The sequence below is a fragment of the Pleuronectes platessa genome, chromosome 18, assembly GCF_947347685.1.
Source record: "Pleuronectes platessa chromosome 18, fPlePla1.1, whole genome shotgun sequence".
Taxonomy (NCBI): domain Eukaryota; kingdom Metazoa; phylum Chordata; class Actinopteri; order Pleuronectiformes; family Pleuronectidae; genus Pleuronectes; species Pleuronectes platessa.
This window is the reverse complement of record NC_070643.1, coordinates 13,850,879-14,131,432: the sequence shown is the minus strand read 5'-3', so window position 1 is coordinate 14,131,432 and position 280,554 is coordinate 13,850,879. Positions and strand designations below refer to the sequence as shown.

Below are 280,554 nucleotides of genomic sequence, written 5' to 3'. Positions count from 1 at the left end.
AAATAATTATAAAAGGAAGACGACTTGTTGACATCTAATCTACATTGAAAAAAGTTGACACAATTGCCAGCAATCTTTGCAATAATAATTATTATATATATTGTTTTTATGGTATAATCACTAATGAATTTCGGTGTATTGATACCAAATCAATCAGAGCATCTCTGATAGTGTTGCATCAGTACCTTTGAGATAGACCTAGGGTTGCCCTAGGTAGTTGAGTTGATTGTCTTGTGGGCTGCGGGAATAAAACAAGAACATAATTAGCATCACAAACTAGTTATATTTAGTATGTATGAACAATGTTGTTAACAGAAACGCAGCATTATGTGACTGACCGTTTCTCTTGGGGTCCTGTCCACATTTCGTCCTACTCCTCCAGGAGTTAAAGTTGGCCTGAAGGACACAGACCGGTTTCCTGACACTGAGGCTGCAGCAGGAACCATCAACTTCTGAACCGGTGGGAGGTTAGAATCCATCTGAATTCAAGAGGGGGAGATTAAAATCATAACGACAAAAGGTGATTCCTTTTCTTAATAGTCAACACTAGGGCTGCTCGATTATGAAAAAAATCATAATCACGATTATTTTGGACGATTATTATTATGTGCCCTTATTCTGAAGTCTATGCTTTATTTTTTTAATCACTTCCGGTTCCGGTAAACACCGATGACGGCTGCATGTCTTATTCCTCCGTGAAACCAGGATATCGGTGCCCTGTTATTCAAACCCTTAATGATGGCAACCCTACCACTCTATGACCGACTGACTGACCGGCGCGGAGAATGCGGGTCCGGTCTGACCGGTCTGAACAGCCAGGAGGGAGCACGCTTGAGAATAGCAGTGTGCGGTGCGGCCGCTACATGGTGTAATGCTGCCCTCCCTGCTTTTTCCACTCGCGCTGTTTTTTTCACCGCTGATCACCACACACACAACTTGCCTCCTTCACTTTACTGCTGCTTGAGAGTATTGTTGCACGGTGTACCGGTACTAGAAAGGTACCGCTGTACCCTTACATTAAAAACGATACGGTTTTGCATATTTTTAGTATCGGTACTTCATTCAAATAGCAGCAATCAGAGCGCACACACTGTTCCGCTCTCTACAACGGCGGAACACTAAAACAAGTCGTTCTTCCGCCGTAGCCAGGGCTCGGCAACCCGCGACTATTCAGCCCCTTTGCAGTGGCTCCCTGTGCAGTGTTCATATGTTGAACGGAACCGTGAGGGAACGTCACGTACATTTTTCAAATCAGCATCGTATCAGACCAGCGTGAAAAAAAACAGGAGCGTGTGTGTGTTTTTAACAGTGCACACACACAGGCCCCAGGGCCCCGCCCCCACTCACTCGCTCAGGTGGCATGTTTTTCATTGTTGTTTTTCAATAAAGGGGAGAAATTGCCTTTTAATTATGTGTCCATATTTAATGTACCCAACCAACATAGCTTAAGGTTTTTTTCACCTCAAATACACATCTGTAAAATTATATAACTCACTTATGGAAATAACTATGTAGTCATATAGTTAGATATGGACAATAGGCCTGCATAGCCGTGTATAATCAATGCTATGATGTCGCCATGTAGTTTTCATTAATATCTTGCTCTAGGCTATTACTAATATGAATGCCATTTGTTAAGTGTTCAAAAAGCTGGGCAGGAACAAGCTGGTAAAAAAGGAAACCTTACAGATGTTTTATTTATGTATCGTGATATTTTAGCAGGTATAGTATCGAAGTCATAATTTTGATATCATGACAACCCTACTTGAGAGTGAGAGCCAGTCAGCTGGGCTGCTGAATGCTTTGGAGGAAGAATTGCGTCTTTTTCGAAAAAAATGCCAAATAATCGTTCAACTCGATTACAGTAGTTTGGAGATCGTTTGACCCCATAATCATAATCACGATTAAATTTCGATTAATCGAGCAGCCCTAGTCAACACCATAGCATTAGTATTGGTAATTAGCTTCAACATAACAAACAGCCAGAGTGGTATATTCCTCAACTCAAAAATTAAACCGCTTCCCAGGGCATTAACAGAAATCTCTACACAGACAATAAATCATATCTGTCTGCAGAGATAAATTATTCTTCCAGCAGTTTATTGATGGTATAAGAATAAAAAAATACTAGCATTATCCTTCAATATTGCTTTAAAGCTCTATAGATGTATTGGCATTATTGCAGGGACAGTCGGGTCTAAAATGTAAATCCTTGGTCATGCTGTAAAACCCAAGCATCCGTTTTAAAATCATTTACAGTTTAGATTAATTTGGACATGAAAGGGTCAATACACCATTGTTGAACTTTACAAAGCAGCTGTCGCAGAGGGGAATGTCTGACAGTTATTACAGAGGATAAGTCCAGTCAAGAGCTGGTACAATAGATCACTGGACCAGACTTAACACATAGCATATACACCAACATTAACGAGCCTAACACAAAGTGCAGTCCAGAATACTTTTGCTCACAAGGAAGCACAAACACTCACACACAGTGGAGAACAGCTGTGTCCCAGCTGAGGAGAATCCTGTTAACTACTGTAACTAAGGCCAACAGGCAGTGGGACAGGAAATGACAGAAAGACGAACCACAACAAGTGCTGCTGAGTTTGTACAATGACACCCCTGTTTAATTCACATCACTGAGCCTTGTGACCCTTGTCTAAGGACTCCATTAAATGATGCCGGCTATTTGCTGATGTGCATACACAAGCTTAAAGTCATAACAGGCACAAAGTTACAATGAAATCAGAAGCTTCTCACACTACATTGGGATTTGGAATAAAAAGTATTTGTATCTACCCGTTTCCTTTTGGACTGGAAATGTGAAGCATCTAGGTTTGTGCCATCCATAGACTAAAAAGAAAAAAAGACAACAGGACATTTTTGTCGGACATAACTGATCAAATGAATTCAGGTCGATGGCCATCGCCATCACATTTCATGTAAGAATATTAGTTACCTGCTTCATGGGGTGTTAATGTTCACAATACATGGATGTATATTCAAAGTACTTACTGGTGACAGGGGGGATGAGGCTGCTGCTGGGATTCTCTTGGCATCCTACAGATGAGAAAAAAAAAATGAAACCTTTTTAGTAAAACAATTATCAAGGAAAAATACTAAAATGTTATGAAGCTAAGTTGACATTAACAATATAGAAAACCACTGAGGCAGCTTAATTCAAGTTTGATCTGCAGAGATTGGGAATGTTCATCCATGCGTGTGTAAACTCACAGCCAGAGGGCTTGACATGCGCTCCAATGACTGCAGGATGCGTCTGGCTGTGGCACTCGTCACACCACAGGGCTGAGCTCCAGCAGGCTTGGCCTTGATCTGTCTCCTCACTGGGGCCTATGGATCAGATGAGCCAAATTAGTCTCCAGTTTAATTAATAACATCCAGTCGCTGTCATGTTGAAATTCATTGCTAACCTACTCAGGGATGACAAACGTATGACATTGAATGTACACAAAGAACAACTATAATAAACTAATGTTTACTATAAAGTAACTCGACTCAGGTTTTAATGTGTATGGTTCTCACTAGCGTACCTGGTATGGTGTTCCAGAACGTGTGTGAAGGCTCCTGACTGCCGCTGCCCCTCCATACATGGTCTTCCCAGGGTAGAAGGGTGAATATCCAAGTTGGCTGGAGTTCAGTGCTGTGCTGTTTAATGTCGACTGCAAGAGAAAGGCTTACATTAGTTAGGGTTTGAGCAAAACTCGTTCACTGGGTTATTAATTAATGGCATCCTCAAACATAAACCCATTATTATATTACACATGAAATAACAAAGTACATTTAAACTCCAAAAATCGTTTCAATATTTCCCATAGATTCGGTCGCAGATTGTCTTTGGCCTCACTTCGTCTCGCTACCATGTGCACCTCCAATGATAATCAGTGCACAGAGGGGGCTGGCGTTGACTTTTCTGCCTGCTTGCTGAGGTGAGTATAAACCTTACAGTCCAGTGGGCCACTGATATGATGGGATGGGATTTCTCGCCAAGCTCCTAATTTTTGTTTCATTATAAAACTGTGCTGGGCTTATTGCTTCTACTAATAAGTATAACCATTAGGGCTGTGCTCAAAAAATCGATATGGCGATATATCGTGACATCGTCATGCTAATGCACGCATCGATGCAGATGCTACTGTATCGATACGGCATCAAATGCTTTGGCCGTCTTGAAAACGAAACTTCACCTATGGTGCAGTGCACAATAATGCCAAAGGGGGCAGCATAGGCAAAAACAGAACACGTCTCAACTCAAAACAAGCAAGGAAGAAACACCGGAAAAACTGGCGGAGTTATTACACGTGAAATGCTTTGCTCGCAGTCTGAATTTGGCCGCTCAACTTACGCTCGAGACGCCCACTGTTTCTTACTTATTCTCCACTGAGGTGTGGAAGAATGCCAAGGAGCTGTGGACCTTAACTGAAGCGGACCTGGCCTGTGCTGAAGATGAGGCTAAAGCCCTGAAGCCACTAAAAGCTGCAACACTCGTAATGTCCGAAGAACATTATAGCCACGCTGCATGCCCAGATGTGCAACTGCGCTCATGTTCAAGCAACAGACTCGGCACTTACGAGGGAAATTAAAAACACCGTATCCGGGGATCTTGGGAGGAGATGCGTGAGCGACAGATCCATGGCATTGCCTTTTTTTTTTTTATTGGGATTAGAATGATAATTATTTTATTTTACTTTTAAGATCTTTTAATGGCCAGAATTTTACGTATTTTGAGTGGTGCAATCCCTAAGACTTCGCCTTTGCTGTTATATGGAATAATAAAGAACAACTGTTGTAGTCAATTCTGTGCAGGACATGGTCATTATTCAAAAGCAACGTGTATCGCGATAGTATCGTATCGTGGCCTCTGTATCGTGATACGTATCGTATCGTGAGGTTGTAGGCAATATCCAGCCCTAATAACCATCCCGTAATATTTCATGGAAATTAATTAATTTTTATAATACAGTGGCAGACTCACAGTAAGGATGAATAGACACCCAGATACTCACATTGGAAGACGTTCCAAAAACGGACAGGTTGAATGCAGGCTTTTTCAGACTGGACTGGGAAGGTTGAGGCCCAGAGTTTGTTCTGTCTATCTCTGGGGACCAAAGCTGGGGTAGTGATGCCGTTTTTGAAGTGGGGACATCTGAAAAGCAAAAGGAGATTCATCTCAGACCAGTTCAAATTCTAGCTTAATCTCCATTCATAGGAGAAATTAAGTCGCAAACACCAACTAAACACGAGCCTCTACCTACTGCAACACAAATAATTGGTGACATTATCAATTATTACTTAAAGCAAATATCAGTAATTTCTTCTGGTTCTGAGGTTGAATTTGCTTTCTTAATGCTGCTTTTCAATCTCAGCCAGTGCAAAGAAATCCTGTTCAAACCAGTTCATCACACAAGACCAGTGATGAATGCCATTTTCACAGAAAGGTATCCAACAGTGTCCCTAAGAGACTCAACAGACTGTAGGTTTTCATTCCAATCAATAACCTTAGAAGCTGATTTAACATCTATTTAAAAAGGTGCATTAAACGGAAGATGGAGTGCTATCTTTCATGGAACTTTGCTATTACCTTTGTCAGAGGCGCGGGAGGAGAACCCACTTGTGGTGGAGATGTTATCATCTTCGTGCTGTGAGAGGTTGTCCTTGATTTCTTTCACCAAGGAGAAGCCTGTTGAAAAGGGTCCAGGTGCTGAGGAGGTGGAGGGCTGGGAGAAGAGGTTGCTGGAAGCCCCCAGAGTTGGAGAGGAGGCCTCCAGTGGGGCAAAATGAAGGTGGGAGCGACTCAGAGGGGGCCGAGAAAGGACATATTCCTGAAAATTCAAGGATGCCCGACTGGTTGAGGGCTCTGTGCATGAGAGGAAAATTACAGTTGAGTATGCTGGTACTGAAGACAATGGAAAAATGAAATTGTCATACAAGAGCTTTACTATTCCAGATAATCTGGGATGACCCAAGAGACTGAATGATCCCTCACCTATGTAACTAGTGCTAGGTTCTGGGGAGTCACGTCCATCAAGACGAGGAGGTCCCTCTTCGCTGCCATTGGGAGCAGGAGGAGGCGGCGACTGGCAGTTCTGGTCTGTCCCTGGTACAGCACCCTCTTCTTCAGTCACATCTTCATTCTTGAAATATTTCTGCAGCCAGGAAGGAACGATGCTCTTGACTGTGTCTGTCACCCGACTGATGATGCCCGACTGCTGCTGATGAAACACACGGAAAAAGGGAGAGGATGCAATTAAAGGGAATGAAATGCATAAGATACAGAGATGAAGACCGACAGACAAAACCAAGATCTATAAACTTTACACATATATTTTATCAAACCCCCCCACCCACCCAAACAAAGTATTGATGATCAAAACATCAAATGTGTGTAATACAAAACCATCTCAGTAAAAATGTAAATGCTTGAAAAGCTGATTATCATGTGAAAATTATTTCTAAATACCAACTATAGAGAGAGTAGATCAGTATGGTCACGAATAGGTATTACAGGAACTACAAATGAAAAACAACATTGGCCATTGTGTACAACAATTTGTCCAAATTCAGAAATGTGTGGTCCGATCTAAACACATACCAAGCAATTTGAACACACACTAAACATATTTGTGACATTCAATGTGTATGTGCACAGATTGGTGGGTGCATGTGACCAACACAAGGAAAACAAATGCTGAAGCTTGTATACATGGTGTTGAAAAACAATAATGAATCTGCAGCAAAGCAACTCCACATCATTTGTTTTTGAGACGTCTGAATCATATAAAACAGTTGATGGGATCTTGTCATTTGCTAATGACAGCAATCAACATGTGTTTACCACAGAATCAGATTCAATGTGTGAAGGAAGCTGGATGTGTGAGAGAGTGTGAGTGAGAAAATGAGAGTGGCACTCAACAATTTAGACAAAACACTGATATAGATCTTTTATGCTATTATGAAAAGGAAGGAATAAAATTTGGTTAATTATGAAACTGTGGCAGAACAAATGGCAGGCGCCTCAGTCTAGAAAATGAATGGAAAACAATGAATTAACACTCCATTTGATTATTTGAATCAGCTGCACAGGACCACTTGCAGAGAGAAGCCTTTCATTCTCTCCAGTGCAAATCATAACACAAGCTCAATAAGACAGAAACTGGGTCAGGCACTGTGTGTGTTTCTACGGCGCAGTGGCCGAGTGACGCTGCTCTGTACTTAGGTCTAATACTGGACAAATCCTATGCGATGACAAATTCTTGAATCCTACAACCCACAAACAAAAAATGTAACTGCTCCAGCTCTCTATGGTAGAATCGATGAGGCTTAGCCGCTTGGTCTTAACCGGTTAACTGGAATTAATTCAGCACTCCTGAACGGGTCTGCAGACCTTCAAGTCAGCTGGGCATATATTCTGTTTTAAAGTTATGAAAAAGCTATAGTAGTTTGTGCTGTGTGTAAAACTAGCTCTTGTAGTTGAAATATGAAGATTTAATGCTGGTTTATTCTCCACAAATACACAGATGATGTCCCTACAGGATGGAGGAGTTTTGGAGATGCAGTAGAGGAGCAAAAACCCAGAAACTAAACTTATGACATGAATAAAAAGACTAGATAAAGTTAAGGGTGTACCAAAGAGCAAGGCTGTCGAAATGTCACATTTGTTGCTCTCTTTGGTTATTGGAATGGTGCTCTAACAGAATCTGAATGTATTCTGTTGAGGCGTGAGAAGATAACATCTGGAGAAAGGAAGTAGAGCAACGAAGCTACCTAGCTGGTTCATCTCTCCATGTACATGCTGTGTAACCTCTAGTTGGTTGCAACTCCAGTAAAGAGCCATATGTGCCTCTCGCTTTTTTTTATTATCTTTTAAAGACACCTGTGGGCCACCCTGCACTTCAACCCCTGCAAAAACACAAAACATCGACTCGTCAAGAATGTAATAACACGACAGTGCTAGTTTACTTAGCACCACATACACTATTGTTATATGGATTTAAGGGTGCCTCATGTCTGCTGTCAGCACGGTCACGGGACTAAAGTGATCGTGGTCGACGGATTCTGCTTTATTGTGTCTCACTTTGAATATCCCTACCTGAGCAGATTTGTGAATCTAGCTTTTTAAGCGAAGAGATCACATGAATGAATGTGATGAACACATACTTTTGTACCTAATAAGATGATTTAGAAAGTTTGGTCGTTTCTTTAATGCCATGTCAAGACGATAAAGAGTTCCACTGTTAAGACTAAGTCATCACGAAAGTTGAGTGATGAATAAAGACTGTGATGGTGAAAACACTGCATGTCTTATCATGCTCCTGCTTTATAACCAGCAGAGTTGAATTAACCTCTCTACAGCAGAAAAGCTCAATCTTTCAAGGACAATTGAGCATAAGAATGGGATAATCGATGTGTATGGCTCGGACAGGCCACAGACATTTGTATGTACTTCAGAAATATTCGCATTGTTAGCAACTAGACAAATACAGGAGCATTATTAAATGTACTCATGAGGTCATCAACCAGTCAATATTATGCTAAAAGCACATAACAAATAAAACTATTTTGTGTCTTTATGGTAGACTTACAAAAAGTAAGTGAACCCTTGGATTTACTAACTGATTGAACCTCCTCTGACAGCAGTATCCTCAAACATACTCTTTCGGTAACTGTAGATCAGACATGCACAATGATCAAGAGGACTTAAAGAGCATTGGCCACACAGAACTGCTTCAGCTCAGCTATATACTTCATGAACCATATCTTATCTTGAGGTTATTCCAGGACATCTTGTATCACCCCAATACATGGGGCTGCATGTTCTTTCCAAATAAATATTTAGTTTCATCAGTCCACTAAACCTTTACCCAGAAAGATGCATAGTGCTGAGACGCTCTTTGGCTAACTTCAGGCATGTTTGAAATGTTATTGAGAGATGTTGAATCCCCCATTATTTCCTGCTGGCTGATCAATGACGAATTTAGTCTGCTGGATTCTAGGTGTCCCTAATAATCTGTCTATTAAATGCAACTCACTGATAATGTCTAGTTGTTTGTGTGACTTTCGATATCAAGGCATCATTTTTAAGAGTAGATGGTTTCCCTCCACAACCCGAGGACACCGGCAGGCTGACTTCCATTCCAACAATCTGATTTGCAGTCCACTAATTAATCGTGATGGCTGACAAAGAGGTTAATGGACCTCTCAAGTGTTGCGATAGAAGATTATGCAGAGGGTCTAAAAATCAATATTAGTTGTTCAAGCATCATGGATCTGCTGCAACCATGTGGGTTTCCAGCCGATGCTTCCTGCGCAATCCTCCTGGCTGGGATCTAGCTAATGGGAGCTAGCCTTTCATGCAAAACGTTTTCCCCCAGACGCCAACGCCTCACTCTTAGAATCCGTTGACACAAGAGCTGATAACAGTCAGTTGAGGACAAGTAAAAACTGGAGCCCAACCGCCATGTCACTTCAACAAGCGACGGCGCGAAGCCTCTAAACTCGGGAACAGAAGACAACAATGCGTTGGCTCGCCAGGGCTAGCACGCTAGCTTACATTACCTACAGCAGCTAATACGCAGAACCCCACTTCCTTGCTTTAAGCTAACTTCGCTAGCAGCAATGAACTCGCTAAATGGCGCCTCGGCCGGTTTCCCCCGTGTGTCATGTGGGCGCCTGCACGTTAACACACGCCGGTTCACTAGTCTAAATGACTCATTGTGCCGTGATTTGACCTGTCAAGTCCGCCTGGTTAATGCTAACCTGGGAGCCGGACTACTAGCTAACTAGCATTTCCCGGCCATGCTAGCAACGCGTGGAGGCCAAGAGCGCTAACGGCAGGCCTTAAAATGTCTCCAAGCAAACAATAACAAGAAGCCGGGGCAAAGTGGAGCTGCAGCCACCGCGAAGTCCTCGACACGGACCGTCAACGCGAAAGCATCCACTCGGTTTACCTGTTTGCTCTTGGCGTAAGGTTTGGAGGCGATGTGGTATCTCCTGCTTCTAATTTTCCCTCCACCCGTGGCCGCCATGGCTCTGTCGTTTGAGCGTCTCTCGGTGTTTCGGCGCCGGATAGCTGTCATCCCGCACAGCGCCGGGGCATTCTGGGAAATGTAGTAGCAAACGGAAACAAAGAGGTTGGACGGGGTTCTGAACCACATGGCCCCACCGTTGGGTTATTTCGGGTCACCCGATTCAAAACGAGCACAGAGCCAGGATTTAAAACATCTTATTGTTTATGTGATCAATAGAAAATCTAATTCAAACCTTCAGTATAGAAGACACAATGATATATTTTAATTGTTTACATCTTTTGACTCTTAATCACATTTGAAATACATATTTTTCATTCCCCTATATTTATTTGACTGTGATTATTTGATACTTTACCTTTAAATCATATTTTCTATACAAAATATAATAAATCAATAAGCAATTATAGATTACAGATGATTAAGCTACACGCATTTAAGTAGTTTCTATACCAGAAAACATCACAAATTATCATCCCAATTAAAATATATTCATTCTGAAACCTTTATATGGTAGTATATTTTATGCTAATACTGCATAACTTATTATTTCTCCAATGTGGTATTATTTGTACTCTCTCTTTGGTAGTACTTCTTCCACCATTCACAATTTTTTTATTAGAAAATCAGGATGTGAATTCATATGCAGTCATTTCGATAACTGGTTGTTGATATCTGGTAAATGTTAATGCAGAAATGCCATAAATGCAGCATCTCAAATGTCAGGTTTTTCGTTTTGTGATATCATTATAAATTCAATTTCGTATTTTCAAGTAGGACCTGGTGCACACACACAAGCATCTGATTATAGTTGAGGTAATATTACAAAATTGTCCCAGAGTGAGGAGCAGAGGAGCCAGAACCTGTATTTTAACTGTAATAGCCTGCACTCATCACAACTGTTATTATGGCCAACAAGTCCTTGAGCTCTGCATGGCTCCAGCCCTTACAATAGAGCCTGGTGGAGCACATTAGCACTCTACTGCACCCCTCAGGTCTTTTCTACAGACTCCCCATTGGGTCATTTATGTAGATTCATGTGTAGGTTTAATGCTACAGTGTCACTTGCATATGATATAGTTCAAAGCTTTACTGAGCCTCGTAGTGTCAGCTGTGTAAAAAAAAAGTCATGCGCAAATCTTCAATCAGTTTAGAAATTAATTTATAAAACCATTATGATCCAGTTTACAAATCATTCATAAACAGTATCATATCAGTCATCCAATAATCCATGTATAGGATTTACAAATGTGTTGGTTTTTATTGCAAAAGTTAGAGGAAAGATTTTCGAATGACCTTTTGTTGCAGCTCCAATGCAAAACACAATGCAGCATTAAATTGAGTCTAATGGGACTTGCTGTATTTCTTGTACAGTCAGAAGTTGACAGAATGCAACATTTTATAAGAGATATTTTATAAGATCTGTTTGGGATTAAATGTTTTTAAAGAATGTACATATATATTGTCACCGTACTCCCCACAAATATTACCAAAATGGATTATTATTGCAAACATTAAAGTTGTAAAACCAGACTGGCCTCTTTTTGGTAGTAGGTGGTGCTAAAAATGACCTGTAATCATTTCCTGTGTTATTTCATGCATGAGTGTTTCTTTGCTAAATGTTTGAAATACATTTTATCATTTAATATTCTAAGGTTTCATTAAATGTCTTTTTTTTCCTGTTTTTTGATTACTACAAATCATTATTTTTTTCTCATCTACTTTATAAGCAAATGTAAATGAAGCTGTTTTACATCACTTTTACACACATGGGTAAAAAATTACCCACACAGTATGTACTCACTAGGGAACAGCTACCATTAATTTCACACTGCTTCTTTTTCCACATCTGATGAATGTAAGTTTTATTTTACAATCCATTGCTAGTGCGAAGAAAGAAATATGTACAATACTAACTAGCTGTTAGCTAGCTAGCTTCTTTTCTGGCTAGGTAACCATAGCTAGATCAACTAGGGATATAAAAGTATGATATATGATATGACATGATATGATATGATATGAAATGATAAGATATGATATAATGTGATGATAAGATATGATATGATACGATATGACATGATATATGATCTGATATAATAGAATAGAATATGATTTTATGTCAGTGTGGCAAACAGCTGATGAAGTGTGTCAGTGCATGTGACAGTATGTGAGTGTGTAACACAGCCAATGAAGTGTGTCAGAGCAGCTTCCCCATCCAGTGTTGACTGTGTTTTTGTGTTTCCTTGTTCCTGGGTGTCGCCTCTTTAACCGGGTCACATTTATTGTAGCAACGGCCCCTTAGCGACGGGCTCATGGAGACCGTGTGTCCGTGTGTGTGAAGGAATGCCAGGCTACACGGTCAACACGTATCGAGGAAAAAACATTAAACGAAATACTAAGGATCTTAAAAGTAAAAAAAAAAAATAGAGTTAAAGACCTGGAAACTTTTTTTTATATATGGTTCAGATTCAGAATTTCGCCACAAATATCAAAACCAATTTATTTGCCTCATTTATAGTCATTTAATGTTAGGAAGATTAATTATATTCATTTATTCATATGTAGGAAGTAAGTATAATCAATGGTTCATGCTGTCTTTTCATTACGACCCAACTCATTAAATATATAGTTTGATAATGAAAAAAAAATTACAAGATGATCATATTTGTATGAAAACTTGACTATATTGATTGTATGATTATATAATCTTAATCTACAATGCAATACAGTTCAACTCCCAGCAGTAGTACGTTTCATTTTCTCTACATAATGAAGACAAACATGTTATGAGATATTTTTTAAACAGAACATTTTAATAGTTGTCTCCAAATCCAATGAACCCTGAGGCAACAGGGGCTTTGGGGGTGGATACAGTCTTAACAGCTGAGAAGGCAGAGGGAAGAGTAAGTGAGGGTTTAAGTCCTGTCCCAGGTTTGGCCGTTTCACAGGCCACACACTTCCATCACAGTCCCAGGTTCCAACAGGTTTGGAAAATATTGAGCCTAAACCTTAGGTGGTCATAGTGGTGGAGGTGGCCTTCGTGCTGCTATCCATCCCAACTGAGGTTGTGGCTGATGGCTTACTGTCCATAGATTTGGATGAGGATTTGGGCTGTGGGGTACTACAGCAAACACATTTTGCATCTGATGGCTTGTTCGGCACCAAGCAGACTTCACAGGTCCAGTTAAGCGGGTTGATATCCCCAAACCCTGTTGATGGAGAGAGGGGGGTGGTGGTTGTGGAGCAGAAAGAGGGGAGAAGCTGAAGGTGGGGAAGGTGGAAAAGGGGGAAAAGGGGGGAGAAGAAAGGAGGGAGAAGCTGAAGGTGGGGAAGGTGGAGGCGCTGATGGGATTGAAATGCGTTAATATGACAGCAGGATGCGTCTGGCCGTGGCACTCGTCACCCCAAAGGGCTGAGCTCCAGCAGGCTTGGCCTTGATCTGTCTCCTCACTGGGGCCTATGGATCAGATGAGCCAAATTAGTCTCCAGTTTAATTAATAACATCCAGTCGCTGTCATGTCAGAAATTATTGCTAACCTACTCAGGGATGACGAACGTATGACATTGAATGTACACAAAGAACAACTATAATAAACTAATGTTTACTATAAAGTAACTCGACTCAGGTTTTAATGTGTATGGTTCTCACTAGCGTACCTGGTATGGTGTTCCAGAACGTGTGTGAAGGCTCCTGACTGCCGCTGCCCCTCCATACATGGTGTTCCCAGGGTAGAAGGGTGAATATCCAAGATGGCTGGAGTTCAGTGCTGTGCTGTTTAATGTCGACTGCAAGAGAAAAGCTTACATTAGTTAGGGTTTGAGCAAAACTCGTTCACTGGGTTATTAATTAATGGCATCGTCAAACAAAAAAAATAGTTTTTCAATATTTCCCATAGATTCTGACGCAGATCGTGTTTGGCTAATAAATAAACTCCTGAGCTGTGGGGGTGGATAGTCTTAACATGTGAGAAGGCAGAGTAACCCAAGCAGCTCGCTACCATGTGCACCTCCAATGATAATCAGTGCACAGAAGGGGCTGGCGTTGACTTTTCTGCCTGCTTGCTGAGGTGAGTATAAACCTTACAGTCCAGTGGGCCACTGATATGACGGGATTTCTCCCGAGCTCCTAATTCTTGTTTTATTATAAAACTGTGGTGGGCTGATTGCTTCTACTAATAAGTATAACATCCCATAATATTTCATGGGATGGTAATATTTTTATTATACACTGACAGACTCACAGTGAGGATGAATAGACACCCAGATACTCACATTGGAAACGGGCAGTCTGTATGGAGGCCTTTTCAGACTGAGCTTGAAAGGCTGAGGTCCAGAGTTTGTTTTGTCCATCTCTGTGGAACCTAGCTTGGGAATTGATGCCGTTTTTGAAGTGCGGACATCTGAAAAGCAAAAGGAGATTCATCTCAGACCAGTTCGAATTCAGTCTGAATTCTATCTCCATTCATAGGAGAAATAGACTCGCAAACACCAACTAAACAGGAGCCTCTACCTACTGCAACATAAATAATTTAAGACATTTTCAATCTCAGCCAGTGCAAAGAAATCCTGTTCAAACCTGTTCATCACACAAGACCAGTGATGAATGCCATTTTCACAGAAAGGATTCCAACAGTGTCCCTAAGAGACTCAACAGACTGTAGGTTTTCATTCCAATCAATCACCTGGGCAGGTGATTTAACATCTATTTAAAAGGTGCATTAAACGGAAGTTGGATTGATATTACCTTTGTCAGAGGCTCGGGAAGAGAACCCACTTGTGGTGGGCTCTGTGCATGAAAGGGAAAATTACAGTTTAGTATGCAGGCACTGAGGACAATGTGAAAATGAAATTCTCATGCAAGAGCTTTACTATTCCAGATAATCTGGGATGACCCAAGAGACTGAATGATCCCTCACCTATGTATCTAGTGCTAGGTTTTGATGAGTCACGTCCATCAAGAGGAGGAGGTCCCTCTTCATTGCCTTTGGGAGGAGGAGGAGGCGGCGACTGGCAGTTCTGGTCTGTCCCTGGTACAGCACCCTCTTCTTCAGTTGCATCTTCATTCTTGAAGTGTTTCTGCAGCCAGGAAGGAACGATGCTCTTGACTTTGTCTGTCAACCAACGGATGATACCTGAATGCTGCTGATGAAACACAAAGAACTATAAACTTTACACATATATTTGATTCAACACCCCCACCCTGCCAAACAAGGTATTGATGATCAGCACATCAAATGTGTGTAAATCAAAACCATCTCAGTAAAAATGTAAATGCTTAAAAAAGCTGATTATCATATGGAAATTATTTCTGAACACCAACTATAGTGAGAATAGATCAGTATGGTCACAAATAGGTATTACAGGAACTAAAAAGGAAAAACAACTTGGCCATTGTGTACAACAAATTGTCCATAATCAGAAATGTGTGGACGCCAAATGCAATGTCAAGACGATAAAGACTTCCACTGTTAAGACTAAGTCATCAGGAAAGTGGAGTGATGAATAAAGACTGTGATGGTGCAAACACTGCATGTCTTATCATGCTCCTGCTTTATAACCAGCAGAGTTGAGTCAACCTCTCTACAGCAGAAAAGCTTAATATTTCAAAGCCAATTGAGCATAAGAATGGGATAATCAATGTGTATGGCTCAGACGCATTGTTAGCAACTTAGACAACTACAGGAGCATTAGTAAATAAGCACTTACTGGTGACAGGGGGGATGAGGCTGCAGCTGGGACTCTCTTGGCATCCTACAGATGAGGAAAAAACAAAATGAAATATTTTAAGAGAACATAATTATCAAGGAAAATACTAAAATATTATAAAGCTAAGTTGACATTAACAATATAGAAAACCACTGATGCAGCTTAAATCAAGTTTGATCTGTAGAGATTTGGAATATTCATCCATGCGTGTGTGAACTCACAGCCACACCAGGAGTGACAGCAGTGATGTCGGAGGCAGTTGGTAAGGTGGAGGCGCCGAGGGGAAGGTAAACGGCCGGAGGGTCTGACACGTCAATCTAAAGCCAGAAACAAGCATGAGAATCGCTGGGCAGAGACAACATATTCTACATTGAGAAATTGCACACCCAGAAAATGACTCTGCCATTTCTGAGGAGTGTATTTATCAGGCTGATTATGGAAAGAGATAAAATCGTGTATGATTATCTCATCTGTATTTAAGACTTTTGACTTGATCTGAAAATAAGCCCTGGTATAAAAGTACATTGTATAACTGTGTATAAAAATGATAAACACTGGAAAACTAATTGAGAGTTAAGATAAAGATAATAAATAATGTATTAGAAATTAATAACTTATCTTGGAAACACAGTCATGGTTTCTTTACCTCAACATCCTCGGCGCGTTTTATGAAGGCCTGTGTTGTTGATGATTTAATCATCCTCTTCCCTGGTCCAGAGCCACTGCATTTGGCTGCAGGCCTGCTGGTCAGAGGATTGTTGGGGCTACACGGGCCAATTGTCCTGATAGATGGGTAACAAGGGTACAGTAAGTACCGAACTTCATAAACTTACCAAAAAGAAGTCGGACATATGCAAAACGTTTGAAAATCGTTGTTATTGTCTTGCCTTTCATTTTCATTTCATTATCATTGTTGGAGCTTATAACTACAAAAATGTTGGGGTAATTCTCTTGTTTCCATTGGAAACGATCGCAAAAGACAAGATTTTGAAAAACAAAATAATTATAAAAGGAAGACGACTTGTTGACATTTAATCTATAGTGAAAAAAGTTGACAGAATTTCCAGCAATCTTTGAAATAATAATAATTATTATATATATTGTTTTTATGGTATAATTACTAATGAATTTTGGTGTATTGATACCAAAACAATCAGAGCATCTCTGATAGTGTTCTATCAGTACCTTTGATATAGACCTAGGCCTGCCCTACGTCGTGGAGGCGATTGCCTTGTGGGCTGTGGGAATAAAACAAGAACATAATTAGTATCAGAGAATGTGTTAGACACAAACTAGTTATATTTAGTGTGTAGGAACAATGTTGTGGACAGAAACACAGCATTATGTGTCTGACTGTTTCTCTTGGGGTCCTGTCCTCATTTTGTCTTACTCCAGGACATTTTTGTTGGACATTACTGATCAAATTAATTCAGGTGTTTGGCCATCATCACAATTCATTTGAGAATATTAGTCACCTGCTTTCATAAGGTGTTAAAGACATTATCAAAATAGAAAACCACTGATGCAGCTTAAATCAAGTTTGATCTGCAGTGTTCATCCATGCGTGTGTAAACTCACAGCCACACCAGGAGTGACGTTTGAGGCAGTGGAGGTGGTGGGAGCAGAAAGAGGGGAGAAGCTGAAGGTGGGTAGGTTGAATGGGCTGATTGGTAGAGGAATTGCCGGAAGGTCTGGCATCTCAACCACCTACAGTCAGAAACAAGGATGAGTATCGCTGAGCTGAGACAACATATTCCATATTGAGAAATTGCAAACCCAGAAATGACTGCCATTTCTGAGGAGGGCATTTATCAGGCTGATTACGGAAAGAGATAAAATCATATATTATTATGTCATCTGTATTTATGACTTTTGACTTGATCTGAAAATAAGCCCTGGTATAAAAGTACATTGTGTAACTGTTTATAAAACTGATAAACACTGGAAAACTAATTGAAAGTTAAGATATAGATAATAAATAATGTTATAGAAATTAATAACTAATCTTGGAAACAGAGACATGGTTTCTTTACCTCATTCTTCTTGGGGCGTTTCTTCATCTTGCCTCGTCCAGAGCCACGGCTGCTTGCTGCAGGCCTGCTGTCCTGAGGATAGCAGGTGGAGCTACACGGGCCAATTGTCCTGATAGATGGGTAACAAGGGTACAGTAAGTACGACCGAACTTCATAAACTTCACAAAAAGAAGTCAGACATATGTAAAACGTTTGAAAATTGTTGTAATTGTCTTGTCTTTTATTTTCATTTCCTTATTATTGTTGGAACTTATTACTACAAAAATGTTGGGGAAATTATCTTGTTTCCATTTGAAACAATCGCAAAAGACAAGATTTTGAACAACAAAATAATTATAAAAGGAAGCACAGACGACTTGTTGACATTTAATCTACATTGAAAAAAGTTGACAGAATTTCCAGCAATCTTTGAAATAATAATTATTATATATATATTGTCTTTATGGTATAATCACAAATGAATTTCATGTATTGATACCAAATCAATCAGAGCATCTCTGATAGTGTTGCATCAGTACCTCTGAAATAGACCTTGGCTTGCCCTAGGTCGTTGAGACGATTTTCTTGTGAGCTGTGGGAATAAAACAAGAACATAATTAGCATCAGAGAATGTGTTAGACACAAATTATATATATTTATTATGTAGGAACAATGTTGTTGACAGAAACGCATTATAATGTTTCTGACCTCTTCTATTGGGGTCATCTCGACATCCTGGATTTGTAATCCAGAATCCATCTGAATTCAAGAGGGGCAGATTAGAATCATAACGACCAAAGGTGATTCCTTTTCTTAATAGTCAACTATAAACTTAACACATATATTTTATTCAACCCCCCCACCCACCCAAACAAGGTTTTGATGACCAGCACATCAAAAGTGTGTAAAACAAAACCATCTGAGTAAAAATGTAAATGCTTGAAAAGCTGATTATCATGTGGAAATTATTTCTAAATACCAACTATAGAGAGAATTGAAAGTTAAGATATAGATAAACATTTTTTTTATAGATATTAAAAACTAATCAGTGCATCAGTACATGTTGTTGACAGAAACGCATTATAATGTGCCTTACCTCTTCTATTGGGGTCATCTCGACATCCTGGATTTGTAATCCAGAATCCATCTGAATTCAAGAGGGGCAGATTAGAATCATAACGACCAAAGGTGATTCCTTTTCTTAATAGTCAACTATAAACTTAACACATATATTTTATTCAACCCCCCCACCCACCCAAACAAGGTTTTGATGACCAGCACATCAAAAGTGTGTAAAACAAAACCATCTGAGTAAAAATGTAAATGCTTGAAAAGCTGATTATCATGTGGAAATTATTTCTAAATACCAACTATAGAGAGAATTGAAAGTTAAGATATAGATAAACATTTTTTTTATAGATATTAATAACTAATCAGTGCATCAGTACATGTTGTTGACAGAAACGCATTATAATGTGCCTTACCTCTTCTATTGGGGTCATCTCGACATCCTGGATTTGTAATCCAGAATCCATCTGAATTCAAGAGGGGCAGATTAGAATCATAACGACCAAAGGTGATTCCTTTTCTTAATAGTCAACTATAAACTTAACACATATATTTTATTCAACCCCCCCACTCACCCAAACAAGGTATTGATGACCAGCACATCAAAAGTGTGTAAAACAAAACCATCTCAGTACAAATGTAAATGCTTAAAAAAGCTGATTATCATGTGGAAATTATTTCTAAATACCAACTATAGAGAGAATTGAGAGTTAAGATGTAGATAATAAAAAATGTTATAGATATCAATGACTAATCAGTGCATCAGTACATGTTGGTGACAGAAACACATTATAATGTGCCTGACCTCTTCTATTGGGGTCATCTCCACATCTTGGACTTCTACTCTAGGACTAATTGAAGGCCTGATGGACACAGAGCTGTCTCTCCAGGTTGAGAATGCATTAGGAGCCCTCATTATCTACAGCGCTGGGATGTTAGAATCCTCCTTCTTGGGACGTGTCTTCTTCTTGGTTCCTCCACAGCCACCGCTGTTGGCTGCCGGCGTGCTAGACAGAGGATAGGCTGGAGCTAATTGTTCTGGTACATAGAATACAAGGGCACAGTAAGTACGTGGCGCTTAGACCCTAATTTACATGTGGATATCTTCAGGTCAGGATCCTGATCATAGGTAAGAATCTGGTGGCCGAACACTTCATAGGATTCAGTAAGCAATTCATTATTTGGTGTCAGTTTGCTTTGATGTCACTGTGTCAGTTGTGCTAGATTGCTTTTGATGTCTTAGGTGAAAAATGTATACAATCTGAAAAGAGAAACAAGTGTTTTTGACCTGAACAGATCTATTAGTCTGTATAATGTGGTTTCACTAGTGTGTTTCACCTAAATTGTACAAATTGTTGTTTTCTTCACCGTAAAATGAGACCTTTATATTTAAATACTTTTTCTTTACATCAGGAGCGGGTCCTCTCTACGGAGGCCCCCATTTTTTACAGTAGTCCAACTTGACAAACTAAAGTCCTTTTGAGTAACTGAAGGTTTTCAAAGGTTCTCTACCATGTTGGGAAGGGCAGGGTGAAGTGAGGGGTATTCAGCTGCAGCATAATACTTCACCACTAGATGTCACTAAATTCTACACTATAAACCTTGATGGCCCTTCCATTAGAGTCCAGTCAGCTCTTTGACCTTTGACCTAGCTTTGTTAAGGAGCATTCAGTAATTCAGGTTTTTCCCAATTAAATAGTTTTTGATCATCACAGATCCTTATTTAATTTTTCCTTCGTTACCTTATGAATAAAAATCATTTTTGTATCACTACCCTTCTAATGCACAACATGGGTCAAAAATGACATGTATATATTCATTGTGTTATTTCATGCATGAGTGCTTCTTTGCTATATGTTTGAAATAAATACATTTTATCATTTAATATTGTAAGTTTTCATACATTTTTGATTACTACAATTCATTATTTTTCTTTCCTACTTCATAAGCAAATGTAAATGTAGTTTTTTACATCACTTTTACACACATGGGTAAAAAATGACACACACAGTATGTATTCACTAGGGGAACACCTTCCATTCATTGCCACCTGCTTCTTTTTCCACATCTGATGCATGTAAGTTTTATTTTACAATCCATTACCAGTGCGAATAAAGAAATATGTACAAGACTAACCACCTGTTAGCTAGCTAGCTTTTTTTCTGGCTAGCTAACCATAGCTAGATTAACTAAATAAAACTCTGAATTTAACAGTATATACTTAATAGACTCATTTATATGCATTTGAAAATATGTTTTTGATTTTCTACATCCATAGTGTTAGTGTGGCTGGTTGCAATCATTACAGACTTACCGTTTAATGGTCTAGAGATGCTGTATGAAGACCAGGGTGAGGATGATGAGGAGGCCAATTGTTAGTCTACATTCTGAATCTGAAACCTTTGATGCAAAGGACCTAGACAATGTTCTGAAGGATCAAGCTGAAGTTGTGGACACTTTTTCCATGTCATCAATGGCTCCTTTCAAAAAGCGATTAAGTGTGCAGTGAAATAATAAACAATTTGGGAGAGAAAGGAAGTGATGCAATGTATGACATGATATATGATATTAAAGATATTATTGACACTGTTCTACTCTTTGCATTTCACTTTTTACTTTACTTTTTATATCTTTTATCTTTTATATATATTTTTTTATATTTATTCTATTTTATTGTTTTGTCTTATGTGTGCTGAATTTATTGTGTTTTATGTTTTTATGTTCATTTTATGCACCAATAACCAGAGCAAATTCCAGGTAGGTGTAAACCTCCTTGGCAATAAATACATTCTGATTCTTATTCTGATTCTGATTCTGATTCTGATATGATATGATGTCAGTGTGGCAAACACCTGATGAAGTGTGTCAGTGTGTGTGACAGTGTGTGAGTGTGTAACACAGCCAATGAAGTGTGTCAGAGCAGCTTCCCCATCCAGTGTTGACTGTGTTTTTGTGTTTCCTTGTTCCTGTGTGTCGCCTCTTTAATCGGGTCACATTTATTGTAGCAACGAATGGAATTAAAGCTTCACATGTATGAGTGTTACTGACTCGCTTTACATGGTTGATTCGTGGTGAATATGGGATGTGGCACCTCCTCGGACACCGCGGTCATACCGCTCACACGAGAGGAGCCGAAGAGAGACGAGGTAAGTGCCGAGTCACAAATTCAGTCTGTGCCGTTTAACACCAGGTCCCTTTCACCGACGAAATCCAAATAGAGTTTTTCAGTTATTATAATAATGGTTACTCAATAAAAATGTTAAACAACTATTAAAACTATTCAGCTATTGAAATACTATAACATTTAGTCTCCATATTTGAGGTGAACTTCTCAATCTGCACCAGGTATGTTATTTAATTACAGGACGTTAACTTATTTAAAAAAAAATTAAATTAAAAAACAGTAGTTGTTGAAATATTTTATGTGACAATATTAAATTAAAAAAAACACATTAAACGAAATATTCAGGTTCGTAAAAGTAAAAAAAAAGAAGAGAGTTAAAGACCTGTAAACTTTTTTTTATATATGGTTCGGATTCAGAATTTCGCCTCATATATCAAAACCAATTTATTTGCCTAATTTATAGTCATTTAAGATGGTTCATGTGCCTGTGGACTAATAGAGCATATTTGTATCTTTTAAAGTGATACAGTTTAAAGCAAACGTCGTGCAGCAGACATTAGAGCTCCCAGCGATCTCAACAGACCACCGTCATGTTAAAGACTAAGAAATAAATTGCTTACATGACAATGAGAATTTCTAATTCAGTTTCAAACATCCATTTCTTTTGGGATTTTATAAAATACATTATTTCCATGGTGACTTTTACCAACTGGTGAAATATACAGAAAATGATATTTACATAAAAATACAGTGTCCTTATAGTATATAGGAAATACAAAAAAAATAGTAAATGTAATTTGTATATTGAGGTACCCCCCGGATATGAGGGTTAAGATGGCGTCCATAAACCACATGGTCCCTGCTTCACGTTGCATCTTTTTCTCCCCATTTCCTGTCATATTTCTCCTGTTTATATTAAAAGTTTAAAATACCCACACTATACTTAAAAAGTGCATTTCACAGTCTAAGAAAAGTAACAAAATAAGAACATACAATGTCCCTCTTTTTTATTGTGCACTCTTTGCCATATATCAAATGTTACCAGCAGCTCAATATACAGACTCTAAATATAAAGCATCCTTTCTTGTAATTTGCCCTTATACAAATCTTCAAAGTGACACGTTTAAAATATAATAACATCAATAACTCATTTGGGAGATATTAATCAATATTCATAACAAGGAGAAATGTGGAATGTTTCTTAAGTTAAGAAAGGAGACGCAAGCACAGGCGAGCCAGTGAAATACTATTGAGCAGCAGCAGCAGCAGCAGCATATAAACACAACACGTGCAGCGAAGACAATAAGTGAAAATAAAGATACAAGTTCATTTTTTTAAGGCATTCGAGTGAAAACATGCACTAGAACCGAGCTGAATACACAAAGATACACACACAAAAAATGAACCACATGTAGAAATATGATCATTTAAACAGTAAATTAACCTCTGAGGATACACAGTGTCACCGTACGCTTATTTGATTGTCATGACTAACAGGTATGCACAGCTAGCACACTGTAACAAATAATGGATGCTCAGTTTAAACGGGCCGTTACTGTCACAGTAAAGGTAAAAAATATACATATATATATTTCACTTAATACATAAAGAAAACTTGGAGCTATAACAACACTGACAGATGTCCATTATCATGCGCAAGCAAACACAAACGAAACAGTGAGACAAAACAAGAGAAGAAAAAAAATCTATATATTTTTGGTTTCAAATAGGTTTAAATTTCTAAGAAAACTGGTGAAATACCTGGTTACCTGTGAACATAAACCCCAGTGATGTGCTACCACAGTATCATACAGTAAATGTGAACAGAATTAAAGCTGGGAAGTAAAAACCTTGTGTTTATAACTCTTCGTCTAAACAGGGAAACAGCACGTCTAACAACAGAAAGAACAAAACAGCAAAGACACAATCATAATCGCAGCTGAAGGGTCAAACCAAATGCAAATCTAATTATTCTGACGACTTGTCTCCGTCTCGCAACGCTGCACTAAAAATAAGAATAAGAGCAACAGAGTCCTTCACACATCCTTCATGCCCCTGAGTTTCCTTCTCATCCTACAAGTTTTTTTGCACTGAGTTTTCCCATGGCATGGAGGTGATGTTGGCGTCAAAGAACCCGTCCTCGTCCTCGGAGCTGAGAGCGGAGGGGCCCTGAGACGCACGACGCGTGTGCTGCGACTTCCGCCTGAGAGGAAGCAAACCAGAGAAGATTCCATCAGCATGACTCAATGAATACAGGCAGGTCACGCTAGTTACTATTTACTGCCACCTAGTGTTAAGAACACACGTGGTATCGATAGGATCAGTTAAGTCAAGTACATATATGTTGTTTGTGGAAAAGTAAAACTGTCAAATAAAAAACAACTTAAAGGTTCAGTGTGTAAGATTTGGTGATAGGGTCTATTTGCAGAAACTTAATATACAATAATCCTTGTGATGTAATATAATCATCTAAATTGTACAAATTGTTTTCATTAACCTAGAACGAGCCTTTTATATCTAAATACTTTATATTTACATCTTTATATTTAGAGCGGGTCCTCTCTATGGAGGCCGCCATGTTTTTACAGTAGCCCAGACTGGACAAACTAAACACCTCTTGAGTTTTTGTGACAACTTTCCACTGGTTCTCTCTCATGTTTGGAAGGGGAGGTGAGGTGAGGGTTGGTCAGCTGCAACATGCAACTCCACAACTAGATGTCACTAAAGTCGACACACTGAACCTTTAAAGACCTGTTGACTGAACGGTTGAGTAAGGTCCTACTTGAGATCAGTCTCCAGCGCCGTGACTTTGGCCTGCAGCGCCTCCTGGAGCTCCTGCTGCTCCTCCAGGTCTCGGAGAACCTTGCGGCGCACCACCTCCAGGCGCTCCACCTCTCCTTCACTCTCGTCGAACTGCCGTTTCAGGGCCTTCACGCGCAGAGACAGCTGGGAATGGAGAGGGAGAGCCATGAGGGTTAGAGGGGAGCAGAGGAGGTCATGGGTGAAGATGAGGGAGCGGAGGGGTGAAGAAGCCAGAGAGGCAGGTGTTCAAACCAGACCAAAAAAAAGCTGAGGCAGCAGAAAGCTGATAGTGGGAGGGAGGTCAGCGAGCCTTCTGGTGACCGAGTGAGATTGTCTGTGTGGGTCAGGAGGAGTTCACATGAGATTATTAGTCATACATAAAAAGAAGCAATTAAACATTGTTTGAACTGTGCGATGATTAAACAGCAGACGCAGATCAAACAGGACCTATTGATGATTCTTGCTGCTGTGTCGAGGACGTAAACCAGCACAAACACAGAGTCAGCAAACTTCACACAACCACATTTGATATTAAGGAGGAGTAGTTCTCACCGACATTGAAAGATAAGTTTGACTTTTTTTATTGGAAAAGAGATGCAGAGAAAAAGATGAGAAGACTGAGACCACTCTTGTTATAAAGACGGAGGATATGACGGCTTCCCTCAGTGGCTGGCTGCAGAATAGGTCATAAACCCTGACTCCTCCATGTTAGTGGATGGGGAACCCTGCATGCTGGGAGGAAGTGGAAATGTGTCGTCCATCTTTACACACAGTCTACACCCTGTTATCTTACAGGTGATTATTGGTTTGAACCCTTTGAGCATCAGCATTTACTATTTTAAACAACAGAGATTAAAACTAAGAGAAACTTTATTTTCATAAAATAGTGATATTTACCTGATCTCTCTGCTCGACATGTTGGATCCTCTCCTGGTCTAACGTGGCGTTCAGCTCCTTCAGTTTCCTCTCCATCCGTCTCTGAGAGGCCTGGATACTGGCCTTCTCTCTGCGGGGACAAATTCAACACTCAGTCAATACCACTGCAAAACTTAGATATAATACAAAGTTACTTAAGTTATGTTCTGGATTATGTTCTGGATCTTAACATCTGTGTGATATTCAAAGAGGTTTCGTTGTTCCTCAAGAAACGATTTTGGATCCAGAGGGAGAAGAACTCCAGAGAGCCTTGAAGATTATTGACATGTTTTTTTTCTCAAAATATTATGTAATTTTTTTTAATTAAAAAACAACTTTATTCTTGTATTATAACAACTTTCTTCAAATTATTCTCAAAATGTCAGATACTTATATTCTATTTTACAGTCCTTTAATACATTGCAAGCAGCAGTTTATCATCTTATATCTTATTTGTTTATACACTTTAAACACTATATTCTAACACAACTAAGAGTATATAACCATATGTTTACAGCTCTGTGTCCAACATTATGACGATTCTATCATTACATTTGGAAGCTGTCATATTTCATATCATATATGTTAATTAGCATCTTATTAGCATGCTAACATTTGTTAAATAGCTGCAAACACAAAGTTATGATGGGAGGAACTGTAGTTTTGTGGGCACTAGACAGATTTAATGTTTGTCCAGATGATGGCGCTAAATCAGGAATAATTTCAGGCAATCTTTACAGTTCATTTACAATTTTTAGGATAGGAAAGTATGTAATATATATCATGTTAATAAATACTGAATAGAAAAATAAATAGTTTTTTTAGATACGTCAGTCTTGACAAAATCCTTGACCCACAGACCAACATGGAGATTCCTAAAAACCATAAAGCTTGCACAAATAAAAAAGCTGAAGAATCGAAGTTCACGGTTACATTTTAATTGTAAAACCTTTTCTACAATTTCAGAGGCTCCTTCGTGTTTCTGTCTTCTTCATGTCCTTACCTCTTCCTGCTGGGCCTTCAGGTTGTTCTGGCTTCTCTGCAGCTCGGCCAGTCGCTCCTTGCAGTTGCGCTGCGCCTCCAGCAGGTCCTTCCTCGAGCGCTCCCTGTAGTCCTCGAGCTGCGTCTGCAAGGCGATCACGGACTGACGGGAATCTCCCATCATCATCTCCATCTGGTGCAGCCGTGGAGGAGGAGGCACATAGAGGAGAAAAAGGGTGATGATCAGCTCTTTATGCTGTGTGTCCAAACCCTGCTGTTTATCTGACACACACCTCTTTGTTGATCTTCTCCAGGGCCCGGTCCAGCAGCCTCTTCTGCTCCTCCAGGTCGCTCTTGCCCCTCCGCAGCGCCTCCCTCTCCAGGTCCCTCTCGATAACATTGTTGAATAATGGATCAAACCACTGAGAAATGTACTTTTTGGTAGAAAACTTTATAGAAACCTTTATAACCTTGTTTCATAGTTCCAAGTGTTAGGAGACTAAATTAGTACAAAATTCGGTTAAAGCTCATTTGACTGTTTAATTTAAGTGTATTTGCTCGTGGTGACTTGCCTTCAGGGACAAGTGGCATAAAAATAAATGAAAAGCCATTTCCGCACAGAGACCAGCATCTAATCCCCAAGTCAACTTCCAGCGTTCAAGCCTCTCTCTTCATCATCTTCATCACAGTGTTTTTCCACTCAGGTTGACATCGTGTAATTATGTTTTACACCTCGGCGTTATAGGTTATTTGCTCTGCGCCACCGGCAGTGACTCTGTGCACACCAGTGAATTCCAATAAGCTGCTGTGAATGCGGCACATCTGCTTCTGTGTCAGGCGCCTATTAAAGATAAATAGATGAACGACTCCGGTTCAGAAGGAAGCTCGTGGTTGAGAAGCCCGGCCCAAGGTAAACACGCACCGACGATTAATGACTTTGGTTTTGTCAGATCAGAAGACAGCTTTGTATTCTATACAATGCAATGTGTGATATTATAAACCTCAAGTTTTCCACTGAACAGGCTCAATGCACATTGAGTTATGGTACATTTGCACAACATTTGTTTAAGTTTAGATAGAGGTGAATTAACAGGCATGGCTTTTCCATTATGTTCTGAGCTCACATTCAAACTGAGCTCAAATTTAAACCTATGTGTGTAAATGTTAAAAGTGTCATTTGTTCTCCCTTTTTTCTTGAAGGGTTCTAACTTCAAAGATCAGTGTTGGTGTAGAAGAGCATTTCTGCTTTGTCATTCAAATTCACAGCCAGCGACAAGACTGCTCAGTGAAGTTGTAAACCTCTGCTCATTTTCTCACACATCAAGCTGCACTCGAACATACCACTAATTCTTTGAGTACTGTAAATCATGTTGAGCTACAGTTGAGTACAAAAAAAGCCATAACTCACTTCATGGGCTGAACTTTAAAAACCAGATATACTAGACACACAGTCAGGTTCTATCAGGACTTTGGAGGCCCCCGGCAAAAGAGACCAGAGGGGCCCTACATCAAACCAAACTGAGAACCCACCGCCAGGAAAACCACGTGGTATCGTGCAGGAGGCAGCACTAAGACAAGACAGTTGAGAGAGCTTCTCTGTTTTCGTGACATCAAACATGACTCACATGGAAAAATTTAAATACAGAAATGCAAATTCCTCCTGCTGGCAAAGGGAGAGGAGTCCCTTAGGAAATCTTTTAGCAGGTTCACCCACATTATAAAACACATTCACCTCCTACTTTCTGTGTAAAAGGCAAGCAGGGGTCTCAGGGGTTTCTGACCATGGCGTCGTTCACCAAAATGGTTTCTCACAATATTGTAGTTGCTGTGGATTGGCTGTTCCCAGTGGCCCCGTCTCAGCTCAGGGCCCAGGCTGTTACGTGCTTCACCTTCCCTGTTGTAATGCCCCTGCACAAATTCATTTATTTTGACTGACTGAAATGAATGGACATCATATTGAAATTCATCATATTAATAATATTTTTTAATTTGCTTATGTAACACTTTTCACCAAATTATACGTTTTAAGAGGGAGATGCAGGGGACAATGGAAAAAATGAAAGCCTTTATTTTTTAAAGTACAAAGTGGAAGACGAGAGCAGGTTCTCATTAACCCTGTGAGGACAGAGGAGGAGCAGATGAGCTGAGGTCAGAGACACAGAGGTGAGATGAGGTGGAGTCGTGATTACAGCTCCGTGTCTTCTGTAATTACAGTAAAGGATTACAGCCTCTGTGTGTCCGAGGTTGAAACTCAGCTCGAGCGTAGGAAGAGACAGTCGGCTGCCTCAAGATCCAGATTCAACAATGTCTCACTGACTCCACACTGATCTGATGAGGCTGGGGAAGGCCTGTAGCAGTCAGCCCAAGGGACTCGGTTCTTACAATATATTTTTGGATTCTGCTGAACATCAACATTAATTGTCACCTCAGCGTTTGTGACCCCATGACCCCGCGATGCTTCCTGACAATGTGCGGAATTATATCTGACAGTAAACCCCTGAGGCCTGCTGGGTTGGTTGGTAATGATAAGCCGTGGAGGAGCGGTGAGCTGCACACAGACGGAACAGCGGGACAGCAGCCGGCACTGATCTTAGATTCTGTGTATCTCTGTAAAGGTGTGAAGTCGCCTCAGGTTTAAGAATATTTTGAACTGGTTTCTGATGTGGAGCAAAGTCCCTGCACGTGTCATTCCCTGTGTCTTGGAGATCCAACATTTACGGACATGCTGTCGTTATATCTGTACAACAGGAAAATGGAGCAGTCTCATTTGTGGATTTTGCATTTTTCCTTTTTTGTGTAGATTTTCCTTGTTCTCTTTGAGGTTTAAGTAAAGAGGAAGTCGCACCATGTTAAGCCCTTTAAAGGAAAGTGTGATTTGTGAACATGGGCTATACAAATAAAACTTGATTGATTAACTTTGTTCTTTGAAGGCAAACCAATGTTGATGTGAGAGTTTATGTACAAAATCCTATTGCTGTGTGTTTGAGGTGAAATGTGGGAAGAGAGTGAATTAATAGGTTCTGGGTTCAGGCCTGTCGATGCCTGGCGCTGCTCCCACAGAGTACACAGAGGCGGCAGGTATGAGGTAACGACCACACCCCTCCGATAATGTTAGGAAGATTAATTATATTAATATATTCATATGTACGAAGTAATATGCTGTCTTGTCATTACGACCCACCTCGTTAAATATATAGTTTGATAATAAATACAAAATTACAAGATGATCATATTTGTATGAAAACTTGACTATATTGATTGTATTATTATATAATCTTAATCTACAATGCAATACAGTTCAACTCCCAGCAGTGGTACGTTTCATTTTCTCTACGTAATGAAGACAAACATGTCATGAGATATTTTTCAAACAGAACATTTTAATAGTCAATGACACAGCTCATTTGTATTTACATATTTAAAACCAAAGACTGAGAACTTCAAAATACCAAATAACAAAGCCATGGTCATGCTCTGATGACCTGGTTTGGTAGTTGTGCAAGCCACACACTTTGTGTCCTCGGCCTTGTTCTCTACCAATAACTTATCACATTCCCATGCACCCTCTGTTTCTTAAACTTGTCTCCAAATCCAATGAACCCTGAGGCAACAGGGGCTGTGGGGGTGGATACAGTCTTAACAGCTGAGAAGGCAGAGGGAAGAGTCAGGGAGGGTTTAAGTCCTGTCCCAGGTTTGGCCGTTTCACAGGCCACACACTTCCATCACAGTCCCAGGTTCCAACAGGTTTGGAAAACATTGAGCCAAAACCTGTGGTGGTCGTAGTGGTGGAGGTGGCCTTCCTGCTGCTCTCCATCCAAACTGAGGTCGTGGCTGATGGCTTACTGTCTATAGATTTGGAAGAGGATTCCGGCGGTGGGGTACTACAGCAAACACATTTTGCATCTGATGGCTTGTTCGGCACCAAGCAGACTTCACAGGTCCAGTTAAGTGGGTTGATATCCCCAAACCCTGTTGATGGAGAGAGGGGGGTGGTGGTTGTGGAGCAGAAAGAGGGGAGAAGCTGAAGGTGGGGAAGGTGGAGGCGCTGATGGGTGTGACATGCGCTAAAATGACAGCAGGATGCGTCTGGCCGTGGCACTCGTCACTCCACAGGGCTGAGCTCCATAAGGCTTGGCCATGATCTGTTTCCTCACTGGGGCCTATGGATCAGATGAGCCAAATTAGTCTCCAGTTTAATTACTAACATCCAGTCGCTGTCATGTCAGAAATTCATTGCTAACCTACTCAGGGATGACGAACGTATGACATTGAATGTACACAAAGAATGACCATAATAAACTAATGTTTACTATAAAGTAACTCGACTCAGGTTTTAATGTGTATGGTTCTCACTAGCGTACCTGGTATGGTGTTCCAGAACGTGTGTGAAGGCTCCTGACTGCCGCTGCCCCTCCATACATGGTCTTCCCAGGGTAGAAGGGTGAATATCCAAGTTGGCTGCAGTTCAGTGCTGTGCTGTTTAATGTCGACTGCAAGACAAAGGCTTACATTAGTTAAGGTTTGAGCAAAACTCGTTCACTGGGTTATTAATTAATGGCATCGTCAAACAAAAAAAATAGTTTTTCAATATTTCCCATAGATTCTGACGCAGATCGTGTTTGGCCAATAAATAAACTCCTGAGCTGTGGGGGTGGATAGTCTTAACATGTGAGAAGGCAGAGTAACCCAAGCAGCTCGCTACCATGTGCACCTCCAATGATAATCAGTTCACAGAAGGGGCTGGCGTTGACTTTTCTGCCTGCTTGCTGAGGTGAGTATAAACCTTTACAGTCCAGTGGGCCACTGATATGACGGGATTTCTCCCGAGCTCCTAATTCCTGTTTTATTATAAAACTGTGGTGGGCTGATTGCTTCTACTAATAAGTATAACATCCCATAATATTTCATGGGATGGTAATATTTTTATTATACACTGACAGACTCACAGTGAGGATGAATAGACACCCAGATACTCACATTGGAAACGGGCAGTCTGTATGGAGGCCTTTTCAGACTGAGCTTGAAAGGCTGAGGTCCAGAGTTTGTTTTGTTCATCTCTGTGGAACAAAGCTTGGGAAGTGATGCCGTTTTTGAAGTGCGGACATCTGAAAAGCAAAAGGAGATTCATCTCAGACCAGTTCGAATTCAGTCTGAATTCTATCTCCATTCATAGGAGAAATAGAGTCGCAAACACCAACTAAACAGGAGCCTCTACCTACTGCAACACAAATAATTTATGACATTTTCAATCTCAGCCAGTGCAAAGAAATCCTGTTCAAACCTGTTCATCACACAAGACCAGTGATGAATGCCATTTTCACAGAAAGGATTCCAACAGTGTCCCTAAGAGACTCAACAGACTGTAGGTTTTCATTCCAATCAATCACCTGGGCAGGTGATTTAACATCTATTTAAAAGGTGCATTAAACGGAAGTTGGATTGATATTACCTTTGTCAGAGGCTCGGGAAGAGAACCCACTTGTGGTGGGCTCTGTGCATGAAAGGGAAAATTACAGTTTAGTATGCAGGCACTGAGGACAATGTGAAAATGAAATTCTCATGCAAGAGCTTTACTATTCCAGATAATCTGGGATAACCCAAGAGACTGAATGATCCCTCACCTATGTAACTAGTGCTAGGTTTTGATGAGTCACGTCCATCAAGACGAGGAGGTCCCTCTTCATTGCCTTTGGGAGGAGGAGGAGGCGGCGACTGGCAGTTCTGGTCTGTCCCTGGTACAGCACCCTCTTCTTCAGTAGCATCTTCCTTCTTGAAGTGTTTCTGCAGCCAGGAAGGAACGATGCTCTTGACTTTGTCTGTCAACCAACGGATGATGCCTGAATGCTGCTGATGAAACACAAAGAACTATAAACTAAAGACTGTGATGTGTCTTATCATGCTCCTGCTTTATAACCAGCAGAGTTGAGTCAACCGCTCTACAGCAGAAAAGCTTAATATTTCAAAGCCAATTGAGCATAAGAATGGGATAATCAATGTGTATGGCTCAGACAGGCCACAGACATTTGTATGTACTTCAGATACTTCCACTTTGTTAGCAACTTAGACAACTACAGGAGCATTATTAAATAAACACTTACTGGTGACAGGGGGGATGAGGCTGCAGCTGGGACTCTCTTGGCATCCTACAGATGAGAAAAAACAAAATGAAATATTTGAAGAGAACATAATTATCAAGGAAAATACTAAAATATTATGAAGCTAAGTTGACATTAACAATATAGAAAACCACTGATGCAGCTTAAATCAAGTTTGATCTGCAGAGATTTGGAATATTCATCCATGCGTGTGTGAACTCACAGCCACACCAGGAGTGACAGCAGTGATGTCGGAGGCAGTTGGTAAGGTGGAGGCGCCGTGGGGAAGGTAAATGGCCGGAGGGTCTGACACATCAACCATCTAAAGCCAGAAACAAGCATGAGAATCGCTGGGCAGAGATAACATATTCTACATTGAGAAATTGCACACCCAGAAAATGACTCTGCCATTTCTGAGGAGTGTATTTATCAGGCTGATTATGGAAAGAGATAAAATCGTGTATGATTATCTCATCTGTATTTAAGACTTTTGACTTGATCTGAAAATAAGCCCTGGTATAAAAGTACATTGTATAACTGTGTATAAAAATGATAAACACTGGAAAACTAATTGAGAGTTAAGATAAAGATAATAAATAATGTATTAGAAATTAATAACTTATCTTGGAAACACAGTCATGGTTTCTTTACCTCAACATCCTCGGCGCGTTTTATGAAGGCCTGTGTTGTTGATGATTTAATCATCCTCTTCCCTGGTCCAGAGCCACCGCATTTGGCTGCAGGCCTGCTTGTCAGAGGATTGTTGGGGCTACACGGGCCAATTGTCCTGATAGATGGGTAACAAGGGTACAGTAAGTACCGAACTTCATAAACTTCACAAAAAGAAGTCGGACATATGCAAAACGTTTGAAAATCGTTGTTATTGTCTTGCCTTTCATTTTCATTTCATTATCATTGGAACTTATTACTACAAAAATGTTGGGGTAATTCTCTTGTTTCCATTGGAAACGATCGCAAAAGACAAGATTTTGAAAAACAAAATAATTATAAAAGGAAGACGACTTGTTGACATTTAATCTATAGTGAAAAAAGTTGACAGAATTTCCAGCAATCTTTGAAATAATAATAATTATTATAGATATTGTTTTTATGGTATAATTACTAATGAATTTTGGTGTATTGATACCAAAACAATCAGAGCATCTCTGATAGTGTTGCATCAGTACCTTTGATATAGACCTAGGCCTGCCCTACGTCGTGGAGGCGATTGCCTTGTGGGCTGTGGGAATAAAACAAGAACATAATTAGCATCAGAGAATGTGTTAGACACAAACTAGTTATATTTAGTGTGTAGGAACAATGTTGTGGACAGAAACACAGCATTATGTGTCTGACTGTTTCTCTTGGGGTCCTGTCCTCATTTTGTCTTACTCCAGGACATTTTTGTTGGACATTACTGATCAAATTAATTCAGGTGTTTGGCCATCATCACAATTCATTTGAGAATATTAGTCACCTGCTTTCATAAGGTGTTAAAGACATTATCAAAATAGAAAACCACTGATGCAGCTTAAATCAAGTTTGATCTGCAGTGTTCATCTATGCATGTGTAAACTCACAGCCACACCAGGAGTGACGTTTGAGGCAGTGGAGGTGGTGGGAGCAGAAAGAGGGGAGAAGCTGAAGGTGGGTAGGTTGAATGCCCTGATTGGTAGAGGAATTGCCGGAAGGTCTGGCATCTCAACCACCTACAGTCAGAAACAAGGATGAGTATCGCTGAGCTGAGACAACATATTCTATATTGAGAAATTCCAAACCCAGAAATGACTCTGCCATTTCTGAGGAGGGCATTTATCAGGCTGATTACGGAAAGAGATAAAATCATATATTATTATGTCATCTGTATTTATGACTTTTGACTTGATCTGAAAATAAGCCCTGGTATAAAAGTACATTGTGTAACTGTTTATAAAACTGATAAACACTGGAAAACTAATTGAAAGTTAAGATATAGATAATAAATAATGTTATAGAAATTAATAACTAATCTTGGAAACAGAGACATGGTTTCTTTACCTCATTCTTCTTGGGGCGTTTCTTCATCTTGCCTCGTCCAGAGCCACGGCTGCTTGCTGCAGGCCTGCTGTCCTGAGGATAGCAGGTGGAGCTACACGGGCCAATTGTCCTGATAGATGGGTAACAAGGGTACAGTAAGTACGACCGAACTTCATAAACTTCACAAAAAGAAGTCAGACATCTGCAAAACGTTTGAAAATTGTTGTAATTGTCTTGTCTTTTATTTTCATTTCCTTATTATTGTTGGAAATTATTACTACAAAAATGTTGGGGAAATTATTTTGTTTCCATTTGAAACGATCGCAAAAGACAAGATTTTGACAAAATAATTATAAAAGGAAGCACAGACGACTTGTTGACATTTAATCTACATTGAAAAAAGTTGACAGAATTTCCAGCAATCTTTGAAATAATAATTATTATATATATATTGTCTTTATGGTATAATCACAAATGAATTTCATGTATTGATACCAAATCAATCAGAGCATCTCTGATAGTGTTGCATCAGTACCTCTGAAATAGACCTTGGCTTGCCCTAGGTCGTTGAGACGATTTTCTTGTGAGCTGTGGGAATAAAACAAGAACATAATTAGCATCAGAGAATGTGTTAGACACAAATTAGATATATTTATTATGTAGGAACAATGTTGTTGACAGAAACGCATTATAATGTTTCTGACCTCTTCTATTGGGGTCATCTCGACATCCTGGATTTGTAATCCAGAATCCATCTGAATTCAAGAGGGGCAGATTAGAATCATAACGACCAAAGGTGATTCCTTTTCTTAATAGTCAACTATAAACTTAACACATATATTTTATTCAACCCCCCCACCCACCCAAACAAGGTATTGATGACCAGCACATAAAAAGTGTGTAAAACAAAACCATCTCAGTACAAATGTAAATGCTTAAAAAAGCTGATTATCATGTGGAAATTATTTCTAAATACCAACTATAGAGAGAATTGAAAGTTAAGATATAGATAAACATTTTTTTTATAGATATTAATAACTAATCAGTGCATCAGTACATGTTGTTGACAGAAACGCATTATAATGTGCCTTACCTCTTCTATTGGGGTCATCTCGACATCCTGGATTTGTAATCCAGAATCCATCTGAATTCAAGAGGGGCAGATTAGAATCATAACGACCAAAGGTGATTCCTTTTCTTAATAGTCAACTATAAACTTAACACATATATTTTATTCAACCCCCCCACCCACCCAAACAAGGTATTGATGACCAGCACATCAAAAGTGTGTAAAACAAAACCATCTCAGTACAAATGTAAACGCTTAAAAAAGCTGATTATCATGTGGAAATTATTTCTAAATACCAACTATAGAGAGAATTGAAAGTTAAGATATAGATAAACATTTTTTTTAGAGATATTAATAACTAATCAGTGCATCAGTACATGTTGTTGACAGAAACGCATTATAATGTTTCTGACCTCTTCTATTGGGGTCATCTCGACATCCTGGATTTGTAATCCAGAATCCATCTGAATTCAAGAGGGGCAGATTAGAATCATAACGACCAAAGGTGATTCCTTTTCTTAATAGTCAACTATAAACTTAACAAATATATTTTATTCAACCCCCCCACCCACCCAAACAAGGTATTGATGACCAGCACATCAAAAGTGTGTAAAACAAAACCATCTCAGTACAAATGCAAATGCTTGAAAAGCTTATTATCATGTGGAAATTATTTCTAAATACCAACTATAGAGAGAATTGAATGTTAAGATATAGATAAACATTTTTTTTATAGATATTAATAACTAATCAGTGCATCAGTACTTGTTGTTGACAGAAACGCATTATAATGTGCCTTACCTCTTCTATTGGGGTCATCTCGACATCCTGGATTTGTAATCCAGAATCCATCTGAATTCAAGAGGGGAAGATTATAATCATAACGACCAAAGGTGATTCCTTTTCTTAATAGTCAACTATAAACTTAACACATATATTTTATTCAACCCCCCCACCCACCCAAACAAGGTATTGATGACCAGCACATCAAAAGTGTGTAAAACAAAACCATCTCAGTACAAATGTAAATGCTTGAAAAGCTGATTATCATGTGGAAATTATTTCTAAATACCAACTATAGAGAGAATTGAGAGTTAAGATGTAGATAATAAAAAATGTTATAGATATCAATGACTAATCAGTGCATCAGTACATGTTGGTGACAGAAACACATTATAATGTGCCTGACCTCTTCTATTGGGGTCATCTCCACATCTTGGACTTCTACTTTAGGATTAATTGAAGGCCTGATGGACACAGAGCTGTCTCTCCAGGTTGAGAATGCATTAGGAGCCGTCATTATCTACAGCGCTGGGATGTTAGAATCCTCCTTCTTGGGACGTGTCTTCTTCTTGGTTCCTCCACAGCCACCGCTGTTGGCTGCCGGCGTGCTAGACAGAGGATAGGCTGGAGCTAATTGTTCTGGTACATAGGATACAAGGGCACAGTAAGTACGTGGCGCTTAGACCCTAATTTACATGTGGATATCTTCAGGTCAGGATCCTGATCATAGGTAAGAATCTGGTGGCCGAACACTTCATAGGATTCAGTAAGCAATTCATTATTTGGTGTCAGTTTGCTTTGATGTCACTGTGTCAGTTGTGCTAGATTGCTTTTGATGTCTTAGATGGAAAGGTGAAAAATTTATACAATCTGAAAAGAGAAACAAGTGTTTTTGACCTGAACAGATCTATTAGTCTGTATAATGTGGTTTCACTAGTGTGTTTCACCTAAATTGTACAAATTGTTGTTTTCTTCACCGTAAAATGAGACCTTTATATTTAAATACTTTTTCTTTACATCAGGAGCGGGTCCTCTCTACGGAGGCCCCCATTTTTTACAGTAGTCCAACTTGACAAACTAAAGTCCTTTTGAGTAACTGAAGGTTTTCAAAGGTTCTCTACCATGTTGGGAAGGGCAGGGTGAAGTGAGGGGTATTCAGCTGCAGCATAATACTTCACCACTAGATGTCACTAAATTCTACACACTAAACCTTGATGGCCCTTCCATTAGAGTCCAGTCAGCTCTTTGACCTTTGACCTAGCTTTGTTAAGGAGCATTCAGTAATTCAGGTTTTTCCCAATTAAACAGTTTTTGATCATCACACATCCTTATTTAATTTTTTCCTTCGTTACCTTATGAATAAAAGTCATTTTTGTATCACTACCCTTCTAATGCACAACATGGGTCAAAAATGACATGTATATATTCATTGTGTTATTTCATGCATGAGTGCTTCTTTGCTATATGTTTGAAATAAATACATTTTATCATTTAATATTGTAAGTTTTCATACATTTTTGATTACTACAATTCATTATTTTTCTTTCCTACTTCATAAGCAAATGTAAATGTAGTTTTTTACATCACTTTTACACACATGGGTAAAAAATGACACACACAGTATGTATTCACTAGGGGAACACCTTCCATTCATTGCCACTTGCTTCTTTTTCCACATCTGATGCATGTAAGTTTTATTTTACAATCCATTACTAGTGCAAATAAAGAAATATGTACAAGACTAACTAACTGTTAGCTAGCTAGCTTTTTTTCTGGCTAGCTAACCATAGCTAGATTAACTAAATAAAACTCTGAATTTAACAGTATATACTTAATAGACTCATTTATATGCATTTGAAAATATGTTTTTGATTTTCTACATCCATAGTGTTAGTGTGGCTGGTTGCAATCATTACAGACTTACCGTTTAATGGTCTAGAGATGCTGTATGAAGACCAGGGTGAGGATGATGAGGAGGCCAATTGTTAGTTTACATTCTGAATCTGAAACCTTTGATGCAAAGGACCTAGACAATGTTCTGAAGGATCAAGCTGGAGTTGTGGACTCATTTTCCATGTCATCAATGGCTCCTTTCAAAAAGCGATTAAGTGTGCAGTGAAATAATAAACAATTTGGGAGAGAAAGGAAGTGATGCAATGTATGACATGATATATGATATTAAAGATATTATTGACACTGTTCTACTCTTTGCATTTCACTTTTTACTTTACTTTTTATATCTTTTACCTTTTATATATATTTTTTTATATTTATTCTATTTTATTGTTTTGTCTTATGTGTGCTGAATTTATTGTGTTTTATGTTTTTATGTTCATTTTATGCACCAATAACCAGAGCAAATTCCAGGTAGGTGTAAACCTCCTTGGCAATAAATACATTCTGATTCTTATTCTGATTCTGATTCTGATTCTGATATGATATGATGTCAGTGTGGCAAACACCTGATGAAGTGTGTCAGTGCGTGTGACAGTGTGTGAGTGTGTAACACAGCCAATGAAGGCTGTCAGAGCAGCTTCCCCATCCAGTGTTGACCGTGGTTTGTGTTTCCTTGTTCGTGTGTGTCGCCTCTTTAACCGGGTCACATTTATTGTAGCAACGGCCCCTTAGCGACGGGCTCATGGAGACCGTGTGTCCGTGTGTGTGAAGGAATGCCAGGCTACACGGTCAACACGTATCGAGGAAAAAACACACACACCGAGCTGGAATTAAAGCTTCACATGTATGAGTGTTACTGACTCGCTTTACATCGTTGATTCGTGGTGAATATGGGATGTGGCAGCTCCTCGGACACCGCGGTCATACCGCTCACACGAGAGGAGCCGAAGAGAGACGAGGTAAGAGCCGAGTCACAAATTCAGTCTGTGCCGTTTAACACCAGGTCCCTTTCACCGACGAAATCCAAATAGAGTTTTACAGTTATTATAATAATGGTTACTCAATAAAAATGTTAAACAACTATTAAAACTATTCAGCTATTGAAATACTATAACATTTAACCTAGTCTCCATATTTGAGGTGAACTTCTCAATCTGCACCAGGTATGTTATTTATTTACAGGATGTTAACTTATTAAAAAAAAAAACTTAAAAAACAGTAGTTGTTGAAATATTTCATGTGACAGTATTAAATAAAAAAACACATTAAACGAAATATTCAGGTTCGTAAAACTAAAAAAAAAAGAAGAGAGAGTTAAAGACCTGTAAACCTTTTTTTATAAATATCGAAACCAATTTATTTGCCTCATTTATAGTCATTTAATATTAGGATGATTAATTCTATTTATTTATTCATATGTATGAAGTTAGTATAATCAACGAGTCAAGCTGCACCATCGTTACAACCCAGCTCGAGATGCATAAGGAAAGAAACATAAGACCAGATGGTGTTTTCAAATGAAGAGGTTATATATATATAGCGTGATAATAAATTAGAAATTACAAGATGTTCTTTTTTAAATGAAAACATGATTATATTGATCGTATGATTTTAGAATAATCTTAATCTACAACGCAATACAGTTCAATTCCCAGCAGGGGTACCTGTCATTTCCTCTACGTAATAAAGACAAACATGTAAAAAAAAAAAGTTTAAATACTCAAGAAGAATGTTTAAGTTAACGTACATTGTTTCCTTTTTTCACCTAAATATAAATTGAAGAACACTTTGTTATCCCAGCACCATTTTGAGGTCAGCAGTTTTCTGTATTTTGACTTATTTCCTCTTCGTTCGTATTGTGCCCTGTCAGGATGAGACAGGAAGTAAACTCGGTACCCGTGGAGACTCCGCCGTGTCAAAGGGCACCACAGACAGTGGGGTGGTGATGGAGAACAAAGCGATCCCTGAGTTACCTGGAGCGATGCCCAGAAAACTCCCTCCTCTGTCATTTGAGCGTGTCGGAGAAAGTGTGGCAGACAGAATGACACAAGAGGGTGGGTGTGTTCAACAAGTGTGTTTCAATGAAGAGATAATCCCCTGCACGCATCTGAAGTGTTTCTATTTCACTGTGGCCAGGATTAGTGCAGCATGATGGCACAGTGCAGGAGCGTCAAAAGTCCAGTGACATCCTGGAGGAGCTGCTGAGTCAGGGCATCATCCTGGTGGGACAGAGCAGAGAGAGGGGCAGCGTGGCTGGAGAGGCCTACAGCATCATGGTGGGTACTGTGAGGGAAATCTTACAGGGTGGAGGAATGACAACATGTGATGTCTTAAGCAGAAGTGTTTATTCTCATCACTCTACAGAGAGATAACAAGTTAACAGCTGTGTCGGCAAATCTCAGCTGTCCTTTAATACAGGAAGTACTAAAATCTCAGAGGCCACGTACTATAATGCTTCATGCGGACCTAATGTAATGGACAAAGACCTTGACTCAACTTTCCAAAAACCATTGTTGTGTCTTCCCTAAAATCAGTGTCCTCTTGCAGAGATATTATATACTTTCATCCAGTTGTTATCTGGCTCCCAATCTCAACCTTGTGTCCTACAAATACTGCAATAAAGAAAAGTACTCTGATACTGAATTGTACTGTACTTGCACTTAATCTTCTTCAGACTTTACTCTATGAAGTACAATCCTGGCTTAAAGAGGCCCCAAATAAGACAATGCAAAATATGCAAAAGAGATAAAAAAACATGAATTAATTAACCAAAGAGACCTAAACCTTAACATTTCCATAACACGTATTTCATGCTCTTCTATGGTCAGAGTAACACATTTAAAAATGGTTTAGCCTGACCACACTAACTGAAACCCCATAAGATCAACATTTTATAAGTAAATTACACAATTTAGAAAGTTATTGTGATTATAATGGTGGTAATAATTCTTACAGAATTGAATGCAATAAAGTGTGTAGCAGGACATTGATTTGTGTTGCTAAGTTATCTCTCACAGGTAATAAGGTCAGTTAGTCCATTCGCCTGTAATGTTAAGGTTGGTCGTTCTCTGTCTCCCTCTGCTGTTTATGTGTGTGTGTGTGTTTGTGTGTGTGTGTGTGAGACAGCTGGATGACCGAGATGTGGTCAGGCAGAGGCCTGGGAGACTGGAGTCCCTGAAGACCATAAAGGAGCAAAGTCCCCCCTGCAGAGAAGAGCTAGAGGAGAAGATGAGACTTGTTGAAGAGAGACGCAAGGTACAGTGTGTTCGAGTGTGCGAGTGTGTGTGTGTGTGTGTGTGTGGGTGTGTGAACTTTTCGTCTTTCTTTTAATTTCGCTTCTCTTCACTTGTCTGCTCCCCCCTCTCTTTCAGTCAAAGGAAGACGAGCTCAAGATGCGTTTAAGGACCAAGTCGGCGCGTGTCCGTGTCCTTGCCCCTGTCTCCAGTGCAGCCGAATATGAAGACACGTCCCTCACACCTGTGACACCCCTGACCTTTGACCTTACACCGAATCCAATGTTGCACAGCCAGATCACAAGCAGGATGGCCGAGGGAGGGGAGTGTGTGAGAGAGGCTGGAGGTGATGGCAGAGAGAATGAAAAAGAAACGGACAGAGCAGAGAATAGCACAGAGAGAGAGAGGAGTGGAGATGACAGAGGGGAAGGTGCAGAGCAGGCGTGTGAGGACAGTGATGATGATGATGATGATGATGATGATGATGATGATGAAGAGGAGGAGTTGAACCAGATGAAGGAGCTCCTGGTGGGCCAGCTCCTCACAGCCTCAAGGGAGCTGGAGAGTGATTCCACTTTTCAACATGTGGGAGACAAAGAGGAGAAATTTTAAATTATCACATGAATGAGCCAATAATCAGCACTAAGACAAAGGAAGCCAAAATGATTCCTGTTGCACATGAGGATAATGATAAAAATATAAAGTACAGTGAATGTTTTTTGATTGAAAGATGTAATTAAGCCATGATTAGATGGATGAATTAGGCTAATGTCAATGAGAATATCTAACATCCTTTCCACTGCAGGGAAGCACATCAGCTTGTAAATTCTTAATATAATGACTTTGCTCAGTAATAAGCACAAGGGAATATGAGGGTTTCTTTTCTAATGCAATGTTATTGAGGTAGTTATTTAATAAACAAGACCAAGGCTTAATGCTCTGGCCAACACACCAAAATATTTTCTGTGTGATTTAGCATGTAAATGGGGAACTTTGGGCAGCTGGACACAAGATGGCGCTGTCTCAGCAGGATGAAGTTGTGTTACCCTGGAACTGAAGTCTTTGAAAAGAGAAGGTTTGAAGAGGTTTTGGTGGAAGGCGAGGATGTGCCTTCTGAAATTATGTATAAGATGATGTTGTTAAAAATTAATAAAGGTCACTTCTTTTCTCCCATAGTGTTACTGTTGTGATGTAAGGGTGTGCGTTCCCAGTGATTTGTCTGCATCCAAAAGTGTATCATTAGCTCGACTCATCCTCCATAGCAAAGTGTCCCTTTTAGATTTGTTGATACCTTTATGAGAGAGTTTGGGGGAATGCAACCTCGGTGCAACCGGGCTGTGGCTTTTCAGCTGTTCCAGTGACCTTTGACCTTTTATTTCCCCCGCCTGACAGGTGTGTGCTACGGCCACATGGGCAACAAGAGCCACTGACCTCATCCTTTGTCTTGATAAAACTGGGGGAAAAAACGGTTTTGTATTTAAAAAAATTAAAAATTTGAATATTTGATTTGTAATTAAGACACTGTTCAAAACACATTTATCCTCCAAGACAATCCCTGTGTGTGTGTAATTTTTGTGTTACAATTTAGCTTGTTTCTAAAGACTATCAAGACATGTGCCACAGACGGTTATTGTTAAAAAACACAAGAGGATTCAGACGAGTCAACATGTTGCTCATGAGCAGGGACAACAGGGTGATGCAACCTGAGCAGATCCCCTTTGTGAAGCCTGTGGAACTGGATATCGGTCCCCCCTCTCATGACTCCAGTCAGACTTTAACGGGCGTGTGGCCACATTAATAAAATAGCGAGCAAACAGAGACGCTGCAGAAAGACGCTCTATCAGGTTGCATTTCATTGTGATCTTCAGTGACAGTTCACATTCAGTTGAATAAGAGAGGATTTATATAAAGACCCTTTTGTGATACTGATTTTTGGTTGTAGTTTTTATTATAAATCTACACAGAGCACATTGGAATGGATCTCACTTCATTAGCATGCTGTGCCAATGACATTTAATTATGTTCCCCAGTGTCGTACTCAGCGACAGGAAATAGGCCAAGGTGCTCACAGGAGAGAAGCATCCATACATGTTTAACAGCAGGGTTCCCTCTCACATTACTGGAGGTGAATGACTTCATCCTGGCTGCTCAAAGGGAGATCCAGGGACCCACCCGTCAGGAGGCCAAACATCACAGCGGTTATTTTAATCACTCATGCTCAGAGACGTTTTTGAAATGATCCGTGGCTGTTTTATTTGGTCCTTGATACCCATTTGTCATTATGGAAGTAGTGTATAGATAGAACAAATCATCCCCTCAATGACCTTTTAAGAAATGTCTAATCAAACCTAATATATTAGAAGTCCAAGTGGTCAGATATAATGAAGCCATGCATGAAGTAAAAACAGGGGAGCCTATAAAATCCACACTTGATGCTTCATGCTGTCTGCTTGGACACAGAAACTTTTTTCATCCCCCCACATGTGAAGGCCGATCCTTCCAGCAGAGTCCCAGTGCTGCACCTGTCTGTCTGCTCCTGCTGCTGTAATGTGTCCGTCCCTGGGGCTGTGTTCAGTCCCTGACCGGCTGTTTGTATAGGAGACCTAATCCATGCAGGCCTACAGACATGAGGGACAAGCCTTTTTCACCAGTCCACCTCGGATCGACATTTTATCTCACTAAAGAGAGAAAAGACTATAAGTAATGATAATAGATAACAATCTTTAGTTCTGCAGCATTTATCGAAAACAATTAGGTTATACAAATTGTTTAACAAAATACGTGGGTAGAAATTTTTACAAAACAAATCTGCTAAAAGCTGTTAAAATTACACATTAAAAGGCTTTACTGTAACAAAAATATTTTCAAACAGGTAAGGTTTAAGTCAATTGTGGAGGCTTAACACCCTGATGGCAAAATAATGCATGGTCAGCCTTAGTTACCAGCATTGACTTGGGAACTATAGTAGGAGAATATAGAGTAAGTAGCTCCGTATTACCGAGGGCCAGACCATGCTGAGATTTTAAAGTTATTAAATGAATCTTTAGATTAATCCTAAATTTAATTGGCATCCTATGAATAATCATCATATTTTTATTTATGGGCTAATCTGTGAAATTCTCAACAAGTGATCATTTTCCACATGAACCTCACATCCCTGCTCCTCTCAGGCTCCACCAAATCACATTCAGGTTGTCTTGCTCCCTGAAGCTTGAATTAAACTTATTCTAGTAAAAACTGGTCTTTCTTCCCAATCTCCAGTGTGTGTGTGTGTGTGTGTATGTGTGTGTGTGTGTGTGTGTGTGTGTGTGTGCGTGTGTGTGTGTGTGTGTGTGTGTGTGTGTGTGTGTGTGTGTGTGTGTGTGTGCGTGTGTCACACTGTTGCAGGATCCCCAGCTGTTTGTGCGCGCCGGTGGGCGGGCAGAGATGGACTGAAAGTTGGGTGGAGTTTGGAGCAAAGCGCTTTTAGGAATGGGTCCCACAGCTATTCAGTTAGACAGCAGAGTTACCAAGAAGAGCTGAAAACACCTGATGGTCTCTTTGGGGGACGGTCCGCTCCACATAACTCTCCTCTCCACTCTCGGAAGATAAATCTACCTCCAGGCCTCATCTGTGTCTCGTTCTTCGTTTCGTTTTCTCTTCTGATATATACAAAAAAAGTTACAGAGCCAGGCTGATCTCTCGCTTCTCTTCCCTTCATCCAAAGATTTGCTGATAAGGAGACATTGCACTATACATTTTCATTTTTTACCTGTTTCTTATTTATTGTACTTCTTTGCACTAACGATGCACACCACGCAAAAGGACACGACCTACACGAAGATTTTTGTCGGGGGTCTTCCCTACCACACCACGGATTCGAGTCTCAGGAAATATTTCGAGGTGTTCGGTGAGATCGAAGAGGCTGTGGTCATCACCGACAGGCAGACCGGCAAGTCGAGGGGTTATGGATTCGTGAGTATAACTTCAGAACAAGTTTGTTGTGCTTAAACCAAATTGTTACACATTTTACGCACAGGGTGACTTTTAGCACCGCGCGTCTTTGGCAAAACCGCGCGTCGGTGTCTGTCCCCCTCACTTCATCACAACTATCATTCGCATATCTGCAGGCATGGGATGTTTATGGTTTTGATTAGCACGGCACAGTCTGAAATTTGTCATCGGCTTCTGTCGCAATCTCGCACCCACCGACTTGCGGTGCGCTGGTATGCGCCCCTGACACTTCCGTGGAGGGGAAGTGAGCTGGCCCTCGTTCCACTGACAGCTCCAGAAAAACCTCAGGCTGATGTGCTGTTGATATTACAGAGGCAGTTTTCTCCGGAGTTTCATCATCTCATTTCAGACGCTGTCTACAACGCTGGGGAAATATTTTTCTGCTCCAACTTGTCATGAAACTATTTCAGACGCATGCAGAGGTGTAAAAAATACCAGCAGCTCTGCCAGCCTCTTTCTGTTAGCGACACTTTTATACCTTTACTTGTGCACCGATATAAATGTAGCGAGATTATTCAAAGATATGTCCTTTTCAAAGATCATTTGATCATATTTGAGAACTGAATTAGGCATACGTGTTTAATTACGACCAGATATGAACCAAACGGTAGGTTGGAACCAAGCCTCAGGTAAACGCCTAATTTTGTGAATTTAAATAATCTCTTGGCAATGGTCGTTACATAATCATTTCGTCATTATTCCTCCCAGACATGCTTTTGTCAAGTTGTTTCAGTGACTTCAGTTGCAGAAGTTTCTCAAAAGAAGTAGAGAGAGTGGGGTAGAAAGTGAACAATGAGGCTCTCTTTGAGTGGAGCAATAAAGTTTGTAATTGGAACGAGACTGGAGCCATGTTCAGTCTCAGTCAGGCTTCCACTGCTGATAGTTTCAACACATCCACACGAGGGTGATGGATGTGTGAGCACTGCCAGACACTCACTGGTGTTCATGATGGCCATACACACACACACACACACACACACACACACACACACACACACACACACACATACACACACAATCAGACACACAGACACTATAGATCCCACCCTCATAGACATAATGTTATCTGCCTCTGTTTTAAACACACAAACCCATGTCTCGTTACTTCCGGAGGCCTCAGTCTTTATTCATTGCCATATTCCCTGCTGCCATGGCCAACCTGTTGCTTCAGAAGAATCTGCAGGAAGTGAAAATATCAACCTTTCTTTAAATACTTACCTGAATAATATTGATCTTTTCCATCCTGTGCGTGGTTGTGTGTCCTCTCTCTGCCAGGTGACGATGGCGGATCGCTCGGCTGCAGACCGGGCCTGCAAAGACCCCAACCCGATCATTGACGGCAGGAAGGCCAACGTCAACCTGGCCTATCTGGGAGCCAAGCCCCGAGTGATGCAGCCAGGTAAAGACCCCCTTAAGAGGATCGCTAAAGAAATAGGAAGTTGTGTTTTCAGCCAGAATTCAACACGACATGGGCAGATTTTTTTTTTTTATTTTGACCTGAAAAACTGTTGGAACATCAAGCACCATGTGTTTGGGATCAGTGAGTGTGTTGTTGGTTTTATTAGCAAAGCAGCGAGCAAGAAAATCAAGTCAATTCTTTTCGATTTTCCCCTGAGGGCTTGTTTGTTTTTCAGGTAGAGCTTTCTGCAGATGTAGAAACACGTTTGGTGGTTGAGACGATTGGGGAACATTTTAGTGACACGTTGTTTCTATTCCCTCCGTTTTGCAGGTTTCACCTTTGGTGTTCCCCAAATCCACCCTGCGTTCATCCAAAGGCCCTATGGGTAAGTATTCATAGGACTGAAGATTGTAGAGCTGCTCTTTGCTCATGTACACAATTGGAAAGTAATTCAAACATGTTCTGGTTTAATCTTTTCTATGTTTGATAATTTATACTATTGGTCTGATGCTTGTTTTTTCCTCCAGTTTTAATAATCGCTGATAATTAAAGGTGGACGTTAAGTCGTATATGTAGCGTGTCTCTGCATCACTGTTTACCAGGATAGCAAGTCAAACTGCCTTTTCTAGATTTGCCTGTTAGTGGAAATGTGTGTGTTAGTGTGTGTGTGAGTGAGTGTGAGTGTGCACTTGTACTTATACCTTTGTGAGGACCCTTTTAAGGATAGACCTTACAGAATGAGGACATTTCCGGAAAGTGAGGACATTTTGCCTGGTCCTTTTTCAATGGACTATGTTTGAGGGTTTAGATTCGATTTTAAGGTTAGGGTTAGAATTAGGTTTAGGTTAGGTAATTAGTTGTTGATTAGATGGTTCAGATTAGGTTTAGAATAAGAGTTGGGGGTAGGCAAAGTCATTTTTGTGCACAGGCCTACTGACTCGGAGAGTCCATGTAGGGATGTTGTTGAAATTGTGTATGAAAGGTTCAAGTCTCCCTTCTCCCACCTCTGTGCAACCCAACCGAGGGGGGGGGGGGCGCAGAGCAAGGCAATGAAGCACCACCTTCCTCTTTCCATTGACTATGGAAATAAATGATTATCATTTAATTGGTGTAAAGATATGTGCATATATAAGTTAGTTCAACCCCAGACCTAATCCCCAAATGAATACAGTGGAACCCCATCAAAACACAAATTGGTGGCTCCACTGGTTTAGGCATTTAGTTGGGGAGGTTAGGGTTAGGGGCTCCGGAATGTACTATGCCAATGAGTGTCCTCACACAGATAGAAGTACAAGAATGTGTGTGTGTGTGCGTGTGTGTGTGTGTGTGTGTGTGTGTGTGTGTGTGTGTGTCTGTGTGTGTGTGTGTGTGTGTGTGTGTGTGTGTGTGTGCGTGTGTGTGTGTGTGTGTGTGTGTGTGTGTGTGCTGAGTGGACACTGATGGAAACTTCCAGCCTGACTCAATGTTATCTATCTTTCTCTGGTCCGACAGGCTCGCTCTCGGTTAAGCTAACTGTGCTGCTGGTTTGTGGAATAGTTCTGCGAACATAGTCACAGATCAGAGAAAAGGAATTACCTGTAGACTCAAACACACACAAACAAGCTCTGACAATGGTGATTATAGATGCATGTACGTGGGTTTCATTTGACTTTTTATTTTTATTTGAATAGAGCCTAGAGCTTTGTGTGCAGTTATGAAGTGGTGTTGTCAGCCCGACAGTGTGCTTTCTTACAAAAAAAAAAAAAGGATTGGATTTTTGGGGTGTTCTTTTTCTTTTTTGTGGAAGCGTGCTAACTTTGCCAAGAAAGAAACAAAGTTTTTATTTTTAATTTATTACTTTACTACTTTACTACTTTTACTTGTGGTTGACTTGTCTTGTTTAATGGGATGTGTTGTTTCCCGTGTGTGTTATTCTGGCTGTCTTGTTGGAGTGAGTGGTGAATTTTCTTATGTGGAATTTCTTTCCTTTTCACTTTTCTTTACCCCTTCACTGTCACCACTTATACCTCCTTTACCCTCAGAATTACAGAACCCATCACTGCCTGTGTGTGTGTTTGTGTGTGTGTGTGTGCGTGTGTGTGTGCCTACAGCATCTTCCTGATGTTTCTGTCAGTTTGTTACATTAAAACAATACACAATGTACGAGAGACAAATTCACCCCGTCTCGTTCTGTCAACTCAGTACAGCTCTCTCTGTCTCTCTCTTCTGTTCCTCACACAAATATCGGAGACTTGTGGTCATGTAGTACCACCAGAAATGTGGATGTCTTGCAAATGAATGAGAAGGCTATCATTTAGAATGTGCGCTTCATGTGTTTGTGTGTGTGTGTCTTTGTCTGTTCACATGCACGCTCATTTTCAGCTCAGCTCAGCGCACCAAAGTCTCCAATGTGACACAAACAAATGTCTCTCTCTCTCTCTCTCTCTCTCTCTCTCTCTCTCTCTCTCTCTTTTTCTCTCTCAGCGAGCTTTCGTCACATGGGCTTGTGGTGTTAAGGAAAACAAGCGCACCCATTGTGCCACACAAAGCCCCGAATGCTGATGCTGCAGTCGCATGAAGCTCAACGTTGTGTGTGTGTGTATGTGTGTGTCTGTGCATTGGTGGTGGGGGGGTCCGGTTAGGGTGCAGACTTATCTGCCCCTGTCATGTAAAAGCAGACTAGGAGCCATTTAAACTGGGTCAGAGTGGATGTTTCAGGGCCCAAATAAATGTTCTTACACATAAACAATCCATCTCATCTGAACCAGGACCTGTCGCTTTGTATTTCACACATGTCTTTCAAATATATGAGTTAATTTTAGGTATATATAAAGGTTAATTACTGATACATCATTTAATAACCCAGTAAAAAACTATAGGCTGATCTGAGGACAGTGTTGAATACGTGCAGGACAGCTTTTGAGAGCAAGGACAAAAATTGTTAAAAATCAGTCAAATTTGATTTGTATCGCCCATATTCACAAATCACAATTTGCCTCATCGGGCCTAACAACATCCTCTGCCCTTAACTCCTATTGACCTAAACTTATAACTTGGAAAAAAGATGTAGAAACCTGAGAGAGAGCCACGAGGGATCCTGATTAGTCAATTTGTTGATGGAAACCAACTCTTTTTCAAGTTACCTTCTATGTGAGGATGACAAATCAGGCCATGCTGTATTTAAAAGTAAAACTAGACACCGGATCCATCTGTGACTCCGTCATCATAATAAAAGTCTCATGAGCGACTCTATCAGAGCAGGTGAGGTTTTTTACTTAGACCCGCTCAGCCCGTAGCACGTTTGTACTCGTGTCCCTTCCCTCAGTGGACGGCATGCACTGTGGAAGAGAAACTTTATTTAGCCATGAACTTTAACGACCTCTGGGTTGCGTGAACAAGAACATGGCATTCCTGTAAAGACACACACACAGTAGAACACACTGTGTGGCTTCAGAAAGAACTTAATGTGATATTTTGCATTTTAATGACCATCTCCAAGGAAAAGATGGTTTGTAATAGCGAGCCACATTAGGTGCGTCATCCAGAGCTTTGCTTCTCATTGGCAAAACCCTCATCTCCTATTTTGTGCATGCATGTGTGTGTGTGTGTGCGCATGCTGTTGGTGTAGGACATTGGAAGTAAGAAATCAGAGACAAGCAAAGGTTCAACCTAGATATGCACAGTGTCAGGAGTATGATTTCATGTTCACATGCCACTGGACGTCCTTTTAAAGTGTTACACATTTAAAACATGGTAACACAGCCTCCATATTCCATCATGTACAGTTGCTGCCGAGGAAAATTATGCAACTGAAAGTTTGAGGGAATGTAAAATGTTTCTTTAATTCCATGAGACTGAAAAGTATGAATGAAAACCATAAAACATGTTGTACAATCCACAGGCAGCTAGTTTCTGGGCTATGAAATAAATTTATTAAGATTTTATGGATTTTTGCTGGACAACACAGTCAGTGGTAAATCAGCACACAAGCCTAAGGCTAATATGTAAAGCCTGCTCAAACGTGATTGGTCAAATCAGAAAGACTTCCAATCCCCAAATCTACAGATTCTGCACACTCACGTGTAGAATCTGTGTCTCTGCAGAGATTCATTTTGGGTATGTGTGAGAAAAGGTGTGAGTCTGTGACACAACATTGTCCTGTGTGTCGCTGTTTGACCTTTCAGGTTAACACTGGTCCATCAAACATTAGTTTGTCATCAGCCTTTCAGTTTGAGGAGTCTCCTCCTTGTTTGCTGGAAGCGAATAATTCAGTGATCTCGTTCCAGATAACAGCCTTTGAAAGTCTCTGCTAGACAGTCTCTGTGTGTGTGTGTGTGTGTGTGTGTGTGTGTGTGTGTTGTAGTCTTTCCTCAGACAGTTTAGCGACGTCATCCAGTGAAATCGTCTTGGAAACCTGCCTCACCCTGCTGAGTCTCATTAGTGTGGATTTCAAAGAAGACATGCGCCGTCACATGATGATTAAAAATTATGCTTCTGAGGATTTTCAAATCGGAGAAAACCCTAAAAATAATATTCAATGCAGTGTGTGTGTGTGTGTGTGTGTGTGTGTGCGCTGAGGCAGTGCCACCATCAGAACCTTAAGTAAAAGCCAGACCAAATCACCACAAACCCTCTGCCTCATTTGAACCCTTTCCCTTTTCCTTCTTCTGTCTTTCCAGAGTGTTTGCGCTGTTCCGTTTTTGTCGTCCTTTTTGTACTTGGTTTAGTAAAAGTGGACTTTTTTTTTTAGATATTTCCTCCTCTGTTACTCCTCGCTGTTATTCTGTTTTTCCTGTTTTTCTCTCTGGCCCCACCTGTTTTGGGTTGAGATGTGGATTGGATTGGATAATGGCGTGCTGACAATAGGGTTGCCACGATAGATCCCGCCTGTCACTCTTCAACATTTTGCCGAACCTTCCTCTTCTCTCCTGATCCAGACCTCCAAAAGTGACCACCTGATGTTCACTCTCGCAGACTCACATGGTCTCCTTGATTCTTCATCGCTCAGACATGTTTTGGAGTCTTGTGCGACAGATAACAAATAGTTTCCATTGGTTTGTCAAGGCTGGTGCTTCTCGAATTGACTTTATTTTCTCTCTTACGTGGAGGGAGGACTTTTTGTTCATTAAATCAAACACTCAAATTCTCACGAGATTAAAGCTTTTTTTCCCCTCTACAGTCAAAACCTCCCGTCCAATCGAGCTTCCAGACCTTAAACAATCTGTTTGGAGAGGGCGCAAGGATAAGGCTATGTCATGGAGGGTAGAATGTGCTCATTGTTCATAATTGTTTATTTAATTGTAACATCCCTCTGGGTGCGGAGCCTCGACCCCCCCCCCCCCCCCCCACTCACACACACACACTGCCTCCCCCTCGGCTCTTTGTCCCGATACAGAGGGGGAAATGGCCAGCAGCGTCCCTTTTTGAAAACTGTCCAGCTGTCAAAGTGGCAGTGACATTTTCACAATGCTTCCCCTGGGCTCATCTCCTCTGTCTGCGCCCCACCGCCCGCCCAGCCCCCAGCACTGTAAGCTCCAGCCCCTCCCTCCAGCAGGCGGAGAGGACGGCACCACGGCCAAATCCACATGTGACCCGGTGACGGGCTGCAGGTTATACATCCCAAACTTCATCTGGCCTCCCTCCTCTTCTCTGTGGATCTGTCTCCACTACACAAACTGACCCAAACAGTCAATCTGTTTCCCATGTTGTAGCTCATAAAGAAGATGATATCACTACTTTCTCAATGTGATCATACAGATGTGGACCTCTCAGGACATTTGAAAGGTTCAATTAGCAGCCTCTGGGTGATCAAAGTTTACCTCACCTTCCAGTTTTGTTTTCACAGAGATTTCTATTTTGGCAACCCTATATTGTTCTAATCCCTACTAGCAGGCCTTTCCCTGGTGTTCTTGACTGTTGGATTGGACTGGGGCTGGGTGGTGGGAGGGCGCTTGGCCGCAGTGTGATGGATTTGGGTTTAAGGGTGTTTGTTGGGGGGTCTTATTCTCAGGTTTGGTGTGTGATGATGAATCAAATTAAATCCTAACATATGTGTTTGTCCCACAGCATCCCGGCTCACTACATGTACCCTCAGGCCTTCGTGCAGCCTAGTGTGGTCATCCCTCATGTGCAGCCCACTGCCACTGCGCCTGCCACAGCCTCCTCTCCCTACATTGACTACACCGGAGCCGCCTACGCGCAGTATTCAGCTGCGGCTGCCAGCGCCGCAGCTGCTGCTGCAGCATACGAGCAGTATCCCTATGCCGCATCCCCTGCAGCAGCAGGCTACGTTGCCACCGCCGGCTACGGCTACGCAGTCCAGCAGCCATTAGCCACCGCCGCGCCGGGCTCGGCCGCTGCTGCAGCCGCTGCCTTTGGTCAGTACCAGCCTCAGCAGCTGCAAGCCGACCGCATGCAATAGCAGCCATTGCAACCACTGGACATGCAGCGAGAGGAGGCCCACCCCCGGCCACAGCTGATGGGTCAGGAGACGGAGCGAAGGAGAAAGGAAGAGGGAGTTGCTCTAAGGGCAGACGTGTCAGCGACTCAGAGGCAGAGTTGCTTTATAAAGGTGGTGATGGAGATGATGGTGGTTATGATGAGGGTGGTGGTAGTGATGATGATGATGGTGATGATGATGGTGAGGTGGGAACTTTATACGCTAATGTTCCAACTTGCTGTGCTTCAACCAAAAAAATATTAGAAAATGAAAAAAATATGCAGAACAAATAATGGAAGGTGATTTACTTTTATGTTGTTGTTATTACTATGACTATTATTACTATTATCATTACAATTATCATTGTAGTAGAGTACTTATTTCTATAGAAGAAATGCAGGAACTAATCCCTGTGGTTGGTATAGGTGTTCAACTAAGCCTAAAGTCCTATTGCTGTCTTTAACGTGAGTGTAGGAAACTGTTCTCTTGGATATTTGATGCCCTCATAACATTTATATTTATTACTGTTATTATTACACATTGAGGGCTTCTTGTTCTTTTTGTCTTTTCAACTGTATTTTTTGGAGTTAATATTTTCTGATAATCAGGGAAATGGAACCGTTTCCAGCGTGTTAGCTATTATTATGTGATGACCTCTGTCAGGAAGTCTAGGAGTCGTAACATGTTGTGTCACACATTTGAAGAACTATCTTTTTATCTTCCTGATGCTGAATGTCCCTTTTTTTTTACTCTGTGTCTCGACCTCCTGATCTATGCAAAGCAAACAAATCACCAGGAGACAAAAAAAACAAAGAAAAGACACAAAAAAACTGAAAAAGTCATCAACTCTGACTTGACTCTTGGACTAACAGGGGACCTGGCAAACCAAACAAAGGCACTGACAACAGGAGAGAGAGGTCGACAGCGGCCTCGGACAATGGGAAACACAAAATCAGTCGCTTTTTCCACATGTTTCACTCACACGTACTCCGAGAGTTGCACACATAGCAGTCGAAAAAGACAAAGGCGGCACAGTGGTGTTTCTCTCTGGCTCCGGGATGGATGGAGAGAAAGAAAAAGAGAAAGAAAGGAAAGAAAGGAAGAGGGAGAGCGAGCAGCTGCTGGTGGGGGTGGACAGAGCCGCCGCTCCAGCGCCACACAGACGGATCACTCTGGAAAGAACGCATCACTTGTGCTCGTTTGTTGAGCTGTCACATTTTAATCCCCCGGCCGGAGCCCATTTGGGAACCAACTTTACACCCCTCCACCCCTCCACCCGACACAGAACCCCACAGCAGAGCCCCCCCTCGCCCCCCCCTGCCATTCAGCCCTGCAGCCGTCAGCACTTCCACCTCTGTGCTGCCACCGCCCGGTGTCAGGTACACACTCACAAAACCCACACACTTTTCACCAAAACCCCAACAACAACTGGCCTGCCTTATTGTAAAGATCAACCAGGTGAAGGAGGAGAGGACGAGGGGGGGATTACACTTGGACGTTATGTTAGTCTGTGTGCCTTACGGTTTTTTTTCTTCTTCTGCTATTTAAGAGAAAAGAAAAACTGAAAAAGAAGCGATAAATCTACTATTTAAGATATTTATTTTTGAGGGTTGACGATGTTGACACTCTGAGAGTAGACACTTAGTGGCAGTACTGTATTAATAATATGATCATGTACTCATCTCAAGGCATATATAAGTTATTGATTAGTTTTAGTATTATTATTATTATTATTATTATTATTATTATTATTATTATTAACATACTCAACCAGAAATGTTGATGTAGGACTTATTTAAGATACTGTTATGTGCACTGTACTTTTATTTTCTATCTTTTTCTGATTCTTTAGAACATGACATTAAATATTAGCCTAATGCCTTTTGTATGGAGGAACTTTATTTAAAATGCAGGCCTGTTTGCATGCACATTGTACTCTTCTGTGTTTAGACGAAAGGAAAAACAAATTATAATTTTGACAAAAACAAGCGAAAATGCTGCTTTCTCCACTAGAATGTATAGACGTCGTCAAGGTTCCAGTAGCCGTGCTTCTTTTTGCCTTAATATTCATCGAGATGGGCTATTTTACACTGTTGGGAATTTTTATACTTGAACTATTTCTTACAAGGGAAATATGAAAAAATAAATGACAAAAAAACTTTTTAAGAAAGCTTCTCATTGTCACTGGATGAAGGCATGTCAAGTTTTACTATTTAAATGCAACGGTCCTGTTGATATTAAGAATTCAGAATTTCAACACCATTTAGTCAAACATCTGAATAAAATGTTCTATATTTAACAAAGCGTGGTGACAGTTCTTTTCCTTGAAGTCAATGATGAAAGTTACTTGAATTTAATTACACCCCATACACACGTCCTCATGCTGATGTTTCCTGGACACATTCATGAGAAGAATTTCATCTTTTGATGTATTTCTATGCATTTCCTTTGTGTCTATGTGCATCAGTATTTGTCTTTGGCCGTGGATGCAAGGTGTCAAACACATCACACACCGGGTGCTCCTCCTCTTTCATCTTTCAGGGGTCGTTACTTGAAAACTAGTTCTCACATGACAGTCACACCCTCCGACAGTTTGCATGGGTCCGAATGACGCATGATTAAATCTCTCAGGACTCAATGTCTATCAATGATTCAACCTCTCTAATCAATAAGTCATGTCAAAATGAGTTTGCCCCAGTGGGTCTGTCTTCTTCTGCTCAGCTCCAGGGACTATTTTCGGTCCCAGGTGAAACGTGACACTGTAGTTGGGGGACCATGACACAGCACGGAGGCAGCGAGGCCTTATGGGTGAAATCAGCACCCATCCAAACTCATGACATAAGAAAAGTAGGGTATTGTTTTTTTTTTTATTGCGACATTGACACAGGCCTGTGAAACTGTTGTGATAAGACTTGAACAAGGGACTCAAGTTCTCAGCTCAGTCGTCAGCTGGAGATGTATCTCCTCTTTGAAAGTCAATATTTTGAGTTGATTTTAAGGAGTTGATTTATGTGCTCATTGGATCATAAGATAATAAGATCAACTTTTGGGTTGCCAGGTTGTACAAAATACCTTTAAGTGGATAAAGAGTTAAAAAATCCTTTATTTATAGTGATTAAAACACTGCAAAAACGTATAGAAGGAGAACTCCACCACTTTTACACATCAAGATCAGTTAATGTGTCATGAGGAGCATCAATCCGCCTGTGAAAGCATGTGTATGATGTCTTCTCGAGCTCTGGAAGAGGATTCAGGATGCAGCTTATTTATGAACACTACAAATTTATAATAAAAAGCCGAAGCCTAACCCACTGGAAGTGTGTGGTCTAATGGTATTTCAAAGTTATATGTGTCTGATTGCAAATAAAAACGAATCAAGGGGAAAAACCTTCATGGACGTGTGAGCTGAAATCCCAGTTGGAGATATGAGGGGTTTTCAAGCAGCAATGACATGTCCCCACTTTCCCAAAAAATGACAGGAGGTGTATATGAACTTTTAGGCACATGTGAATGTTACTGATATATATGAAATTATTATTAACTTGACCATCATAGGGATGCAGGCCAGAAAAACTAGAACACATTAATACTGCCACTGTAAAATAAGATTTTAAGACCCTACAAGCAGTTTAAATTTGTATTCATATAAGTGTATAATTTCTTACGCCATTCTACTAATTAATTATAAGTTAATGATTAATCTAACTTGCTCATTTTGGGGGACATTTGTCCTGTGTAAATTAAGATAATCTGGCTAATCATCGCAAGTGGAGTTAAACTTTGTTGACCTTTGGCTCACCATTCTGCATTAGTGTGTGTGCGTGTGTGACCGAGGCCCTTAAACAGGACACAATCAAGTTGCATCATGGGAAGGATCTCATGTTTTTGGAGCTTGGCCTACATAGGGATTTGAAGTCAGAATATGTTGGTCTCTGCAGCAATTTGGACCAAACTTTTAAAATCTATTGATTGATATTGATTAATGTTGACTCATTAAAGCTTCAGGGTGTTACACCTACAATACATCAGCAGTTGCTATTGAGTCAGGTGTAAATTCACTTCAGGGAAAGTGGTGTCAGATTTAAATGGACCACACTTGGCCTAATGATGGTGATGACGATGATGAAGACGATGATGAAGCTGCATGTCAAGGTCTATTTTCCCTCAGAAGGAACACGTGCACATGTCTTTTGCCCCGGCGTCCATCACTCGTCTATTTTTAGTGGGGCTCTGTGAAGCAGCCATGTTGCCTGCGGAGTAAACCGTCCGTGCGCCCCGGAGGAGCCACTGCGGCACTGAGTCACTCTCCTGATCCGTGCGCGCTGCGGCTCTCAGGTTCACCGTGTTGCTTTTTTAGGACACATCCCGGAACTGTGCCGGTGCTGTGCGCAGCTGAGTGACGGGGCAGGGCGGCAGGAGAGGACCGCACCGCGACGGAACACCGACTCGAATCCAATCCCGGGATATTGACGCGCACACACACAGAGAAATTAACTGCGGACCAGGAGGAGAGGGAGGTAAGATGTCCCTGTACCGGGCTGTTCTTTTTGACTGAATCTTGTGTTTCGGGAGGGGGGCGGAGGGGTACGCTCCTGCGGTAGTGCTGTGTCACAGAGATGTGCCAGGTTTGTGCGCAGAAAATGTCCAAACAAAGTCATCTTCACCTGCTTCCTGCTTGTGCGTCACTTGCGCTGTTCTGACAAGTCTGGCACTGGGCTTTACGCACCGTGAGAACGCACTGTATTGATTTGATGCTGTTTTTCTTTTGCCTCTACCTTCTTTCTGGAGTAACGGTGCTTGTGGCTTCTCACCATGAAGCATCAGATTTGAGGAGGGCAGGTGAAATAACTATGCGCGTGCCAGTGCAATGTCATGGAGCGTGAACGTGTTTGGCCTGAGACCCCCTGTGGGATGAGACACCTGTAGTAACCCTTCATGAGATTCAAACAGCCCATTGGTGTTATATATTATAGATGATTGATTGTGGGCTCTTTTTGGGGTTTCAAAGTAAAATTTTTAACCAAACACCAGTTTACAAAAGGATCTTACACCTTAAGGTCCATTTGGTAGCTTATGGAGCTTTTTACTGTCCCACATTGGCTTAGCGGATCAAATCGGCTTTTACTTTCTAATAAACGTTAAAACAAAATGGACAGGAAGTCCTCAAGTGCTCCGAGATATGTTTAAATGAACCAATTTGCTGAGGAAGATCATGTGATATGATCAAAAGTCCCCAAAAAGCTACTCATACCTGAAAAGTAAATGCTGTCTTAATAACTGTTCTTTATTGAACATTAACCACAATCAGTAACAACACACCTACAAACAAAAACATATTTATTTCTTCATTTTAATGGCAACATTTTAAAATCAAAACCAACGATCCCACACCATGTTTATGAGATCATTACCAACACTATAAGGTTTTAGTGGCCATAGAGTAGACACATCTGGGGCTCAGGAGTTAGTGCAGGTCGTCCAAGAAGGTTGGCGGTTCAATGCCAGTGTCCTTGGGCAAGATACTGACAGCTGTGCCACAAGTATGTTATTGTGATAGAGAAAGTGCTGCACATAGATGCACTGTATGAATGGATGAATGGCAAAAAACTGTAATGTAGAGCACTTAAATAGCTCATCAAGACTTGAACATCTCTATATAAATACAGTTCATTTACCATTAAATCGTCCTTTATCCAAGCTCCTAGATTACAGTGCAGCACATGGAGACCTGTGTTTGGATATCGTACAGTACAGTCGGCCCATAGCAGCCGCCTCTGGGCTGTGGCCCAATATAGCCTCTATAAGATCAGATACCAGGCCACAGGGTTCAGGAGACATGTGCAGGTCAGGATGAAGCCAGTAATATCTTTCCACTCTGCCGCGTCATGTGGGTCCTCTCAGCTGTCGGTCGGGGGTCTTTATGTGGCAGATGCTGTGACCCACCTGTCTGGAGGAACAGACTGAGGAATGTTCTCGTGTTGTGGAGGCGACAGTCACCACCAACAGAATGAAGACATTTTTAAATAGATGAAAAATTTCGGAGACTTTAATGCGACAGTTATGTATTTCTGAAGCAAGAAGTGGGCTTTAACTCACACCAGCTGCTGCCCCTTCAGTTCCTATGGTGGATGAAGTCTATATGAATATGGAAATCTCCATGGCAATACAAAGACATCGCCATCGATTTTGGCTGCCTTATAATAAAACTAGTGCAGCTGCCGCGGCTGCTTCTGTGTCATGGATTTTAAACAAAGATTAACTTTGTTATTGAGCGAGACAGTGATTAAGTGAAGTGTTTTAGACTTTGGATAAAAACAGTAGTTGATCCAAAGGCCTCGGTTTAATGTTTGTAAGAGTAACCATGGTGCTTTTCTCTATAGATTTATTTTCTCCATTAATTGATTAATGATTCTGTTCATCAAACATTGTCAGATGAAAACTGTCCATTGTGATATCTCAGAGTCCGAGGTGACATCTTATGTTGTAAAGGGAACTTAAATCATTATCTATCGCTCGCAGATTACTTTTCTGTGGTTCAACTTATCGATTGATCAACTAACTTTTCCAGCTCTGACAAAATGACATTTTCAAAGTACCACAAAGCACCATAGAGTATCACTCTCTATTAAGAAACCCTCAATTGTCAAAAGTATATATATTGTAATTAATAGCGTTAATTAATTACAATTATGAATAATGGATTCTTTATTGATCAGAAATAAAGAAGATTACGAGCCATTTAAGGCAGCCTGTTGTGATAAATGTTATAGTCAAACTCACAGGCTTTTCACTCTGTAGTTTATAAGCCATCTCATATATACGGTCCTCAGTTGTTTGTCAAAGCTTCTACATTAATTGTTTTAATTTGGTTCTTCTGTCTCTGAGTTATAAGAAGAGATCCTGTTGTGTTTTTATGTCTTGTATTTCAACACGAAGCAGCTGAAACATTTGACACAGAGGTATAAAACAAATGAGCTATAAATCCTGTATGAAAGATGTTATTACAAACAACTCATCATAATAAACTCTGACTCCCCTCAGTCCACGTACATTTCTTGTGGCAGAGTTGACATCTGAATTTCCCACGGGATTAATTAAGTATCCATCATCATCATCATCATTGTTGGTCCATCTCTAGTCTCTTGTTATCAGCGCACTCGCAGCCCTGCAGGTTCCAGGTCTCGCCTTTAAGAGCTGCTGCGAGCACGAGATCAGAAATAGCAGCTGAGTGGTGGGATAGGCATCTGGCACTGCTGAGAGATTTCTCCAGAGGGATGAGCCGCTGACGCCCATCAGGACTTGTTGGCTGCTCGGAGCACATAATTACTGGGCATAATTTAAAAAAGATTACAGACAGGAGACACCATCCAGGCTACGGAGTTTACTCACAGCCACAGAGATGCAGAGCTTCCTGGTGTTTTTTTAAACATCATCCTGTCAAAATCTTTAATCCAGAGCGGTTGGGGTGTGTGTTGGATACACAGGTAGCAGGTGTCCGAATAGGATGAGTGTGTTACCTAGCAGTAGTTTGTGTTATGATGCAGCAGCTCGCTGGCTTGAATTCCACTCGGCTGACTAATTAATATTGGAAACAGGCCTGTGTTGCCTCCTGTTGAGGCATATGGCTGGTCAGCGTTAAATCAGTGTGCTCTGTGCTGTTTCCTTCAATGTATTCCACTGGCATTAGGTTACACTTCTAGACTTGTTCCACATATCAACTAAACTAGGACTGTGTGTGTGTTCGTGGATGTTATACAGTTAGTTTTGTACGGTGGCCGACGTAGTTCAATGCTATGTGAAGTTCCATCACTGAGGACGAGTAGCAGAGTTCAATAACTCACTGATGAGGCCCCATGTCACTAACCTTCTGTTAAAAAGGTTTGGTTGAGGACTAGAACGTCCTTCATGTATCATGTACTTCTTAGGGGGTTTGGTTCGATGTAGCCCCCCAGGTCCCTCTTACCTGGGGTTAACAAAGTCCTTTAAAACGCTCCTAAATGTAAGGAAACTGTTTTAAGTATCAGTTGATCTCCTGGTTGATGTACAATCCGGGACACAGAAACCAACTTCCTAATGTCTGTATCTCATCTACACAGTTGATAAAGTTACTTTGTTCTACATAAAGTATTTTCCCAGGATACTTTCACACTTTTTTATTATTGTTTTAAATAACTCTCTGACATTCCTCTCAACCGGCCCCAGTCTCTACCTCTTCTAATCCAATAGTGTGATTGGTGCAGATGTTGTGACTGTGGCAGACGGCTCACAGGGAGACAGTGTTCATAAAAACCTCCCCACTCTGGATACTTAGGTGTATATTCAGTTTCACTCTGCTGCTGATGTGGTCCAGCTTTATGAAAACAAGAAGCAGCAGAGTGAGAACGTGTCAAAGTGAATCCCACGTTCCCCCTCCTCCGGATTCAGTGGTGATCTCTTAGGACCAAATGATTTAATCAAAATCACAAAACTAAAAACCCTTTTTGTTTTTCAAGTGTTTGCCACTATGGAAGGTTTGATGCTGCGGCTGGAGCGAGCTGTGACTCGTCTGGAGAAGATGTCCATCAACATGCACCCGACCGCTGGCATGGCGAATGGGGACTGCGTCAATGGCATTGACGAAGGCAAGTCTGAAACTAACCATTGACTCAGAGGGTTGAAGGGGGGGGGGGGGGGGGGCACACACACACAGGCATAAAACAATCAAATAAGCAGTGATATCTCTGTGTTCTTAGGCCCGTCTCAGAGTGTGGACGCCTTCAACCTGCTGCTCAGCGGCCCAGTGTCAGACTACCTGAGCAAGAGCCGAGCCATAGGGAGCGAGGTGGAGAAACATGTGAGTGATTTTGTGTGTATACTAAAAGCTTTCCTTGCCGCACAACTGTCATCTGGTGATGGATGAATCCCTTGTAGAAACACACCTGTCCATGCACACTTCATGAAGAAACACACACTTACACACAGATGCTGCAGCGGCTGTTTGAGACAGATGTCGCCACAGCTGCTGTTGGAGTGATCTGCAGTTACAGTGCAGCGGGGGGTGGCGGCAGTGGGCCCTTAGCAATACACATGCCAAGTGTGGAACCAATAGGACGAATGATTCTCCAGACATGCGTTCCAGATACATACAGACAAACAGAGCGCCAGATGAAAGTGTCTGGTTGCTCTTATTTCTGCTTCATGGAGCCCTTGTGATAGTCCAGATTTTGCAAGACTCTGAGAATCCATTAAGTATTGTACATATTCTAATTTCTAAACAAACTCAGATTTCTAAGAATCTGCTCTCATTTGATCTCCTCTGTAAAGGGAGAGTGCGCTTGTGCATTTTCTCTCACTGCCAACTATTTCATTAGATTTTTAAACAAACAGGATCTTACTTAGATATGTTCAGCTTTGGAAAGATATCAAGGACGGTGATGTAAACGTAGAAACAAGGCAGTGAGTGTGTGTGCGTGCGTGTGTGTTTGTGTGTGTGAGTGAGTGTGTGTCTGTGTGTGATAGCAAAGGTTTCCTGTCCTCTACAAAGCCAAGGATGGGAGTATGACTGAACTTTGACTTTACATTCATCTATCAAGTTGCTAGTCGAGCACCTTTTCCTATTTGGTAATGACCCGCACTCCCAGAGGGATTGTGTGTTTTGTGTTTTGTGTTAAGCCAGCTGGCAAATATAGCTGTTTTATATCATTGGGATAAATCCAACACAACAGGGAGGGCTTGAAAACCGAGGGGTAAAGACAGGAGGAAAGAAAAGACAGAAAGCTTGTAGTTCTCTTTCTATGCCTGTGTCCCATCACTGCACGAGTATGTGAGTTAGAGCCAGAGGTGGTTTCTTTAAGTTTGTAGAGCTCCTTTTATGGACAAAGCCTCCCTGGTGGTTCCCTTGGCCCACAACTGGAGGTCTCACAGACACACACACACACACACACACGCACACACAGACACAGAAGCATGCACAGGACACGGCTGGCTGGGTCTTACCCAAACACTCTGTGTGTGTTTGTTTTGTATACTCGCTTTTGTATGTGCAGCACAGACAGATTTACCGGCTGTAGTTTTATAGGAAAATAATAAACTGGCAAAAGAGGGAAATCTTTTCTTTGCAGGGAACTGCAGCCGAATTCAGCAGGCACCATATAACACCCATGAAATGTGTGATGCTACGATTATTATCATCCTAATCTATCTGTGTCTGACTCTTGATGATTGACAGGCGGAGATGGTGCACGATGCCCTGCAGACTCAGAAAACTTTCCTCAAAATGGCTGCCACACACCAGCAACCTGCAAAGGTAATTGCCCTGGAAACCCATCGATGGTTCGGTACGCTGTGACCTTGAGATAATCATTGCAAAACATTTACAGTATTTAAATGTATTGGTTCATAAAAGTAAAATGCTGAAGAGCAACCAGCTACTTTTCAAGGAATTTGGGATTTACAAAAGGATCTTGGAGCCATTTCCCTAATCTCATTCCAATGGGCCTGTTATTCCTTTAACTCTGAAGTCTGGACTGTAAAACAATAGAGTTAACACCCCGGTGACATTATGTTTGAAGGAGCTGACCATGAACGGCAGCATCCATGGTCTGGGGCTGGGTGGAGACCTCTGATACATGTCATTCGCAAACTGTCTCTGTTGTCATTTCCTGTTATCTCTCTTGATTGTAGTCTCTCTTTACTAAAAGCACAGAACAACCCCATAAGACGATGCGGTAGGTGAACTCGGTTGCCAGTTGCAGGCAACAGTTAAGGGTTATTAAGAGTTTAACTTTTACAGCATCTCTGGCTGCCGCTGTTTGGGCTGACTGAGAAACCTTGCAACAAACAAACCATTACAGTCGGTCGCAGTGGATGAACCACATGTGTGATTCTTGTGGAATTCAAACACAAAGTGCATCAGATGTTGTACAAGTAACAGCAGCTTAGCAGCGAGAAGAACAGTATCAGAGTCCGGTGGGTCAGTGTGTGTCCTCCCCTCCTGTGTTCCCCAGCAGGCCGGCCTGTTCACAGAGGGATTACTCTGCTCTTTGACTAAGAAAACGCTAATACAACACATTCCCAACATGTTCACGTACAGAGAGAAAGGAGGGTGGGAGAGAGAGAGCTGTGTGCGTGCATGTGTGTGTGTGTGAGAGAGATAAAGAGAGAGAGAGGAGCGCTGATATGATATCATCCCATTGGCCTTCTGTTTGTCTGTGTGTGCGTGTGTGATTGTGATTGTGTGTGTGTGTGTGTGTGTGTGTTACAGGGCCCAGAGAGCCTACCAGGAAGTGATCATTCGCTGTCTGTCAGGTCATTGGTGGAGAAACGGTGAAAAGAGCGTTCAGTGATTGTCAGAAATGCAAACAAGGGAAGAGCGAGGGCTTTACAGAGAGAGAGAGAGAGATAGAGAGCGAGAGGGGGGGGGGGACTGGCCCAGGAGGGGGGCTCGTGAGAATTGTGATAGTTGTGGAGCTGTAATATGCCTTAACTGGGTAATTCCAAAAGATAAACTTGGAAAATGTCTTGATTTGTCTACGTCATGTTTGTCTCCAGTTTAGATTTTGTTAAGTTCTGCAACGACACAGATCAGATCAGACAGTGTAATGAAAGCTTTGCATCACGTAGCCACAGACCTTATAGTCATAATAATATTTAATCAGTAGGTCTTTGCACCAAAGGGTCAGAGCTGTGGGAAAAAAACATGAACGTGTCAATGTCAGGCGGCACAGCGGTTAGCCTCACAGCACGAGGGTTCTGGTTCGAATCCTCTGGGCACTCCGGCTTTCTTCAACAGTGCAAAGACATGTAGATGTAAATATGAGACTGGATTCATGTTTTTTCTTTCTGATTACTAATAAAGTTGTTGGGTAGTGAATGGCTGTCGCCTGGCTGCTGTTGGGGGGAGCCCAGTAGCATCATGGGACTTTGCCTGATGCCTCCATTGCCGCCTGAAAAGTTGAACTCTGCAAGCAATGCAGCGGACCCACAATGCAGTTCGGCAATATATGGCGTCAGCCCATCCAAAGTGAATGGGCAGCGTTTCATTTGAAGCCTCCAACACAAAGACCACTTACGGACATGAACTGAGGGTAAAGTCTGGAGAATTGGGTCCAGACTTTTCACCCAATTCACGGACACACATGCACAACACAATGGGAGTTTCTCTGCACGTTCAGAGCAGAAAAAAATCCTCTGCATTGTTCAGGCAAGAGGTGGAGCAGTCAGATGCAGCAGACAACCCCCATCAGCATGCGATGGATCCAGCGGGGTTCCCCTGCTGTGTTTCACACATTGAATTCTCCTGACTTTATACGGACTTTACACGAGGAGGCCAGGCGGAGAAAGTCCCACGATAATCCTGAGCCTCTCCCTCGGAGTTCAGTGCATGTGTGAAAGCAGCTACACAACATGTGTGAGTCCTGAACTAAAGGGTGAACTGAGGCTGTCGTGGGATGTCCATATTTAGAAGCAGTTTTGTTGCACAACAACATTTTATTGATCAGCACTTTCAGAAAATGTGTTTTTTTCAGTCGTGGTTACATCCTGGTGTTAACGTGAACACTTACTAAGTACAGAGAGAGTTCACTTCTGATTACAGTAGCTTTGATATGACATTGAATTCTGAATCATTCCCATCAGCGCTGTCAAAGTCTAACAGAATGATCGCTAACGGCTGCTAACAAAACAATGAACATACTTTCCAGTCCAGTCATGTGAAGCAATCTCAACGAGTTCATGGATGAAAAAGCCCAGAGTCACTTTTCAGATTCTCATAGAAGCTCGGATTATAGAAAAAAACACCTCGGAGAAAATATGATGTCTGAGGCAAGCTGAGGACATCACCCCTCCACACACAGTCAACATGACACACAAACCTATGAATACACTCATACACTCACAAACACACAGAAACCATTGGTACAAACGTCACACACACACACGTCTGCTGACCTTCCTCATTCATGTCTATATCTGTCGTCCTCAATCAGGGGTTTGGAGGGAAAAAAGTATGCCCCCCCCCCCCCCCTTCTACAGACACACACACACACACACACACACACACACACACACACAGACACACAGACACACAGCTCTCAAACTTCTGGCCTTTCTCTCCAGCGCAGCACTGTTGTGCTCTCTGACTTTTTATGGGCATGTTCTATATTTGAGCCTGTTGTCAGTGTGTGTGTGTGTGTGTGTGTGTGTGTGTGTGTGTGTGTGCTAGATAGAGTGTGAGACAAAGAGAAATCAAGAGACCCTTACTTTTTTTGCTCTCTCACTCTCATGTGACCTCAGATTGGACCGTTACCTCAGTGTTAGTCTGTGTGTGTGTGTGTGTGTGTGTCCACATTGTGTTAAAACCCCTCCTGCAGCTCCATTGTCGCCCTCTCCTCTCTCAAACTTTGATCCACTGCTCGTATATGAAGTCAAGGCCTCAGACACTGATGTGCTGTTGTCACACGCTGAGCTCATTCACTGCCCATCCCAAAAAAAACCTATCCGCCACTTTTGATCTCTTTGTGGGCTCGTTCTCTTTCTGTCTGCGTTCATGAACTTTTAGGAACGGCGCCATCTTGTGCATTTAGGGCCAGAGTCTGCGCAGTAACAGTCGGGGAATGGAGCTGCTGGATTTGGTTTCCTGATGATACAATTGACGGGGTAGACAGAGAGTCTCACCAGCACATGAACCATCTCACAGCTGCTCAGTGTAACACCATCGTTCCTCGTATCTGTTCTCAGGAACGTCGCCGCTTCTCTACCCTCAAACAAAATCATCAATGTCAGTAGTTCCTCGGAACTCGCAAATTACTGAAGGGTCTTCTGGGGGAAATTGATGCTCGGCTGCAGCTCTGACTTGATGCCAACTCTGCAAATTGCCAGAACGTTTCGGTTATCGAGCCTGTGGGAATATGGGCTAGGTTTTCATTTTTTAAATACGTCCCCTGTGCACCCTCCAGTCATTATCTGTCTTATTTCTATCTGCGTAGCTCGACTGAATGAGGGGGAAGTCCACACTTTACCACGGCCCTGACTCACAGAATACACAAAAGTCACCCGGACTCAAAGATGAACTGATTTTACAGGTCAAAGGTCACAGTGACCTAATATAACTACGTACAGTGCCTTGCATAAGTATTCACCCCCCTTGGACTTTTTCCCATTATGTACTGTTACTAACTGGAATTCAAATAGACTTAAATAAACTTTTTCCCATTTGATCAACAAAACATGCATAGTACTTTGGAGGTGCAAAATAAATTTTATTGTGACACAAACAATAATGAGAACAAAAAAGTTGACATCTGTTGGGTGCATAAGTATTCACCCCCCTGTGTCAATACTTGGTAGCACCCCCTTTCGCTGCAATTACAGCTGCAAGTCTTTTGGGGTATGTCTCTACCAGCTTTGCACATCTAGAGATGGAAAGGTTTGTCCATTCTTCTTGGCAAAAAAGATGAAGCTCAGTCAGATTGGATGGAGACCGTCTGTGAACCGCAATCTTCAAGTCTTGCCATAGATTCTCTATTGGATTGAGGTCTGGGCTTTGACTGGGCCATTTTAAGACATTAACATTCTTTAATCCAAACCATTCCTTTGTAGCTCTGGCTGTATGTTTAGGGTCATTGTCCTGCTGGAAGATGAACCTCCGCCCCAGTCTCAAGTCTTTTGCAGACTGCATCAGATTTTCTTCAAGGATTTCCCTGTATTTGGCTCCATCCATCTTTCCCTCTATTCTGACCAGTTTCCCTGTACCTGCTGAAGAGAAGCATCCCCACAGCATGATGCTACCACCACCATGTTTCATTGTTGGGATGGTGTGCTCAGGGTGATGGGCAGTGTTGGGTTTTCGCCACACATAGCGTTTTGCATTGAGGCCAAAAAGTTCCATTTTGGTCTCATCTGACCAGAGCACCTTCTTCCACATGTTTGCTGTGTCTCCCACATGGCTTCTGGCAAACTCCAAACGGGATTTTTTATGGATCCCTTTCAACAATGGCTTTCTTCTTGCCACTCTTCCATAAAGGCCAGATTTGTGGAGTAGACGACTAATAGTTGTCCTGTGGACAGATTCTCCCACCTCAGCTGTGGATCTCTGCAACTCCTCCAGAGTAACCATGGGCCTCCTGGTTGCTTCTCTGATTAATTTTCTCCTTGTCCGACTCTTCAGTTTGGGTGGACGGCCTCCTCTTGGTAGGTTTGCGGTTGTGCCATATTCTTTCCATTTTCTTATGATGGATTTTATGGTGCTCAGAGAGATGTTCAAAGCTCTGGATATTTTTTTATAACCTAACCCTGCTTCATATTTCTCAACAACTTTATCCCTGACCTGTTTGGTGAGCTCCTTGGTCTTCATGATGCTGTTTGTTCAGTAATGATCTCCAACAAACTCTGAGTCCGTCACAGAACAGGTGTATTTATACTGAGATTAAATTGCAGACAGGTGGACCCTATTTACTAATTATGTGACTTGCAAATGTGACTTGTGAATGCAATTGGTCGCACCAGATCTTTCTTAGGGGTTTCACAGTAAAGGGGGTGAATACATATGCACTCAACACTTTTCGGATTTTTATTTGTAAATAATTGTGAAATCCATGTAATATTTCCCCCCACTTCCAAATGATGCACTATTTTGTGTTGGTCCATTACATAAACTCACGATGAAATAAATTTTAATCTGTGGTTATACCATGACAAAATGTAGAAAAGTCCAAAGGGGGTGAATACTTATGCAAGGCACTGTAGATAAAATGTGCACCAGTTGTTGGGGGCAAACAACCGCAGGGTGCTGAGGTTTGTGTTTGAAGTCATGAAAGCTTTTTATTTAACTACATATAATAATATACGATGTGAATGGGCAGTTAGAATAATAATAAGATTATATTCATTTAATAATTGCATGATAAATTGAGTAAGCGCACAAAAACAGAAATACTAGATGAAAATGTCATCAAGATGGAGAAAGCTGAGAGAAAGACGATGCCCAGCCCACAGTACATCCCTATTGACCGTAGGGAGGTAAATCTGTACTGGACAGGGGGGATAGACACACACTGCCTCATAGACATTAGCTGGATTTAGTAATAATAAAAGCAACTGGACAAGCAGAGAAAGGCCCGTCTGTCCCAGCTTATGGAGATCATGTGCATCTGATTGAGGGAAGAATTTGTTGAAATTGAAAGTTTCCTCTGCGTCTTTGCAAACAAGCATATGTTTACAGAAGCAGACGTATTATGCATTTTTCACACTACGTATATTATACAAAGAAAGACACAAAACATTCCCATTTGGATAAAGAAACTATTTTGTCACAGGCTCATTGTCTGTAAATGTTTCACATAGCATCCAGTTCACTGGAGATCAGAACACAGAAAGCTGCTGCAACAATTCTCCAATGAAACATCGTGTTCCTGCATTAATTGTGTGTGTGTGTGTGTGTGTGTGTGTGTGTGTGTGTGTGTGTGTGTGTGTGTGTGTGTGTGTGTGTGTGTGTGTGTGTGTGTGTGTGTGTGTGTGTGTGTGTGTGTGTGTGTGTGTGTGTGTGTGTGTGATAGGTAAACTGTAAACACTGGCGGAGCGGTATGCCTTACAAGGCCAGAGGGATCTCCCCATGAACCGAGGAATGTTTGCAGGGACAGCGCGATGGCGGGGGGGGGGGGGGGCTTGGGGCTGAGCTGTACTGATCTGGAAGATCCAGTGGAAAAAGGCTCCAGCTAATAAAATTAGTGACTGTCCCGTAGCCTAGTTTAGGATTTACTGGTTGCATGGAGCTGGGAGCGGGGTAAACGATGCAGGGTATCTCAAACATCTGGGTATTATGTATTCAAAAGAGGCAAAAGAAGGATTCCTGTGCTTCTCTTGCCAGCTGGTTTATTTATGATTTGGTTTAAATGTAAAATGATGTTTATAGGACTCACTCTCCCAGTCTCGATCCTCCCTCCCTCACCTTTTCCATCCTCTATCACCGGCATCTCTTCCTCGTCTCCTGCCTCCTCCTCTTCCTGACTCCTTGCTTCTTTCCCAGACGGAGCTGCACGACCTGATGAAGCCAATTTCAGAGCACATCCAGGAGATCCAGAACTTCCGGGAACGGAACCGCGGCAGCAGCTTCTTCAACCACCTGTCAGCCGTCAGCGAGAGCATCCCGGCGCTGGGCTGGGTCGCTGTGGTGAGGAATAATACAAGTACACCCTGGTGAACAAAAAGACAGAACATTCAGGATAATACACGCTGTTAGAACATGAATGTCCCTGTCAGTCATCCAGATTTAAGTTGGACTCAAATGTTAACCACCCAACTAACCACTCGTGAAAAATATTGATTTTCAGACAAATATATCAGAACTACAAGTGGAAACATTGCGTTTAATTATGCAAAATCTAAAATCAAATATTATACATATAACACAAGAGCCAGAGCTATAGATAAACTCGACATATGGAGTTTTTTCCTCCTTTACACACTAAGTGTCTCTTCCTCTCTCTCCCTCCTCCAATGCTCTCCCCCTGACTTCTGGGATGAATTATCATTTAGATAAAGAACATAATCCCTCCTCTTCACTTCTTAATTGAAAAACTCCAGCTCCGGCTCTGGTCAGTGTATGTCGCTGTCAGGAGCTCTTCCACACAGGGCTTATTAAACATGTCCGACTCAGACCTTTAAGTACGAGATGCTCCTCTGTTTGTTTTACCCCAAATGCAAAGTGGAATGATAAACAGATACTTTTCACCAAATGTCTACAAAGGACAGTTTGGGCCTCACAGGGTCCGTGTCACACTGACGGTGAGATAAGATCTTTCTCTCTCTTCTCTCTCAGTGTCAGAAGCCGGGTCCCTACGTGAAGGAGATGAACGACGCCGCCACCTTCTACACCAACAGAGTTCTGAAGGACTACAAAGAAACGTTAGTACATCTTCACCGGCACCATGATGATGATGCACATGTCAAGAGGGTGATATCTGTTTTGTTCGTTTTTGTTAGATGAGCCAGAGCAGTCTCTAATCTGACTATGTAAACCTTGACAAATTAAAAACACCATTTTTATTTTAACCAAAAGAAAAAAAAATTCCACAGTGTGAGATTGTGGAAAAAATTTAAAAACTAGACTAGTAGAGTTCCCACTTCCACTAAGGCCCATTAGTTCCCTTACAGTTCCCAAATTTTCCCAAATTTCCCAAATTCAAAGATATCAGTCCCCTGATTACGTCGGACCAGCCCTCAGAATGCCTCCTTCCTGCTTTACTGCCTCCCTCGCCTTCCTCCTTCCTGTTTTCATCTGAATATCACATATTTGTCTCCCCCAACCCCTCCCACCAACATCCCCCTCCCCGGGCTCCCCCCCCCCCAGCGACAGACGCCATGTGGACTGGGTGCGCTCCTACCTGTCGATCTGGACCGAGATGCAGTCGTTCATCAAGCAGCACCACACCACAGGCCTGGAGTGGAGCAAGATCGTGAGTACAGAGGCGTATATATATTTTTTGGTGTTCAATTTATTGTTCAAATCAAACACCTAAATTTATCATTAATACTAAATTAGTTTTACAATTTAACACCACATTCTCCTTAAGGAATAAGGCTGAAAACGTGATGCATGTTTCCACTTGGTCCTTCAGTTTCCATCTTCTCTAAATGTTAACATATCAGCCTGAAAACAAGACATCACTCCTAAAGCCACTTGTGTATTATCTTAGCTGTGTTTCCATTGAGTTTCCATTCACAGGCCGTGATATTTTTATATCAGAGCTCAGATGGACTTCTTTTTTGTTGTTTTTAGCGTGCACTTCCATTTTTAGTTATGGAGCGAGCGGTTACATAAACCGCTGCAGAGAGCATGAATGAATGAACGAGCTCACGAAGCCCCTGTCACTCCCACACTCACTTCTGTTTATGGATGTCTCCGCTCTCACACTCGCTGGATCCCAGAGATTACGAGGACGACTCGAAAACCGAATCCCATCGGCGCACACTTGACCTCCTCCTCCTCCTGTCAGTTAGGAGAATCTTTCTCTTGTCTTTATTCGTTCGGGGGAACCTGGCTGTGTCGCATGTTGGCGTCTAAAATTCATAGAAGCTCCCTCTGAGAAACTTGTGCTGCAGTTTCTTTCTTAAAGGAGTAGGTGATCACTTTAGGAACGTTTATTTGCTCTCATGCAGAGAGTTAGCCGAGAAGATTGATACCACAATGACCGTGCACTAAATATGAAACTACAGGCCGCAGCAGGTAAGTTCAACTCAGCTCGCTAGGCTTTGTCCAAATGTTAAAAAGAAATACACCTACTTGTGCTTATTCAGGAAGAAATAGCTCCACACACATCACCAAATTTGAAAAATGAGTGTGAAAGGATTAAACAATTGAAACGTGACCCTTTAAAGTTGCAGGTGTGCACATTTGGTTAGAGCGTGACTGCTGTTTTCCAGGCTTTATGCTGATGTAAGCTTATTATCCTCTAGCTGTGTCTTAACAATCAGCACACACATCAGTGCAATCAATCTTTGCACATCTCCCCCCAAAGAACGCTCGACCTGCTGAACTCGACATCAAATGATTGAAGCCGGAACTGTGAATAATGGTGAACAACTGTGCTCCCATGTGTGTTTTCTGCAGAAACTTGAGAACCTGCAGTGGCTGCGTGTGTGTCAGCTGTCGCCCCTGCAGTGTGTGTCTGAGCGACACAGTGCACATGTGCTTACAAGGATGGGAGTGTGTGGCGCTAACAGGTGGTCCTCAGGGTTTGCCTCAATGGAGGTTTTCTTCACAGAGGAGCCCCCCGACAAAGAGCCTGTGTGCACACGCAGTTTGCGCCGTAACCCAAACTGCAGGGCTGATCCCCAGCAAGCGCAGCCGTCATCTGCTGCTCGGGGGTGGGGGGGGGGGGGGGGGGTAGTGACACGCTCATACTATGACATGCTCAGGCTAACATATGGATGTGGATTCACACACAAAAGCTATTTGAAACAGTAGCTTCTGCGTTTTTTGTCCGTTATTGATTATTCGATCAATCGTTTCAGATAATGACTAAAGCCATGGGAAAAGTTTTTGGAGAGTTACTCTTACAGTTTGAATGAATAAGTATTTTAAATGAAACAGATCCCAGCGATATAAGATGTTGTTATTTATGATCGACATGAGAATCGACAAATATGGTTCAATTCGTTTTTTAACACCTCAACAAAAAGGTTATTTTGGTGCTTTTTCTACCTGCACACAAATGCACACATGAAAACAAAGAAGCAGTCAGAAATGTTTTACAGGCATACATGTCCACACACACACACACACACACACACACACACACACACACACACACACACACACACAGTTAATCCAGTGGTATGTGCTGAGCTGTTTAGTGTAACAGGTCTGCATTGTTCATCCATGATGTGTACCACACATGTGCCTCGTGTCCGAGGTCAAGTAGCCTCAGATGGAATCATAAGTGTTTGAAGTGACATTTCAATTCTCCCCTGTCATAGGTGTGTGTGTGTGTGTGTGTGTGTGTGTGTGTGTGTGTGTGTGTGTGTGTGTGTGTGTGTGTGTGTGTGTGTGTGTGTGTGTGTGTGTGTGTGTGTGTGTGTGTGTGTGTGTGTGTGTGTGTGTGTGTGTGTGAGAAACTGAATCCAGAGGATATTTAGTTTTTTGAGAAAAAAAAGCAATCAATTCATAATCAATTCATGGTTTCAGCTCATTGTTGAGATCCACTATTGCTCCTGGTGTATCCAAACCCATTAAATGTGTGCATGGAACAATGCATTGAGTTTCCAGTTTCCATTATACATAAATATTTTGTTCAGTGTTATCATCACATAACTGAATAACTACAGTTTGTGTGCTGCTGGCAGGATAAGATGAGTTTTAACAACATCAAGTAAAGTGAAGGTTCCCCCCCATCATCTCTTATTCTCCTTGTTCTCAGTCACACACACTAACACCACGAGGTCCTGAGTGAGAAACCATCATTACTGACCACCACAGCTTTCCCACATTCCCTAAGCAATACTCCCCCTGCTGGACGTGTGTACAACTGCAGCTGTTATAACCAGAACACCTGTTGCCTCTGTGTTTTCTGTGTGTGTGGCTTGAAAGGCTCACACACCACATTATTGTTGGACCTTTCTTTTTCTTCATGCCCCAGGGCCCCATTGCTCCTCCCTCTCTCCTCGACTCCCCCAAGACCCCCGGTGCTCCCTGCCACCTGCCACCTCCCCCTCCTCCCCCCGGCCCACCTCCGGTCTTCACGGACGAGGACCCGCAGCCTCAGGTGGGCAATGGGGCGGCACCGCACTCGGCTCTGTTTGCTCAGCTCAACCAGGGCATGGACATCACCAAAGGTCAGTTCACTTCAGTAACTGGAAATTAAGAGCATAAGAACAGAGGATGTACTTAAATAGTGTGTGATATAAAACTACTTTCAGCCCGTATGTATCTGTGCAGGTAAACTAACCGTATGTGGTAGTGATGGTATAAATGTGACCATGAAATGAGATATAGATATGATTATAAATTTGTCAACAAGAAATACAGTAAATATGGTTTAACAATATGCTGTAGCCACACAATGGTCACATCCTCGATAATATGTATGGGAACTTTTGAAGTTTCACTTACACAGCTTTAAATTCATGTTTTTTATGGTTGATTCGGAAATGTGTCGGACTAAATATCTTTAAATTTCAGGCACCAAAACAAATCAAGAAATTTTCAAATATTCAGAAAATCTTATGGTTTGGTTTGGTTGACAATTCCTCGGATAAGTGAGGTAGAGTTGGGGGAAGTAAGACTTTCGTAAAATCCCATATATGTTCCTGCATGCGAATACATATCTCCTCCATGTCTGTAGGTCTGAAGCGTGTGTCAGAAGACCAGAAGACCCACAAGAACCCAAATCTGCGCTCTCAAGCTGCACCGACCAAAACCAAATCCTCGGGGGCTGCTGCCTCATCGAAAGCAGCCGTCCAGAAAAGACTCCCGCTCCTGGAGCTGGAGGGAAAGAAATGGAGGGTGGTGCGTGACCTGTTGACATCATCTTTCAGGGTTTTTATACCCTTTTCTCACATTTGAAATATTACACATAGATTTTTGATTGAATCTGTTGTTGCAGGAGAACTTTGAGCAGAAACACGACCTGGTGATTGAGGAGACGGAGCTGAAACAAGTGGCCTACGTCTTCGGTTGCAATAACTCCACCCTGCAGGTTAAGGGCAAAATTAACTCCATCATCATAGGTGAGATTCCTCCAAACAAACCAAGAAAATGTTGGTGAGATTATATTCGTAATCTCTCACTGTAATTCTCATCATTCCACGTGTTTTGTTTGCTCAGACAACTGCAAGAAGCTGGGTCTGGTTTTTGAGAATGTGGTGGGGATTGTGGAAATCATCAACTCCAATTCAATCCAGATACAGGTGAGTGGAGCATTCATAACTAGAAGGGTGCCTGGAGAGCGTGTACCGCCGAAAGGCTGATGGACCACTTTACATATACATGTATTGAGGTCGGAAACAAATACAACATACACATAATTTTCAAGCAAACTGCTTGAATGATTTCACCTGTTGTAGATATTAGAACTATACATGTGCGAGATCTGTTGAGGAATTCCCAGAAAATGTAAAAAACACAAAATACTCTATCTTGCAATTTTTTATTCTTAGATTCTGAATTGAATCTGCTCCAAACCCTTCCACCTCATTTTTTGCATAATCCTGCTAAGAGACAAACCCACAAAGGCCAATGAAAACATAACCTCCTTGGCAGAGGCAACAAGTAAAAGCCTTGACTTCAAAAGACAGTCAATATTAAAGATGGAGCCTGAACTCTTCTATTACAGTTTCAATATTGATTTGACAGTTTATACCAGATACAGTACATGTTAGCAGCTGAGACTCGTCTCTCTGTTGCAGGTGTTGGGAACAGTCCCGACTATTTCCATCAACAAGACGGAGGGCTGCCAGGTGTACCTCAGCAAGGACTCCCTGAACTGTGAAATCATCAGCGCCAAGAGCTCTGAGATGAACATCCTGATTCCTACAGGAGATGACGATTATGTAAGTGTCGAAGATAAAGAACGAGCGGCAGGACTATTGACCTCTGGGTGTGTGTTTTAATTTGAAGTTCTTCTCCTTCTCGGTTGTTCCACAGAGAGAGTTTCCGGTGCCGGAGCAGTTCAAGACCGTTTGGAGCGGCTCCAAGCTGGTGACAGAGCCCACTGAGATCGCAGGCTGATCTGAGGCGGCATCATCTTCACCACCATCAAATTAAATAAATGTACACGTATATGTCTGTCCCTGTGAACCTAGTGAGCTTCGCTGGCACTGGAACATACTCTATCGGTATAATCACTTTCGCTGTAATCGTTACTTCATGAAATACTTCTATCGCACTTTGAAGCTGTTGATTGTGATAAATAAGTAACTAGTGAAATCATCACAATATCACTTTACCTTAAATATCTTCTTTCTGGATTTACCATCATTCTGACTGCATTGTATCCACACACATGGCTGTTTTATTGTATAAGAGCTAAACTACAGATTAGACCGCAGCAGCAATAACGTTAGTCAACAGGAATACGCTGGAGTGTGTAACATGCACAACTTTCAGAGGCCAAGTCAAACATAGGACTATGTCTAAGTGCGTTTAAGTCTATTTTAATGACCTCTTTAAATGTGTAACACACACAGTCGTCAAGTCAGTGTTTCATTTAGTGAAGTTATATGGAACAGTGTTCAGTGTAGTTTGCATTAAAGCCACACATAGAGGTTTCACTGGTGCAGAGTAACATCCAGTTATGAAAAAATAACCTGAAATAAATGTTCAACTGGTCAAAATAAATTAAAACAATAGGCTTCTAATTTCTCGTGTGCCTTTAAAATATAGACAGTAGCATTTACACTTTATTATTATCTCTGTGTGCATCACTCTATTTTGTACTAAGACGTAGTATATGGCGTCAGCATAGGGAAGATGGTAACCACTAGTGATTCTCACAATGTTTAATTTACATGGAGACGATTTGATGTAATTGTGGATCATTTTTCAAATAAATCAAAACTCCCACTTCTGGCTTGTTTATGTTATTGATTGGATGTTCTTCTACCCACTTTGATTTTCTTTATCATTGTAGTTTCTAATTATTCTGCTATTGATGATTCTTGGATTTTTCTACACGCTACAACATAGAAAATGTTTACCTTACAGCGCACATTCCATAACTCAAGAATGAATATGCTTATCAGGACCAAATATAATAAATATACATTTTATTTAATTTCTTCAAAGTCTTCAAATCAGCAGTGCCACCGTAACTTCTCGAGAGATTGTATTTTCTAATTGCTAAAAGAAGTTGCACCTTGTGGGACATCTCAGTGTCATAGAGACCAAAAAATAAAATACATATAGTACCAAAGAAACCAATTCCAACATGATAAACAGGGAAAAACTTACAGGAAATACAAAAGATCTAAAGATGAAATGAGACGAGAGGAGAATCAGAGAGAACCGTCTCGAAACTTTCAGATGTTCTTGTTTTACCCATTGGCGAAGGAACAATTATGGAAAGTCTTTTTGAAAAGTATTATATCCACATACAGTAAGACTCCTGGTGTTTCAAATGCTCTCATCAGTGTTTAATCACCCTAAGTCCCTGAGAGTCTTGAGTAAAGAGCATCTCATCTTCCTCGTCCTCCTCCACCACAGACTTGTAAGAACTAGTTCTCACAACCCCAGTGCTGAAGTTACTCGGATCTTTGAGCGGACTCCTGACTTGCAGACCTCTGTGTGCTATCACCCTGAAGCCTTCAGAGTCCTGGGTAAACAACATGGCCAGACTGTCCTCATCAGCTTCTCTGCTTTGCTGCTTTCGTGCTGGTTTTTTAAAGGGTGCACTACTTGGTTTTGTCCACTTGAACTGTGATATACCACTCTCATCATCCTCAGCTTTATTCCACAGTCGATCTTTGATGTGTTTTCGTGGTGATGGAGTTTTTGGCTCCGTCCGTTCATTATTTGAAACAGGGTCAATCTGAGAGAAAGGTGAGCGCTTACATGGGGACAAATACCTGCTGTTTTCTTTCTCATCCTCCAACTGAGAAGAGTATAAATATTTCAAGGATTTTTGAGTGGAGGTTTTTCCCTTCAGATCCATCCGAAAACCAAAGTCGTCATCACTTTGAAGACTGTTTAGGAAACAGTCATTAACCTTCTCTGCTGTTGTATTTGCCCGATTAGTCAGGTTAGATTCACTGTCAGAATATTGGCTGTAGGTGAGCAGTGGGTCCTGACTCCACGCCTGTGGAAGAGGCTGACTGTCCTCTGGTAATGAGGAGGTGTCAGGGAACCTCCTCTTACTCTGAGGTGGGTTTAACTCCTCAGGGTGCTCTTCCTCAGACTGACAGTTCGAGTTCTTAGGAGGTGTTTCATCTTGCTCCAGCCACAGTGTTGCCTGTGGCTCAGTCACATTTTCACTTTCCCACCCCTGATCCACACCAGGCTCAGCGTTTTCAAGATGTGTTCCTCGTTTTCGTTTTGTCCCTGATACAACAGGAGCAGTGGATGCTGAGGAGAAGAACTGCACCGGATCCATGTTTGGTTCATCAGAGTTCGACTTCTCATCGGGAACTTTTGGGAGATGGAATAAGCAAACATTCAGTTGTCACAAAGCAAATGTAAATTATAAGCAAGTCAACAGTCTACTGCAGCTTTACCACCTTCTGACAATTTTCTTCACAGACTGATTCCAGCAGTTTGGACGACTTACCTCTGGGTTGACGTGTGAAGAAGGCTGATATGGAGCTCTGTTTGGTTTTGGGCATTTCCATTTTAGTCTGTGTGAAGTTGAGAGCCACAGCCAAACTATATCCACTACCTTCAGCAAAGGGGTTCAGCAGTTTAGAAATGGGACGACGGGTGAGACGTTTCTGAAATGAAAGATGAGCAGAATGGAATATGGGCTCACTAAAACACTGAAGAGTAATAAAAGCATGAGAGAATTTTGATAATGTTACTTGTAAATAGTTATATACTGCAGCCTATATGAGGGCTATTGCGTGCTCTATAAACACATACTGTGTACAAATAGTTAAACAAAGTAATTCACTGCTTTACTGAATGGGAATGAAATACTCCTTCCGGATGTTAATACCAGGTCTGACCAGAATCTCTACAGCAGCTTACACACAGTTTTACCTGTTTGGCTTTTCCTTTGAGTTGCACAGTGTCCAGCCAGACCCCACACTCCTCTTGGGCAGTGGTCTGCAGAGCTGGTCTGGAGGTCTTCATGGTGGAGAGCGAATGAAAGCTCTATAGTGAATAACATAATAGAGAAAGACAATCGTATGAAAACGGTTACTGCAGGATTCATCAGGAGCAGTAACACGTTTCTGGTAGAGCTGTTGAGACTATTTGTATATTTGGACATTATTAAAGTTCCTAACTTTATAAAATATTTCAGCGACTTCTCTAACTTACTAATTCACACTTTCAAAATATTATAGTTCTGGTGCTAGGTCTCAGTTAGCAAACTTCACAAGTAGCTAGGTGGTGTTCGACGATAAAACATCACGCCATTACTTCGGGTTTCCACATAAACGAAATCATGGGACAATGGAACTGACCTGAACGTGGCAGGTGGAGGTTTTCAGTTTCCCTGTGAACCTTTATAACTCTTTATAACTCTGATCTTTTCTGGTCGCTCTGAAACTCGTCCGCGTTTCTCTCTGTTTGAGTCTGGCGCCTTCGCGACGGGCTGCCGCTGACGTTTGACTGTGTAAAAACCATAAATTATGTTGAAACCTTTAAAAAAAAAACATATTTACTGAAAAATCTTATTCAAAACATTACGTGCAAAATTTCTTGAAATAAACTAATTCCCTTCAACGCCCTAACGTAATTTATTTTCAAAGTGTTGCTTTCTAGTCAGGCAGAGGGAACACCTAATATTTTGACGTGTGCCGGGGTCCTGGCACGAGGGTGTGTTTACATCGCGTCACAGCAGTTTGTCGAAGGGGTGAGCTAAGTGTCTTTTTATTTATCTTATTAATCACTGATACTGGAGTAACATTCATATCTAGCGGGTTTACTAACTCCTCCAGCCCTTACAGTCGCCATTACAGAGTCTGGTGTCCATAAGCAGCTAACTGTGGGGCCGAGCTACTCTAAATCACAAAGGAAATCCTTACGAGCTAGCATATAAAGCTAACTTCGGGCTAGTTCGACAAAACAGGACACTAGAAACCGGTAATCTTCCTTTAGCTTGTGGGTTTTACTCAAATCCCCAGTGGATCTGTTTATTTGGGTGAATGACAACGTTTAAAGTTGATGTGATTTACATCTTTACAACTGCGGGTTGAGAATGAGGCCATAACTGATACTTATTTTAATTATTGATTAATCTGATGATTACTTTCTTAACTAATCAATTAATGTGTGGTCTAAATGACTAAACTGTCAAACATGCACATTATGACTTTCTGAAGTCCGACATGATCTCTTTATATTGCTTGTAATATACAGAACACAGTGGCACATCCTCTCAAACGACAAACAAACTGGGTGATATCTGGATTGTTTGCTTATGATTGACTAAATCTATCAGCATTTTATTGGACCTGTTTAATTTTTATACATCTTTATAATGTTTTTTATGTGCATATTATTGTTGGTGGAGGGTTTCACCAGAGAAAAACTGGATCATTCCATGTAATACCATCACACGTCTGTGCCACACCGACACAGAGCTTAATGGAATTTTTGTTACGCTGATTTGGTTATGTGAGATACCCATGGAACCTAAATTCTCCCTCAGATCACAAATAAGTTGGATATGGACTAATGAAAGTTGAAGTTTTGGGGGTGACATTGAGTGGCCGTACCTTTTCTATGATATCGGTCTTGGGTGTTAGAAATAATCTATGATACCAAGTACATACTTTAAACCATCAAACTCTGCTCTCCTTGTATCTTGTTGACATTACATAATAGTGATGGTCCCCCCAGCTCAAGCTAACTAAAACAAAGCACTTTGGAAAACGACTTTGGAAACTCATTCCTACATGGTTGAGTTGTTGACTGTCCTACACGAAGACTTGATTTGCAGTTGATGCAGATTTGACTGGTTGTTTTTGGTCAAAATAATTTATCCGTTATATGACAAATAGTTCCATTATTCTTTTTGCAGATAAATCTGACTCATCAGCATCATGTTCCACGGGATACCAGTGTCAGGAGTTGTAGGAGGAGGTAAGACATTCACATAAGTTTGATAGCTTCAATTTAGTTCATTAGATTGTAGAAGCATCAAAGTTTCAACAGTAAATGTTTCTCAAAACATGTAATTATTTTTTTTCATCAGCTCCGGCCAACAAACCTGAGTTATATGAGGTAAAACTATCATTTCTTTATTCTTATCAAACCTACCATTTATAAGGTTGTTATTTCTACAATAAATGTTTGATTGGGTTCAATGAATACTTTTGATATTCTACTTGTTAGCCAGAGAAAGTCTTTAACCTCAAATCATATCTTTTCAGGAAGTTAAATTATACAAAAATGCAAGGGAACGAGAGAAGTAAGTGTGAAATACATTTCCAGTTATTTAGATTGAACACAGTGTTACCCGGGGGGGTTCATGTTGACAGTTTTGTAACGCTTCTTTATTAACCTTGTTCCTAAAGGTTTGATAACATGGCAGAGTTGTTTGCTGTCGTCAAGACCCTGCAGGCCTTAGAGAAGGCTTACATCAAAGACTGTGTCACACCTAATGAGTAAGTTATATTAATTATTTTTTATATGGTGTTTTTACAAGTCCAACAGAGTACCACTCATGCCTTTGATAATATGTTTTATTATTGTGTGTATTTTTCTGTTTCAGGTACACAGCTTCCTGTTCCAGGCTCTTGGTTCAGTATAAAGCTGCGTTCAAACAAGTGCAGGGATCTGACGTGGGCTCCATCGATGACTTCTGCAGGAAGTACAGAGTGAGTTCTGAGTGCAGATCACTTTTCACCCATTTGTCCAATATTGTTAGATAGATTTTATTTCTCTGATGCTACCTGAATACGGATCTTGTCATATTGTTCCTTAGCTCGACTGCCCACTCGCCATGGAAAGGATTAAAGAGGATCGGCCAATCACCATCAAAGATGACAAGGGCAATCTGAACCGCTGCATTGCAGACATTGTCTCTGTACGTCGTCTCTTTCTTCCATCATATTAAACAGTCTGTTAGAGTCTTATTTAAGATGAATTGCTCCAGTCGTGTCTTTGGTTGAATGATTTCTTGGTTTCAAATTGAGCAGAGAGTAGCTTAATGGCTTTCATTTAATTTGGCTCATCCTCTGCTCGGTTGCCTGATGTGACCCCTGCCAACTTTTAACTCAGCTCATACAATCAGACAAACGAATAAAAACAGAGACCAGATAGTGTGGTACCCGCAAAGGTTGTGCGCCCTGTTTTTGTGGCTGACAGTAAAAAACATTTCTTCTTTTTGCTGACTTGTCTTAGTTTGAAAATGTGTCGAGTTTGTTGTTCACTTTCTCTCATGTTCTCCAACCTTTAGCTCTTCATCACTGTGATGGACAAGCTGAGACTGGAGATCAGGGCCATGGATGAGGTAAATGGAAACCTTCAGACTGTTGTCAGACTTATCATACAGGCTACTTAAGTGGATACCTGACACTTCTTATTCCTTTGGACCAGATCCAGCCAGACCTGAGGGAGCTGATGGAAACCATGAACAGAATGAGCAACATGCCTCCAGACTCAGAGGCTAAGGACAAAGTCAGCCTCTGGTCAGTTAGAATGGACACCCAAGTATTTCTGTTGTAAAGCTTAATGTAAATTCAGTGCAGGGTGCTATGCTACTGTATGTAAATTTAGTCACTGTGACATACACATACTTACTAGTCCAACAGCTCTGACACGTCTTCTTCATTTGCAAAGTTTATAATGTCCTGTTGTTGTCAAAACTTTACAATAGGGGTTTATTTGACTTTATTTGAATTGCTGAGGTCATAGTTATCGGTGCTCTTGTACTCCATTGTTGGGAAATGTTTACTTCATAATAGGAAGGGGAGTGGCCAAAACATTCCATTAGATTTTACAGGTGAGTGTGAGTCGTAGTCTGAGTTCACCTTTGATTGGTCAGCTGAGCAGTGTCTGACCTCTGTGAATATCTAGTTGGAGTTAAAACGTTAACCATCACACCAAAAGAAAACTTTATTCATATTTATTTATGTTGAAGCACAGCGTATTATTATAACTTTTACTTAAAGTATCATGAAAGTAGTGTAATCTGACGGCTGTTTGCAGTAGCTAAGATCTCTATACTGCAGTAGCATTGGACTTACACCGCTTCACGACAAATCTGCATTTTAAAACCACAATTCATCTCCACTAGGTTCAATGCTGTTTACCTTTTGTCTTAATTGTCATCTTTCTTGATCTAATCTCGTCAGGTTGACCACCCTCAGCAGCATGTCGGCCTCAGACGAATTGGATGATAATCAAGTGCGCCAGATGCTGTTTGACCTGGAGTCGGCCTACAATGCCTTCAACCGCTTCCTCCACTCCAACTAAAAAACATCTCCCCAGCCTGGAACCATGTGTCTGAAATTCTGACTTTAAAACCCACTAAGTTAAAAGAATCTCTACCTTATCTCCTTATGGTTATTGGTAAGGAGAGGATTTGTCTGGGAACAGGTTTTCTCTCGTCCTATTCTCCATTTATTTCCTTTCTGTCTTCACATTTGTTCCCTTTGTCGTTATTTATGTTGTGTATATCCACCACAACCACTGTTTAGTGGTACATTGCGCTGCCTGCAGCCTGCAGCCTCCACCACTGGACTCTGCCTGTGCTTTGAGATCCTACATTGGCCTATTTTCTATCCATCATGTCTGATAAATCCTTTAAAACTGGCTGTTTGATTCTGATTTTGACAAAACAGTTTACTTCTAACTTTGTACTGTAGATTAAAAAGAAATCGTGTAATTTTATACTTGGGTTTTGCAGAGCACCAACACAGAGGCATGAATCAATTATATCGGGGCAAATTACGCACATGAAGAAAAGGTTGCAACAGCCAAAGCCTTTATTATTGGAAAGATAAATACATATATTTTTCTTTTTGGTACCCTAAATGTTTCCACTATCCATCACTGGGGGACATTTTTGTGTAAATGTAAAATTCTTCAAAAGTTTGTAAAAAAAAAAAGAAAAATTGCTGACAAGTAAAAGTTCAACTGATCAAATGGAGCTGAAGTAGTTGTTAGTAAACATTAGACTGCACTCCAAATTAATCATTATATTGAAACTGGTGGAAGGAAATGTTTTCTCTTTATTTGTCTGCAGTTTGTCTTCTTTTAAAATGCCTAATCCATATTTCCTTTAGAAGTGAGGGTTTGGCCACATGAAGTGGGCAAAAGAGAGCTGGACACACCCCCTCCTTATTTTGCTTACTAAATATGTTTCAACCCTCAAACACCAGTAGGGAGAACATATTTATTAAGATTTATCATTGTAAATAATAGTTTTGATTTTTAAATAAAAGCATGTAAGATCTTTTTAGAAATAAAGTTGAAAAGTCTACTTCTGTCTTTGTGTCTGTTTTGTGTGAATAAGATGAAAAATGTTCCAAATGGAGAAAACCTACATCCTCCACTCTATCAATCACAACATGCTTGTTTTGTAGATAATCTTTTACAGTGTTGAGGTTTTTATTAATATCTGGGGAGTCCTGGGTTTTACAGAGGACGTAGCACACATTTGAAGAGGCCTGTGTGGATCTGTTCACCTCGGAAAGCATGACCCATTGAGGGGTAATCTTAATGATTTCCCTCAAATCCAGCTCATAATACCCACACTTCACATGGTGAGAGTGTCAAATCCCAGCGTCCTCTTGGTGGGGCCCTCAGTGGCCATGGAGGATTTGGTTTCCAGACAGACCTCCTGTCTCTATTGGGTTGGAAGGTTTGATAACTGCCTCAGACCTGCATGGCGCCTACTCCTTTAGTTCTGGATATAGAGAAGCCATATTGGTTTCTGCTCTGGAGATTCTTTCCATATCTTTATTCAAGAGCGTAGGGTTTTAGTTTGAGAGCAAAACTTGTTGATTTCACATTCAGATTTAGCAATCACCATACATGGCAATCTATTAGATTTGGGGACTTTTGACAGACACAAAAAAAGAGGAGAAATTAGAGAGCAGACATTTCACATGACCCCAGAGTGTGAGGAGAAATCCATAAGTCTGCTCTCGAATAAAGATAGGGAGAAGAAACCCCTCCATCCACGTACACTGACTGTCATCCAGGAACTCACAGAACCGTGGTAACCTCCATAACTTCCTCCTGCGTTTGTGCTGCGGCTCCTTTAAGAGGCAGGCAGCAATTCGTTACCAAGACGACAAAAAAGGACAAAACTCCTCGGGAGGCTGGTTTGTTTGTCAGCAGCAGAGAGGAAGAGTCCAAACTCACGTCTCAGTGAGGAAGACTCCAAACTCACATCTCAGCGAGGAAGACTCCAAACTCACATCTCAGCGAGGAAGACTCCAAACTCACATCTCAGAGAGGAAGTATCCAAACTCACATCTCAGTGAGGAAGACTCCAAACTCACATCTCAGCTGGACAGAGAGGAAGACTCCAAACTCACATCTCAGTGAGGAAGACTCCAAACTCACATCTCAGCTGGACAGAGAGGAAGACTCCAAACTCACATCTCAGCTGGACAGAGAGGAAGACTCCAAACTCACATCTCAGTGAGGAAGACTCCAAACTTACATATCAGCTGGACTCATAACAGAGAGGAAGACTCCAAACTTACATCTTAGAGAGGAAGACTCCAAACTTACATCTCAGTCTGGACACATTCCAGCAGGTGGAGGGAGGTGGGAAACTAACCTGCTGCTTCCTGACTCCACTCTGATTGACCAAACACGACGTGTGACTGATCAATGAGCTGGATTGCTGCAGCTCTGACCAAGCCTGTTTTCTGGACAGTCAAAGTCTGTCGATCTCTATATATAGCCTGTTGGTAGAATCAGAGAGAATGGTGGACACTTCTGCATGAGGACAAGTAGGACCTGCTGGAACAATGAGTAAAAAATATGAATCAGCAAACGTGTCTGAGGTGGAGGAGCACATTTCTCAAAAGTATGAAATCAAGAGGAGACTTGGGAAGGGGGTGAGTGAAATGTATAACTACTTAAATCGTTGGATATTGAATGTCACTGATCTAAATGATTCATAACTTAACAAAATGAATATCACTCTCATACATGTACAAAAGACACTTTTTATTTCTACCTGCGCATTCATGCTCTGCTGTGCTACAGCCTCCAAAATAAATTCCTGACATACTCCAGACTTAAGGTCCTCAGTTAAAACCAGTGTTGCAAGCTAAGGGGTTTATTGACTCTGGCAGGACAAACTTTTCTCTCTGCAGATCAGCTGACGTGTGTGTGTGTGTGTGTGTGTGTGTGTGTGTATGTGTGTGAGGACACTTGCTCCCTACAGAGTCGCCAGCCTCTTTTGTTTTCCCTCTCTCCCGGCACAATCGCTGCGTGTATGGCTAAAAACAGCCTGGTTTTCTTTCCACAGCCTCTCCCCCTCCACAGAGACCATACAAATTGGTGCTGGGGTTTCTAAACATGCAGGTGGGAACTGCTGCCACGTAGACAGGTCATATTGGCTCACCAGTTGTACCTGAGGGCGACCGTGACTCAGGTTACACAGCTGTTCGACCTGTTCACAGTTGACTGATGGGGCGGTTGCATCCTCTGCAGCGATTCTTGAGGAAACCGAGTGGTGGTAAACACAGGGGCTCGGTGCCAAACGGCTGCAGAACGTCATAAAGTGGTTTCACAGGAGACGATTGCTTTAAATTGTTCTGTTGTTTTGTTTCCAGCCCGTTTCTCCTCTCTGTTGTGTTGACAGAGAGGAACCAGCGTTGTCTAAATCTGATCCACTGCCCCTGATGACAGACTTCTCCTTGTGTCGTTACAATAACAGTATTCTCCGGTGCTCTGATGCTTGACTTCACACTGTCTCTATTGTGGACACAGAGGTCACATCCTAAGATTCTTCCCCAAAAATATTGGTATATATATATATATCCATTTCAAAAAGCCCTTACAGATGATTTGAAATTACAAACATACACGGCTCTTTATGACCTTAGTTAGTTTTGCCTGGTTTACATCCTGCTGTTTGTCAAACTTGGTACAGAACCTAACCTTTAAATAAAGATGGATGACGTGTTTACACTTCCTCCCACCATCCAGAAATAAAGCCAAAATATTCCTGATACTAAACTTGAAAAAACAATGCGTTAGGAGGTACCTAGAGTGACAGAAACCATCTTCGAGATCTTCGGAATATAAGCGCATGCCCTCCTGCAGGGTGAACAAGTGACCTCATGTTGTTCATCAGTATTTTGTGTCTGTCTCAGGCCTATGGCATCGTATGGAAGGCAGTGGACAGACAGAGCGGAGAGATCGTGGCGGTGAAAAAGATCTTTGATGCCTTCAGAAACAGGACTGACGCCCAGGTGTGTACTCTCTGATCTACAAGATACATTTATTTTTGTCCCACACACATGCACAGACATGCAGGTAGGGAAATTTAACCTCTGCTTTTAACCCATCTGGTGAAGGACACACAGAGCAGTGAGCACAGTGTACGGCGCACAGGGAGCAGTTTTTGGGGGAGTAAGGTGCCTTGCTCAGGGGCACTAGACAGGGTAGGGGAAATCCTCTTGGATTTTTGGACAGATCAATACAGGTTTGTCTTTTTGTTGTTTCTCCGTGGAGTCGAACCAGAGACGAACCAGAGACCTTTTCTGCCCATAGTCCAACGCCTCTCCTAATATTGACCGGCTAATATTATTGTTATCTATAAACTTTGATCGAATTTACTGTACAGCCACCTTGTATGAATTAGCTTACCCACCTGCCCCAATAAAAAGAGGTGGCTGCTTAATGATTAAATGGAACAGGAGCGTTTGGTCTGCCGAGTTTATCGCTGCAGGTCGTTTGTGAGATTCATAATATGACTGATGTGTTCTTTTTGTTTTGCAGCGGACATTCAGAGAAATCATGTTCCTTCAGGTAATGATACAAATCTGATAATTTCATTATTTTAAGACTGACAGATGAATAATAACAGTCCCACTCTCTACCTTCTCCATAATTTATTTTGCATTTTATAACTGCACAAAGTATGAGAGACAAACTTCTCATGACAAACAGGAATTGTCAGTGAATGAGCTCCATCAGCAATTTGCCATAAAACCTTCGAATGAATTACAAAGAAAAAGCCCACATAACTACTAGGAAATGCTCTTTATACTCCTATTATTCATTAACATTATTTATATGTTAATTGCTGTACTTATTACTCATATACTGCAGCAGCCTTACCCTGGCCTTCCTCCTAGGACAGAGCACAGTTATACATCTTTGAGGGTTTCATCATGTTGTTAATAAGTAAATAGGAAAAAGGAAAAAAAGAATGAATAGAAAAATAGGCAAAAATACCAAAGTCCATTCGTTGAAATCTTGGGAGATATCTCTGAAATGTTAAAACCTGTAATGTTTTGGCTGCTTTTGCTCGCTGCTGCGTCTGTAATCGAAAAAATTCAAAAAGATAAAAAAAACTGTTTTTTCATTCGGCTTTAGCTTTGTTATTATTCTGAATGAGCCTTGATTTTCAGACAGCTATAACCCACAGGTCACAGAAGCTGGCTGTGCTTTTATTTTCTTGGGTTACATATTCCTGTCTCACTCTTTATCTGCTGACCTACATACGTGTGCCACTGCCCCGTAATCTGCCGCCGTCATCTTCCAGTGAAACTCCAGCTTTGGGTTTTGGAGCGACTGTTATGTAACCTCTGTTGAAACTGTCCCCGGTTGTTTGCCCAACCCTGAGCCAATACCTGCCAGTTGTTATAGGTCAAACAGTAGCCACGGTGCACAGTACCTTCTCTGTTGTTTCCCTCACTTAAACTCTCTTTTCTTTATGCAGGAGTTTGGTGATCATCCCAACATTGTCAAACTTTTAAATGTCATCCGAGCGCAAAACGACAAAGACATTTACCTCATATTTGAATATATGGGTGAGTATTATTGCTCGGCATGCGGAGCTGCTCAGTTGTGACACACAAATAATTGGCGCTGATGGTGAGGGCTGCAGTGGTCAGTTTTACTTGGCACTGAAAAAAGGCAGAGGTGTGTGTGTGTGTTTGTGCCTCTTGCTTCCCTCGGCCGCCTGCGCCCTCTTACTGCTGAGTCCACACATTGGCCTCCCCCCTCCCTGCAGTCTAATCCATGAGCATGCACCAGCCTCACAGCACAGACCTCCACTGTGTCACTCTAACATCTTGTTTCCTGGGTGCCTCTGATTGTGTGATTACTGAGGAGGACTTGCAATCCAATCATGGGGTGATATTGCTGTGGCCACCATATTAACAATCACATGTGCTCTGTGCTCTGATCCAGATTCTGACCTGCATGCAGTGATTAAGAAAGGCAGCCTCCTGAAGGACATCCATAAACGTTATGTGATGTACCAGCTCTTCAAGGGAGTTAAATACCTGCATTCAGGAAACGTTATCCACCGAGACCAAAAGGTTTGCTACTGCCTCTCTCAAATGGATACTATTTAGGAATACTACATATTAACCATCAGTCCCCTTAAACTCAATCAAACTGCACGGAATTGCTCACACTCATGAATATCAGTTCCTTACATGTGCCTGTTTTTTTTCATAAAGATCCATAAATTATTCCCTGGGACAAGGGTTTTAATCCCTGGATCCACCCAATGATGCAGATCCACACCAAAATTGAATGGGTTCTTCTCTGACCCATAACATATCCTTCCACCAGGTTTCATGGTGATTCATCCAGTAAACAAACAGACAGACAGACACACAACGAAAGTCTCTGTTGGAGGAAACTTTTTAAAATAAAACCTTTATTTTGTACGTACAGATACATATTCAAGCTAATGTATTAAAGGTACAGTGTCTATGTAAATACATTTATAATGCATATACATGTTATGCAACGATTGTTACATGGCAGCCCAAACATTTTTAATTTCTGTTTTTTCTACTCTTGCCTGTGTTTCCCACACAGCCGTCCAACGTGCTGCTGGACACTGACTGTGTGGTCAAGCTGTGTGATTTCGGCCTGGCCAGATCACTCAACCAGATCCAGGAGGACAGTGGGAATCCTGCGCTGACGGAGTACGTGGCGACGCGGTGGTACAGAGCCCCTGAGATCCTGCTGGGGTCCACAAGGTATCGAATGTTCGGAGCATGTGCTGACACTAACCACATCTTCAGCGTGGCATCATGATTCGAGGAACAAAGTGCTTGATTTGAGGCTGTAACAGGAGTACGTCTCGTCCAAAGGTACACTAAAGGTGTGGACATGTGGAGCCTCGGCTGTATCCTGGGAGAGATGCTGCTGGGGAAAGCCCTGTTCCCTGGGACATCCACCATCAACCAGATAGAGAAGATCATGATTGCCATACCTCACCCGAGCCCAGAAGGTGAACCTCAAAGTTAAATTAATCTAAATGATTAACAGTTTCCTTTTACTTTAGATTAATTATAAACTTTTTTTTTCAGATGTTCTCGCAATCAAGTCTGAATATGGATCCTCTGTCATTCAGAGAATGTTACTGAAGTAAGAAAATATACATTTATATTGTGTAGCTCATGTTTTACTGTACATAGCATATGTTTTTGTTTATAACTTTGTGTAAATCTGCTCATTTATTGTTAGTAACCAACAAAGATATTGCATTTCACTTAGTCAGCTCACATTAATTTTTTTATTCATACATGAATGTAGACTGTGTGCAATGCATGCTTGGCCTCTTTCCCCTTGTCACTCCTGGTGCAAGTGGAATTAAAGGAGGAGTGACGATAACAGATGACTTCCCATCCACTGGGGAGGTGCTGGGGCTCAACATGCGCACGCTGCAGGAACAGATTAGTGCAGAGATGCAGTGACGTAACAATGACAAAGCAAAATCATAAACAAAGCAAGGGCAGCTTAAAAAGGCCATCTTGTTTGTTATTTGTTGTATAAGAGATATTTGAGATGGCGTGAGGAGTCGAATCATGTGCTTGCATGCTTTGCCGTATTTCAGATCTTTGCATAATATGGTGGGTTTGTATATTGTAAGTTGCTTTTTTATTCAGATCTTTTCTATGTAAATCACACCTCTCCTTTCTTTGCCAGACCACAGGTTTCTCTAGAGGATCTTCTGAAGCCGTCTGTGCCTCCTGATGCTCTGGACCTGCTGAGGGGTTTGTTAGTTTTCAACCCAGACAAGCGACTGACTGCAGAGCAAGCACTCCAACACCCATATGTGGCCAGGTACAAAGGAGCACGCATTCAGACTGATTTATGGACCAGTTACTATGGTCAGGTTTTCCAGAGTATTGTAGAGATGTCTTTTATTCTAATCTCTGATTTGTTATTTAAGAATTTAGCCTTTTCTGGAACAGGACTTTGTCCCTTTTAATACTATTACGTGCTTTTTTTAATCATTAACTGTTTCCTGTCCCTGAGGTTCCATAATCCAACGAAGGAGCCAGCTTTTTACTACGATGTAGTGCTGCCAGTGGACGATGGCATACAATTATCTGTGGTTCAGTACCGCAACAAACTTTATGAGGTAGGACATGAGTCAATAATGATCAGGAAGTATTAAGATTTAACTGATTTTAGCACAGTAGATCAAATTTCATTAGGTTTACTGCGATAAAACTCATTGGTCAGTAGTAATTGTTTCCCGCTGAGTCTGTGTTTTCTTCATCTCTATCTGCAGATGATGGTGGAGAGGAGAACCAATCAGGGGATGTTGAGACTGATCCAGCCGAAGGACAGAGAGTGTGTCAGTAGCAGGGAGAGGCCCGGTGTGAATGATAAAGTGGAGAAGGGGCCGGTGGCAGTTAATGGAGATGGCCATGGCGACAATGAGGGGAAACCACCGCATGAAAAGTCTGATGAAGAAAAACAAGTGCCTTCGGAGGCGGCCGTTGCCAAACCCGAACCTGTGAATGTATCCACCCAGCCGGCTGCGGAGAAGAGTCCATTATCAAGCCCAGCCTTAGGGAAACCCACATATAATCCCATCACACATGCCCCAAGTACGTCTTGTTCTCTATAGGTTTGGTGTCAAACTCTAGAGCTTTTTTTGTTTTAGTTTTAACTGTAAAATATATAAATATAGCATTTTGGATGTTCTGCAGCTTTGTATTTAACAAGATTGCTCATATATGCAATCTTGTTTATTTGCTCTTTTATTAGATAGTTTCTAATTTAAATAGCAATATTTAGACTTTTTTAAATTAACATTTGAGAATCTTTTTTTCTTTTTAAAATGAATAAAATTGTATGAAAGGTTGTATTACTCAAATTAAGGGACTGAAAAAGTATTGTTTAGGTGTCAATGCAGAAAGAAATACCATAAAACGATACCAAGCCCTAGATCCACTCCTTCACAATAACATAAAACCAATGCAGCTGCATGTATTTGACATAAATCTGATATTTTCTCATGTAGAAAGCACAAACCTCTTCTTCTCCTCATTCAGATGGTTATGTCAGGAGTCCGGTTGCTCCTCCGCAGTACCAGCACTCCACTGCAGCCAGTAGGAAACCTTTGGGACAGACCAGTAATGAGAGTGCAACAGCATCACCAACAGAGGGCGCTAACGCAGTAAGCACCATACAGCTGTTCCCTTACTGTTCACATTTGTTTTCGATTGCTGTGATGTAATCTTGGCTGACGTTATTTTTACACCCTTTTTATTTTTGATCATTGGCTCCCCCTGTGACTCACTTTGAACCTGACGCTGTCTCTTCTCCCTTCTTTCTTTAGTCCATGGACCAGATTCTCCAGCGTGGCCGCTCAGCCCCTGTGGCTCATAACCGATCCTTTTCCTTGACGCTCAACCAAACGCAGAACAACCTGCTGGTGCGTAAGGATGAGTCACCTTTGACCTCCGGGCTATCTGTCACATCGGCACGTCTGGTCAGTTCTCTGCACCTCAGGACAAGTAAAATATGACTCAATGTCAGGATGCAGTTTCAGGCTATTTGCATGCATGAAATATACATTTTAAAGATATTTATTTTAACATTGAACATTTACATGGAATGGCTGTTGTAAAAATTCTAACGTTCTTTTTATTCCCATGCAGAACCAACGCTCCAACCCTCAGGTTCATGAGGCTCGTCCCCCCGCGCGGTTCAGCAAGAAAGTATTCCAGAGTCACTGTAACGTGGCAGCTGCCGGTGACCCTCGAGCCAAGCTTGGTAGTTATTCCCAGGCCTATGGTACGATCAACAAGACTGAACTGGACAATCTGCTTCGAAGTCGTCCTTCCAACAAGTGACTGCTGTCGTGCCAGTGGTCACATAGAGCCTGGGGGACATGTGTCTAAACACACAACACAGTCTGTCTTGTAATAGGATGATAGAGGCGTGAGGTAAACTGGAAGAAATGTTGTAAGGAGAAACTGTTATTAGGTCAAACACATCTTGTGTACTGTGAGTGTAACCATGGATTTTCATTCTCTGTCTGTGACAGTGAATACATATTTGTACAATCCACTATGACTTCAGGCTACATTAATCAAACTGTACCAGGAGTAAATTTAATTATGCAAATTTCGTTCGTTTTATAAGTAGTTTGACCCAGCAGCTTTTCTGATAAGACCCTGAGGGAATGATTTCCATTGAGTGTCTTATGATGATATCATTGAACAAAATGAACAAGCACAACTTTAACACAGTATCAGCTGAAATGTTGCCTGGTCTACCTGACTGTAAAAGAGACCATGTGTCAAAAGTCACATTTACATTAAGTCAGTGAGTTTAAGATGCACACAGAATAGCTGTAAAATACACAAATTGTTGTTTGAATTGATTTTATACTGCAAGCAATTACATTCGTGTGTATGTGTGTATATATATATATTATTTTTTTTTGTATATATAAACACATCTATAACCTTCTGTTAAAAGTCAAAGTCCTTGCACTCTAAATTAAAAAAAAAGTATGGATGTTCTATACTACTACTATAACACTGGTACTCCTGCTGCGGCCCTGCCCTGAGTGTTAATACTGATGCAACAATGTGCAAGCAGCTTTTTACTAATGTAGTTTGTCAACATGGAGCCAGTTCAGCTTCTTCAGAAGCAGTTTAGTTAATCTGAAGTGTTGGGAGATGATTCCTTTGAGAGGAAGGAAAAAAATAAAAAGTTTTGCTGTAATCATTTTTCAAAAAGTGTCTATAATTATTGTTCTTTACAGGAGAATCTGGATAGATACATTTATACAGCACATTGAAAACAACAGCCAAAATGCTTTAGATAAGATAAGATTACCCTTTATTGTCAGAATGTACTTTCTGAAATGTGCACTGTTTCACATACAAAAAACATATAACCGAACAACAAAGCAAATACATTTTATGAATAAGACGCTGCAGTGCAATTGATATAATAAATCCCTTTCACATTTATTCCTCAGTCCACACAGGGACACTGAGGCCTACTCATAGATAAAAGGCTCAACTGAAAGCCATAGACGATAAGTCAAAAGAGACAAAAAGAGTAAAAGACAGAAGAATACCACAACTGTAAAAGGAGCTAAAGTTAAGTTAGATATAGCAACATATTTATGGGCAATAACAAGATTATAAGACAGACTCAAAGAAGAGTTTAGAGGATACATAACTATTTAATAATAATGATGATACGTTTTATTTGTCATGCTTAAAGGAATTCAAAGACTAACAGCAGTTCTGAAGAGGTTGTTACTGGAACTACTGACAGGATGATGTAATGGTTTTCAAGTTATACCGATATGTCCACAGAAAACTGCCACTTTGGTGATTACGACACCAAGGTAATGTACTTTACACCCATGATAACAAACCGCAAGACTGGAACTGGTATGTACCATGTGAAACTGGTCTGAGTGGTACTTCCTATCGTTGTGTTACACTCGAAAAATGACTGCGCGTGTTACTCTCACATGTCACCGTTATTCAAGAAAATCCAGTCATTACCTAAATAAATTGGGTCATGTGACCTCTGGAGGTTCCCACACGTCACGTGGCCACGTCGTGCGGTGACGTCAGAGGCCCCATCGTCTCCGTCGTCCCCGTTACGTTCGCTTTCAGATCGGCCGGAGGAGGAGGAGGAGACGGTGTGTGACAGCTACTCTCCATTAAACACATTAAAGGTGAGAGTCTACAAGTTTACACAGAATATATCAGGGATGTTTTCATTAGGGGAAAACTGTTGGTATTATTGTGTTGGATGTGCTAGCAGCGCGGCTAACTAGCGCTAACTAGGTTAGCCGTTGACGTCCAGCATCTGCCTGTCTCCAGCCGTCACCTCACGTGAGCGGGACAGAAAGCGATGATATAACAGTGAAACTACTCAATGTGTAAACATGTGAGTGAACGAGTGAGGCTACGAGGGGAGATGACAGCTGGGTGAACGTGGGGGCGCGGCGAGGGGTGCTCAGGGTCCCAAATAAAACCCACTGAGCGCAGTGGAAGCATCATGGCGAGCCAGCGCGCTGCTTCTGGACCACCAGTGCCCGATCGATGTCGGGTTGATCCATGTTCTGCAGCAATGGCGGTGATGTTTGTGAGTGTGAGGGAGCAGATGATCGCGGTGTCGCATGGGCCCCCTGCCCCGCCGAGGCCTGGAGATGGAGCTGCCCATGCCCGCTGCAGGTCCAACATGACAGCGGGGCTCGGTGTTTATAACGGGATCGAGTTTCTGTTTTGGTTTCATGTTCTGCGCAAGCAACGAATATAGCTCCTGTCATGTCGGCCCGGATTGCTTTCTCATCCACAGTGGGATCCATCTGTGCTGATAATTAATGTTTAATAAACGGTACATGCAGCAGTTGTAGTCATTGATTTGCAATATTGTTTAACGAGGGCCCTAGCCTGTGGCCCTCAGATATTAAAGGGATAATCACCATGCTGTGGATGATATGTCTCTGTTCTTTGCTTGATGGTTGAAATGTTGTTATCCCCTGCACAAGCCTTATTGTTCTTTATTATCATGGGATTGTTTTCTGTGGAGAAATTAACGAAAAAAGTGCGATAGACTCCCTATGTGGCCACTAAAGAACGAGGACTAATGTAAGTTAAAAAAAAATACAAAAAACAGATCAATCCCTTGATTTGAATACGCGCTAAAAATTGATTTGGTTTTCCGTGACCCAGACCACGTTCTACCACCAAGTGTCATGGAAAATAGTTCAGTCGTTTTTTGTGAAATTCTTCTCACCTACAAACAAACACTGATTGGCAGAGGTAACAATAAATATCGCAATATCATTTTTTATCAATAGCAATATAACAAAAGTTCAATTGATATGTATATCAATATGTTGCTAATGCATTTATCATGATAAATATTGAACACTGTTTGGTATTTAAATTCTTATCTCGATAACATTCTTGGCCATATCTTCCAGCCTGCTCAAATTAAAAATCAGCAAATTCCTAAATGGATCCCCAGGAATAATCAACACATCCCCTCACTAGTCCAGAACTGTCCGTTGCTGTTTATTGTCCAGATCCACTATTGTCTTTACTAACTCTTCCATAAATGGTTCCTCTTTACAGGTCGAAAGTCAAGTTTTCTTTTTTATAACATGTGTAGAGTGAAGCTAAGGCCAGATACCCAAGCATGTCTTGTATTATCTCAGACAAACAGCCTCTGTGTTCCTCCCAACAGCTCCCAGCCAGAGAAGATTAGTTTGATCTCCCTATAATATAGTTACACAAGTCCAGGATTTTCCTGAAAATGGAATCAAATGTGTGTGAGTGTGTGAAGTGAGAATACTGACAAGAACCATACAGTGAAGATGAGCTATTTTGCCAACATCTTGCCAAACTGCTTTGACGTAGGGATAATGCGATTTCAGCTTTAAGCTCATGATCAAATAGATTTGCTAGAGCTATGGCTTCGCTACGGCAGTATATTGTTGTCACATGGGACGAGAGAAGTACACACAAAATAACAATGAGGACTCACTGTACCTAAATGTGTTTTTTTCTTCATATCATTCACTGTGGCAGCCGTGTTTTTGTCGTACTTTGCACAAAGTGCAGCCATCTGTCACAAGGTGAAGCGGTTGCAGGGTTGACACAGCCGGAGATGCTGCTGACATGGTGTGGCCTGATGACAATATCCAGCCACATTGCTGCATTGGAGTGTAGATAGGCTGACAGCCACACAGCGAAGGATTTAACTGCCTGGTGGTCGAATTTAAATCAAGACATCAGAGTTTATTATTACCCGCTGCATGGTTTATGGAGTTTGGACTTATATTATTGGTTCTGTGTTTACTGCAGTGTTTGTGTGTGTGTGTGTGTGTGTGAGAGAAGCAACCTTGGGAAACTGTTCTCCCTACAGGTTGCAAATCTGTGTTGATTTTCCCAACTGGGTCTCTTATCATGGGACTTTGAAACAGCATTTTTGATGATGCCACTCTGATGCTGCTGCTTTTAGAAAAAGTTGAAAACTCAATCTTTGAAACAAGTAGGATTCTTCATACATCCTCCATCAAAGAATACAACTTATCACTGCTGATTGTTTTGGCGCCACATATTGTGACATGTTGACCTCTATGTAGGCCCCCTGTATTGTGTGGTAGTTCTGTTTTGTCACCGTTTCCTGGTGTTGTTCAGGCATGCATATAGCATGTTGGTATTGTGCTAGCCTAATTGTGTTAACGTGGCTCTCTGGCCCGTCTACTGAATCCCTCCCTTTAACCTAATTCTCCCAGTGATAGCTATCAGCAGAAGCCAGAGATAGTGTCACTTTATTTATCCACAGTGTCGGGGCGTCTCTCCCAAAAGGGATTTGAAATCTCTCACGTCACTATGTAAAGCTGTACAAACAGTTTCACAGCTTCTCAAACATGGAAGTGAAACTATTGTGGTGGGGGAATTGACCCTCTGCACTGAAATGAATGGTTGATAGAGAGGACAGTAACTTGTAATGCCTTTCACCCATGAGCCTGAGCCTTTTTTACTTTTACTTTTATTTCAGCCCCTGGTTTCATTAAACCAGCTTCTTTCTTTAATGCTTACGTCTACATTGATCAGTGACATCATCATATAAACCGTGTTCAAAATATCAGTATCAAAATAATATACTATTTTCTATCATTGATTACATTTAAAACATGTTGCTTTTGTTTGTATTTTCTTATCACTAATTGACCGTGATTCACAGTCAATTGTTGTGTTAAACAAACACTTTGATGCGATCACCAGGGGCTTAAGGCTAGACAATTAATTAAATCGTGAAAAACCAAAAAAACAGTAGTTTCAGATATGGAGAAGTTCATTTATTTTGTGTGTGATAGCAATTCATGGGGTTTCAGCCCAGTTGACCAGGCCTAACATGAATGGCAGATTCTTTCAACTCCTGATTTACTATTTTAAATGCTTTACATGGACATTGGACAGGGAGTGGATCACATGCTTCACGTTGCATATCACATTATCTTTTAAGGCCGCTTGGGTTCAATTTTGTACACTTTACAGACATCTTGTGGGACACAAGCAAATGAAAAGCCTGTAGAACCACCCCCCTCGCTTACACAACCACTGTTGCTGTCCGGAAAGCCGGGAAGGATTTGACTCATCCAGACAATTGTTGTAATTGGTTATGATCTTAATGGAGACTGTCATAATCAAGTAGAGCCAGCGCGCGCCATGTTTGTCTGCAGTCTCTTCCTGCACTGTCCCCGTGATTAACAGTCAGGGATCATGAGGACACATGCTGGTGTGTTACGTGTGTTGCATAATGCTCACCGTGTGTAATTCAGTGTGGGAGGAGAGGGATAGAGTTTAATATGACAAACAGTGGCAGTGTCTGGAAAGAAGCATTTTGAGGACGGAGTGTGTTTGCATGTCTGAAGAATCAGTCCGGTGCCCACTCCAGCTCTTCTCTTGAAGTCAGTAATTAGGGGAATAGTGTCTGGCTGCCTTCCTGCTCCACCTGTTTTCCTCTGGGGACTGGACTAACCCTTTATATGAAACCTGCCCAAAAAGTATAGAAAACGCTTAACAACCTTCTGATTCTGACATCTGTTGCGTAGAGGTTTCTGTTTACTTTTGCATTCTGTGATTAGCTGCATCGTTAGCATTATATAGATTGTAAAGAAAATAGCACAGAAACCTGTTAACCTGGGTTATACTAGGGTCTATTGTGGGGAGGGACACTGCGGTAATGGCCAGTATGTCAGGTCTCTTCCTGAAACAAAGCAGATTAATAATACATTTGGTTACCAAGACACCACCTGAGTTCATGGTATCTGTACTGGTCCGTTTGTCTCCTCGTTTCTCTCGCACCATCCGTCCCGGCTCCGTGTTGCTTTCCAGCTAAGTGCATATAACTGACAGTTTTATACTTGTGTGAATGTCTCCTGTGATTTCTTGTTTTGGTTTCTACTGACATCAGGTTAATTCATAATAATGTTATTGTCATATAAATTTGAGAATGACACAGTAATTTTAAAAGGATTATTAGAGGAGTCACCTAAAACCTTCAGGGGCGGATTCATTTAAGCTACCAAATACATCCTCGCCTTGCTAATTAAAATAGACATTGGAGCTGAAATGATTAATCAATGAATTAATAATAATACATTATTAATAAATTAATCAGCGCTTGTGAAATGGTTGTTTATTGTGGATGTTGCTTTTTAATAATAATTATATCTCTCTTGTTTTCACAGATTTTTCTTACTGTAGAGTGATTCTTACCCCACACCATGTCCAAGGACAAGAGTGGATACCCTGGTATGGGTGAGACCAACCCTCTTCATAACAATGTCTACGGACCCCCTCAGCCAGGTTTCGGCATGCCCCCTCCCAACTACAGCCAGGCCCCAGGGGGACCTTACCCACCAGCAGCTGGCTACGGGCAGCCAGGCTTTGCTCAGGCGGGCCCAGGTTTTGCCCCAGGTCCTTACCCTCAGATGCCTTATCCTCAGATGCCCTACCCACAGGGACCCTACCCCGAGGGGCCTTACCAGCAAGGAGCCCCACAGCCAGGCTTTCCCGGAGACCCCACTGGTGAGTAGTTCAACTAAAGGTTTGAGGCATTGATGAGTAGAACTTTACCATATAAGGTCAACCTATTTTTGTTATTTGATACATGAATACGCCACAAATCATAACGTTTGTCATGGCCAAATTGTGGGGCTATGCCTGATATACCAACTTTCAGTTTATTGGACATAAACCTCAATGGAATCAACCATAACTGCATCGCTTTTCTCTATAAAGCTGTCTCAGTTTCCATCTGGAAGTTGTTTTGTTGATTTTCTGTTCTGCACATTAAATGCACATTTATATCAAAACAGCGTTGCTCGCACAGGCAACAATAACAATAGCTGGCTTCACTTTAGATCACACTAACACAAGTTATTAATGAGATGATCAATACCACACGTGGAGTGTGCTGAAAAGAAAAAATCCACTTGTTTAGCCAAGATTTTAACAGTTGAAAAATACCCTAACCCTTATTTTGTTAACCTCTAATTGTTGTCATGTTACTGTTCATCAGTACCTGCTGGCAGCCCTGGTTACCATGGTGACGTGCCTCCATCTTACTACGACAACGAGGAGTTCACCAACTCTGGCTTTGAAGATAAGACCATCCGACAGGCCTTCATCAGAAAGGTAGGTCCTTTCCCTTCCTTTTTCTTGGAGATTAAATGGATCTAATATAAGACTAAATATCATATGAAATGTAATGTTACTACAAATTACCAACAAAATATACCTTCCATCTCTAAAATGTGCCTAATTTCTTTTTCTCATCAGGTCTTCATGGTTCTCACAGTGCAGCTGAGTGTCACTTTTTCTTTTGTTGCCGTGTTCACCTTTGTCGATGAAGCCAAGACCTTTGTGCGACACAATCCGTGGACATACTATGTGTCCTACGCAATCTTCTTTGTGTCACTGATCGTCCTCAGTTGCTGTGGAGAGTTCCGCCGCAAGCACCCCTGGAACTTGATTGCACTGGTAAGAACTTCACTCCATTCCAGCAGGGGGCAGTAAAGGAGAAGACTATACTAACAATAACACTCTTTCCAATTCCTGCTGATTTCCTCTTCAGCATAAATACTCATTAAGGCCCGGACTTAGGGGTTGGCTCATCTGTACTCCCCTATCTTCTGCAAATTTAACTCTATATGCAGCTGCAGGTTTTTAAGAGTGGTGAATGAAAAAAAGTACTGGAGAACTTGAATTATCAGAAATGTTCAGAGCTGCAAGCCCCACCCCTAAACTTCTTGTGGTTTCCAGTTACTGGGTATTGCTCCTTCAGTTGAAACAAGTGAGAAGTAAAATATTGTAATATACTAATTGTAATCATATGAACTATTTTCTGGTCCAGTATTCTCTGGCACATAATCTCACACATTGAAAGTGTATCATGAGTCGTGTTCATTTGCATCCTTCCTGTGTCTTGCAGTCCATCCTGACCCTGAGCCTTTCCTACATGGTGGGTATGATCGCCAGCTTCTACGACACAGAGACCGTCATCATGGCTGTGGGCATCACTGCAGTGGTCTGCTTTACTGTGGTCCTGTTCTCGCTACAGGTCAGTACAAACAGACTGCCGCTGGAATAAATATATTTTAAATGTTTACACTGACCCAAACAAACATCACGGCCTGGTTCTTAGTCACTTGAGTTGAACGGGAAGCAGGAGTGAGAAATCCTTCTGTTTAGTTATTCACGGTGATATGCTCAGACCAGTCAATCACACTCTTAAGTATACAAACCACTAGCTTAGATTCTTATGAATTTTTAAGGCCGCATTTGAAGAACATTTATTTTGGTAATCCAGATTTCTCTTATTGATTTTATCATAGCTCATATTTTACAATACCTTACTTTCCTTGGTCTTTTCTGAGCACATTTTCCTCTATTGTTCTTTCCCACAGAGCAAGTATGACTTCACTTCCTGTCGGGGTGTGCTGTTTGTGTGCCTGATCGTGCTGCTGCTCTTCTCCATCCTCTGCATCTTCATTCGCCACAGGATCCTGCACATCGTCTATTCCTCACTGGGGGCTTTGCTCTTCACCTGCGTACGTATCACACTTACAATGTGTCATCAGTTTGAAGAAGTTAAATCTGCTCAATAAGGGATGATAACATCGACAGAATGTTAGAAGAGTAAAGCAGAGAGCAACAATCAGCTACTTTTTAGCTACTTTCAATTGAAAATATCTGTTAAAGGCTTTTCAACCATAGTTTTAAAAAACATCTTCTATTTCACACAGTGACTATACACAGTCCAGTCATATGCTTGGTTTTAGCCTAGTTCTCCTATACTAATGCAGTACCCGTTCAAAATGTGCCTGTCTTTGTTAATGCTGTTCTGTGCCCCTCTAATAGTGTCTGGATGACGGTGCAGAAACTGTTGTTGTAGTTGTGTTACGCCTTTCTTAAAACCTTGGCACTTCCACTTTGTAGATTCTCTGGGTGCTGGACTGTGTGACAATATTATCTTGAATAACAGTGTATAATGAGGATATTTTCGTCGTGTTTCGCTTTTGATTGTGTATAATGGTCATAGGTATTTGGTATATTGTACTACAGCATCTAAAATAATTGCAGATATATAGAACTTTTATGTCCCTCATTTTAGATCCAAGGTTTCTAAACCTATTGAAATGACTTATTCCATCCTCCTTCCTCTCTGCAGTTTTTGGCTGTTGACACTCAGCTTCTCCTGGGCAACAAGAAGATGGCCCTGAGTCCAGAGGAGTACATCTTTGCTGCCCTTAACCTCTACACTGACATCATCAACATCTTCCTCTACATCCTGGCTATCGTGGGACGCTCCCGTGAATGAGGCTGCATCTTTAAAGAAGAAAAGAGAGCAGAGAAACAGAGATCACCTCCCCATCATTGAGAAATGTCTTTAACATGCCCTTTTATCTCTGTCTCCTTTTACTTTTCCCCGCATTTGACTCCTAATCTCCCTCATACACTCACTTCTTGGAAAGAGGTAGTAGGGCTGCGGAGGAGATGCAGCTGGTCACAAAAGGCAGATGAGCGGGACGCTATTTATCAAATTGCCGTTGATGACAGAATGCGATGATCTGTCTTTCCTCAAGTTAGAGATCACTGCTTGCTCCAACTAACTGCTTTCACTAACACAACATAGTGTCTATGTTAGTCCCACACAACCCCTTCACCACAGTAGAATACTTGTTATCCTGTGAGTGCTCGGCATTAAACAAAGGTAAAACCGGGTGGGGAGAGAGTGGGGAAGGCGTCTGTAACCTTCAATACGGATGCGAAACGTTTTTGCCTGAAGAGTGGAAATTAGTGCTAGAAATACCTCTTCATTCAATCTGTCTGTTTCCCAAAAGTATCTCTCCCTTTTCGAAAACTGCTGGTGTAAAGTAACTGCATGGCAACCCTGGAAACACAACTAAAGCTCTGATTCGATTCTCTAACCAGACCAGAAGAATATCTCTAGCTTGCTTTTCACGGCTGTAAATAGTTGCGTGTATTACTGTATGTGATGCCACTCTGCTGTATGTGATGCCACTCTGCCCCTGCCACTGAAAGGCATTCTGGGGCGATTCATATGGATGTGCTGCTTTTTGGGAAACGTGTGAGCCGGTCTAAGAACTTTGCTGACCCATTATAGTCACTTAAAACTTTACAATGGCATAAGAACGAAGATCGGTGTTGGATGTATTCGACAAACATGAACATAGATTAACATTCAGGAAGTAAATTACCCTTTTATCTTTTCAAAAGGAAGGAAAATTCCACTTTCAGAGCTGAGATGTTCACTTATCTTTTGGTTTTTTTCTTTACTGTTCTCACAAACTCCCTCTTGTCTGTTCATCAGTGTGAAGTGACATTTTGGTGTTGTATTTATTTTTTTTCTCCTTGCAAATGTGAAATATTGAAGTGCTGGAATATCTGGCCACTTTTATACCAAGCTAATCCAGGTTTCAGCGCTTCTGATATTCTAAAACAGCTAATATGAAGTCGATGGACACCGAGCTTGTAGGAAATGGTACTTATATCTTTTCTATTTATTAAGCTTGAAATAGATGGCCGGGTTGCTTTGAAGTAGCTATAAGTTAAGGAAAAACAAAACACAAAAATGTGACTGTGCTTTAGTTTATTGTGAGACCATAGCATTCTGGTTGCAGAACATACAAAGTGCAGCAGGCTCAAGGAATTAATATGCACTGGAAGCCAAACGACTCCTACACACAAACACACACAACTTGAATGCTATATTTAACATGAAGATTTTTAATTCCGTAACTTCTGTTTTGAATTTTCAACCAATTGCATGACTCTTTCCTCCCGTATGCATGTGCTGATGATGCACACTGTACAGGTATTACAGAGACACTGTTGTTTGACAGCCCTGTTAGACTTTTCTGTTTTTTTAAATCTTGTGTTTGTATTAAATAAACTAACGTGTATGTGTGTATATACAACCCCTTAGTGAATTGATGTGTATAGATAAAAGTTTTGGGCTTTGTAGGTCTGTTGCATTGTATATTTGCATTAAATCAAAATTGAACCACATTCCTCAACACAGCTATTGGACTTTCATCACAGCAGATGCAATGTAAAGGTGTTAACTTTGCGTTGGTGAAAAGGAAAGTGCACATCAGAGAAAGGACATAAAACATCCAGAGCTCTTTTGAGGGCTTTTGAGAGCTGCTTTTGATGGTTATTGTTAGAAGACTTAATCGTAGCATCTATAAATTGGAAATAATATATATTTTAGTTGATTCAGGAGTATCTGCGCTTTTGCATAAGATGTCAGGTACAAATAACCCATGTCTAAATTAAAGTATTTATTTCTTATGCTCAGTTGTCAGTTTATTAGGAACACCCAGGTCAAACTAATGCAGTCAAACACTACAGTCGTGAATTATGTCAACCACTCCACAAACTACAGCCTCCATAACAATCATACAGATGATTAATCGCTTCTTTCACAAAGGAGAACTGTTGCGTTAGACTGCATTAATTACACCTAATTGTTCTCTGTTCTTTTTCTTTCTTTTCTCTCTTTAATGAAGATTAAATCTGCAAAATCCTGTACTAGTCAGGTTTAAATTGTGGTAGATAAGTCCACACATGTCATAAGCAAACTTTAACATAGAAGCTTTAATGGCTCAAAAATATATTAAACGCGGAAGTACAAGCTGAAAGAACAAGACGATGATCCTTTCCACTCAGAAGAAACATCCTTTTATATTTTCTACATTAAGTTTCCAGCAGTAACAATGAATCACAGTCAGATTTAAATCCATATCTGTTTATAACACATTTGGAAGCAATAATTAATTCTCTATAAGCTGCAGTCACAGTTTTTATCTGTAACCAGTAACTTTTACAACTTTAAAGAAATATATATTGGTTTCCTTTGCACGTTAGAAACTACTGGCGCCAACCGTTACTTCCTCTTGCCCGCCTCCCTTCTGCCACAGCTCAGGGTGAAGTAGGAAGTGAAGTCGCTGAGTCAGGTCAGGAAAACAGGTGGATCAACATGAGCACGCTTTCAGGTTAGTTGTCTTCAATTTATCTTGAGCTACAAACCAAAGACTGTGCCTGATTCACATCCATTTAAAATGGCATAAAGAAATCTTAGGTGATGCAGTTTTCAATAACTCAGCTCAGTAGCATCACCTGCTAAGATGAACTTGACAAAACGATGGTAACAGTGAGACAGAAGAGGCAGAAATGTTCATATTTACTGCTAAAGTATAGCTGTTTAGTAAGTGGCAGTATCTTATAATCTTATTTATATTAAACAATTTATGTTACCTTAGTGGAAAAAGTCAGAAGTTTTAGCTAAAAGCTAAGCTAGCATTAGCTGGGTTTCCATCTTTGTTAGCCTGAAGCTAACGCTGGTACATGAACTGTAGTTTCCATGTGGTCGCTCAGTCGGTGCCGAGAAAAACCTGGAGCTGTGCTGAAAAGCTTGTGAGTTAACTTAAGCCCAGGAAACTGTTTAGCATGTTAGCTGCAAATTAAAAAAACACTTACAAATTAAGAAAACTAAACCAACAATTTAACGACGCGTGTGTCAAAACACCACAACGCAAGCAAATACAGAACGAAACGAGTACGGAAATGATTCCAGGGGACCCAAAAGAGTGATGAACCTGGTTGTAGTTCAATGCTTTGTAAAGTTATTGAAGTCAGGTACTTGTCACGGGTGATGGAACTTCACAAAGCGTTGAACTACAGACCGTTTCGTCACTTTTGTTGTTGTTTTGCTTTTTGCAGTGCGTTTCTGTAATTTGTGTGTGTTGTCACTTTTTGCAGCGCATGTGTCGTCAAATCGATGTTGTTTTGTTAATTTGCATGTGTTTTTTTCTATTAGCATGTGTTTTCTTTTTTTGCAGTGCGTTGATCTCTGTCGGCCACAGAAGAAATGGCTAATTAGCTAGTTACATTTCAACTACAAGTACTAATAGGTTTTCACTCCTCTGACCATTCTTTGTGTTTCACCATTAGGATTCAACCTTGAGGACATGGTTAATGTTACACCACCGAAAACAGGTAAACCAGTCCCAGCTGAATGAAGTAGGCTACTCATGACACGATTTAAACAAGGCTTATCGGTTTTTATGTCCGCCTCTGTCAGGTGAAGAACCACAGGAGCCCAAAATGGAACAACTGATGAGTAAACTCAGGCGGCTCCAACAAGGTAGAGTTTCACTGACTTTGGATTCATTCAATTGTCATTAAATCAGATATTTTAAATGGCAGGCTATATAACTTTAGAGAACTGTGCACATGGAGGGTGGATGTTCCTGGAGCCTGATAATAAGGACTTACAATAATCAAGTCTAGATGTAACAAAGGCGTGGTCTAGTTTTTCTGCATCTTTTTGGGAAAGGACATTATTCAAGTGAAAGAAGGCGGTCCTCGAAATTTGTTTTAAGTGTCAATTAAAGGTCAAATTGAAGATCACTCCCAAGTTCCTGACTGTTTCATTGGAAGCAAGGGCAATGTCGTCTAGCGCAACTATATCATTAGATGATGTTTCTCTAAGGTGTTTAGGGCCAAGTATTATAACCTCTGTTTTATCTCAGTTTAATAAGAGTGAATTGAAGGTCATCTAGGTTCTTATGTCCTTGAGACATGCTTTAAGCTAAGTTAATTGATCAAACTGTTCTCGTTGGATTGACAAGTATAACTGGATGTCATCTGCATAGCAGTGGAAATTTACAGAGTTTGCCCTGATAATGTTTCCTAGTGGATGCATATATTATGAATGCAATTAGGGCGAGCAAAGAGCCCTGTGGAACACCGTGGTTACCTTCGGTGTGCACAGATGACTCATCATTAATTTGCACAAATTGGAATCGATTTGAAATATATGATTTAAACTGGTTTAGTTGTTCCTTTAATGCTAATTAACTGTTCTAGTCGAATGCTGCACTAAGATCTAACAGAACAGCTATTAGTAGGTCATTAGTGACTTTGGCCAAAGCTGTCTCCGTGCTGTGATGGGCTCTAAACCCCTAATGAAAGTCTTCGTATACATTACTTTCCTGGAGAGTGTCCGACATCGTTTTTGTAAAATCACACACCGACCCAAGATTGAGTTTGGAGACCGCTGACATACGAAGCCGGAAGTCGTTGCTGCCGACGTGAATTACAATCCTACTGTGTTTACGTTTAGCTTTAGCCAGCAGCTTCCGTTTAGATTCGGTGTCGCCTGCTCTGGCCCCTGGCATACCATTGACTATGGTCGCTGGTGTCGCTAACCTCACGTTTCTCAGGACCGAGTTGCCAATGACCAGAGTTTGCTTCTCAACTAGCGGCGGCTCGGAAATACGAGATTTTGACTCAGCAACATCGGGATGTGGGATTTCTATCTTGTCACTGGTTAGTCTTTGCGAAGCTGCATTTCCGCTTCCGCTACCCAGTCCCGTTGACTTATCTTTTCTTGAATTACGTGAAAATCTGTGCAAACCGACCACACTTACCACGTGTCGTATCTTCTAATGACTTAACTCGATCGTACACTGTGAAAACGCGTCAAACACGGAGGTCTGAGCTCGAATGAAGTCTTCGATAAAATGCACCAATAGCAAGGCACGTCGAGCTTCCGTTATGTTAATGAACACGCACTTTCGTTCACGGTTTAAGTGAAACCACAGCATATTGAAGAAAAACACAACAAACTTACTATCAGGATCTAAGTGTCAATACAAACACGTTGAAGCCCATGTAACCAGTGCAAATTCAGCTCACCCACTGAGAGTTGAACCGTGAGTGAGGTCGCTGCACGTGCAGATCATATAGGAACAAGTGCCGACGATTGAGTATCTTCAGTGAGGTACATCCTTACCTGTTACTCTCTAAGGAGAGTATCAGATCATGATGAATGGAGACACATGAGATATGATTAATATCTCCGTCTTGTAGGGAACTGCAACACCCTACAGGAACCATTCTGATCCTTTTTTACAATGTCTAAAAGAAAAGATAACATTTAAACTCTGATTAGAGGTAAAATACTAATCTTATGTATTTCACTTCACTTGAATTATTTACACTATTTCTAACTGAAAAGAACTTGTTCTACTGCACATTGCAATATCTTTTTACATTTATGTACAAACCACAACAGTTTACATACTCAGCTTAAATGTATCTTCAATGCCTTTTTTATAGTTGTATTCACTCACCTACCTCATTCTGACCTGCCTGCTGCTGTAAACTGCTGAATTTCCCTGGTGTGGGAATCAATAAAGTTTTATTTTATCTTCACTCAACAATATCAAATTATGTGACAATGAAATCGAAATAAGTTCTCATTACAAAAATATCAATCTAACTCTAATAAGAGTTGCCATGTTTTATTTTGAAGAAAAACACAATAAACTTACTATCAGGATCTGAGTGTAAAGAAAAACACGTTGAAGCCCATGTAACCAGTGCAAATTCAGCTCACCCACTGAGAGTTGAACCGTGAGTGAGGTCGCTGCACGTACAGATCATCTAGGAACAAGCGACATTCATCCAGTATCTTCAGTGAGGTACATCCTTACCTGCTACTCTCTAAGGAGAGTATCAGATCATGATGAATGGAGAAACATGAGATATGATTAGTATCTCCATCTTGTAGGGAACTGCAACACCCTACAAGATCCGTTCTGATTCGTTTTTACAATGTCTAAAAGAAAAAAAAGACAGTTCTACTCTGATTAGAAGTGAAATACTACTCTGATGTATTTCACTTCACTATTTACACTATTTTTAACTGAAAACAGATTGTTTGAATATTAATATTCAATATGAAATGATGTGACACCGAACACTCAATAAGTTATCATTACAACAATATCAATCTAACTCTAAGAAGAGTTGCCATGTTTCATTTGCAATGTGTTTTGGTTCAAGGTAAACGGATTCTGGAAGAAGAACTCAAGGAGCTGAAATCAGTCTGTGACTCATTGCAGACAGAACTGGCTACTTGTAAGATACACAATCACATCTAATCCTTTGGTCTGAGCCACATGAATTGTGCCCACTGGTTTTGTTGCTGAGATGTTTTTTTAAAGTAGACAGAAGCTTTAAGTCGACCCTTTACACAATTTGTTATGTGCCATGTATGATGGCATTTGGTTGTCTTTGCAGTGCAAACTGAAGCTTACCAACTGGAGGGAATCCATAAAGAAAAAGAAGGTACGGGTTACAAACTGCTTGTGTGTATTTGAGTCTTTACAGTCCAGTAAGTATTCAGAAGTCATACCTTTAAGTAAGGTTTAAGTTGAGTAGGTAAACAAGCCGTTCATCTCTTGGTAGATGCACCAACAATAGATGTATGAGCACATTTATTACTAATGTTTTCTTCAGAGTTGTGCAGGAAGCTGCAGTTCCAGTGTGAGGAGTCGGAGCAGGACTCCGTCAGGTGAGCTCCGCAGCAGCCTGATTAACATGATTATCTCATGTCTTCAACTCTGAAGAGTGAGGTTCAGTGTTCTGCTGAAGTCTGAACATGATCCTTCTCCATGTTTGCAGGCCTTAAATGTGTATTTATGGTGTATAACACTAGATGGCAGTAGCGAGTGAGGGCAGCATCCTGAATTATTTTTTTGCTTCGTTATGTCAGACGTTTCCTGAAGAAATATTAATATATTCTGACTTATTGAAAACAGTCCTGTTATTGGGTGTCAGCTTTTAGAATTGTATTTCCTTTAATAATTGTACTGTTTATCACAACCTTTTGAATATCTCGCTAAAGTATATACTCATAATGTTGAAGCTTGATATTGAGCAACTGAAATAATAAACGCTTTTATTCAGTGGCATATCGTCAATCCAATCTGGATATTAAAAATAATATATGTATTTGTGTGTCTGTAATCCCTAAACAACACATTCAAGTTGTTGAGATGATCATAGTTAACTTTGCTAAGTGTAGTGTACACATTGTATTTATATTTTGCATTGGGTGATTAATCGTGTGTGTTTTGCAGACAGTTAAATCAGAACAAGAAAAGTGAGGAACTGCTGGAACAGTACAGATGTGAAATCCAGGAATTCAAACTTAAACTCCGGAAGCAGCGGTAATTTAATGTCTGGTGCAGCTAATTGTTTTATTTTGAGAAAGTTCCATCGAATAATTTGGAATATGTGAAGTTTACACCTTTTCTTTTCACGGCAGGATGAAGTTTGAGAAGCAACTTCATCAGCTGATAGAGCAGCATAAGAATCTGCACTCTATCTTTGTAAGTTTTTGTAAAATGAGTAGTGCCTTCTGCTTTATTATACCTTAAATAAAACAACGAAAATGTGAATTGTTAATTTCCGCTGTCCTTCAAATTGATATGTAGTCTCCAGAAAGGCTCCCAGATGAAATACAGAGTATCGAGAGCACAAAAAGTCAACTGATATCAGCTGGTAAGTACCAGCTCAATATCCATGCCGTCTTCTGTAAGTGAACATGCAATCAATATGCATTTAGTATTAACTGTTTCCAGTCTGTTTGACGTGGTCTGGTTCTGTGATTCTCGTAGAGCAGCTGAAGTTGGCTCAGCTGTTCCACCTCGAGGAGGAGCTTGAGGATGTGAGGAAACAGAAGCAGTTAGGAGCAACAGCTGCAGTGGCTGTGGAGCAGTAAGACTACATGTGCACTGGTGCATTTAGTGAATCAGAGGGAATGGTGACTTGTTGTATCCCCACTGAAAACTGTAGGATTTATACCACTGACCTCCAATTAACATGTTTACCTACTTAACTCTATTTATTCCTGTGACGTTAGAATAGTAGTTACTGCTTTTATATCAACAGTTCTGTAAAGCATGTGCTTGTTTTTAGATCCAGTTTGTTGTTTGAATATATTAGAATTTCATGTGTTAATGGATTTTATAACGGGAAATATTACATTCTGTGACCAGTCAGTAGTTCTTCCAGGTAGATATATGCCAGTAGTTGTATCCTGGTATTGATAGAATACACAGGTGTTCATATATATAAAAAAACAATTTTTAAGTGTTGAGGCATTTTTGTTAAAATCGCCTTATTTAATGTATCTTATAAACAACAGTGAAGCCATTCAATACAACACACTTGCCTACTGTGCACAAGTGTACTAAGCCACATTCAATTTCAGTTTAGACAGATTTAAAAAGATTTAATAAAACACTTTTTGCAGTATTTCAAATACAATGTAATACTCTCTGAGGTTTTAAAAACACATTTACCCTGTACAATTGATTTCCCTTAATGAATTACTTTTTACAGCCAAGACCACATGCTTACAGTTCAAAACTGACATAAGGCACATTGATAGTTACAGCAATGGTGATCTTAATCAAGTTTGTTATTCATAATATCCACAAGCTCTTTTTATATAAATACTGCATGTACAATATAATCCTGCATGGAAAATAATGTACCCCCTGAAGTGTTAATATAGAAATAGATCCTCCTAGCTTCTGATTTACAGTAGAGAAACACGCCGCAACATGGTTCGATGAGCTGTTGGGCCGCCTGGGAACTGCACCATAGTAAAAGTAAATCTTTGGTTTAACAGTGTGACCAACAAAGGAGTTAAAAGTCCTGTGCAGGGCGTAGTTCTGAGAAGCTGAACGTCTTATGTAAGGAGGCATGGCCCTGTTCCAGTATGCAAATGTACCTGGACTTTTATTCTTCCTTTCCTAAGAGATGATGACCAACTCTAAAGTCCAGGAAAGAAAGATAAGCAGGGGCACAGCATTGAAAAATGTAAAAATTTTCTTCTTTTTTTGTACACAGATTCATGTCACAGATAAGTACTCAATATTTTTATTTACATTGCATGAGACAAAGACTGGTACACAAACATTATTTTAACCCCCCTCCCTCGATGCAAGCTCTGAGGCTCCCTCTCTAAATGGTTACTTGACACTTTGGACCCTGAGAAGTGGGTCCACGCCTTAATAGAAAGGTACACAACGCACTCTTGAGAGGAGAAGGTTCATCAGAGGCTTTCAATCAAAAACGACTACTGCTGCTGCCTCAGCATTGGATTTACACATTAGAAACACATTTTCTCCATTTCTGCTTTGGTCTCACACTTTATAATTCCACATACTTGCCCTTAAATGTTCACCCTTCATCAACTCTTACTGAATTTGTCTTCATACCCTGTTCTTTACTTTCTTGGCTGGGTTAAAAATGGTAATAGCCCCCGTTGGGTTATTGGCACATGGTGAATCCAGTCTCTTACATTCAGGTTCAAACAAGTCCCAGTTACGCTTACACATACAGAAACACACAACACTGGGGCCGCACTTTTGCAGTGATTTGCTGATGTTTTTTGACTGACGAGTATCTATTTTCTTTTCCAGGGTACAATATGTACTATCTTTCCCTCACCCTCTGACTCCCTCTGTCACGTTCATACAAGCTCAGTTACATGTAAAATGCCCAACCTTTTTCCTGGTAGATGCAACATCAGCCCGTGCAGCCAGTATGAAAGTGGAGTGGCTCGTCTCTCTCTCTCTCTCACCATATAAGGTTGAAGTCGTACCCAGTCTTGGCAAATGGGCACATTCCAAACTCAATGACTTTAGTTTGTTTTCAGCATTTTTGTACATGCGTGTAGTCTTTTCAAGTTTTACTACTCAATGTGAAAATCCAGGAGAGGCTGCAGTGTTGAGCCACAGAGGTACTTTGATAGTGTCGCTGGCACAAATGGACAATGGGTCTTTTTGATCATCGTGCATAAATAGTTTCCATTTAAAAGGGCCGCTCCTCCATCTTTCGTTAACCCAGGTTGTTCCCCATCTGTTAACAGAACAACAGGTATAACAGTAAATGACACAGAGAATGAACCCACGTTTGTCTCTCTTTAACCTCCACCTCCTCGTTATTGACATTATTGTCGGGTGTCAGAGGAAATTCTGCTCAGGTTAGTGACACTTTAACCAAATCACAATGCTCAATTTAAAGTGATGTAATAATCTATAACAATGATATCTGCATATATTAAACAATGAACATTAGCTCGTCCACCAAAATCTCTTTTCACAGCTTATAACCCGACACTGTGTCAAACATTCGTAGGCCATTACTTACAAAAAACGTATATTGAAAAACATGAGAAGTTTTCTCATAAACATTTATTTTTGCAAACTTGCTTAAATTCTGAGTTCAATGGCAAAATTAATATAGACATTGTTCTCACATTTGACTCAAATAGCACCAAATACTATACTGCTGTAATAGATTAATTCTAGTAAAACTGAATTTTGTCTATATTTCGATTATGTGTTTTTTTTTGTAACATGATTCAGTCTGTTACAAAAACTTTGTCATATTTCTTTCTACCCTATCCCTCCACACAACAAACATCATCCTTGATGTGATAGACTACCTCAAAGCGGCTGTAGACCTTCTTCTCCTTCCTCAGACTCTCTATCCTCTTCAGCAATCCCTCCCGCTCCTGGACGTTACCCGCCGGCCGCAGAAATCGATTCCTCTTTGTGGAGTTCTCCAGCGCCTTCTCCGCGGCATTTTTATCTCTGTCTGCTTGTGTTTCTTCCCGCTCTTGACGGTGTTTCTGGCTGTTGGCCGAGATCTGCTCCAGAATGACTTTGGTGTCGTCTCGCAGGTTGCTATTGAACAAAACAGAGCTGCCCGGGGCCTGGTACCGGGATGAGCCTGACGTCCCCGTCGATGTCTTGTGATTTGCCGTAGTTTGGTCGGTAGTGGTAGATGCTGTGCCATGAGCTGATGAACTCTGCTTTGTGCTTGCATCTCCAGTGACCTCTTTGACTATGCTCATGCCCTTATCATCTCCTGAGGATTTCTTATCTTTTTCCTTCGGCCCAAGGAAACCCTTTAGCCTCTGTGTCTGCTTCTTGAGAAAGTCCAGTGTTTTACCCTCACCCTTTCCCTCGCCGAGTGTATTGATGGATGTATTCGATCCCATAACTTTATGGAGACCGTCCTTGGAATCACCGTGCGTTAGAGTTGAAGAACTTTGAGAGCGGATCTTTTTAAGTTCACTCTTCTCTGCATCTGTGGCGTCTGTGGTCAGAACCTCCTCACCACTGGAGACGCGACGTTGGCCCAGTCCTTTGAATTTCAGCTGATCCCTTTTGAAGAGCTTCGGTGAAGGAAGAGGCTTTAGTGACTTGAATAAATCCTTCTTCTGACCCTCTGAGCCATTCTCCTCTTTCTGGGTTTGAGATGTCTCTGGAGTAGTCAGGCGGACAAAAGGCCTGGGAGAGATTATAGAAGGTTTTAAGGAACTAAATGAGGGTCTGCGAGCCAGCTCTGCTAGTTTTGCGGAGATGTCTGGCTTCTTTGGTTCAGGTTCTGCTGAGTTGACAGAGACAGTTGAGATTTTTGTCGTTTTTATCGGAAGTTTTTCAGAGAGGTCTGGCTTCTTTTCAGCCGGCTCTGGGGCTTTTAGTGCTGCTTCTGTGTCCATCTTCGGAGCTTTTCTTTTGGCAGCCAATTCTTTGAAATACTGTAGTCGACTGGCCGGGTCGTTAACATTCAGCGATGATGATGTTGTGACTTCAGATCTTTCATTGGTCGTCGTTGTCCTTACATCCCTGTTTGGTTTCTGAAGTTCCTCTTTTGCTTTAATCTCAGCTTTCAATCGCATCTCCTTCTCCTCTTCCTCTTTCTTCTTCTTTTCTTCTTTCTCTTTCTCCCTCTCCTGATCTTTTTCCTCAACCTTCTTCCTCCATTCATAAGGCTCACGAGACAATGACCTTCTCTTTTCAAGGATCTGGGCCACAATCGAGGAGGTGCGCACTTTGTCTAACTCCTCATCTTCCTCTGTGGCTGGTTTGAATCCCAGGCTACCACTGTGCATCTCAGCTTTGGAAGATGAGAAAATTAGCGAAGAACGGAGACGAGAGCTACGTTGAAGAAGTGGATTGACACGTGAACGAAACGATTCGTGTTTGGACAGGAAGAGATCTGGATTCTCTTTCACCTCAACATCCACACCCACCTCCTTTGCCCTCTGTGGATCTCTCCCCACCTCCGGTGCATATGGCTTCAAGTCACTGACTGAGGGTTGCGGATCCTTGTTTGTTGTTGAGTCGTTATTGCTGCTCTCAGGTAATTTGGGCTTTCCAAAGCGTGGTCTCAAGATCTCTGGTCTTGGCTTTGAAGGAACTGTAGGTGGCACCTTTATTCCAAAGCGAGGACCTGAATTTTCCGCAGCAGCGGTGGGCTGCTGATCTTCAAATGCATCAGGCCCCAGTGGTTGAGGCAGGCCTTCTTCTCCTCCGTCCTCATACGCACTAAGATAGGAGTGGATTCTCCAACTCCTTAGGCCCTGCCTAACACTTGGATCTTGATCCTGCTCTTGATCAGATTGTTTGAAAAACTGTTTCTTTTCTGGTATGTGGGGCTGTGTAGGTGAGCTCTGGCAGGCATAAGCCTGACCTATTGTTGGCCTCTTATGGGCAGAGCCTCCTCCATATCTTCCAGCTACTGGAGGCCTCTGGTGACCCTCTGATCCTATCAAGTCCTCAGATGAAAAGTAGTCTTGGCCATAGTTTCCCGGTGGAGGCTCCTGATCTGAGCGATAGCTTGAGTTTGAATACTGGTCAACGGAGAGGTGTGAAGGACCCTTTTGGAGTCTGTCGTAGTGTCCGTAGCCAGAACCTGGCCCAGGCCCTTCACTGTAGAAATGGCTACTTTGGGTATGCTCCCTGTAAAGAAATTACAGTTATTGTTATTTGTATGATTATTAATTGTGCTCACATAAGAGAACGACTGTGAATTGATCAAATACAGGTATTAAAGTGCGACTACCTGTGAAAGTCTGTCTCATCCAGATTATTCATGACCCTGCTCTTCATGTATTGCCTTGAAGATGTGTAGCTTTCCTGGGTTCCCTCTGCATAGCTGTGCCTCTTGAAGCCAGTGGCACTCGTCTCCATCTGCTTGGAAACTATGGATCTTCCCTGCTCCAGGAAGGACTGCTGCATACGAAACTGTTGCTGAGAATACTTCCCAATTGTAATTCCTGCACCAGGCTCAACGGTATGACGAAATGGGTCGTTCCTCCGGAAGGGAAGTGCAAGGTTCCGATCAGAATCTCCATAGGGGAATGCAGAAGGAAGCTCAGGCTGCCTACGGAAACCTATTGGGTTACGCAAAGACTGGGTCCTCTTCAAACCGAACTGGCTACCAAGGTAACTGCCGGGGTCAGGTTTCGTAAGTGCTCCATCTGAAGGGTCAATGACTATAGGCTCTGACTGAGCAAAGAGGATGCGGAACTCTTCATCAAAGGTGGAAACCAGCTCCCCAAGGAAGAGGTGGGCAATGCAGCGGTGGATCTTCTCATAGGACCACATGAAACTAACAGAGGACAAGTTGTGTTACAGAATGAAGCGCATGGTAGTCTTGGCAATTGAGTAGACTCATTGTTAGCACAATTAACTGACTCACCTGTAGTTCCCAGTGATTACAGCCCCACAGTCTACCAACAGGAAACGGTCTTTCACTTGTCCCTTAAATGATTTGCCTGTCCGAGAGTAATAGGTCGTTCCCGCCACAACCCTGACACGCATCATCTATAAAACCAATCATGTATACAAGCCTTAGTAAAAATGAAGTGTTCCAAGTTAGTAAAAATAACAATAAAAGCCACAGGATTGCCAGGTATTTGTAAAATCTTTTGACAAATTGTTACGTGAAGCCAAACTCACATGTATTAAGTCCAGGTTGACTTTGCAGTTGATGACCATAGATGAAAAGTGATGGGCTTCCTGCTCATCCAGCAGAATGTAAACAGGAACGTGGCGAGCTGCTGCATCCAAGAGGTCAGCAAAAATGTCAATGTCAGTAAAAATGTCCATCACCACGGCAATAACCTGAAACAGAAGAGCAAACAAACCAGTCAAGGTTTGTTCAGTATAATATGGTCCTTTGTCTTCTGGCTATTCATTTACAAAATAAAGCATATACAGGTCTACGACATTCTTCACAAAGATTAAACAATTATGTTTAGCCCTTTATAAGCCATGAATAACACCTTGTAGCAAAACACAGTATCAGTCATATGTTTTTACAACACCCCAGTTCTTCCAGTTTTTATTGGCATTTCAGCAGTTTAAGTCCAGTGAATAAAGGTACAAAGGTAAGTTGTTAACTGCGATAAACAGTAAAGGTTAAGATGAACAACTGAAACATTATGTAGATTTCATAGAGATTGGGCCTTTTTTCAAGGAATAACAAATTGATTGCCTTGAAAGTTAATGCAAACAATTCCTACAGGTGCCCCAACATTTGTTAGTGAATAACAACCCCTCTGTACTGAGGCAGTGCCGGACAAAACCATTTTACTACACCCTCTGGTGCATTATCCGAACAATCCTGTGGGATGTAGTGTTGTGAGGACAAAGACGAGACACAAAGGAGACAGACTGGTTGTTCAGACTGGTCGGTCAGGGCTTCAGCCTGCAGCGACACAATGACCCCAAACATTAGAAGAGAAGAACGACATGGTGACTTCAAAAGGTCCCAGCAGCAAAGTCTTAACCTCATTAAGCTGTTTTGGGATCAGCTGGACAGTAAGTGAATGCTGAGCAACCTACAAGTGCAAGATATTAGTGGGAACTTGTACAAAAGTATTAATTTCCACTGTAGAAAGAATGATACAAGTGTGTCCGGCTGCCGAATGAGTCAGAAACACAGATTAAATGTAGGATTTAAGATGCCCTTAGTCCTCGTCTTTAAATGTATTATTTATTTTTTCTTTGTTTTAATTTCAGAGAGAAGTTAGACTCTGTACGTTTTGCCAATAAAAGAAAATGATTTACCAACTTAAATAAAAGTTTTGTAAACTTTTACAAAAAATAACTTACATTTGAAAGCACAACTCATTCACCAACTTAGTTATTTTTTCCAGTGAACTGGAAATATTGACGCAGTCGAAAAAAAAATTTTAGAACATCAGCAAGGCAATCACTTTGAAATTTATGTACCAAACCTGGGCTTGTAGGATTAATGACTCCTGTCTCTAAGAAGCTGTTTGTCTTCTGTGTATATTTTGAAACACTTCACTTTGTGCATGTAATTGATACCCTCGTAAATTTTGTCCAAAGTAAAAGCGTCAGACCTGAAATCCAGACACAGACAGACATGGAGGAAGGACAGCAACATGACCCACCACACCGACAGGTTTGACTGCTCGTGATGTTTGGCATACATTGTGGCTTCATTTCATTTTTAATTTAGCCAAAGGCCAACCACTTAGGAAAATCCTCTGAAAGGGAGTGGTGGCAGTGGCAGATAAAAAGCAAGATTAAACAAACAAAAGCTGCTTTCAGACTATGCACTGCACTGCGCAGTTCCTCTGTATTTTCTCCGGAGTTGGTGCATGTGTCAACGCAAAATTACCGAGTGAGACGCTCCACAGTCTCTGCCGAAATCCAGGGGAGGACGTTGTGAGAACACAGCAGGGGATCCCCCCCTGGATTCACCGTGAATGAGTTGGGGGATTGTTGACGCTTCTAACACGCGATAAATAAAAAGAAAACAAATATCTCTAGGTGAAAAGGCGCTGTCAGACACGGAGAAGACACCAACGAAGGTGTAAAGAGGTTTGTGGTGATGAGCGATGACGCCGGTGACTGTGTGGAAATCACGTGATTTCCGCAGCAGAGTTAATACGTCGCTTCCCGTCTCTGTCTGCTGCACCTGGCTGATCCCGCCTGAATAGTGTGGAGAATTGGTTGCTGCAGTGAACGCGTCTGTAAAGAAAACCTCCCCCTGCGTTGTTTATGTCTGAAAACGGCTAAAGAGTCACTGGCAGCCATTTATCTAATCTCTTTTTTTTTTGAAGAGTTAACACCTGATGTGTACTACTGATAAGAAAGAGAAAGAGAATACTGGTGTGTTGATTTACTATGTTGTGTGTTTACCACCCATCCGCGTAGATCAGACATTAGAAGAAGTGTACACATCCCTACACATTAAAACAATCAGTATGAAACATGAATGAAAAATATTTATTTAAGTTCACTACTTTGATCTCGACTTCAGATGCCATCTTTGATCAGGAATACCTGTTGAAAGCAAACTGGTTATGCAAGTCTGTCGTCTCAACTGACCCCTCCCTTTTACTCACTTGACGTGCATTCTTGATGAGTCTCCTGGCGTGCTCCTTGATGCTTGGCATGTCTGGGTCCGAGGGGTTGACTAGAGTCGTGACCTCTGTGGGCCCAACGAAGCTGGGCTGAGGCCAGCCCAGGTCCAGCCCCGGGGCAGCCAGGTCGGACTGCATGGGCCAGTAGGTGTCGGAGGAGCCATCGGGCACAAGAGATCCCTCATGGTATGTCAACTCTGGTAAGTTGGAGCAGCTAAGACTGGGCACCTGGATTGTGGACTTGATGAATTCAATTTCTGGCTGCGCCAAGAAACTGACAACATCTGCGCTCTGGAGGAACTCAAAGTACCCCTGGTGTGACCGGAGACACAATCAAAATGATCACATCATAAATTCTAACATGGCATTTCATTTAAGACTATCATACACCAATAAAAGGCACAATATGGAAACTGCAGTCTTACCTGTATATCGTTTTCTATTAAGGCATCGATAGCTAGGCGGTACTCCTCACGGTAGTGGGGGGGCAGGAAGTTCGGATCCAGGGGGTTGTCGCCTATGGACGAACACTGAGATCGGTGTGTCATGGTTGAAATTTACCCAAGGGGGGGATTCAGATAAAGTGAGGTAAGGGAAGAGGAATTTGAACCTGTGCAAAAAAATACAGACAACAGGAAAAGGTTAATGAACAAGGAATTGACCCCAATGCTGCACAGACAGTTTTTGTGGTTCAGAGAAATACCATATAGTATTCTTGAATGTCAAAGCTACAACAATACAATATTTCCATGTTCAAGTCATACTGCTTTAGTCGCTGCAAATACTCTGAACTCCTCTGTCTATGACATTAAACAAAATACATTCATATTTCAACAAAATTTCTTTCAGGCAACGAGAGGAAGGAAACTATTTGTGTTTAAGGATACACAAACAGACAGGTTACCCCTGACCTCATACACAAAGTGTCCATTGTCTCTGTCACAAAGCCTGTGTAGTCAGTTTAACGAATACTCATTAGGTGAATAATTATCACACACAACTTCACCAGTAAACAACACCTCATGATCACACTCCAGCAGTGTCATGTCTGTTTTCTGTATTCTACTGGGAGGCTGGTGGTTTGTTTCTATAAATGTCATTAATACTACGTGAATGCATCATAGAAATTGTTTGTATCAAAAATAACTTCACAACATGTGTTTGACTTGATGACACCAGACAATAATAAAGAACAAAAAAAACCTCTGAGATTATTGCGCAATGCATCGTGATTGGTATCTTATATATTTTTATTTTATAGTAAGACTGTGATTCACGTTAAATTGACTAAGTTCTCATTCACGGCCTCATACATGCAGTTTAATTTGATGACATTAAAACTTTAATCAGCAATAAAATATCCGGTCCTATTGAATTAACTGAAATTCAATCTGGCTTTTTGAGAAAACCACATTAAAGATGGGCCATACATGTGGGAGGAAGAGAAAGAAGAAAGTCAAGTGAGAGAAAAGAGCCACGTGAAGGTAGAGGAGGGAACGGCACGAAGAACTGTAAAGACAGGTTCTCTCGTATCTTCGATCAGAGAACTGGTCACGCTGGTGCGTCTAGCTTCAAGCTGCTGCTCAGGCCCATGTGCCAAAAATATGTCAGTTATGGCCAAAAGTTTGATTGAGGAGAGAACGATGTGTTTGTCACTAGTTATGTCATCATCACTTGAATGTAATTAAGGGATTGAAAGGAACACTGCTGCGTAATAATTTATGAATGTGTGATTGTTTGTGTGGATTAGAGAGCAGGGTGAGTGTAGGATTCACTAATCCTAGCAGAGATGAGGGACGACTGCTCCAGTAAGGCACGTGACATATCATGTCAAGAGGATTAAACTCATGAGATACATCACCGACAGTAAAACAAAGTCCCGGTGAGAAAAACAAGTCGAGCTCCAGAGAAAACTATGTCTCGCCCCTTTTCGTAAAACAGCCAATCGCTTGTTGAACAAAGAAACATGGCAAGATGGCCGTGTTGTTCTCCTGATGCAAGCGAGCAGTCGAAGTTGGTAACTGTTTTAACGATTGAGGCTTAGTGGGAGGAAGAGGAGGAGAACAAAGAAAAGTGAGATGTATAAACTGTATATAAAAAAAACATCAGACATTAAATTTAATTACAGATTAATCGTAAAAGAGGCCGGTTTTGTGACACCTTGCACCTGCGTAGTGGAAGTGTAACCAGTGGAGAAGAGAGTGTTTTAAACCTCATGCTGGTGCAAACAGCATCAGCATGAACATAGGTTTGTTTGGTGTTGCTGGCCTGGATATAGGGGCCTGACCTTGTTATCCTGAACATGACAATAAAGATGGCTGCCAAGTGGTGAAACCGACCTATCAGCACCAAGGTGTTATGCACCATCAACTGAGCCAACCAGGACAACCCCTCACTGATATTACATGTGGTCCTGGCAGCTGCACAGTGGACGGTTCATCTGAGGGGTTAACAAACCAAACTGGACGTGTGCAATTCTGCTGGTTAAGATACTTAGCAAAGAATCTACCTTGGTATCTTTTGACAATTGCAGCAGGTTGTCAAAACAGGGATTTTTTTGACTGCGTAGATAATCACCAGGCAAATGCACAGGAATGTCTCAGGAACTGTGGCTGACTGACGACATAATTGTGTGTGTGTGTGTGTGTGTGTGTGACCCGGGGTCTGAGTTGGAGTTTGACAAGCAGTTTTTTAAGATATTACATACTTTTAAAAGTGTCTGTGTATGACATGTTTTTCTAAACTTCCACACACTCTTTGGCAATCTGCAAAGGGCCCAAGTCCCGACCTGCAATCCCTGGGACAACCGGGTTTAGTCATAGGTCTTGTGAGTCACCCAGCAGCCCGGCCTCGCCTGGGGATACTGCTCTGCGCTGATTCATCTGCTGGCTAAAATGGCTGACATCCTGTTTCCTTATTCATTTCTAGCCTTCGTAATTAGCTCTTTGCGGTGGGCCTTTCAGCTTTCCACTGTTTCTTGGTGGATGTGAAGCCACGCTGGCCACACATGCAGGGAATCATTTGACTCACACCAAGTTTCTACGAGTCACGAGCACTTGGGTTCATTATTTTAAAGTAATCAAACCGCCTGGGGACTTATCTGTACAGAATCACATACCTGCGAAACTGAGAGATGTGCACCTGCCTGTCAAAAGCAGCTGGAAAACCCCTGCGTGTGCGTTCATGAAGCAGTTAGTGATGCCGCTATTGTCTCTCAGTTAGAAAATAGGAAAGCTCACAGGAAGTCAGGGACCAGTGCAGATCACCCCTATGGTGAATATGAGACCTCAAGAGCACGGCAGCAATAAGCAGAGCCCAGGGGTGTCTTATTCAGCCGGCTGACCTGTAGGTCAGAGCAGAATGAAGGAGAAGAGGCCAATGCAAGAGGCCCGGCAGACTTCCTGTATTTCACCTGGCCGACAGGTTGGATATTCAAACAAATAGGTCTGCTTTGTTTGTTATTATAGCAACTGAATCTAACTGAGAGGGGCACACGACGGTGGAGATCTTCCTCTCGCTCTCTCTACGTTCCACCTTTAGCTATGAAACTTTCTGTTGCCCGCACAAGGACGAGCCCATAAACACTAAACCGCATTGAAACACTAAACTGCCTCAGGACAGGTGGGCGGCAACCAACTGCAGATACTGGTGCCTGATAAATCCAATATTCCGATGCAGCCAAGGTTTGCTCACCGAGCGTGATAACGGCTCATTCCCAGCATTCCTGCAAAAACTCAGACTTGAGGAGAGGTGAGGGAGGAACAGTGTAATGTCTTGACATGTGAATCGGGAGAATTAAGCCTGAGGAGGCGCAAACTTTTCCAAAAACAGTTTTCACCGATCTCTCTCCGTCACACACATATCTGAACACACCTTGCTAAACAAACACTTAGATTGATCCGGCATTCCCCTTCAGTCGATTTGTTTTTTGTGATAATTCGGTGTTAAAATACCTGAGAACAGGTTTGGAAGGAGGGGACAGTTGTGTCCTGATGCTACAGGTTAGATTAACACGCACACAAACATGAGATAAGAGCAAACAGAGCAGCAGCAACATCAGTGCGTCCACTGAATGCCGCACAAATGACAGCTCAATGTCAGGCGAATGCATGGCGCATGTGTGAAAACACACGCTGGAGTGTATCCTCCCTTTTTTCTAACCAGCAGCAGTGCAAGAAAAACAGGTCCACTGACGTCCTCTCGTAACTTTTTCCAAATGCCTAAATGACTGCGGTCAGCTCGAGCATAAAGGAAAGCAAAATAGCTTTCACATTGCTTTCCATTCAATATTGTTTGCAGGATTCTAAAGAGATGCTGACCCCTTAATGAACGGGGCTGCAGCCTTGGCCATATGGATGGTGTGACAGGGTGAAATCTCTAATAAGCAGCTCACATGCACCACAAGAACAGCTGGCACGAAAAACTTTTCCCTCCAAATTATAAACACATGTTGGTCTATTCCATCTCAGTGACTCACTGAATGAATTTCCGCACAGCTTTTAAAATGTTGCGTTTAAGTCAGTTTTTTTATCTTTTTTCCTTGTAAAGTTATAATCAGAGCCTATTGAGCGACAGCAGCTTTCTTTTTCTCCTCCTTGTTCAGCTTAGTATGAGTAGAAAGCCAGGGATGGATATTATACCACCATTTATCCTCAGGTTGGCGCACATAGCATTGTGCAACCGAGCCATTGCACACGCTTGTAAAAGTGTCCGTGCCTTTTCAAGCACAATTCACCACCCACGGCTCCCCTGCAGCACAACACAGACAAAGCCCTCCTCAGTCTCAAACCATGTTATTTCTCAAAGTGGCAGTTTCCCAGCCCCCCCCCCCCTTCAGTGTCTTCAGAGCACTGTGGAAAGTGGGCAGCACAGCTTGTCGGAGCCAGCCAACATGGAGCCTTCTGTGTGTTTAAGTCTGTTTCAACAATGCTCATCAGGTTTTTTTTTCTTCGCAGCAGATACCTGGGGGACTTAGTCCTCCGAAAACAACAGGCTGCTTATGAGGAGAGTCACCTGCTCACCACTCACATTACCGGAGTGACAGATAGAGAAAGAATGGAACAGACATGATAATGACAGTTGGAAGAGGATCAAATACAGTGGAGTAGAAGAGAGCAGGACACAGTTTTAGCAGAGACTCAAGGAAGACAGGAAACAATAGATCAGTACAGGTGGATAGTCTACATGTATTGAATAGAATAGAATAGAAAAGAACTGAATAGAACAGGTCAGAATAAAATAGAACAGAACAGAACAGATCAATGTTTGTTTGATTGCATAGGACAGGAGGCTAGTCTGCATGTATGGAATAGAATAGAACTGAATAGAACAGATCAGAATAAAATAGATCAGAACAGTAAAGTGTTTGTTTGAATAGGACAGGAGGATAGTCTGTATGTATGGAGTAAAATATAATATAATAGAACAGAACAAAACAGAACTGAATAGAATAGAATCGTGTTTGTTTGATTAGATCAGGACAGAAGGATAGTCTACTGTGTATAGAATAGAATAGTGGTTGTAACACAACTATAATATAATATATAACAGTATAGAGAGGAATAGATAGTGATAGAACGTCTTTATCCCAGGTTGCACACTTCCTCTTTACTTCCACCTCGTACCTCCCGGAACTTTGCTGCAGAACTCGTCCACTCTTTGTGTTTGTGTCTTGAGAAGCTCGGTGTCGCCTTCTCTGGTGAAACTGCCGGTGCGCGTCTCGTTCCCTCCGTCGCCTGCGTCCTTGCGTCACATTCCTCGGATCGGGGTCGGATCTCCCGCCCTGACCCCCCGAAGTGTGTGTGCAGCCTTCCACCGGCACCAGTGTCTCCTGAGCTGCAGGCCCGGAGCGCTTCACTCGGCGGTGTGGGAACCTCGGGGAGCCGCCGCCACTAGAAGCACGAAGCTGAAAGAGGAAGAAGAGGGCGCAGGCTCCTGTCTGTGAAGGCAGGGCTTTCCCACCGGTGAGACTCCTCCCTAGCATCACTGGAAACAACGAACCCATTGGAAGTTCACTCCCAGTGGCATATTTCAAATGTGCTGGCCTTTATGTCAGGGCTGCTGCTCGGTGTTTCCTCCAGCAGGAGTTGGAGGAGACCTCTTTCTTTTGGATGTGACAGCTTGGGCTACGAGCCAATCATGTTCTAGTAAATTAGAGGTTTACCCCTCGACCCACTGACTCTTTACACTGTTTTGTCCCAGCACTTTTGGCCTGGTCGTGCAAAAAGGTTGAATGTTCAATGCTGCCAGTCTGTTGGGCCATTTGTCGGCAGGGTTACGTAAAAACTGGCTCAACCAATATCCACCAACAAGATTGCCAACTTGGTCAATTTACTGTTTTTATATAATCAAAGATATTTGCTTTATTTTTATTTATTTTCATTGTTTACTGACATCGGATTCTCCCGACTTTCTGCCGACTTTATACTAGGGGACCCGGTGGAGGAAGTCTGCAGATAAACCGGATTCTCTCAATTGGACATTTGCTTTTCACATTTCCCCAGAAAAAGTGCGGAGAATCTCCGGAGGTCAGTGCATGTCTGAAAGCAGCTTCGGTGCTACTATGTGCTTTTACTATCACGCACATTCGTTCATTGTCAGCATAATGATCAGGAGCCATTTGAGGTTTGGTATCTTGCCTAAGGACACTTTGGATGCGGGCTGCAGGAGCCGGAGATTGAACCACCGAACCTTCATGGTCGGTGAATGATCTGCTCTCTCTCCTGAGGCACAGCCGCCCCCAAATGGGGCCTGGGCCAAGGAAGAGCCCTTTACAATTTGTTGTGGTTGTGGATTACAGATTAAAATGAATTGATAAATACATTATTTAGGTGATCAGACCACTTATTTTGCTCTTCCATATTTCTACTATAAGAGGTAGACAATCATGTGTAGGGCTGTTTGTTCCTGGCCATTTGCACATTTTTCTGGTTTAAATTACGTAACCAAGAGATATTTGTTCTCTATGTTGACCGCCGTGTTTGCACTGATTATGGGTTCACTGTAGTTCCCCTGACAAACATGTCATCCCTGCTGTGAACTTATGTATGGTTTGTTTGACATTGAACTCCTGTTGAGTCTTGAGTCCCTAGAGGATTATCAGCATCAGGCACCAGGTTCAAGCTGCACGGCACGATTTGTGAATGAGGAAATAACACAAATCTGTCACTTAGAAATGCAAAATTGGATTCACAATAACAAATATGCACAATTTCCCAAATCATTGCTGGAAATTTTTAATTGTAGTTTGTAGTGTTTGTCTATACCTGTTCAGGTAAGGCAAGTAGCCTATCGTAGGTAATATTGTCTCATTTTAGCGACTTTAGATGGATATTCTTATATAAGGAACATACTGAGTCAGTTTTCTTCAGACTTAATGACTGTACAAAAAACTATTTGGCCAGTTTCCATTATACTTTAAACAGCAATTGTACCCAAAGTGGATCCTGCTCCTCATTAGTTGTACATCTGTCTCTGAAAACATATTTTTCAGGTCACATTTCTGTCTCAGACGTTGTGTAAATCCGTCACCAATTGTTTTTTCTCCACAGCAAAACATTTGTGCTGAATCAGCAGGACTCCGACAGTTCCTTTTGTGCTGTACATGAATCCTCTGCAAAGCCTGCCTCCTCGCTGCAGGCTGCACGGCTCACTTTCTCCTTCCTTTAATTATAAGGGCTGGATTTGGGAAGCCCATGGCTAATGTCCATGAACACACTTTGCAAGTCAAGTAGATCCAGGGTTCAACTGCTGGTCTTCGATGTCCCAGTGCAAGTATAGAAACCAGTATTTGTACTAGATTTAGCAGACTGTTCTCACAATTTGGGCCAAAAATAATCATGATTATTTGACGTGATTGTGTAATATAAAGAAAAACAACTTCTCAAACTCAATAACTCTCCCCTCATTTTCTTTTGACAACTTCTCTTGTGTCATTCTAAATCACCTTTACTGTGTGTGATTCATAACACGCCACCAATCCTTACACGAACACAAGCTGTAATACGGGTAAAAATGTACACCAGTGTGTTTGCACTTTATTTGGATTGTCCTTTGTCCTGAAACGTGTCTATCAGACAGAACACACCTTGTTCATGGCCTCTGATAACAACCCCCTCATACTCTTGGGAGTGTGACTGTGTTCAGTCCTGCTCCTACGGGCGTGCCCGCTGCTTGAATGTCTGCCTGAGCACCTATTTCATACTGAGTTGTTGGACACACACACAACCACAAACACACACACATATTAGGGCCCATGTTTCCAAGGTCTCTCTGTGCCTGTTTTTCTATTCATGCAAATGTGCAACATTCTGTGTGACAGAGATATGAAGCGAGAGTTTGCATGCAGGCGACTATGACAGTGCAATAAAACACAAAGTATTTTGAGTGTGTGAAAGGATTTGACAGAAGTGTCAACAGAGAAGGTCTGCTAACGTGAACGAGCTCTGATAATAAATAGTAGCAGGTATACAGGCACTGAGACGCAGGGCGCGGCCACTCCACGGAATGTGCTCAAGGCATCTTACCACACCCAACCTCCTTCTCCTTTCTCTCCCTTTCTCGTTTTCTCTCTCTCTTTCTTTATCTCTCTCTCTGTCTCTCCCTCTCTCTCTCTATTCCTCTGTCCTACTGACTCAGCCTCTCTCTCCCCATCCTCCCTCCCTCCCCCCACCTGGCAGCCATTGAACAGGTTTGCAGGTCCAGGCAGAGTCCGGGGCAGCAGAGAAATCCTGGCCTGCACCTCAGCATGCCTCCAGCTGAGAACTCTGTCTTATTTGGATCTATTTGAATTCAAACTGGCTTTATTGACTTTGCTGTTACAGGTTAATGTTAACAATGCAGATTTATGCAAGCAGAGTACAAAATACAGCGATAGGTATAATAGATCAAGTGCACAAATGCATATGTCCTCCATAAAAGTCTACATGTCTGACTCTCCAAGTGTCTGAAACTTTACTGGATGATTGGTTGTTACCTTTCTAAAACATGTTCCCTCATTAGTTGTTTTGGTGTTGGTGATTCAGAGCATTATCTAACACTGTGGTTCAGAATCTGCCATGAGTGATCCGCTGGGTTCTGGAGACTGCAAAGTCATTTTAATGCTCATCAGATCAATTCAGTGGCACATCTATAACATCTTAAAGCACATCTTTCATAGTTTGGCTTTTGGATTTTGTCACTTTAAAAAAGAAATAGCCTGTGTTTCTCCCTGTCTCCCAAGTCTTTATGCTAAGCTAAGCTAAGTGGATGCTGGCCACACCTTCATATTTATAGAGCAGAGAGCAAGAGGGAGGTATCAATTTTCTGGTGTGTATCTCTCTTGCTTTTCTTTATTGGTCCAGGGGGAGAGGAAGCCATCTTCTATTAGTCCTCCAGTTTAATATCTATCAGCCGAGGAAAGTCACACATACACTTGAAAGCAAGTTATGGAACATGTGGTGAGATAGTTATGTCAGCATTGAGAATGAAGTCTGTATGGTGTTTGCACATTCAAAGCTTCAGTCTAATGATGATATTGTAAACATCCAATTGTCTAATCACTATATAGACTGTGTATAAAAGTGGGAATGAATGTGACATACCAAAGTCATACTTGTTTTCATGTTTCTTTTATTTTATTTATTCCATTTAACTGAGTGAGCCCGAGAGAGACAACACATGGTACTTTTGTTCCCAAGTAGATTTAATTAGCGTTTCCTCCGATCAATAGAAATTTGCTCAATAGAAAGATGATACAAAGAGGTTACTCTGTGAGTGGGCTCTTCTGTAGTCTCTCTTTCTTCTCTCTGTTTGGGGCCTGCATCTCTGCGGCCCTGTGAGATTTCCCAGCATGCTTTTCTCACGCTGTAATGTCACACCCGAGTATAAGGTGACTCTCTGGAGCCTGGGGCTTTGAGGTCATCTTTACACCAACCTGCCTGGAGGAGAAGTGCGCACGAATGGCCGGTTGGACACTATACAGTGGCTATATGTAAGAGTTACACTGTGTTTGAGTTGAGTGTGTGTGCACACAGTCACATGACAATGAGACACTACACCCTCATTACCAACCACCATATAATGATATGTCTTTTCACGGTATGTTTCTCCAGTCAGCGTCGGGTCAAGTGACAAGCCAGAGAGTAAACAGTGATCCTTAATGAGTGAATCAATATAGTTAGATGAAAATTTGTAGGTGTGTGTGTGTGTGTGTGTGTGTTTGTTTGTATGTGTGTGTGTCTATGTGTGTGTGTCTGTGTCTGTGTGTAAGTGTTTACAAGGAGACTCCGACATGCATTACCCACAGTTGTATTTTCATTGGGTGGAGCATCACTATGAACTATTAACCGCTCCAGCTATAGAAGGAAAGTCCCCACAGTGAGTGAGTTTTTTCATTTGCAGTGTCACTGCATACCTGCGTCAGGTGTTGCCTTTTTCCATCTATAATTACATCACATGAAATGACAGTAATGATTATTTACAAAACACTATGCATAGCTTTACAGACAGGATGCACAAACAAGGGTTCTATCTATCAAACCAGCTCGACTCTGGCATGAGCCGTTGTTAAAAGTGTTACCTGCTCTAATTAATAATAACAGAAGCTTTGAATAGTAAATCAATCAAGAGCACATGAACATATCCACAGACTTAAACAAGACTTTCCTTTTTCTTTTTTCTTTTTTAAATCTTCACAGGAAAATCCTCCATTGTATATAACAGAATGTTACACACCCACAAAGGTCCTTGTGAAGGCTTGGTCTTTACCTTTGGACTTTCTTTCAGTGGGACCGGCTGTGCAGGAGCACCACAGAGAGCACTCCTGCCTCTTACAGGAAGTTCAAGCATTGATAATGTGATTGAGGTTGAAACCATGCATGCTTCTCAGGTTAAGGCGTGAAAAGCACTTTGGAGGTTTAAAAATAGAAGAAAGCAGCCCATCAGAAACATTCAAAGTGGAGACGGGACACAGATCAGTGTTTGCAGCATCGACTCTTGCTATTAATTTTTCCCTGAATGTGAAATGCGGGCTGTAGATGAGAGAGGTGGACGGGACTGAGAGTGTCATAAACATGCAGCAGGGCACTGATGGATATCAGTCACCAAACAAAACAGGTTAACGAGGCAGTAAAAACCAAGCCTTATGGGGGCAGGTGTTGTATGCAACCACATCACAGTGTTGAATGATTAGTTCTGGAAAATTAGTTTAACCTGCCATTTAAATCGGTGTAGGCCGGTAGATTTAGTTTACTGTGAAGAGCCTACTGAACTTCAATATGGTGGATACAAGACGCCCATCTTTATTTATTATTTGTTCTCTTTCTTATCAGCTGGGTAACCACCGCTGTCTCATGACACTATTATCACTGTAAATATTATTCATAGTTTCCCTCTGGCAGGACAAAGTTGTTCATCTGGTCAAGCAGAACTAAATGTGGTTTCGAAAGGGGACTGAGTCACTCTGGTAACTTGTTTTAATGGAAACCTTAGAAGATTCCCAAAATAAATGTTTCCCCTGTGCACCAGAATATCCCAGCCCTGTGTTCAGCCACTCTGCTATTATGTGCCCCTCTGCGTTTGGTCTGTGTGAAATCCAGCAGCTGTGTCATACTGCTCCCTAGTGCACTGAACTGGATTGTGTGGAATGAGTTCTTGCATCACATTTCGAAAGATTACTGCAGTTTCTGTAAATGAAACCAAAACAGAACAGATTTTTTTAGTTATGTGCTGCAAGGACACATTTTGATACAAGTGTGAGGAAAAAACTTTGGTGAAGAAAATGAGTTAAGTTGCTTGGCAAAAATATTAAATAGAGAAATGTTTTTTTTATGTCTGGGGAAAATATGAATATGAAAACATTACAGCTGAAACTATGTAAATGGACTGGAGATGAGTTACTTTGCAGGCATAATATTGACTTTTGGCATTTAAGGTGTTTAATACAATACCTGTTTTACAAAATTCCTGCAGCCAATCGAAAGTTAACACTCAGTGTAGTGCAGGACAGACAGAAATTATGTTTAAAATGTCAGTAAACGTATAACAGTATAACATAAAAACAAACAAAAATAAATAAATCATCAAATACAGAATATATACATACAATTCCAGAATGTGATCAATAACAACAGGACACTAACTTTAATCATATAAAACAATTACTCAAAGTAAAACAGTGCGCTCACTTGTTTTTGCTAAAGGTTAATGTCTGAATGCACAAATTAAGTTATATCATAACATCACGTGGCATCAATGTGTCACCATTGAGGAAAGGAAAACGAAACTCTGATGGTAAGTTTCGTTTTCCGGAGTATCAGCTGATGAGACACAATAAATAGAGGCTGCGCGCAGAGGACATTACAGACACTGCAGCAGACGTTGAAGCGTCCTTTTGCCTCAGCTTTGAATCCCCGAGACCAGAAACTCTTCAGATATCCCATCGACGAGGAACCATGCCGGTATCTACAGGTAACACTGAAAACTTTTTGCAGAGTTTGTTAATATTCTTCTTAGTTTGGTGCAGCCTGTTATGGTCGTTTTGGTATCTAGTTCATTTTTGATTAAAAAAGATGGAAGAAGGGTGTTAGATATTTTTTTTAAATGCTGAATTGTCGGAATAATTGGAGAGTTCATTTTCGTACAGTTTGATAATTTTTTTCCAGTAGCACAGAGACGCATCTTTTTTATGATTATTGAGCTACCACCACAGACTGAAAATAAACATGTCTTCACTTCCTCCCTCTACCCATCGATACATGCGTTTAACCAATTGCAACACAGTCTGAGCAATCAACCAGGAAATTTCACCACACTGCTATAGCATCAAATAACTAGTAAGAACTACCTGAAATCCTAGAAACCATGCCATATTTTGTCCATGTCCCATCCAATAACGTGAGGGTGGCGAGATTTATGGCCTTTACTGTAGCCAGCCACCAGGTGGCGTACGAGACGCTTTTGCTTCACTTTTTGGGGAGCTGCCTTGCCGTCCATCGTTATAAACAGTCTATAACTACCAACTTGACTTGTACTTTAACCTGTTTCTTTTTTCACATCCCTGCAGAATGGGCTCCAGCCTTATGGCGGGACACTTTTGACGAGATGCTGAATGAGGACAATGAGCTGGACTATGGAGACCAATGGACTCTCAACTTTAGCTACAGTCAGTCTGACACAGTCACCAAAGAGGAACAGAAGAGAGGCTGGAAGGTCTACTGCCACAAGGCTCATGGAGAGTATGTATCCAGCTATAATCTAAAGATATATAACTTTACAGTATATCATATACCAAAGATGGACAACATGACAGCTCCCCTAATGGGTTTTGATGCCCCCTGGTGGCCGACTGCAGCATAGTTGATAGGGCATGGACTACACATTTTTCTCAAACATGGTTTCTCTCAGGTTGTTCCTATCACACTGATGTATGTTCATGTGATAATTTTCCCAGAAGATTGTTTTGTGAGGTCATGATTAACAGCTGGGACTGACTTCTGCCTGTCTTCTTATATCCCTCAGTTTCAAGTGTTCATCGTGCTCCAAGATCTGGCACTCGGCTAGGATAGTGGTGTTGTTTCGTTACCGGCTGCAGAAAGATCGGGGGACAGTGATCATGCGACCCTTCGGTCAGACCTGTCGCAGCTGCGGTAACAAGCAGTTTGAGCGACCTGGTTTTCCCCAGGATGAAGTTGAAATGGCTTTAGATAGGCTGTTTTCCAAAATCCGGAAGAATTGCTACAGGGAAGAATCGGACGATGAAGATGACTCACCGAGAGAAGAAAAGCTGACCAAACCCCATGAGAGCGCCCTGTGTGAGGCCTGCATGGCGGGCATTTGCTCTCAGGATAAGGACAAGAAGGTTGTTTTGAGGTGTGCGAACTAAACACTCAACGAAATCACGACTGTTTGCTTTCCTGGCTCTTGAATGGTGGAACGAGCTCCCCGATGACTTCAGGACAGCAGAAAGTCTATACATCTTCCGCCCGCAAACTAAAACCACATTTTTTTCCGACTATACCTTGAATAAAAAAATAAATAGTTTACGCTCTAAATTAAGTAACACTTAAATGGCACTTACTTATAGCACTTTGTGGTTTGGCTTTCTTGAAGAAAATTGTACTTTCCTGATTCTTGTTGTTCTGGGTTTGTACTCTCATGGTTGAATGCACTTATTGTAAGTCAATTTGGATAAAAGCGTCAGCTAAATGAAATGTAATGTATGTAAAGAGAGAGAGAGAGAGTGGCTTAGTCTTAGTATGGCAGGTGCAGAGACTGACAGTGACAGTTTTGTGCAGGTTCACATGTTCTTTATCAGATCAGCAATGGACGTTATTTTTTGTAGCCACATAAATATTGTAAGTGGCGGTTAAAAAATTGTAAATAAAGTGTTTTGTTATTTGTTTAAATCTCACGCATCTATACTCTTTTGCTGTTAATACACAAAATACACAAAATTGTAATTTATCCTATCAACGTTGCACAAGACGCTTACATAGCTGGTTAACTAGCTAGATCAGTGACATGAAATTAAAACTGATTAATTAAAATAAAAAATAAATCACTATAAAACTAAGTCGTTAGACCCATGACATGAACTAATATAAAAAAATACCACTACAAAACTAACAGTGACATGTAATCAAAACATTAGAAAAAACTCCATGATAAAACTAAACTCATGACATGAACTAACCTAAAAGATAAACAATGAAGAACTTACTTGATATATCATCAAATTTAACATTAGAAACACTACAATTTAAAATATTTAATTGTTTGAATAATAAATTATAGAATATATAATAGTTAGTTCATTTGAAATGTTGTTGTGTCCACTGACATCATTATTGTTTCTAAATGTTTTTTAATATGTTTAATATCAAAAGTTTGGGTTTCCATTTAACGCAACGTTATTTCAAATCAAAAACTGGCCAAATACAAATTGAAAATTGAAAGAATAAGTAGACAATAGTGCGATTCAGCAACGTAACAAAATTATAAAAATAAATGAATAAATTAAATTACTCATAGATAAATAAAAGCAAATGAACAGAGAAAAACATTGCAATAATCCAGGTCTAATCATGGAGTATGGTAGATTTACTTCTCTGGATCAGTACAGCTGGTTTTTGTGTTGACATACTTCAAAGATGTTTAATTCAGATTTAAATGAAGAGTGATTGGTATTTTGTTAATCTGCATTTTTTGATTAATTATTATTCTTTTACCAAATAAAATAAATAAAGAGTTTGGGTTTCCTTGTTACCAAAACCAGGAGCCAATCAGGTGAGAGCCCTCGGTGTGACAGTTGCCGTCCGCGCATGCGCAGAGCTCCTTCCTTTCTGGCAGCAACAACAACAGTCGGCGCAGATCGGCGGCTCCTCTTCACTCCCAGCGGCAGCATCACCGTCGTCCTCGCCGGCTCCGGCGGTGGCAGAGAGGATGGTCCAGCGGGAAAGCCACAGAGGCTGCGAGTGACAGCGATAAGGACGATGGCCCTCGACGTTCGCCAGTTCCCGAGTGTGCGACCAGTGACCGAGTGAAACGACCGTGTGAGTAAAACGGTGATTTCGGTGTTGTCCCTGCCGGAGGTAGTTGAGGCTAACGCGACGCGCTAACCTGACACAGGCGGTGCTGCTAGCTTCGGCACCAGCAGGAAGGTGGGCTTCTCCGGGGTGGGAACGTTCCCCTACGGGCGCTCAGGAGAAGCGGCGGCAACACCCGAGGTGAAGCGCTTTTTTTTTTTTTTTTTTGGTGGGCAGCGCTTCGCCCAGCGGTGGCTGTCCAGCTGGTTTGCTCATTCACTGGCGCTGACAGTATGTGTTGAACAAAGGAGCTTTAACCCGAGGGGCCGCATGGACAGAAACACACAGAGAAGTCGGCTGCTGTTTGTTTTTTGCTCCATTTCACGCTGACACACTTCTACGGGGAGAACCACACGAGGTCTGACCTGGATGCTGAGCCCACACACGGTGACCCAGCTAATTAAATGCCGGGGTAAGTTGCTCTGTGGTTCATTAATGTGCCTCTCGCCGGACTCGGACCCTCCCACATAAGTTTTATGTCTCTTCTGACAACCTGACTTTGTCCCTTCAGCAGCTGCAGCAGCAGCACGATCCACCCATTCTGCTGGTTAAGCTGTTAATGTTTATCAGCTGACCGCAAGTTGTGATGTGAACAATGACAGCACAGTGGCTGGCTTTTGTCTCAGAGACATGCTGCACTCATAGTAATACACTGTACTTATATGGCAGCTTTAAACAACACAGTTTCATGCTGCTTTACAAGGTAGAAGTGAAGACAACTGGAAACGATCTAAGGCAGTCTGAAGATCACACAGTTTGAGAGCACAGACACAACATGTTTTACTGTTACTGTAAAAACCAATTGGAATAAAACATTACAAAATTCTTTAGATAGACTCTAAGTAAAAAATCCAAAATAACACTCAGTGTAGTGCATTCATCCACCAAGGCCCAACAGTCCCCTCGTGAAACATATTTAAATTCAATAGTTCCAGATTTGTATTTGGATCTACATAGTTATCCGTCCAGTTGTTGCTTACAAACTAACAGACAGGGGTGAAATCATTTAATCATTACCTCCGCCAAGGAGGTAATGATTAAAGTAGACAGTTATATCGAAACTAGATTAAAACCTGAGAAAGCACATCCTAAGAAACTTGTTTTTCTGAGTTATTTAAAGGATGGTATGGCGTTTGATTGACACTTCTCCTCAGGGAGATTGTTTCAGACAGCAAGTTCCCTGACAGAAAGGGCGGTGTCACCTTTGGTCCTCAGACTGGAATGGCATGTGGCGTCTTGGCTCAGGTTATGACCGCGCACACATCGTATCAAAATAACTGAAATGTGCTTTTCCAGAACAGACCAATGTGCTGATATCACAGGAGTAGTGACTGTTGATTTGATTCTTGAGGCCTTGGAGCTGAAATGCTATGTTCTTGTTTGGAATTCTTTCAGTAAAGTCTGCCATCAATCATTGCTGTATCTGTAACCTATCTCAGAGCTGAGATGCTTATCAGTACAATAGTATTATTATCTCAGTGTGACAGGCTCTTCCCATTGCAGGACTGCAACCAGTGACTGTTTTCAACAATGTTTTAATTGTTTAAAATTTAATCTTTTAGTGATTTTGGTCATTGATGAAAAACTGCGAAACACTCCCAAGATGATTCTTCAAAAAATTGTGGATTTGCTTTATTTCTTGGTTCTTATATCACAGCAAACAGGAAATAGTTGTGTTTTAGAGTGCTTCCCAAGCAGAACAGGATTTTCTCTTCTGCTTTTTTTGTTGTGATGACAATTTTTTCACAATTTTCTGCCATTTCATGCACTAAATTAATTATTGAAAAAAAAAATTTGATTTATTTCTAAGTTACTAATTGCAACCCTGGTCTGTTTTTGTTTGGAAAACATTGAGGTAAAAGTGTATTTGTTTCAGATTGTTTTCCTGACAAGTCGTTAATCCATTACTAATCTTTTGGTTGAACCTCAGTCACGCTTAAATTTCACCATAAATCTCCATATGTTTATAATCTTGTCATAACTTATATTGCTGTCTGCAGTAGAAATAGATGCCTTGACTTTAGACTTTTTATGCAGATTTCCAGACAGGTTGTTCGGTGCAAAGAGTTAAGTGGTTGTGAGAAATAAAATAAAAAAAAACACAGTGGCTGTGGTTGAAAAGAATGTCCCCTTGTTGGGACTTTTCCACGAGCTCGTTGGAAAATGTCATGAAAGTGAAGGAGACTTTATGAGGACTTAGACTCGACAGCTGCGATGCTGGGAAACTCAGACTGTTCTCACACCAGGCCTCTTTCTAAACCAACTTTATTTATGATGCATGTAAGATAAGTACAGTGACAAACTCAATACTGTAGGATAACAGTTAAAGTCAGGTTTCATGTCCCAAACAGATTCACACCATCTAAGACTGGACTTTTTAAACTGGACACATTTAATTATCATTTGCTTAAAGGAAAAAAAACTAAATAGATGTCGAAAATTAAAACAAACATGATTTAAACAATGGAATGATGTTAAATTAATAAAGAACATAAAACTTGAGTCATTAAAATAATAATTGAATTAATTAAGGAATTGTGCTGGAGGCCAGAGTAATGTGAGTATATGGCACTCATGACTTTTCATATACAGTTGTTAAATATATACATTTTTGTTCACATGGATTAGTGAAGCGTTGATGTATCGTCTTAATTAATAAGTTGATAATACTGTTCAACATTACTCAATACTATATTAATGGATTTGATGCTAAAGGCAATAATACAGGAAGTAGCGAAGCTTTTTTTCTTAACGCAAAATAATTTTCGTCTTAAGCCAACATGACACTAAATTGACCTGCTGATCGTGGTCGTGCTTCATTGTCCGCTTCATCTTCATTAATGTTTATATCGAGGTTTGAGTAGCATTACTGCAACCTAGTGGACTGGAGTTGCCACACCCTATTCGTGGACTCGTGTTCCATTCGGGGGGGAATCAAGTGCGATGCCTTGTGGTAAAATGTCTGGTTCAGTCTGGTGTTTGGCTTGAAACCAAACCGGTATGGACATTTTTACACTGGCACAACACCAGTCCAGACCTCCTGTCCTTATTTAGTATGAGAGACAGAAAGAGAGGCAGGGATGCACAGAGGAGTGAAGTGAACTGGAAGTAAACCAGTGTGACCAAAACAGAGTAACAAGCAGACAGACTGACCTATTAACTACAGTAAACTCCCATCAGCACCACCACCACCCCTCCAGATATACACAAACACAGGCACACACAAGATCCAGTCCACTGCATCCATCACAGGAGCACAACTCACAAAATATCGGCTATTATTTGTCAGCGGTGGCAGCTACTGTGCGACCCGTATGTCTTCCTCTGTCAGGGTCTGTTTTCCCTGTCTGCCACCGCACAGACATGGGAGGCAGACAAGGGGAGGCAGCCAGCCGCGTTATTCAAATGTTCTCGAGCCCGGCCAGCCAGTGGCCAACTGTAGCCGGGGCTAAAAGAGGCTCTTTGTGAGGCCCAGACAGATGGCCATAGAATGAAGACTGTAATGATACTCTCAACGGCCCAATACACACACAAGCAGGCACATCCACTGACTCAACTCATTACAGGGTGTAATGGTTTGTGTGCTTAAAGACGGGACATATGGGCATGTATGTTTGTGCGTGTGAGAGAGAAGGAAAGGCCGAGAGGTGGAAAGGGAAGGAAACTAAGCAGAACACGACTATGGACAATACATGAGAGGAGAGAGTGCGAGTTTGTTTGTTTAACACCTGTTTCTTTCTACTGCACTGTTTTCACCTTAGTGTCGCATTTGTTATTACCTCAGCCGAGGAGGTTATGTTTTTCACCCCTTTCTGTTTGTTTGTTTGTTGGTTGTTTTTTTACGTGAGTAAGATTATGCAAAAACTGCTGTTTGGATCACCACTAAACCTGGTGGTTGAGGTATGGGTCAAGTAGGTTCTCATTAAATTTTGGTGCGGCTCTTTATCGGGGGGCTGATCCCGAATTTTGTTTTCACTTTCTTTAAATCAGGAAGATAGGATGTTAGTTGTTGTTGACATTTTCCCGTGTAAGTGTGCAATGTGGTGCAGTTTGATTAAATTTATGGGGACTATTAGGCCTTGGTGGAGGTATGCGCTCTGGAGTTGTTATGAGGTATAAATAATGCTTATCATGTCATTTTAGTGAGTTAAATTCACAGGGAGATAATGAAAAGATGGTGATAACTCACAGGATAAGCTGTTGCTAGGCAGGTAAACTCAGCTGCAGCAACCATAGCTGTGATTCTTGTGATTCTTTGGTTTAGCTCCTGGGAGGCAAGGTTAAACTGGTTTTGGCCCCAGTGTGTTAGTACCGCACGGCTTCACACATTCACACTCGTATCTTCAGGGATGCAGTACGTCTAAACTCTAAACTCTTAACTCAGAACCTGACTGAACTCGCAGTGGCCAGCTGAGGTAATATTGACCATGCTTTTCATCAACTGACTATCCAATCGATGGCTTGGATATCATTAACCTTCCTCTGTGGCCTGCCGGCTGTATAATTATCTCTGTGTCTTTCTAGCTTCTTTCTTCTGTCCCTCTGTTTCCCCCTCCTCTATTTCTGGTAAGATAACATCCTTGCTGCTGCACATCAACTGGTCGATGGATGGACTGATTGATTGAGCCTCTCTCTCCTTCCGACTCCCTCCCTGCTTCTCCAGCTCCAATCTGTGTTGTTATTTTCATTTTTTCTCCTTTTCATACCTTCCCTTTTCCCCTCATTATTTCTATTCTTTCCTCTTCTCGTTTTTTGATGCTCCACCTTTCTTTTCCTCTAATCAATCTTACCCTCTCTCTCTCACTTGCAGGGCAGGATAACGCTGAACCATGTTGCTCTAAGTTGTCACCTGTGGTGAACGGGGGAGGAGGAAGAGGACGAGGAGGAGGAGGAGGAGGAGGAGGAGGGAGACGTAGGCAGGCAGGCAAGCAGGCAGACAGGCATCTGCCACAGCTCCCTTTCAGGCGGCCTTTCGCAAGCTTGAAGCCATGGGCAACACAGCCACCAAGTTCCGCAAGGCCCTGGTGGGTGGGGACGAGGCCCTGGCCTGGCAGCTGTATGAGGGCAACCCTCAGTTCAGAGATGGCCTGGACCCAAACGCATCATATGGAGAGCAGTACCAGCACAACACGGCCCTGCACTACGTCTGCCGCCACGCCATGACACGTCTGCTCAGGTAAAACTCGTGGCTTTTTCATTTTTTCTCGGTTTGGATTTGTTTGAGAATTCAATTGAATCATTCTGGAGGCCCTGGTTTATAATGCTGTTATGCAGTTGTCTAATGGAGTTACAAAGGCCGTGAGTCATATTAAATTGAATAATACTTAGCAGAAAGTCAGCTTTCAGAGTCACCATTTTTGTAATCGGGTTTTTAGGGCAAATAAGGCAACTTGCTTTACAGATGCACAAGAAGCCCGGTTGCTTATATTGTTCATGTAAATGATGTTGAATGCAAAAAGTGTTTATTAGTCACAGGGAAATGTGGCAATTGCACCATCACTGTACTCTTTTGCACGAATATTAACAGGTATACTATACACAGGCTTTTTAAACAATCCTGTCCCTTTGCCAGTAGAAGAGCTGTCACCCCCCCTCCCCAGTGAGTCATGTTAAACATTGCCAGTGCTGCATCTGTACTAAATCGCTGTTGCACATTGTTTCCAAAATGTAAAAACAGTAAGTACGCAAAAATGTTCGTGGCCATTTAGGCGCCAACACTCAATTCAATGCATGTGTCACTCCGGAAAAGTTGCACCGTCGGTGCCCAGAAATAAGAACGATGATGAAGAACCTGGCACATTCAACCGGATGTTTCCATAAGACGATTAAAAAACCGTTCCTACTGGCGAGTCATTTGACCCGGGTGTGAATGCTAATTGTATCCGTTACCGGTGAAGACAAAAGCCAGATGTTGATGGTTTTTTTCCGACCAGTGGATGAGGATCTCAACACTCATTTACAAACTGTGTTGGCCAGTTTTTAAACACATGATGTTCAAACATTGTGTTGGGGTCTTCTGCAGCTCTTTCTAATGATGTCATCAGGGTTACCTTAAACTAGGCTTTAGTCTTCATACATGGGCGTGGACCTTTGAAACAGAGCAGGTCAGACTAAAGAGTAATGACACAGACCAACATACTCTTCCTTGGTAAATGTCATGAGAGCAGTTATATAGGAGTGTAACATAACCGTAAAGAAAGGGTTCAATCTGAAAAACATATGGAGGGCAAGACATCAGTGTGTCGTTTTACCCCCTGCAGGGATAATTATGCTGCTGGCCATGACCAAGACAGCTGATTCAGTGACTCAATAGCCGTCCTCACCTCCTCCTCCTCTCTGTTGCCCTTTCTTTCCATGATCAGAGGAGGGGGGGGGGGGGGTCTCAGAGGAAGCTGTTTTAAAAGGCCAGTCAATTATATGTGCATCTGCATGTGCGTATGTGTTCTGAGGAGGCAGAGAGGGCAACTGTGACTCCACATCTGCTTAATGTGACCAAGTCCGTGGATATAACGCAGTGAATCAATTGGTGTGCTATTTGTGTCCCTTCCCACTAACCTATAATGGGTCAGAGACGTGCTGAATGTAGCTCTCGGCCGCTGATAAGCATCAAGAGGAAATGCTCCTTTGTTCCAACTGCTCAATTGGACAGAGGCAGGCAGAGAGACGACGGAGAAATCTCAGACAAAATAAAGACTCTCGAAGATCGAGCGTGGGCTGCTGGATGCAGAGTCTTGTTTTCCAGATTATTTTTAACATGTATCTGCCTCCATGTTTATTTCTCTCTCTTCCAGTCGTCTCTGTGGGCTGGATTGGCTTGTAATCCCATGAGATGTGCAAATTGGGAAATAAGAAGTAGATCTATTACTGGGGGAACTGGGTGTAGTAAAGGAAGGGTTGTGATTCCTCCACAGAAAGTGATCACACAGTATTAAAAACATGTAAATAGCAAAGATATTAAATGCATTCTTCCCTGTATAGCTTCTTCTTCCCTTTTTTAATTTTCCCCTTAAATGTTTTGTGTTTCTTCTCTGAAGTTTCCTGCCATTGTCAAATCATTGCCCCGTGTTAACAGTTTCAGGGCTCGACTGTTGCAGCACAACGTGACAGCCCCTCGCCTGTTGTTTCTCGTAGACAGATATTAGGGCCATCCATCCTGAACAGGCAGCTCTGTGAGTGGGTCTGTGTGAGTGCGCGTGTGTTTGTGGGGTCGAAGGGGTTGTTCAGTTGTAGTTAAGTGATTATTCCTGTGAGGGTAAATTAGCGGTGGCTTGTGGTAGACAGGATAAGAAGGTCATGAGTGCAAGAGCAGGACAGCGGTGGAAGAATAGGCTGAAGGGCGGCACAATGAGGCAACAATCAGACCCACTTTCACAATTGGCTGCTGCTGGTTCCAAATGTGATTTACAACATTTAGTAATGGACTCAACGAGTGGAAATCCAATGTCATCCTATTAGTTCCCTTTTTTGTAGTAATTTGCATTGGTTCATGTTATAGAAGAAAAAAATGTCTCTGCACGTTAACATACAAAACTGCCATGACGTATAGTAAGACCAGAGACAAAGAAAAAGCTCATTGTAGAGGAGGGGGGAAAGCTAAATAAAGGATCAAATGGAAGGAAAGGGAAAACAAGATCTTGAAGGGGGGCAAACAGAATAGGTGGGGCCAAATTATAAAAAGTGGAAAAGCTAATTAGCAAATGGAGGTTTTGAAAGACAAAGAGCAGAGAGGAAACTGCAACCACAGCTGGGCTCCCAGTGCAACTGGCACATCCATCACCATCAGAGTGTGTTTGTGTGTATGTGTGTGTTCGCGTCCGCCAGCCAGCATGTCCATTATCTCAGAGATGTTAAACAGAAATAGTCAATATTCTGCCATCTTTCTTCTCCCCCCCCCTGTCTGGCTTTCTTGCTCCCCACCAACATTCATCTCACAGTCCACCTCACTTTCATAATCCATCTTCCTCTTCCTCCTCCACATCATTGTGTAGCTGCTATTCAGAACCGTGTCGAACTCCGGATAATCTTCTGAAATTATGGGAGGGGCAGGATGTAAGAACACAAATCTGCTGAATTACTCTGGCAAGCCCCTTTGTATGAACTCTGAGAATACACTGCCAATATTTAACAGACACAAAACATGAAAAAGAGGTGCTGTAGACGTAGCAGAAGGAAATACAACAAGATTAAAGAGCGTTTAGTGATGAGAGCGTCGATGGGACGGGGAAAAAACATGTTTTACGTCTCTTTACTTTTTTCCTCCACTTTGTCTATCTTCTCTTTTATTCAACTACCCTTCTTTCTTGCCTGCATTTTGTAGGTCGTTCCTTTTCAGCAAAGAGGGGAACCCCAACAAGCGCAACGTGCACAATGAGACGTGCCTCCATGTGTTGTGCCAAGGGCCGCAAATCCTACTGCTGCCAGAGGGAGCGCTGTCACCACGACTGGCCCGGCCACAGAGGGACGAGCAGCGCCGTGCAGACTGTTTGCAGGTGCAAACTCCAGCGTACACACTTGCATGTTGCTTTGTATCCTATCCTATAACGTCATTGCTTCCATTCAAGTTGACATCCAAGTAATAGTGTGTATTTGTGGGTTTCCCCCCGCTGTCAGATGATCCTCAGCTGGACCGGAGCCAGGCTGGAGGGAGGCCAGTATGAGAAAGCCAATGTCAATGCCACCGACAACCACCACAGCACCTGTCTGCACTACGCATCTGCTGCAGGCATGAAGAGCTGTGTGGAGGTGAGAGGAAGTGCTCTGAAATTCAAACCCACATTAGGACGAGTAATCGTTTCTGTGCAGCAGATCTGTCTGTGTTTGCTTTAGGATTGGATTTGGCAAAAGATTTTACAGCCAGTGAAAGACGTAGGCTGAGCATTATGTCTGTCTTTGTGTTGTGAGCATCTGTTTTGTGTTTCTTTACTGTCAGAACCAAGTAGTACTTCCTCACTTGTTTTAGATTTTACAGCTTTTGAATTGGGGATAAAATCTGCAACTTGAATTAAAAAACAATCAAGCTCGGTCTGGGGAAAAACAACCCACATAACGTAAAGAAAAAGTAAACAAGTTTCTCTTCCCTTCCCCCCATCTCATACGTTTCTCAGTCTTCTACCATCACAGCTTTTTTACTCTTTCTCTCTTCCCCTTCCCTTTTATTTGTGTCTAATGTATTTTGTTCTCTCTATCTCTCCTCTCCCTCCTTATCCCCTCCTTTAGCTGCTAATCCAGAGTGAGGCAGACCTTTTTGTGGAGGACGAGGACAAGCTGACGCCGTGTGACCACGCCGAGCGGCATCACCACACTGAGCTGGCCCTCAGCCTGGAGTCGCAGATGGTTTTTTCCTCCTCTACATCTCAGCAGTCAAACACAGACGCACATGGTGAAACCAACCTGCTTCAATTCAAGGAGGTGAGACAACAGTTACGAGATCTGGGGGGGGGGCTGCTGGCGCGACTTTTATAATGAAGGTGATATTTCTATGCTTTGTAATCACAAATCTCAGTAAGTCAGCAACTTAATTTTGTTTTTACATATATTTTAGATATAGCCACCAAAGTAGCACAACAACAAGCTCACACACAAAAGTGTCAGTAAGAAACAAAAGAGAATAAAAAGCTACTTGCAGGTACTTCCCACAGACACACACTCAAGAGCTGCAATGATGATAATTTTCTGGTTCCTACTTCTCAAATATGAGGATGTGGAGCATGACTGTGGTTCCTGGTTGTTGTTGGCATTCCTAATATCATTTTGAAGTTTCGTAGACTAAATAATGACTCAATTAATCCACAAAGTAAGCAACAGATTAAGAGATATGTCACCAATTTGTCAATAAAAAAACATTTTGTTCTCATAAACTTCTCTCTTCACATGTCAAAACAGGTTCTTACAAATAGAGTAACATGAGACGCACACACCTCGTGTTTCTCATGGTCGTAGTTAAGCAGGGAGCACCAGCACATTTGTGGAGCAGTGGCTGATGCCAACTGATAGCAGTTTGATGTTTTCATCATGCAGCCAAAACTATGCTAATATTTAAACTCATTCCCACCATGAAATCCCCCCCAATGATCACTGCCTCACATCCTGGCTCTTTTAATTGTTCTCACGTTTTCACTTCCACTATCAAATCACGAAACACATCTCATACTTCTACTTTTCCTGTGTTTGTTTGGTATCTTTTTCTTCAGAAGTTATTTAATTTCTTCTCATAATTACCTTAACTCTGACAGTTGTTCTCCTCTCTCTTGCTCCTCTTCATTCAGCCTTACGAGGGACTAAAGCTTCAGGACCTGCGCAGGCTGAAGGACATGCTTATCGTGGAAACGGCAGACATGCTGCAAGCCCCCCTCTTCACCGCCGAGGCCCTGCTCCGAGCACATGGTGCGTTTGTCTTTTTAGAGAAAGTTGATGTTCGTAAACCACTTTCGCTGTGGTTTCGATATTTATTAAAAAAAATCGTCCATGTCTATACTCCCTTTACCAGACTGGGACAGAGAAAAGCTACTGGAGGCCTGGATGTCAGACGCCGAGGGCTGCTGTCAGCGCTCTGGTGTGGCCATGCCCACCCCACCGCCAAGCGGCTACAACGCCTGGGACACCCTGCCCTCACCCCGCACCCCTAGGACCCCGCGCTCGCCCCTCACGCTCACCTTGACTTCTCCCACCGACAGCTGCCTCACACCTGGGGAGGAAGGACTGGCTACGGTGAGACACAGAGTGATGACAAACGGCTAAATTATTATGTAGCATCTATGTTCTAGGTTACTTCTCAAAGATTGTTTTGAATTTAGTTTATTATTTAAGGATTGTGGTGACAGAATTATAAAAAATCCTAGATACTATGTGGTTAGATCTCAGTCTCATAATATCCCGTTTATTTGAATGGTAGCCATGTGTTATAGAATAGACTGACTAGACACCACAAACCTCTAATAAAAGTCTTTCAGTCTAGTTAGAGTTTAGACAGAGTGCCAAGCGTCTCACTTACAGGAAGTTAATGTCTAATCTTACCAGAGCAAAAGAAGGTCATCGGTCATCTTTCCAGGCAATTCCTCTGTCTGCTCTTTGTTCTTGCGTATTACCGCCTGTTGTCTACTTTTTCCATTGACGCAGGTTTAATTACACATCCAGTACTTTGTACACCCTCAGTTAATTTGTCTGCCTGCTAAACCTGGCTGCGGTTTAACTCGCAAACGTTCAGACATCAAGCTGTTAAGCCGCTTCTACCAGAAAACTTTGTACATAAAGGACATGTGGGTGTATTTCAGGTAAAAAATGGGATTATCTCGATGGAAATTACTTTATCCTGTCTCGTACTGTCGCAGTCTGTTTTATTTTCTCCTTCCCCTGTGAATAATGATGGAGGTGACATTGCAAAATGGAATATATGTCATTTTTATAGGTGTTATTATGCCATTATATAATGTAAATCGTGTTATTTGCCCTCTTGTCTCCCTGCAGTGTGGAATCTGTCTCTGCTCTATCTCAGTCTTTGAGGACCCAGTGGACATGTCCTGTGGACATGAGTTCTGCAGAGCCTGCTGGGAGGGGTACGGTCTTCTGTGTTTGTGTGCATGGGAATATTCCTGCGTCCTTCAGTGTGATACCGTACGTCTGCATTTGCTTGCAGTTCATAAATGTGTATTTTTCTCTCAGGTTCCTCAACGTCAAAATTCAGGAGGGTGATGCACACAATATTTTCTGCCCGGCGTACGAGTGTTACCAGTTGGTGCCCGTGCATGTGATAGAAAGTGTGGTTTCCAGAGAGATGGACCAGCGGTACCTACAGTTCGACATCAAGGTAGAAACTCAACCCCTTGCCCCTCGCCTAACTTCTTGCTACATATTTGTATGAGATTAGTTTTTGTCTCCCTGCCCAATCACATCTGCTGTAGCAGTCCTTCTGTTTGTCCTCCTTCACTTCTTTTGGCATTATTCTGTTTGCTCTCTTTCTCTTTTTCATAGGCATTTGTGGAGAACAATCCTGCCATCCGCTGGTGTCCTGCAGCACGTTGTGAGCGAGCAGTGAGGCTCACCCGGCCGGGCCCCGGGGACAGTGACCCTCACAGCTTCCCTCTACTTCCCTCCCCAGCTGTCGATTGTGGCAAGGGTCACCTCTTCTGCTGGTATGCTTTATGATGCTGTTAAGAGTTCATATAAGGGATGTCACGAGAACCGATACTCCGGTACCATGTCGATGCCAAAATTCTAAAAACATAACGGTATTTTTGCACTCGAATATATATTCTTTCAGTCATTGATAACTGAAATCTCATAATGTTACTAGACTTTTCTCTTTATTTATTACTTCAAGGCTATAAAGCCAATGTTTTTTTTGCATTGGTATCAAATGTTGTACTTACTGTATACACACATTTCTCAGTTCTGATGCCCAGAAAGTCATCTCTTTATATAAACACTGAAAACGTATATATCAATGTCAGTGTCGCTGATGTGTCACTAAGCAAAGCCAGATACACGTCTCCCTTGTGCAAGTATAAGGAAATATAATATGCAAGTCATCCACACTATCCTTCTTCTCTATTTACAACTTCTCCTGTTTACAGGGAGTGCCTTGGCGAGGCCCACGAGCCATGTGACTGTCACATGTGGAGGAACTGGCTCCAGAAAGTCACAGAGATGAAGCCAGAGGAGTGTGAGTCTGTCCTTCTTATTGTTTGTCTTCCCAGGACTTGTTCGTGTTGCCAGTGATCATTTGAGATGTGTCGTGAGCCAGCCCCACAGTTCACAGCAGCTGTCAGAGCTGCCTAACAGGATGCGTCTGATTTATATTTACAACATAGTGGCAGGTGTTCAGGTCAACGATATTTGCCAAATGTGTGGGTGTGTGCCGGAGGGTGTATCTGCAGGGCGGGTGTTGGACAATTGAGCTTGAGCGGAGCGGTGTGTGTTTTGTGTGTACTGTCCACAGTGGCAGGTGTGAGCGAGGCCTATGAGGATGCTGCAAACTGTCTGTGGCTGTTGACCAACTCCAAACCGTGTGCCAACTGCAAGTCGCCCATTCAGAAGAATGAGGGCTGCAATCATATGCAGTGTGCCAAGGTATATGCACTGAGCTCTTTGTCAGCTGCGAACATGTGTGAACATTTTGTATAGATGGTTCTCTTCACTGACTGTTAACATTTCAAATATTTGATCATACTGTGCACCTTGTTTGGTTAAGATTACTACAATACCTTCTCTCTCCCACTCGCTCTGTAGTGTAAGTATGATTTCTGTTGGATCTGTCTGGAGGAGTGGAAGAAGCACAGCTCGTCAACAGGAGGCTACTATCGCTGCACTCGCTATGAAGTCATCCAAAATCTAGATGAGCAGTCCAAGGAGATGACTGTTGAGGTACAAACACACACACACTGAATAAACACACTCGGATGATCACATAAATCCCTCACATGCACATGAAATATAATCAACGTACAGATTTCCACCTGCAAGATCTTTGCCATCCCCTGTCACATGATGAGGAGCATGTTCATAACCCCTACAGTTTTACATACACAAATAAGAATATATGACCAACAGCATTTAAAGATTTAATATGGAACAATTCTTCATTAAAATGTCTAAAAAAAAGAACTAGACATAGACATATTATTTGTTTTGTTGACTTGTCTAATCACATTATCCAAAATGTTTTCAACAATGTTCCAACCCAGGGAAATTCCCCAATTGTATTCAAGGTAATGGGATGTTTAACTTTGGTCGCCTGTTAATTGCGTCATACCCTCCTTACCCATGGCTTTGCCCGTCCCCCCCAATAAATAAATAACACACTGCTAACCAGTTGGCAGTTCTTCTACTTGTATCACTTGATGAGTGTTAATGTGACTAAATGTAACAGGAATAAAACTGGAACATAACCTCATCCGCGCCTGTGTCACGTCAGGTAAATATTTGTATTCAATGGTGGAGAAGACAACCACGGCATGAGCAAATAGGTCTTTTGTTATTGTTGCGATTGAGTGACCACTAATGGCCGAAGTTAAGTATTGTACATTTAATACTCTCGCGTACTTACACACCCTAACTTGATTGTGTTACAGGCAGAAAAGAAGCACAAAAGTTTTCAGGAGCTCGACCGTTTCATGCACTATTACACTCGCTTCAAGAACCATGAACACAGTTATAAGGTAACTCTCTCTTCACGCTCACATGCACAATTGTATTATGGTTAAAAGCTGTTTGGAGTCGCTAAAGCACTTGTTAATGGTCACCTCTGAATATCATGATCATTGCATATCAGACGTCTCCTCTCTGTCCATTAGTTGGAACAGAAGCTGTTGAAAACGGCTAAAGAGAAGATGGAGCAGCTGAGCAGAGCCTTCATTTGCCGTAAGCTTCTCCTACACTGAGCTCATCCTGTGGTTGGGAAGAGCTGTGTCAGAATAAATGTAATAATTATTGCATTGCTCTCATCCTCGACCATGCTTCCAGTCCTAATGATAAGTGTGCGTTTGTGTGGTTCTTTTTCTGGTGCAGGTGAAGGCACTCCTCCAGACACGCGGTTCATTGAGGACGGTGTGTGCGAGCTGCTGAAGACGCGGCGTGTGCTGAAGTGCTCTTATCCATACGGCTTCTTCCTGCAGCCGGGCAGCACCCAGAAAGAGATATTTGAGCTCATGCAGGTGATCAAGAAAGACGATTATTGATTTGTTTTTGTACATAGTATACGACAGGTCAGGGTTTCAACAGCATCTGTCACATCTTCTGAGGATGGTTAATTTCCAGAGATAAGTAATTAGAAGTTTGACAAGATACTGAGATAGTTTACTGGCATCTTTTGGAAAGTTACCAACAAATAGAACATGTTATTATGCATATTGGGTAAATAGATAATTTGTCTTCAGACATTTTGGGCAGAGCAACTTCCTTTATGGCCATTTTGTCCCTTATCAGACCGATCTGGAGATGGTGGTGGAGGATCTGGCGCAGAAGGTGAACCGGCCGTACCTCAGGACACCGTGCCACAAGATAATCAGTGCAGCCCGGCTGGTCCAGCAGAAGAGGCAGGAATTCCTGGCATCTGTTGCCCGTGGCGTGGCCCCCAACGACTCTCCTGAGCTTCCCCGCAGGAAGTGAGGACAAACATGATCATACATAAACAAAATGTGTCTTTTCTTTGCTCAGGTTTAGAAATTCTCAGAAGAGAGGAATTTAGGAGACAAAGTAGGGTTATAAATACCTATAAGAAAAGTTTGTGTTTGCTTTTATTTCAGCTACCCTGGAGGATCATGGGACTGGGAGTACCTGGGCTTTGCCTCTCCTGAGGTAAACGGAGAATCTCACACCACACACTAAAACACTGCCTTTACATTTTACTAGGATAATTCTACTTTCTAAAAAAAACATGCTGGTACAGTTCGTGACTAATTTCTTTATGAGGTCATATGATGCATGAATAAAGCTGACTCTGACTCATTTTGCGTATGTTTTAAGATGGGGAGTCGTCACTCTGTGCTGGGAGCGGATCCAAGAGAGAGACAGTCACAGGTAACGCACCCTTTTTTTCCTTGCATTTTGTGAATTTGCATGGACTGAATTCTGATTTGCAACACAGCTGCTTGGAGCCGCTTTAGTAGTAACCCAGTTTGAATCCCTCTCTGCAGGATTATGCTGACATTCAGTACCGTCGTAGACACAGGCCGCGGCGCAGAGGAGACATGCTGAGTCTGCACATCCTCAGAAGCAACAGTAACACACCAGAGACCAGCAGGAGAAGTGACAACACAGGTCTGGAAAACAGAGAGTTTCACGTTCTTATATAGAGACGTTTATTATTAAAAAGCGTATATACAGTATACTGCACGGGAAACAGTTACACATGCATGGTACCATATACATCAGGTTTTTTAGAGCAGTGTGTTTGTGTGGACCTTGCATCACAGCCCAACTCCATTTCCTGCCTCATTTGTAAATTCTGACTTGTCACTGCACCAGACAACCAGCTAATGGGATTTGAATTTATTGCTCCATGAATCACGTCTGTCAAATGCACACAAGCATTAATGACTGGGATCAATTTGCGGTCAAGCCACAAAACAGTGGCGCTGTTTTAACGCAACATTATCTGTTCCAGAAGCTCCAGAGAGGAGCGAGGGACGTAGGAGAGTGCTGGGCTCGCTGGATGAAGACGACCCGAACATCCTCCTGGCCATCCAGCTGTCGCTGCAGGATTCCCGCAGAGAGCGAGGCCTGGAGGGAGCGCTGGACGGGCGGCCGGAGCTGGAGCGTGCTCTGGACAGAGGACAGGAGAGGAGGTCGGGTCCAGTGGGAGACCTGGGAGAGGTTGCGTTGCACTCCCTCAACACTGATGGTGTTATAGGAGCCAGACGCTCGTCCTTCCCCGCCTCTCTCCTTGATCCTCCTCGACCCCCACACAGGACAGACTCCACCTCCCAGGCTCCCACGTCCATCCCCCTCCCGCCCCCGCCTCCCTCTCTCTGTGCAGAGCTGCTGGAGCTGGGAGACAGCCTTATGAAACTGGGGAACATAACCACTCCTTACACGCAGGAACAGATCTGCTCGCACCACACATACAACCACAGCGCTCTCACTGCTCCTTATGCCGCTGAACCTGCTTACAGCGACTGCAGCCATAGACAAGACCATATCACCATCACAAATCCTCGCTATGACGGCAAAGATCAGAGTTACTGCCACTCCAGTGCTTATTTGGCTGACACTGAACAGACTGCCTCCTGCGCACTAGATCACATCCAAATCCCCACACTAAACCCCGCCCTCCCTTGTGCATATAACCGGGAACACGCAGATACCTATGACAGCACCCCGAAACCAGACAGCTCTTACAACCCCTGCCCGGAACACAGTGGCTCTTACACTCAGGAGCGGCCCGCTGCCTACGTTCTTGAGCGTCCATCCAAAACAGAACCCCATGACACTGTCCAGTTGTGCCTCCCGTCGCCAGAGCTTGAGCCGGAGCTGCTGCTTTCACCAGTGATCCCCCCGGGGGGCCCTTTCACGCCCAGCGATCCTCAGAGTCTGGAGGCCCTGGACCCCACAGCCAGTGCCCAGCTGCTGGACAACATCATGGCCTGGTTCAACAACAACATCAACCCGCAGAACAACCCCCAGAGCCTGGCCCTCATCCCCTCCCCGCCCACCACAGAGACAGAGTCCTCCCCTGACACACACACTGAGACTGAGAGCCAGACTTCCAGGGGCGTGACCCCCGCCCCGATCTGGCAGCCCCTGGAGGGCGAGCCAGAAGCGGACGGAGAGTCAGTGAGTCCATTTTTAGGTGGGGTCGGGGCGGAGGCCCCGAAGGCATTGAGGCCCAGCACTCTAGAGCTGGAACACAGAGAGGCTGGGATGGAGGGTGTGCATGAAGGGTGTGTGGCGGACCTGTCGCTGGACGAAGCGCACACACACCCATGCTCACACTCCCAACGTGGAACCAGCCCCGCACACACTGCCCCGGCCACAGAGACAGACTTAGATCTCGTTCTTCAGCTGGAGGTGGACCAATCACCTGAGGAGTGGGAGGAGCAAGTGCACCTGGTGTGACGTAGTAAAAAGAAAGTTTAATTAAATAGAATAAGATAAAGATGAGAGAGTGATGAAGGGGAAAGAGGAAAGAAAATCATCAGAGAGCAAAGCACTGATGGAAAAACACATTGGTCAGGGAGTCCGTACTGAAAGATGTTGGTCTTAGCAGGTTAAGTGTTTACTGTATGTAATATACTGTATCTAGAGAGGATATGAAGCCCTGCAGACTCTGTCCAGTAAAGATGATGTCATACGCAATTTGATCTAGAATTATTATTATTTTTTAAGTGCTTTTGTCAGTTTTGAAAACAGACAAACTATTCTTTGAAACCGAGTGTTCAAAACCGACTACGTCAATGGAGAGCTACTGATATCACACATAAGACATAAAATGCTGCACATGTTTTTTTATATTCTTATTTTAATTTATTCCCCACCAACTGTATTTGTCTCCTCAGTTTGTTAACGGTGAAGTCTTGGTGCTGCTGAAAATCCAAACTTGCCTTGTTAACACACACACTTCATTCACAAACACACACACACTGACCCGAACCACAAGCTTTTTCAAAGCCCCAAGAGCCAAAACACAGTGACACCTGTAACCTTGGAGCTTGTTAGCGTACTGTACAATCAGAGGGGCCTCATTCAGAGTTTTGGACCTTCACGCACACTGTGCCTGCTTTACGAGAGCCAACACACTACTGATCTTTGCTGTTCGGGAGGCCGCGCATTAACCACGATACGCCCGTCTGCTCGGTGAACTTCACTCTGGTGCGACAGGCTTTATCTGTATGTTGTGATGGTATCAATTCTTTTGTAATACTCGAGATGATCACAGAGGTTGAATTGTCTTGTCACTCTGCACTGCAGGGTCAGGGGTCGCTCTGAGTCTCAGAGCAGTCGTAGGAATTCGTCGTCGTGCTCAAAAGAAACCGGAGCATCATGGGTGCTTGTTTCCAGAGGGGATTAATCGCCTTTATTTTCCTGCTCGGTGCAACATCCTGCTACTCATTCCACAAACTTCTGTCTTTATCAGAGAGGAGCTTTCATCCACATGAATATTTCAGTATTTTAGCTGCTTTGGCTCAGTTTTCAAAAGACAAAATGCTTTATGGGTACACAATGAAAAGACGCTCATCAGTGTTGCACTTTGAAATAAAACTGTCCTCACTAAATTTGGAACTATTAACTTTCTTAAAAAATATGTCAGAATAATTACATCAAAAAAATGTATCTATTAAACAATGAAGTCTGGAGTCAGACTTAACACATCAGTTAACTGCATTCGTATAATTTGTTTAATTTACACCAGAATGTTTCCAAACTCCTCTTTTCCTGGGAAGCGTCAGATTAACCCACAATGTGTTCAAGGTTAGAATGTATGAGTTTGCTTTCACATTGAATCTGAGCTTTAGCTGCTAAAATGCCGTAAATAAAAATACTTCAAGTGTTTCTAACTGCAGACGTTTGCTGTTTCTCTCATATCTCTCCCACCGCTGACGGCGAGTAGAGTGCTGTTGTTAGTTGGCAGATCTGTTCGGATTTTACTGTAATTTATCCATTTTTATTCCTTATAACGGAGATGAAATCTCTTCCAGTTGAGACCAGAGTCGTTGGGTCCGTGTGCCTTTTCGGTTGTCAATCGTATTTGTTTTATTTGTCTGTATTTATTCGTGTCATTACTTTTTGAAAGGAGTTTCTAATGAACGTAAATGGAGGTCACACCACTCTGGCTGTTGCCACAAAAACACTGAGGTTCTTGATGCACATTAGTATTGTTTGTCCTTTGCGCCCTGATTGATCTGACTCGACTTCATCCGCAGAGAGAACAGGTTCATGTTTCGTCCAATGTATTTATTCAGAAATGTTTTTGAGGCTCCATTAATGAATTCATTGCTTAATTATTCACCTATTTGAGTTTCCACGATAATTAACAACCACTTTATCTGAATGTTGCTAGTCGCCCACTGATTACTTCTTCAAACGTGATGTAGGACTCTGACTCCTGGCTGGTCATTCAGACGTTCTCTTTTAACATTATCGCCCCAAATTGACTTTTACAAGAGATTTGACCACTGCCTTTTGTGTTGAGATATGATATGGTGCTTTGGGGACTGGGATGGTAATATTAATGGAGTGTTTTTAATTATAATCTGGTGGCATGAAAAAGAAAAAGAAAATCCTGTCCAAGAGGAAAGAAATCTGACTTTTGTTGAAATTCCTCGCTCTACGTTACCCAGACAGACGTGACATGCAATCCTGGATGCATCACTTATGTGCTTGAGGCTTGTTTTTAAGTGAAATCCTCAATAGAAAAGAATGTTCTCCGCTATGTGTGGAACATTAAGCTGTGATGGTGCTGGATGTAGGTTCTGATTGAGACGTTTCATGAAGCCGCCGACGTCTGAGACTCTTTTCACTGCTCGATCAACGGGACTGATTTTGGGTTGCATGGTGCTAAGGAGGGAGTAGAGAGTCTGGGGTCTTTTTGATTTGCACACGCATGCTGTTGATGCATTGCACTAATCCAGTGCTGACAGGCAAGATGTGGAGAACTGATGAGTGATTCTTTTATTATTATTATATATATATTTTTTTTTTTTCCTTATTAGAGTTGGATTCATGGCATCAGGGGAATGGTCCTGTGCCATTTGGTAATCCATATATAGTTTGTCTATTTTAATGGTCCATTAATGAACAACATCAGACTTCAACAATGAAATAAAAAATGAAATTTGCACTCATTGATAATACTTGATACATTCCCAGTCGGTCCATGAGAGCGGTTTGATGTGTGGCCAAAAACTGTAAATGAAAGTGTCAGTGCAAAGTTAACTCTCAATAAAAAAGAACTGAAGCGTGTGGCTACGAGTTCGATGTCAAGTTGTCTGTTTTCAGAAATCTGCAGAGGGAAGAAGAGGCTGCTTCACATGTCACTGCTTCTTCTCCTTCTTTCCCTGATCCAAACGATCATTCGAGCATGTTATTACGGACATGGACGACTTGTCATCGCTGTGAGTCCGGTTCTAGTTGACTCCGGCCATCAACAACATGTCAAATCAAGTAAAGTTGTTTCATATTCTGTAAAGTCATATTTATTCTGCAGTATTAGAAACAGTTAGGTCAGTCGATCCGGAGTAATTTCTGGAGAAAAAACTCACTGTTGGTCAAAGACAACATGATCATTATTTAAATATTGAAAATGTTGACCGTCAATTAACAGAAAAATCTATTAAGAATGAATTCACGTCATAGCTGTTGGACATTCCATCTAACAATGGTACTATGCCAATCAATTCCAAACAGCTCTTTAATTAATTTGATTAAATATTAAACCCCAAAAATCTATCTTTTGCTCTCATCTCACGTCATTTTAAAACAAACACTGCAGTGGAAACATTTCAAACTTAGGTGATTTTATAAAATCAAAATTTTAACGTGAATAACAATCTATGAAATATTAACATTCCAGCAATTGATTCGGGGTGACCCCTTATACTAAGTGTGATCATGTGTGTTTTCATAATATTTCTGCAGAGTTACAGGATCTTTAAGTATTGAAACAGGCAAAATATAGTTATGAATCCAATATATAGTAGTTGTGAAGAAAATGGTGGTAAAAATTCCTGACCCCACCAGTAGGCGGCGGTGCGGTCCGGTCGGGCCGACGATACGCCTGCTCTTCCTCGGCTCGCTGTATTTACGTCACAGCCCCGCGACGGAAACGTGAACAATACGACAGCGGCCCGAGTGTAAAAACTGCGCCGTAATTTTTTTCTCATCGGTGGAGGATTCGTTGTCTCAGTCCGTCGCCATCATGAAACTCGTCAGGTACGTGGACACGGGGAGATTCGGTCTGTGCAGCTCCAGGGTTAAAAATGGAGAAAAGTGCCGAGAGGCCGCGGGATGGATGCGGATGTTTGAGTGAGGCGGGAAGCGGAATGAATGGAGGCTGGTCCCGGGCTCCTCTCCGCCGCTCCCCGCTGAGCTCCAGGCTCCAAATCAACCCCACTGCTAAAACGCATAGTTACACACCTGCAGACACACGCAGACTCACACATGCATTGTGTTTTTATCAATTATCGAGCCACTATCTTATCTCAGCAGTTGTGTTTGTTAACTAGCTTAAATTAGCATCGACACGAAGCGTTAAATCACTTGTAGGCCGGATCTCCTGTTGGCTTTAAACTTAACTTTAACTTTTATTGAGCATGTTTTTATTTATCAATGTGACTTCTCAAAGAAGTTGTAGCTCTTTGTTTATATTTAATGTAGGCCCCGCTTCGCCTGTGTGCGCCATTGTTTTGGTGCTGCTAGCTCTCCGAGGCTAACGGCTAACAGTAGCTGCCCTCAGGTTAAACTCCATGGAGTTGAGAACAGAGTTGTGTTGTGTTCTCATTCGATGATTCACCTCGCAGGTTTTTGATGAAACTCAGCCATGAGACGGTCACTATCGAACTGAAGAATGGAACCCAGGTCCACGGCACCATCACAGGTGAGAGGAGCTTCCTGTAGCACGAAGATGTGTTGGTCTTTACAAACTTTATCTGCAGAGTTGGGACGTATTGACTCGAGTTATCTTTTTTTAATGATATTCATATGCAATACCTAAATGTTATGCATGCAAACACGAGTATCCTGCTCACGTAGTTGTAATGATAATGATGTGATGTTTAGATTTAAATAGATAGTTCACCCTAAAATGAAAGCTCTCAATCTATTCACCACTAAACCAAACTTAAAATGCATCCATACTGCTCCTGTGGTGTCATCTCAGTGTCTATAAACTCCGACATTCAAATTACATACGGTAATTTACACCATGTTAACCTAAATGTCCTCTGATTGTCCTTCTGAGGAGCTGCATTCATGCTTGGATCACAGCCGACACTTCGGCTAAAAGCGTCATGTAAATGTCCTTGTTTCAAGTCTAATTTAAAGGCTGGGATGATTAATATGAAATCAGCAGTTTTCTTATAAAGCTGATTTGATTTATATCGCAATATATATCGACTGATATGAAAACAATTATCGCGATATGCTTTCTTTCTTTTTTTCATCGCCCAATTCTGCCATCCCTTAAAACTTCTTTAAGGCAAACATGGGTAAAGAAATGCAGCTCAGTTACTCTGCAGAGTCTTTGCTGTGTTCCATATTCACCACTTTCCTACGTTCATTCATAATGTGAGTCAATATAGCTGAACTCGTACTGTTTCTCCTTATTGATTTATCTGTCAACTCCCTGAGAGAACCTGGCTCATATCTAACTGAATGTTCAACAGTCAGTGGGACATAAAGAGATGAATATGCGGTATATACTCAGGCAATGAGTCTATACAATGTGAAATCACTATCCAGATATAATAAAAAGCATTAAAAAAGTAAGACTCTGTCCCAAAATACAGTGTAAGACCCTTGTTTCCAGCTTACACTCATATTATGCATTTGTAATGTTTCATGTAATCTTTAACCGCTGAATTCATTGACTCACTGGAGCATGTAACTAGAGTGGATGCACTGTCCAATATTATATGTTATGCATCAACAAGTTTGACTAGTTTGCTTTCAATTGTTTGTCATTTCATGCTTAAAGCTCAACATTGTATTTGCAGTAGTGCTTTAACACCATTGGCTTGATGTGTTTCCTGGTTTGGCGGTTGTAAAGCAGATGAGGGCATTTTGGGAAGAGAGTCGGGATATGTGTCATACAACCACAATCTGCTGTTTTAAACTGTGTTTTCCCCCTTCATAATGTCTCCGGTCTGTCAAACAACTGAAGTAGAACACAGTAGTCATTTTATTACTCTTCATTGAACAGCTACTTTGTAATCAAAGGATTCGTGTCAATGCAGAGAATATGTCACATGTTTGACCCTCTTCTGTTTCTCATTCAGGTGTGGACGTTAGCATGAACACTCACCTGAAGGCCGTGAAAATGACTCTGAAAAACAGGGAGCCCACTCAGCTCGAGTCCCTTAGTATCCGTGGCAACAACATTCGCTACTTCATCCTGCCTGACAGTCTCCCACTGGACACCCTGCTGGTCGACATCGAGCCCAAGGTCAAGTCCAAGAAGAGGGAAGCTGGTGAGTGTGGCAGAAACGACACAGGCCAACAAAAGCATGAGAAGAACCCACCATCACTGGGGTCTTTGTATTCAGTGCAACACTTTGTGTTTGTTAGTTTAGAGAATCATTGGCCCTGGTATCTAGTTTGTCATTGCTGTGGTCTAAACGTTAACTGGTCCACATCGATATATTTATTTGATATGCTGGTGAAAGGTTGATAGGTGTGCTGACTGTTTACTGGCTTGTCTTTTAGTGGCTGGCCGTGGACGAGGCAGAGGACGAGGCCGCGGCAGAGGAAGGGGACGAGGCAGAGGCGGTCCAAGGAGATGAGCACCGGGCTGTACAGTTGCTTTCCACCTCCCAGCTGTTTGTACAGGATCTTTTTTCTCAGAGGAAACCTTTTTTTGAATATCAGTGTCTTTTCTTTATTTTTCCTTTTTGTATATTAAAAGTGCTTCATATGAAGAGGATCAACTGGACTGTGGGCGTTATTGCAGCATTGTTGACTGGGTGTTTTGTTATCCAGTCAAATACTTTTGTTTTCTAAACGTTTTGATTACATTAAATAAAGTGTCTTTTGAATAGAAATGTTTTCCATGAGTAATGCTACAAAAACTGGGAAAATGTCAAAGGGATAAAAAATAGCTGTGTAATGTTGGTTAAAATGAACTGAACTCATCAGGAGCTACCGTACATGTTTACCATCATTCATTGTGACCACAATGATGGTTGAATCCTAAAACGTAATATGTGCATTGTTAAATGTCTATATGGTCATAATCAGAAACCTATGACCATAAAAAATGTAGATGAGTTTATTCACTGTTTGTATTTAAAATATTTGGTAATAAGGGTTTTCACTGGGTTTTAAGGAATCTAAACATTTAATCTGAAGGACAAAGCCTCTAAATTTCATCCCTTATGGTTTTCAAAAGTTCTTTATATTTTATTGATCTCAAACTGGGAAATTCCAGTGTAACAGTAGTAAGGAATCAGGCACACTTATAAGCAATATGTAGAAACTATAAAATTGAACCACTTCATAGATAAAATGATATTAAGATTAAGATACATTTATTTATCCCAAACACATGCACAGGCACACTCATGCAATTGTAGGGAAATTTAACCTCTGCTTTTAACCCATCTGGTGCAGGACACACAGAGCAGTGATATATACACAACGTGTAATTTACATATTTATATTGTAAGTAAATATTCAGAATTTTTCAATTAAGTTTTATGGGGAACAAAAGAAAAATGATCGGAATAATAAGTTGTATAATGAAAATATCAATATTTAAATTCGACGTAAGTTTAGTGCTAAAGCTCCACCTACAGTCGGCAGTGACTCTATCCTGTGATTGGCTGACAGGTTTAAAAGACGGTGTGGTCGTGGGGCTGCTGGGAGTTGTAGTCCTATGTAGATGACCGGTCTCTCCGGGCAGATCAGAAAACAGACACAGTCATGGACGGTCCTCAACACATCCTGTCTGTCACCAAGCTGAGGACAAACACCGACATGGCCGCTTTCGGTCAGTTCATGTATTTCGCCTTCGGGAGCAACTTGTTGCGGCAGAGGCTGAAGCTGCAGAACCCCTCGGCCATGTTCTGCTCTACCGCTCGACTCAAGGTAACCGAGCGCTGCTTTGTTCAAATCGCCTTTTACTCCAGGAGCGACGAGCTCCTCTTGTGTTCTCGTCTTCTACCGCTAACCCTGAAAAATAGGGCACAAATCAAATCAACCGTTCCGGTTGGAATAATTAACATTAATAATTTATATTCTCTGGTCGCCGGAACAGCACCCGTTTAACCGACGGAACATGAACGCAGCATGACAATTACATAACACACTTCATAACTTTCTGTAATAACATGTAATTGCTAAGATAGTCAAAAATATAATAATTATATATTTTTTATGTCTGTGTCACATCCTAGATATTGAAACTGTTGTTTTAGTTTTTATGTCACATTGTTCTATGACGTCCTCTGGTCGCTAGAACAGCACCTGTCTAACACACTGTCGGTACTTAACGAATCAGGAAGCACGAGCAGTGAGCGCGGATTTGTTTTTCTCCCAGAATGCAACAGCTCGACTGGTCTTCAACACACCTCAGTTATCTCACACTCCTCCGCTCCCTTCACTGGTTACCAGTGGCTGCGTGCATCCGCTTCAGGACACCAGTACTCGTGTACCATGCTGCCAGGGGATCGGGCCCAGTCCAAGCCAGGACATGGTTGAACCTTACTACCCCAGACCATCCACCCCGCTCTGCACTGACCAATCAGCTGGCTGTATCAGTCTGTTGATTGATGAGAATTCCCCTTGTCAAATAAATTAACATAATAATAGAATAGAATAATAAACAGTGCCTCTCATTTATTTATTATGATGTAGTTATTGTCTCCCCCCATTAAACCGGCTGCAACAACAGGGCCTGGGACCAACAGCAGAACCGTCCTGCTGGGACTCGGCTGAAAACACAAACATGGCAGCTCTTTGCATCTACATCGGAATAAAAGGCATTATGTCTAAAATGCACACATCCCAGCCTTTTGTCCCCCCGTGTGTGTGTGTGTGTGTGTCTGTCTGTCTTTGTCACAGGTCACCTTTGTCAGAGTAAAGACCAGTTGAGGGCAGCTTGTCCAATTCGAGATAGAAACTCTCCCCAATTGGGAAAAAGCAGATTTTGGGAAGTTTAGGATTTAGGCGAGTAGTGGTTATGGTTATAGAAAGTCTCCAGGAAATGAATGACAGTGAAAGTTAACTATGAAATGTGTGCGTGTGTGTTGTGTGCCTGTGTGCGTGTGTGTGTGTACAGGACTACAAGTTGAGCTTTGGCCTGTGGAATGAACATGTGGACAACAAATGGCACGGCGGAGTGGCCACCATCGAGTTCTGTCCGGGCGCCGATGTGTGGGGGGTGATCTGGTCTATGAGCGATGAAAACCTCAGGAGTCTTGACAAGTGAGACACACACACACACACACACACACACACACATCCAAACACAGCTGCTACATCAGTCCGACGGCTGATATTTGTCATAATAAGTGACGCTGCATGTTTCTTTTTTCTGTGACCTCAGCCAGGAAGGAGTGAGCAAGGGGATGTACTCGCCACTCAACGTTTCCGTGGAGACAGACAAAGGGCCGATGCTCTGCAGGACGTACCAGATGAACAATTTCCACGCCTGCCCCCCCTCCCCTCAGTACAAACAGGTTTGTGGCCACAGAACACAGGTTCAGAGACCCCGTACTTGTATGTGATGACGTGTTACAGATGACCTGAGCTGCTTTCAGACCTGAACACTGACATCCAGACTTTTATCCCGACATTTTCCCCAAAGGTCTGTATGTAAAAAAGCAGAATGATGAGAAAGATGGAAGAACCAGACAAGGAGGTCAACTTGGAAATACAACAGATCGGAAAGCTTTTGGTGATAGGGGCAGATGTGCTTCAAACAAAAACATGTGATTTCTTTAGCGGACTTAATGCGTCATGTCTCCCCCCCCCCCCCCCCCCCCCCGCCCCTTGCCTGAATGTTCTGGACAATTTCCTGCTGTTGTGAACGCATCCAACTGTGACAATCTCATGCTGCGCTCTTCACGTGTGAAAGACTAACTCTGGAAATTGTCCGCAACAAATTGTCAAGACATTTCCAAAGTTTGTGTCTGAAAACAGCTTTGCTAACCAGTTGGACCTTTTTAATCACTTTATTTACCAAACGTCCCTCTGGCTGTGTTTCATGATCAGGTGGTGTGTCTGGGTGCGGAGCAGAACGGCCTCCCAGAGCAGTACAGGAAGAGCCTGGAGTGGATTCAAACCAACAACTACAGTGGCCCCTCGGTCCTCGATGAAATCCGAACTGCTGCGGAAGAACCTTTTTAAAAGTTGACTCTTTGGCTTCGGGGGAAAGAAGAAGAGCTAATGAAGGGACCTTGTGGTCTCGAGGTTCACCTCAGAACAGATTCTGGGGCTTTCAACCATATCTTATTGGTCTTCATCATGACATACGTAAACTTAAAATGAAGTAATAATGATGTAAAATGTAGAAGTGATGAAGGCTATAAGAATGTGGAAAAAGCTAGGAAGTGGACCTGGATTTTAGATTTTTGTTGTTGTCAAACTACTATTCTAGGTCAAGACCAGATGTAGCACTTTGGCCTGAGGACAATAATGCATGCTGCTAAAAATGAGACATTTGGCTGGACCCAACACACACCTAATTCTGTATCTTTCTGAAACTTATGGTGACGCATGAATTTTTTATTTGAGAGCTGAGATAATGGGTGATTGAACTGAATGAAACTGAATGAGGTGTAAGTAGTAGAGGTTTCTCAGGAGAATATTAAACACACTAAGAACTTTAACACCTCACTGGTGCCAGCTTCTTATTGCACTGACTTTATTTTGTCTTTCTGTTCGGTATTAAGGTCATATTGAAAAAAAGAGAATTAAAAACATGTTTATAATTAAGTATTATTACCTAAAAAGGTCATTGTAATAATTAAGTCATCATTTTACGAGAAAAAAGTTGTAATTCATCTTTCAAAGTCCTGAAATGTATGATAATTTGCTGTTGATGAGCCAATAGGTTATTTGTGAACCCTATCCTACAGTATAACTTTAAATGAGGAATGTGTAGAGTATTATTAACTGATCTTCTGATATTTCCCCTCTAAAATGACACGTTTCCTGAAATTATAACTTTATTCTCGCAATATCACAATATTAACGTTGAAATATTGGTTTACTCATATGACTTTAAACTCAGATTCTCCCTCTTCAAGTGGCCCCTAGTGATTCGTTGTATTGTTTGTTCCTGCCGATAAATGCATTGAGAGTGGCCTGAAGTCTTAAACAATTTGCAGTCAACCTCATGTTAAAGATACATTTGAGGGCTTTAACACAGCCTGAGTAAAACAAATATTTAAACACAAGTGGAAAACAAAAAGAAATGAATGATTCATGTAAAAAGGAGCCACTTTATTTTTTTTACAACACAGTGGTCTTGGACAGTATGAGAAATTTGACCTCTCCCTACACTTTTGAACCTCTCAGTTTTTTTTTTTAAACCGGGAGAACAGAAGATTTACGGTGAAAGAATCCACACTCGATAACATTTATGTTCTGTTGAATCTAAAGGATAATATATGCAAATTTGTGGACTTCACAATGGCACAAATGAAGATTTCACCCAACAGTCCCAAAAAAAAGGAAAGTTCAGTCAAGCGACATGATTCAATTGAGATTAATAATAGTAATAACCGAGTGTTCTGGGAATCGAGAGAGAACGTCCACCTTAACAGTTTGTGTGAGCTGGTGAGCAAAACAAATTTCCTCCTTAAACTCAATACAAAGAGGGAAACTGTGAAGAAACAATAACAATAAAGCCGTGCACATGAATGAAATAGGTCCAGTATGTTACAAAAATGGTCAAAAGGAAAAGCCAAATAACTGAACTCTACATGGAGGTGTGCACTTAAATTTTAATATTAGAAGATAATAACTGAAATCACACTTTTTATACAAAGGGGTTTAAATAAAAGGGTGAAAAAAGCAGCTACCAGGCACAAGTCAGTGATTATGTCGTAGTCAGTAGATTGAATGCGGTATTGCAGCTCAGCGATCTGCACCATGATAAACCTGTTTCTTCAATATGCTTGTATATATATATTATATATCAGGGAGTATCAGACCATGACCGTGTTTATGTGGAAATAATGTTATGGGCCACTGACAACATTCTAAAGTCAAATGAAACACTAAGACTGACGGCTACTTGAAGAAACTGCTCAGGTGTGCGTTCGGGAATACACTGTATCCGCACCAGGATCAACTCCTCCAGTGACTTTCAACACAAAAGGCCATCGGTAAAGTACCAGAGTCCAATCAGAGGGGTCGGCTTCCGAGTCCTTTTCTGAACTCATTCCATCGACTCCTCCTCCCCCGCAGCTTTCTCCTTCCCGCTCACATCCATCGGTTCCGCTGCGTCCTCACTGTCCGACGGCGCCGCTCTATCGCTGTGCGGCTGCTCTGTGGACTCGGCGGGCCGCAGCTTTGGGAAGAGCAGGTTGTGCTTGAGTTTCCTCACTTCGGTCATGTTGAAGCCCAGGAGAATGGCCCCGGTGTTCCTCTTGAGGCTTTTCATGCACTTGCTGCGCTTCTTGCTGAAGAGGGCCACCAGCTCCGGCTTGGTGAGGGAAAGCCTCCTGCACAGCTCCTCCGTCTCCGCTCGGGTGGCGTACGGGTTCGCGTTGAAGTATTTCGATATGAAGTCTCTGCGCTCGTCAACGCCGCGGCGCTCGACCGGGGTCGGCTCCAGAACCAGCTTCACCGTAGGGTCGCTCTGGACCTCGGGCTCGGAGGGCTTCGGAGGCAACAGCCTTTCCTGCTCCCGCTTCTTGCGCATGGCCGCCCTGACCTCTCGTTCTCGTTTGTTGTCCTCGGTGGCCTGCTTCAGCGCAGCCTCCAGCCGCTTCTTGGACTGCTGCTCCTCTGTGGTTTCCACAGGTGCAGGTCGGATCGCACGAGTTGGAGTTATAGTGGCTGGAGCCTGTGTCATAGTCATCCCTTGTGGCATTTGGACAAAGTATAGCCCGGACGGCTGAAGGATCTGCTGAGCCGGTTTTGGAGGCTGCTGAGGCTGCTGCTGTGGCGGCGGCGGTGCTGCGGTAGGTTTGGGTGGCTGTGGTTGTTTTGGTGAACACCGGCATCGCTGAATGTGGAGCATCACCGCCTGCTGGGTGACCTTCCCTGTGTACACTCCATTGCAGTATATGCACTTGAAAGCCTCTGTCTTGAGGATGGCGTGGATAGTAGGAGCAACAAAGTGTTTCTGTTTCAGATGCTGCAGGTGTTTGGATTCATTCGGGAACTTTTCGTCACAGAAGGGACAGTACATGCTGTTGATTTTCACGGGAGCTGAACAGAGTTCTGATTGGCTGCTCGGCTGCAACTTAAAGAAGATCAGGTCCAGCGAACTTGTCACCAGGGCAAGGTTGACCTCCGCGTCCCCGAGGATCTCTTTCGGCGCCGTGGTGTAGACGTCAAAGTAAGGGAACAGGATTCCGCCGACACCTTTTGAGTAGACCCTGAACTTCTCCCTCAGGAAATCACAGTATGCTTTGCTTGCGGGATTGTGCTGCTTCACATGCTCGGCCAGTTGTTTGATTGAGTAGAACAAGGCCGAGCAGTACAAACAGTGCAGGCCATGCAGCAGGTGCTGGAAGACGCTCTTCTCTGAGAGAAGGATTTTGCATGTTAGACATTTGACAGTTTTGTCTGGCATTTTCTTAAGGAATAACGCTCGTGCTGCTAAACTTTCGGACTTGGACGTTGGGGATTTTGCCTGATGGGCGACTTCTGTGTGAATGTCAAACACGTTGGAAGGAAAGAGTTCATTACAGAGGGGACAGGTAATCCATTTCTTAGTCTGTGGTACGGAGTTACTCGTTTGCTCTACGGCCTTGAGGGGGGTACTTGCGCTCTGCGAGACGGGCATCGCTCCCTGCAGCGGAGCAAACGTGTACGTGGGCATGCCGTTCACCCTGTTGCCGGTCGGAATCAGGTGATTCAGCAGGGACTGTGAAGTCAGCATGGTGCCTTGTAGGTTGATTTGGTTTGTTGGTGCGTTTTGTGCAACCACAGCACCCTTGGGTACAGCTCCAGCTGCCACGTGGGCCTGCATCCCTGACGGAAGCAGGAACTGCTGTGCTTGTGGATTCTGATGTGGTTGAGCAGAAGCCTGAGCTAGAACCATCTGCCCCTGTTTCAGAGACACGGTAGACATTGTGGGCAGCTGGAGCATGGACTGTCCGTGGGGTAAAGTACCTCGAAGCGATATCGTGGCACCAGGCTGGAGAAGACCTTTGGCCTCGGCACTAGCTAGCTGCACCAGGGCCGACGCTTGAGGGGGCAGGAAAGCTTGGTTGGTTCCAGGGGTACAGAAAAGAGTTGCGGTGTTTGCAGCTCCTTGCAGTTGCTGTAATGTCACCACAGTCCCAGTAGGTTGGCCATTAGCTGGTAAAACCAAGGACTTACTGTTGAATATTTGAGCTTGCTGTATTTTGGGGGAGATATTTGGGAACGTCAGAAACAGACCATTTCCATTGGGTGTCGGTTTGATGGTGTAGTTCTTGTTCTCGTAAATCAGACTCTGAACTTGTGTGCTGACCGAATAATGCGACGGCTCCACCAGCATGTGATGCAGCATTTGGTCGAGATTCCCCGTGTTCGTCTTACACACTTTGCAGCAGTAGATCTTTACAGAGGTATTTGCTTGAATATTTAATCTATAACCTATATACTGTTCCGCCAAACTCTCCATGTGCTTGAGAATGATGTGCTTCTTTATCGCAAAGATCGAAGAGTTCGGAAATCCACATCTCCGACACTGATACCTCTCGTTCCCGTGGTGGGTGGGTAAAGTCGGGTCCCTCGCCGGTTGGGTCTGGGCGGCGTGTTTGGCGTGGAAGAGCAGCATGTGCCTCTTGACGACCTTGGGGTGGCTGATGAAGAGGCACTGGGAGCAGGGGGCCAGCGCGCAGAAGGACTGGACGTACAAATGGCAGCGGGACACATGGCTCCGGAAGTTGTAGATGTTCTGGGACGAGTACTTGCAGAGGTTACAGCACAGAGAGCTGGACCGATAGCGCCACTGAGCAGAAAGGAGAACTCGGTCAATATCGCAGTGAACCAAGTTCAAATTTTAACATTCCAACCAACCTACATATCTTTAACAATACGGAATAAATACTCCACTAACACGAGGTTTCCATTATTTAACAGTTACTCAATCTGGCAACTAATCCGCCATGAGTGATATTTTGTGGATGTGTGTCACACTCACCTTCTTCCGTAGCCTCGTGCTGTATCCCTCCGTCAAGTCGATCCACTTCGTTTCCTGGAAGACGTCCTCTTCATCTTGGTTTGTCTCGGGGATTTCATCAAGATTCTGCACGGTAAACACAAGCAATGATTCAGCGGAAGAAACAGCACAATGAAAAACATGCGACAAACCAACATTCAAAATGGTTGATAAAGGAAAATTAAAAGCAACAGACGGGGGGGGGGGGGGGGGGGGGGGGCATATAGCATGGCCTGAAGTAAAATATGCAGAAATATCAAAATACACGAAGATATCTGACGAGTATCATATTAACATTAACACAACCTCTCCGTTGATTAGTCCTGCTCATGGATTTGTGACATTCTCCACATTAGACGCATACTACGGAAAATCTCCCAGTAGACATGACGTCATATCCCCCAGCTCCCCCCTCCTGTTGCCATAACAACCCAATAGAAAACCCTGTGAGCATCTTTCTTTTGATGTATCAAATTTAAATCTGATTGGTAGTTGTAATTAGACAATCAAACTCAAAATACCCTAAGAAATTAACTTTAAACTGAATATTATTTTGATACTGTAAAGTGGTTGATGCTGCCATTGGATAAGAGTAGATTGGATTAATAGCTGTCATTAGAATTCAACTCTAAATCTCCATTAATTGATAAGTGACCATCCGTCACTTTCTTTTATACTGATGGTTAAGATTTGCTGTGATTTCTGACCCGCACTCGGCATCCTACCTTTATTCATCTGTAAACAACTGGACCCTGAAAACCACTCTACATACCTGCAGCAGGTTTTGACAATCCTCCAGGCCAATCTCAGAAAGAATGTTTTTCACCGCCTTGCGCGCCTTTCGGATCTTCTCAATGTTTCCCACCGGAACCTGATACATTTTACCTCACAGGCCTGATAAAAGACACAAATTGTAATGGGACAGAGCATTAATACACAATTATAACCACGCTATGATAAATATACGTTTACTAAATAATGTATCTACATTCAAATGTATTTGACCGCGGGGTAATGGGAAGGTAACCACTCGTTCAGTGTGGTAACTTAATTTGACACCTTGTGACGCTGCTGTAGATTCAGCTGCTCGGTGAAGGAGGACTAGAATAAAACAGGAAATTGGAAAATACTGGAAACAAAAAGGTGAAGGAGACACAATCAGTGTTAAGAGCTGAGGTCAGATAATCCATGCTCTGTGTTGTGTATGTGTGTGTGTGTTTGAATAAACCAAAAAGGCAACATCAATTTGAATTTCATCTAAGAATAGTTTGAAATATAGCTGTTAAATGTCCAAAATGCTGTAAAATCACCAGTGTACTGTAGTCACCATCATTAAGTAATAAAATAACAAACTGCAGCATTAACATCATCCTCATTCGGACCCACACTTTCCTGTATAAATAAAGAACACAACATGCCTGTGTTCAAATCACAGTGACACAACAGTTGTTGTGCAACAGCTGATTTCACTACGACCCTCCACGTGAATAATACATGAAACCTCGCACTTCACTGAGCTAAGATGAGAACTTGCAGCCAGTTAACGGTGTGTGTTGGGATCCCAGTCAAACCCCTGTGCTAACGCTGCTGTGTGAGTGTGTGTCAGCGTGTGTTGCCCACATTGGGGTCACCACAGCAGCGGGTCAGTGATCGGGACGCGCCTCCTATTTCTCCTCCTTCTCCTCAGCCCCGCACGGATATTTACCTTCGTCTTATTTCCCGTGAACGTTTGCGTTGATCCGACAGGTTCCACCGATCCCCACTTCTACCGGCCTGTGTGAGTGTGTGCCTGTGTGTGTGTGCCTGTGTGTGTGTGTGTGTGTGTCGACAAGCTGCGTCGCGCGCGCACACTCATCCGAGCAGCATCATCAGGTCACACACACACGCGCGCACGCCTCCGGGAGAATGCGCGATGGTTTACGAAGCACCTGCGATGTAACGTTAATGTCGCCGCCGCTTTTGTCCCTTTCTTCCTCTATTGAGAGGAAAAAATATGGCGCACAAGTTCAGGATCTGACGTAGCCGGGCTCATTTGCATACAGCACAAACTGACCAATGGGAGGCGCCTCGGCCTAAAAACGGCATAACTTTTTTATTGCTCCGCCGCCACCGTCCTACTCTCATCCGGGTCCTCCAGGTGATGCCTCTCATCCCCCACTGGGTGCCTGTCACCTGATATGTCACCTGTCCATTGGGCTTTTGGTTCTAACACCAAATGGCTAGGCCGGGGGGCGTGGCTTCTGCGACCCCTACTGGATGTCACGTGGCATGTGACCAAGGGAAACCAATGAGCTGTCGAGTAACTGAGCTAAATGGGCGGTCCCTCAATCATGATGTCATCTCATGCCATTTTGTTAGCCTATAGCATCGACCCACCATTTTGAACAGAGAGGGAGTGGAAATTACAGTTGGAAGTAGCTGGGCTAGCATAGCGTCAAAAGTTAAAACTTTTTGACTTCAGAAAAACTTGAAGGAGCTAGCTTTGGCCGTAAAGCCATTTTTAGCCAAAGCAAGCCTAAGTTTACAAAATAATTGTGCGGATATACTTCTGCCCACTTGTGAGTCAATTAAAAACTTTTTGATTAAGCAATCTTGTACTCGACCTTCACGCTTGACATCTTGCAGATTTGTTCACTTTCGTAAAAATTGTGCGAAGCCAGGGCCCGTTGCGAAATGACCGAACCGTTTGTTGAGCTACGAATCCTTTTATTAGCTATTACACAGTGGCACACGCACATACGTTCACACCTACGACTTTCTGTGTCATAACTTATCACAATTCTCTCACACAAGGCACATGTCATCAATCGTCTGTCGACTTCAAATTTGACTGTGGAAAAGGTTTATCGAGATCAAATGGCTTGACGCAATTCCGTGTTGGGAGTGATGCAACCACTCGGTTCAACATTTGACTGATAAGGTCAAATCAGCCAGATCCCCTCTGGTCCGACCAATACAAGGTTATGCAATTAAACCAATCAGAGAGCCACCAATCAAAATCGAGAGCTCTGAGTGCAATCGTACTCTGTCAGACTGAACAGGCCGTGAATCAAGAACTCCTCAATCATGAAAGTGCGACTCCATCCCCTCTGTGTTGTGACGTGAGTGAGAGCTTTGTTCCTGGCAGACTTAATAAATCACCTTTTATTCATCATCATCACCGCCACCTCGATCAAATAGAGAATGACCACCTCTGCTTCATACCGTGCGCTCACTCAGCCCCTGATGACGTGTAGTGAGTGCCAGACTAAAGTGACTAAGACACATGAATGGAGTTATAACAGCTCCTCTTAGGGAAGTGATTCCTTCACTGGTTATCCTCTCTCCCATATAACCCACAGGAAGTGTTTCTGTGGCGATAGTTCACAAAGATGATGGAGAAATCAATGGCATCATCTTGTTGACATCAGACACGTGTGCAAACATTTGCCTGGATATTCCCGACTCTAATGATGTTTGAGGTTCAGAATGAGTAAGGGCTAAAGACATCTGCTGCAATGTTTGACTCTGGAAATATGTTAATGTCAAGACTAAATCTTCGGCAGCGTATAAATGATTAGATACTCAAATGCACAGGTGCAAGAAGGTGGAGATGACAAACTGTAGATGCTGAGCTCTTGTTCTGTTACTGCAGAGTTTAGCATATTCTGTGTTTGTTATCTAAGCTGATGGGCTAACGGTTGTTATTACGACAGAACAGAGCTACAGTTGATTCCACTTAACTAATTTACTCACATTAATAGGTGACCAGTCTCATTAACACTGAAACAGAAGCAGTTTTTTCTCCTTCCCAAAAATACTTATTTTTAGCGAGAGTTGCTTAATAATAATATTCAGTGAGAATCATTGTTGTCCAGAGTTGTTATGCATCTTCTACAGGGACTGAGCCGGTGGCTTAGACTTCATTTTTCTTTGATAATCAAAACTATTCTATACTACTATCATCAAAAACATTACTATTAGGATGAATGGACCACAAAGGCCAGTCGAATTACATAGAATACACAGTTCATCTAACAGACGATAAAACAGAATGTCACCTGGTAAAAATACATATCACTAACCAGCTTAAACCATTCGTATGACAGGTTCCCAACACTATCAACTTCAAGCACATTCAATTTATTTGAAAGGCCAAATTCCCTAAAAAACTTGTAAGAGTTGACAAGATGTATTTTTTGGAGATAAAAAATATATACTCAAGCGCTTTCAATGACTGCAGTTGTTAAATATTAATAAGATGTGCAGCAGGAAGGATCTCAGTACCTTCCCACAAAAAAAACATTAGCCCTAAATCTGGCCTGCAGATTGTTTCTTATATTCAGGACTGAAAAAATTCATAGCTGATCAGAAAAATATGGTTGTGACTCATTTTTTCAAACAGTGACACGTTTATCCAGAGCATGAGTGGCAATCGACAACTGCTCCACCTTCCAACGCCAAAGATCACACAAACACAAGATGAATGATTTCAGTCAGAAATGTATTAAATTAATCACTTTCATTACTTTAACAAGCACAATTTACAGTCAAAACAGGCTATGGTCCATTAGTGCCTTAGACAAGCATGTAATTAATACATTAGTAATTTTTAACATGAGGGCAGGATTCCTTAAAAACTGCAGTTGAGTCAGGTCATCTTTAATATCATCAGACATGATTGAGCTGTACAAGTGACTGCAATATGTCCCTCGTATCTTTAGAGAGGCGTGAGGAAATGTAGGCGTTTTATTCATCATTTGTGTTTAACTAACATGGCTTATTACAAAAGATAAAGACATGTAAGTCTATATCCGCTGCATACACAACATACATGTTCGAGCATGTTTCAGAAAACAATCCTTTGCTGGTTTTTCAGTTCCTGGGAGTATGGGGACCAATCCCCATTCAAGAGACACTGATATGACAAACTTATAACAAAAAACAGGGCTGCATTGTTAATTGTCACAGTATTTCTTTAACCTAGAAAAAGATCTTGTGCATATAAAACCAGATTAGCATCTCTCTATGAGGTGAGGAGTGCGTTTGGGTGTATGCAGCTTCTCCGTGTTGAAGCTCTAGCTCAGCCTAAAGAGAATCTCCCATAGCATTTCCTTCAAGCGCTTTGAGTAGAGGGGAACCACTGAGGTCACATGGCAATCACAGCACACTTATATCGATGTAGCGTTTTTAAAAAAAACAAAAAAACATTGATATCTCATCAGGAAAACACTGTTAGATGGGCCACAGCATAATACCTGGGCGAAACACACAAAGACGGAGCATTAAATATGTCCCGGTAATATCTGAATCCAATAAATAAAGATGCATTGAGGTGAACTGCAATAAAGAAAAAGGTTACATCATTGTCATAATTTAATTTAAACTCTGCAAAGTGAGGGGTCTGAAATACAGAATGGACACAAGGCATCGATCCTTTGTACAGACAATCTACAGACAAAATGTGTGTTGGACAGATACAGGATTTACAAGACTGTCAACAAGTAATCAAGAAAGAACAGGATTGAAATCAATTGTACATTTGTAAACTGAATCTTTTTATAATTAGGAAATAAACCACCCCAAACAAGTTGGAGGGTCCCATCTCCAGAGAGTCGTCCATTTTGTTGCATAAAGTCATTTGAGCATGGGCTGGAGTTCTTTTAGCGGACAAGTTTTTGGAGTCCATCAGGGGGAGGAGTAAAGATACACATTTCTTCCAGATAACATTTTAGACAATTGAGGTATCAAACTACAATTGTTCACCATTTGAAGGCGGTTAGGAAGGTCAAATTCCTGGAAGAAATAGTCGGACACTGCGTTTTCAGAGGTGGGCTGGAATGTTGACCACATTTAGCCCCTGGTCCTAAATACCACGCTGACCCCTTGACTTACTTGGTGAAAGGACAGGCAAAGGAGGGTCTGTGCAATAGAATAGAGGACAGGGGCCGAGGGTAGTTACGCACTGTACTGGACCATGGAGAAATTCTTCATGGCGCTGTCCAATGCCACACCAGCCTCCTGCATTTCGTACCTGTGAACAACACAAATCATCACGATCAATTCTTGGAAAACTATTCACATTCCTCCAATGCTTGCTTTAGTGATGAATCACTCACGTACTCACCAGTCAGAGGTGGAGACAGTGTAGTAGACAGGCAGCTGGGGAGAGCAGGAGAGGGACTCATCCAGGCTACACGCTCCCATGTTGGAGAAGAGAAGCCAGTCTCCCACACTGAGCTGGGGCAACAGACAGCGATCCACCACCTGGTCCAGATCATCCAAAGTCGGGCCCCATAGGCTGCTGGGATAGGCCGTCTCCTCAGCACACAGCCCACGCTGCAGAGAGGAAACAGTGTCATGAATATGTGCAATGAGGAAAGCAATAGTCAACTTCTGTCACAGTTAAAGCTCTACTGAACATATAAAATCATACCCTGTAAAATAGGAGAGGAGTATACACATGATAATCAATTCAGTCTGCAGGCGAAGAAATTATGCTTTGTAAAAACATCTTCATTACATGAAACATGGACGATTAGCTGTAGTCCGGTGGTGGCTAAAAGTAGATTTAATGATTATCTGTCTACTGCTTATTATCTAGAAGACAAACACAATGTCAATAACCACTAACTACAACTGCAAGCCCATAATGCAAGAGGTCAGGGTGTGTACGGAAACGTTAATACCAGGAAGCATCGCAACACAATTTCTAGGTCACGTTCTATTTTACCTCGAACTGCAGCCCTGCGTTTACACAACACCGTGTGATTAAGGTTATTTTTAGTTGTTTTGGGAATGTGAGGTTCACAGAGCGCATTAGAGGAAATTAATTATTAACAGTCGCTGACGGTCCTGATCCGGCTGGAGTTTCACTTCAGGTATCAATCGCTGTTTGACTAAATGTCACATCAGGACGACACCATTTTAAACCCAGACTCAAAGTATTGGAGTCTACACAGATCACTTTCTGAAACAACAAGGACCCTAATCCTTAAAAACTCATAATGAATTAAAGCCACTTTCCCCAATACAATTTTCAGCTGCTCCATTCATTCTTGAAAGGGTTTGACTGGGAGGTCTACTAACCTTGTGCACTGACGGGGCAGCGATGGAGTTTCCCACCAGCTTCCGGCTGAATGGGCCATAAACACCCTCATTCATGTAGTACAGGAACTCAGTATCCTCGTTGTTCTCACCTGTGAATGAATAGAGAGTCACCGGGTCAGACAAGTAGAACATTAGCCACAAACTGATGTCTCAAGAGTCAGACTTGACCTTGATTGACATGACTTATTATGTAACAGCATGTGTAATAAACCACAAATATGAGAACTACCCTATAACCATGAAAACATTCTCACAACCAGGGTGCTGGGAGAGTTCTTAAGGTCAGAATTAACCCGATTGTGGTGGAAAATGAAGCAAGTGAATTAAGCAAATCACCCTGAACAAGACTGTCCCAGCAGTGGGTCACCACTTTTTTGCCGATCACGTTGACAGCCAGGCTGAAAGCTGAGGCCACATAGAAGCTGCCGGGCTGAGCCAACACTTGCACACCGGACATTGGGGAGAAGTAAGCATCCAGCAGCGGCCTGACTGCAGATTCAACCTGCACACACAATGTTCAACAAAATACACAGTCAGAGTGTTTCCAGAAAAAGGAAGCAACCTGAAATGACTTTCTGTGTGATTTAGTGGGAGGTAATATAAATAATGATTGAGCTGTAAAAAAAAAAAAGCCGAGATCTGTCAGTGTTACTTAAATTGTAAATTTGTCAAATTCTTCCACCTGTTGAGGGTTGTTTATCAAAATTAAGATTTTCCCATGTGAAAGTAATTTTTACTCTAATATGCATTTATACATATTTTAAGGAGGTTTTACATTTTATTACTCTGATAATTGGCATCTTCTCTAAAGTTGATGTAAAGTTCAGGTAATGTTTTATTGTTTCCTCTGTGAAGTCGGACTGATGCATCATGAATCATGTCCCAGCTGTTTAACACAAACCTGTTTGAGTTGAAACTCTGTGCCTGTGAATCCACCACCAATGTCCAGGATGTTCATGTTAAAGCCCAGATCCAGCTAAACAGAAACAGACAAAGGCTGAGTTATTATCCTTCATTAAAAAGAAACTGAGGTTCAATAAAGAATCTTGTATTGATATATTTATTATATGGTATAGATATTTTCTAGACTGTACTCACCCCCATGTCAAACACACAGCGGGCGTCCGACAGTGCATGGGTGTAAGCCTGTTGTAGGTCTTCGCAGGAGCTGGGGATGTGGAAGGTCACGCCCACCACCTCGATGCCTTGCTCCTTGGCTGCCTCCAGCAGGTGCCGGCAGCTCTTCAGAGAGGAGCCGATGGCCATGCTGGTCTCAGCCGCGTGGGCCTCAGTGGTCAACTGCAGCAGCAACCTAGAAGAGCACCAACAAAACGTATTAGCCAGGGATCAACACATGAATGAATAATCTGTCCGAGCAAGACAAATAACGGTTGCTGAGAATTTGATCACTTACTTTGCACTCGGGTGTAGACGGGAAATCTTGGACAACTCTGCCTCATTCTCACAAACAAGGTACTGGATGTTGTTCCTGGCAGCGTACTTGATGTGGGCCAGCTGTTTGCAAACACCTGACAGAATGATGTGTTCTGGTGGCACCCCGTGCTCCAGAACCATGTTCATTTCAGCCTGAGGAGAAAGAGGATGATCATGTTAGATAAACTGATGCCACAAAGTCTAAAAGCCACATGAAATCAAATACCAAGTTTGTTTTGCAAGTTGAAAAGGCGACAGTCATCAGCTGAACAGTAATCAATTAGGTGCTTGTAATGTAATGGCCCAAAAATGTTAGGAGGCATCATAAGAGGAAAAAGCACTGGGCAGATTGAAAGAGATAAATAAATTAATCTGAGCTGATTTTTACCTTGTTGGTGCAAACAAAGCCCAGGCCCAAGGCAGCCAGCACCTGGGTGACTGCAGGGCTGCTGTTGCACTTCACTGGGTAGTAGGGCTGCAGCTGTGGCACTGTGCTCTGCCAGCACGCATGCTGCTGCATCAGGGCACCAAGATCGCCCACCACAAACGCGCTCTTCTCCACCTGTGAACACAAGAGAAATTGAAGCTTGCAGCAAATTCAAAAAAGCAACTGGTCAAACTACTTAAAAACGGAGCGGGTTATTGTCTCAACGGGGGGGAAATCTGCTGCACATTATACTACGACTGAAGGTGTTTAGAAAGTGGTCTGGAGGATTCAGGGAATTTCTTCTACAAGCTGAACTGACCAGAGTCTGCTCGCAGATGTGTCCGTCAATGACATCGTCGAGGGTTACTCCTGCCTCCAGAAGTTCAATGATGTAGCTGGGTTTGTCAGCGAGTCCTTTCATCTCAACCGTATTCCGCTAATCCGACAATCATAAAGAACAGATAAACAAGTCAAGGGGTCACGACTGAGCCAATGGGGTCCTGCCGGTATGCAACAAACTGGAAAAGACAGAGAGAGACAGAAAAAGCATTAGCATCACCACAATAAATATGTCTAGTTTTAATCAGATTGAATCATCCTATCACAGGCATAGCACCTATTAAAAATTAGCCACAACATCTACACATTACACAATGTATGAAGTATTTTGAAAAGTCTTCTTTTATTTATAGTCTCACAGAACTTCTCTCCAAACAAGAGACGCCACATCCGTTTATGTACAAAAAGTAATTGTGTAAACTCCAGACCCCTCATTGTGCTTTTATTTAAATCTATTGATTTTCAAAAAGAAACCTGTTAACTCACACTGTGGTTTGCCAAATTCTACGCAGGACACCGTGATCCTGGACTTTGCTATGAGATGTATGCATGTGTGCACACACACACACTCAGTCACTCACATGGACAAGTCAGGAGATGGACCTGTCCCGCTATCAGCTAGGATCCCAAGGTGGCTCAGCGTTGAAGTCAAAGTGCTCCCGGTAAAGAGCTGCCCCTAAGCCCTCTGGGTAGCGCTCATACACCTGTACAGAGACAGGGGAGCCCTGATGGACAAACACATGAAGATTAGGTCTCAACACACAGTCACTGTTTAGAGAGGACATGTACTGTACGTTTATCAAAGCAAGAAAGGAGAACCGTGGAGCACTGTCTAAGCTAGTCTGTCGCCCATGGATTCATATTTGTCCTGACTGTGGTCAAAGTTTGACAGGTTCAGTTAAGCATCTCCCAAACCTCTTTGCTTAGAGTGTGGGCAATGAAACAATATGAACAGTTATCACAACATAACAAAGTTCAATAAACATCGATATATTACCCGTGTATTATCCGAACACAGTGAGGAGGTGTGACACATAATTGATCTGCAGTTATACGGTGGCTGTCATTCTCTGCCCATAAAAAGAATGTAAAACCACCCGGTAGCAAAAATCTGTCTATAAACCCAACAGAAATAGTCATTTGATATCTACCGTGACAATTATGAATATCTGCAATTTTTTTTAAAATAACTTTTGTCCACATCCCCCAGCTTCAACTCGAATTGTGATGTGAAAGTAGTGAGGTTAAAAGTCCTGTATTTTTCTTTGAAATCTAATGGGGTATAAGTTAAAGAACAACAACAAATATATCCTAGTGCTTATGACACCATAGTAAAGAAAAACACCAATAAAGAAGAGTTTTAAACTTTCACTCAGGACTAAGAATCAGTCTTTAAACCTATAATAAACACATGATGTAATAATTATAAGTATTGCATGATGTGAAAACAATCATCTTAATATAACTTCACGATCACATCTTTTCTGACTTATTTGCTTTTAATAACTATAACTTCACGTTGCTGCGATTGTCTAACTACAGCCCGCGCATGCGTACTAGCGGCGCAAATGGAGTCCCAACTTGACAGCAGATATATTCACGAACACTATTATCATCAAATAAAAACAACGCGTCATCACGACAACACACTGAACATTAGCTGTACCACGCGTATTTGTACACAGGAAACACACAAACGTGTAACCACAGCTAGCACAGCGAACGTTATGGCGAAGGACATGGCGCTAGCGAGAGAGCGGCTAATGTGGACGGCGACAGAAGAAGCTCGTGTTAGCGCCGGGGGTTTTGACTCATAAACCACAGACGAGCCGCAGCACGGACACAACACACGGGCAGGAAGTGGACCCGGGTGTCACTACGGAACTGGGAATGGCCGGCAAAGCGGAACACAGCGGGGAGACGCGTGAAAAACCCCAACTCAATGAATCGGTCTGTCATGTGTGGCAGGAAGGCAGAAGGACCAGCCCGCCATGTTACGTGCGAATCCACGGAGCTCAGCCGGGGGAAGCGCCTCCCTTCCCTCCCCGCGTCTCGGGTACTTACGTGAGATAACGGCCAGAATGTTTTGGAAAATCGTCTTCTCTTTTTCGGCGGAATTTTTAAAGAGTAGTGGGCACAGCGGTGAAAGAAAGAACGAGGACTGGTGAGGCCATATGTTCTCTCGGAGGAACGGTGGAGGGGGTCGGGCCGATGTCTTCTCTCCGGGCTGGTGGGTGGAGATCGAGTGGAGCCGAGCACGGGAAGTGGGGAGGTTCATCAACCGACCCGAGCGGGGGGCGGGACCCGGCGTTCGGTTCCGCCAATGGGCGCGCGGGGTTTTTTCCTCGGACACGCCAAATATGCGTTTCCGGCGCTGCACGCAAAGGATCAGCGATTTTTGCTCACGTTACGTAAGAAGCGTAAACTTTCCGCTGCTGATGCTCCTCCGCCGCCCGTGTTGTGATCCGACAACACAGATGCACTTGTGCGGCTTCGCATGAGCGATACAGGGGATGGAACCCTGTCTCTTGTTTCACACTGTCAACAGAACGTTGAGTCATATCTTCTTCCTTTTATTTTTGGAATCAAAGCCCAAAATAAGCACAGAACGTTGTAACCACTGGACCATACAGTTTTACCTAATAGATGTCCAAAGTTCATTAAAGGGATGGTTCACCCAAAAATGAAAATGCACTCATTATCTACTCACCACTATGCCGATGGAGTGTTTGAATCCACAAAACACTTTTGGAGTTTCAGGGGTAAACAGTGTTGTGGCCAAATCCAATACAGTCCAAGTAACTTGGGGGCCCATTCTTCTGACGTAAAAAAACAACAGAAAAAAAGGATAAGCTTTAAGGTTGTTTGTTTACGCAGTGAGCAAAACTTTGGACTCTCCATAATTAAAGGTTATGTATGCATTATTCTTTGCCACAAGGGGTCGCCCCAGCACCAGCTTCAAAACGAAAGCTTCGTCGGCCCGTCGATTCGGTCCTAAGCAAAGCATTTTCCTAAAAAGCAAAGCAGATTCACTGGTCCATGGATGTCCATGGACCACGCAAAACGCAAACGCAAAACGATATATACAAAACAGCAACAAATAGCCCGCAAATATAATTCAGCTAGCTGATGTGCACACTGGTCTAATGGGTCCGTCACAGCTAATCCACTGGTCGTGCTCTTGCATCAGCCGGTAAATGTTTTCACTCATAGAAATGACATTTCAATGTAATAATTTAAATTCAAGATATCTCAGATTTTGACACTTTATAATACATAATTACAAAATTTACCAATCAATTTAATTCAATAGGATATACCTATTAATTAAATCTATCTGAGAATGCAAGCTAGATGCTAGTTTCAACTGTTTCCTTGATGATGACACAGCCACACACCATGATATTCACCAACATACAGTCCTTTTCATTGACATCTTGATGTTCAGTGAATGAAAGACCAAGAAGTTCATCCTGATTTTTCCTCAGAGAGCATTCTTGAGCCTTGAAGCCATTCGTGTGTTCGTAAGCTGACAGTGAAAGTGGAGGGCGAGAAGGTCAGTGGGCCAAAAGCCTTCTAATCCCAGCCCTCAATCAATAAGCATGCTGTTATCCTGACCCTACTGGCCGACTCGCCTGTAAACCCTTTTTCTGAATTCACACAAAGACGTAAAGAGTTTTTAAAGTATGCCTCCGTCTGTCTTTGCTTTTTGACTTTCACCAGGTTCCTTCTTGTGTCTGATGGAATTCTAAGATTTAAGAGCTTATTGAAGAATTTTGTTGATTAGTCTCTAAGCCTCTGTCACACTCAATTCTAGCCTCATTTTGACCGTGATGATTGAATGGGTCATGCCATCCAGTTTGATGGGAAGATATTCATTGAGCAAAATGTATTTGATTAAGCATGGAAGTCAGGAGTTTGGAAAAACGCTGAAAAAACTGTGCCTGCAGCCTCCTTAAGTCGTATGACTGTTGCTGTGGTGCCGGTGCAGTGTGTGTGTATCCGACTGCCCGTCCTATAGCTCTTATCTTGGCTTTATGACAGTCACTCCAAAGGACACTGTGTTCACTAGACAGTGCACACAAAGACTGAAGTCTACACAACAAGGAAAGTCCTCTGGCAGCGATCTGACATTAATATTTTTGTAATATCTCATTTGGCTGGCATCCATTACTGTTGGAGAGCAGGGGAAATGGTTCAATGTATGGATTCATTCTATGAGGTTATTGCTAAAAGCCCTGAAGCGCATACTATAAATAACTGATCAAATTGGGCCAAAAGTGATTTCCAGGAACTGTCTTGTAAGGATATCTTTTTGGTACGAGTGGGATTCAAGTGAAGGTTTATTGGAAAAGTGATTGCCGAATATAAAATAAAAGGTTAAGTCCATTACAGAGCAATTAAAACAAGGCAATAATCTGCCAAAAAAAAATGATACTTCAATGTTGTAATTAAATATTTATATTCATGTTTAGAATTCAAATCAGTGTTGTCATGTGTTGAGTAACAAATAACCGATGTTTTGGTTATGAATGTACAATTATAGGATCAAGAACAGTGGAAATGAAAGTTTGGATAATCATTTTTATAGGGTTGGATGCTGTTTTCTTTAACACTGTCACCATCTCAAATCAACAATGCAACCCTATGTAGAGCGTAAAGCATTGTTCACATCAGGGTCCGTGACAACAGGAGCTAATGAGACTTTGTTTGTGCTTCAGTTCCACTTAGTTTTACTAAATGCCTCCACTGTCCTCAGGTTTCCGATATGTAATTGGCAACCAGAAGTAACAGATATAAACAAACAGCATATATAATCGATTCTCTACAACCCCGGCAAACCCACAAATCCAAAATTAAAACATTTTCCAAGATATGAATGCTTCACCAGGACAAATGATCAAATTGTAGGAATTCAGAAGTGGCCGGATGTTTCAGCCAGTAACTGTGCATGTGGCAGTGAAATATCAGAAAAGTCGCAGATCTTTTTGAATAGATGTAGGAACGATTTGTCCTGTAAATAATTACAGGATAATTTGACCTCACTGAAAATAATTGACTATATGTATATAATTAAACTCACATTTCATTTGAGATTTATGGACAGGACTTGTTTAGAGCAGTTGACTTCTAGGTATTTGCTTTAAATACAGCCTGTGCTTTACTGCCACACAACGATAGCAACGAAACTGTATATATAAAGTCGATGGTCGGAACCGATAGATAATGTAGTGGCTACATTTGACCACAGGAGGTCGATGTTGAGACGCACTGACCGAGCTGTCAAAACAAACGATCATGCTGCATTTACGCCCCATCGGAAATTATGTAATCAGCATTGTAACGAATGGAGAGCACGTAATCATGAGTAACCCTCCTTGGCAATAAAACCAGATTCTGACGCTGATATACAGCTATATACTTTATGAATGGATAGACAGATAGATGTACTTTATTAATCCCAGATTGGGAATTTATTATTTCACAGCAGCATGTCGGGGCATTGCACATAGAGCGAAGATCCAGAGACTAAATACAAGAGATGAAAAACTATGAATAAGAGACGCGTGCAAAGTTGCAGTAGCAGTTTGAAAAAGGAAAGAATGGGCATGTGACTAAAATTAAATGTTTGATTTAAGATGTGCAAAAACACTCGCAGTTATTTCAGGAGTAATCAGAGAGTTTTGTGGTGTGGAGAGCAATTAAAGGGGCTCATGGTTTTGAGGGATCGCACTCTATGACTTTAAAGCACCTATAGTGTCCAGGTGTTAATTCATTTATTTAATGAAGTCCCTGCTCGACACGGACATTTTCTGCCTCTGACCTTTGACATTGACGTCTGGATGCTGAAAATAACGACGGTCCGCGAACGCGTGAATCCAGCGCAGAAGAAGCTCGGCGGCGTGTGCGCACGCGCAGCAGCAGCATCGGCCCGGTCAGCTGACGGTGAGATAGATCCGTGTTGAAGGATTGAAAACCTGTCGCGATCCGCGCTATGAACCCGAGGCTGCGCTCACTCGCCTGAACAGAACCGTGCGGACCGAACCCTGCAGCCACTCAACTCACCGGTGAGTGCGACCACACGCACCGACTCGGGACGTCGTGACGGAGACACACTGCGATACAAAAACACGCTCGTGCCCTCAGCAGGATGCTAACACTGGGTCCAGCAACGCAGCAGATCTATTTACCTGCGTTCTGTCTCTGATTTTTCATTTGGAAGATGATCGACAAAATGCATCTGAACAGCAACAGCAGCCTGTGTGGTTGTATTTGTTTTAAACGATGAGCTAGATCAGTGTTTAGCCACCACCACGCACACACTCACAGACTCACACTAGCACACACACACACACACACACACACACACACACACACACACACACACACACACACACACACTGATCATATGACAAACAATCAGCAGACGCGGAGACACGTCTGTCCCTGTTTTCCTGATACAATCAGTCAGAGCTGCACTGAGACACGAGAGGAAGTCCTGAGATCTGAGGCAAAGGAAAACTGAAAAGAGGAACATAGGCCTCGGTAACGTGACTCTGACTCATGGAGGGACAAGTACACTGCTGGTTTAGTGGGGGAAGAGTACAACTCTTTACTTTATCAAATATACTAATGATGACACTCAAAGTGTATTTTGTAAATCAAAGTTTGTGTTGAGTAAAACTACAAATCTATTCTTTAATAACCATTCCCTTTACATTTTTTTTTAAATATTATATACTGCATTCAATTATTGGTTTATAATTATTGAAAAATTAACATAGAATGAGCCTTTCTACCCTGGTTGAGATGGAGCCAGCCTCTGCTACCAAATCTACTGTCGGTGACTCGTGTTATGTTTGAAAAGAGTCACTGGTAACTGGTGAAAAGGTTTTCCTTTGGCATTCTAGTGGAGTACAAGGTTTAAGGAGCGATAATTAAACATATTCAAGTACAAATGCCTCAAAACTGCAATTAGATGTGTCGATTTTAATTATATTAGATGCAGAATATCCCCTTGTTGGGTCTTGTCAAATTATTCTAACCTTCGTCATCAACTGTGTCAATTTATAGTGTAATAATATCATGTCATAATAAAGCATTAGGAGAAATCTGTGGGGATGCTGGTTGTTGATAAAACCTGACATGAGATCCCTGGTGTTTCAAATTAAATGTCCGATACATTCCTGCTAATTTTGTTTGAACGTTGCCCATAATGTTCTGTAACAGCTGCCATGATATGAATTAAACAATGTTTTAGTTTCCCTGTTTCCTCATCATCTTCCATCTCTAAAAATAAAGCCAAACCTCATGTCATACCCAGACTCCCTCTCAGTCAGAGACAGCAGCAGATCAGCATCCTTGACAAAAAAGATTTATAAACAATGTTTCTCTCACCTTCCGGCCGTCAGAGACCCCGTGGACAAACTTCCTGCCTGCAGCCATGACAGAATTCTGGTTGATCTCAGCTCCGGGGGAGAAGACGTGTCAGCAGACTTGGGACAAGCTGATGGTCGCCACCTCCCGCAACAACAACCTGTCCACCAACAACAAGTTCAACATCCCCGACCTCAAGGTTAAACACAGCTGTCCTCTGTAGGAAATGAATGAGAGGATGGGAAACAAGGCCATGAGGCATTTCGTTATAATCTTGTTCTCCTGTCTCCCTCAGGTCGGAACGCTAGACGTGTTAGTGGGTCTGTCCGATGAGCTGACTAAACTGGACACCTTTGTGGAAAGGTAAACTTCCCAAGATGCACTTGTTCAAGAGTTTAGTTGTGATGAACACACATCACATTTTGCTGACCCTCTCTCCTCTTCATATCTCTGATTCCATCATGTTGATCTCCAATCATCCTCCTCACCCTCATCATCATCATCATGTGCTTCAGTGTGGTGAAGAAGGTCGCTCAGTACATGGCTGACGTTCTGGAGGACAGCCGAGACAAAGTCCAGGAGAACCTACTGGCTAATGGAGGTAATCCCGTCAACCTATAGACACATACACATGTCTATGTATGTGTCTATATGTTATTGTACATTTTGTTTGTATTTACCATCTGCAGATGTATGCTAGCCTGCACTGTCCCTTTTTATATACATGAACATAAATAAAAACAACTGATATGGTTCTATATATGCAGCTTTACAATCATTATAGCACATATCACCCATGTAAGTGGATGTGATTATTGCTTTGATTTATATGTTCTACTCTTTGCAGTTGACCTGGTCACCTATATCACCAGATTTCAGTGGGACATGGCTAAATACCCGATCAAACAGTCCCTGAAAAACATCTCTGAGATCATCGCTAAGGTTTGTTTTAACAAGAAACATCCGATGACTTGTACACACAGTTTGTTGTCTGGTCAGAACGGGAAAAATGCTCCTCAGTGGAACCGGCCTCTAACAGGCGCCACCTTCTCCTGTTTGGTTCACAGCAAGGAACTCAGATCGACAATGACCTGAAGGCCAGAGCTTCAGCCTACAACAACCTGAAGGGAAATCTGCAGAACCTGGAGAGGAAGAACGCGTGAGTACAACACGTTTTAGAGCATAGGACAAGATGGAGGATTGTCCCTTGTATTTTTGTTTACCGTTTACATTATTGCCTTAAATATGTCATTCTTTTCTTCAGATTAAGATAACATTTCTTTATACGTGGCCTTGAATCTTAATGTGTCAAACGTCAAATACTGTTTCCCCTACTCAATTTAGCAATGATTATAAAATAATAAATACAGTTAGATCTCCTTTTATCACAACGGAAGATGAGATTTAGATAGTTGCTGAAGGCTGTTCATAGAGACGTTTCTCATGTTTCCTGTGTGTTGTCACTTGTCCTCCTGCAGGGGGAGCTTGATGACCAGGAGTCTGGCTGACATAGTGAAGAAGGAGGACTTTGTACTGGACTCAGAGTATCTGATCACTATGCTGGTAGTCGTCCCAAAGTAAGTGCACACACATCACTATGTGTCCATCCAATATGCAAATTTCCTGAAGTGGTTTTCTTTTAACAACACAATGTCCATTACATGCAGCAAACCGACAACATTTTGGATATGAAATGCATCAAATTAAAATGGTGTCTGTTTTTAAATTTTTTATTTGAGAACATCAGCGCTGCTATCGTTCAAATGTAAAATCCGCTGCTGTCTTCTCTCCCTCTCCTCCCTCATCAGGATCGCCTACGCAGATTGGCAGAAGATGTATGAGACGCTGGCTGAGATGGTTGTACCTCGCTCCACTAAGTAAGGATCTCTAGAGGAGTCTGTTCTGTGTTCTTTTTTTTTTGCGTATAATTTATGGTCGATCAGCTCCAGGGAAGAAGACAAAAGTCTTGTTTGATTAATTTGTCTTTATTTCTTTAACTGACCTACACTTTGCCAAGGACAAAGCAAATTCCTGTTGTCTCGATACATGCCACTATCTCCATCATCTCATTTCTGTTTATTATTAATCTAACTCTTCTTTCAATATTGTGAGTTCCCAGGATTTCCCTATGCACTTAAAAAAATGATTTCTATGATATTTTTAGTTTACAGTTTTTAATCTCAATTCGTCTAAACTTCCTAAGATCAGGCGGTTTGACCCCCCCTCGCTCCCTCGCTCTCCACTCGGTTTTCATCCTTTGCTAATTGGACACGTTACACGGTTGACCTGCAAAATGCAATTGACTCATATTAGAATGGGAAACATAATGTGGTTGACCTGTGGAAGGTAATTGACCTTTTGCCAACATGAGCAGGTGATTTGAGACGTCCGGATGGACAGGGTCAGTTGGATGTGGTAGCCTAGCAACATGTATCTCCAGGACTGATATTGAGCACTAGCTTAGGATACGACCTGGAATCAGGAAACTTCTCCAGACATCCTGAGAGATATTTTGAGTTGTGAGGATTGCAGGACATTTGTCAAATAGTTTTTCTGTAATTTTATAATTTTATAAAAAAAAAAATAGGTATTATTATAAGCTCCACTAATAATACCTTCCTTAAAACTGCTTATAAATCCTTGAGCAACTTGGTCACATGGAACTGACTCTTAATGTTGATGTAATACCTAATACAAAACGTGTATTTGGTTTAAGAAGTGTACAGTAAACTTGTGTGACATTTCCCCCCGTAACAAATGCTGCTGATTTGTGTGACGTGTGCGACGCGTGTTCCAGTTCTCACGTTGCTCTGTCGTCCTGTGTCCTGTCCCCCCCGTCCAGGCTCCTGTTCGAAGACCACGACAGCGGCCTGTTCAGCGTCACTCTCTTCAGGAAAGCTGTGGACGACTTCAAGCACAAGGCCAGAGAAAACAAGTAAATGACCCTACTTCACTTTCGTCACCACAATTTGAGCTGTTCAAAGGATCAACATGTGGTTTTGTTTTTTAAACCATTTGTTTTGAACTGAAGCTGATCGTTCCGTGATTGAGGTTGGATTACCCTTTGGGAAATCCAACGCAGATCAAGTGTTGATGACAGCTCAGGATTGAAGTGGGCTACGTATATATGTCAACACATACACTGCCTTGTTGTGTGCTAAAAAAAAGACAGCCAATTCTAAAATAAACACATAGTATGTGCTCATATAGAGCCAATTTTCTGGAGTGCACTTGAGTGTGTGTGTGTGTTGTGTGTGTGTGTGTAGTCGTGGCAATCTATGTTTGCTGACATCTGATTGCCAGGTCTGTGCTGTGTGTCCTGACGCAGGTTTACAGTGCGTGACTTCCAGTACAATGAGGAGGAATTGAAGGCAGACAAAGAAGAGATGACACGTTTGTCCACTGACAAGAAGAAGCAGTTTGTACGCCTCCTGTTTTCCTCTTTTTCTTTTCCACCAGTATTTTATTGTGAAAATATAGTCTGTATTTAAACAAGTAAAAATGACAGGAAAGAAATGTATGTTGGTGTTAATGTCCATGTGTTCATTGAGATGCTGTTGCTGTTCTTTCAGGGGCCATTGGTGCGATGGCTGAAGGTGAATTTCAGTGAAGCCTTCATTGCCTGGATTCACATAAAAGCTCTGCGGGTGTTTGTGGAGTCAGTGTTGAGGTGAGACAGTTGAGACCTGACAGCGAGTGATGTTTACCAGCAGGTGCACGGCTCCCTTCATTCCTGCGTTCATCTGTGCTCCTGTGCTATCGCTGTGTGTCGTAGATACGGGCTGCCAGTCAACTTCCAGGCCATGTTGCTTCAGCCCAACAAGAAGAACATGAAGAAGATGAGGGAGGTGCTGTACGACCTGTACAAACATCTGGACAGCAGTGCTGCCGTCATCGATGTGAGACTCATTCACACACACACTCTGACAAGCACCTGGTCGGCAGGGTCGGCTCTGACCCGGCCCTTTGCTGCAGGTCTCTCTCCTGCTTTCGCACTTAGTCTCTGTCCTATCAATAAAGACCACAGGTGCCAAGATTATATATTTATATATATAAAACAAAATTCCTAAATTATTATTTTTAGTTGCTGCTATGGACAAACATCCCACCATACATTTTCTTCACTGGACTTCAGTTTGCTGTTCGTCTTTCATCTTTTTCTATTCATGCGTTATGATGGCCTGGTGTCACATTTATGAAAATACATAAAATACTGAAATATATCAATAAGTGAAGATATATATACTAATCATTTGTTTTTATATCTCTCCTTTGTGCCTGCAGGCCGCAATGGACATTCCAGGCCTAAATTTGAGCCAGCAGGAGTATTACCCCTATGTTTACTACAAGATCGACTGCAACCTGCTGGACTTCAAAGTCTAGATTCATCGTCATCATCGTCATCATCATCATCGTCATATACCGCAGTGATCTGATGAGCTTTAATTTATTTCCACAACCTCTCTGTGTTTCCTCTCATGTTCCTGGCACATTCCAGGGTGTAATCATATCAGGTTGTGAGAAAACCAGAGGATCGATTAGTGACTCCACGTAAAGTCAGATAAATCACAGGAGTGAACTGGTCTCCAATCGTATCTTCTGTTCTAATATACTTGAATGTGGTTCCTCTGTCGTCACTTCCTGTTCGTACGTGGAGGTGAACAGCACCCACCAAAACGGTTGACATTCCCTCAACACAGGTCGTGTAAAATGCTGCATTTTTGTTGACGTCACCCCACCCCCCCCCCCCCCCCCTTGTCTTCCTGCTTCATTTAAAGTTACCTGAGCAGAGCAAATATGGGAAAACACAGGAAGAAATAACTAATATATGTTCAATATAGTATTTATTTAAAGATTCAAAGATCAGTCAATGTGTTTTTGTTTGTTGAGTTTTTGTAGGTGATGTGTTTTTAGCTCCACGTAAAGGACTGTCTGTTTACAAGTAGATGTTGACCATTGTTTCCTCCCCCTCCAGCTGTGATCCTGTGAAATACTGAGTCATTTTACAGTATGAAGACGCAACATGTCTGCTGCCTGTTCGCTCTCCCTTGATTTCTGTATATGAAGCATTTTAAGAATAATAATGATAGGTCTATGTGAAAGTACTATATTGTCTGTATAATTGAAGATTGAACTACATATCTAAAAATAAATGTGAGAATAAATACTCTGTGTGAAAAATACTTGGCTTCAGCTCACTTTGTTTGTTTTGTATTCTCATTGTGCATCCATTCATAAGTTATAGTGCTTATTGTTTGAAGCTGGAGCCAATCCCAGCTGAGCGAGAGGCAGGACGTCAGATGTCGTATCACACAGACGACATACGGAGACACACAATTAACACTCATTGCCCACAGGCAGCTTGAAGTCCACAATTAATCTAACCTGCATGTATTTGAACTGAGAGATGAAGCCAGAAAACTTGGAGAGACTCTAGACCTGGGGAAAACATTCAATCTACAAGGGTCTTAAAGGGATAGTTCACCCAAAAATGAAAATTCACTCATTATCTACTCACCACTATGGCGATGGAGGGGTGGGTGAAGTGTTTGAGTCCACGAAGCACTTTTCGAGTTTCAGAGGTAAACAGCATTGCAGCCAAATCCAATGCAATTGAATTAACCGGTGACCACTTCCTCAAATAACATCAACAAATTTGCTTTAATATCCTTTATTTTGAAGATTTTCATGAACTATCGCTTTAAAATTAGATGACAATTCCATTCGTGTTTTTGAAACACATGTATATTTTTTTAATCCCAGCGGATTTGATGACCTTTGAAGTATTTTGTCATGAAGTCAATTTTTATCTTCTTGAACAATTATGGACCTATAGGTCTAAAATAAAGCTACACTAACTAAAACTAACCTACACTAACAATACATTTCTCATTAATATACAAACAGCATAACATTTTCTGAAAATATAAATGTTTGGTGTTGTAATTGTAGGATGATGGTGGGGATGATGTCCCCCCCACACACACACACTCACACACTCAGGGCCAATCAGCGTTCAGACTGGATGCAGTTTTAACCCCCACCCCCCTGTGATGACGCAGGCAGCTGTGGTGTGTGTTCATGCTGCTCAGCTGTGTGTGTGGAGGGAGAACAGCGGCATCAACCACCACCACCACCACCATCAGCAGCAGCAGCAGCATCTCCAGGCCGATGATGGAGACCGGTCCACGGGCAGGGCTGCAGTAGAGGACCCGGGCAGCAGCAGCAGGAGGAGGAGGAGGAGGATGAAGAGGAGGATGATGCCGCGGCTGTGCTGAGACACGAGCCCGAGCGGCGCCGCGTTCAGTCCGTGTCCAGCTGCGGCGTCACCTGCCGTGGATGCTTTTCCCGATGGGCTGCGGAGGGAGTCGGGCGGACGCGATCATCGAGCCGAGGTACCACGAGAGCTGGACCAGGGAGACGGAGTCGACGTGGCTCACCAACACCGACATAGAGACTCCTCTACCGGTGGCGAACAGTAAGAACCCCCCCTCCCCTCCTCTCCCTCTTTATTTATCTCTTTATCCTTCACTGTAGGTACCACAGGCCACATTACACTCAAAATCCAACCTCTGCTGCTGTGTGGTATGATACAACATCACGGATAGGATCCAGTGAACCCTTCAAAACACAACTGCCCAGCTGTCAACTCCCTGACATGGCAGTTTTGTTGTTATCTTTAATGTGTGTATGTGTGTGTGTGTTGTGTGAAATAATCCAGCTGCTCTATACTGTGCTCCTGCAAGGTAAAGCTCTGGAGGCCGGTGTGAGAGAGAAGAGGACGGTGAACACAGGGACCCAGTGTGGGAAGCAGGGCCTCAACACCTCCGGCTCCAACCACCAGAGGAGACCCAGACGCTCCCTGAGTGATGTAGGTGTCACCTGCAGGTCTGACAGCATGTGGCCGCCCTGCTTTTAACTCCATCACTGCATTTTGACATCGCTCCGGTGGTGCTCTGCAGAATCAGACGCGACTTTCCTGAGGGATTTGACCCCAGAATGTACCAAAAAACGACGGCTTCCGTGGGAGAAATCTGCATCCGTCCATTATCTATCCTTATGTATTCTATGGATATCATTTTGAGGGATGGAGGGGGGAGCTTGTGTCAATCCCAGCAGACATTGGGCGAGAGGGGGGGTACACCGGGGACCGGTCCAAAGCACATAGCATGGCTGACATGTGTGACTTTCTTACATTTATAGTCCACATTTACAGGGACACACATATAGACACACACTAAGAACAACAAACATTAATACAGACTATAGAGCTAGAAAACAAGCATGTGTCAGTGCCATTATGCTAAATCTGGTGATGAAGTAAACCTAGAGCGTATGGTAATACAAATGGTACTCGAATAAACTGCTGTGTGGGGGAATAATCCGTCATTCTATTTACAAATCTGAATTCTGAAAGCTTTATTGTCATTGCACAAAATACTACAGCAAAATGTGCCATGCAGCACCTAGAAAATGCTACGTACATTCCTACACACTCACCCGTCCACATTCATAATTAATAACTAATAGTAAGAAGGATAAAAACCATCAGAGCATCCCATCAGAAGCATCGTAATGGGCACTGTAAAAAATATTGGCACATGAGTAAAACCGGTAGATTGCACTTCAAGATAAATAAGTCACTGAGTCAGTCCTGGGATATTGTGATGAGGCAGAGAATGTGGCAGTGGGGGCAGGGGGGGGGGGAGTTCATCAAGGTGTAGACGTGAAATTAATTTAAATATCAGAAGCTATACAGCGATTTACATACACTTGATCCAATCTAATAATATTCATAAATATCTATACTGAAGATTGAGTCTAATGATTACTTAATTTTTTTTCTGTTTGTCTAATCTTTTATTTACAAATGAATGGGTTTTGACACATTAATGCGAAAGAGCTAGAAATACTCTTATGTCTTTGGTTCTGTTTTTCAGGATTATGTTACAAATGCTTTTGTCCTTTACAAAACTAATGTAATAATTAACAAAGATCAGTAAAATAAATTCCTTTGGCTTAACAAATTTCAATTTCCAGAATCTCAGAAACAAAAACCTTTGTGTTTCATTGAGTCTATTTAACCTTCCACTTATGGGCTTCAACAATTCAATGTTCAGTGACTCAGGCCTGAGTTGTCCAACTTCGCCCACTCGTTCTCTGTCCAGTCCAGTTTAGTGACATTTAAATGACATGACCTTCAAAAGCCTGCTTCTTTTCTCTTTTTACAGCAAACTGCTCGTGACTCCAAGAGGAGGGCGTCAAAGGAGGCAAACGTTTTGTCTAAGGATGGCCAGTCTGTCAACATCAACAGCGGCGAAGACGCTGAACCCGGGAACGTGTGTGACGAAAGATGAAGAAGAGCCGAGCTTCTGCGAGAGGAAAAGATTGGCCCAAGCTGTGAGCAGTTTACCAAAAGATGGGAGGGTTGGTTTTAACCGATGTATGCGGATGACGTTTGCTAGATCGTGACTGCTGAGCTCAGTGATTTGCAACAAAAGCACCCACATATTGTCTCCATCCAAAGATCTCGGATTGCTGCATCTTTGCTGTGCCATTGCGAATGCATGCGAGAAGCGGAGAGTGGTCCACAAACACTCTCACACCGTGCTTTTCTGCCATGCTTATGGTGCCCGGTCAGGGAACGCGTCACCATGTGAAGCCAGTTTTACGAAAAGGAAAGAAAAAAAACACACAAGAGCGGGCCGTCCCATATGCACATGATAATCACACTCTGCACATCAAATGTATTCTGTGTGGGGCCTTCCTCAAGAATTAGCTTCAGTTCTTTGTGCAAGTGTTTTCCTTTCTGCTGCGAATGAAAAACAAAAGTGTGGGAGCCAATGATGACGATGATGTTTAACCTCAGTCAATGCTGTAAATGATTTTCATTTAGGACAACCTGAAGTGCTGTTTAAGAGTCTTGAAGCCTGAAGGCTATTTTTTCCAGCCTTTGCAGGATAAAGAAAACAAACACACCCGCATGTGCCTACAATTCATTTTTAATTTGAACCGCTCCTGTGTTCACTTTGAGAAGTTATTTATTTTCCAAACTTTGTTCAGTGCTGTATTTTTCTTTTACTTCTTCTTTTTATGTGGTATTATTTTACACTTTTTTTTATTGTAACAATGTGTCATTTGTGTGGCTTATACTGATCTGCATGTATCAATCGATCATAAATTGATTCTGCATTGATGACAAATAAGTCTGTGCACAAATATAACAATAACCAGTACACATGAAAACAGTTCAGGATGGCTCGCCAGGTTGTTTTGCAGCCACCAGGTGGCGCTTTTGACAAGCCGGGGGTCTTACTAATGGAGGATCCACAAGAGGACAACAAAAGCCTCATAAAGAGAACTCTTCATTTAATTAAGGTTCTTCAGTTCGTCTCTGCTGGAAAGTTAATTAAAGTCCCTCTGTTGCTCACGTCTTGTCATTTGATGATTGTGTCCTCGCCAAGTGCTCACTGAGATGATGATGATGATGCTGATGGTGATGATGATGATGATGAAATTTGTACAGGCCAACTTTTTATTTTGTTTTTTATGGAAAAGAGAATTTGAACTTTATCAAAAAAGATCCTCCACAATTTCCCCTCTTTGTATTAAAATTGTTGTCAGCTTCTGGAGTTGTGGAACCAACAAAATTGACATGTGCTGTCATTTCTCATTAGCCACAGGCAGTGGCTATTTATAAATTATGTATGGATGGATTTGTATTAATAATGTATATTATTAATATCTTAAAGGCCTAGCTAAATACATTTAGATATACATCCATCTCCTTTTCTTTTTCAAGCTCCACAATCACAAAAGTTTATTGCAGTAGATTGTTTGTGTTTGCCTATCATAATTTATTAATATTATAGTAATTGATTACTTGCCAGAACATGTAAGCATCGTTTTAATGCGACAGGTGGCTGAGGTGAGCTAGTTTCATTCACTGCATCCTACTTGCTGTTAGACCTGACCGGTGGATTAATAGTTTACGATGCACAATCGTTTACAATTGTTGTGTGAGCCTAGAATCTGTCTACACTATATTTATCTAAATAATCTATCTATCTAATGTAAGAATTGCAAAACACAGTAAGAGGAAATAAGACTTCACTGACCCTGTTGTTCCTGAGTGAGAAGTATCAGCAGATAAGGGGCCAAGATGATAGAAGACTGATAAAGAATTATATGCTCTAGATAAATAAATATAGTATAATAATTGTGTTATGCCGTTAGATACGGCCTTTGAAGGATGCAGCCCCTGGATTTTGACACAGCTGTTGTAAGTATTGATAGTAAAAGACACATTTTAAGACAACTGACAAGACAGAAGCACTTTAGCATGTGCTTTCTTTACTGCTGACCTTCCATTTTAAAAGATGTTATCACTTAAATAATGGATGGCGCGTATTGGTTTCAACGCCCTACAAATGGCCCCTAGTGGCGGGATTTAGCACTCTGGTTTCACAGTCATCTGTCGGGCTGTAATCAAGCACCCTGAATGCATGCGGCCTCCGAAGGATGCGGCCTCAGATTTGAGTCACAGCTACAATTAGCATTGTTAGCAAAATAATAGTTTTTTAGGACAACTGACAGGAGAGGGGCACCTGAGGGGACCAATCAGGTTTTCAGCACACCTGAAGCTCTCTGGTTTTCTATTGGCTGAGGTTAATGGGTGCGGTAGATAAACCGTGTATCCGGCGGGCGCTTGGACCCAGCTGAGCTCCCTGTCTCTCCCTGTGAACCGTTGGTGCTCCTGTCTCTCAGCCGGGACACATCAGCTGAGACGCGGGGACAAGTCGGATGATTCACGGCCGTGCGGCTCTGACACATTCACCAGGACACTCGAAACTCTTCCTTTGGGACATGTGGCAACGGTGACGCAGCCATGGCCAAGCGACCGGGCACCGACGACGGGATGCTGACATCGCCGACCCGTCTCCGGGACTTCGCCGCCAACCTGAGCGCCGGGAATCTGTTGAACATGGACTGCGGCGAAGGAGCCGAGGAGGTGTCGCTGGAGGAAATCCTGAGCCTGTACAGCCAGCCGATAAACGAGGAGCAGGCGTGGGCCGTGTGCTACCAGTGCTGCCGGACGCTAGCGCAGAGACACCGGAGGAAAAGCCCCAAGTCGGCGGTTGCCTCAGCCGCTGGGTGGCCGCGGCGGATCGAGGGACCCGGGGACGTGAGGATCGGGAGAGACGGCGCCGTGGAGCTGCGCTTTGGAGACAGCGCAGGTAAACGAACCGAGCCCGGGGAACGTGTCGCTTATTTACCCCAGACACGAGAGCCGAGTAGCCGCAGTTTTCTGAAAGACAAAGCGCCCCCCCCCCCCCCCCCCCCCGGTTCTTTTCCAGGCTGCCATTAAATGAAACGCTTCTCCGTCCGACTCCTCCACTCGCAGGCCAGGAGTGGAGCATCCCCACAAAGAGGCCATGTTGTTGTGGCTGTCTGCTTCTAGCCATGTGGTGAATGTGTTTACAGACGCGCTTGTTAATAATGCATCGTAGATCATCGCTACTTAGCTCCTGGGAAACATAATAATAATATCCATAAACAAACACCTGGGACGCTGTGTTATCGTCTCATTATAAAACAGACAGGCTCTGTTCTCACAACAGTATGGCTGCTCTGGGCCCGTGTTTGAAATCCAGCTCCTGCCGCAGGTCGGTTAGCTTCAGTAAACATTGGACCATGTGATGCATTCGAACTGCAGAGCACCGCGGGAGCCAGGAACGAGCCTGCAGTGAAACTATATTGGTCCAAAAAAACACTGAATGCAGATGAGTCACTGCTGCTAACAGCCCCGCTAATTGTGTAAATTAGATACATACGCACAGGTTGTTGTTGTTGTTAGTGGAGTAAAGGTTCAGTTGTTCGGTACACTCGGAGCAGGGTGTGCATCTGATGTTTAAAACAAGGAAATGCACGTTCGAGGTTAAAGGTAGCGTGAACACATGTTGCATAGAATTCACTCTCTCAGTTCTGAAGGAATGGTTTGTGTTCCACCTTTAACTATACACAGCAGAGCTGAAGTTATTGAGTAGATAAATGAATCAGTAGGAAATGTGAGTATAAATTGCACAGTATCAGTGGTACCAGCTTCTCAGAGGTGAATATTTGCTTGTTTTTATAGTCTTCTATGGTAGCAAGGTGAATAACTTTTACCTTATGGTCTGTCGGGTGAACGATGTGGCGATATCAACATGAGTTTGACATTTCAAAGCCAATTATAAACTCTAAAGAAACGTAGCTCTAATTAACCTGACAGCACGAATAGGAAGTTCTAAAGCAGTTTTATTTCTGATGACTTTCTTGGATCAATCTTTTTATAATTGCCCAACATGGATTTATGCCTGTGGTGGAAGTTGAAGTCACATGTCTTAGCACCTTTAACTCGTGTCAAATAACCCCATTTTTGGGTGGTAGTGTCACAGAACTTAGCACACTGATTTGGTCACATGATCTTACACACTGAGCTTTTAATCGTGATCCGAGAGGGTGTAATTTCGGTTCCTTAAGTTTCTAATATGACTTAATCAGAAATACAAATTTCATTTAAATCTGTTACACACTAAAAGTTTGATTTATTTGATACAAAATTACCAACCTACTAAATCTAGTATAATCCAGTCTCAGATATTAACGAAACCGAGGGTGCTCTTGTGTAATATAATGTAATATTGAAAGTGTATTGTCTATTCAAGCTTCCAGCAAAGACTGTGACCTTCTACGTCAGCGCGGGTGTGTAGTGCAGGTGAACACAATGTCTCCGAGCCTCGCACCCTTTCAACTACATTCCATTAATATGTGAGAGATAAACGTGGGTGTGGGAGGAGGACCTTTGGCAGTCAGTTGAGCCGCAGGCATGAGTTAACGTCCTCTCCCTCTCTTTCTCTCTCTCATGGGAACCTATCATCCACCTGCTTTCTTCTTCCCCTCACGAGCCAGCGTCTCGGTCTGGTTCTCCTTCATCTCCCTGTACCAGAAACGTTTTCCATGTGTGGAAATCCCACTTTCAGTATAAACAGACTCGTCAGACTTGTCATCCCATGTGTTTTGGCTTGGCCTAAAATAGAACTAATGTGACGATTGGAGTCACAGCTTTAAAAGTCTTTGACTGCAGATGAGTTTAGAGATAACTGGGGAAAGTTCTGGTCTGTGCCTCTCTCCAGTTGTTGGTGTGTTCTGGGTGAGCTTAGCCAGGTCTTGATTCTTGTTAAACCTGGGCAATGAGCGAGACCTGAGTCTTATTAAGCCTCCAGCAACTCAGCGCCGGCTTTAAAGAATCTACTTGTCCCAGCAGAAAATATAAGCTTATGCAACCTACCTATGGCCTGCATATATATGACTCAGTGAAAATGTGTCATCATGCTTTGGCCGGCACCCAGACCACCAGCGATCGAGCTCCACAGCCTGTCTGCCCTGCTGTTGTGGTCAATTTACAAGTAATCTCGGCAAACAAGGAAGCATTCACACTTTTTGTGGTGCATGCCTAAGAGAATCCCACAAACAAGCAGCACAGAGCCCGAGTCCAGTGTTATCGATGCACTGTTCCTGCTGCAGTCAGATCAATTCACATGAAGAGCGTCGGAGAATGTATTCACTCCCACTCCTCGTGGCCGGAAGGAGCCGGAATGATGCATCAAGATGAAACTTGTTTACCCCAAGATGTTCAGTGATCCATACCTACAGGAGGGCTTTCTGTTGATTTGGCACATGCTGTATATTAACTGAAATGATATTCGTACAGTTAATGTGGTTAATTATCTCATTGAAAGGGTTTAAGTAAGGATGGAGCCTCTCGTCCTTATTTTTTTATTAGATTAGAGGCCAGTGATAGATGAGTCAGAACTTTCCATTTTTATCTTTGGTCTATAGCTCACTCCCTGTTAAACCTTCCATCAGCAGAGATTTAGATTTTTTTCATTGAATAACAGACTGAGGGCGACACTGAGCTCTGCTCCAAATATGCCGCTGCGATTTATTTTCTCCTATGAGAGACGAGGGCCCTGGCCACGCCACATCTCTCCTGCGCTTGCACAGAGGACGCAGTGTTTCCCTGATGAGCGTTGGTGCATGACGGTTGATGTCTTGAGACCTGCACAGAATAGCTACAGAAAAACTGTAGTTGTATTTTCTTCAGTTTTGAAGCTCTCCATTAAAAAAAAACTTGTCGGGACTGGAAAAAACATAATCATTTCCTCAACCGATGGAATTTAGACTGGAATGTTTTCAGCATTCAGGGAAATGCCAAACCTGACCATGGTAGCTCTTTTTTTCCAGATGCCCTGATTCTACACTTTGAACTGGTGAAAGTCTGCAGATCAATTGCTCTCTTTGTACTTTCACCCCTGACGTTGCTCTCTCACAGTCAACCTTCAATCATGAGTTACTCATGATAACTCGTCAAATGTTAAAATAAATCTAGTAGAGGTTTAATATTTGAATAAATGTGCAAAATCAATACATTTTATACTATATAAAAATCTTACATGACAGTTTGATTTCTATTAGATTTTTCATTATATTTGATATGTTTTTTGTCTACTAAAGTAAACAACCATCTTGTTTCTTGTAATAAACAATTTATACTTAAAAAACAGGTTCGTAGGTTTTTGTAAAAGCCAAGAGGCCACAGTCTTAAGAAGGTCACTGTCATGGTTGAGTTATTTGTTTCTTAATTTTTTTACTTTCCATTTTGAATGAGGTATTCGTGGTAATAATGGATAGCGCGTAATGGTTTCGACGCGTGTCCTATACAACTGGCCCCCGGTGGCCGGTTTTGACACTTCATTTTGCCTCAGGCGGCGGCTCGCAGAGAAAACACAATCATTTATTCACTCCCTGGTTTCACAGTCATCTGTAGTGCTGTAATCATGTGCTCCAGCTTTTCATCTGCTCCTCGGTGGCTACATTCTCACTCGCAGCAGGAGAAGTTCAATCTTTTATGTTCTGTAACTGTGTGTGTTAACTGTCAGATCATTGAAAGATGACTCGCACAACTGTACAGTAGATGGTTTTTTTTCACTGGGTGTTTCCCTGGTTGATTGTTACCATAACTACATGCATAAGTAATAATCATCCCTTTTCATAAGTGTCAATAACGTCCCTTCTTTGTTCTGTCATTACAGATGAATACACATCGGCCCCCACGTCATTAGAGGTGAGTTCCTCCAGTCACTTAACCATCAGTGGTAGAAAATGAGTTTTCTGTTTCAGTGAGTGCTGCTGAAGCTGTTTTGCCGGTTTTCTATTAACAACATTCCAGCAGCAACACTCAACACAGAGTCTGTGTTTTTTTTTTTACCTTGAAGTTTTGGTGTCGTTGCATTATTTAGTTCACCGATCACGCCGACTGAGACAAAACAGTTTCACAGCTTTCCCACCATTGATGCTATTAGTGAGCACTTGCACCCCAAATAGACTGGCGGGCCGTGAGGAAAATGTTTCCTCTGCATCGAGCCGGTGTATGAAGACATTCTGGTGGTGTTATTTTTCTTGTGTGAAGGGACTATTTTATCTGTAGGAACTGATAGAGAATTGCTTGTTACATCACATCAGTACAGACATGCATGATAAGCACTTTATCCTCCAACAAACAGGTTATGTTTTCCCCCTGGTCCGTTCACTGGTTTGTTTGTCAGCAGGATAATGCAAAAACTACAGAGCAGATTTCCACGAAACATGTTGGAAGGATGTTGTATGGGCCAGGAAATAATCCATTCCATTTCTGTGTAGATGCAGTCAAAAAGGGAGGATCCAGGAATTTACTTTCGCTTTCTCAAACATTGGGAGTTGGGGTGCTGGGGGGAAAATCTGGTAAATGTAAGGGACTGATTTCTATCAGTGTCCATTTTGGTGAGGCTTGACTGAATTTGATGGGACTGTTTGGAGTTGGGGGGGATTCTTCAACATATCCCATCTTCCAGGAGCTGCAGAGAAAGTTTAGTCTATTACAAATCAGTTAACCTGTTCAAAGGGGTTAGGCACGGTGCATGGGCATCCCTTTGCGTGTTTTTTACCCACAGACTGAGCTCTGACCTGGGAGGCTCATGAGTGAGTTCACTACAAGTGGCACTCTCCACTTTGTTGTGTACTTATTGTGTGAGCAGCACTCTAATGCAGAAGAGTGCTTTAAAGGAGAGCCCATCTTTCTTCTTCTCGTCTTTTAGTTCATGAATGCGTTACTTAAAAAAAATGTCAACACACACTCAAACATCAGCACCAAAACCACGTGAGTGGAGTATGTGGCCAGTGTGTATCAGGCAAAGCTGGGTTCATTATATAATGTTGGGAGGAGAAGTCGCTCTCTTAAGCTTCCTTATGTGTACACAGACTAATTACACAGAGTCCTCTGTCAACTCCGAGTGGTTTGTTTTCCTTTTTGCTGTGATCACAGGCATGAACAGTATGTGTGTTTTTAGCATGGCTTGGTCGGAAAGAGAATTCCTCTGTCAGCTGACGGTTGGAACATGAGTGAAATCTCATGGCGGAACTGTGACGACGCAATCATTGGAGTGAAAATGTGTTTTCTCACCTCATACATTGGCCTTGTCTTTCGCGCTAGTTGATGCTGGACTGCTCCTCGCGTGATAACAGTTCTCATGCTGTGACACTCGGGACAGGGCGTGTTCGGTTCCTTGGAAATAAATTCTTCGCAACTGTGTAATGGACACACCTTGGTTTTTTAAGTTTTTTTTAAAATTTTTTTAATCTTATTGATTGGTATGTTGCTCAAGTACAGATATAACAACCTGTCTAGAGTGTGAGGCAGTGGCTTGTGTTTCTAAATCAGTTGTTTGCCATGCACACTAAAAAAACAAACAACGGCAATATGGATGGTAATCTCTGTCAGTTGGTTCACTGTTGTGGTCAAGATGGAATTCACAGTCCTCCTCGAGTCCCTTTTTGCAATCCTGCACTTGCCACATCAACATAGCTTTGAACAGGACCCGATCTGTTTCTAGTTTGACCAATCACATTTGAGCAGGCTTTGGTTGCCCACAGGTAAACAGTCAATGTGGAGCGCAAACGAGTCTGAACCCACTGACTGAAATACTTTGGCTATTGGCTTTTTAATCTATCTTCAGTCATATGCAGCTGGCTGTGAATAGAATTTGGCCAAAATGTCGTATGGACACCTACAAAAAGCAGTTTGTGTTCTTTGTGGAGAAAGGTTTGACTTGTGTGATAAAAGAAACTAGTCAGACGCAGTGTGCAGCAAATGAAGGATATCCATCATCTACACAGGAAGTCAGACAATATTTGCTTGGCCATTGCCCCCAAAGGCTAATTCATGATCTGATGATATCTGATGGGTCGCGAGATTGTCCGATGCCTAACCAGGAAATCTCTCAACTGATGAACTGACTTGACATTTGCGTTCATCCTGGTGGAAGATTCCCATTGATGGTTGAAGCTCTGTGTTTGATGCTAATATTGGCTCATCAGCATCAGTAATAATGCAGAGCAATGCTTTCAACCATTCTGGCCTGAAGGGTTTGTTGTGTCTCAGTCTCTTGTGTCAGCGAGTCAGCCAACAAGCCACTCAGCCACTGCCTCCCTCACGCATTCCTCTGCTTCCACACGCTCAAGTCTTTGGCAGCTAATCACTGGCTTGTGTGGAATTGACCCGCTTTCCTGCTCACTGACACCAAATAACTTGTGTTGGAACAATCATCAGTGATGTGCAACAAGATCCTGATTAGGTTTATTAAATTAAAGCTGGTGGCTGGTCATGAGTTAGCTTTTCCTTCTTGGTGCCGTGCTGTTATTTTGGTGATTGTTGCTGAATATTTCCAACTGGAAACCAGACTCCATGTGAGACTTGCGCCTTCCACTGCGGCCCATAAGCACAAGATTAACCCAGTTTGTCTGCAGTTGAAGATTAAGGTGAGATTAGCTATAGTATCCTGTTACAGGTTCTCCAGGTTGCCAGATCTGCTCAGGACTGCGTAGCGCAATTTAGGGCCAAGACAATTAGTCGGCCAGCACCATACACAGGGTTGAAGCCTTGGATTTTGAAATGGATCCTAATAGAGCTTAAGTTTGGATTGAGTTGGTCAGTAAGAAGTCATTATGCTATTAAACACATCGTGAAAGGTCATGATTGACAGCTGAGACTGGCTCACGATTGATATCACTACTGCGCAGACTATGGCCCCAAATGACTGCAATATCACAAGATGGCGGAATCTGTATCTGCGATGTTTTGGCTTCATTTTTGTACAACGTGAGGAATTGGTGACACATGGTCCATACAGTCTACGTTCTATAAGAATACCTGCTCTTCCTCTTCTCCTTCCTGACAACAGACTGCACATTTTAGAGGAGGAAAGTGATGATTTTCATGGAGTTTTAGTCGGATTCTTTTCAGGATCAGTTGCCTGCTTGTCTGTGGATTCAGTTCAGACAGCAACCCCTTGGGTGACACCCTATCTGATCCCTGTCTGCCTGACATGTACCAGTGACCTCTTTATGTTACACTCTGCTTTTATCTTAATCCATCAATGGATTTTTTGTGACATTGACGGCTTTACTTTAAATCCACAGTGCAGTTCGTATTACAGTCCAAGAGGTTACATTTCTGTCTATACAGACATATTCACAGAAAGCACGAACCCCAAAGGAATCCACATTATCGAGTAATCTGAACTAATTGAGTCAGGGCTATTCATTTATATCCACAACAGAAGAAACTTATTCCTCATTATCTTCTTGTCCAGTCAGGCCTGAGACATGAGTTGAATTTCCTTTGTTAGTCGGCCAAGTTTATGGAGGATTCAGATCTTCTACTGGAGATGTTTTGCAGTAGCTGCTAGAAACTCCAGGGTGGTTACTGGAATGAGATAAATTGGTTTGTTTGAGGAGATAGATTTTTCTCCTTGTCATGAAAGCTGCCAATCACATTTGTGTGATGTTCAGAGCCACTTTGACAATTCAGACAAACCCATTAGGGAGGACTGGGTTAGTTTGCGGCAGATTAATAAAAGGCTGTGGTGAAATAAAGTAGACTCTGTTGGGTCTTTTAAAAAAATAAAGAAAAGCCTCTTTCATCTTCTATATGTATATCACACTCATGGCTGCGAATGATGACCTGTAAGATCATAGGTGGATGTTGAATCCATGGGGACATTTTCTCAGTCCTCAGCAATTTCCAGTTGACTTCCATTTACTTGGATGCGACCACGAAAGGAACACAGAGCCTGTGACCATGAGGAGATATTTAAAGAGCAGCATCGTGTTCTGTCCGTCCACGAGAGACAGGGAAACGGTGATGCTGCAGACCGGGGGAGGCAGAGCATCTGCTATTGTGGTGGAAACCTCTAGATTTAGCTCTGGTTATGTAACTGTCTGTGTAGTGGTGGCTTTGCTCTACTGCAAAGCCACGCTGAAGGGTGCTTATCCCACTGCTTTGTGAACTCAGCTGGCCACAGAGACACTCCAAAGGCAACAGGCCGGTTGCAAAGCATGAATATATGAGCTCATAATATTTACAGCAGCAATTCAGTGCTGTGCCTCCCTCCCCGTCCTGCACCACCTTTTAACTGAACCTTAAATCTGAAGCTGCCCATAGTTCCCCAGTTATGTTGGTTGACAGCATGGACGTATGTCAGCTTTACATGTGACAAACTGAGATCTTTTACACAAACACTTCATTCATATCCCATCTGTGTACTGGTTGCCACATTGGTTCTTCTTCCATCCTGAGTGCTCTCCTTGTTCGGTTTGATTAGCTATTGTATACAACTGAAGATACATCTGTAGTTTATTGTTTCAGGATTATTTGTTGTTACAGTTTTAAATTAAACATGGAGACGAACACAACATTTAATTAATTATAAATAGAGATGTTGCATTTTTCCCTTTTCTGATAACGATACTTGGGCTTTGCATATCTGCCAATGCAATTACAGATCCTGTATTATCCTTTACTTATTTCATGGATATTACCAGCTATATATTATGGTATATAAATTTGCAATAGTTGCACGTAAAACTTGTACAGGACTTTATTTTGTGAAGCTGCATCGGAACCGAAAGAATTTCTGGCCGTGATCGAAGCACAGACAGAAAACCTCCCTCTGACAGTAGCACACAGCCTCAGGGCCTCGAGCCACAACCATCGTCAGTATTTCTACTCGGTGACCAAACTCGCCTGCTTGCCTCTGTGATCTGTTCGGCCTCGGAGCAGACCGACCAGATGTCCTTAATTATGTCTCACGTTATTTAGTTCGGTCATCAAAAGGCCAGTGTTGAGGCTGGAGCCCTTTTTAACTGAATTGGTAAAAAACAAGACTTCAGTTTTTGAGTGGGCACAAAGCTTTAATAATGTTTGGGGGGGAAACAGGTCAATTTCAATTTTTTTTTTTATAACTTATTAGCTATTTTGATTCAACGTGACCTCATGTGTTCCTTCAGGTGATGACTGTGATTCATGAGTAAAACTTTTTCTTCATCTTAATCATCGATTCCTGACACGCTGCCTCTGACATCAGTATGAAAAATGGAGATTCTCTAGTATAATATAAGCCACTCTAGGGAAAACCACATATCTTACCCTGAGCCATGATGTCGTATGAGAGCCTAGTATTTTTTTATTTGTTAGTGGAGCGTGAGAAAAGTGGAGGGAGGCTGGAGGATATTGTGAATGGACATATTCAGAAAGAGACTCATTCATGAGGAGGATTTGTAGAATTTACACGTTTATTTAGTAAACTGGTAAAAACCTGCGTCAACACCGATTTTATTAAATTGTTTTTCCAACTTCGACACCCAGATGACTCATCTTGCCTCATTTCACAAGAAGCATTCGAAACTGTTGGAAACTGTGTGTTACCTGTGGGTGACTGAGGCCCTCACTGGTGGGAACACACTGTGTGTGTGTTGCATCCTCTGTGGCAAGCCTCCACCTCTCCTAGGTGGAGCCTAGTTTCTATTAGTGGCTCAGGCGGTTCCTGAAACCCAGCGGTGGGTTCTCAGGACGTCTTTCCCAACTCTTAATCCACACAGTCATTCCCCCGCCTTCTTCCGCCTCGCTGCCTTTTGCTTCACCTCTTTTCCTCATTCTTCTGTCACAAGTCTTCATATGAGATCATCACGTGTAATTTGAAAAAAATCTAACTGTTTTTCCCTCCTTCCTGTTTCAGATGTTTTTCCCCATTCCTTCAGACATAAACTCAAATGAGTCTCAATAATGTTCTTCACTATAAAGAACTGGATTCAAACAACTGGTGTCTGAATATGCTCAGGCATATTTAGTGTAGTAAATATTGCTCATTTGGAAATGTAGTCTAATGCAACTGATATATTGGACATGGACTCGATGATTTTCCATATTTCATCACTGACTATACTTTATCGTGAAAATTTGAATGCGATCCCTTGTATTGTCTGTCACTGCAGCATTCCCCGACTATCTCACAGCGCATGTTGTCCCACAGATGGATTATGAGGTTACATAATCAGACACTAAGGAATAGGATATTTATTTTAGCCCTGGAACAGGATTACCAGCCGCGCACACAGACAGTTGATAAACGATAACATAGAACACCACAACATTGATCTTTGCCCAAAGAGATTAGGATCAGTAGATTAGTGTTGGGGAATTTTTATGGGTTTGGTCACTTTCATTGTTTTGGTATTTTTAAGAACGAAGTGTTTTTGTTTTTTTAGGAAGACAGTGTGGAGTTTAAATCTAAATAAGATACAAAATGACACAAATTCAGAAACAACGGGCAAAAACACATGATACACTGCTGTTTAGTATTGAGCAGTTCTGACCAGACGCAAACTTGTGAATAAATTAAAATGTCATGCATATTTTTGATTATATACATCGTTACAACTCAAAGGCCCCTGTAGCTGTAGCTGTAACAGTACTGACATGAAACTGGTTAAACTCAGATGAAACTTATTAACGTTTCACCTTTGTCATTCTAGATCAAACAAAGCAGAAGATCGCCACGTAGCTCTTTGAGTCAGGTGATGCAGAACTTTGTAGTTTGTCAGGATCGTCTTTATTGTCCCACTGTCAGACTGTGACAACAGCACTAAAAACACAGAGCAAGCCTGTGCCTTTCACATTGGATGAGTTACAGCAGCCTTGGGTCAGACGCCTTCAGGAAAATGCCCTGAACATTAAGGAAAGGGCTGGTGCCTGGGTAGAGCATGCAGGAGGACGGACACGACTTATAAACTACACTGCACAAATCACATGTTTTTGTTTACAGCACAGACTCTGGTGGTCGCCCTTATCGTGAAAAGCTCTCCAATTTTCTGAGAGCAGTTTTAGTGGAAAGATGGGGATTCTCGTAATGAGTATGAAATTATTGACTGACTAACTTTAATGTTTAAGTGTCTTCCCCGTTGAGTGAAACTGGTTAATTTACATTATTTGTAGTTTTGAATTCTTAAAAGAAGCTGTTATTCCCTTTATAGGTAAATACATTTTTCCCCCCCTTTCTTTATAAAGATAAATGAACCATTGAATTACCCTCTGGATATCTCATGAACAGCTGTTGTTTATGGAGAACGAAAACAAACCACTTGGTTGCTGAAGTAATTAACCCCAAACCGGCTCAGTCATCTCTCTCTCTCTCTCTCTCTCTCTCTCTCTCTCTCTCTCTCTCTCTCTCTCTCTCTCTCTCTCTCTCTCTCTCTCTCTCTCTCTCTCTCTCTCTCTCTCTCTCTCTCTCTCTCTCTCTCTCTCTCTCTCTCTCTCTCTCTCTCTCTCTCTCTCTCTCTCTCTCTCGCTGCACTCCCACGGCCGAGCAGCCAGCCGTGCCCGTCCACACCGACTTCACCCAAAGCGGCTCTGTTTTTGTTTTTTTAGACGCCTCCCTTCTTCAACAATGCGGCTCCATCCTTTTAAGTATAGGAACGTACAGTACAGGAATCAGTCACATTGTGCCGAGCTGATGGGATCGTTTATTGCCTTTTTAAACAAAAGCCATCGTACAAAAGCTTCAAGGTTTTGTTTGTTGTTGCTACATTTAGACCTGCTGTGGTGCCAAATATGGTATAAAGCAGCACGGGGCTGTCACTCATCAAGGAATACTAGCAATTTTAATCGGTTAGTTGATTTAATCGAGGTAGTCCGATTGTAGTCTACAGAATAATGGAACAATTTGGGTTATTTGTCCCGTCCGACAAAATGTCTGGAAGCGAGATGAGCTCAAAGGTACATTTAGGACAAGAGACGTGAAAGAATTCTGATTCTGAAACTTGATTTGAGAGGATGGGTTGACTGGAGCTATCAGGAGAAGACATGCTGCAGTGAAAGAACCGCTTTGTCTCTCAGCGACGCGGAGGTAGTTTGAGACATTAAGACAAGTTGGATCAAGCTGTGGAAAGTGATGGGTCATACCCGGCTTATTAATCGAGGGGAAGCAGTTATTAAAATGAAATCATCCCAAGATGATGGTAATAATCAGGCGGAACACTGTGGCCTCGTTTCACATCTGCTCTGGGCACATGACCCGTCTTCCGGTCTGTTCAGGTGAATGGAGTTTACTGTAAGTAGACTTGTTTATCCAACCAAAACAGGGCTGCAGTGAAGTCTGGTTTGCTCCATGAGAATGTGCTGGTGTGCCATTAATAACTGATCAGCAGGGGCAGATACAATGTACAAAAACGGACTGTAGAAACTCAATTCAGAGGAACTGTTTTAATAATACATTTTTAATAAATGTTTTTTTTCTTCTTTACAGGTAATCGACTCACTGGGCGTCATGATCTACAAAGCTCTGGACTTTGGCCTCAAGGAAAATGAGGAGCGCGAACTCAGCCCCCCGCTTGAGCGCCTGATCGACATGATGACCAACAATGAAGAAACGGAGAGCGACCCCTGTCCTGACGAGGGCTACGAGGCCACAGAGGAGGAGGATGAGTGCGAAGGGGAGGAGGAGGAGGAGGAAGAGGAGCTCGTTGCCACTCCCACTACCGGCACAGTCGGCAGCATTCGTGGCTATCGAGATATTATCTTGGTAGGTTGCTCTGCCAAAGTGTTCTCACTTTTTCCACCCGCATGTTTTTAGGTCAGGTCTGTAAACAGAGCTGTACGTCCACATGTCATTATCACTCCAGTTCAAAACAAATTTCCCTGATGGAGGCCGTCACGCTGTAATTCCCCAAGTAGCTTCAGAATGAGACTTGTAATTAAAGCTGTGTAAACACGCTGGTATTTGGGGACTAGGATCAGAAACTTTCACAGCGTGTTCCCTCCATATAATGAACCTGGTGTAGGATATAAATGTTTGGTCTGTTCGCTGCCAATGCGGCACCGACCTGGCCCCTAATTCCTCCCAACAATGATTCTCTTTGAGTGTAGTCTGCAACATGTTGATATGACATGGCCAGATTAGGCAACGAGACATTCCTGACTGACCTTCCTCGCCTGCTGCTGTTGTGTCAGGCAGGGGACGAGGGTTCAGCGAGACGTGAAGCTGACTGGTGTTGACAGGAATAGTTGGCTGGTGAATGTGCAGAGTGGTGCATTAGTAAAGTGGAGCAAACTGAGGGAGTGCCAACATCGGCCAACGTCCTCTTACCAGAGCTGTCAATCTGAAGCTGCTTTCAGACGCGCACTGAACTCCACATAATCTCCTGACATTCTCCGGAGGGGAGAACGCAAATGTCTGCGGAGTTTCTACCTCCAAGCCCGTAGGCAAAACTCTGGATAATGTCTGAATGAGCCCATGTGAGAAGACGGAGGAATCACAGCGAGCAAATTGGCTTGTTTATTACATGTAACCGACGCAAAACTGACAAATAAAGAAACAAACCAAAAGAAAACTAATATATATCAGGAAGTAAAAAAGCAGAGAGCCATTCACGTAGAAGACACTGACAAAGATTCCAAGAGAGTGCCGCCCCTCCCCTGAACTCTCCGCAGGTTTCTGTGTTGAGCGAAGAATCTCCTGCTGCGTTGCTCATGTGTGGAAGGCAAACTTTGCAGAAAGTCGGGACCCAATCGTGCCATCATCCTCTGGAGTTGATGTCAAAACACAGCTCATTGTTCGGATTATTGTCCAAACATTTAGCTCTTGATGATCGCTCACCAATTGTCACGCACAGGGAGACATCCGTTTGACCTCACATCTGTAAAGAGAGACTAGCTCATGTTGCGGTTAAACTTCTTTTGTGCCTCTATTTTTTTGGGGGGGCGATACATAGGTTTTTGTGCTTGATGAATAACATTGTGTTTGGTAGAAACTGTGGAAACCACAGATAGGAATATAATATTAGCATGTCGGCAAATACTCTCACTCCCCAGGTGTCGTTTACGTGGGAATTTCCCGTCAATGACAATGAAGAAGACGCTTTCTGCTGAGTCATATGTACCTGTGGCTGGCCAAGCCCTTCAGAGGAACACCAAAAATGTCATTCGTCCGGTTTATTCCTTTTTGTTGTCGCTGGAGTTGGTTTGGCTGCTCATCCACTACTGTGGCAGGCAGCCTTTTATTATCACTACAATCACAGGCGAATCATAAGGGTCACATCTTTTTTAATGGCGTTCAGGTGATGCCACGCACACCATGTCGCTGCTGAACTCGACAATCGGGTTCAGGCTGTTTTTCTGCTTCACACAGGAAAAGGTTATAGCGGCACGAGTGGTGTTGATCTGTGGATGGTAGAACTGTTAAGCCGATGGATCGCCATGACACTTTCTAGAACCACTCATTTTCTTAGGGCGGGACGACGACCTGGCTTTTCATCTAGCGACACCACCAGGTGACCCGTGGGGCTTCAACACCTGCTGAATGCATTGTCATAAACATTGCTCCCCTTCTCTCTGGATGATTCACACCCACTTTACTTCGACTTTCCGTTCAATGAAGTAATCTGGCGATTGTTTTTTAAATGCTACGACGTGAAACAATACTTCACCATTATTCTATGAGCCTATTATCACCATTAGTACTATGCAGCTTCAGAGGCGGGTGCACAAGGTGAGCACACATACAATTGTTCTGTTTCCTCTGCAGAGACACTTATGATCACTATGACCATGATGCACCAGACAATTAAATGGAATGAGAGATTGGTTTATTGCATGTTATGCCCAAACACACCCATGTTTAATAAAGAGTGTAAATAAAATCATTTTGAACCACCCACTTCCACAAACAAAGGTTAATTTAGTCACACCCTGAATGTCATTTTGCTTTAGAACATTTGCTTTAATTGTTAAAGTAGTGACTTTATTGTTTTATATAATTTGGGTTTGGCAGAAAATTGACTAAATGCAGATTGTTAAATCAAGTAAACAAAAGTTTTTAGGATTACATTTTTATCTGTCAAAAAAAACTTTGCGCATGGTTTTTGGTGTGTATATATTCTTTTTCTATAATGTCAATAAATAGTTGGTCACACAAACTGCTCTGTTCCCCTCCAGATATGTTCTTCCCACCTGCCCAGCCCGTCAGACGCTCCCAGTCACTACCAGGCCGTGTGCCGCGCTCTCTATGCCGAGACCCGGGAGCTGCGCACCTTTCTGGAAAAGATCAAAAATGCCAAAGAGGTAAGACAGTCCGGCCTCTGACCGCTGCAGGTTAATGAGGAGTCTGGTGAAGATACGTCACAGACGAGCAGAAAAACAAACCATTCCATCTGCTCATCCATCTGAGTCTTTCTTTTCTTTTGCCATGACACGTGATTATAGTCATCTACACCTTTTTAAGACATATAAAGAAACTTAGACACTCGATTTCAATATTTTCTTCTCCCTCCCAAATTTCCCATGAGTCGTTCTCCGAATGTTGAACCTGTTTACACATCACACACAAAAGAATACAAAAGAAATTGACAGAGAAAAAAGGATCTGAGGAAGTACCAAACTCTAGTCTCTGGGATTTTACCAGTCTGCTTGTTTTCTTTTTCTTTTTCTTTATTTAATTGGTCGAATTAGGATCTGTTTGGTAAACAGGTTTTTTATTGCTGGAAAAAGAAAATACCAGAGTCATGCCCAGAAATAACAACAGCGAACGCCCACAGGGTCCAGACTGTGTTGGTGTCCCTGTCTGACCCCCCCCTGCTCAGGGCATCTGAGAACTCTTCATCTCTGAGACTTGTTGGGGATGATTTAAATCCGAATAGACATGATCTGGCACCACGCTGCCTGCTAGCTGGCCGATTTGATTCCTGTAAATGAGAGTACAGCTACCGGAGTATTGGAGTATGAGTAGTGAGAGAGTTCCTGTGGAGATCTTGAGGCAGAATGTCTGAGACAATCAACCAAGATGTGTTGGAGTTTGCTTTGTTAATTAACATGATTAATTCAAATCATTAGATTGAGGAAAAACATGACAGAGAGTAGAGTCTTATTTCAGAAAATACTTGAAAGTAATGGATATTTTTTTGTGTTTTGCTTTGACTTTATTTGAATGAGTTGCACCATGTAGAATAGAAAAACTTGTGTGAGAATTGGAGTGTTTATCCGACAGGACCCGACAGACTCGGGCTGGATTCAAACATTTTAAAATGATGCTCGGGTTTGGGTCACGTTGGCTGGTCCATCTACTTTATTGTTTTATGCTGCACATCCCTGTAATCGGGGAAAACACCAGGCTTTGGTCGGGTTCGGACACACAAAATTAGTTTTCATAGAGGCGTGACGAATTATAATGTCTCTTTAGAAAAACATCTTCACCACTTTGAAATTACACACCAATTCACTGAAAGCCCAGATGACCCAGTTTTCCACCATTGCTGAAATGCAGGGTGCATTTGTGAATCTGTGTGTAGTGGAGAGTGTAAAGTGTCTCAACAGCCCACAAAAACTGATCCAGGCTCAGCAGCCGATCTGTTTACACTCATTTAACATGTTGTTAAAACGCATTCAAGAAGCTTTTACACCTGAGAATCGTTTTGAAAAATATTAATATATCCTCAATCTGTGATGTGTGCATTTGCAAAGCTGCTCAACATGTGGACAAGTGCACAGTATTAACACACAGGCTGCGACCTCTGCAGGAGGCATGATCCATGTAAACGTTCTTATGTAATATATGGTTATTGGATCAAGTGTAACAGTATTACAGCAGTTAAAGCAACTTACAGGAGGGGACTGCTGGGCGGCTGGGGCCCCTCTGCTCCTCCTGTAGCACTGGATGTTCCAGGATAATTGCTAATGAGTAACAGTACACACCATCACACATGGCTAGGATGTAGGAGGATGATCAACAAGTTCTTTAACTTTTTGATATAATTTCTACAATCGTATAGAACAAATAAAGACTTTTATACGTCCATCCAATCCCCTTGGTTGTCATCAACTAATTCTCAGTCCTCTCATAGTCGTCTTTGTCACTATGACGTCCATTTCTCCCTCTTTTCTTTCAGCTCTGTTTCCTGTAGTTTGTGTCAGTGTAGTTTAGTTTCTTCTCCTTTTCTTTCCTGCCTGAGGAAAAACCACTGAAGCCAGTAGTTTTCCACGCAAATTCTTACTGGTTTAAAAAAAAAAACTAAACAAATGGAAAGATGAAGGACAAATACTGTACCAACATGATCAGATATCAGAAGCGATCAGTCATGTCAGCAGAAAACAAAGATTACGCTCCGGTATAAGGGATGTGATTGAGCAGAAACATGGGTGTGGAGATGTAAAGATGATGAGAAGAAAAGTTGCTCATGACGTTTCTTTATTTTGATTTGAAAGTCTGTCGTTGGATAATATCATAGATGATGACTGATTACATTTTTGGATTAACCTGAGCTGAACTGGAGACAAGAATGAAGAAGAGTTGGTTTGAGATGAGGAACCCAGTTTTTCTTTATTATAGAAACAGTCAGAGTGGCTACTTCTTTAAGTCAGTACACACTCGTGCCTTCAGTAGGAAACAAATAAAGTGAAAGGATGGTGTGACAGTGCGTTTTAAAATACACGCACATACACAAACAGCAGAGGGCTTGATACCATGTCCAGAGTCGCCACATGGTACAGACTATAATGAACAGGATGCACATGTCCACATGGAGGTGGATTTTGTGCCTGCAACAGTCGTAGAACTTTAAATAACCGGCTCGTACACTAAGGATTCGGCAGACAGACCCATTAATAGCGCTCATTAGTTGGTCATTGATTTCCTCTTTTTCCCTCTGGTACAACTGTCAATATAGGATGAGACTGATATCGACATTCCCTTGCAAAAACAACATCCATTGAGGAATTAACCAGACGGCTGGAAGTTTGCCATTGACCTTTACTTAATTCCAGCCAGTGCTTACTGCATATCACAACAGTAGAAAACTATTTAAAATGTCCTTTTTCTGTTCCTTTTCTTGGCCAGAACCTCCGGAAAATGGAAGGTGAGACTCGGGAGGAAGCTGTTAAAGACCTCGATGACCTGCAAAACGCTGACTGGGTAAGAAGGATCTCTACAGTGCTGCATTTGACTGTGACCGTGCATTGGTAATTTTCTTACATGTGTGCTGCACGTTCCTGCAAACTGTATTAATTATTTAAGTCCATCCAGGCACGGTTCTGGGTGCAGGTGATGCGAGACCTGCGAGACGGCGTAAAGCTAAAGAAGGTTCAGGAACGCCAGTACAACCCACTGCCCATCGAGTACCAGCTCACGCCCTACGAAATGCTGATGGACGACATCCGCTCCCAGCGTTACAAGCTGCGCAAAGTCATGGTGTGGATTTCATCAACCCTCACAGGCTCGCCACAAACATTGATTTTCTTTGTAGCTGGGGGCAAAATGCACATTAAGCCCGTCTCCTGCACGTGGAGTTGAAATCTCAGATGGCTGCATGTATTTATCCTTTTTCTTTAATAAGTCGTTGTCCACATCCTCTTTTCCACTGTCGTCCCAGGTGAACGGAGACCTCCCTCCGAGGTTAAAGAAGAGCGCGCATGAGGTTATTCTGGAATTCATCAGGTCACGACCTCCTCTCAACCCTGTGAGTAATAAACCGCGCTGTGCCACTAAATGGTTCCCGTTGGTCAATTATCGGGCATCCAGTTTTAAATTTTTGTACCGGAGTTTATAATTGCGTCAACAGTTCTGACATCTCGTGTATTTTTAGTTTGGCAACATTTAGAGAATGATTGATCTGATTCATGCTGTTACAACACATGCAGTCTTTCAGGGCTGTTAGGAGGGAGGGAGGGGGGGGGGGGGCAAATCTCATTTTGGTCTCCATGGTTATGGCAGCTGAGCCCTCACTTGTATGGTTGTCATGGCAGGTTGCCGCCCGTAAACTGAAGCCCCACCCGGTGCGACCCCGGAGCCTCCACGAGCGCCTGCTGGAGGACATCAAAGCCGAGAGGAAGCTGAGGCCCGTCTCCCCGGACATGATCCGCAGGACTCGCCTGGGTGAGACGCCGACACATCCCAGCACACAGGCACACATCAACATGACGTATAGAAGGGAAACACTCGTCTGGTTCTATTTGTTCAAACTCCCAAATTAAATCTATCATATCAGAAACAAGCCTCAGTTGTTTCGGATGAGACTGTGGCTGTATACATACTGCATGGAAGCTCCACTCAAAGCAAAAACCATTAACCATGATTTCACTGCTCTTAACTGCATCCATCATTACTCTGTTTACTTCAACACTCTAACATTTACTCTAACAGCTCTCTCCCCACGTTGATCTCTTCACCTATTCAGATGTGTCAGTGTTTAAACAAGGCCGACTGTGTCTACAGCTTCATGTGCTCTGCTAAAGTTCCCGTCCAGTGTTGACTGGTTTCAACTCTGTTGACATTTTATCAAAATGAATCCATTATGTAATGCAGCCTTTGTGGTATTCTCGATGAAACCCAGCAGTGCACGAGAGGCTCTGTGGGTATGTAGATAATGTGTTAAACCATTTAAACTTTAATCAGATAAAAACAAGAGAATATCCAGCAGTCAGTACCGTACAGTGCCTCTACAGTACACAAGACGCCTTTTGTTGGGAGCTTAAGGAGGGAAACACGCAGCAGTTGTTTTGTAATCAGATACGTAGGAGACGGTACGCGTGTTCCCCCAGAATACTGTCTGAAAAGCTGATATAAGAACGAGTATTAGTCTTTAGGAATACCATTTTTGTCAATAGAGAGGTGCAAAAGTTGTGGAAGTAGAGAAGTAGACATGACTACACGCCGATTAGACTAAAATCTCATCTCTTTTTAATTATATTTCATGCTAGTGTTGCCAATTCCAACATAAGCAATTGGCTTTAAGAAAATATGGGAATTGTCAGAAAGCCAGTCAGAGTTCATGTGCTGATGGTGAACACTTTACTTTTCTGAATGATCTTTTGTAAACTTGGATGACTCGTTGACTTCCATCCATTTTAACTCTCGTGGATTTTCTTTTCCTCCTCTCCTCCTCCATTTTTCTTTCCAAACACGGGCGTATGTGCCAGTCATGCGGCCTCTTAGCATGTCTTACAGTTTTGACTCATCAGGTAAAGTTGAACGTCAGCTGTTGTGCTCTCTGCTGTCGCTCCTTTGTGTTTCATGTTTTTAAGGTCAAGGCACCTGCTCCTCCCTGATTCAAACACGCATACTCCTCCCTTTTCATTTCATGCTTGTGTCATAGAAATTGGTTTAATGATACACTGCTCTCACTTGTTAGATGTTGTGATGCGTAAAGATACTCTACCCAAAAGGAAAGATGGGTCAGGAGAGTGCGACTTTATCTCAGGTTGTGTGAAATTGTCGTCATAGTGTTTATTAGAGCCGGAATGATTTATTGCTTGGCAGATAAAAATGTACTACTAATAATAATATCTTTTTATCTAGCACTTATCAAAACATAGTAACAAAACGCTTCATAGATAAAAATGAGAATAAACACACTTAATGTGTGACAGAAATTTAAACATGACCTCCCTATAATATATCATATCTGATAAGAGCGGCGTTTATATTTGCTGATATGTATCGATAAAAAAATACTTTACAGAATAAACGTCATTAAAAATTATATTTATTTTCTAAATTCAAGTTCTATATATTAGGTTGTATTTATAGTTATTTATGATAAAGTGTTATGGCTGAACTGTACAATATCAAGCCTCAGTTATATTTCTCTGTCATAAGGAGTTGATAACGTCATCTAAGGAACCAATGCTATTTGTGATGATACATTCGGATCAGAAATTCCCTTTAGTCCCTTCTTCAAAAGAGCAGCATGGTCAGCATGTTATGAGCGGTTTATATTAAGAGTTTGAAAAGCTGTTAGTGTAGAAGTTTCTCACAGTCACTATCTGTGGTCTTAGTGATGAGTCGTTGAGCGAGAGCCAGTAGAGTTAAATCACAGATCATCAGTCTGCAGCCAGTGTGACCTGCTCGTCGCCCTAATCCGCTCTCACTGTGGAATATGACAACTTACATAACACCTCAGATAAACAGTTGACCGGCAGATGAGAGTCTGGTTGTGGCTCCGCAGTTCACAGAACGACCCCTAATCCGGACGGACATGTGAGAATAATATATATATATATAGATTTTGTGTTGTGGCTCATCGTCTTATCTTCACTTCCCTCTGTGATTCGCAGCTGTGCACAAAACACCTGTGTGTCCCTGTCGCCCCTCACTTCCCACCTGCTCTGACAGATGCTTGCTGCCGTCGTGCCCTCCCTGTGGTTCCAGTCTGCTGTTAGGGACACTGATATTAGTGTGTGTGTGTGTGTGTGGTCATGATGAAGACCGTCTTCTCTTCTCTCCTCTTCAGGTGCAGGGAAAAGCATCAGCACTCCTCAGGACCTGTTCCGAAGCTCAGGTAAAATACATGTGAACATCGACGCTGTGATCTGTTGTTTTGGCTTTAACTTTTCATTATTACTTATTATACTTTCGGTTCGTCCGTCCCAGTCTTGTGAACACGATATCTCAAGAACACCTTAACTGAAACTGAGCTGGCTGGCGACGGCATACAACCACATGGCAGAAATTGTAGTTTGTTCTTTGTAAACCAATGTACTCAACGCTTTTTAAGTGTTGTTTGCTTGAGGAGAACTCTAACTTGTTACATGTGGTCTGTGTATTTTGACTGTTTGGTATCCTATATTTACATTACTAAGACAGCCGTAGTTGACACAGTAGTTGCGTTTGCCAGCTGGTCAGATAAGGAGACAGCTCATTTCTGGTTCACTCGTGAAGCCGGTGCCTGAATTTTCTCCTCTTCCCCCTTTGACACACAGACACTCCCGACGCACCCAGGAAGTTGGCTGTCAGCACCCAGTCTCTGGCCGGCGGCACCAAGGGACCCAGTCAAGGTGGAGGCGTGCAGCCGCTCTGCCAGAGGAAGCGGCTGCTCAAGGCGCCCACGCTGGCCGAGCTGGACAGCTCCGAATCTGATGTAAGATGATGGCTAAAATAAACACTTTGCTAACTGCTGGATAATGTTTTTTTTCGTTTCAATAAGGGGAAGATCACACCCTATAAAGTAAAAGACTCTCTGGACATAAATGATAAACTTTTTGATACATTTTTTTGTTAATTTGTTTTAATTCGATATTTGATGCTATAAAAACAAGGTGAAATGTCATGATTGACAGCTGACACTGACTGTGTTAAATGTTCTGTGTAACAGGAGGAGACCACACGGAGCAGCTCGAGTATGTCCACGTCTCTAATGGAGGACACGTCGCCCGAGTCCGTCACAGGGAAGAAGGGTAGGAGTGTTACCTCGAATATACTTTAACATATTATTCTCTACCTTTTGCCAAATATTCATTGTAATCACTCTTGTGTATTCTTTATTTATCTGTTGTTTTGGTCCCTATGTCTCCAGCTCCTCCAAACTTCCTGCCCATCTCCGCCACCCCGCAGCCAGACAAGCGTCGGTCTCCACGGAGGAGGCACACCCTGGAGAAGGACGCCCCCACCAGCGTCCGGCCCTTTGCACCTCCGTCCAGACAGATCTCCAAGTCTCTGGTACGTTAACCAACAAGTTCTGATAAGACCTTAAAGAATGAATGAGTGAAGCCCCTCAGGTCGATGACCGGTTTTTAATCAGACACAACAGATTTTCCTGCCCCAGTGGAAAAACACTTTGGTACATTATTAAACTATTATGTGATGTTACATTTTTACTGTTGTACCTATGATATACTCAAATCTGATAAGATGAATCACTAAAAAGATATATCTATATAAAAAGCAGGATCTTAGTCCTGAGCAGGGACATCGTTTATTATATAACACAGCCTGTTACCATGGCTACGTCTCCCAACAACACCGGGCGCACAATATATGTCTGTTGAAGCTGGTCCCGTCCTGTGACTGGTCATTTGTTTGGCATGAGGTCACTGGTTCTCTGAGCTGCTCTGTGCTGGTCGTATGATTCTACTGAGGTTGATGCACGTAATTGAAACCACAGGACAGGCAGCTGCTGCGAAGGACATTTAGATGGAACTGGTTCGGTCTCACCACTTGTTAGTTAAATGGCCGAGGCCCCAGTTCCTAGCAGCAGAAGGTCGTCTCATCAGAAGACACGAATAGGACGGTTCTCATGGACATACACTTGCTGATATTGAAATTTCACAGTATCTCCTACTTTAAGTTTTAAAATAGGTTTCTCCTCTATTGCTATTTTAAATATGATCCAGATGAAAGTTGCTCTTGAGCACCACTTGTCATATGTCCTTTTTTTTTCACTTCATTAGTCTGATATAGCTGATGATTCACTTTAAAACAACTTGCCAGTCAAGAATGAGAATAATTAAACTTTTGAAAGTTCTAGGCAGACTAAGGTAGAGCCCGACCGATATCTGGGGGCAAATCACGATGCCAATATTGGGGAATAAAAAGAATATTAATCGATACAGATATATATATATATATATATATATATATATATATATATATATGCGATGATAAATAAAATGAGAGAATTTATGTAAAATCTAGAAACGTAAATATATATCTTCTCTGCATTATTTATTCTGCAAAGTTCTCATATCTGCAAATATAAACACGGACGTCTGTGAAAGGCTCTTGTCTAAAAATAGCTTTTCCAGTTCAGAGTGATTGAATTCACCAGAAGTCTGGCATCTTTTCATTGTGTTATTCAAGCTCAGGTTCACATTGATACCAGGTGTTGTGTTTCTCTAGTTTCTGTTGAACAGTAAGATCTTTGTCACAGCCCCCCCCCCCCCCCCCCCCTCTGTGGTGCACAAGTCTCAATAACGTGTTTACGCTGCTCGACTGTCGTGTCTCAAAGACTTACTCGCAGTTATTTTCTGTCTTGTAAATTGCTGCAGCTGAAGGCGGATCCCAGCGCCAAGGTAACTTTATCAAAAACCCTCCTTACCTGTCACCATCCATATTGTTTGTGTAGGATTAGTCTCAGGGTCCAAACAGGAGACAGCACGTTAGTCGACACCAGCTGTGATGTGTGATGTCCGTGAGGGAGCTGAAGGATGACGGCTGCCATGTTAGTGAACAGTTGTCCTAGTGAGATGGACGCTGTCAGATGATGAATCATGAGACTCTGTTACTCACTGACTGTTGCTTCATGCCACATATGAAAAGAACTCATGCTGGGATGGAGGCTGAAGAGAAATCATGTATAAGACATGTTTTGGAATCTTTTCCTGTAAATAATGAAATAACTGACCGAGCCTAACGAGCTCATTGAGTTGTATTAAATTTCATGAAGTGATTAGCTTGTTAAGATTCAAGGTCGTGCTCCTGTGTGAATGTCCGTCCTGTTCCCTCTGGTCAGGTGGAAGCTGCCAGTGGAGCGCAGGGCTCGGTATGTGACTGTTTAAACTGCATGTGATCCCATTTCACCATCAAACGCTCAGAGCACCGTGTGGGGGAACTCATTCAGAACACAGTACAGACGTAACCAGCAGACCTGGGTGTTAGGTGAAAGGATGTAGAGGAACAGTGCAGGAGAGAAAGAAGGAGGCTCGTCGGGGGGGGGTTAATAACCACTGGTTGGGTTTATTAAACTCTCTCCCTACCTTATTCTCTCGGGCACTCTCAAACAGCAGTTTATTAAATCCTAATCAGTCGAGGATAATCGCATCTTCTCCTTCCTCTTCTTTTTTTTCTTCCTCTTCCTGCTCTTCTTCTTCCTCCTTCTCTTTTCCTCTTCCCTGTTCTTCTTCGTCCTCTCTTCTTTTTTATCTTCCTGCTCTTCTTCTTCCTCCTTCCCTTTTCCTCTTCCCCGTTCTTCTTCCTCCTCTCTTCTACGTCCTTTTCTTCTCTTGTCTTCTTCCCTCTCACACATAAATGAGACCTTGCGTCGTGACCATCTGTGTGAACAGGAGATCTCTCGAGTCTTATTTTAGATTGTTTTCAAATGGAGCTTTAGTCAGGACTAGAGTAAGGAGAAAGGAAACCTATTGTGAAAAGCTGTGGACCACCAATATGGCAGCTGTTGTGTGTCGCTGGAGGCATCATTTCACATTGTCGTCTGCTCTCACCTCCACCATCTCACTGCATGTTTACTTTTCTGGTTAAGTGGTGATTGCTGGGTGCTTGTGTTTCGTGGGATTATCATTATTTCTTTAGTTTTGCATTCAGCTATCTGTTTCATTGATCTGTGAACGCTGAGGCAGTTTGCTGACGTGTTGAGTCTCTTCTTCCAGGAGGAGTTCTGTTACCCAGCGGAGTGTCTGGCCCTGACGGTGGAGGAGGTGATGCACATCAGACAGGTCCTGGTCAAGGCGGAGCTGGAGAAGTTCCAGCAGTACAAAGAAATCTACAACGCTCTGAAGAAAGGAAAAGTAGGTCGTCTTCACTCAGCCTGATGTTTTTCGGACGCATTCAAATGTCAGTTACTTCACCACATTCTTTCCTCTCCAGCTTTGTTTCTCATGTCGGACCAAGAGGTTCTCCCTCTTCACCTGGTCCTACACCTGCCAATTCTGCAAAAGGTACATTGAATTATTTTATAAACCGATATTCCTTCATATCTGTCGTTGTGGACACTTAAACAATTTAGTGTAACTTGTTTAAATCTGCATTAGTCTGAATGACAGCTACTGTTCAGTAATATCTAACAAACGGTTAACTTTTATCTTTTCCAGGCCTGTGTGCTCCCAGTGCTGTAAAAAGGTAGGAGGCTGTCAACGTCTGTATATTTAACACACTCACAATCGCTTTGCTTTAAAAAAGATTTAAACTATGAGTCATGATAACCATCGTGTGTTTCTATAAATACAGAATAAACGGTTTTCATCATTTTGTCCATCATTCTCCTTCAGATGCGTCTTCCATCGAAGCCTTATTCCACCTTGCCCATTTACTCCCTGGGCCCCAGTGCTGTAGCTAAAGACGAGGCAAGGGCTCCGTCTGCAGCCGAGCCTGAGAAGAACCCGTTCGGTTCTGGACACAGTCGACACAGCCTGCGCAGGAGTGTTTCCAAGTAAGTTACTGTGGAGCTCGCAAAGTCTGCCTTTATGGGAATTCTTCAGATTATTACATAATTTAGAGTTCAGTGGTCAAAGGTCACGGTGATCTCATAAAATGTTTAGTCAGAAACTGCAATGATTGGTAGGGACATACAATGGCAGTGTGGTAATTCTAGGAGGAAACGTACAAATGTCTCTTCATCCTCAGGTCGTCCAAACATGGCGGCGGCGGCAGCAGCAGCAAAGACGAGCGGTCAGTGGACGAGCCGGAGCTGCCCAAGGAGCTGACGGAGGACTGGGTCGCCATGGAGGTGTGTGTAGACTGCAAGAAGTTCATCACGGAGATCATCGCCTCCAGCAAGCGCAGCCTGTGCGTGGCCAGTAAGCGCGCCCGCCTCAATCGCAATCGCAAAACTCAATCCTTCTACATGTCATCGTCCAACTCCGTCAACTTCCGGCCCTCGGAGCGCACCATCAACGAGGTCTAGCACTGCTCCTGTGCACTTTTATTACGCTGCGTTTATTCATTCCATGAAGAATCAAAATCTCCTCATACGCTACACGGACTGGTTTACCACAGTTTATGTAAATAGTGATTGTCAAAAAAAAATGAAGCCATGAAGCCAGTCTGTACCACCCCAAAGGTAGAAAATGTTCTTATACCTTACCCCCCCATCTCAGGAAAAGATGGCACGCTCTGATTGGTCTTGACTAGTCAGTAGCTGCCAGATCACGAAAGAGAGCCATGTTTCTAAGCCGATGTCGCGGTTGTGAACCAGGTAAGAGAATGTGTATGTGACTCGAGAGCAGGGTGAGACGACACAGAAAGCCAAAGGCTGCAGTGATGTTTGTGTAGATAGCCTCGATGCCCAACCCTGATCCTGATCTTAGCGCCCAATAAGTTTTCCAGTTCCTGTTTACTTGGAGCACTCAGGAAGAACGACCGATTGTCTTTTGTGACAGAAATGCACTGTTGATCCTCGTGTCAGGTCTGCCGGGGACGACCCCCTCCCCCACCCCCCACCCCCCCTCCCCTCCTTTATTCTTCCAGCAACAAGTATGCCAAATGTTACATCATCACTCACTTTTTAGTCACATTTAATGCATTATCACTGTTATCACAAACACAGCGGGGGTTTAACAAGAGTCGGTTTATTTTTCACGGTGGGGGGGGGGGTTCAGCTTTTAGTTGTAATGTATATTCGAATTCTGTGCCTGGTGCCAAAATGTATTTTTCTTTGAATGCCTTTGTAGTCACGGACCTTCTGTACATATGTGTGATATATAAACTCAGTGGGGGACATTTGAGGGTTCTGCCTTGTTCTTGGTGTCTCTACCCTGCCATGTTCCAAGCTGCGCAAATCAAGCACAGAAACGTGGGTTGTGAATGTGTACATGCTGTATATTTTAATTATTCCCAAATTTAATATAAACAAAAACTCAAATGAAGTAGAAATATAATTTTACCATGCTCTAGGATTCCTGCCTCTGGGGTTTCTTTATTTTGATGTCATTTTTCTCGCAGACCTTTTTATTATTAGTGTCCTTATATATGTGTTGATAGTACGATTTTTATTTCTACTGTATAGTTCATAAACTCCTCAGTGTTAAGATATTCCTAAATTGCAAATAGCACTTTTATTGGACCAATTTATTGTTTATGTTGAGGTTTATTTTGTCTTAATTAATTGATGATAATAATAATTGATCTTTATTTGTTACATCTGGGTCCATGGTGCCATTTCCCAGGGTTCCTCATGAATGAAGGTGTGTGTGTGAGAATGTCTAAAGGTTTGTTTCCAAAGGAAGAATAATGGCTCAAACAAAACTCTCCACTGACTTGAATGTAGGAAACGTTTAAGTTAATAACTGTCATTGAAGAAGCTCCGTGAACATTATACCTGAATATAAAGTACGCACTTAAAACATCTGGTGTTCATCTTGCGTTCTGTGACCGTTGTCACCAAATGATCACAAAGCCTGACCAGCCTGTCAACTGATGCCATGTCCCAGTAGATTAGTCCCTTTGATCAGCTCTACTTTGGACCTGTGTAACGAATGTGTGCATGCTGAACTGTGACCTATTTGTTTTTTATCAAAGAAATTATAATAAAATCATCATTCGTACCCTGTTGCAGAATTTCAAAGTTATCGCCAGCAGAGGGCAGTGAAGGGGAAACCTCTCTGTTGTCCTCGCCTCATCCTGTTGTCTTAGCGACATCTTGTGGTACAAGCTGTGTACAGCAGCCATGTTAAATTGCAACACTTCTCCATAGTTGATATATTGGATAATACTGATGGTGTAAAATGCTGCCATTCAGAATCTATGTTGACAGCTGACCAACTACAATAGAAATCACTTTAAAATGTGTCCATTCAAACTTAAATACATGTATGACCTTCACCTGCAAGTAGATCTAGCTTCATCGCCTGAAGATTTTCCTGGTTTCATGATGGTTGACCTGGTTTTTATGTAGTTTTACTCTGGTATTGAAAATAAAATTAAACCTGTTGCTTATTTTCACTAAAATCTTGTTTGTGTTTTTATTTTCTCTGGTGAGATTGTTTATAATGTTTTTCTTGATTTCTAAGAGAATAAATCCTGGATCTGGATGAACTGATGAGTGTGTGTGATTGGGTGCAGCTTAATTGAATGATTGTTGGGTCTTGGTGGAGGTATGTGCTCTAGTGAGTGCCCTCCTTGTTAAATTCTGAACTTTATGGTAAAGGTCCAGATTGGCAACACATGATTTCCCATTGGAAAACCTGTATTTAAAACAACCAAGTTCCTCTGGTTGTAACATTTCTATCATTTCATTTCTTACAAAACAACTCAACTGTTCTGTTAATGAGAACTGATTTTACAACCAGCCACTAAATATAAAAAAAAAAGGAACAGATATAAATATTGAGTAATACTTCGAAGAGTGTTCAGATAAATGTAAACAAGTTGTTATACAGCATAATGTGTATAGTGGTAGATATTGTTTTGTATATACAATGTGTGTGTTGCTTCATGCATGCTGCTCCTATGTTTGTGTGTGTTTGCAGCCTAGCAATGAAATGTTACCCCATGATGGGTTAGTAACAGACCCTGAAAATAACCTGGCTGAGCAGTGACCCTCACACTGTTTTCTATGGACACACAGCGACGCACACAGTCAATAAAGAGTCTGAATAGGCTTCGCATTCAGCAGTAGCTCAGAGAAAAGTCCAGTATTGGTCCTAAATGCTGCAGATGACACTTGACTCAGAAGTGTTTCTTTTTTTAAAGTCTTAGCTTTGACCTGATGATGATTTGGGTCCAGACGCCAGAACATGGACACACACACACACACACACACAGGGCTGTTGTGAGGCATTCAGAGGGACCAGGCTAACGAGGGGGCGACTCAAAACCACTGACAGGCTGAGCTTGCTAATGTGGGGTGTGATGAAATTCCCTCCTGGCCGCTGCTCTGAGACGAGTTTCAATGTTTTGCGACTAATGGGCCGGGATTAAAACGCTAAGACAGAAATCTGATCCTAGATCTCTTCCCCTTAAGTCGGCTTCACTGAAGGACTGTATACATGTTGAGCCTGGTGGTGGTTGTGTGTGTGTTCGTGTGTGGGTTGGGGGTGTAGCTACATATTTAGCTCACATGTGGAGCTCCTACATGCTCGCTGACGCTCCGTATGACAGGAATGTGCTCTGGGGGATCAAGAGGTCGCCACATGTCAGTCTCCACTGTAACATAAACCCTGTGTTCTTTACCTCTAAGACAAACGTGTGTCTGTGTCAACCATGTGCTCCTGTGTATGAAGGGAACATGACTCAGACGCTCTGCAGACAACTGGGGGAGCGTTTAAGTTCAACTGGGGACCAGTAAGCGGAGACTCCACCAGTTGTTCTGATGCGTTGGGACATTCAAAGCAATAAATTGTGTTTGTTTTGTCACCACGTTCTGGAAAAACCTGCATCAATGTTCAAACACACACACACACACACACACAAAGGGAAATCAATGATCATTTATAGACGTACAATACAAAAAAGAAAGATCTTTCACTTGTGCAAGTAACAGCAGCACATTGTGCACTATGCAGAGGATAAAGGTCTCAAACACACAGATGATCCTGTTGGTTTTCCATGTAAATCATCACCTGGGGTCACAGCAGAGGAAGAGGACGCAGTGATGATAAGACCAGGGGCGTTTCAACAGGTTACAGATGCCATGCAGTGACTTGGGACCCCAAACAGAGAGGGGGGCCCCCCAGAGGACGGCTCGTTACGTTACTCTGAAGCAACAACAATTGTGTAGGGCCTCCCAGGTTCTGTGAAACAACCCCTGGGTAAGATATCTCTTCACAATCTCATTGGCTCCCTGTCTTTTCTTTGCCTCATGATAAATAAATAAATTCTTGTTTTGTATATTACTCAATTCTGATTCGTTTCTCCCAACCCGGAGGGAGACAGAAGATCTTCACTGAGGATCAGGCTGAGACAAGAGAAAAGTTATTTCTCAGGAGCTAAATTTAAAACGTATGAGAAAATATTCTAAAATCTGATGTGGATCACGAATGGAGCTCAGTTATGTTGAGGAGGAAAAGGAAAGACAAAGAAGAGATGCTATTTTGAATTTTCCTTTCCTCTGAGACATCTGGTATCTTCCTGTGTCTTGTTGTTTCCTCAGGTGATTGGAAGATTGATGTCAGATCACTGATCCCCCCCCAAACCCTTTTTCAGTTATTACTGCGCGTAGCAGGTCACTGCATACCCACCAGGCACTTTACATTCAAATAGAGCAGTGTCACATTTCCTCACATCATCGGAGCTGCCTCAGAAGCCATTTTCTTCATGTAACAAATACACCAGATGAAGAATAAAACACAGAACACGCTTTGTTAGGGGGCAACAGGAATAGATCTCAGAGTCGTGGATAACGTCATTTCAATAAAACTGTTATTCTTGGCTACATGTCAGCCATATAGACCAATAAAGATCCACCATGATGGACTTTGCCATGGGAGCTTGTCACACTTCATCATCGTCATGTTAACCCTGTTAGAAGCATGAGGGTCATGGAGGAATGTGTTTTCTTCAAAGTGCGACTGTCTGATCGGACATTTTAATAAACACGAACAGATATTCAACATGTGTTCAGTTTTTGCAGAACAGCTGTGAGTCCTCCGCTGTGTGTAAACGTCGGGTGAAATTAACACATTAACACGTTAAGTTAGCATCAAACGTTTGCAGCCGTCTGCGGAAAGAGCTTTTTGGATTCTGTGTCCGAGCAGCTGCTTGTTGTGCAGACGGCCTCTTGTCATCTCCGGGGGTTCGGTTCCCCCCCCCCAGGTGCCTCAGACGTGGCGGCTCTGCACGTCGGTCCGAGCTCGTCTTTGATTGACACCGTGAAGTCAGCCTGGATTAACGTCCCGCTAAGCTGCGGCAGACACTGAGCCGCATGAGGGAATGCAGTCTGTTACAAAATGGTTTCCCATTTGTGAAGCTAGAGGCCGATAGATCATGGCAAGAGGGAGGTGGAGAACTTGTAGACAATATTTACCAAAAGTGGCAGATTGGATGCAAGGTCATGGTGGGTTGGGTCTGTTGGATACACAGACCAGTGGCAGGGAGCCATGGTCGAACAGCTTGTACGGCAAAGAGCCTTTGGACGTCCAAACATCCGTCTTTGGGTCGTAACACTCGAAGCAGTCCGAGTCCTCGATGACATCTTGGCTGTTGAGGATGCGTCCGCCGGTGACGTAGAGCTTGTTGTTGATCACCGTCGCGCTGTGGTGCATCCTTCGCTCCTTCAGATTCTCGCACTTGACAAACTTGTTGGCTTTGGTGTCGTAGGCGATCATTCGCCTGGTGTACCCTGGAAATTAGATTGTCAGGTGGGGTCAGGTGTTATGATTCTTATAAATATCAGATGAAAAACCCACAGAGCCGGTTTGCCTGGTTGTAGCTATTTCCTCTGAGCCACTGTTGTTTGAAAACCATCAAACACACAACATCGGAGTGTCATCTGCACAATATGGGCACTGCTGTTAATATCAGTCAACCCTGATTACACTGTGGTGAAATACTCACAAGACAACAAATGTGTATCAGTCCACAACCGAAAGTAGTCCTGAAAATAGTGCATGTAATGTGAATGTTGCTTAACATTGGCAAAGTGATATGAGGGAAGATGTGATGTGCCACTTTGGTTGTGAGTTCAGGTGTCCCATGTCAGGGAATTAGGTCGTAAAACATGTTTGGAGTGCCACAGAGAAATTTTAGCCCTAAAGTTAGTGATATAACATCTGGCCTTTCACTTTGTAAACACTGGGGACAACAACTTATTAAGTCTGAACTCACCTCCTATGATGTAGATCCTGTCCTCTATGACGGCTGCTGGGGCACAAACGTTTTTCACCGTCCTCGTCTCCAACCTCGACCACGAATTGCGAGCGATGTGATAAACCTGTTGATAGACGACAAACATTAATACTCATTCTGCTTTCTAGATTCATCATGTACCGACTTTCTTAAGAAGGGATAGTTCACCCAAAAATGAAAATTCTCTCATTATCCACTGTGCACTATGCCGATGGAGGGGTGGGTTAAGTGTTTGAGTCCACAAACCACTGTGGGAGTTTCAGGGGTAAACAGAGTTGTAGCCAAATCCTATATAATTGATATAAATGGCGACCAATTCTTGAAATGCAAAAAAAAACTGAAATAAACATGAAATGCCTCCACACTGCTCCTGTGATGTCATCCGAGTATCCGTGAGCCCAAGTAGGGAGTAGATAATGATTGAATAAACTATCCCTTTAAATTACTGCAGATATACTGACAATTAAATGATGTATGCCATGTCTGAATTTGTATGGCAACCATTCCTGGCACTCAAAGTGTTGATCCATCCTTATCTACCTGAATCAGCCTGACTGGGTTCTGCATGGCGTCCTCCCCTCCAAAAACATAGATCCTCTGATCACTGGCTGCAACGGCCGGATGCAGCACGGCGGTGGGCATCGGCGCCATGGCCTCCCAATGGTTAAACATGCTGTTATACCTCTCCACCGACTGAGAGATCCGCTTGTCTACCCCGATGCCTCCCAAGACAAAAATAAAGTGCAGGTAGGACACACTCTGGTGGGCGTATCGTGGCTCCGACATGGGCTCGGCAGTCCTCCATTGGTTGGTCTTGAGGGAGAGTGTGTACACCGTGGCGCTGACCGAGCTGTCGCCCGACGTCATGCACAGGCTCAGGCCGCCGAGCACATAGAGGATGCTGTGGATGCACACGTATGCAGCTCTGTAGAGCCGCAGGGGGAGCTTGGCCAACCACTGCCAACGATGGGTCCTCTCGTCGTACAGCAGTGCTTCACGTGAGGTTTGTTCATTGTTCTTTCGTCCTCCAACCACCACCAGGGTTTCTCTGCAGGTGTAGCGTCTGGGTGTGGTCCACAGTGGCTTGAGCTCACGGCTACACTTAGTGCTGACGGTAAGCATCAGGCGACGTACAGAATCGATGATCTCGGTGCACAGCGTGGACGACTGCACAAGGGGGTCATTGGCTATGAACTGGAAGAGGTATGTCGGGTGGATGTAGCGCAGACGGACCTTCTTGAAGAGGTCGTGGATCGCTCCGCGTCGTGAGAACGGGTCATGGTGGATCCACGCCAGCAGGGTCTCAAACACCTGCTCCTCCTCGGCACAAAGACGGTCATCTTCGAGGTAGCACATGAGCTCAGGGAGAGACAGCTCGCAGAAGTCCTCTGTGGCAGCCACGTCAGAGAAGCACCTCACGGCCATCTCCTTGGCCCTCTCCCTCAAGCTCTCACAGTGGAGGATCTCCGAGAGGCGGATCATGCTCAGACAGTTCTCTGGACTCAGCTGCCCCTGGAGAAACAGTGAGCAGGCCTCGAAGAGACCTCCGTAGTGAAGCATGGATGCTGCCTGCATAAGCGGCAGCACAATCTCCATCGTGATGGAGATGCAGCCCGTGTAGACGTAGTCCACGATGCCACTGATGACGCTTGAGGAGATTCCCTTCAGGTTCACGCGGGCCTGGCTGCTCTCCAGGAAGTTGCTGCAGAACATTGCTCGGAAGTACGGGCTGCTGGACACCAGGACGTTCCTGTGGCAGGGGATCTCCTGATGCTCGGTGCAGAGCAGGACGTCGGTCAGGATGCGCTCCTGCCGCAGGATGTTGAGCTGGACGAGGAGGTTGGAGGGAAGCTCTGAGTCTTTGAAAGAGAAAACTTCACATGGTCCACAGGCCATTCTGTGGACAGAGGAAAATGTTAGACTAGTAAAAAACGTTTTTAATTGAAGGTAAACTGTTGAAGTTGAGTTTATTGGGAAATATGTCCTTTCTGAGAGTTTGATGATAACATCAATACCAGTCTTATATCTGTACCTTATACATGAAACTACTGCCAGGACACGGTTAGCTTAACATAAAGAATAGAAACAGAGAGAAACAACTAGCCTAGCTCTGCACAAAGTGAATAAACCCTCCGACTAGCGCCTCTAACAAATGAACTTAACACATGGCACCTCATTTGTGGTTTGAGAGGCATGTATGTGCCAGGAAATGAGACTTACTGGAGTCTGATTTAGAAGAATATGAAGAATATATATTAATACTAAGAATAATAATTAATATTCCAAAAGAAAATAGTTAGACCTCTGCAAATGGCAAATCTACTGAAATGCTAATTTGCTTGTGAACCTGGCATGACACTTTTTCCATACAGGTATTTTTCCTTCTAATATGTGTATAAAGCATTATGCTCTCAAGTAATCATTAGGGTAAATTAAATTACTATATTACATAAGTTGGTTCATTAGTTAGTTTATCGTAGTTTCACAGCTCTGTATGTTTACGTTCTCCCCTACAAACCATGTCCATCCTTACACAATAACAACAGTAACAAACAAGGACATCTCATTAACATGAAACACTGACATGCAGTTAATAGCCGGGTTAGTGGTCGGCTCATGTTCTTATTTAATGCTGCTACAGCTGCACATACCAAAGCCCTCACACATCTTATTGACCTGTGCCTGTGTCCCGAAGGGCTTTATGTTCACATTGATGTTGTGTGCTGTTTACCAGTTTAATTTGATTGCTATTAAAAAATTGGATGTCAACATACACTGTGGAACTATTTGGCCTATTTGTTTCATGTGACTTTTATCTGGCTCATCATACTAACCATGTGGATCCCCGGGATGGTAAACACATTTATTTATTAGCTCCTGCCGGGCAGCTGCTCTTAATGTGAATTACTGACTCACACGTTTCTATTTCAAACACCTTCTAATTTACCCTGATGCATCCAAGTAAGCCAGATCTCGTGTTTATCTGCTCATCACTGCAAAACACTATATGTTGTGTTTTCTTTTTGATGAACCCTACCCCTCCTCTCGGTCCTTCTCTCCCTGGTTGTCGGGTTAGTTACGACCCTGCTGTTAAAATAGCAGGAATTTCATTGGGCTATTAGCAACACTTAGGTCTTCTAATCACTCCCAGGACAGCTACTGGTTTACCCCCACTTACGGGCCTGGCCTGTCTGATATATTTGGACCACTAATCATTATTGTACACAATGAAATGCCAGAGGCTGTGAGTGACATTTTTCCATCAACAGTTTTCTCTCAGAGCTTTGAACGAACCACAGGTACTGAGAGACTGAGAGCTTGTTTTAATAAACTGCATCTGAACTTACAAGTTACCATAAGTCGAATTATCAATAATGTTATTGTACATTACTCAGGTAGACTTCTACCAATTTTTCCTTTGTATCAAGATAATGTGTCCGAAAAATAATAAGCTTTATTAATAGATCATCACAAAATCTGATTATTATTATCATTATTATTATTTATATTATTATTAAGTATCAGCATGTGGCTAAGAGTCCTTCCAGTCATGTAACGGTAGAAGTTTCTGACTCAGAACTACATGTTTATTCTTATAACATATCTGTTTGTGATCATTTACTGTTGTCGCCGAATAGAACATTTTCAATAAAATAGGATTTGTGTCAAATGAGTCAAATCTCTCCCTGGTGAAGCTGCTGTCAGCCCATCAGCAACATCTGTGCCTGGGTGAATCCTTACCTCCCGCCCTCAGAAAGTCAACAATATCCGAGATATCTTGTCAGTGTGGTCTGAAAAATATTCATCTCCGAGCGCACAGTAAAAAACATAGTTCAGAAAGAGAGAGTGGGTCGTGTTCTCTGGGAGCGAGAAGGAGCACGACACACAGAAACGACGAGGCTCTGCAGTGAGGAGCTGCGGCGCTCGCCATGAGGCCACTGTGTACATTCCTGCAGCTAAGAATAGTATCCTGGGCCACTGTGACTCCAGCCAGGCCTCTCATGTGACACAGAGCTGTTTGGTACCCAGTTGCCGGCTTACCAGCTTCTGCCAGGGCCCGGCGGAGGGAGTGTTTATAATAGCCAGGGGAGGGAGAGTCATCAAGGGTTCCTGAGTTAACCATCGGGCCCACCATGGCTGGGGTTTAATCAAAGTGTCCCTGAGCTGCTAACCCTTGTCCATCTCCCTGGGCTGCCTAAGTGCCGCCCTCCTCCCATCCCTTATGTGTGTAACACAAGATGATGGTAAATATAGAGCAGCGCTGATGGAGCAGCTTGATCAGGAGAACCAGCTGTAAGATCTGGGCTCAGTTTACCTCAAGGTGTGCTGCTGCTCTACTGCCACCAGTCACCTGTGTGAGGGTCCAGGTCTTCAGGGGCATTGGGCGGTTCACCCACTCCCCTGAATCCTGTGGTGGAGATTTACTGTTGTCCTTTATGTGTCTGATTGTCTTTTTATTATTGTTGAATTTAGAAGAAATACCGCCCAGTTAAAAGTGACACAATATGGAATTGAGGACTGATATACAGTTAATAAAAAAACTTTATAATAAACTTCATTTCTATAGCACCTTTCAAAACACAGTCACAAGTTGCTTTACAAGATAAAAATTAAAGGCAAACATATAGGAAACAGTTCAAAAGCTGATTTGGTTAATGCCAAGAAAATACTGACTATTGTGTTGAAAACGTGGTTTTATTTAATGTCAATGATTTTTCTTTAAATCTTATTTTACTATATATACGTTTTTTCCTTTATTAATTTAAGTATTTTGAAGCCAAACGTTTGTGATTTCTTCGTTATAAATAAGGATTATATGTCTTCTTTCTTGTCTCAAGACACTAAAAATCTTTACACAAGTGGCTTTCTGTTGGGAACAAATTAAAACTATTGCTATATAATTTGTTTATGATTTATCTAAAGACAAAAAAATAAGGATGTTTAACAGCTTTCTGTTACTAAATTTGTATTTATATTTTTACGTTTCCTTCGTTGTTAACACTTGATACCTTCACCTCTTCAGATCTCCACAGTTTGAGAATAGAAAAAGTTATGAAATAAATATTTTTTAGTTTCCACCAATAAATTCCAAAGAGGCATAGTTCTGAATCATTAAGGACTGCTTTCCCCCCGGTTCATATCTCTTAAATGTACATTTTTAATCCCACAAAGAGAGAACATCTGCAGCCTCTCTCCCTCCCTTGCACCCGCTGCTGCTCCTGAGGTGCTGAGATGAGTTATTGTCGGGTTTGTTTAGTGGCGTATGACGAGAAACCAGAGTTACATGTGGACAGATTGAATGACACACAGTATCTAGCGGAAGGTGAGCTGTCAGCAACTCAGGCATCATGACATGTTAGCATCAGCAGCTTCGGTGGACTTTGTCAGACCGTGAAACCCTAAACTCTGTTTCCAGTCAGCAAGGGACGGCTTCCTGCTCGTAGGTCATCGTGCGCATTGCAAACTCCTGCAGAGAAGAAGCTGAAAACCTGACAAAGTTTCCAAGAAAATATACAGGTTAAGGTGCAAAGTGGAGATTAAGATTTTCCTTTATTATTTAAAATAACTGGCTGAAAATCCTACAATCTTGATGAATAATAATAGAATTGGGGGCTTTTATATAAATTCTCTCTTTTAAAACTCAGGCCTGTTAAAGTCTTATGATGACCTAGTTGATTATAAATTTCCTGTTCACTCCTGACGACTGATGAAGGTCTTATTTTTGGTTTTAGTGAAGTTAGACGGTGTTGGTTTTTTGTAGTTATTTGATGTATTCATGTATTTATTATTATAATTTATGTTTTTCTTCCCTAACCCTAACCCTAACGCTAACCCTAGTCTAGTTCAACCCCATTCCAATAAAGAAAAAAAACATAAAAAATAAATGTGAACTAGTTCATTTTTGCAAATTTGAACTTAGAAAATGAACTATGAACGTGAACTAGTTATTTTTAAGTGTGAACTGGCACAACGCTGAGTGGGGGCCAGTGGGGACCCAGTAGCTCATGTATCCCCCCGGGCCCCTCAGTGGGTTAATCCGCCCATGACCACCTGACCTGAGGAAACGAATGATGGTCACAACCATAACAACAACCCCAGGCTCATTGATTCTTCATATTATCGATCACGACGCTGATCGGCTCCGATAACCATCACCTCTCATCCGTCACGAGCTCCATTCACATCCACTGTCAAGCATCGGCCGGAAGTGACGACTGTGGCCACGAGCGTGACGAACGGCTTGTTCGAAAATACAACAAGGAAGTGACCGTTCTTATTGTGGATGAAAAAAATAACCCCCTGAGAACCCGTCTCGTCCTCGCACCGGGGACTCGCTTCTCTCTCGCTCGTCGGGTGTCAGGGAGCGGACATAAAGTCACCGTGGACCCGCCCGGGAGCAAGTGTGTGTTCGTCTCCGGGACCGCTGCTCGCAGCCTGCTAGCTAGCTAGCGATGAACACGGACGTGGAATTCCACATCAGGCAGAACTACCCGTGGAACAAGCTCCCAGCTAACGTCAAACAGGTACCGGGGTGTAACGGGGACGGGGGGTCAGGTGCGTGTGTCCGTGTGTCAGTGTCAGTGTGTGTGTGTGTCTCTGTCTGTGTGTGTGAACCTGTCAATGTCACCGCGGTGCTCTGTCACACGACGCTCGCTCCTGCCTCTGCAGCGGTTTCTCAGCCGGAGCCATAACTCACCATCACTGTTTCCCTCAGGCTGCAACACACGCTGACGTCACACCCCAGGTCCAGCTGTGTGATTTATATTCTTTAACAGAGTTAATCACTGCAGGCGGATCTGGACCTGGAATCTCCTCTAGGAGAAAAATAACCCTTCATGGAGAACATTCGGAAGATTCCATTCAGCGGATCCCTGGAGCCACAGAGGAGGGATCCCTCCTCCAGCACCCACATACACAACAGAGCTGCAAATCAGATTTCACAATTTGAATAATCAGGGTGACAACATTTAGTGTACGGACAATTATGACAACAATATTTACAGTGTACACAATCAAGATGACACTTTTTTCAGTATTAACAATCAGGGTGACAACATGTTTACAACATGGAAGATCAAGATGACAATATTAACAGTATAGACACAATCACAATGACAACCTTTTAAGTTTTGACAATCGGGATGACACCATTAAAGATTGTGAACGTTTTTGGGAGGGAGCTGGCGCCACATATTTCAGGATGTGGATGTCACATGCACATAATGCAATCACTTCTCTGTGTGTGTGCTTTTGTTTTGCAATGTGGATGAATGGGAAGCATGATTAACTAATAGTAGTCTGCATTGATCCCTTGTTTCCTGAGTGAAACCATGTGCCGTTATACCGTCATGTGGTGAAGAGGAGGCGTGTCCACATAGTAGATCTGTGTCCTCACCACAGCTGGATTACCCCCCCCCAAAAAAATAATTAGCCAAGTTGACACTTCCAGGATTACTGTGTGTTTTTGCTATTGTGATTTCCAATTTTAAGGAATGCACCATGTTGCCAAGTTTTTCTCCCACACAGATTCTTTCAGTGTTAAAGTCTGTTTACCTCACCTCACTGTGTGGATATAATGAGGCCACTGATTGTTGCGGCACTAAAGACTCTATGTGTCTTGGTTTTTAGCTGCTTGATTAATTTGATTGATTAAAACATTAACCTCAGTTATTACAGTCACAAATATATCAAAACATACAAACTAATTAGCTTGTAAAAGTAAGTGATTGTGCATAAATAAACTGTGTCAAGTCCAGTAAAGTCCAGCCTATCAGACTGATGCATCCTTATAAAATCAATTTGGAAGCATTCACTACTAAAGCACTATCAACTGACACAGCCTGAAACCTAAGAAGGGGCCTGTTTTGAGCCCTGTCTTGTTCCTGTGAAAAAATCTAGCTTTTGGCCGAGCTCGTCCAATATGGAGTTTTGGAGGCTGATATTGATATTAAAGGGAATTAAAAAACTTTGTGGTAAAACCAGTTATGTGTTTGTTGCTTGTTTGGACATTGATGTAATAAATCAAATTATTTTGACCAGGTCATATTCTTGAATAGAGAATGTGTTCACATTACAGACACTGTGGCAGGTAAAAGGAGCCCAGTAGCTTGTTTTCTCTCTTTAATTGCATCCTAGCATAATAATCCTGTGTTGTTTTGTTTCTTCTGCAGAGTTTGGGGAACTCTCAGCGCGAGTATGAGAAGCATGTGCTGCTGTACAGCATCCGCAACCAGCTGCGATTCCGCAATAACCTAGGTAAGCAAGTGGGACCATCACACCAGGGCCAAACCTATTCTGTTGTATGACATGCTATGATTTGGTGTGAGATCAAACAAAACCTTCTGAATTGTATGTCTTTCAAATAAGACATATCAGTTACATTCATCAGTACTTAAAGGTTCAGTGTCTTCTATTTAAGTGAACAGGATCTATTAGAATAAATTGAATAGGAAATTGGCCCTTTATATTTAAATACTTTATAATTACATTGGCAATGGGTCCTCTCTACGGAGGCCACCATCATTTTTTTTTGGAGTAGCCCAGACTGGACAAGCTAAACATCTTTTGAGTTTTTATGACAACTGAAGGCAGCCACAGGTTCTCTTTCTTGTCTGTAAGGGGAGGGAGAGGTGAGAGGTGTTCAGCTGCAACATCAAATTTCACCACTAGATGTCACTAAATTCTACTGACTGAACCTTTAACTCTTCTCTTGGTTCACTAGTTGCCGATTGACTGACATTGACAACATTCTTAACCTTTTTCTTCACTAATTTAGGAAGTGGTTATATTACAACTTAAATCCATGAACAAGTGTGTGATAGTCTCTAAATAGATTTGCAATAATATCCAGTGTATCAAATCAATTGTGCTATTGTTTTGTGTGACTTTCTGGATCAATATTCCTATCTTAACCCGAATTGATCTGTTATGGATGTGTGTTACTGTATGAACACTGAGCTCTGGCTGTGACACTGACTATTGTGTGTATTTCATGATCAGTGCGCCACGTGAGGAAGGATGAGCGCAAGTACTACGAGGAGCTCCTGAAGTACAGCCGCGACCACCTGATGCTGTACCCGTACCACCTGTCGGACATCATGGTCAAAGGCCTACGAATCACTCCGTTCTCATATTACATAGGAATCATGGAGGTAAGGAGCTCATGCTGCATTGCAGAGCTGAACCGGGGGGGCATTTCACGCTTGTTTTATCGTAGCCTCAGTGAGCAGGTTCTCACACACCTGAACATCTGTCGTCGTGTACACAGTGTGTGAAAACCCTCGCTAATTCGTTTCGTCTGACAATAACACTGGTGATTCTCACAATTACATCTGCGCTGTCAGAACAATGAGCCGAATCTACTCAAAGCAACAGAGCAGGGATAGTTTTTTTGTAGCAGCAGAGATTTAATTGGTTTGGAAACATCCTGTCTCTGTTAATTTAAATCGAACAATGTCTTTAGTTTTTAAAATCCCTGGAAATACCTGATGGAAGTGTTCCAGGCAAAACAGGGAATCCAAGAAACTATTATAATAAGAAGGATGTGAGCTTTTTACAGCTCTGTGCTTTTGTGTGGAATGTATTCTTTGTTAAATCAACAATGGAAAAATACCACATTATATGCCATTCCTCAATAGATTTATGAAAAAGTATAATTCTTGTGTAGCTGTACCATCGCATATAGCATTGTACAGTCTGTATGTATAGAGAGGAACTTGTCTTTATCCCCTGTTTGCCTGAGGGATTCATGCAATTCAAATTACAGTCTTAAGGGAAATGTTGTAATATGGCTCACAAAACCGAGTCAAAGTGTCAGTGTTTAATGCTGAATTTTCCCATGATGATAGTCTTGGCATGAGTCAGGCACTAGGTGTCAGTCAGCGTCTATTGATGATTCATGTTTCAGCTCAGGGAGACGCACAAGTATGATCCCAGGTCAAACACATACAGTGAAAATAATCTTTGCAAATTGCTCTGCAGTCACTTTTCCTTTGTGACGACTCACTCTCACTGATGACGCTCAGTCACATTTGGCCACGCAGAGAACCAGTCGGCCAGGGACTGGGAGCCGCTGGGATCTCCATGACGTCCGAATTGTTCAATAACATTACAAAGACTGAGCCGACATTTTCACAGTAATTCACCTGGAGATTAGTCATTTGTTCTTTTACTTTTAGTAAACCAGGGATTGAACCACCGACCTGGTGAGTGGATGACGCCTGTCTACCTCCTGAACCCCCCATATATTGGTCAGGTTAGGGTTTAGCCACTAATTCATACTGTGGGTTTGCAGATTCCACATTTACTGCCTTTACTTCCCACTTCATAAAAACAGATGTTACCAATATGCTCCGTGTTCAATGTCTTGGCTAAAAAACAAATAAAGATAAAATATTCAGTCTTCAGCTCACTTTCGATTCACCCAGTTTCCTGTTCATGCTGCTCAACTTGACTGAGCTCTAACTGTGGCCACCGCATTGCCAAGGGCTATGTCATGTTCTTATAATCCATCTTAAGCACTTAATGAAAACGGGGAGCAGAAATTAGTATGGCAGCGCTGATCTGCTAATCCTGTTATTAATCAGAGGCTGGGGACATGGAAAGGGGAGAGGAGAAAATGAGTTTAATTCTTCTCTTCCTTGTCTCCTTTCTTTTTCTTTTGCACCTCCAGGATATTATGAACAGTGAGAAGAGTTACGACTCCTTGCCCAACTTCACTGCTGCAGACTGTGAGTTTCTCCTCCTTCTTATTTTGTCAGTTTTTCCTCCTTCTCCCCCTTAACTGTTGAAATTACTCTGGGCTCTGTATACCTCCCACTCTAAACTGCCTCTGTGTCTCTGGTCTGTTTTCTACATACTCCACATGTTTTAAAGGTTGTCAGTGATCAAGGTGACGGAGAAGCCACTATGAAAAGTTGCAAACAGTTTGAATCAGGGTCTGCAGGTCAATTGAGAGGCATTTAAAACTTTGACTGTGGTTATCACTTCCTCCTTTTAGTTTCAGCTTCTCAATGTTTTTGTTTCTGATTTATGTCATTGAAAATTAAATGGCCTGGAAAACATTTGTTTGCGTCACCTTTAGGAAGTTGTGCCTTGCATTAATTGGAAAAATAATTGGTGAATTAATAGGTTATCTTATTTATTTATTTTCAGTTTTTCTACCACAGAACATTTAAAAGATAAATGAAGCTCATCAAAATGTTTTTTTAAGAAATGGGCGATTGGCACCTGGATGCCAGCCTTTTGGCAGGTGTAGCATATATTTTTTTATGTTTTTTATACCTTCTTTGACAGATGCAGATGAGGTTTCAAGTGTTTTTGTTTTGGTGGTTTGGTTTTTAATTATTCAAAGTTTCAGTATTATCTTTTACTAGATAACAAACAAATCACCCAAAGGGTTTTGTTGTTCCGTGACATTCACGTTTTTCATTTCTCCTGACTAGCATTCCTAATATAAATAAACCATTTCCATTACCAAAACAGAGCCAAGCCAAGTGGTTTTTGAATGATTTGATATGAAGCCCATTTCATACTAAAAATCTAAATCGCTTCTAAGACAACAAAGCTGTCACTTTTCTGATGTGTTACCGCATCAACGAGGATCTGTGTTTTTCGGAAATCATTCCAAAACCGAATTAAATATCCCATATTGTCGAAATTGAGATTTCATGTCGTTTTTTGATTAGGACAGGGTGCTGCTGGGAAAATATCAAAGATCTCAACCCACTGACAAATGCACACAGCTCAAATACAGAAACTGTGCCGTCAGGACTATTTTAACGTTGTGAGCTTACAAGAAAACACATCCTCAGCCACACTTCCACCCTGTCCCACAGGCTTTCAGGATTCTGTTGAAAGACCACAGAGAAATCCTCTGAAAAAAGATTTTTTTTCACCATTATCTGTCTATGTACGCCACTGCCACCTCACCATCAGTCATTCGTCTGCAGCACATTCATTCCTATTCCAAACTACGCACAGTCTGACGCTGACTGAAAAGGTAGACTGTTGGAATCCATTTAAAAAAAATTTCACTTATGCTCAGCTGCCTCTCCACCCGTCTTAGTGACAAACTCAAGTTCTGCAGCCATTCATTCTCCTGGCTGCATGGCCTTGACTCACACTGACACTGTACTGCTCCCTACGGTGGGTCTGTAGCAGCCAAGGAGAGTGAGCTCATCTTGGTCATTGGACGAGAATCCTGCAACGCTGAGGATGGAGACCCCAATGCCGCCAGATGATCCAAGGATTTGCACCACAGCCAGGCCCGATATATATCTCCGCTTTAAATCCAGCTGGAGCATTTAAGTCTAACTTTGACCGTCAGTTTGATTCATCTCAGCACTGACTGACGTTTGCATTTACCATGCTACACTAGCAGGATACAATCTGTGACCTGTGGTTGGTCTGGCAGTGCATCAATCAGAAAACAGACCTGGTGTAGCTACAGCCACAGAGAGAAACATGACAGAGGAGATAGAAACTGCATTAAGATGAGTTTTTAAAACCATATATATATCTCTTAACGATATCCAAACTGCGTCCGAGCTGTAGGTCAAGATGAGAGCAGCTGTACCATTGTTGCATTTTTCTACTGTCCAGTGAAGCAGGGTTTGGTGCTGGTCTTTGAGTAACTGCGTCCTGGCAGTGCAGGATCTTCATGCCGCAGAGACAGAAGGCTGTCAGCGGGCTGTCAGGGCCTGTGCTCAGAGGAGCCTCTCTCCTCTAATCTCCCTGGAGGAGCTTTGGAAGTGTGTCATGCAGAAGTGGGCGGATAGGGAGGCAGCCAAGCAGTGTGTGAGAGTGTGTTGCGTGGGCGTATATTTGTGTGTTGTGTTGTGTCTGTGTCTCGGTGAAACAGCAGGATACGCATGTAAGATTCTGCTGTGTTAGGAGGCTGAAATGAGAACATCCCTTGCTGGTACCAGCTTGCACTGGCAGCCGTCCCAGCACATTTGGCTCTGCCCCCTTCTGGTCCGTGTAGCACAGGCAGGAGGAGGTGACAAGGTGGGATTCACATACAGACTGTAAAACTTAAACTATGGCCCAGCGTTTCCTCATATTCAAAATATGTATGCACACACTCTGATTATAAGAGATCCCTGTGTGTGTCCGTGTATGTGCGTGTGTCAGGGCATTGTCCTAGAGAAGATGTGCAGGTCTTTGTGTTCTCTCTGCAGAATTTGGATGAGTCACTGTTACAGCTCCGTTGGCTGAGATAACTTTAAAATAAAGTTGAAAATATCCAGGCAGACGAAACTTTTTTTCTGCTTGTAATTTTCTTTCCCTCTTTTTTTTCTTTTGTAAATCCTCAGAGGCTTTAATTGAAAAAGGCCCGAGACACTTTTGTAGCTGCACTACAGCCAGATTTATTTGCTGGAGGGTGAATGTGCAGCCATTACAAGTTCACATTCAGTTACTGAGGCATGAGGTTTGAGTTTTACTGACTTACAGAGGAACTGATTTTCCCGTTGTCGCACAGGTCTGCGGCTGCTTGGCATCGGGAGAAACCAGTACATTGACCTGATGAACCAGTGCAGGTCGTCCAAAGTAAGACACTTTTTCTAAAACTGACATAAATAACAAATAATTGTATCATTTATAGAAAGCAAACCTCCAACATTAGACATATGGATTTCATGTCTCTTCTTACATTGTAGACATCGTTCATGTAGTGTAAAATGTTTTATATGATCAATCCAGTAGTTTTATAGCAACAAACTTCACTGCAATACTCAATGTAGGGAGCATACCATAATCATTGTGATATGAAGCATGTTCAAGCTCAAGCTATATTTTCAGATTGTCAGTGTTCAGATTCATAGTTAAGGCTTTTATTTCTTGATTCTTGATGTAATCACAATAACAATGCTACTCTTTTTTTCTCAGAAATTCTTCCGCAGGAAAACGGCACGGGACCTCTTACCAGCCAAACCAGTAGAGATCTCTGTGGAGCCGTGGTGGGTTGCACAGACGGGCTACATCACAGAGGATGATATCAGGGTGAGTTAAAAACAGTTTGTTCAAAACCGTTCACAGTTATCATATGAAAATCTATTTATTCACTCGAGGAGATTGTTGACTTCCATGGAAACTAGCCCACATTCGCAGGGCTACTCTGACGTTGTGTCTTTATTGTGCATTTTGTTTCAGATCTGTTCTCAACCTGAGAAGAAAGCAATCGATAAGATGATAGATGCTGGTCCTCAGTTGGCTGGGTCGATGGAGTTCAACGTAGTGTTAAGTGAGTGTCTGTCACGTTGTTACGACTGTATCGGCCTACACTCGCTACAAAGATATGACAAATGACTACATTTAGCTTATAATGCTAATATCTACTGCAAACATTGCCAATCATTAATCTACATAAATTCAGTGCATTTGGTTTTTAAATTCTTAGTTTTGGATCAGGATTCTTTGTTTTTATTTGACACCATTTATAAGAAGGCAATGGTACAATTTATTGCCAAAGTTATTTGGTATTTCTAACAATTTGTCCTTCCACCTCCATGGCAATATGGCTGGAATTGATGCCTTTTCACCTTAGAACAGTTGAGCACACACACAGTTGCTCACAGTATTCCTGCAGCTGCCCTATGAACATGCGTGCAGCATGCTGCCGTGAGCACCCCATGCACACCGAGGGCAGGTGTGCTTGCTGAGAACTGTTGACTTACCATGGCAACGTGCACAGCAAGGCACTGTCTACCCATGTCATGGCTGAACTGTGGCTGCCTCCAGTGGATGGCAAACTGGTTGGGAAAAGGACACAGACACAGTGGTGCAGCGAGCACTGCACACACCTCGACAAAGAAGCAACAACACAGAACATTTAGTTTCTTTTATGTTACGAAAGAGGAGTGTGAAAACATTTTGGATCGTAATTATACTAGTGAGAAAGATTTGACTATGGCTGACTTGGTAATTATTTCGAAACACTGAATACAACACCATCAGTAAACCAGAAAAACTCCCGTCTACACTGACTTTACATCAGCAAATTAATTGTTTTGCATCTCAGATATCTACCTCCTTATTTATTAATAAGGCATGAGAACAACAACATCACACATAATATTCCATTCTCCAAATGTGACTGGACCAGTGTGTTGTTGAATTATGTCCGGCTCAAGAGTATTTCTTTGAAACAGCATTTTTAGATCTACCTTTTGAATGAATGAATTAGGATATTAGATATCTTACCTGGTCATAGGAGGAAAAGCACAGGGTTGTTCAGTAACATTAACAATGGCTCCCTCCATTCTATTAAGTGTCTCAGTAAGACAGTGGACCTATACAGTGAACTGTCAAATGTCTGCTGTGACAAGGTAAACTGGATATATTTACTTAAAATAAACATTAAAATAAGGGGTGAGGATCATAAAATGAATAAAGTTGAGGACTTTATTCATCTTGAGTTCCACTGCTACCAAAACATTTGAAATAAGTACACAGCAGTCTTTGTTAGCCGACATGAGAACCAGCAGGCAGATACTGAGGGTGCAGTGAAAGGTCTTTCGTCCGTGTGCTGCTGTGAATGTAAAAGATGAGGCACAGGGACTGAAGTTGTGTCCGTGCAGTTACAATGTTAATTAGTGAACAGTTTGACAGTGATGAGCGTCTGCCACTGGGGCGTTGGTGACACAGTTAGAATGCAATTAAAAACCAGAGATGCAATACAAGTAGCTGTTTCAATTAGATTTTAGATTTTACTCTGCTCATGAATTGCAATTTTCTCTTCTGCTCAGAAAAAGTTCAGTGTCCAAGTTGTTCACATTGTAAGAATAGTTTTTCTCTACAACAACAACGATCTTAATCAAAAGAAGCAGTTATTTTGACTGTGTTAATGTTTATTTCTTCTTTTATTGCAGGCTTGTACAACCGGGGCTACATCTACTTGGATGTTCCCATATCTGACGACAGTTGCATTTCAGGTACGTGTGCGTCGTGTGTTTAAATATGCTGTAATTATCCTTCCTGAGTAATTACCTTGACTAAACACTGTATGCAATTAAATTACATCTGTTGGAACATAAGCGAACATTGTGCTCAATGGACTTGACTAAAATTGTCATTACAGATGCTATTCATTAGAAACATTGAAAGTGTAAAAAAATTGTTTTCATGTTTTTTTCAGTGCCCCCACTTGAAGGCTTCGTCATGAACCGTGTGCAAGGCGATTACTTTGAAACGCTTCTCTACAAAATCTTTGTGTCGATTGATGAGCAGACAAACGTATCAGAGGTGGGTTCTTAGAAACCTGTTTCCTTGCTGTGCACATTGATTGTGATATGACTCGGTTTCTTTATTCACCGACCTTTCAACTAAGTCTTATTTGTTTCTCTCCCTCTCAGCTGGCAAATGTGTTGGAGATTGACATGGATCTAGTGAAGGTATTTCACCACTTGCTGCAGAACATGAATCCTATCGTTATGTATGTACTGAAACGGTTGAGCTGAACTTATGTATATATACTTAATAGGGCCTTACTCTCTGAAAGCTGCAAGATTTGGCTTTCTCATACTGATTACATCTACACATATACTGTAATACCCCTAAGAGGTAGACTGTGACACTCATGCACACAGACACAAAAACACACACAGAGTTTCAGATTAGATCCATTATCATTCCCCATGACTCCGTCAGAGCCCCATTCCAGTTGAATTGGTACTTGAGTCTGACCCAGTTTTCCCCAGTTTCCTATTCACTCTGTGTGAGACTCTGAGCCAAACTCTGTCTCAGTGTCAGGACCTCCAGTGGGAAGAGCCTGTCCCTCGGCCTCATCTCATTACCGCCACTGAAAAGCAGCACTTCAGAGGCAGAAGTGGTTGAAGGCAGCGAAGGTAGCAGCTCTCCAGTAGCAACGTTGTAACTTTAGAGATGATGGAGATGTCTCCTTTTTGTCCAACTTTTACAATCTTCACTCAAGTTTAACTTTCTGTTATATGAAGACTACCTCGTGGTCCGAGTCCCTTTTAGACAAACAATCCGGGCCGTGCTTCTTTTGATGGTTAAGAGTTGACTTTAGCTTCACTAAGGTGTAGAAAGCAATCAAGCCCACCACACTTGACTGTATTAGCCTTTTCAGGCTGAATAAGGGATTTAATAGCAAGGCAAGTTAATGAATGTACAGACAGTATTAAGGCAGTAATGAAAAAATGTAGCCAAGTAGAAAGTACACAGCGCTATCTTCCTCCTAACTTTTTAGACAGTTTGATTAAAGAGACAAAAGAGAGATTAGTTTTTATTGCTGTGGGTTCAGTGAGCACAGCCCTAGAGTAGAGTGGAGTAGAGTTTTCAGGTTTTTTAAAAGTCTCTTTTAGACTTGATATCAGCATCATGTGATACAGAAAGAATAATCTTATAACGAGCAAAGCAGTTACTTTACTATTTTCTGAAAACATGTCTTGATCGTGGATTGAAATTCTTGCAGTTTCTTTGCAGTATGATCTGGTGAACTGTTGTTGAATAAAACTTGCAGTCAGAAAATCCCAAACACTTTGTTTTTAAGAAAATGAAAACGAAGATATCCAGATAAGAGTGTGGATGTTCGCCCGAGGTCCCGACAGCATTTAATAAGGGAATAAATCCAGTAAGTGTTTGGTTCAAACCCAAAAACCAGAGTCCCTGAAGGGTCTGGGTTGGGCTCAGTCAGGTTTGGACAGAAAACTGCTGCCAGAGCCGCACTCTAAAACGTCAAGTATACAGATAGATAAACTGGAGCATGTTGGAGCTCTGTAGCAGAATAATGTCAGAAATATAACTGAAGGTTTTGTTCTAATATTCTATGAATGAACATGCTGCACTCAATTTAGAGTCCGTGTTATAGTGGCAATCATGTAGAAAGAAGGAGAGTGATGAAATTACCCCTTTTACAACAACCTTTCACTTTAAGTGCAGCAATCATCGTTTTTTTTATTCTAACTATTGTCCGTTCCCACCCTAAAAAAAACCTCATGCAAGTCCAGGATGGTCCCAGGTATATGATGAATGATGTGAAAAGGTACCTGGCTAATGGTGTCTCATGTTTGTCGTGGCATCAAATGTCTCCTGACTTTGTATCTGCTGTGTTTGGTTAGAACGCCGTGTCCATGTACTGTCGCCTCGGCTTCGCTGTGAAGAAAGGTCACGTGATCAGCCCCGAGCAGCTCAACCCCACCTGGAAGAACGCTCCCTGTGTCAACAGGCTCAAGTATGTGCATCCACCCGTCATTTCCACGGAACAATCCATTAGCAAATGTGATGACGTCATTTCTTCCATGGTTACACCAGACCTGGAAGCTGCATTTTCATTTGAAGAGTGTGGGATGGTTGTAGAGTTTTACAAAATTGTGTTTACACTGGAATATTTGTAAAGCCCCAAAGGAAAACCGTCTTTTTTGTCATCGTCGCTGTAATGAAAGAACAATTGGATGTATGTGAGGATTATTAAATGTTATCTGGTCAAAAACTCTAATCCAATTTAATGCTAAGGATTTGAGACTCTACTTGTCTTTCTGCATCCATGTTGTAAATCCTTGTCTTTATCTAAATATAATACATATCTCTAAATATTGAAAAGATGTAAAGCAGCTTTTTGGTGAGGGTCTGATGATTTAGGTGAAGAAATCCCTGATGTATTTGATTTACTCTGCATCTATTATCTACACTGCTTATCCTTTGAGGGAGGTGGGGGGCTGGAGCCAGTCCCAGCTGACAGTGGGCGTGAGGCACGTTACTCCTGAGACAGGTGGCCTGTTCTTCGCTGGGATGACATACAGAGACAAGAAAACCATCTTGCTTGTGCTAAACCAAAGTTTAATATACCGATGTGTTGTGTCCTTCGTGATAGGACCACCATGGACCCTCAGAAGATGCTCTTGTCCTGGGAGCAGGGCAGTCCTGTCATGGAGGGAGGCTCCTCTGCCACCGACACCGACACCACCAGTCTGGAAGACCAAGGTCTGACTACACACCTGGAGACAAACACACACACACACACACACACACACACACACACAGTCTTCCAAGCACATTCACCAATGTATGCAAATAAATACACAAGCTGATGAATGCACACAAAGCCCTTTCTGAATGTTGTTTGAGAAAGTTTGAAGCAGCCGTGCTAATTAATCTCTTTGAAATCCCGGTCATGCTCCTGAAAGCCATTCTCACATTAAAAGGTGTTTGTTTAAAACAGGTCTAATTTCTTGTGTAATTTTAATTTGCATGTTAAACTGATGTTATGAAGGTGTCCTGAGAACGAGACAGACTATGGTGTTTGTAAACACATTTCATTGTCAGAAAATCAGGAGCTTATGTCCTCAGTCTGAGAGGGATAAAAACCGCGGAGTTATGCTATTACATGCACAAATTATACTGCACACAGTTATTAGTCTTGTTATGCGTCGTGTTCGTCTCTGCAGCGGACACAGCCAGCGTTAGCAGCCTGAGCATCCCAGCCGCACCCACCAAGAGGATCGCCTTCCTCTTTGACTCCACCCTCACAGCCTTCCTCATGATGGGCAACCTGTCTCCGGTGAGTAAATGGATTTGAACTTAAACTCACATCCTCTCAGAAACTCGCAGATCCAGGATTTTTTCCTCCAAGTTGGCAAAAATGTTTCTTTTCCCAGGAGGAAAATTCATGGATCTTGATAAAATGATCTTTGAGTTTGTTCAAATTACCATGGCTTGGATTCAAGGGTACTGTTTGGGCTTAGTGGATCTATGTGCTTTACTGAGTGTCATTCTAGTTTAATTGTGTGTTTGTCTTTGTAATAGAACCTGAAGAGTCATGCAGTGACCATGTTTGAGGTTGGTAAGCTGTCTGATGAGACTCTGGACACCTTCCTGGCTGAGCTGGAGAAGGTTAGATCATCCCTTACAACGAAGAAAATGTATTTGCATTTTTACAGGGAAGCTTTTGTCAGAGCCACAGCTGATACATTTGGTTTAACAAATAATTTAGTCCTTCATGTATAATAGACACATAAACTGTAAACACACTGACACTCTATCGTCTCTGGTGGTTTGTATGTCTCCAGGTGGAGAGCACAGCAGAGGGCGAGGCTCAGCGTTACTTTGACCACGCTCTGACCCTAAAAAACACCATCCTCTTCCTGCGCTACAACAAAGAACTCACTCAGGACCAGGGACCTGATATCCCAAATATAGGTAACCAGTCAGTTACACACTCTTTTTCAATCCCTTTATTTGGGGACCACATGCAAGACCTAAACTTCATACACCTGTACATGTCTATACATGTGCTAAATAGTCATCTTGCAGGCCAGATTTAACTTTGTGTATCATTTCAGGAGTTGCTGTTAAGGTTCTGGTTTTAAGATCTCACCCTCTGAGCTCCAACAGCAAGCTTACAAAATAGAAACCCAGATTTGTATCTACTGTTGTCACACAATTCTCTCTTAAGCTTCTGAGGTTAGTTTTCTGCCAAAGGAAAACATGAACTTTAATTAAAATGCAGGGAACATCTTGTTCTGGATGATTTTAAAATCACTTTCAAGTCTGCACAAAGAAATCAAAGTGAGATTTAACAAGTTGATATTTAAGGTGAAAGTGGGCTTTTTCTAGTTTTACTGATATACTTCATGAATAATAATCAAGTATATTAAGTAAAGTTAAGTGGTAGGTGTCCTACTCAAGTCATGATCATGTGTATAATATTGTGAGTATGATTCAAAGCATAGATGACTAATTTAGGGTAACTTTTTCTTGACGCTCCGTTTCTCTGAACCACAACCACAGCAAACAACTTCTCTAAATGCCTCCTATTCAACTAACTAACCTTGTTCTATCCTCGTAGAAAAATCATAACAAATGAAGTGTCTATGTTGTGGATGAGGTTGGGAACAACAAAGACGAGGTGTGTCTTTTGTCTTTGTCTGTTTCCCATGTGTCTGGACAGTCGTATTTGGATGTGGATCTGGATGCAGAGGCATAGCATGAATCCACAGTGAAGCTGTGTTGTTCCTTTTGTGTCTCTAGAGGGCGCAGCAGAGAGTCGAGTTCTCCAATGACAACGGAGCAAATGCCCGAGTTGCCATGTAGCCGCCATTGTGGCACCAGATGCTGTTTGTTTTGTTTGGCTGTGTGCCTCGTTCCTGATTGTCTTATCTCTCCGTCGTCCTCAGCTGCTGCTCCAGACTTCTGCTGTGGAGGGAGCACAGCTAAAGTCAGCCCCTGATGGAAAACAGTCTAGGGATGATTGCTCATTTAGGACGAGAGGAAAATTTATCTTTCAGTCGTAAATATCAGATCAGACGCTTCACCACCGTATTAGAAAGTCAAATTGAGATTACAACATATCTAGAGAACATATCTCTAAAACCGTCACTCTTATTATAGTGCTTATGATGCTCTGTGATGTTTGTAATGGATGTAAATTACTGTCGTGTAAAACTAAACATTAAACCAGGGTTTATCAGTATGAAGCAGCCGTCCAGTCACATCCTTTTTTCAGAGGCTGTTTCTCTCCGTGTTGTTAAATAAACGTAACAGCCCCGGTTGTGACCTTTTTGGCCGGGCTGTTAAACTCCACTCTGGTAATAATTGATCTCTTAATTATCACTATCAGCAATTCACAGACACTTTTTTCCACTAAAGTCTCTACCCACTATTGGAGACAAGTGATGATTATTGAATCCAAGAAAGAGTTCTTGGACATTTGCTTCACAATTCATGTTGAAGAGAACACTCATCTTAACACCATGACTAAAAGGAAAGATACAAATGATATCGATGCATCCACACTTGGCATCAGTCATCAGTGTCTCTTTATGTAAATTAATTAAAAAACAATAAGTTAAAGAAGTTTATTATTTGGAGAAATACGGTTATTTGCTTTCTTTCCAATAGTTGGATGAGAAGAATGACACCACTCTCACTTATGCCTGCACTTAACTTGCACTTTTCTGCCTGTTCTGTATCGACCGTGTGACTCTCCCTGTTTGTTTATTTCCCTCCACTAGGTTTCCCCTTGGACATGTTGCGCTGTGAGAGTCTGCTGGGTCTGGACCAGGCCACCTGCAGCCGGGTCCTCAACAAGAACTACAAGCTGCTGGTGTCGATGGCGCCGCTCAGCAACGAGATCCGACCCATCAGCAGCTGCACGCCTCAGGTATGAAGCTGCTATATGTGGCATGCTGGAATATTGAATCAAATGTTGTGTGTGTTTGTGTGTTAAGACATGAGAGTGCTCTGTGGGTTCTCTGCGGTTGTATTTGCCCTCTCGCTGTGTACAGACTTGTGTGTCCGTAGTGATTTGCGGTTCTGAGTGTGTGTGTTCTTTGTGATTGCTCAGCCGGCAGTCGTCCCAACAACAATAACTACACAAAGAGAGTGGGAGACAGGAGAGGGGAGGGGAGGGGAGGGAGAGACGAGGCTCATGAGTAATTCCTCCGCCTGGCCCGACTCCAGCTTTCTGGCTGAGCTCTGAGAGACTGAGGGAAAGAAGTTAAACTCTTGTTGTGCCATTCACGCTGCTGTTTATTCTCCGCTGCTGGGACTTGGTGAAGTGGAATTGAGTGAATTCCAATTTGTTTTCTGCTCACATCTCAAAATAGCAGCCTCAATTTCTGCCTTTCAAACAGGAGAAAAACAGAAGTATTTATTCCTCTTTTCTATTGTTGCTTTTTGTTCATATGAGGACGGGAACATATACTGTACAGGCATTAGTTCTGCTTCAATACATGTTTGTGTGTGTGTGTTTGTTTTCTCCCTGCAGCACATTGGCCCGGCCATCCCCGAGGTGAGCTCCATCTGGTTCAAGCTGTATCTGTACCATGTGACCGGCCAGGGCCCCCCGTCTCTACTGCTCTCCAAAGGCTCCCGGCTCCGCAAACTGCCAGACATATTCCAGGTTAGCACAAACTAATAATTAATCAGGTGGGTAGCTGGAAATATGTGTAGGTTATATACATATGAATAAGTAAATGTGAGCTGATACTGATAACAGCAAAAGAAAAAGAAACGTCTTTGAAGTCAGATAAGAAAAACAATCCACGTGATAAACTCTGGTTCTGTAGAGTGTAGGGGTGATTTCTCATTATCTTTGCCCTTCATCTCCTGCCATATTCAAATTTAACCTTGCCGCTTCAGTCGGAGAAACAGGTGATCACAACACTGTAGGTAAAACTCAAGGCTTTTCCTTTTGTCACCTCCATTCCTCAACAAAGCAACAGGCCCATCAGAGTCAACGTCAGACGTGCTCTGCGTCTTACCCTAACCAGTTTTCTTGGAATTTTTCTAAGTGGAACAAAAGTGTATTAGATGTGGTGAATTCTCGGGGTAGGAGAGGTAATATCATGCAAATGAGTCACTTAATGGAAACACTGCAGCAGGTTTTCGGACCACTTCATTTCCCCCTCACTTTCACGGTAGCTATTTACAAAAAATAAACAAATAAATCTTCATAGAAAATTTAGTGGATATTAAATTCAGAGGATGTTTCAACTGTTTCTGTTGTGATTCTCGATATTATTCAAATGTTTAATATAAGAAGTAGATAGGATTTGTATGGAACTTGATGAATGTTTACACCTTTGTGGAACAGGGAGGTAAAAAAACATGTTTTCATACCTGTGTGACTAGTCCTCCTTTTGCTGTTAGCTTTATATTCTGAGAGCACGTATCTCCACCAAGACCCAACAATCCCCTTCAATTTAACTCAGCACCACATTGAACACATCTTTTCATCCAGCTCCATACATTACATTATTCCCTGAGTAATAGGTGGAAATGTCAAATAATACTCTATCTAGGCATGGTAGAGAAAGTAATTTAGAACATTTCTGGATCTGCCCCGTGATCCAAGGCAAGATTTAATAAGTTTTTTTTTTACCCATGTCTCAACCTCCCACTATGTTTTGTAGAAAACCTGTTTTTTAATAATTGCAAATTCCTGCTCTGTTCAGTCCTACGACAGGTTGTTGATCACTTCCTGGGGTCACGACCCCGGAGTCGTCCCGACGTCTAATGTTCTGACCATGCTCAATGACGCCCTCACACACTCTGCTGTTCTCATCCAGGTAAACACAAGCACAAAGGCTTCATTTTTCTATGAGGGGATTATTTTATTATCAAGTTATTTTAAGGGTTTTTTCTGTTGTTTTAACTTGGGGTAATTGCTAGCATATAATGTGTGTTTAGTCATGGTGTGTATTTGAATATTGTTGCTTTGTTAACACAAAAAGTGTTTGTGTAACCCTCAGGGCCATGGTATGCATGGCCATGGAGAAACAGTCCACATTCCTTTCCCCTTCGATGAGGAGGATCTGAAGGGAGGTAAGAGAATCTGTAAACTTCTCTGATAATTACACATGTAATGCTAATGCACGTGTTCATGTTATGCTAGCTCTGTAATATAGGATCATTCAATCAATAAAGACAATTTAGCGCAAGACCGTAGTGTAAGATTAAAAATTATATACATTTTTTATGCAAATAGAATTCAAGAAGTCAAATGTAAATGTTGTACAGTGCAGCAGATAGTATCTTTGGAGTCGCGTGCTTCAGCGCTGTTGTCTCTCTCTCACCCCCCCTCTGCAGACTTCACCTACTCCAACATGTGTGTGCACAAAGCGCTGCAGAAGCTGAAGGAGCAAGTGGACCTGAAGCACCAGTGCGGCTACATCACCATGCTCAACTCCAACAACAGGCACCGTCGCCGGACCAGCGACAGCAATGAGTGCAGAGGTGGGGGGAGCCGAGACAAACACTCTTAGTTTCACTATCTGTTTGCGTGTGTGTGTGTGGGGGGGGCTTTTTACAGACGGGACTTATAGTTGAATTAGTAACAATGACCTTGCCTCTCATGGCCAATGGCACTGACGGTGCAAATTGGATAAAGATTGCTCACAGTCCAGTTTAATTACGCTGCTTGTCTGCATAATTGTGGCTCTTTATTGTGATGGCCTTCGCTAATGGTCGCGGATCGAACCCTCTCAGCTTTTACCTGGAGGTGCATGGATTTAATCCTGTTTACACAGGGGATCAAAGATTTTGTTTAACTTAGCTATTTATGTATAGTTCAGCAATAGTCAAGCAAATATTTATTCAAGAAAATGGAAATAATTGAACTGTGAAACAACATTTCAACAAGATCTGTTGCCTTTCTTCAAGGAGACACACATCTGGGTGGAGGCCTGGACACTAATGGCAGCACTGAGTCTTTTGAACTGGTGACAGAGGAGAACAACGGTGAAAGCAAAGGAAAACCCGAAGGTTGGTTTATCTTTTGTGGTTCATTTATTTGTACGATTATTTTTGAGTTGAAAGTAGTTGTAAATAGGGCAGAGTGTCAAGTCGGCTTCAAAACCATCATATAATCATGTAATTTATGTCACTCCCCTCGCTCTTGTTTTTCTTTCAGCCGTTTCCTCTGAAGACGAGTGGGTCCCTCTCGAGCTGTGCTTCGGCATGCCCCTCTTCAGCTCCGAGCTCAACCGCAAAGTGTGTCGAAAGATCGCCTCGCACAAACTCTGCAGCAGCGAAAGGTGAAACAACAAGAACACCCGGCATGCGCACAAAACGCTAGTTTGGTTTAAAACACCTAGAAAAGTGTAAGGAGAAGTTTTTGTAGCTGTGCAAGACTTTCAGACTTTGTTGTATTTTCAGCCTTCAAGAGCTTCTCCTCTCCAGCCGAAAGCTGTCGCTGAAGGTGCTGAGCTTTGTTCAGTCGCACCAGGTAAAAACCCTCGGCTGCCTCTTCAGGTTCCCACTTGAGAATACTCACAGGCAAAAGAGAGAAACAGTTTCCAGAGAATATCAGGACTCGGGGATTCAATTGTACAAATGGAGTTTGATAGATTATATGCAGATTAATGACAAAACAATTTCTCAATTTATTTAATAGATTGATGTTTAAAACACAACAATGTGTACAGTTCAGATGCTGTATCATAAAAGCTTTCGTTTTGTATCGTATCAGTCAAATTTCAATATCAGTTCATTTCGGTGTCATTTTAGTAAACTTGTCTTTAAGATGTAGATAAAAATAGAAACTGAAGGGATTTTAGTTTACTTGATTTAGTTAAATTTTATTGAAAGATGAGATAGAAACCATTAAATAATAATCATAATATAGTATACAATCATAATATAGTATGTGAAATGTAGTGTCATAGTGTGTGTGTGTCAGTCTGTGAACCTGTGAGGTTTTGTTTGGATGAAGAGAAGGGGGAGGGGAAATATTAAGCATAAAATTAAGATTATTTATTTTCTTTACTATTAAACATTTAAATTATTAAAATTTCAGTCTGTCCCATAAATGACGACTGTTAAATAAATCAGACAGGATCTTGTTCACGTAGTCTCTCCTGACTATTGTCTCCTCCTCGTCCCACATGTCGTCCTCTCTCCTACCTGTTGTGCTGACCTGTGACCTTTACCCTGTGACGGCAGGACGGCAGCCAGCCCTCCGACCTGGACAGCGGCGTGTCGAACCCTCTCAGCCAACCCCCGCCGGAGTCTGGCGTCCCCCTGCCCGCCCTCAATCTATTCTTCAAGGACGGACAGCTGAGGGAGTGGAGTGGGCGGGGCCCTCCGGCTCTGGACATCTCAGCCCTGCAGAAGGACCAACCCACATAAACCCAACCCCTCCAGCACCCACCCCCAAAACTTCCAGATTTGGCCATGAGGGGGGAAAAAAGCAAAGGGCCGCCCTCTCTCTTGAAGCTTCATGTCTTATTGAGGAAATCCTTACCCGAGGTTCAACCCCCGCGTCTTCACATCCGATCACGAGGAAACAATCAGTCATGAACTTATTCCTCTTGTCCATCAGTATCAGTCATGGGGAAATCTGCCAGCACTTTGCCATTTAGGACAAATCCGACACTAGTTTGAGCCGCCCCCCCCCCCCCCCCCCCCCACCTCTCTCTGTTCCCCTCCGTGATTCCTCGTATTCGTGGGCAGTGTTATCTGTTGGAGTGGTGCTATTATCACATAATATAAAAACGCTGCAGGTTGACAGCATATAGCCTGGAAGACCATTTGACTGGAAACACGAGCGCCGTTCTCTGCCGAACACCCCCCCCCCCCCCCCCCCCCTCCTCCTCACCTCCCCCTCCCACCCTTTAATCAATGGATGTTTTTGTGATCCCATGAGAGCGGAGTGTCACGTGGTGATTATTGTATAGATGTTCTTAAAAACGACCCACAAAGTAAAACGATGAAGCGTTGGAACAGACCCCTTCAGGAACCATTTTGACGATATGCATATTTTAGTGTTCAGGTCTTCAGACTCGTCGGGCGGAGAGTCGCTTCCTCCCTGTGTCGTCCCATGTCAAGTGATCCGATGCATGATGCCGTTGCACAAGTCGTACGATGAAAAAAAACACTTTCCTCTTTATTTGTAATCAATATTGGGCATTTTTTTATTTGCACTGTGCAGGAGTTCTCAAACCCTGTAGAAGAAGTTGTGTAAATTAATTTATTTTCTTTCTTTTTTTTTTTTATGTTTGATCCTTTGTAGTGCACACATGATTTTAAGAGCTCATGTTTACCACCAGGAAGTATTTTCTTGTCTTGGGAACTCAGACTCGGGCATTAGAGAAATGATCAATAATTACTATATAATAATTTAGTTCTCTTTTTTGTCCGTTATCATTTTACTTTCTCAGTGCAAAAGAACACCAAAGACCAATTTTTCTTTGTACAATTTTTTTTTTAACTTCTGTTTTGTTGCTCTTTTGATTTTGTTGCCTTATTACTGTCAGACAATTAGAAACTACCAGCTCCTGAATCCAAACCATTTTTTGGATTTGGATTTTGATTCCTTTTTTTTAATCATTATTATTTGCTTTCTTTAAATTTTACAGTGTTCAAATGATTTTGTGCATTTCATAGTGATTAAAACCAATAAAATCTATAAGATCAGGTCACAAACGACCAAACTTTGACGGATTAATTAATTGCACCTAATTTCCGAGGACGGGAACAGTCAGGTCTGTGTGTCTGACCCAGGCCTGTTGTCTGCTAGTAGCTCTCGCTGGACGGCCTCCAGCTTTCTGCAGCGCTCTGGGCCGACCCGCCGCGCTCTCCAAGGGATTCTGTGTGTTCGCCATGTTTCGAAAAATGGGGTTTGTAGTGTAGAGAGGAGAAGGCAAGTTCCCTGTGAAGGCTGTCGCACACCCAGGGGAGGGAAATGCTAATGCTCTGCCCGGCTTCTCGGAGATGTGACAGCCCCAAAAAAAACTGTCTGAAGTCCTACACTACTATACACTGCTTTTATTATTTCATTTCGAATGGTAACCCATTTTGTTGAGAGTTTTTTCGGGGGGGAGGGAATGGAAGAATCTGCCCTCTGCAGTCGTTGACCCACTTGTGGTTGTTGTTTCTAATGTGACGCTGAATAGAAAAAAAAGACTTAACACAAGGTCCTGTTGAAGCATGATGACTGTGTAGAAACTGTTGTGTGTGCGTGTTGTGTATGCGTGTGTATTGTACACCCCGCTCTCGGTGTGTTTTTATACACGCCCCACCTTTCACAATAAGAGTTTTCTCCCGGTCCTGCCTGTGTGTAATTTCATTGCAGTTACTTGGTCAACCCAGACATCCATCCTTCTCTCCCAGGTCTAGATCCTCCAGAGTATTAAAAAAAGTGCTAGTTTTATATGTCGCACTATATTTTAGGAATCTTAGTTGTTGCTTGTTTAATGGGACTATGAGATGATGCTCTTGTTATTAAATGGGGTAAAAAAAAAAGAAAAGAAAGTGACATTCCTTCGACACGCCCACCTCTTCCATTCTTCCTCCATCTCCCTCCCACTCCACATACATGTTATTATTACAGATAAATATGTAAAAAGTATATGAAGATATAAATAAATATGTATTAAGAACAAACTTTTTCCTCCCTGACATTGACTTGCAGTGTTGTTCTTTTCTGATCTAAACTTCTGAAACTGTTTTTTCCCCTGTTGTTTATCACTGATTCACGTCCCTATCGGCCCTGAGTCGTAGCCAATCACATTACACAATATTAGGCCATTAGACGTTTTCCCAGCCAGGTGGAACAGATGGTGTGCAAGAAGCCGTGTTCTCTCCATCTGCCTCCAATTCACCTTTATCCTTAGATTCAAATGGACGCCGAGCTGATGAAAACAATGTCTGGTACTCGGGTGTGAGAAGCTTTGTGAAGTCCACGTTTTTTGGGAGGAAGATTACGGGGTCGGCCTGTGGCTGGCTGTGCCCCCGCCGGACAGGTGGAGCCCTGCCTAATTGCCAGTGTGGCCCAGGTCTCCGTGCTCCAGTAATTTCCCACAACTGAAATTTACACCATGTCAAGAGGAGGAGGTGGGGGGGGGGGTGGTGGGGGTACCAGGGGCATAAACTGGATCACACCACCTGAGGATAACAAGCGGTCGAATGTGCTGCATGTCGCCACTGTAACATTCGGTTCTGTCCCCACACCTTCTACCCGAACGCTGATATGAGATCAGCTCTTGGGAACGAGTCGTAACGCTGAATTCATTCTGCAGATTTGTCTTTTTTTACTCGATTCCCATTTGCATTGTCAAACTGGGACGGCTGTAGGGCTTCAGGCTGAAAGAGCAGCAATGCCGGGAATAGAAGAAAGAGAGAATAAAAGAGGGTGGCACACACACACTCACACTCACACTCAGTACCATGCTTGAACTTGTGCCAAAGCTGAAAGGTCAGTGGATGGTGAAACTATTCAGGTCTCTTGCATCTTACTTCCTGTTGCTTTATCTCTATCTTTTTACATCATTTCTATTGAAACTGAAAGCAGATACATTTCCTTTGAATCATGTTGCACCTTTATCACATCAGATCCATGATGCTACACTAGCACTTTTTATTCTGAGATAACCCTACAAAATAACACATAGACTCATCTGCCGAACCACAATAGTCTGGATATGAAGATGGAGGACTCGTCTCCTCTTCCTCCAACTATCCAGTAATTTAAAAATATCCTGTATAGGAAGGCCACCATCCCCTCGATTCATACACTTGACCAATCACGAGTAAGTCTCAGCTGTCATTCATGTTCATCTCATCAAATAACAAAACTTATTAGATAAATAACACTTATATACATCAGTGTGATAAGAACTTCCTAAAATGACATGATTTAAATATTTGACGTGCACTTTGACTTTTTGTTATTGTCTATGTCCCATCTGCGACCATGGAGGAGGCAGAGTTCATGACCTATATTGTTCTCCAGTAGGGACCAATCAAGACAATTAGGGGAGCCGTCATATTATCCATCCTCACGCAGTTCGTAAGAACCATTCAGCTAAAAATAAGGTCACTGGTTCCATCTTGACCTGGTAACCTGAATGAAGAGATCCGATTTGAGCTCTGTGACCGACTGAATGTTACAAACCAGGGAAACTACTCTATGTGGATTTCACAAGGTTGATTCCAAACAGTGTGACCATGAGCTCAGTCTCTTAATCAACCTGATAGTCTTAAGGAGTGCTGCCCAGAGGCCTCCCGACTAATCTGCTGAGTCCAGTGTGTTAGCTGAGGCCCTTCTGCCCGCTGCTTCAACTCCTCAGAGAAGAAAGGGAGCACTGCTTCTGTGGAGACGTGTCCTCGATCACATCTGCAGCACTGGATGACTTTGCAGGTGTAATCAGTCCCTCCTGTGGGCACCCGGCTCAGCACTGGGGTCAAACTCAGGCTCAGCTAACAGAGATAGGTCTGTGTCTGCCTCACAGACTTGAACATTTCAACCTTTCAAACATCTCCACACGCCTCAGGACAGGGGTTTTCACGCTGCTGCTGCTGCAGTGTGAGCACATACAGTACTGGGCATGTTCCCCCTGCCTGTAGGGTTAGAAAATAGCCCATAACCGGGAGCGAGGCCGGGCCAGGCCACAAGCCAGTCCAAACATAATGAAGACGTTATGGTTCCTCCAGGAGGCGGAGACAGAGCTAATGACTGCACAGCTTTAGTTCAATCAAGGACAGACAGGTGGTCACCACTGTAAAATACAGGCAGATGTCAGACCAGGAACCGTCCTGCACACTGAGCAGATTAGTCTTTCACAACAAGAGCCACAGTCACCTGCCAAACCCAGGATGGAGGTTTGTCTGCTCAATGTTCTGTGTAACACTGTGAGTCTAAAATGAAATCAAATAAAAAATAATTTTCCCAACAGGAGCCACGATGTTTGTCTGTGTTAAGTTTTTAAAGTACATTCAAATTAAATTAAATTAACAAAATAAATTTCAAATAAATAAAAAAAATCTTCAACACAAAAGAATAAAAACAAAAACGAAATACTATATATAGTCATTATTTATTCTCTCTCTCTATATATATATTTATTTAAATATGTATATGGCCATTTTTATCTATTATTTGGTTTTATTGATTTTATTCTGTATTTTATTATAATTGCATTATTATAGTCAAATTGTATTATAACATTTATATTGTCATTTCATTTTATTCATTCAGCTTGTATATATTTTATGTAATGTATTTGATTTACTATCATATATTTAGAACATGTTTTTAGTTTATGTAACAATTAAGAAAGTGTTTTATTTGATTTCTGCACATGAACCAGTCAGTGGATAAGAAACCCTGACTCATCAGAAGTGTAAATACAAACACAGTATCTCAAACACTCGCTCCTGTGGCGATGAGGATGTTGAAAGTGCTGCCGAGGAAAATTACGCGCACTTCCGCTTTACCCGCGGCTCAGTGTGTGAGTGGCTGCGGAGCCGATCAGACGAACACCTCCACTCCACCGGGTCTGTGCTGCTCCGCGCGCAGCCCGAGCTCCTGCAGAGCCACATCTTCCTCTGAGCTGAACGCGAACACGAACACGTCTCTGATCCTGGAGGTTTGGATTCGAACTCCTTCGGTTCTCTACGTGGACGACGGAGGGACGGAACTTTACGCAGGAAGTGTCCGCGTAGTGAGCGAGGCGACACCTGCGGGACCCGGGCGGAGGCTGGAACCAGTTCATTCTGCGGCCACTTGTTGATGGGGCGGCAGCTCAGAGACCGTCGGGAGTTTCTTATGCGTAATTTGGACAACACGCGGCGCGTCGCTCGGAGGAGAAGGAAGTTTGACTAAGCTGCGAGGAGGAGGCTTTGCGGCAGATGGTGACTGGTGATGTTTGGCGAGCGGTGACAACTCTCTACATCACGTTACACGCGGCTGCCAGCAGGTGAGCGGCGGAGGCGGCGGCGACGGCATGGGGAACCAGATGGACAAGCTGTCACATTTAAGTTACGCAGAAGTTCCCACGGTGGACCGGGACGGCGTGGACACGGAGGAGGGTCCGCGCATCGGCGTCTCCTACATATTCTCCGGCGACGACGACGAGCTGGAGGACGGCTGCGCGGTCGACGGCACCGTGAAGGATCCGAAGCAGGAAGAGAAGCAGTACGACCGGAGGGACGAGGTGGAGTGCTCCGTGTACAACCGGGAGGAGTGCATCTACGACAAGAGCAGCAAGTGCGCCACCCTGGAGGTGTACTCCCCGGAGAACCTGCTCAACAAATGCAAAGCGGGGGACTTGGTGGAGTTCGTGGCCACGGGGCAGTACCCGCACTGGGCCGTGTACGTGGGCGACTTCCAGGTGGTGCACCTGCACAGAGCCGAGGTGAAGAACAGCTTCCTGACGGACGCGAGCCAGGGCAGGAGGTGCCGGATCGCGAACGACTTCTACCGATTCAAAGCGCTGGGCGCGGACATGGTGGTGCAGAACGCCATGGAGCAGGTGGGCTTGAAGGACCGGGAGCTGAGCTGGAGGAACCCGGAGTGCTTCGCTGCCTGGTGCAGGTTCGGCAAGAGGGAGTTTAAGATGGGCGGGGAGATCCGGATAGGCAAGCAGCCGTACAGGCTGAAAATACTCATGTCGGACAAACACTCGCATGTGCTGGAGTTTCAGAGTTTGGAGGACGTGGTGATGGAGAAGAGGAGGAACGACTACCTGGGCAGGAGGGCGGTGCAGCAGGAGCTGGCCGCGCACTTCAACACCGTCAACAGGGAGCCAGGAGCCGACTGATGCTTTTCATGCTTTTAGAAAACAACTGCTTTCCAAGACGTGACCCACCTCTGGTACCGATGTGGCCCCTCTGCCGCCTCCCTGGGGCCCAGACCTTATGGATATGAGCCCATAAAGTGGCCCACTTGTAAAATAACAAACGAGACTCAAGTATCCCAAAACAAACGTGGGCCTCTTTTGGCAACTAGGGGGGGGGGGGGCTCTTGGAAAGGTGTAATCTGGATGTGAACCCAAAGTGGCCCATTTGGTGACTGGTGTACACCACCCAAATAGCACAAGACACACCCGAGCCACCTTTGGCACCTTTTGGTTGACATGTGGCATGGCTATGGCTGCCACTGTTCCATTCGGTGTGTGGGCTGAATGTGGGATGTGGGCCAAACACACTTTTGCCATGTGGGATGCAAATAGAGTAGCATTATCAAACACTATGTGTGGCTTCAATCCATTGAAAGCCTTAGTCTGAATTGCAGCATTTCTACTTATGATTTTGAATTCTGTCTTTACTTCATGTTTTCCTTAGTTTCTAACAATTTATTGCCTTAAAGCCACAAATCACCCTCGGATGCTAAATGGCCTTAGCAATTATGAATTCAATTACTGCATCGATTGGATCGGCTCGACACAGAATGTAAAGTTTTGTAAACGCTCCCCTCGTCTTTCTGTCAGAGTGTTTCTCTATTCATCGGGTGTCCTGTTACCTGATCCTCGTGCAGGTTTAAACTTCATCCCCCGGCTCAGCTCACCTCAGACGCTGAAATGTCAGAAGACGGATCCTCTTCGTCTTTCCTGTACTTTCTTTTTCAAGGCTCATCCTCACAACAGGCTCGACCTGAAGGAATAACAATGTGGTGGAGCAGGTCCCTCGTGTTCGTCTGTTCACAGTTTGTGTTGAATGTGCCCAAAACACAAGTTAAACCACCGATCACTGTCTCTTCTACCGAGGAAACTCCTGTCGTGTTGTGTTTTGAGGATTCCTTCTGTCTTTGTGTCAGTTCATGTCGATTGTGTGAGTTCATGTCCTGTCGTCTTCATATCAAATAGCTGTGGACATAAGATCGTTCGCAGGGTTTGAGAGGTTAAATGTTTGACTTCCTGCAGAAGAAGCAGAAGATTAGATTCACAAGACAATAAATAGCTGATATTAGATCAGTCTTTTGTTTTTAAGTTTTACTCTCTGGTGTGTTATTTGTTTCACAAACAGGTTAAACTCACCGCACAGACTAGAGTTGTTCCGATGCCGTTTCCCCTTCGTGATGCAGAACACCAATCCAATACCCTAATAAAATATATTTTAACTGCTCTATGCTCCTAACTCTGTTTTATGGTGATGATTGCTATCGCTGTTGTTTGGCCTCACTTGGAAACACAAACACTTACAGGGAACCTCTTTTCTGATGTTGGTCTCAGTATCAGAACTTATTTAAACACTGACACCAGCAGCTGAACACTTTGTGTTGATTTCTTTTTATTACGTGTTGGAACTACTTCCTTTATTTTACAAAATGAGCTTGATTTTCCTTTTTCTAGAGATGGGATCTAACATGTGTTTGGTAAACGTTTTTATTGGATTACTACTAAAGAGGGTTTTACACAACAGGTAGGCTGTTGATGATAAAGCCCTTAATAATCCCTCAGAGTGATTGATATGTGCATCGTATGTCGCGTGGAAAAGTGGCAGCAGATGATTGGGACCAAAACCTTTTTATTAAGAATGTTATCGATTATTTGTGAGGTGCTTAAAAGTTCTTTTAGACATGCTTTGTTATCAAGTAGAAAGGAGAAACACCATATATACCAGCATATACTTTATTTATAAAACATAAGTAAATGATTGATTACCCATCAATAAAGCTGTTTATAAAGTCACCACATTACAAAGCGTCGCTGCTCGGATGATTTATGCTTCATTTATGGTTTGTTGTGAACCAACTTTTGGGTTTTAATCGCTCTGTTTCGGTCGCGCAAAGTTGGCTCGCCTTGGCAACCTACGCCACGGGGCTAATCTACCTTGAACAAGTTCAGCCTATCAAAACCCGTGTAACAGCTGCCTCCTCATCAATCACACATCCCAGGCGCCGAAGGCCGCGGTTCCTGCGGGCGGCTGCCGTGACGGGCTGGGTGAAAGATTGAGATGATTCCAGAGGCTAACAGCTGGAGAGGGCAAAACACAAATTGAATTAGGTTTAAAAAATTAATTGTTTTCAGCTGAAAGTGACAAAGTGCAGGGTTAAAGTGTTTGGATGGAAAACTTCCCTGACAGGATGGAAGCGCCTCGATTGTTTATATCAGAACTTACGATGATTGTTTGCAGCACTTTCCGACCATCTGCACACTCAAGCATTAAATCAGGACTTGAAACAAATAGCAGGTGGCAACTTGATCATTATATCATTAAACTGAATTTGTTGTTGCACATCAATTCCACGACGAAACACTTAAGTGTTTTTTTGTTTTTGTGATGACACATCTTTGCATTAGTGGCAAGAACGCTCATTGTGTGTCCCGATAACATCAGTGACCAGCTTATTAAGTTAGAGTCTCCGGGACCTGTAACAACCCTGCAAACATTCTCACTTCATTTACAAAGAACAGGACTTTATTGTGTCCAGGCCGAGAATGAGAGTGAGTGGCTGTGGCCACTGGAGGAGAAAGTCGACCTTCAGCAAACACACAAGCGGCTGAGGTGTAGTAGACTCACATCCTCCACATCTATTTGTCTGCTGCTTTGTGCCTCTGTCATTTTTCAAACAATGCTTACAGCTTTTTCTACAGCTGTTCACCAGAACTGTTCCACACAACAGAATGAGGACACAGTAAACATCTATAGCTTAAAACTTGTGAGTTTCAAATCGTATGTCAGAATATTTACCTTGAAATCATTTGAGAGAATTTGTCAAATGAACGAAAAATATGTCGATAGACTAAAAGGTTTTGCTTCACATGGCTCATTGCAGGTGCGGATCAAAGGGCAGGAGGTTACTGGCCCAAGTTGAAATTTGATTGGCCCCTGAAGTGCCTCCTGTTCTGTCAGTAGCCACTGATTAAGAATACAAAATAATAAATTCGACAATTTTTTATTTTCTAAGCTATTCTGAAGTCCACAATGTGTTTGGAACAAGGAACAATTTTCAAAATGTATTCAATGATGTGTGGCTTCTTGGAAAAAATCTTCATTAGTTAGTTAGTGCCTGTAGCACCCCTGCTGGGGTATAGGCCGTCGACAAGGGACCTCCAGAGTTCACGGTCGCTGGCGTTCTTTTCTATCTGCGACCAGGTGCCTCCCAGTCTCTTTGTGTCTGCCTGAAGGTCCCGGCGCCAGGTGTTTTTAGGACGTCCTCTGCTTCTCTTTCCTTGAGGGTTCCAGGTCAGAGCCTGTCTGGTGGTGTTTGACTCTGGTTTGCGTAATGTGTGCCCGATCCATCTCCATCTTCTTCGTCCAATTTCGTCTGCTGCTGGGGGTTGTTTTGTTCTTGTCCACAGATCGTTGTTGCTGACCTTGTTTGGCCAGTAGATTTTCAGGATTCTTCTGAGACATTTGTTTATGAAGGTTTGCACTTTATTTATTGTGATCTTATTGATTCTCCATGTCTCTGCCCCATAGAGCAGGACGGATTTTACGTTGGAGTTAAAGATTCTGATTTTAGTCGTTTCCCGTATCTCTCTAGAGTTCCAGATGTTCTTGAGAAGTAGAAATGATGTCCTTGCCTTACCTATCCTAGCTTTTACATCTGCATCTGTACCACCCTGACTGCTGATGATACTCCCCAAGTAGGTGAAGGACTCTACCTCTTCTAACATGGTGTCACCAAGGGTGATCGGTTCCGTACTAGTTGTATTTATCCTTATGTTTTTAGTTTTTCCCTCATGGATGTTAAGTCCTACTTGTGAGGAAGTCTCTACGAGTGTATTGATCTTGTCTTGCATCTGGTGGTAGCTATGTGACAGTAGTGCCAGGTCATCTGCGAAATCTAAGTCATCCAGTTGGGTCCATAATGTCCATCGGATTCCGTTCTTCCTTTGTTCTGTTGTTGTTCTCATGATCCAGTCAATGGCTAGTAAAAACAGGAATGGGGATAGAAGACAACCCTGTCTGACCCCAGTCTTGATCTGGAACTGTTCCGTGAGCTGTCCATCATGTATCACTCTACAGGTCATTCCAGAATAGCTGTTTTCAATGATGTTCACTAGCTTAGTGGGCACTCCATGGTGTCTCAATAACTTCCATGCGGTCTCTCTATGTACACTGTCGAATGCCTTCTCGTAGTCGACAAAGTTGACATAGAGTGGGGAGTTCCACTCTAGTGACTGCTCTATGATAATGCGAAGAGTGGCAATCTGGTCGACACAGGACCTATTCTTTCTAAATCCTGCTTGCTCGTCTCTCAGTTGGTGGTCAACTGCATCCTTCATTCTGTCCAGGATGACTCTATTTAGCACTTTGCCTGGCACAGAGAGTAGGGTGATCCCTCTATAGTTGTTGCAGTTTCCCAGGTCTCCTTTCTTTGGGAGCTTGTTAATAAGGCCCTCTTTCCAGTCAGATGGTATCTCTTCTTCTTCCCAGATCCTTTTGAAGAGTGGATGCAGCAGGCTCACCGTGATACCAACGTCTGCCTTTAGGGCTTCTGCCGGGATGTTATCTGGCCCAGTTGCTTTCCCACTCTTCAGCTGCTGTATCGCTTTCCTGATCTCCTCTCTGCTGGGTATGTCACAGCTGATGGGGAGGTCGGTCTGTGCTGGTGGGATATCTGGTGGGTTTACTGGTGGGGGTCTATTTAGCAGTTCCTCAAAGTGTTCTGCCCATCTGTGTAGTTGTCCGTCCTTTGTTTTAATGCTGTTTCCCTCTTTATCCCTGACCGGTCTTTGTGGCCTGCTGTATTTGCCCGACAGCTTTCTGGTGGTGTCATACAACTGTTTCATGTTTCCATTTCTTGCTGCTTCCTCTGCTTCTTCGGCTAGGTTGTCGATGTATTTCCGCTTGTCCGCCTTAATGCTCCTCTAAACCATTCTATTGATATTAGTATACTCTTCTTGTGCCTTTGCCTTGGATGCTCTTGTACGACTGTTTGTCACTAGTGCTTTCTTCTCTTTTCTTGTTTGGATTCTTTTTTGGGTTTCTGTAGATATCCACTCCTTTTGCTGGAATTTCCTGTAGCCAACCACTTCTTGGCATGTGGATATTAGTGCGTCTTTAATATGTTGCCACTGACTGTCGATGCTGTTTTCGTCTTCAAGTAGGTCCTGGAGAACGTCAAATTTGTTTGATAGTTTCAGTCTGAATTCCCCTTGTTTTTCTGCGTCCCTCAATAGGCTCACGTTGTATTTCTGTCTGTTAGCTGTTGTCTCCGTCTTGTTCTTCTTGAGCTTGAGTTTCAGTCTAGCAGTTCACAAATGATGGTCAGATGCTACATCTGCCCCCCTTTTAACTCTCACATCCTGTAGTGATCTTCTGAACTTCTTGCTTATGCAGATGTGATCTATTTGGTTCTCTGTTGTGTGGTCTGGTGATACCCATGTTGCTTTGTGTATCCTCTTATGTGGGAAGATGCTGCCTCCGATAACAAGCTTGTTCAGTGCGCAGATATCCATGAACTTCTCTCCGTTTTCGCTTGCTTCTCCAAGTCCATGTGTTCCCATCACCTCCTCATATCCGATGTTTACTTTTCCTACCTTTGCATTAAAGTCACCCATGAGGACGGTGGTATCTTTCTCTGGATATTTGTCCAGGATGTTCTGAAGCCTGTCGTAGAACTCCTCTTTTTCTTCTTCTTCACTGGGGTTCGTTGGTGCGTAGCATTGGATGACATTCATCTTTATCTTCTCCTTTGTTGTTCTGAACGATGCTGTGATGATCCTTGGTCCATGGGCCTCCCATTCTATCAGTGCTCTCTGTGCGGCTCTTGATAGCATGAGGGCTACCCCTTCTGTGTGTGGGGCATGGTCATCTTCATGGCCCGAGTAAATCAGCAGCTCTCCACTCATTAATCTTTTCTGGCCTGATTGTGTCCATCTTGCCTCACTGATGCCCATTAGTACAAGATTATAGTTTTTCATCTCTTGTGCTATTTGAAAGGTTTTCCCTGTTTGGTACATTGTTCTTACATTCCATGTTCCAATGGTAATGTTTTTCCTGGTTGAGAGAAGGATGGTCGGTCCTGTGGCTTCCAGGGGCTCCTGGCTTTCACCACACAACGTCATTTGTCTTCTAGCTGAAGAGCTACTCTCTCCCAGGGCCGTGTCCTCTCGTAGTTCTCTTGTCGACGTTTCTGTAACTGCAAGTGTTTTACAGGGTGGGGTTGTTGGCCCCACGCCCAACCCCCAACCTGGAGGACCAGGTGCTGCTTTTCGTCCGGCCTCTACTCTAAAACCTGCCCGGCATGGTTGCACCTACGGGGGGTATGAATACCCGCCGGTATAGCCTTTAGAGTCACGGAGGCACGCAAGCCTCCCCACCACGGCAAGGTAGCAACCACGGGGGGAAAAAATCTTCATAGATAACAGTAAACAAGGAACAACTTAAATGTTTACCTCCCTGAATCAGGGATCGCTCCTGGATGCTAGACGTATAACTGGCCCCTCTGTGTAAGTTCGGTCTTTTACAGCCCCTGTTTAGGAAGGAAATCCTCTACATCTGCCACAGGTAGATAACTGGCTCCTTTAGACGCCATGTGCTGCTTCTCCCAGCGGCCGCTCCCATCTCCCTCTTAATCAAACTAGGACACGGTGAAGCCTACTTAGGGTCCCGTCAAACTCAGCCTTCCCTGAGCACATTAAACAATTTTACATTGACCCGAGAGGGAGCGTAAAAAGAGAGGAGAGCAGCTGTGCAGATGTTACTGCAGGGGTTCTCTCTTGAAACTAAATGTGGGAACATGGCACAGTGGTTGTTACAGGTCTTGGTTTTGTGAGAGGTTTGGCAGAAGCTGAACTGGAAATGATGTTTCGGTGTGATGAGGTGAGGCTATTGCCTTGTTGGAGTGTGGACATGAGCTCAGAGCGGATTTTCCTTGTTAGATTGTTTCATTTGAAGGCTTGGAAGGGCTGGAAGAATCCAATTTATCAACTGGAAACAGAAACATTGTTTTTTAACACTTTCATATCAACACTTTTCCTATATACCGAGGTTGGATGCTGCTATATTCATGAAAAGTTAACCTCTGACCTTTAATCTGATTAGGCTACATCTGCCAAGTGAGCTAGATTACACAAAAACAACCAAGGATTTCCACAAAACTTGGTGGAATGATTTAGAATGGGTCAGAGAAGAACCCATAAAATGTTGGTGCAGATCTGAATTAGGGGGTGTTTTAACATTTTCTTTTACATTGCAAGACATGGTGTTTTTCAACACTTTCACGATTTCACAGGGAATAATTCATGGATCTTCATGAGAAAAAATAAATCAGGCAAGTTCAGGGACGTGATATCTGTGAGTGTGTGAGATTTGGTGCAGCTTGGTTACATTTAAGGAGACTGTTGGGCCTTGGCAGAGATATTACAGTCATTCCAGTTCTCACTGTGGCTCAGGCATCACTCAAACTGAAAACCTTGTTTTGGTGCAGGATCTGGCAGAGGCTGCTTTCACATAAGGTCAGTCTGGAGTGAAAACAGTTTTAAATTCCACCTGAAAACAGTCCTTTACAGACAGGCCTATCATTGACAAGTGTGTGTGTGTTTGCGGGTGTGAGTGTGTGTGTTTGTGTTGCCTTAAGCTGGGTTTAATTTTATCCCATTTTATGCAGAAAGGTGTTTTAGAAACTTTCCTCTAGAAATGTTGAGCCAGGTTAATTTGGTTGTACATTTAGGTGACTGTGGATCAGGACGAAGACTCCACTAACGAGGTTGGTAGTTTGATTCTAGGCTCCTCCGTGGCGTGTGCAGAAGTGTCCTTGGGCCAGACACTGAACCCCACATTGCCCCTTGATGGCTGTGTGTGTGTGTCAATGGCAAAACTTGGTGTGGTTGTCAAGACTAGAAAAGTGTTATTAATCCAGGCCATTAATCATTATATATACATGAGTGACATGTGTTTGTCTGTGTTGGACACATCCTGGATGTTTCTGTGCTGTTTAACCATATGACGGGATCAGCTTGACAACCTCAACATTAACATAGCTGAGGATGATAGCTCCCCTGTTATATACAGAGAGCGAGAGAGCGAGCGAGAGAGAGCGAGCGAGAGAGAGCACTACAGGCTGACTGCTCTTACAGTGAAGCAGCAGTCGTCTAACATTAAACTGTCTGCCAGGACCTTCCTCTTGATGGGATGTGAAAGCTTGGACGTAGCAGATGCAGCCCAATTATAATCAACTGTCAGCGGCTGACTACATGTACCTCGGCCTGCTGCTGCTGCTGCTGCTGCTGCGTACGTTTCCTTTCCATGGGACGCTGATGAATTGATGAGATTAGTCGGGCTTTAAGATGGAAAGACGTTCAATGGAACTCATGTCCCATTGTGGCTAAAGTGCAAAAACTCAAGGAAGTTTACTTCCTAGTGATTCATAGGGCAGTGCCCCTTTTGTTGTTTGTTGAATTCACATTTGAACTCTCACAGTCAGGAAACAATGTGCAATGTGTCAAAAATATTCTGTACATGGAAAGAAGTGGATTCACGTTACCACAGGAACAGCCCTGAACAGAAGGTCTTCATTTTCTCATCCTCGCCACACAGGAGGGATTTAGTGTTTGGAATTGTCCCTTTCCTGTTATGTCATCCAAACACTAACAGAAGACGTATCAAAGATTCAGAGAATACATAAAACCTCTTTGAGTTCAGGGTGATTTTGATTCAGTTAATGTGAATTTTAGTACAAACTGTACCGATCCTTTAATATATAAAAATATAAGAGAAATAGAAAAGATACTACCAACCTACCGCAATAAATCAAAACTCATCTACTTTTGACAAGAAAGGAAAGAAGCCTATTTCCTAAAATATCAGTTCCTTTAATAGTCAAGAAAATGTCAATAGAGTCAATTTGTATCACTATAAAATGAAAAATATGCGACAAACCTATGTAACTGCACAGCAGACAAACAGATAACCAGATCTAACCCCTCACAAGCTAGGTACGTTCAAAAATGCATATACACACTCGGATACTCGTTAATGCTTTGGGTATTTCCCTGTGGCGTGAACTGTCTGGACAAACAAAGAGGATGATGGGAAAAGGCTGACTGATTGGGTCTTTCATGATGGGAGTGAGTAACATCCATCGCTGTGTGTTAGAGTCATGCCAACAAAACTCCTCCATGACCATAGCACAATTTAAAGAGTGAGTCACATGTCTCCGGTAAGTCGACACAAAACCCCTGGGTCATAGCATTAGAGTCTAGCTACACACAAATGTAGCTACACTATCAGCTGTGTCACTCTGATATAGGTGACTTCTTAAAAACGGTTTGTTACTAAGAGGGTGTAACATTTCTATTGTTTGGCTGAAAAGAACTCCCTCAACAGAAGGTGACACAAGGTGCGTTGGAGATGGACGTGGTCCGACTTGATCTGCAGGCGGCTGCAGGGGTGGAGTGGAAAAAGGAAGCCCTGAAGTCGCACACTTTCTACTGTTTCATGAAAACAAACGTGATGACATGTTCAGATATACACGAGGGAGAAGACTGTGTGAGAGAGAACATGTTTATTTATTTCTCCTTTGTTAAGAACCAAAGTCTTGAGGATACTGTCAACAAGAAATAAATTAAAATCAATATTTCTCTGTTCTTGCCTACACACATACACATGCATTTTTTCCATAAAGAAACCTCTTGGTCTCTTTCTTCTATAGGAAAATGTTTCCTTTTATTATAAAAAAGTCAATAAGACCAAATGTAAAGGACAAAAATAACACCAACAAGGACCTCATCTATTTTACAACAACAGACTCCTGAGCAAACAGGTTTTTAGAACTGGAAATGAAACCTACGTGTAATGTGAGCAGGTGTAAATAAATAATTCACTGAGAGGAAGAAATCGAATCCATGTCATCATGTCTGGAGAGAAACTATCAGCAGATAATCGATCTGATCGACTTAGAATAAAAACACAGTGCATATCAAGTGTCGGTGAAGCCTTCAGCCAATCAGAGCAAACGAGTGACGTCACAGAGATGGCTCCCAGGTGAGAAAAATGCGCGCTCTTGACTGAAGCCGGCTCGCCCCCGCGACGCTTTAACGTGACGTGAGACGGTGACGTTCTGCAGCGGCGGATGGAGCCGGACGAAATCTCTAACCAGCATGCATTGCGTCCAGACCGGGAGAACGCACCTGAAGCCCTGCGTGTGTTTCATTCATCTGATTGGTCCTCTCTCAGAGTCCATCTCTTTTCTAACGGTGTGATTGGTCAAGGGGCGGGACTAACAGAGAGAGGACCGAGTGTGAGTGGATGCTATTGGAGGATGTAGCTGGCGTGCTAGGCTAGCTAACGAGCATGAAAAGTAAGCCACATAGATTGAAGTCATTAAAATAGTACTTCTTAGAAGTGTGTTATAAGGCTGATAACTGTTATTTAAATGTCTAAGGGTGTTCAGGGATTAATGATGCAGGTTTGATGTAGACCCACCGGTGTTGCTCTTCATCGTCTGAGGACCAGACGCAGACTTTCTCCTCTTCATTGCTTGGGACAACTTTTGGAAAAAGTTAGGAGACTGTCATATATTGTGTCTTATTGTGTCTTGCTGTGTCAGGGGACCACAAGGACATTTTGAGCTCGCCCTTGTCGGGAAAAGGGCTTGCTTGTAAATTAATTAGTTTTCAGACATGACCTCCAGAGTCCCGGACATTCTCCGGAGTTTGTCTTTCACAATGCAACAATTACAATGCAGTGCAATATTCACAGAGTATGTTTTAGTAAATCTTGTTTATGGCAGTAGACATCTGAAATGGTCCTGAATAGACACAGCCAAGTTGAGCTCACATAATAAACGTTATAAGTTGCATCAGATCCTTTGTGTTGGTTTGACATATATGGTACGAAAACAAGTCCCCGCTCAGAGTTAATTTAGCCATCGTAACATTTGAATTCTAAATGAGTTTTCTGATATTTTTCAGCTGTGGTTCACCTTCTGATACAATAACAAACCACTCTTTCATATTCAGTTTGTGTCCATCTCTGTTTTTTTCCATCTCTAATTACCGGGCAGGCCGCCCCAAAGTGTGTTGCCCACGATGCTGCCTGAAGCTGTGGTCTTTTATCCGAGGACCCCGGTTGAGTGGCACAGCTGAGTGGCTTGAGACGCAGGAGAGGCAGGTGGCCGCATTGTCTGCCCAGCCTTTTATTTCCGCTGTTGTCCCGGTTTTTCCAGTGTCAGCCCTCGCTGGCACTGGGTTCGGTAAATTGGTCACTTTGACATGATACAGCGAGAGGGGGGGGGGAAGCAGTAAACACAAGATAACAAATGCACGTTTAAATAATCCTTTTAGCAAACAGGTATGCAGGAAATGTTTCACAGTCTGATGCATCAATAGCACGTGTTCTGTCTTACAGCACCCATAATTATTTAACTTGAAAGTCACTTTGCTGCAAATTTACATATTGTAACCCGGCGGTGAAGGCTTTCCTCCTCTGTGTTAACGCAACATTAAGCTGCTAAATGGAGGACACAAGGGCACAGCGTGTGAGTCAAAGGACACAACAGCCCGACACTTTCCTCTCATTGCTGCCTTATCTGTTTACGCGACTATTTAGGGCGAGATTTGAAAAGGCAGAAGAACAACTTCAACAAACTCCTCAGTATGAATTCATCTAAGGATGCTTTTTATTACATGTGTTTTTATTTTAAAAGAGACACTAGCCTTGTCCCTTTATCAATTAAATTAGCAGCTCCAATCTAAACATCTGGATCAGTATTCATTTAGTCTGGGAGTGATAAACTATTTATGGTTTAGTCAGTACTAATGTCTTTATTGTCCTTATTTCCAGGTATCAACTTACTTCTATAAAACCATATGTAAACTTGTGACAGACAACTATTAGCTGGTAATTCTTACTAACATGTAAATGGGAGCTCATCCAGGATTTAACTTGAAATCTTAACAAAACAGGTACGTGCTGCCGGTCCATATTAACACCTATGATGATTCAAAGCTTTTAGTCATTAGCTGGTGTTTTGCATAAATTCCAGACTGTTAAGTGAAGCCTGCCGTCTCCCTCCTGCATACACATAAAAAGCTATAACATCAGAACCCAGTGGACTAAACTTATTTAACACCGCGTGGATTATATTTAAATGTGTAATATGCACTTATGCGTTTGCCAGATCTCAGGTGAACTCTGCTGCTGTGGTTGCATCCATGTATTTACATCCTCATTATGGGGCAGCCTCTGCACAGGGCCGTGTTGGTCCACATCCCTGCTGGTGAGCAGCTGTTCCACTGTCCAAAATAATCAGCTTTTTCTCTTCAGAGGCCATTCAGAGTGAAGCAGAGCTCACCAGACACGGTAACAAGCAGAGGAAGACGGCGCTCCAGGGCCGACTTGCATTCCGCCTCTCTGCTCCTCGTCCAGCCGGGGTTTCCGTCTTAACAAACAAATTAACGGCATCTTCCACGAGAGCGACTGTGCAATCGCTTGTTCAAAGTTCGATGCTCTTGAAAGCACAGAAAGTCGTGCCGCACCACATCGCCAATTTTCATATTAGCTGTGAATGCATGTGAGACTTTGTGATGACTCCGGCTCACGGTTATTTTCAGACAAAAGGTAATTTTCTGAGTTCGCTCGAGTGTATCCTGAGATTCTGGTTACGTCAGCTGCCGTTTTTGGCCATTTGCAAACGTGATGATGCATATCTGTCTATAATGATAAGATTATACATATACGTTGAATTACACTCTCATTATAGTATAAGGGAGAAGTTGTTGCTTTTTGTGTGTTTCTCGAGGTGGTTTTATTGGACTGGATTTGAAAATGGACCACAATGGCTTATTTTCCTAAGCCCCAGTGGAAACAAAGCATATTGGTCATATAATTTTGATGGTGGATTGGAGTGTGGTAGATGGGGAGATCGTTAAGCGATGGCTCTTCTCCGCCAGGCTGCTGCAGACAGCTGAGGCCTCGCTCTAACTGGCACATGTCTTCCATCTGGAGATCTGGGGAGCAAGGTGTTGCCCCAAATCCATGTCCCCGTCATTTTCATTATGAAATCGGAGCAGGACAGCGATCAATCACTGTCAGTAGCTGATCTTGGGTTGTTTTAAATTGTTTACTTCAGCAGCTGAGGTCAGGGTTCAGGGATACAAGAGGAGATCCAGGACTGAAGACTGGTGGTGTAAAGCTAGAAGCGAATTTGAATTTTCGGCTTGATAATCAGCCAGGACTAGGATGCCCCCTGTGACTTCATCAGCTTGAGGAGCTTGAGCTCTCATTTCTCTCCGCAGAGTAAAGGGCTTTGCTTTACCTGTCTCTACAGAGAGGCCGTTGTACAGAGAGAGTGTCAGTTTGCTGAGCTTCCTCGGCTAATGACTCCACAGGCGGTCAAGGTGCTGTCACAATCAGCTTTGCCAAGAGAGAGAATTGACTCCTCTGGTGTGGTACAGAGATGTGCACAGTTTTGACTAGAGGTCAGGCAGTGTGTTATATGACACATCAATATTCATGAATTTTAACGGTCATGTCTGGGGAGCACATTTGGCCAAATGAGTGTCAACGTACTAATTGCTTCTTATTTGCATAAATGTTTGATTTCCAAATGCCAAGAATGAGGCGAGTAGCATGCAGCTGCCTGGGTTACCTCTGTGGCAAGAGTGGGTGAGTTCTGACCTCACTCTGCTTTCACTATTTGTGAAATTACAAACTAAACGTTGGAACAGAAAGATTTAGATTTTTATATGCATTGAAAATGTAAATAAAAAAAGAATATAAGAAAAGGTTAATGACTATCACGGTCGGGCGCTTAGCAATTTAAAGAGGAAATCACATTTATGATGTTTGGTCCGAAACTTTGGACCTTTCTGTTTAATCTGCCACGGACCAATGGACTAACATTTAGTCTGAACAAAAGACTATATTAGAGTGACCATGAAATGAAGAGTCTCATTAATTTTCTTAAAAAGCGGAAAGACATTTAAATTTCCACGCAATTTATTAAAACAAGTTACTGAAGACAATAGCCGCATTGAAAATGTCTACAAACCAATCATTGTCATATAAACATATGTATGAGGACAGGACCTACATGTATAATGCACAAGTCTTCAGTCTGGTACCTAAATTACAATGTGAAACCCAAACTAACCAGGTCAAATGTAAACGAAGACGTGAACCTTTCAGATGTAACATTTTTAGAAGCCCTCTTTGTTGGAAGAAATAGGGCTAAAAGTTTTGTTATTTGATTTGTATACGACTCCAAATGAATGTTGGAGAATGCTGACAACAAATTCACTGCATCAACTCAAAAGGTGATAACTGTGTGGTGTCCTCAGCTTGTTTCCAAACAAGCTGTTGATGCAGCTTTAATGCTCCATCTCACTTCAGAGGGCTGAACCCCATTATTTCCTAAACCAAAGCATGTTAAGAGTGAGGGGTGAAGGCTAAATTCACAAAGACTTCCGTTTCAGATTTGTGCCTCTGGTGCTTAGCATGCGGTCCATGTCCTGCACTGCAGCTGCTACCAGGCTGGAGCAGAGCCCCTTCATTTCCTGACACACAATACCCACCCAAGGCTGGTATGATGGGAAAAAAATGAGTTTGACAATCAGGCTTAACTTGAAGAAAATAGCCATGCCTGCAGGGAATCACTGAAATAATACAAATATTTGATGAAAGGACATTATAAGATAATACTCAGATTTAGAGGTTTTCAAAGAAAGTCAAATAATGTGCAAAATACTTATGGAGAATTGCAAGAAACACAATGTTGGACTGTTTGGCCTTGTGGGAGGTTTATGCTCTGCTGGCATTCGAGTTAATGTAAATGTAAAAATTCAATCAGTCTGTGTTTGGTGCAAAACCTGCGCCTGCAGTAAATCCAAGATGAGGGTTACAAAAAGCGAAGCACATGTTAATCAAACTGGAATCTTTGTAGACTTAAAAAGTAAACAACCCAGTGAATAACCTGGATTTACCCTCACCTATTTACCAGAGGTGAAGTATACAGGTAGACTCATGGACACATTTGTATTCAGTGTGTGTAAAGCAAAGAATAATGAACTCAGACCCATGAGGCGTGTTTTCATCACTCTCTGCCTGGTGGGGTCAGCTGGAGCAGAGGAAATTCCAGTGCCTCAAGTAGCTTGATTACGATAATAACAGCGGAACAGAAAACAAAGGATCAAGTCAGATACGTGGGGAGTGTAAAGCTCGAGAGGCTTATTCTGATTAGCACAGGGGTGTTTCAGCAGCATGTCAAAATCAGAGGGAATGTTAATAACGGCGTGAAGAGTCACGCAGTGCCACGATGGAAAAAACAAGCGTGCTCCAATTACACTGCCAAGTGCAAACAGTTCAAATGATTTAATGTAGACAGCTCGCTGGGTTTGCCACTGACTACATACATTAATGTTAATATTCAAATGAACAAGGCCTTTTACTGCAGAGGTCTAACAGTTGTGGAGCTTTCGTGTTCACCCTCCATCTCATTGAAGCGCGCTAGCCCGGTCGACTTCAACAGAAAACACAGTGGAGCCCTAGGGTTGTAGAGGGAGACGTCTACATTGTGCAGAGGAAAAAGCAAATGTCCTGTTATTGTTAGATGTGTTGATATTGAGCTGTTCTGTTTTTATATTCCCGTAATTTTTTCCTCAATTCGGATTTATGAGAAGTGAGTTTTGCCCTGTCCTATAAATACACTGCATTGTTGCACTATTATTGTAACACTGGGGTTTCTTCCACGACAGTTGTCACAGTCATGGTCTCTAATCACAGGAAGCTGCACTCACGCCTGACACGGCTCTGTTTGGCCGAGCTCTCACGCCCAGAACGAAGTGAACCCGGTCATTAGGGGAGATATGTCGCTGTGTGTGTGAGTGTTTGTGAAAAGACCGCATAGGGCTGTATCGACAGGAGTCTGGCAGAACGCTGCCATCAATGTATCTTACCCGTCCCCGCCTGCCTGCCTGCCCGAGGCCTAGGGCGCTGTACGGATGTAAACTGAAAATAAGGCTCACATCCTTCATACCTTCGCCCAAACCCATCAAGCTCCCCCTTCAGCAGCAGCCGTACGCGCCGACCAAGCAGGCGAGGGGTCCTCGTGTTTCCCGAGGTCAAAGTCATCTGTCAAGCCGCTCCGAGATGTCTGGCCCGACTCCGCTCGGGGTAATTGGTAGCATCGCTGCCTTCTCCGAGAAGCTTGACAAAAATCCTGCCATGTGTCAGGGAGGTTTCGTTGGGGGAGCTTGTCTCGTTCCTCTGATGGCTCCACGTGCTGCCAAGCAAACCCACGAGCTGAGTGAGGGAGACACACGGCCGCGATCACACATGGCAGCACTCACAGGCTGTAAACACTTCTTTTTTTTTTTGCTGCAGATGATAGAACCACAACGTACAAGAAGCCCAGTCCACAGAGGAAGTCGACAATGGGGACGTAAATTGTTGGTAGAATGAATGAACGGTGTTAAGAGAGGCCAGGGCTTGACATGTTATCACTGTTGAGAAACCACCTGAAGAGGTTTCATTTGAAATGTGACATACTTGTGTCTTAGAAATGCCCCCCCGTGGAGATGCTTTAGCTTCAGGCCAGGGATAACTTCCAATCACATTTCAAGGCCAATTCTATGGTTGCCAGGATACAGACCTTCATGTAAGGAGGACTTCCACTCAGGCTTTATGTCAGCTGAGCCGGGTGCTGGAAATCAAGGGGGTTGTTAACATCTTCCTTCTAAGGCTCTGTTTTTTGTTCTATTTCATCTGTTCTCTTGTCAGTCAGCAGAATAGAACAGGGAGTAATTTATCGACCACAAGTTAAAGTTGAATTGATTACTGATTGGTGAGTCGATTAGTAGTAGAGTAGAGTCATTTTCCCTTTTAGATTTTATCGCTTGGTTTACGAATTATCCTCCACCTGGACAGAAAAGTTAGATCTCAGTGAGACCTGCACCTGTTAGTCTTCACTGTGGTGTTAGCTCAGTGTCCTCAATCTGCACAGGGACACTCCCACTCCTCTGTCCTAGTTAAAACCCAGTAGAGCTAGAACGACTGCCGAGGCCGACCAGTTCCCTAAAATTCAATCAAACTTATTGATATCATTTAAGTTAATATGCCTGCGTCTTTTCATCAATATCCTTAGAATTGTTCCCCCTGGAAATCTGGGAATATGTCACATTAATTGTTATCAAATTTGAACTTGGGCTAGATATGGCTTCATGCTATGGCTAGAGTCATCTGCAGGCATCTGTTTACCAAAAATATTCAGGCGGAAATAAAAGCCTTCTAGTTCAGTGTGTTCCAACTGCTATTACTCCATGCCAGTAGCACTTAGAGGGATTCTGACTGTTACTTTCAAAAGAGACCAAGCCCATGCATGTACTCTAAGTGGTTCAAGAACAGCTTTCAATTTACTTTTGGTATTCCTCAGACAGGCGTTTTAGGCGAATTTCACCCCGCCTCTTAACATCAAGAAATTAATTTGTCGTTTGTGTTAACTTGCTCACAAACACACAAACCAACCAACCAACCAACAAACCAACAAACTGACAGGGAGTTTCTGTCCTGAATGACAGAAAACATTGAAGCCATAACTACATTCAGTCCTCTCTTATTCTCGTACCAGGGCCTGTTGGCCTGCAGAGCGACATCTGGGTCTTGTCAACGTCTGTCGTCACATCCCCCCCGCTGTCTCTCGGACTGAGCACGTCGTCTGCACCAGCGACTGACACCAGATCCCGTTTGGTCACAATGGTCATATGAAACAATGGACTTGTTTTGCTGTAAGCTGCAAAACTGACTGCAAAACATCAGGAATATCAGCTCATCAGGTAACCCTGCTCATGATGCCTCCTCCTGTGGTCTTACCTTCACATGACTCTTATTTTGCTTTTCTATTCATCATTCATTTTCACCTTGAGAAGTGTTATGTTTTTGTCTGTGGAACTATACAAGAACTACTCAAGACTACAACTGAACTTTTTTGGGAGGGGAAGAGCCAATACAATGTTGGTGCTGATCTGGATCAGGGCGCAGATCCAGGAAATTTCTTTCACTCTCATTTACATTGTGAGTTTTCTTTGTGTCATTTTTGTAGATTTTTAGAGAATAATTCATGCATCCTGATGGAATCTTTATTTCATGTTTAAGGGACTGATATTTATGAGTGTGTGCAATTTGGTGCAGATCCAGCTAAAAATAAAAAAATAGAATTCAGTGAATGTAAATGTAGTTTCATTAGTGGATTGTCAGGCCTGGACAAAGATGCTCTACTGTCATCCTATTTTTCCATATGCCGTTAATAGACTCGCATGTATATTGAGTGACAGAGATCTCAGAGAAAGGCAAACGCACACTAAGATCAGGAGATGGTCTCTGGCTCCGCTCTTGACAGATGCACAATAAGCCGAGAATCTCTCCAGACTTTGTCGCGACTGAAGGTCTGTCCCAGCTTTTTTTTTCCCAGCAGGAAGTCGCTGGACGGCAGGATGAGGACGCCGCTCAGAGGAACCCCAGGCGGCTGTGTGAGACGGCTCTGAGAGGTGTGACCTTCAGACAAGTGCAGGCGATGGTGGGCTCCTGGGATTCTCTGGAGGTGGGCTGCCAGGCTGGACAGCGCCTCAATTGACACCTGCCGCTCTCTCATTACGCCATCTGATCCCCCCTCGTTGGGTTCAGTGGAGAGTGATTGCAGGGGAGAGAGGGAGAAACAAAGATCAGAGACCTGAAGGGATGAAGGCAGCAGAAAACAGCTTTTTCAAAAAAAGGACTGATGGATAAGAGAAAGGCTGCAGTACCGCGCCTGACAGACCGATCAACACCTTGCAGCCATGTGG

At 42.4% G+C, this 280,554-nt stretch overlaps 22 protein-coding genes and 2 non-coding genes across 38 annotated transcripts in view; 18 read left to right on the top strand and 6 right to left on the bottom strand.

The window, feature by feature from the left end:
- Positions 1-10,097, bottom strand: part of nup153 (nucleoporin 153) — a 17,099-nt gene extending 7,002 nt beyond the window's left edge. For 2 of the 4 annotated variants that reach the window (XM_053446424.1, XM_053446426.1), the window contains exons 1-10: positions 9,969-10,097; positions 6,008-6,233; positions 5,603-5,878; positions 5,028-5,167; positions 3,555-3,683; positions 3,238-3,354; positions 3,019-3,063; positions 2,803-2,856; positions 339-479; positions 186-238 (exon numbers count right to left, since the gene is read on the bottom strand). In XM_053446424.1, the coding sequence (XP_053302399.1) occupies positions 186-238; positions 339-479; positions 2,803-2,856; positions 3,019-3,063; positions 3,238-3,354; positions 3,555-3,683; positions 5,028-5,167; positions 5,603-5,878; positions 6,008-6,233; positions 9,969-10,097 (1,310 nt within the window). The remainder of the gene's footprint in view (positions 1-185; positions 239-338; positions 480-2,802; positions 2,857-3,018; positions 3,064-3,237; positions 3,355-3,554; positions 3,684-5,027; positions 5,168-5,602; positions 5,879-6,007; positions 6,234-9,968) is intronic. The other 2 variants (XM_053446425.1, XM_053446427.1) reach the window with 1 other exon arrangement.
- Positions 10,098-39,284: 29,187 nt separating this feature from the next.
- On the top strand, positions 39,285-43,176 carry stmnd1 (stathmin domain containing 1). The gene is made up of 6 exons (XM_053447470.1): positions 39,285-39,472; positions 40,384-40,573; positions 40,674-40,789; positions 41,640-41,768; positions 41,885-42,092; positions 43,139-43,176. The coding sequence occupies exons 1-6, from the start codon at positions 39,404-39,406 to the stop codon at positions 43,174-43,176; spliced, it is 750 nt and encodes a 249-aa protein (XP_053303445.1). The 5' UTR covers positions 39,285-39,403.
- A 2,023-nt stretch (positions 43,177-45,199) lies between these two features.
- On the top strand, positions 45,200-55,853 carry rbm24a (RNA binding motif protein 24a). The gene is made up of 4 exons (XM_053447513.1): positions 45,200-45,700; positions 47,015-47,138; positions 47,469-47,523; positions 53,184-55,853. Exons 1-4 carry the CDS (start codon positions 45,533-45,535, stop codon positions 53,536-53,538), a joined length of 702 nt encoding a protein of 233 aa, XP_053303488.1. The 5' UTR covers positions 45,200-45,532; the 3' UTR covers positions 53,539-55,853.
- Positions 55,854-57,843: 1,990 nt separating this feature from the next.
- On the top strand, positions 57,844-77,597 carry cap2 (cyclase associated actin cytoskeleton regulatory protein 2). Its single transcript, XM_053447497.1, has 13 exons — positions 57,844-58,073; positions 62,049-62,177; positions 62,289-62,389; positions 63,764-63,841; positions 70,559-70,702; positions 71,351-71,436; positions 71,882-71,987; positions 74,670-74,865; positions 75,375-75,538; positions 75,636-75,759; positions 75,857-75,939; positions 76,438-76,581; positions 76,676-77,597. Exons 2-13 carry the CDS (start codon positions 62,060-62,062, stop codon positions 76,757-76,759), a joined length of 1,428 nt encoding a protein of 475 aa, XP_053303472.1. The 5' UTR covers positions 57,844-58,073; positions 62,049-62,059; the 3' UTR covers positions 76,760-77,597.
- On the bottom strand, positions 77,323-80,277 carry LOC128462201 (aurora kinase A and ninein-interacting protein). Its single transcript, XM_053447498.1, has 4 exons — positions 80,149-80,277; positions 79,721-79,834; positions 79,293-79,452; positions 77,323-79,153 (listed from the first exon to the last, which is right to left on the bottom strand). Exons 2-4 carry the CDS (start codon positions 79,811-79,813, stop codon positions 78,156-78,158), a joined length of 1,251 nt encoding a protein of 416 aa, XP_053303473.1. The 5' UTR covers positions 79,814-79,834; positions 80,149-80,277; the 3' UTR covers positions 77,323-78,155.
- A 196-nt stretch (positions 80,278-80,473) lies between these two features.
- Positions 80,474-85,118, top strand: vps28 (VPS28 subunit of ESCRT-I). 2 transcript variants are annotated; one of them, XM_053447144.1, is made up of 10 exons: positions 80,474-80,540; positions 81,711-81,772; positions 81,885-81,913; positions 82,063-82,100; positions 82,207-82,296; positions 82,404-82,509; positions 82,617-82,718; positions 83,091-83,144; positions 83,231-83,322; positions 83,989-85,118. In XM_053447144.1, exons 2-10 carry the CDS (start codon positions 81,733-81,735, stop codon positions 84,107-84,109), a joined length of 672 nt encoding a protein of 223 aa, XP_053303119.1. In that variant the 5' UTR covers positions 80,474-80,540; positions 81,711-81,732; the 3' UTR covers positions 84,110-85,118. The 2 variants fall into 2 exon arrangements, with proteins under 2 accessions (XP_053303119.1, XP_053303120.1); XM_053447145.1 differs by lacking the exon at positions 80,474-80,540 and adding an exon at positions 80,550-80,770.
- An 820-nt stretch (positions 85,119-85,938) lies between these two features.
- Positions 85,939-94,828, top strand: mapk15 (mitogen-activated protein kinase 15). 4 transcript variants are annotated; one of them, XM_053447251.1, is made up of 15 exons: positions 85,939-86,712; positions 87,129-87,184; positions 87,979-88,077; positions 88,607-88,636; positions 89,553-89,643; positions 90,026-90,156; positions 90,668-90,831; positions 90,946-91,085; positions 91,165-91,222; positions 91,784-91,921; positions 92,117-92,222; positions 92,376-92,697; positions 93,145-93,269; positions 93,432-93,584; positions 93,754-94,828. In XM_053447251.1, the coding sequence occupies exons 2-15, from the start codon at positions 87,179-87,181 to the stop codon at positions 93,946-93,948; spliced, it is 1,758 nt and encodes a 585-aa protein (XP_053303226.1). In that variant the 5' UTR covers positions 85,939-86,712; positions 87,129-87,178; the 3' UTR covers positions 93,949-94,828. The 4 variants fall into 4 exon arrangements, with proteins under 4 accessions (XP_053303226.1, XP_053303225.1, XP_053303224.1 ...); XM_053447250.1 differs by lacking the exon at positions 87,129-87,184 and having other exon boundaries at positions 93,432-93,527; XM_053447249.1 differs by lacking the exon at positions 87,129-87,184.
- Positions 94,829-95,676: 848 nt separating this feature from the next.
- On the top strand, positions 95,677-105,186 carry grinaa (glutamate receptor, ionotropic, N-methyl D-aspartate-associated protein 1a (glutamate binding)). Its single transcript, XM_053446137.1, has 7 exons — positions 95,677-95,804; positions 100,341-100,680; positions 101,174-101,289; positions 101,434-101,634; positions 102,086-102,214; positions 102,561-102,704; positions 103,325-105,186. The coding sequence occupies exons 2-7, from the start codon at positions 100,377-100,379 to the stop codon at positions 103,472-103,474; spliced, it is 1,044 nt and encodes a 347-aa protein (XP_053302112.1). The 5' UTR covers positions 95,677-95,804; positions 100,341-100,376; the 3' UTR covers positions 103,475-105,186.
- A 908-nt stretch (positions 105,187-106,094) lies between these two features.
- On the top strand, positions 106,095-113,896 carry si:ch211-199g17.9 (uncharacterized protein LOC108180085 homolog). Of its 2 annotated transcripts, XM_053446135.1 has the most exons (10): positions 106,095-106,175; positions 107,134-107,178; positions 107,264-107,326; positions 110,035-110,109; positions 110,272-110,319; positions 110,491-110,545; positions 111,114-111,203; positions 111,302-111,365; positions 111,471-111,537; positions 111,654-113,896. In XM_053446135.1, the coding sequence occupies exons 1-10, from the start codon at positions 106,160-106,162 to the stop codon at positions 111,755-111,757; spliced, it is 627 nt and encodes a 208-aa protein (XP_053302110.1). In that variant the 5' UTR covers positions 106,095-106,159; the 3' UTR covers positions 111,758-113,896. The 2 variants fall into 2 exon arrangements, with proteins under 2 accessions (XP_053302110.1, XP_053302111.1); XM_053446136.1 differs by lacking the exon at positions 110,035-110,109.
- On the top strand, positions 108,957-109,089 carry LOC128462245 (U8 small nucleolar RNA). Its single transcript, XR_008342333.1, has one exon. It is a non-coding gene; the product is annotated as a U8 small nucleolar RNA (small nucleolar RNA).
- Positions 109,660-109,792, top strand: LOC128462257 (U8 small nucleolar RNA). Its single transcript, XR_008342344.1, has one exon. It is a non-coding gene; the product is annotated as a U8 small nucleolar RNA (small nucleolar RNA).
- On the bottom strand, positions 112,244-126,115 carry fam83hb (family with sequence similarity 83 member Hb). Its single transcript, XM_053446133.1, has 8 exons — positions 125,869-126,115; positions 120,670-120,854; positions 120,227-120,556; positions 117,804-117,968; positions 117,544-117,668; positions 116,905-117,453; positions 114,497-116,801; positions 112,244-113,907 (listed from the first exon to the last, which is right to left on the bottom strand). The coding sequence occupies exons 2-8, from the start codon at positions 120,790-120,792 to the stop codon at positions 113,887-113,889; spliced, it is 3,618 nt and encodes a 1,205-aa protein (XP_053302108.1). The 5' UTR covers positions 120,793-120,854; positions 125,869-126,115; the 3' UTR covers positions 112,244-113,886.
- A 6,417-nt stretch (positions 126,116-132,532) lies between these two features.
- LOC128461621 (receptor-transporting protein 3) lies at positions 132,533-134,628 on the top strand. Its single transcript, XM_053446625.1, has 3 exons — positions 132,533-132,691; positions 133,287-133,458; positions 133,742-134,628. The coding sequence occupies exons 1-3, from the start codon at positions 132,676-132,678 to the stop codon at positions 134,103-134,105; spliced, it is 552 nt and encodes a 183-aa protein (XP_053302600.1). The 5' UTR covers positions 132,533-132,675; the 3' UTR covers positions 134,106-134,628.
- A 946-nt stretch (positions 134,629-135,574) lies between these two features.
- On the top strand, positions 135,575-156,210 carry LOC128461850 (ankyrin repeat and IBR domain-containing protein 1). Of its 2 annotated transcripts, none has more exons than XM_053446989.1 (21): positions 135,575-135,774; positions 140,618-140,983; positions 144,125-144,296; positions 144,418-144,549; positions 145,024-145,215; positions 146,073-146,190; positions 146,294-146,514; positions 147,271-147,359; positions 147,466-147,610; positions 147,775-147,935; positions 148,377-148,465; positions 148,742-148,872; positions 149,032-149,166; positions 149,874-149,960; positions 150,096-150,162; positions 150,310-150,455; positions 150,727-150,905; positions 151,047-151,098; positions 151,267-151,320; positions 151,437-151,560; positions 151,907-156,210. In XM_053446989.1, the coding sequence occupies exons 2-21, from the start codon at positions 140,796-140,798 to the stop codon at positions 153,355-153,357; spliced, it is 3,933 nt and encodes a 1,310-aa protein (XP_053302964.1). In that variant the 5' UTR covers positions 135,575-135,774; positions 140,618-140,795; the 3' UTR covers positions 153,358-156,210. The 2 variants fall into 2 exon arrangements, with proteins under 2 accessions (XP_053302964.1, XP_053302963.1); XM_053446988.1 differs by lacking the exon at positions 135,575-135,774 and adding an exon at positions 135,781-136,219.
- Positions 156,211-157,032: 822 nt separating this feature from the next.
- On the top strand, positions 157,033-159,995 carry snrpd1 (small nuclear ribonucleoprotein D1 polypeptide). The gene is made up of 4 exons (XM_053446751.1): positions 157,033-157,170; positions 157,758-157,834; positions 159,234-159,425; positions 159,661-159,995. Exons 1-4 carry the CDS (start codon positions 157,157-157,159, stop codon positions 159,735-159,737), a joined length of 360 nt encoding a protein of 119 aa, XP_053302726.1. The 5' UTR covers positions 157,033-157,156; the 3' UTR covers positions 159,738-159,995.
- Positions 159,996-160,795: 800 nt separating this feature from the next.
- ggcta (gamma-glutamylcyclotransferase a) lies at positions 160,796-163,784 on the top strand. The gene is made up of 4 exons (XM_053447189.1): positions 160,796-161,040; positions 162,233-162,378; positions 162,500-162,632; positions 163,168-163,784. Exons 1-4 carry the CDS (start codon positions 160,876-160,878, stop codon positions 163,300-163,302), a joined length of 579 nt encoding a protein of 192 aa, XP_053303164.1. The 5' UTR covers positions 160,796-160,875; the 3' UTR covers positions 163,303-163,784.
- Positions 163,785-164,387: 603 nt separating this feature from the next.
- adnp2b (ADNP homeobox 2b) lies at positions 164,388-170,275 on the bottom strand. Its single transcript, XM_053447188.1, has 4 exons — positions 169,989-170,275; positions 169,056-169,177; positions 168,266-168,370; positions 164,388-168,073 (listed from the first exon to the last, which is right to left on the bottom strand). The coding sequence occupies exons 2-4, from the start codon at positions 169,161-169,163 to the stop codon at positions 165,341-165,343; spliced, it is 2,946 nt and encodes a 981-aa protein (XP_053303163.1). The 5' UTR covers positions 169,164-169,177; positions 169,989-170,275; the 3' UTR covers positions 164,388-165,340.
- A 2,474-nt stretch (positions 170,276-172,749) lies between these two features.
- azin1b (antizyme inhibitor 1b) lies at positions 172,750-179,820 on the bottom strand. 2 transcript variants are annotated; one of them, XM_053446875.1, is made up of 11 exons: positions 179,637-179,820; positions 178,059-178,297; positions 177,553-177,751; positions 177,195-177,368; positions 176,787-176,959; positions 176,471-176,684; positions 176,274-176,348; positions 175,709-175,874; positions 175,352-175,461; positions 174,390-174,601; positions 172,750-174,296 (listed from the first exon to the last, which is right to left on the bottom strand). In XM_053446875.1, the coding sequence occupies exons 3-11, from the start codon at positions 177,652-177,654 to the stop codon at positions 174,221-174,223; spliced, it is 1,302 nt and encodes a 433-aa protein (XP_053302850.1). In that variant the 5' UTR covers positions 177,655-177,751; positions 178,059-178,297; positions 179,637-179,820; the 3' UTR covers positions 172,750-174,220. The 2 variants fall into 2 exon arrangements, with proteins under 2 accessions (XP_053302850.1, XP_053302849.1); XM_053446874.1 differs by having other exon boundaries at positions 178,154-178,297.
- Positions 179,821-183,483: 3,663 nt separating this feature from the next.
- On the top strand, positions 183,484-190,132 carry atp6v1c1b (ATPase H+ transporting V1 subunit C1b). The gene is made up of 13 exons (XM_053446473.1): positions 183,484-183,640; positions 184,985-185,148; positions 185,245-185,312; positions 185,465-185,550; positions 185,797-185,891; positions 186,017-186,108; positions 186,428-186,526; positions 186,758-186,826; positions 187,792-187,884; positions 188,278-188,371; positions 188,522-188,619; positions 188,725-188,848; positions 189,234-190,132. Exons 2-13 carry the CDS (start codon positions 185,017-185,019, stop codon positions 189,330-189,332), a joined length of 1,149 nt encoding a protein of 382 aa, XP_053302448.1. The 5' UTR covers positions 183,484-183,640; positions 184,985-185,016; the 3' UTR covers positions 189,333-190,132.
- A 1,156-nt stretch (positions 190,133-191,288) lies between these two features.
- Positions 191,289-194,272, top strand: si:ch211-215i13.3 (brain and acute leukemia cytoplasmic protein). The gene is made up of 3 exons (XM_053447020.1): positions 191,289-191,427; positions 191,696-191,820; positions 193,181-194,272. Exons 1-3 carry the CDS (start codon positions 191,289-191,291, stop codon positions 193,304-193,306), a joined length of 390 nt encoding a protein of 129 aa, XP_053302995.1. The 3' UTR covers positions 193,307-194,272.
- A 1,174-nt stretch (positions 194,273-195,446) lies between these two features.
- On the top strand, positions 195,447-222,871 carry spire1a (spire-type actin nucleation factor 1a). Of its 5 annotated transcripts, none has more exons than XM_053447013.1 (18): positions 195,447-196,186; positions 200,084-200,115; positions 208,667-208,942; positions 211,354-211,479; positions 214,247-214,321; positions 214,424-214,597; positions 214,779-214,865; positions 215,152-215,281; positions 217,638-217,685; positions 218,107-218,264; positions 218,499-218,580; positions 218,700-218,842; positions 220,635-220,664; positions 221,509-221,646; positions 221,726-221,796; positions 221,950-221,977; positions 222,127-222,287; positions 222,482-222,871. In XM_053447013.1, exons 1-18 carry the CDS (start codon positions 195,838-195,840, stop codon positions 222,759-222,761), a joined length of 2,388 nt encoding a protein of 795 aa, XP_053302988.1. In that variant the 5' UTR covers positions 195,447-195,837; the 3' UTR covers positions 222,762-222,871. The 5 variants fall into 5 exon arrangements, with proteins under 5 accessions (XP_053302988.1, XP_053302989.1, XP_053302990.1 ...); XM_053447014.1 differs by having other exon boundaries at positions 195,449-196,186; positions 214,433-214,597; XM_053447016.1 differs by lacking the exon at positions 195,447-196,186 and adding an exon at positions 196,964-197,061.
- A 4,973-nt stretch (positions 222,872-227,844) lies between these two features.
- On the bottom strand, positions 227,845-230,536 carry klhl38a (kelch-like family member 38a). Its single transcript, XM_053447018.1, has 3 exons — positions 229,181-230,536; positions 228,620-228,725; positions 227,845-228,134 (listed from the first exon to the last, which is right to left on the bottom strand). Exons 1-3 carry the CDS (start codon positions 230,534-230,536, stop codon positions 227,845-227,847), a joined length of 1,752 nt encoding a protein of 583 aa, XP_053302993.1.
- A 4,332-nt stretch (positions 230,537-234,868) lies between these two features.
- fam91a1 (family with sequence similarity 91 member A1) lies at positions 234,869-255,509 on the top strand. The gene is made up of 24 exons (XM_053447153.1): positions 234,869-235,164; positions 236,812-236,896; positions 237,641-237,792; positions 239,313-239,370; positions 242,124-242,191; positions 242,531-242,644; positions 242,795-242,885; positions 244,513-244,575; positions 244,779-244,885; positions 244,996-245,034; positions 246,724-246,836; positions 247,476-247,585; positions 248,050-248,162; positions 248,408-248,494; positions 248,671-248,800; positions 250,615-250,763; positions 251,370-251,504; positions 252,559-252,672; positions 252,856-252,928; positions 253,193-253,339; positions 253,766-253,867; positions 254,016-254,139; positions 254,261-254,330; positions 255,047-255,509. The coding sequence occupies exons 1-24, from the start codon at positions 235,093-235,095 to the stop codon at positions 255,230-255,232; spliced, it is 2,502 nt and encodes an 833-aa protein (XP_053303128.1). The 5' UTR covers positions 234,869-235,092; the 3' UTR covers positions 255,233-255,509.
- Positions 255,510-260,358: 4,849 nt separating this feature from the next.
- Positions 260,359-262,948, top strand: lratd2a (LRAT domain containing 2a). The gene has a single exon (XM_053446742.1). It carries the CDS (start codon positions 260,830-260,832, stop codon positions 261,643-261,645), a length of 816 nt encoding a protein of 271 aa, XP_053302717.1. The 5' UTR covers positions 260,359-260,829; the 3' UTR covers positions 261,646-262,948.
- Positions 262,949-280,554: the final 17,606 nt, after the last annotated feature.

What these genes read in the sequence shown, in the direction of transcription:
- stmnd1 (XM_053447470.1), top strand. Translation starts at nt 39,404, where the DNA reads ATGGGATGTGGCAGCTCCTCGGACACCGCGGTCATACCGCTCACACGA. An exon ending in TTGTTGAAGAGAGACGCAAG is followed by an intron (nt 41,769 to 41,884) that starts GTACAGTGTGTT and finishes CCTCTCTTTCAG; the next exon opens with TCAAAGGAAGACGAGCTCAA. An exon ending in GTGTGTGAGAGAGGCTGGAG is followed by an intron (nt 42,093 to 43,138) that starts GTGATGGCAGAG and finishes CCCGCCTGACAG; the next exon opens with GTGTGTGCTACGGCCACATG.
- rbm24a (XM_053447513.1), top strand. Translation starts at nt 45,533, where the DNA reads ATGCACACCACGCAAAAGGACACGACCTACACGAAGATTTTTGTCGGG. An exon ending in AGTCGAGGGGTTATGGATTC is followed by an intron (nt 45,701 to 47,014) that starts GTGAGTATAACT and finishes TCTCTCTGCCAG; the next exon opens with GTGACGATGGCGGATCGCTC. An exon ending in GCCCCGAGTGATGCAGCCAG is followed by an intron (nt 47,139 to 47,468) that starts GTAAAGACCCCC and finishes TCCGTTTTGCAG; the next exon opens with GTTTCACCTTTGGTGTTCCC.
- cap2 (XM_053447497.1), top strand. Translation starts at nt 62,060, where the DNA reads ATGGAAGGTTTGATGCTGCGGCTGGAGCGAGCTGTGACTCGTCTGGAG. An exon ending in CGCTGGGCTGGGTCGCTGTG is followed by an intron (nt 70,703 to 71,350) that starts GTGAGGAATAAT and finishes CTTCTCTCTCAG; the next exon opens with TGTCAGAAGCCGGGTCCCTA. An exon ending in GCCTGGAGTGGAGCAAGATC is followed by an intron (nt 71,988 to 74,669) that starts GTGAGTACAGAG and finishes TTCATGCCCCAG; the next exon opens with GGCCCCATTGCTCCTCCCTC.
- LOC128462201 (XM_053447498.1), bottom strand. Translation starts at nt 79,813, where the DNA reads ATGAAGACCTCCAGACCAGCTCTGCAGACCACTGCCCAAGAGGAGTGT. An exon ending in TCAAAGGAAAAGCCAAACAG is followed by an intron (nt 79,453 to 79,720) that starts GTAAAACTGTGT and finishes CTTTCATTTCAG; the next exon opens with AAACGTCTCACCCGTCGTCC. An exon ending in CTTCACACGTCAACCCAGAG is followed by an intron (nt 79,154 to 79,292) that starts GTAAGTCGTCCA and finishes ATCTCCCAAAAG; the next exon opens with TTCCCGATGAGAAGTCGAAC.
- vps28 (XM_053447144.1), top strand. Translation starts at nt 81,733, where the DNA reads ATGTTCCACGGGATACCAGTGTCAGGAGTTGTAGGAGGAG. An exon ending in GTCAGGAGTTGTAGGAGGAG is followed by an intron (nt 81,773 to 81,884) that starts GTAAGACATTCA and finishes TTTTTTCATCAG; the next exon opens with CTCCGGCCAACAAACCTGAG. An exon ending in AATGCAAGGGAACGAGAGAA is followed by an intron (nt 82,101 to 82,206) that starts GTAAGTGTGAAA and finishes TTGTTCCTAAAG; the next exon opens with GTTTGATAACATGGCAGAGT.
- mapk15 (XM_053447249.1), top strand. Translation starts at nt 86,623, where the DNA reads ATGAGTAAAAAATATGAATCAGCAAACGTGTCTGAGGTGGAGGAGCAC. An exon ending in AGAGGAGACTTGGGAAGGGG is followed by an intron (nt 86,713 to 87,978) that starts GTGAGTGAAATG and finishes TGTCTGTCTCAG; the next exon opens with GCCTATGGCATCGTATGGAA. An exon ending in GAAACAGGACTGACGCCCAG is followed by an intron (nt 88,078 to 88,606) that starts GTGTGTACTCTC and finishes TTTGTTTTGCAG; the next exon opens with CGGACATTCAGAGAAATCAT.
- grinaa (XM_053446137.1), top strand. Translation starts at nt 100,377, where the DNA reads ATGTCCAAGGACAAGAGTGGATACCCTGGTATGGGTGAGACCAACCCT. An exon ending in GACAGGCCTTCATCAGAAAG is followed by an intron (nt 101,290 to 101,433) that starts GTAGGTCCTTTC and finishes TTTTCTCATCAG; the next exon opens with GTCTTCATGGTTCTCACAGT. An exon ending in TGGTCCTGTTCTCGCTACAG is followed by an intron (nt 102,215 to 102,560) that starts GTCAGTACAAAC and finishes TCTTTCCCACAG; the next exon opens with AGCAAGTATGACTTCACTTC.
- si:ch211-199g17.9 (XM_053446135.1), top strand. An exon ending in GCAGACAGAACTGGCTACTT is followed by an intron (nt 110,110 to 110,271) that starts GTAAGATACACA and finishes TTGTCTTTGCAG; the next exon opens with TGCAAACTGAAGCTTACCAA. An exon ending in AAGTCAACTGATATCAGCTG is followed by an intron (nt 111,538 to 111,653) that starts GTAAGTACCAGC and finishes TGATTCTCGTAG; the next exon opens with AGCAGCTGAAGTTGGCTCAG.
- fam83hb (XM_053446133.1), bottom strand. Translation starts at nt 120,792, where the DNA reads ATGACACACCGATCTCAGTGTTCGTCCATAGGCGACAACCCCCTGGAT. An exon ending in TAATAGAAAACGATATACAG is followed by an intron (nt 120,557 to 120,669) that starts GTAAGACTGCAG and finishes CGGTCACACCAG; the next exon opens with GGGTACTTTGAGTTCCTCCA. An exon ending in TCATCAAGAATGCACGTCAA is followed by an intron (nt 117,969 to 120,226) that starts GTGAGTAAAAGG and finishes CTTCTGTTTCAG; the next exon opens with GTTATTGCCGTGGTGATGGA.
- LOC128461621 (XM_053446625.1), top strand. An exon ending in TGCCACAAGGCTCATGGAGA is followed by an intron (nt 133,459 to 133,741) that starts GTATGTATCCAG and finishes TATATCCCTCAG; the next exon opens with TTTCAAGTGTTCATCGTGCT.
- LOC128461850 (XM_053446989.1), top strand. Translation starts at nt 140,796, where the DNA reads ATGGGCAACACAGCCACCAAGTTCCGCAAGGCCCTGGTGGGTGGGGAC. An exon ending in GCCGTGCAGACTGTTTGCAG is followed by an intron (nt 144,297 to 144,417) that starts GTGCAAACTCCA and finishes CCCCGCTGTCAG; the next exon opens with ATGATCCTCAGCTGGACCGG. An exon ending in GGGAGGAAGGACTGGCTACG is followed by an intron (nt 146,515 to 147,270) that starts GTGAGACACAGA and finishes GTCTCCCTGCAG; the next exon opens with TGTGGAATCTGTCTCTGCTC.
- snrpd1 (XM_053446751.1), top strand. An exon ending in GGTCCACGGCACCATCACAG is followed by an intron (nt 157,835 to 159,233) that starts GTGAGAGGAGCT and finishes TTTCTCATTCAG; the next exon opens with GTGTGGACGTTAGCATGAAC. An exon ending in GTCCAAGAAGAGGGAAGCTG is followed by an intron (nt 159,426 to 159,660) that starts GTGAGTGTGGCA and finishes CTTGTCTTTTAG; the next exon opens with TGGCTGGCCGTGGACGAGGC.
- ggcta (XM_053447189.1), top strand. Translation starts at nt 160,876, where the DNA reads ATGGACGGTCCTCAACACATCCTGTCTGTCACCAAGCTGAGGACAAAC. An exon ending in GCTCTACCGCTCGACTCAAG is followed by an intron (nt 161,041 to 162,232) that starts GTAACCGAGCGC and finishes GTGTGTGTACAG; the next exon opens with GACTACAAGTTGAGCTTTGG. An exon ending in AACCTCAGGAGTCTTGACAA is followed by an intron (nt 162,379 to 162,499) that starts GTGAGACACACA and finishes CTGTGACCTCAG; the next exon opens with CCAGGAAGGAGTGAGCAAGG.
- adnp2b (XM_053447188.1), bottom strand. Translation starts at nt 169,163, where the DNA reads ATGTATCAGGTTCCGGTGGGAAACATTGAGAAGATCCGAAAGGCGCGC. An exon ending in ATTGTCAAAACCTGCTGCAG is followed by an intron (nt 168,371 to 169,055) that starts GTATGTAGAGTG and finishes TTTACCGTGCAG; the next exon opens with AATCTTGATGAAATCCCCGA. An exon ending in GCACGAGGCTACGGAAGAAG is followed by an intron (nt 168,074 to 168,265) that starts GTGAGTGTGACA and finishes CTTTCTGCTCAG; the next exon opens with TGGCGCTATCGGTCCAGCTC.
- azin1b (XM_053446875.1), bottom strand. Translation starts at nt 177,654, where the DNA reads ATGAAAGGACTCGCTGACAAACCCAGCTACATCATTGAACTTCTGGAG. An exon ending in GCTTTGTTTGCACCAACAAG is followed by an intron (nt 176,960 to 177,194) that starts GTAAAAATCAGC and finishes CTTTCTCCTCAG; the next exon opens with GCTGAAATGAACATGGTTCT. An exon ending in CTGGGACAGTCTTGTTCAGG is followed by an intron (nt 175,462 to 175,708) that starts GTGATTTGCTTA and finishes ATTCATTCACAG; the next exon opens with GTGAGAACAACGAGGATACT.
- atp6v1c1b (XM_053446473.1), top strand. Translation starts at nt 185,017, where the DNA reads ATGACAGAATTCTGGTTGATCTCAGCTCCGGGGGAGAAGACGTGTCAG. An exon ending in ATGCTGGTAGTCGTCCCAAA is followed by an intron (nt 186,527 to 186,757) that starts GTAAGTGCACAC and finishes CTCCCTCATCAG; the next exon opens with GATCGCCTACGCAGATTGGC. An exon ending in GCAGTGCTGCCGTCATCGAT is followed by an intron (nt 188,849 to 189,233) that starts GTGAGACTCATT and finishes TTGTGCCTGCAG; the next exon opens with GCCGCAATGGACATTCCAGG.
- si:ch211-215i13.3 (XM_053447020.1), top strand. Translation starts at nt 191,289, where the DNA reads ATGCTTTTCCCGATGGGCTGCGGAGGGAGTCGGGCGGACGCGATCATC. An exon ending in TCCTCTACCGGTGGCGAACA is followed by an intron (nt 191,428 to 191,695) that starts GTAAGAACCCCC and finishes TGCTCCTGCAAG; the next exon opens with GTAAAGCTCTGGAGGCCGGT. An exon ending in CCAGACGCTCCCTGAGTGAT is followed by an intron (nt 191,821 to 193,180) that starts GTAGGTGTCACC and finishes CTCTTTTTACAG; the next exon opens with CAAACTGCTCGTGACTCCAA.
- spire1a (XM_053447013.1), top strand. Translation starts at nt 195,838, where the DNA reads ATGGCCAAGCGACCGGGCACCGACGACGGGATGCTGACATCGCCGACC. An exon ending in AGATCAAAAATGCCAAAGAG is followed by an intron (nt 211,480 to 214,246) that starts GTAAGACAGTCC and finishes TTTCTTGGCCAG; the next exon opens with AACCTCCGGAAAATGGAAGG. An exon ending in ACAAGCTGCGCAAAGTCATG is followed by an intron (nt 214,598 to 214,778) that starts GTGTGGATTTCA and finishes CTGTCGTCCCAG; the next exon opens with GTGAACGGAGACCTCCCTCC.
- klhl38a (XM_053447018.1), bottom strand. Translation starts at nt 230,536, where the DNA reads ATGGCCTGTGGACCATGTGAAGTTTTCTCTTTCAAAGACTCAGAGCTT. An exon ending in ACCCAGTCAGGCTGATTCAG is followed by an intron (nt 228,726 to 229,180) that starts GTAGATAAGGAT and finishes GTCTATCAACAG; the next exon opens with GTTTATCACATCGCTCGCAA. An exon ending in CAGGATCTACATCATAGGAG is followed by an intron (nt 228,135 to 228,619) that starts GTGAGTTCAGAC and finishes TCTAATTTCCAG; the next exon opens with GGTACACCAGGCGAATGATC.
- fam91a1 (XM_053447153.1), top strand. Translation starts at nt 235,093, where the DNA reads ATGAACACGGACGTGGAATTCCACATCAGGCAGAACTACCCGTGGAAC. An exon ending in GGAGTTCAACGTAGTGTTAA is followed by an intron (nt 242,886 to 244,512) that starts GTGAGTGTCTGT and finishes CTTTTATTGCAG; the next exon opens with GCTTGTACAACCGGGGCTAC. An exon ending in CCCTGTGTCAACAGGCTCAA is followed by an intron (nt 246,837 to 247,475) that starts GTATGTGCATCC and finishes CCTTCGTGATAG; the next exon opens with GACCACCATGGACCCTCAGA.
- lratd2a (XM_053446742.1), top strand. Translation starts at nt 260,830, where the DNA reads ATGGGGAACCAGATGGACAAGCTGTCACATTTAAGTTACGCAGAAGTT.